Genomic DNA, 288,358 nt, shown 5'->3' with positions numbered 1-288,358 from the left:
AAGTTTGAGTAATATGATCGTAAACGAAGTCAATTTTTATCTTGCTCCGTTGTTCAACCTATCCCATCTCCTATACAAAATTTCAAAATTAGAGAATATAAAAAAAAAGAGTGTAAAGTCGATTATAAAATCTGTAATACGAGAACAACTCAAACAAAAATATATAAAAATCAAGCCACTTTTTATAATTTTTTGACTCAGATATGACACTATAGATTGAGAAATGAATGAATTTGAGATTATTCCTTGAGCTGTTTGATAACGAGGTTTTAATATAACTAAACTAAACATAGATGTTCCCTTACCAAATTTCAAACATGCTTCTTTTCGAAATTATAAAAAGTCAAACAAATACAGAACAATTAATTAATTTGTGTTGAAGATTTTTTCTGCATATTTATAAATAATGGTAAGATCATAATAAAGAAAATAAATATTCAGTTTTCTAGAAAAAAACATTTGTGTTGGTAAGTCATGCATCATCCTAGTCCAGAAGCCATATGAAGGAAAAATTCTGCTTTTCAGAAAACCTGGTAGTTCATTCACACCTAGAGATTTTTGTTTTCTATTTTAACATATTCTTTTCTTTTCCTGGCACTATGCCATCGACCTCCCCTGCTTCCGAAATAAACATAACAACCTCAGTTATTTACAAAACAAGCTACATTTATCTCTTGTATTTACTTCTATTTATTGACTTCTGCGAGTTTTAGATTATTGTACATTGCTTACGCTATCAATGAGTTGCAACACTAAATACAAATACAGGATGTTTTAGAAACTTGGAGCGACTTTAAAAATGAAGCAAACGAATGAAGATAGGAAGATGCCGTTTTCGCAGAAAGGATGGAAATGAAACAGAATTTTCGGCAAGCAACCAGAATGTAATTCTTTCAAACTTTGCAATTAAAATTACCAGATGGTTCTGCAGCTGTCAAAACGATGTTTTACATGAATAAGTCACTGTTCGCAGAAATGCTCAGTTTCAGTGAGTTTCAATATTCACAAGTACAGTTATCAGACAAAATAATTCTACATTTTTCACTGAATTAAGCACTATTCTAATGATATGACAGAGCCTGAGCAGCCGAACACTTTTTGTAGGATTACGCATTATTTCTAGTGATATGACAGAATTTGAACAATAGAAATATTATTTATAGTTGTGAAAAAAATGTGATTGTTTTTTTTTATTTATTTGAAAGCTGTCTTCGAGAATGGAGTACAACCAACTGAATATTTTAAACCGTCACTGCACTCAGCCTTATCCTACGTAATGATCACTACAACAACTGAAGAATCTTCTCTGGTTTAAATTGTAAATTATGCTAGCCACTAAATTTTAATTTTAAGAAAATTTGGTTTTATTTCGTCCTTTCTGCGCAAGTAGTATCCTCCAATATCCTTTCAACGGTATCATTTCTATATTAAGAATTGTTGATTTAAAAGCTATTCAAATTTTCTGAAACACTCTCTATAAAATTTGATTGCAAAATTTAAATCAAAATCATGAAAGTCAAAGAAACCACTCGTACTCGATATTCTTATTTGAAAGATGTCTTAGTTACATTCATTTCGTTTATATTCATCACCTGACTGTTAGTTTTACTATTAAGTAATAAATTTTATGAAAAGCAAATAAAATTGCTGCTATTTTCCGTTGGAATATGATATCACTAGTTCCACTTAATGAGCCTCTTCATGATTCATCATCAGACACTCACTCCTGAAGACTTCATATTAACTAAAATAAAGTTTATGATTTATGAATTTTATTTAATATAAATAAAATTCATTTATATGCACATACGTCTCATCTCCTTCTAGAACAATTATTTTTTATTAACAGTGCAAAATTACTCTAGGTGGTAAATTTTCTTACGTAATTTGGTGCATGTAAGCTTTAATCTTTATAAAACATTCAAACTCTGAACATAGGAAACATTCAGTTGTTATTAAGTTTATTAACATTTACTATTACAAATACCACTATTATGCTTTGGACATTTCTAGAATTTTGAAAAAATTTCTTGACATTTTTGAAGCAATCTTGAATATTCGCAAATAATTTGAATTTAATTGCTTAAGGAACAGTTGAAAACATTAGACAACATATATAAATTTTTGAAAGTTATATATAATTTGATACATTGCAAAACACGATTTTGCAATGTATAAATTACGTCTACGATGTAATGTCTACGATTTTGGTATATTATAGAAAGTTTAGAAAATCTTGGGGCATTTCGAAATATTCTAGAATATTTTCATTCGCTGTTACAAATTCGAAACTCATAAATCTTGCTAAAAATGTTCATGAATTTTGCTTATTGGAGCTATTAAAGTCAATCTGTAAAATTAGAGAGTATTTTTCACAGGAACTTCATCGAAACGTTTGTAGAGCACTGGGTAATATTCCAGCAGCATAGAATATCTCCAGACTTCATTAACAGAATGAAAATAGTTATGAAATGGTTTATTTCAGTTTGAACTTGAAAATATATGAATTAAAATTAAAGTGCAATGGACAAAGCTCAGTTTCTTGACAATAACTGAATTCTGATCATAAAGTTTAATGAAATTTTGGACAGTTATTATATTTGCTGTGAAGCGAGAATTTTTGTTAAAAAATAATGGATGGACCTAAGAAGATTCAAATTATCCTTATTATAAGATCTCAACTTATGATCGGTTGATTATCAATAATAATGTAAAACATTTTAAGGTTCAAAAAAGAAAACGTATACGGAACTCTTGAAGAACACAGTTGATGCCAATTCGAACCAAAAGCATGCATTCTATTTCAACTCAATCGGCAAAATACCTTCGATCCATTCAGCCTCAGTTCCTCTCCTATGCTGTGAATTAATAAATTATCTCGTTGAACAGGAATTCTTGTTTTTTAGAAGGAAAGTTGTCTTCTTTAAACCTTGACCAACCAGTAGGGAGAGATCTCGTCATTTGATACCTCGGGCGTTGTTCTTGAGCGAGAGTTCAAAGTCGCACAAGAATGCTTTGTTTTCAATAAATAAAAACTGGCCATCGATTCGGTTATTTATCTGCAGCAAGTGCTTCCGCAATATTTGTGGAACAATAATGTTGTTAGAAATTATGTGATGAGTGGCCTTTAACGAAACAATTTTTATAAACCACATTTTTTTTTTTTTGCAAGTTTTTATTTAACTTCGCAGGTTTTATTTCTTACTAGCCGCCTTTGGCGACCAGCCGGTTCTCCAATCTTAATGTTCGTTAAAATTTTAATAATTAAATATTTTATGCAATTCCTACTTTAATAGCTTCTTCATCAAAATATTTTAAAACTTCAAATTTTGATAGTCATATAATTCACTCATAATATTATAAAGGCCTTCAGTCATAGCGTAATATGTATCTCTCTAATTTTCTGTTAGCTCCCGTAGAATTTATACTTTAAAGTAGAAAGGATTAATCTGCAATTAATATAATAATATTTTTTACTGAAACAAAGTATTTTTTACAATATGATTACTGAAAACAGTCACTGAGCGTTTAAACTTTATGGGCACTAAAGAATATATTTCTTAATTTATGTAATATTTCAAGAATTTGTCAACAAAATTTTCTCAGATTCATCATGACTAGATCGATTCATTAACAATGTTTAATTTTAAATGCATCAAACACTAAGAAAATAAAATGAATCGTTTAAAACAATCGGTTGAAAACAGGTTAAAAAAAACTACTTAAAAAAACGATGTACTTAAAACTATAAGCATATACAAAAAATATATAACATAAATTCAATTAAATTACAAAAGCATTCAACTAACTTAAAATAATTTAAATCAAGTCTGCATCCGTTGATAATGGTTGTCAACAATCAGAACACAATGCGCATGCGCGAGTTTTCAACGCCAGTTACGGTAACGCAAATGCCTGAATTTTTCTACGCCAGTTGGGGTAACGCTATGCAGATTAGAAATTTTTAATTTCCTTTATTCTGTGTTATTTTAATTGAAAAGTACTTCAGAAGGAGTCTGAAAGATTGATTAATTAACAATGTTTAATTTTAAATGCATCAAACATTAAGAAAATAAACAGAATCGTTTGAAATAATCAGCCAAAAATTCTTAAGCCTTACTTATTTGGCAGTGGGGAAAATGAAGATTTTTTTTTGGCGGGAAAGTTAGTTTTTAATTAATAAGTAAAATTATAATTAAAAATTCAGGAAAATTAAAATAATTAATATAATTAAAAAAAGGAACCCCAGGTGCACATTTTCGACCTCCAAAGTATACATGTACCAAATTTGGTAGCTGTAGGTCAAACTGTCTGGCCTGTAGAGCGTCAACACACACACACACACATTGAGCTTTATATAAGTATAGATAGATGATTGAATTTAGAAATCGATTCCTCACTTTCTCTCTAATGTATTTGAATTTTAAATCTTGTGTGCTCTTGTTACGTAGTTGTGTGCTCTCGACGGCATTAAGATATTTTCTAATTTTTAGAATATTATTGTTGGTTAAAGCATTCATTTTAATTGAATTCTTTTTAAGGGTATAAGCAATTAGAATTTATTTAAAATTTATTATAGAAATTGCAATAATAAAATATGAAATATATTAAATTATACGAAGAAAAAGATGAAAATTATTTTTGATTCGAAAATAAGAATTCAAAATAAAATCATAAAAGTGTTAGGTACTGAAAACAATACGGTAAAGAAATTAAATCATAATGAATATCATATTAAAGTAATTACCAAAAAAATTAAAATTATAAGTAAGCAATAAATATTATAAAAAATTCCAATTTATATAGAGAAATGTATTTGAAGGTAATGAGATGAGCGAAACTAAAATGATCACTGGGCTGGTTCAATGTGAGAATAAACGTTTGTTAAAAGAGAGTTCCACTACATTAAAAAGGAAATTAAAAATACATTGTTGCTTTCTTGCCTAGTTGGATTACTTCAATATTTTTTGTTTAGGAGGAAAAGTGCATTTACTTGCCGTCCATTGAGGTCGTTCTTATTTTGATCCACTTATTTTACCTTTTTTCTGGAATTTTACCTCATTTTACTTTTTTCAATTGGAGAATATAATGAATTTTTGAATCTATTAGGATTCTTAATGCTCTTTAATAATACGTGATTAATTTTCTTCAAACATCTATGGTCCCGGCAACAATAGTAAGAGATTTCGTAAATCTAGTTGTGGAGAAATATAAGTATAAGCATCGGTAATGCTTAAATGCTGTTATCCTTTCAAAACTGCTGACCTTTTTTTGCTATAATTCTTATTTTGCATTATTTCGCTTTTTTTTTTTTTTATTGTTGATACAAATATGACGAACAAAAAATAATTGAGGATTATTGTGGAATAAAGTCAGGAGAACATGAAAAATGTTTTGTTTAAGGGGAAATAAGTAGTCTCATAAAATATTCGAATAATTTTAAATTGAAAAAAGAAAGCTCTGATCATTAAAATAATGAAATTTCATCTTTTTTATTTTCTCGTACACGAAGTGCAGAGAAAGTGTTGAAACCATCAAAGAATTCAAACTCAAGATTTTGACGAATCTCTGCGTTTCTAATCTTCCTGAGCTGCACCTGTCTGTGAACACAATAACTTGAAAATGCTGTGAACTGCAGAGATGAAATTTAGATCAAATTTGTACAGTTCTATCAAATTTATCATTCAAAGGAAATTTGGTTGCCCGGCTGTTCGAGTAAAGTAAACTCGATAATTACAAAAGGAGCTATATAAATAAAATTTAGTACGCATGTGGAGCATTTAAAGTTTAGATTCTTCTCAGATTTTGAACCACATTTGTCAAAAGGTCTGTCTGTCCATGCTTCCACATATATGCAATCGCAATAACTTAAATCAATGAAATTAGGGATGGAACTGCAGTATCATATCTAATTTTGGTTTCAATCAGCAAAAAGGCGATATCTGCACGATAAATTCTGTAAAAATATCAGATTCATGTCAAACTATATTTCGTGACTATTGTTCGCCTTTGCCATAAAAGGCATTCGTGGCCTTACCCAAGGTCCGCAATTTTATGCAACGGATCTTTATCGAAGAATATGAGAGAAAGTTTCAGGAAGATCACTTCCACTGGATTATCTTTGTCTTATTGCTTAAGTAAAGAAACAGAAAAAATTTATTTATTCAGAAAAACAGATAAGTGATTCATTTGTCTTCACAGGTCATATTATTATAAAATAATGTTTTGCAGAGTTTGAAATTTAAAAGGTACGAGTCAAAAGTGAAAATAATTTTTTAAAAACTTAAAGAGGACAAAGGTATGAATTACCATCTCTCTTCATTTTTTCAACTTTACTACAACTTTTAAAATTTTAATTTGAAATAAAAGTGGCTCTATTACTTGCACATCCTTTATATCTATAAATGCCTTATAATTTTGCAATTTGGTTTTGACATCCATATTTCTATTTAAAAAGTATACAGGGTGTTCTTTCCGGTCGTTCTCCAATATCTAATTTCTAAATCATTAGAGATTATCATATATAGTATTATACAAAATAATTAGAATATCAATGAAAATTTTACACCTTTTATTATAAAATATAGATTTTTTTATTTAAATTCCAAATATATTAATTTTATTATTAATTTAATCTTATTCATTAGAAGGAAAAATCAAACAATTCAAATTTTATCACAGAATATTTCAGAAAAGGGATATCTTAACTAATAATATATAACTTTCAATTATATATCATTTCAAATTTTTCGAACAACGAAGAACTTGCAAAGACGTTAACAGTGTTTTAAAATCAAATATCAGTGTTTAAAAGTTTGTCGGACTTTCTTTAATCTCAATTAATACTTCGATTTTTTTCATGCCTTTCGCTATTCAAAAGAAAATTTCTAATTAAAAATTGACGATAAAGCTTCGATAGGATTAAGATCTGGACTGTGTGGTGGCCACTATAGTATTTTTAATCTACTTCTTGAGAAATTATTTTTGGCAATCTTTATCTTGTGCTTTGGTCCATTATCTTGAAATCGAAGATATCAAGATAATGGCTCAAATATCTTTATCAATATGAAAGATATACTTTCAAACCGTAAAAAAAAAAATTATGATACATTTCTTCAGATTGCGGGATAGGATATAATGTTGTTTTATTGTATATCATCGCATTTTGATCGGAATTTTTAGAGGAAATCATCCCCATACCATCAAATTTTCGCCACCATGTTTTATTATCTATTGGGAATTCATCAGTTTAAATGCCTTAACTTACCGTTTCTATATCCTTTTAAGGATTTTTTTTATTATTATTATTCTAGAAGCTCATATTTGCTCTCGCCTGACCTCAAAATGCAGTTGCAAAATTGTGAATCCTTGGACAAATGCGTTCTTTGCAAGCCCTTTATTATATTTTCTTTCGTGATCGTGTTCCTTTTTTTTTTTTTTTTTTTTTTCTTTTTTTCTCCCTTTTGAATACAGCTTGTCAACACTGAGCTCTTGAATCGGCGTCGAAATATTAGAGCTGAAATTCAACCCCAATGACTTTAATAAATGCAATTACTTCCTTCGCTGGCGGATTTTAGATGCTTTATTGAGTGCCAGTACATATGCACTTCTACTCAATCTAAAGGGGAATGTGGAAACTTATTAAAACACCATTCACGAATTCGCTTGACTATGTTACGTTCTTTTCCCAATCTTACAATATGGCGTCTGACCCTGAGCCTGTTTTCTGCCTCGCCCTCTCTTCTTTTCGATGGATCCTGTCTCACACTTCTTGCATATTACTGTTTCCTAGATTATCAAAATTATTGACAAATCGATTAATTTATTTCCAAAATATAAATTTAATTATTTCCAAAATATAAATTTAATTATTTCCAAAATATAAATTTAATTATTTCCAAAATATAAATTTAATTATTTCCAAAATATAAATTTAATTATTTCCAAAATAAAAATTAATGTCATTCCAATTTTCTTAAAAATTACCTTCGTTGACAATTATTGACAAATCGATTAATTTATTTCCAAAATATAAATTTAATTATTTTCAAAATAAAAATTAATGTCATTCCAATTCGTTCTTATTATACGTTCTACAGTGAAGGTTTGCCGTAACAGCTGTTGTACATCATGTTGAATATGAGGACGTTCATTGACTCAAATAAAAATTGTATCTTGTAGGCTGGAAAGGCGGGTTTGCGATCTGAAAGGCTCTCAACATGTCCTGACGCCGTTGCCCAATGACGGAGTTGGCCTTAAACCCTGTCGGAATCAACTGTTTAAAAAAAAAGAACAATGATAATAGTTGCTATTAAACCGCACCATACCATATCTTTTGCAGAGTACAATGGCTTTTGATGAGCAGAACATGAATTGTCTTTTGCCCAGATGCGACAGTTGTGAGTATTCGTTTGGCCATTTAAGTGAAAGTGGGCCTCATCTGTTCACAGAACAATCCATGGCCAAACAGTTTCGACTTCCATCTCTGGAAGGAACTGCAACCCAAATGTTTTTCGAACTTCGGCATCCCGTGTGGACAATTCATGAAAACTATAGATTTTATAAGTGTAATAACCCAGGATTCGTCTCAATATAATCCAAACATGAGAATAGGGCATATCAATAGCACGAGAAGCAGTTGGTAGACTAATAAACCCATGCAGAAATTAGCTAGATGCTTCCGCGACCCCTATGAAGTCATATTGCATGCTGTTGGGTAATTGACAGTAATGTGCTTCTGTGGTATTGGGACACGAACTTTTACAGCTCGGTGCAATAATCTGTCTGCCACTCTGGCATCGAACACATGGTCTATAAGGCTTACTGTCCAGATTCCATGGCACTGTAATCCATAAAATGCTTCTTGCTGCCACTTAATAGGTAATTTTTTGATAATTTTTTTATTTAATAAATCTCGAGCGCATTATTAGAGAGGTTGAAACGTAGAAATTCGTCAAAATTGGGAGTTAGGATTTTTTTTTTTTTTGACGATTACAATATTTTTTCTATACTCCTACAAGAAAGTAAAAAAGAACAAACTTACGAAATCTAAATTAGAATGACAGTTCCAAAAGATAAATAAACGAAAATTTATTTGCCACATGAAATATTATTGGACTAATTCAACCCAGCAGACTGCATTTGCACTTTCTTGGTTTTCTTTTCAAAATAATAAGAGCATGACTGTTTTGGCAAAATTTTAAATTAACGCTCAAACATCGAAATAACCGTATTAGCAGTTGGGGCTGTATTTCTCTCAGGTGTCTAATTCATATTTAAATGGCATAAAAAAGTTTCACAAGCAGCTATTTTATAATAACACTTTAAAACAAATTTACAGCACAGTATTAGATTACAGCATTTAGTACAGCATTAGATACAAGCATTTAAAATTTAACCCCCTGAACGCAGTTAAATTTGCGCCACTTAACCGCTCCCGATGGTTTCAATTTTGCGCTCAAAATTTAAGTTAAAGTCTAAGCTTTAGCAAACATTTAACAAAATAAAAAAAATACTGGTAAAAAGTAGTTGTTCGGTACTCCAAAGTCTAGAGCGCCCTCTATCGGCATTTTTTAAACTTTGTCTTTAAAAATTTTTTTAAAGAAAATACTAATTTAAAGAATGATTTTAGCGAAAACCGCAAATGAATCGATCCATTTTTAAGTTTTTTATCATCATTTGAAATTTAGGGCCCTAAACTTTGATGGCGCCTATCTCCTTCGGAAGACGTTTGGGACACTTGGTTTCCTATTTAATATTACTCGTCTTGATGTGTGCTATCACCCCTTAAAGTTACTCCCATCATTTATAAAACACCCTGTATTCCGAAATTTTCAAAAAAAAAATTTTTTTCGCACTTTCTTAAATTAAAAAATGAAAGCATTTTAATATTTGTATTGCATGGGTTTTCAACTTTTCCCGTGCCTCTAAAAATTTAATTAAGAAAACTCTGAAACTTTAACTCTTTGGCATTCACCTGCCATATTCCATTCACTTTACATGTCTCAAAGAAATGTCGGATCAGATCTTTTGGAGAAAAAAAATTCTCTTTTCGACTGCATAAAAGCATAAACAGCGTTTACAGCAGTTTCTTGCTTCTTTTTTGAAGGAGCCGCGGTGGCCTAGAAGTAAGGTTTCGATTGTAGATGCTAAAATTCCAGGTATGATTCCACCGAAGAAACACCAATAAACGAGTAAGTAAGCATGTCGCACGCTAACTTCATCGGCGACCAAATGATCTCTCGCTGGAAAGATGTGGAAGTTTGGTCAGGAGTGTGAAATTCAAGCGTCGTTCTCGTTGTCTGACTGCGATTAAGAATCACGTGGTCCTTCCTAAAATGGCATCACTTTGTTTCAAAATGAGACACTAACACATAGCAAAATAAAATCTTCTCTAAATGTTTCACCGATAAATATCGTTTTCCCATAATGTTCATTGACTGCACTTAAATATCTTCTGAAGAAGTTCAATTCGATTTATTTATTTATAGAAATAGACTTGAATAGACTAAATAAACTAATTAAAATAAACTGAATTTTGAAATATTTTCTTTAAAATGCCTTTATACTTTTAGCATCATTTGTTTCGTTATTACATGTGTGTAAAATAAAGCTTCAAAGTCCACAAAAAAACAAATTTTATTTGAAAGCAATAAATGCAGCAAGCCCACATAATTATACGTTATTAACGAAGGACGCAAAATAGTGCCAATTTCATCACCAAACATTCAACTTACTAACTATAGTATTACTAAAAAACAAAAAATACATATAAATAATGACATTAATTAACATAAAAACAATTATCAACTTTTTCTAAAATTAAAACAACTTATTTAAATAACTACTGTAAAAATTGTTGTACTTATGAAGCCAAGACAATCAATTGAATTTACTTTTCTTTTCTCTAAGTCTAGTTAATAAACTAGCGAAATGACGAAACCGTTTATTTCATCACTCTGGAAGACGGAAAAAAAATGCATAATTAATTGGATATTCATTTTTCAGGTCCTCTTTACACTTTTTTCTTTTAAAACATTGGATTCCTTCAGTTTTCTTTCTACATCTTCGTTATTTCATCATTCCCATTGAATTGTGAGGCATGAACGCTGTCCAGATTGATATCTGTGATTTGACGAGGACGTACCTTGACTTTGAGCTTCATATGTTTGAAATCTCTGTAAAATGTTGCTATGAATAAGATGCTGAAGAAAGTGAATGCCCATTCTGATAAAGAACTGATGATGTAGTAAAAACTATACTGTAAATAGGAAAAAGAAATATGTGTTAAAAAAGAATTCAAAAAACACAGAAAAAATCCCAAAACAGCCCTGTCGATACATGCAAGAATAGTAAGATAATAATAAAGCTTTTAATATAAGCGCTTATTAGTTTGTTTTCAAAAACTTAATAAGGAATTATTTTGTCGGAAGCATAAAAGTTAAAACCAAAATGTAAAAGCAACAGGCCACTGAAAAAATACTCAAAATAAATTTGAATTTCAATCAAATTTAGGATTACTTTTATAATTTTTAAGGAATGTTTAAAAAATCTCTATCTTGTGATGCTTACTGTTTCTTGATTTCCTTATAGTATCGTTTTCAGGGCCTTTCATTTCAACAACTTAGGTTTGATTTTCAGATCTTTGATAAAAACTATTTTGTATATATTTTAGTACGCTAATAAAAGCACGTTAAAAAAATTTACATTTTTTTTTATTATTATTTTCTACTTTTCAGTCTTTAATATAATTCACAGAGCAATATTATTAATACTATGGATTCTTGCAAACCAAATTCTGCTCAAATCACAATCAGATGGCACCTTTTATAAGAAATAAATTCCTATTCATCGATTTTTATCAGAAAATATTTAAGAAAGGTATTTTCATCGGAAACACGAAACCATACAAAATCCGTAAGTTGTAGTAGATTAGGAACCTAGTGAAAAATGATAAAATTCCTTCTTTACAAAAATGAAATAAGTCAATTTAAATAAAAACGTCAAAATATTAAAATATTAAGAATATTTGGTGCATTACACGTGTGCATATATGATTAATAATTCCATTTTTTTCCAACATATCTAATATTTTTCAGCCCACTTACACTACATATGTTATGCATTTGCACATAATATTTTTACATCAAACATTTTAAATAAGTATTGTTAAATAGCTTTGATTATATTTATAAGTTATAAATAGAAATAGAAATAAAATTCATATGCAGTTTAATTCTATAGAAATCCAAAATACAGAAGTGATTTCCTTCAAATTTTCCTCACAATGACTCTAAACTACATGGGAAATTGAAATAAATATTTTGCAACCATAAATTAAATCGCTGCTTTTTTAATAATCAAGAGTTAAGTGTCGATATATAGGAAATATTATTTTTTCAGTATTGCCATTCTTATTCAATATACCACACAGGTATTTATTTACCTCCACGTTGCTAGTCACAAGGTTTAATTAAATTTTCTATAATTAGCGAACTAAAATTTAGAAAATTATTGTTAGAGCAGAAATCTAGGTATGAAAAAAAATTGTAAAATCAGAAATCAAAATTCTAAACCGAATACAATAGGAGAAGAAGATTAATCCCCAGGGAATATTAAATATGTATAATCTGAGAGCTGCATATCTTTGAACTGTGGTGAAGAAGTGTCATCTAAATAGATAGTAGGTGTGGACCAGTTAGATGGCATGTGTGACATGCAGCCAGTGATTGTGCTAAAAGAAAGAAAATTCTTAAACATTTACTAAAAATTAAAATATATTATAAATGCGATAGAAATTCCAATTTACTTCCAACATTTCTATCAAAACTTTGAGCTTTTAAATGATGGTTTTGTTTCCCATCATTTTGATAGGAGTAAGAAGGAAGCATCCATTTATAGTTTATATTTAATGTGAATAAGGAAACATTTATAATGGAGTACATAAGAAATACTTCTTTTTTGTAGTTGTTGCTGCTGCTGCTTTCAAATCAGAGGTTGCTTAGAGGTCACAAAAGCTGCCATAAATCCTAAGTTCTTTCCTTCCGTCAAATCCATTACCACAATAAAATATCAATATTTCCTTTTAAGATGTATTTTTTATAATATGATTAAAATCTTCGTTTTCCTTTTAGCATATACAAAAATTTTATTATTGTTTTGGATGTATAATTAACGTTTATGAGCAATTAGAAAGCATCAACAAGCAAATTTGGGGGGGGGGGGTATTATTGAATAAGGAGTTTTCTTCAGAATATTTGTACAGGGTGATTCAATGAAGCAAAACGCACGAAGCAAACAAAATGCATGTAGGAATTTCCATACACCGTGACTCAAAATGACATCAACAAAATGAAAGGTCAAATCAGATGCATGGAAAAAAAGAAAACCTATAGGAAAATCTTATAGAATTACAAATGCAGTTTAAAATAACCCAAGAGGTAAATGGCCTAATGGTTTTCAGACGGCCTAACTGGCTTGTTTCGTTCGAATCTAACATTCCCATGAGTAACAAAAAACTTTCATGTATTCCAAATTGGATGACTTCCACTTCTTAACATTTATTATTTAGGATAAATCGACACATTCACGGTATATTGGCAAACGATTAAGGGGTTGAAAGGGGGGAGGAACCTAAATACATATTCAAACATCCTAAATGTTCTAACACAAAACAATCACAATTATTCGAAGCCACATTAATAAAATATAGAAACATGCCTGTCAGATATGTTGTGCCATAAGAAAGGTTAAAGTGACTCTCAATAAAAATAATAATAAGGCATCTAATGATCCTTTTTGAAAACAAGATTCAATTTAAAAGCTACTGGGATATTTGTAATGAGTTTCATTTCTAAAAAATTAAAAAAAAAATTAAAAAGTAATTTAAATTTATGTTCATTTCCCCTTGTGAAAAATTAAAATTTTAATATATCAAACTTCTTTCAAAGGTACTATCTTAACTCCGCTTTTAAACAATATTATTTAAAAACACGTAGAATGATGTGCACTTTAGCATTCAATGGCTCGATCCAATCGGGCTGATTGCTATAGATTTTCCTCCAAGCCAAAACACGAATGTGGACACTCTCCTAAGAGTCCTGCGGAAAGGTAAAAGGACACTAATTGACTGGAGCTAACGCAGACTTATGAGATAGATAAATATCCCCAGGTGATATTTAGGAGCTCCAAGTTCACTTTGAGATACAGAGATTATTATACTTCTTTAATAGCAGTCCTTGAGTCATGGATATGGAAAATTACGCTAGACCAAGCGGGATTAATTAACAGCAATTCATTGAGACCTATGAATTGTTATAATACTTCTATTTTACAAGTTAATAAAAGCTAAAAGAAAAATCTATCTTCAATAAACACGAATTTCCAAATGTGTAATAAAGCTCTACAGAGATCCCTTTAGTAGGAAAGGATGATATTCTTTTAAATTTTTTACTTTTATGCAAAAACATCACTATCACAAGATAACGAAACTTCTTAAATAACATTATTATAGTTCATGAAATTTTATTCCTCATTTAGACATTTTTTTTCCTTCGTTCTCAACTCGTTTCTTTATTTAAATTCGCTATTCTAATCAACTGGAGTACTCTCCTCTCGAATTTTTCTTGTTCTTACACAATATGTGGCCTTTTGTATCAGCTCAAGAAGGATAATCGAGTGTGCATTGGGTGATTCTTCTATTTAAACCCTTAGTCGGTCTGCCCATATGCCGTGGGTGAATTAATTTATCACATTACAATATATAATCGTCCCCCGTCCTCTGTAATACTGGATGGTGTCCATAATATCCCCACCTTTTTGATTTGCGTCATTGTCGGATGTAAAATCCCAACTATAGTTTTCTAACAGGTTTTTTTTTTTTTTTTTTAATGCTTAAATTGACTTTAGTAAGTGAATAAACCTAAGCATGAAAAAACAGCAAAAGTCAATGAGCTGAGGTTTGCATTTATTACATTATTATTTACTATTATTCATTATATTCTTCCTTCACGGTTCAGATCCCATTGAAAATTATTACTAATATTTTCTTTCAGCATTTCGCTATTTTATATTCAGCATTGTATGTTTGTTTGTTTTTCACTATTAGACGATCACAATTTGTATCAATTCTATTTTAGTGATTAGATTAGATTTCAGTGTTCGTGAACTTTACGGACAGAGAAGATCCCACTGCAAGGAAACAAGGTCTCTAATGTTATTAAATATTTTAATCCAAAGTGAAGTGTAAACATTTTTGTTCGTTTGTTTTTGTTTCATAAGCACTCTATCGATGTGGATGAGATTTTCTGCTACAACTTTCGTTAGATAATCTGAGACAATCAGATCCGAGATATTGTTAACAGGGTAAGTGCCCATCTAAACAAGCACATCTTCTGCTTTTTTTAAAGATTTATTGCCTTTTATTTTCTCACATACGAAGTATAGAGGAAGTATTGTAATCTTCAAAAACTCGACTCGAAATTTGGCGAATCTCCACTGTTCAGATTTCCTTGAGTTCGACAGGCAAATTTTGTCATTATTTCTGTCTTTGAACACATTAATTCAAAAATGCTTTGAGCTAGACGAATGAAATTTAATATGAAGACTTATGATCAAATTTTTGGACGAAATCCTTTCGCATGAAGTTTCTCTGGTAGCCTGTTCGACTACATGTGAACTCAATAACTCCAAAACGTAAAGAACTAGGTGAATAAAATTTTATTAACACGTTTATCATCAAAAGTATATATTCTTATTAAATTTTGAACCAAATTTGTAAAAAGATTGAAAATGCGTCAGTCAGTACTTTCGCATGCTTGTAAACGCAATAACTCATAAGGCATTTGCGGCCTGACCTAAGGTCCACCATTTTATGCGGGGGAGAGGAGTCAGACCTTCATTGGACAGTATGTGAGATCACTCTCGTAGATTCTGCAATTAATAGTCCTCTAAAATACCAAGCAACTACATTCAAAAATATAAATATTGTATAACAATGAAACACTTTAAATGCTTTTGTTATATTTCATAAAAATATATATCTCATTTTATTTATTTCTCTGTTTTCTCATTCTCAACTTGTTTAAAAAACAATTAAAATATTCATAAATGCTACCATTTCACGCAAAAGTTACTTGGAGTATATAAATATTTTAAATATTGTTTAGATTCATTTGAATCAAAACGACAAAATATTCCTAGAATAAAAGGTGTCATCCAATTAGATAGTAGAGAAAATAACCAATGGACTCATCGACTCAGTTCGAATTTCATCCAAATTTGTAATTCTGATGTCACTACCGAAAACGAAATTTCATTTGTCTAGCTTGTTGCATTTTTCAGCTATTGTATTCCCATGCCTCTGAATAGAAACATCGACATATAAGCATCCCCTTGAGATATTTTATACAAATGTAAGTTCGGTGGTAAAATTATATACCAAATTTCATCCATCTAGCTTGGAGCGCTTTTTTGTCATCGCATACACACGCATGCGGATGACGCATTCAGTCTCCATCAACGGAATTTCTTCCAAAGATGAAATCTACAATTCTGTACTATCCTTCTAGTTCTTTATGATTTTTAATTAGACCGAAAAGTCTTAAAATGGTTTCTTTACATTCAGAAAGATCTAACACAAGGATATTCATCAAAATCATGGTAATAGATGTATTATTATTTCTTAAATGCTTTCTGAAATGACACTTCGTCTATAAGAAAGTAAGAATATTTACAAAAATGAAAGAAATGTGGATGATTTCAAATCCGAAAATAAGTTTTTCACTAAATAAAAATACGAAATTTCGAATGAAAGGCTGGTGAATTGTATTTCTTATAAATTTATTAAGAAAATAATAGCAAATTTCGAAAAAAATTATAAGTAAAGAAATAAAAGTTCACATCTAAAAATAAAATGCATTTAATGTAATAAATAATGTTAATGTAACAAAATAAAATGCATTTAATGTAATAAATTAAATGAATTGGCACTTAGTATATTTGGAACGTCTCGAAGCTAGAAAACGCAGGCGACGTCAAATATGTTTTATTAAAAAAAAAAAAGTGTTTCGATACATTTTCGAAAAATCGAGGTTATAAATTTTGGCAAAATAAATCTAATTACCAAGTACTAATATTGAGTTTATCCAGGTTGCGAAAGTGCCATTGATTGACATAACAATTTCAATTATTTTTTTAAGCTATTTATACGCCATTATTTTTCTTCGCTTACTTTAACACATTGGTCACCATGGGGTCATAAGAGATCAGCAAAATATTCTGATCTTTGAGCTATCGTTCAACGCTGTAATAACTCTTTATGCGTATTTCGCAATATAAAGTGGCCAACGTAGCCCTTCTATATATTACTGAAATTTGGCCTGAAAATATTATTTGAAGGAAAGAAAAAGTATACCCCTATTTATAGCAAAATTATTCCATTAGCATCGTGATAAGCACATAAAAACACATAGCACATAAAAAATGTTAAACTTTCTTTTAAAAAATACAGCAAAATAATAAAATTTTAATTATGCTTACATATCCTCACAGGATAAGCCTGAAAAGCAATAGCCATTTTTCAACCAATTTATGTAAAATTCTATGGTGATCAATGTGCTAAAAAATCAAACAAAATTTCCAAATATAAGAATAATTTTGCTTCAACGCTAGAGCAATTGGTTTTGAAATTATGCCAGTTATCGTCATAATCACTTAATTTGACTGATATTTAGTAAAACGCTTTATTTATAGTTATTTTTAATTTATCCGTAAAAAATTAAGTATTTATAAAAAAAATTATATTTCACCTTTTTCACTATTCTGAAGGAATAAACTAGATGCAATATTTTTTATAAGCAGATTACATTCATGAGTATATTTTCCATTAATATATGTTTTTCAATTGCCAGAGATAATGTTCTAATTTTGTAACAATAGCTAGGCTGGTGGCTTTACGTGCAATTGAAAGTTCGTTTAGAATTGATGCTGAATGCAGATCTCAATATTCTGTGATGAGTTCATACGAAAAATGCAAATTTAATATCTAAAGAAGGCAGAATTTTCTGAATGCTTTATACATCCATGCATATTAACGAATTTTGATGCATATAAGTATTTCAATAGCAGGATTTCAAAATTAATGCTATGGATATTTTTAATTTAGTTGTAAATTTCATTCCATTAATAGAGTTAAAAATAACAAAATCTTTTAAGTTCAATTACCTAAAACAAGGTTATATAAGTAACCTTGGAATAAAAAGCTAAACTATTCCTATGGAATAGTGGTAAGGCACTAAAAAATAACCATGCAATTTACAACTGGAAAAACAAATATTTTCAAACTCCCATTTTCCGAGTGTCATTGAGAGAAGAAAAAAAAAATTAACGAAATAAATCTTTTAAAAAAAAAAACTAAAACCGTGTAAACAAATTAGTATGTAATCAAATTTCTCAAAATGGAAAAAAAAAAAAAAAAGACTAGAAAGAAACGAGTCGCAGCAAAATTTGTGATATTGAAACTGCTTTTACGGTGAAGGAAAGGCAATAAACAGTGTGAGAGACCAATTCTTGCTTAACCTTGAGGTTAATAGCTCTGCTTCAGACGATAAACCATTAATAATTGAGCAAATGAAATTCTTTTCAAAAGCACGGGAATCTTTTGTCTACAGCAAATAAGGTTATTCTTTCCGCCTTCGGTTCACTTTCCTTTAGAATGCTTGACACTACACTTGTACTTTGCGGTCGACACCATGCTATTCAGATATCTCCGTAAAACAAAAAAAAGAGACACTTTCTGCGTTCGTTTTTTACTTGAACTCCAAGCGTATGAATTTCTCAGAAAGGTATAATGAATCACATTTCAGTCTAATGATCATCTTGAATAAATTTGATCTTATTTTTGATTTCCGCTTCGGATTAGTTATTTTAAGTACCAGAAAAGTAGTGCTATTAAATCTTATTTTATTCTCAAAGGCTGCTTCAAGATAATTAGGCTGCTAGTAGGATTTTAACATCAACACCATCAAGTAGGATTTAACACAACATTTTAACACCAAATTCAGATTTCAGATTATGCAAGTATCTAGGGCCATAGGCGGTGAGAGGTGGGCGGGCAGATAGATTAAAAGATATTATTTGCCGAGTTGCTAAATAAGTAAATTAATAAAAAACACAATGGATTGTAAAATATAAGAATAATATTTGTACTACTAAGCATAATTGATCAAATTCATATTTGTTTTAATATTGTTTACCTATTTATTACAGCATTTATAAGCATGAAACGTCTGCTTAAAATAGTTATGCACAAACGTGAATGCGACAGTCATAAATCGAAGTATAAAAATAATAAATTCGTATAAGTAATGCATATAAATAAAAATTTCATAATATTGATAGAGAATTCTGATTAATTAGCTATAATTCAAAGTAGAGAAATTGTCAGGTTAGCGTTGAAAATTTGCGAAATCATTCCAGTTGTTGAAGATGAGGGCTGTATTAAAGTTTTATTTTGCTTAATCCTGCCACATAGAGATGAAGGGAGTAAACGATTACTAATGACACACCGAGAAGTCACGAGCATTCATATGAAAGAAAGATTTTTTGAAACCGGTTCAACAGTTCAGGCTGTCCACCTTTGTTGCAGAATTTCTCCACGGGCACTGTATTTTCTATTTATTTTAAAGTTGGAGAATGAAGAAAGGCAAGCGACCCGTGAAAAATATCTAGGACTAATAAGCTTTTATATGAAGCAAAAATTTCAAAAAATCAGTTCCGCAATTTTGGTTGGCGAAATTCCGTCGCAAGATTTCCCTATAGATAAAGCATTCTGAATTTTTGTTTCGATTCCGATTTCTTTGAAAAATGTAGGATTGAGGATGTTCATGCGAACCTTGATAATATATATTCATATCAAGAGCCTTCATATGAAACAAAAAGGAGGCAAATCGGACCAGTGGTTGAGGCTGGGCGACTTGCTCATTGGGTTTCCCTGTTATCCTACATATTTATATAATATCCTTTTCAGTGCCTCACTCTTTTACGGCATTGTTTTATCTTTCATATTTTTTACAAAAAATTATCTGCATTTTGTACACTATTAAAAACGTATTTTTCATACCTTTATATTTTACTGTTAGCTACTTTTTACTCTTTAATATATTTCACGGTCTATTACAATAAATAGCATGGAATTCGAAAATTATTTTTTTTAAATTTAACCAACAAATAGGGTCACTAGTAATCAATTAAAATCTTTTGATTAGCTGCTAAATTTTGAAAATATTAAAATATTGCATTCACATCGTTAATACACAACTAAACAAAATTCTAGAACACTAATGCATTAACCAAGTTACTCTAAATCTGCCAAAGGCATATGAGATGATGTGAAAAATTGATCGCCACGAAAATTAATCGACAACTATAGTGAACTTAAAATAGCTCCCATTACGGCGTGGCTGTGCTTCCACCCCTCATGTAAGAGGGGTGGAAGCACAGCCGGTCATCGGAAAGTAGGTAACTTGATACCACGCTATTCTTTGTACTCACGAGGGAAGAGAAAATCTGCTTACTGATTCGGCAACTTCTCATCTCTAAATTTGGGGATAGCTCCCAATGGAATAATATATTAAGGAGTGAGTGAAAATATATTAGTAAACATTATTAATACATTAAAAAATGAATGAAAATTCTTTCAAAAGCCCATCAAATTAAACAAAATCATTTAAAAATAGAAATTTATTCTATGTCATAACTGTATGGAAATGTTATCGATGCAGCATACAAATTAATTTTGATTTACATTTTGCTGATAAAGTGTCTGGAATTAAATAATTTTAACTTCATGCTGTGAAACCGATCATAACTGTTCATATTTGATGTTCTGGATATGTTTAGTTTTAGTGAATTGCTGACTTCTCACTGAGTATATTTTCATTAATCATCACAAGCATTAAATTTTATAGAACGTTGCGGATATGCTTCAGAGAAGAAACAGTTAATCACTGTGTAACCAGAGAAAATTTGTTTCAGTAACTGCATTAAAAATTAATTGCTCTATATGAAAAGCTGCATTCGTTTCGACTGTTTGTTGAAACACTATTTACAAGTACAGTAGTCAAAACGTTTACGTAAAAGAATTGTTTCAATCCAAATGAGGCTTAAAGTTACAGCTGGCAATAACCTTGAGAGAATAAAAGAAATCAGCTGGAAGCCCTGCAGTATTTCTTTCTCTTAGAAGTAGCAATTCTGGGTTTTCCCAATGCTATTCATGCGAAAATGTATGGCGCAGTATTAGGAAATGAAGGACAAAGCAAAAATCAGACAACACTCTCTTTCGTCGTCGAAGAAATAATTGATTATGAGCTTCATTTATAGCGATCGACTTTTCGACCTTTATTTGAACTTTTCAGACAGTAGTATGAAAAGAAATACCACGTCTCTTCATGAGAATGTCCACACTCATTTGGTTGACCGGCACAGTAAATCTGGCACTCCTTTGTAAAAGTGGATCATTATTGTGTTCCTGTCCATCATGTGGTATGACAAGTATTCAGGAATAGGATCAATAATTAGTCTAGTACAACTTGTTATGCCATCAAGGGCCATTACTAAGACATAAGAAGAGAAATTAGGAGCGGGATTGTACCAATGCCTGTTCAATTTATTACACCACTAAGAGCTATTACAAGTTTGTAAGATAAATAATCGGAAGTGAGGTCAACAACCAGTGCAGTACAATTCATTTTGCCATCAAGGATATCGAGTTTGCTTATACGTTAACATATTTTCGTGATCAAAATATCCTCTCAATAGATTAAGACACATGATTTAGCGAAATGACGGATGCTTACTTCAATATTCACACTTTTTGCAGCCTCAATTTTAGAGTCATAAAGCTGTTTTCTGGTTTGGATTGACTAGGGAGAATATTATTTTTTAAAGAAAACATAAATAGCAAGAACGAATTACTATCTACAGACAAATGATAAATACAAAAATTTAAAGGGCAAGGAAAGTGACACTAGAAGCTATTATAAAAATAAAAAAAGAATACAAAAGAAAAAATAGTAAAATAATTGGAAAAGTACAAGTTTTTAGTTCCCAGACATGTATGTAAGTTTCATCAAAATCTAATGATTTGCTTTCTTCTCTCTACAAGAAAATTTTTTCGTCACATATACGATTATTAAAAATCGAAGTATAATTCTTGGCAAATTATCCGTAGAATATTTCTCAACCACTGTAGTTTATTATATAGAGTAAGAGCTTTAAAAACTATAATCGCGCATTTTAGAAGCGCAGAACATTGGAGCACCTTTATAGTATTGGTGCCATTATGCATTCAACTATTGGAGCGAAAAAAGATATAGAAAGGAACTGTATCCTGAAGCGAACTTAAGCTCTTCTCTGTCCCGACTTACATACTTCTTCTTGCGTACAGCGACCACCCCGCCACCACTGAACATAGCAGTATCGACAGGATTTGTTGTGGCCGACTGCTATCTTGTCCCGACTTACATACTAGCTTGAAACTCCATATGAGCATCGGCTCGATTTTCCATAATCCAAATTCTCTTACTTTTTAATAGAGAAGCGATATGTTTTATACAACAGATATCTTTTGATATTTCAAATAAGAAAGGAGCTTGAGGAGAAAAAAAAAATGTTTGAATTTTGTGATGATTTCTTAAATAACTGATCAACGCTTTCGTTTCCTAATAGGCGAAGCTGGCCTATGAGCTAACTCAGAAGAATAATTTTTTTCATAAAAAGAAGAGTTTGAATGTGTTGGACAAAGAACTAGGGCATGGTTTATGATTTAAGCCTTTAGGCCTAGAAAAATATTGGTTGGCAAAGGAGGCATAAATACACCTCGGATATCTTCTGAGATGCAATAATATTTGTGTTTATTTTAAGATTTTAAAGTCAGAGGTTTTAAAAGGAAAGGAGAAAAACGGTGAAAAATAAGTGCTATGCTTCAGGTACCTATTGCATACGCTACGCCATTTATCAAATCATTCAAACTATCATGTCCAAATTTCGATTGAGCTTTGAAATTCAAAAGTTGCTTCATTTGTCATTTTCACTAAAAAGATTCCTACTTGAAAAACAGAATCATTAAGATTTGATTTACACTATCTTGTAATACTATACTAGTTTTTTTCCAGAATTCAATATATACTTCGTCTGTTCTTGGTCTATCAATTTGTTATTTGTATAAAAAACACAAATTACTGAAAAAGTGTTCACTTCTGTGGAAATATTTTCAGTGGCTAACAAAATGACACAGTCAGCCCTCATTCGCTTTTACAGGCTAAGTCACTATTTCCTCAAATCAAGATTAATCATTGTTTATCGTATTAAATTCTTCAGACGACCAAATTTTCAATTTTTAGATCTTCTGCTTTCTTAATTTTCGTAAACCAATTAATATGCAAGCACATTAATGTTTCTAATTTTACTTTTTCACACACAAATAGAAATTGTGTAACCACCAAAACACTATCCCTGCAACGTTTATAAATCATCACTTTATATATCTCCGCGTCCGAAAAAAACTTATTTTGTAATGATGTTTGTCTGTGAACACGCAACGAGCTAGATGGATGAAATTGCGTACGTAAGAGTCTCGGAAATTCCGTAGAAAATCTGTTTACTAGAGGGTTGTCTTTGTGGTGCATGTTTCGACATAATATCCCTGAAATACAAAAATGTAAAAGGATTCATTCCAGCATACGGTTTTATCACCGAAATTGCGTAATTTTGGGGAAAGACCATGCAGAAGCTCAGCATCTACCAGTTTGTATGTAAATGTGACAACACAAAATACGCAATTACTTAGATAAATGACATTTAATATGCATTCTTGTTATGAAATATCAATTTTTTGTTCCACTTGTTAGGCAAGAAGTCCAAAATGCATATTCGGGTTTTACTCGTTTATTATGAACAAAAAATTGTGCTATCATATTGTGTCAGTAATGAGAAAGTCGTAATTACTAAGATTAATTAATTTAATATGCATTCGTGTCATTAATATATATTTTTTAACTGTTGGTTCCAGTCGTTAGGTAGCGAGACATCCAAAATACATATTCTGGTTTTTTTTCTTACATTACGAAATACAAATTGTGTTATTATATTGTGTTAATAACAAAAATCGAAAGGGGAACTACTCAGGTTGGATTTTAAGAAAGTCCTTTAAATAGAATTAATTTAAAATAACTATATTACTTCGATAACTAGGTTGAAAATCAAACCACAGTATAGCAAGTATAGGATATTAGGATTCATTTCTAACCTAACGTAACCTATACTGCTAACAAAATTTAATTTATTTGATATCTTTAGGCAAGCACTGCTGATTCGTTTTTGCAAGACAGACAAGCACAAAGTTATTCAAAGACTTTTTCGAAAACTTTAAATAAAAATGAAATAAACTTACTTCTTTTGATTCCAGAGAAATTTCTCCGGTTTCAGCATCAACAATCCTTGGACTCATTTCTTTCATCGCCGCATAAAACGGAAGGCATGCTAATATTGTTAGTTAAAGTTTTAATTTTCAATTTATGGAAAAAAATCCAAATATAATCAAAGTAATTTCACCGTATCTATCTATGCCGTATTTTATGGTCAATTAAATCGAACTTGCATAAGTTTAATCAATGCTAATAGTGCACTTAAATGATGAATATACCATTCACTGCTAAAAACAAAAATACAGCACTTTAAAAAAATGAATTTTAAAACGTCTTGTCTTCCTATAATAGAGCCTAATATAAAAGTTGACTGCTGTTACTAGATTCATAATCAGCTTTTACTATATTACGTGCAAATTAATACTGTACCGTACGAGTTAATATTAACGTCGACTGCAATTGGATACATTTGCCTGATACTTTAGCGTCTGTTACAACCGATAACGTATTCTTTCCCCCTCCATACATTTTAAACATTATCTGCTAAAAGATTTTAGCTACCCAAATTGCTCGTTAACTATAAATTTGAATGTGAATTTTATTTTTTACTTTGCCTTTCAGAGCATTATTAAGAAGTAAGAACTTCATAAAATTTTAGACTGATAAAAATAAAGTAAAGTAAATTATTATTAAGTATTCATCATATGTTTATATTTAGATTTTAAAAGTACGGGTATTCTTTTTAAATATAATTTTTAAATCTTTATATTCTAAAAATTGATATTCATATTCCGAATTTAAATTTTATGGCTATTCATTTTTTTACTAATAATTTGTTGTTTAAGTTAGCAATTTATTTCAAATAAAAAATGTTTAAAGCAAACTACATCCATCCATTCATAGAAAAGAAATCCAATCTATCTTGTCACTTAATAAGCATTGCAAAGGATGGAAAAAATAAAGGTGTTACAAATACTTTCATTCCAGTTAGTAATAAAAATATATAAAGAAATCTAATAGCACCGCCAACAGAATGGTTGGATGATGCTGTATCGACCGATACAGCAGGGATAAGATTAAAATAGACTATCGGTATCATTCGAGTCCGAGAACTGATATCGAATATCTCATACTTTGGGTTTTATTAGTTTTATGTATCTGATACATACGCTTACTTGTTACAAAATATCAGGTTAATATAATACCACCCAACTCTAACCGTTATGTAGTATAGAATTTCAAGGCAGCATGATTCCTCTATTAAAGAGAATGATATTTGGGCAAAACCTATAGTATCATTTTGTTATAACAAAGTTGATAAAAAATTTAATATAGCTTTTATTATCATAAAACTTGTCCAGAATCCCCAAGTTAAGTAGTAAATGAATTCAGAAAGCTTCTTTTGTGGCAAGATATAGGATCTTCATTCTTCACTATATTTTGAATCCAGGAAATGATTTCTTACTGGCTAATTTTGCCTTTTTTTTATATATAAAAGAACATTTGGGCAAATTGTTTAGGATAATTTCGCTGCAATGCAGTGAAAACGAAAGAACACCAAAGAAAATATAGCATTATTATCATAAAACTTTCTTAAAATCTCCAAGTTAAGGAGCAAATGAAAACAAAATGTTTCTTTTGTGCTAAGATATCCGACTTCCATCCTTTATTAAGCTTTCAACCCGGGTAGTTTGCTTCTTGATTGCTGATTCTGCCATGCCTTTAAAATAAAATAATAAAAAAAATTACATTTTAGGAAGTCTTTACCCGCTTAAATCCATTAAATAAAAGGCTCATACTTGTTAACACTTAATTGAAACGGAAAAATAACTAGATATTTGGAGGTGAATTATTTAATTTACATTAGCAAGCATATGGTATTAAAGTGGTGAAAAGCCATCCGACTTTTATGAAGAAAGAGGAAGAATGGAAAAATATCAAAGATTTTCAGAATGAACTTGATATTTGTTAACATCATATTCTTGAAAATTTGACTTCATCTAGTAAGGTGAAAAAACATTTGCATCAATACTATTCCCTGTTATTTATATATACTAGGTATATTATGTATATTAGGTATAAAATATTTTAGGTATTAAAGTACTAAGTTTTGAAAATTTCACGAAAATTTGCTGATAATTCAAACTATTCTGAATTATTATTCTTCTATCAGGATCTCCATATTATTATAATGTCAAGTTTTTCATGAAAAACACAATAAATAGAGAAATTTAGTATATTCTTCATCAGACAATTAGATAACTTTAAACCATTCGAGACAGTTTGCGAATAGTATGGGCAAAAAAAATCATTGCAATTCAAAATCTCCAAAAAATTCGCCATCTCGAATGGGTTAAAATGTATTTTAAATTTTACAAATTCAACAATTGATGTTTTATTATAAAACTGATCAGTTCAAAGGATACACGTCCAATTAGTTATGACAACACACATGGCAAGAGTTGCATGAATGAAGACATTTTTGGTTGTTCTCTTCCGTTGAACGTAAGTGAGATAAGCCTGGATTAATGTGTAGACTGTGAACAGTGTTACAAGCAAAGCTGTACAAGTGAAATGAGGCACTACAACAGATATTATCTGCAAAAGATTTTACAAAGCATTAAAAACAGCATGTTTCAAGATTTGGAACATTCCTATTAAACGATACAAGATACAGCAAAGGATAAAAATTAAATTGGGGGTTATTTATTTATTTTATTTTATTTTTTGTTATAGAACCAGAATTTACTTGTTGCTTGATTTGCAATTTTAATCAACCAGTGTTGTTACGATAAGACAATGCATCAAGTATTGGCTCATAAATGTTCCGAATGCCCTTCATACAAGAGCACAGCTTTCAGAACAGAAACTTCCTTTTCACAGCAATAAGCACCATTTCTAATGGTACAAGAAAATATGAGGAGCAGAATTGTTTCCCACAAATGTAGGTGGTTATGTAGAGAGAAACTAGATGGACATCTTAGGTTCAACTTCTGTAATGCTGACAAAGCTTTATGTTGATTAACTTCAGTCATAGAAACAGAACTGGTTCTTTCAAGATGGTATGGCTGTTGGCTGTTACCTTCTGCTATGAAAAATTATAGATTCGCCAATTTTTTGTTGCATTTCAAACGTACAACTTAAAATGACAGCCAGATAATTACATGAAATCTGATATATGGATACAAAATTTCAAATTTACAAGGATTGTTTTCCTTTGCTTTGATTTGATTGTGGCCATGCAGTAGCAATCTCCTTTTCAATGGTAAATGCATTAATAAATTCAAATGATATCTCAAAATCCTCTGCTTAATTTATAAATGAGATAAATTTGCATATGACATTTTGTTCATTTTTTTGTTACTTTAAAATCATAAAATAAAGAAACTAATTTCAACTTACCCAGTCTTTTTTTTCGTGAGTCACATAACCTACAGGATAATAACTACTTAATAGCATAGTTATTATGGCCAGGCACCCAATAACTACAGCAACAATGTTCAAAATTCGAATCTTCCTGGGTTCCAGTCGATTACGCTTCTGGTCAACGGCGGCAAACCGAAGGAAGAATGTTGGCACGGCTGGAAGAAAATGTTTTTTTTTTTCGGATCAATTAGTTAAGATAATAAGAGAACTGTTTTCGGAACAGATAAATTCAGATAGAGTAATACCTCAAACTGCATTACCCTTACTTATGCGAATTCGAAATTGCCCCTCTCATTTCGAATATTTGCCATTTTTAATACAATTAAATTCAAAAGTAAGTAAGTAAGTAAGTAAAATTCAAATAAAGAGGAAATTTGCTCAAAAATGAGCCTGAAACAATCCCAGAAACTTATCAAATCGCTCATATTACTTGTTAATCAAGCTCGCTCAGAACTTGTTAATCAAGCCAGGCTGTTACATCTGAAGTCGAAATATCTAGTACAGGCACAAAAAATTTCATCAAGGTATATTGGAAATTGATGTCAATAAGCTGGTCATGTCGCATAGAAAGGGGCTCGGTAAGTGTAAGAGATGCGTGAGAAATGAGCGACTATTGAAACCGAAACCTCATACCCATTTCCAGCAGAAAAGAAAATGGCAGTTTCAGTCGACAGAAATGATTGGCTTTGTTAGATTCTAATGCAAAAAGTATTGTAGGTATTGATTTTATTCAAGAAAAAAATCACTAAATTAACTCGTTAGACTTCATCGACCCAACAAAATCGAAATAACTTGATTTCGTGAAATTTTAAGTAAAATTCGTGTATATTTATGTGTAAAATGAGCATTCTACCGGTGCGAATTCGATCTAAGCACGTTTCGTCCAACCACTCGCGTAACTGAGGAGTATTACTGTATTCACTTTCAGATCATTATATTGCTCCGTGCTCCGTCATCGGCAGAAGGTAACTAAATCCCACATCATTAATATGCCCACAAGGCTGGTAATAACCAACAACCATACCTTAATCTTCTCTTCCATATATCTAGGATAGCCGCCGGTGTGAGGTGTACGAATTTCGATCTCAAAAGCTTGATGTACCTCAAGATTTCAGACTCTGTGTCCGAAAATACAATTTCCGAAACTCATGCTGGCTGGCTGTGACACGATAACTTAAAAAACCCAAAGATATAGAAGTAGTAATTTTTTAATCTTTTTTCTTCTTATTCAGTATATGGTCTTTCCACCAAAACTGTATACTGCTGTCAAATTTCAGACAAAAACTATTTAAAGGATGTCTGTCCATCCATGTACATGTGAATATGGTAATTCATAAACGTAGCAAGTTAACTAGATGAAATTAGGTTTACGATTTTAACATCAGAATTTTAGATATAAATCAAGTTTTGACCCTTATCTACGATTGGGTTAACTGTCCTTTTTTCTGTCTGCCTACGCATGTGAACGTTTAACACTGTCTGTATTGTGAAATACCTGTAAAATCATTATTGTAAAAATATTCTCAAATTTCAACTGAAGGTTAAAAACCGTTCAATATATATATTTTTTTAAATTTTTTTTCACTTCCTCAGGCAAGAATTGAAAAAGAGAGCATTGTAATAACAGATGGCAAAAAAAAAAAAAAAAGTCGACCTCCATATTTCAATGAATCACACATTTTGAGACTTCCACAAGTCAGCAAAAAGAAAAAAAAAATAGAATTACGTTTGCCAGTCTGCTTGTTTTGCAAAATGATATATCAAAAATATACAAGCTATAAGAAGATGTATTGTTGATAGTGTTTATACCAAAATTGTGACTTTCTATAACATTTTTGGATGAAATCAATCACTTAGCAATATATTTGACTGTCAGTGAATATATAAATTAAATCTATAATGTCATCTTGATACCAAAAATCTAATCAGTCAAAGGAACGAGGATACAAAATGCATATTCGATTTTGTTTCGTATACTACATACTTCGACATAAAATAATCCCATATTCTGTAAATATACTAGAAAGTCAACGAGAGCACACTCCGGTTAGTTTATGTAAATATCATGAAATAAAGTTTGAAAACCTTGAAAATGTTAATTGACAGAGAATGTGGGCATTCTCAAAATTCCTCTTTCCAACAATAAAACTATAAAACAATATTATGTAATATTTATATTCATAAGATATAATATCATAACCCTCCATAAGATATTTATATGATAACCCACCATATATTTCTCGCAATGCTATTGTAATAGAAAAAACAAGAAATATAATTTGAAAAAAGCTTCAAAACATCTCAAGATGGAATTTAGCATTTAATTTTATCTCCATGCTAGCGTAAAATTAATTGCTATTCCCTTGTAATCCAAGCACGCATTATTTTAGGTAGCAACTTTCCACTCAAGGTAAAAATAAATGACATCAATTTGGGGAAAAAATTAAGCTACTTTATTAACGTTGAAATAAGAATAATTCACGAAAATAAAATGACTCTTCTCGAATTACAGCAGAAAGGTACAATTGCTATCTTCAATAACAAAAATGATGGATCCTTTAAGGGTGTCGAAAAGTAAAGGAAGTAGGACAACGAATAAGTCAGCCTACTTCAAATGGTGTAATTTATATGCTAAAACTGACTTCATTCCTTTTTTCTTGTATTGCGTTCCTCTAAAATTCACTTATCTCCAAAGTTCTTTTCCATATTCACAAGCATTCTCACGCGTATTTTTAAAAGAATATAAATATTTTTTTAGTGATGAATTTCAATGGATATATATTCTGTCCATTCATATCATGCCATAAATACAATAAAGCAACGTTTATACGACTTTCACAGGAGTGGTACAAAACGACGTATGAATGAAAAGACGTAAAATCAAAAGTTTAATAAACAACATTAATTATTACAAATTCAATGCTAGTTATCCAAATTCATTTAAAAACAATGGTTTTAAATTTTTTTAAGGCATTAATAGTAATTTACTTCATAATATTCATATAATAATTAAATTTTAAAGTTAAATATTTATCATTTAAATCAGAAAGAGGATACCCTTCTTGCATAGCTTGGGTACTTACAAAACTTGACTGCTTGCATAACTTTAGTTTCTTTGTATACGATTTATGTGAATGCGGATAGGCCTTTAGTTTGAAAAAAATCTTTAATTACGTCTGACGTGCTGATTATCTGCAATGCTAAATACAATATTATGAATCTATTTAAGTTCAATGAATGTCTTTACTTTCTCGCATTCAAAGTATAGAAAAAGAAAATATTGTAATCGTCAAAAAATTCGAACTCATGAGTTGGACGAATTTCCACATTTCAAAGCAGGGGTTGACCGTAACACATATTTTTGGAATTATATATATCTCTCTCTGTCTAGGAGCGCGAGAATGCAAAAACATATCGAGCTAGATGTACAAAATTTAGCATATGGTATTTTCACCTAATTTGTAAATTTCTATCAAATTTTAAACGAAATCCATCCAAGAGAACTCTTTTTAACTGGTTGTCTAAGTACGTGACCGTGATAACTGCAAAACGTCAAAAACTAAGTAAATAAAATTTGGTACATAGGTTTAGCATTTAATGTATGTGACTACGTTTGGAATACATTTTTTGAAAAACTCTCTAAAATAGTTATATTTTTGAATTTTTGCATGAAAAAGATTGAAACATCATCTATGAGAACAAAATATACCAATTACATAACAAAAAGTAAAAAAAAAAAAAAAAGAGGGGCCTTATTTTTTTTACTAAAAAAGGGTATAAAACAAAGAAATTTTAGTTTAGAAGTTTATCGAATGATTTGCTTAAAATGTTGCAAATAGCTAAAGAAATACATTCCCTAGTTCATAACAAAAAAATTAGCTGCATTTCTATCCACTCTTTAAATTATGGGTTCAACTTATAAATAACATCAGATTTTCAATTTTTTTCGCATTGTTAAGCATTAAAACAACTTTAGAATATTTCCAAATGAATAGATTACTTACTCTCTAGAGTAAGAGCCGCAAAATATATTGAGAAATTATTATTCCAAGTCTGAACAAAAAATATGTATTAGATTTTAATTTATGAGTTTAATTTAATTTACTGTAAGAAAAATCTATCAAAGATTAGAATTTGGGAAAATAGCATTCGAAGATGTAAAATAACTTTAAGACGGATATGAATGCAAGTATAAAAATCAGTGCAACTTCTCAAAAAAAGGGATATAGAAACAAAATTCAAACGATTTTATAAAGAAAACCCCTTGAACAATACAAAAAATAAAAAAACTCATATTTTCTTTTAAAAAATCGACTTTTCAACGTTGTCACCGACCTAAAAATGTAGATTTTTATCAAATTTTGAACTAAATCTATCAAACGGTTGGCCGTCTTTCGGTCGATACATTCGCATGATGCACGCGCACTAACTGAAAAACGCAACGGTTTAAATAAATAAAATTTGGTATGTGTTCTTGTCGCTTCATTTGTAGTTCCTTGTCAAATTTTTGTTTCGGTGGGTCGGAAAAAAAGCGTCCAAAATACAAATTCGATTTTCGGAAACTTCTGTGTTAACCGCATGTCAGAGATGAATCGACAAAATAAAACTTATGGGAATGGACTCGCCGAAACTTTCTCGCAGACTTTCCATGAAAGTCTTATCTTACCTCTCACATAAAATTATGGAGCTTTGGAAAAGCTTTGAATGCCTTACATGGTATTGGCGAACAATAGTTAAAAATTATAAAACTTTGGCGCTAATCTATTGTACTAATATGTATTTTGGAGGCCTTTTTCCGACCGATTGTAACCAAAATATGGCACGGAATTACAACTATAGTAATAAGATGGCATACCGAATGTTATTGATATATCATATATGATAAAGTAAAAAATCTGCAAAGAAAAATATTTCGAGACTACAGTTCGTCAATGTCAGCCAAGACTTTCACGGCCTTCCCAAGGTCCACAATTTTATGAGGTGGGAAAGGGATAATACCTTTTCAAAGAGTATGCGAGAAAGTTTTGTGTAGACTACTGTCACAAGTTTCAATGTGTTTTGGTAAACAAAATGCTTTTTTCGGTGGATTCGAATGTGTCTTTAAAGGAAAATGGAATAATTTCTTCACCATCTGCTCTTAAATTAAAACCAGAAATGGCATCTTTTATCGAATCATGAAATAAGGGAAAAGCTCCTCTTTTAATAAAAATGGAGGAACAATGACTGAAGCATAAAATTTTAAAATGATATGGGAACGACGGCTAACCAAAAGTTTGCAACCTTAGCGAAATAATTTTAGCACACAAGTATCTTATCATTTCAATGGTTATGAACAAATTAGGACTGTGATAAATGAGATAAACGGAAATACGAAACTCCCTTCAAATACACTTTAATCAGTGGATATTGAAATGATATAACTTTAAAAATATTTAATCAAAGTTTAAAGCTAATCAAAGAAAGAAGGAGCAAAAATTGAATCTTTTTTTCCATACTTTAGTCTCCAAATGCATTCTTGCTTTAAGCAATAAAATGAAAGATGAGACTTACTACATCAAGAAATGCTAAATTGACTAATCTAGGCAGACAATATAATTGCTTTTAGTTTTCACCGAAAGTCTCCAGACCTTAAGTTTTGCGATTTCTTCCAAAAGGTTTCTTTAAATACACCGTTTACATGCTATCTTTGTTAACTACGTTGAATGGTTCCTGAAACCGCAATATCTACAATGTGATGAACATTGACAAAGCCATGTTCCATATCAGGAAGGAATTGTAATACCGTAGAGATGGAAGTTGCATAATGGAAAGAATACATGCACAGTTTTTGTTACTCTTAAAAAATTAAATGTCCCAGCTTTTATGAAATAGTGTTTATTTCTATAGTTTCGTAACTTTTTGAAATATAACGAGTTAAAACTTGATGATTATTTTGCAATTAAACTGTTCAAACAAATGTAACATTTTCTTGTATCATATTGACTCCTGGCTTAAGTTGCATTTGAAGCAGAAAAAGCAAAGAGTGAGACTTGCAATTTTAGCAATTCGCAATACTTTGTTTCAAGGACAAACTGATGCAATTTCAGATATGCCAAAAAACGATACTATGTAGAGGAACTCGGAAATCCCCCCCCTTATATTTCTTATTAGCATAATGTTAAAGTATAATCTATAATTCGAATTCATTTTTTAATTCACTAATTATAATTGAAGCGTGATTCTTTTATCGTTTTTTCATTAGTTAAATACGCCTATACATGGTTCCTTAGTGATCGCAAGTATTACTTTTGTTCAGGTTTTTATATGCTCGAGGAATTTAATGCCAGACTTTTAATAAAAAAGTAATACAGATTTCTCATCATTTTGAACACGTTAAATGTGAATTGCACTGTTTATTTTAAAGCTTTATTAAACATTTGTTGTATTCCAAGTGAAAAGAGCTTTGGTTATTTAGCAAAAAATTACTTATTTAATAAAATTATGGATTTTTAAAAGTTATTATTTTAAAAAAAAAATATTTCTTACTACTAGTTTATGAAGTTCCTATTATTTATTAATTGTTAAATATTAAAAATAAATATCGCTGACATTTTAAGTTTAAAAGTTGTCTTTTCTTTCCATGTATTGCTTTTTTACCCAAATTTTCTGAATTCCTATTTTTTGGTAAATAGAATTTTTATAATGGTTCTCCAATTTCGAATGAAACAAATTCTACTGAAACTGAATTTAAGAGACATTTCTGTGCTTAATTTTAAATGTAGGAATCAAAAGATTCCAAAGTTATTTGAGCTTTAAAAGCAAACAAGGCCTCTGTCATGCATTAATACACATGTTTTACTACATTTTTTTATCAATAAGCAAATAAGTAAAGAATAAAGAACGTACCAAAAAATGTACCAATGGCTGTGAAGATACTAATGAAAGCTGACTGTGGCGGGAAAGCTGCAGCATGACTGAAAATAAAATTGACGTTGTATGTTAATTCCAACCTACTTTTTAATAATGGATTAATTACAGACTATTTTTAAATTTTACATTTAAAAGATTTTTATGTAAACAAGTCAAAAAAATCTACAGATCAATTTTAAATATATTTTGCCAGCATCAGTCGTAAATCCTTAAAAACTAATACTAACATATATAAATAATTTATAAGAATTTATGTTAATTATATAAAAATATGGATTATTAAATTCAATAAACAATTAAATTTAGTGTAAGATTTAAAGTTTGTTATGTTGGTAACTTGCCAATAACAGATAATAACTTTCTTTATTGTAACTGCAATTCTTAGAGATATATACAAAAACCTTAAAATGAATTCTAAAACAAGCAATTACAGATATATTGTTTTTTGCTACTGCTGCCGTTTTAGCAATATATAAAAACATTAAATAACAAGAAAAATTTTATGTGATCTTCATGATCTAATTAATTTCCATATTCTTATATATATATATATAAATAAAATCTATGAAATGTAGAGTTAACGTCTATTGATTATTTGATATTTTCCATTGTTTAATGAGTGTTAATAAAGAAATAATTTTATATCCATGACCGTAAATAAAGGATAATGAAAAGTTGTTCGAATTAAGATGGAAACTACAAAAATAAGTGATCAAAATATTTTAAATACAAAGACAGTATATAAAACAAATGCGGTACTTATTCCACAGTATTTAATATATTAAGGAAAATGTTCCTTGGATTAAGGAAGAATACATTCCGCATGTACAAAATCTTAACAGATGTGGATTTTATGAAGATAAATAGGCTTCCGAGTTCTGCAAGACAATCTGTACGGCATGTTAAGCACTGAATCATCCAGTTGTATTTCTAGAAGGCCATCCAACTCTTGAATCAATGATACTGAAATTTTGGAATAGACATGGGGTGGATAACCTGCTGCAATTGATCGACTGAAAATAGCCTATACATGCTCAGTAGAATAAAGTAGAATGAGAGTAGAAAGTATTCAGTAGAATGAATGTATTCACTTCAAATTAGTGGTATCGCATCCTTTTCTTCAAGGCATTCTTTCGGCATTGATGCATGGTGAGCACGAGCGTTGTTATCCACAAAATCAAACCAACACACAAAGCACATCCGAGCAGACCAAAAAAACATGCTGTTTCAGAAAGGTATTCCAAAAATATTTACCTGTCATGGTTCAGCACTGAATTGTTCGAGAACCCAGCATCCCCCAAACCAGCAGTCCAACCTCCACTTAGAGGTGATGTTCAATGGCATTTTCTTGGCTGTCCCTTGTGTTCCACATGAATATACGATATGAGTCAAGAAACCAAATTCAACTTGCATCTAACCAGCTATGTCAGTGAACCACCGTGAGTGAAACACATTTTACAGAACTGGGGGTCCCAAATGCATTCGGCCATTACGGAAATCTTGATGCTAGTCCGATCCACTACGCAACAGAATGTATTCTGACTTCTGATGATCGAGGATGAAAATTCATCTCGAAGAAATTCATCTCGAATGATTCATCTCGAAGAAAATCAAATCTGTTTAGATTTAAAGGGCACTATTCCCAAGAATAGTAATATAGACATATATATTTATTTTCTGTCATTTTCGTGTTTGTTCATAACATTTATTTGTATTTGTTTTTGTACTTTTTTATTTTTTTGTCCTGTTTGTTTTTATAATTATTATTATTATTTCTGACCTCCTTTCTAGCAGCTTTTTTTTGTTACTAATTTTATTATTATTATTATTATTCCTGAATTTTGTAATCGCAAACAAATTGTAAGTCTGTTTATGTAGATTAGCACAAGTTTTCAGTTTCTCTTTGATAGTTTGCTTAATAATCCAAAGCCATTTTCCATTTGAATTCCAACCAGCTCATTGCTTTCGGCTAGACGCCGAACAATTTAGGTGATGGTCACAGCGATGGATAGAACAGACGAGTCTTTCGATGTCTCTCCCACTTTATGCTCATTACATTGTTTACATAACCAATAGGTTATAGTTGAGGGCATGAAGCGGTGTTGTGTGTATTCCCGTACTCGAAACTGTTTAATTACGGACTAATGCCTGACAGTTATCGGGGCAGGTCTGCTGCGGTACTTGCTTGTTTCTTTTAGTAGTCATACTCAAACATTTATCATCTTATGAATTTGTAGCTAAGGAACGCCATGCATTGAAGAATCTTTTTACAATTCCATCTTTTTGGAACTGATATAGCTGAGATGTTACATTCTGTACGATTCTCATTTTCTAGTACGCTTCCACTTACATCCAGTCACAATCTGCTTTCAAGGTGCTAAAATACTGACTACTTGGGTCCTTTGCTATTCATCTACGACAAACTCAGTTTTAAGCACTAATTTTGAACTCTCCTACAACACAACAATGATTCCTTTTAAGCTTTTCAACTAATCTTTAAATTAATTAACTTTTCTGTCTCTTTCAAGGCACTCTTATACCAAACCAATCGGCTTATTTCAGTATGAAATATGTGAATGATATTCGAAAAGGTATGAGTAGTTCGATTTCATCAGAAATCTTCGCTTTCTCTCTCTCTCTCTCTAACGCGCGCACGCGTGTATGTGTCTTTGAGATTTTAAAATGTCTTGATTGTAAAATAATATTTGCTTTGCATATTTTCAAACACATTACACTTAAAAATCTTTCAAAAAGAACACAGAAAAAAACATATAATATTAAATTATAACTATGTTACTTAAAGAAATGTGTTATTTTGGAGATATATTGATAAGCTCTAATTTCTTCTAAAGTCTAATAAATAAAAATTTTGTAGTATCTCAATGAATAATCTCGTAATGTGTTTCGTATCATTTATTTAGTAAGGAGAAAAAATTCAAAGTGATGATCTGTGACTGCATATTAAAAGATAAAATAAAATAAGATATAAACACATTCAAGATGCGAAATTTAACGTGACTACAGTCAAGTGAAACATTATGATTTTTATTGATCTGCGAGATGTGTCATTATTTTTGCCAATGAGACAGGTTCAATTGTCATCTATATAATCTAAAATAAGACTAGATATCGAAATAATCAATTCACTTCAGATAAACGAAACTTAAGAGCGAATGACATCGAAGTGCATATTTACGCTAGGCTGTAACATCAAGTCTGTTTTGGGGTGGGGGTCCTGACAAAGGATTCTAAAATTAAATTGATATGGTTTACTTCATACTCAAATTCGCAGGAATTAATTGCACTGATAGTACTGTAGCTTTTAAATAATAAAATTTCAGTAAGTTTTTAACTCCCTTACTCAGTTGAAGGAATTGAATCGCACTCGTCATTTTGAATTTTAACTGAAAAAAGTCCAACCCGTTTGATAATTCAGTAAAATAAATACTTACCTAATATATGGAAGAAACATCCGTAATTTATCCTTAACAATCGTAAAAATATATGGCAAAGTAACTCCTAATAGTATACTTAAAGCCATCAGCAAAGGCATGAACTTCGTTCTCTCTATCACGAGGCTTGCCATCTTAGGAACATTCAACGAGTTACCTAAAAAAATAGAAGTAATAAATATTATTGAATTGTACGTGGCTTTGCAATTATTTTTAAACGATAACATGGTTTAATTTTTTAATGTAATACGATATTATATTAATACGTATACGATTAATGTAATATATATGGATACGAGTCGGTTTTGATATCATCGGAAGAATGGAGAGCTGTGCAATAATGAAACTCAAGTTCTAGTTTATTAATTAATGACCGATTTCTATATTGCGCAAGATCCATAATGGAATGCAACTAGTAATTTCAAACCCAGAAGAAACATGATGGTGTCACTTAATTTAACACCCTCTCCATAAACAACCATGTCGTATCAACGTAAGGTCACTTAACCTTGATGCTGACTTGATGGATATCAAATTCGCATGCATGGTTCGGGAACTTCGGGTTTCGAACCTGTAATCGAGCAATCCGGAAGTCTAATCTCTATCATCGGGCAATAATGGCATTATGAAGGAATCGAAATGTTTCGTTAATGATATAGGAATTTTAATTATTAAGAAAAGTGTGAATTGACTCCAACATATATTTCGATAATGGCTTGGATTCGCTAAAAGGAGTGATCAAATATGAGATCTCAGCACGTTGGCTTTACAAACTGACTACATTACTGAAATCTTCATAAATAACTTTTTTTTTTTTTTTCCTTTTTTACTTGGATCTGCGATCTTGAAATCTCACTTAGCACAAGAACAAATGACTTTATAAAGTAAATGAAGCTTTTCATAAATGCTATAAGGAATTTTAACTATCAAAAAAGTTGTTAATTTATTCCCACATACATTACGGTAATGATTCGAGTTCGTTAAAATGTGTGATCAGATATCAAGGCTTTATTGATAGACTACATTATCGTAATCTTTACGCAATCCTTCTCTATTCTTTCTTTGCTCAAATCTGCGATCCTTAAACCTGATCTACCATCAGACCGCAATGACTTTATGAAAAAAAGGAAGTATTTCACCGACGTTGTAACATATAGAAATATGTTCACAGTTCATCAAATTAATATTAAAGAACATGATTTTTTTTATTCCTAATTGAGTTTTTTAATAAATAAATCGGCGGGTTAATTTTTTCCCCGATCCCAGAAAATTTTGCCCTTTTGTAAGGGATTTTAATAACGATGGTGTGAATTGATTCCAATATGGGACCAGCAGTTAAATAAAAGATAAAAAAGTATTTATTGAAAAATATTGAAAAACAGGGTCGGTATGTATTTTTACAAAGTCCGTATGGTCCGTAATTTTACAAAGACGTTCCATATTCTCCTAAAACAATATAAGAGCTAGAAATTGCAATATGTGAAGCAAATAGATCGCAGATTAAATTTCAATAACAGAATTCAAAGGAAAATCGAACAATAGCAGTGAATTCAGAAGATATCAGCATGGAAATAATTATTAGATACAGGCAAATGTGAAAAAAAAATGACTTAACAACCGAAGGAAAAAAATTCAAAGAAACCCAACACAATGTAATTTGTAATAAAGTTAAGGAACTACGTAATGAAAAGATTAACTGATAGAGAAATAAAATGATTAATGAAGCTTTAAAAACGTAATAAAATACATAGAAACATAACTGAAATATTTTGGTCAATATTGCAATCATTGGACTTTTCCGAGCCATTGTTTTGCTCCAGAAGCATTAAATATAAAGTAATTTAAATCTAATAAATAATTTTGATACAAGTTGAGTTTAATCGGCATTCGAAAACTATAATTATAATTTTATAAAATAAATAGTTAATATACATAAAGATTGCATAAAATCACTATTCATAAAACTTGTAAAATAGTTAACTTCATTATTTTTTTATTGTTTGATTCTATTATTACATTTTTTTTAATATTATACTTTACTATTTTAAAATTATTATTTTACGATCAACATTTTTTTTTTTTGATATTTTTATAATTTCATTAAATATTGGTTATTTTATTATTTATTAGAAAGTATTTATATTTCCTAGAAATAAATCAGATAAAGAGGAAAATCTAGAAGCTTAGATTATCATCGTTATAAGTGAGAAAATTAATGTTTCAAAAAATGATAAACATGATTATGAAATGGCAACATTAACAAGAACTCAAAATCACTAAAAATTTTGGAAAGTGAAAGTTCCAAATGTTCACATTCCAAAATGGTAATATTTAGTGAAATTTTCAGAAGAAATGATAATTCAAATAATTAAAAATCCATTATACAGGTAAATTTTCTTTCTCATAAACATACTGAAACTTTTCCCACCAATTTTACAAATCCGAAATTTTGCATTTTTACTGTCTTGTATACGAAGCACACAAATATAAAATATTCCATTTATAATAAATTCGTTTCTGAAATTTTGATATTGAGAATAAAATAAATCTCCTTGTATCCTTTTTTTTATTTTTTTATTTATTTTTTTTTTTTTTTTTTGAGAGAGAGAGAGAGAATTATTTCTGTCTGTGGGATTAATGATTCAAAATTACAACGAAAAAAGACATCAGAATTTTGAACAAAATCTGCCAAGATAATTTTTTTGTTTATATGCCCTTCCCTTTGTACATAAACATAGTAAATTAGAAACGTAAACAAACAGGAGAATAAAATTTAGCTTACGGTTTGACCACCAGAATAAAAGATGTGTTTAAATCTTGGACAGTCTGTAGGCCTGTATACTAGCATTTATGTGAATGGAAAAAAACTGAAAAAACACAAAGACTTGGATAAATGAAATAGCTACATGGTCTTATCTTCAAAATTCTAGATCTGCGTCAAATTCTGTATTTAATTTGTCGATATAAAATCCAAAATGAATATTTCACATTCTTCAATATTCTAGATCTGCGTCAAATTCTGTATTTAATTTGTCGATATAAAATCCAAAATGCATATTTCACATTCTTCAATATTCTAGGAAGCAATTATTTTCTACGTAGAATAACGAATATATTATATTCGTTATTCCACGAAGCAGTAAAATTGAGGTGAAAATTATCATGTTGATTGCAGAATAAATCCATTAATAGATTTAGTTGAGTTCCCTAATTAAATAAAATTTAACAGAAGTATATATTTTGCTATTGCACTATTTCCATCGTGGTTTACTTCCCCTAAATTAGAATTTTATAGTCCAAAAAAAGAGTTGCACTATTCCTTAAAACATCCCTTCTTGTTTGAGAAATTACTCACTGATTCATAACACTCTTTATTGTCATTACTTGTAGACAGTAGCTTCATAATATTCATTTTTTTAACTAACCAGATTGGAAGCTGCTACATGAAACTGTTTGTAATGAGTCCTATGATTAAATATTGTTATAATCGTGCCTAGATTATAACAGACATTAAGAAATATTATTATAAAAAAATTCTATGTATTTAGCTCAAATCTGTATATACAAAATAACGAAGAAAGTTGTCCCCGTAGTTGTCTTTTAAAGAGATCTATTGTCTAATGATAGTTGCACAAAACAGTAATAAAAAATAAAGTTTTGAAAAATTAGCGCTGGCCTTCGTATATAGAACACAACAACTTATACCGTGTTAAAAAGTTTGCATTTGAATATAATAGCTGAAAAGTATAAGAATATATTTTTTTATTTATTACTTAAAACTTAATTAGTATTAAGCACTCCTACATTGAAAATACTGATTAGATATTCAATAATCATTTCTTTTAAAAATAAATAAGCAAAAATTTCAAATTCAAATGAAACCCAAAATCAAACCAACGGGAATGTTCTGACAAATTTCTCTTATATATAATAATATGACATGTTTCGTGCTTCTAATATATTAAAAAAAAAAAAAAACACGTGCCATCTTCATCAGACTGGTTCGCTTCGTTTTTGTATTCTCAAACAAGCAGGATTTCAATAAGAGAAGGTTGTCTTCACAAGACTTTCTCGTACTCTCTAATAAAGATATATCAATATCGCTCAGATTTTGAGACCCATTTCGCATACATGGGTTTAGTTTAGTTATATTAACGTCCTGTTGTAAAGCAACACTACGGCTATTTTGGGACGGACCTCGTCATTTTGAACCGCGGTCAGATGACGAGGACGACACCTGACCTGGCACCCCCTCTCCGCGCCACACCACACCAGCGGGAGGACGTTTGGCATGACGGATTTAACGTGCAACAGACCCCCTTACACGACAGTTCTTCGGTGGAATCCAGTCTCGAACCTAAAACCCTACGGCTCACAAGCCGAGACCTTGCCACCGCGACCCTTCGCATACATGGGAATTGTGTGCTTCATAATATAATAATAATAATAATAATAAAACGGTACTTGTGTATTGATTGCATTGCATTGAAGAATAATAGATACGAAATATCGATCTTTAGCGTGCATCTGGAGTGTTTATTGAATGGAATCTTTAGCAGTTTATTAGGGATGAATTGCTAATATGCGGTTTGTACCCAAATATCAAAAACTCGAATATGTATTTTGGACATCTTTTTCCTGACCGATTGAAATCAAAATTTGACACAGAACTGCAATTGCAATCACAAGATCACATACCAAATTTCCTTTATTTAACTCATACTATTTTTGAGTTATAGCATTTATGTGCATGCGAAAGTATATAGCCAAGAGGATGGATTTCGTACCAAATTTGATACTTATCTACAACTGAGATGCTAAATCTGTATTCCAATATTTATTTATTAAACTATTGACATTTTTTAGTTATTGTATTCTCTTGAACTCGGATAGCAGGACATACAGACTTCTTCTGAATGGATTTTGCTCAAAATTTGATAGACATCTACAAATTTAATGTAAAGTCCTTATACAAATTTCATCCGTCTAGCTCAAATTGTTTTTGAATAAGCGTGTTCACAGATAAACAGACAGCCATGATCCCAAAATTGTGTTTTTCGGACTGAAGGACTTCTGAAATGTAAAGATTCCTTAAAATCTCGAGTTCGAATTTTTCGATGATTAGAGTTCTTTCTTTCGACACTTCGTATACCAGAAAGTAAGAATGAAGCTCAGTGAAACTTAAAATTCGTTTTTGAATGATAGTTCCTTTGCGGCCATACGGGAAGACAGAAGGCTTCCTGTGGATTTATTTACTCCAAAATTGGATTGAAATGACAGTTTTGGTGTAAAATCATATTTAAAAAATCATACTTTTAGACCATTTTATTTTCGGATTATGTTTACAAGAAGACGTAATTCTAAAAATGTTGTTCATTTCATAAATAGTTCAAGGTCGAATTTTTCGGCAATTGCAATTTTTTCTTTTTGTATGCTTAGTATGGAAAAAAGTACAATGGACAGGTTAAATTGACAGGCGTATAAGTCACGTTAGAAAAACGGTTAAATTTAAAATTGTAAACAATGAACAAATTCTATTCGTTGCAACCTAACCAGGAGACTCCCAAACTGAAAACATGTTATGTACGTTATATAGTACGTTAATTTCTGGAAAATAAAGAAAATGTGACATGCATAGTTGTAAATTTATCCATCCAGAGAGCAATAAATGCCCTAATAGCAACATCTTCTGATTAAAAAAACAAACATTTATGCAGCTAAATTTAGCATGAGAAATCACGAAACATAGATTTTAGTCAGACACTAATAAATAATGCATTAGAAATGAACTTTTTATCAAGATCCTGCAACATAGAATGTTTGGAAAGCATTCATCTGTTCTAGTTTAGCAACTCTTAGAAAAATATCTGGATATGCCCAAAGGCGAGGTCCTTTAAAGAGATGGCAGTTGAAGGCCTTTCTTTTATTGTAAAAGAAAAATTCTTTGCCATTTGATACTGGAAGAATTTGGCATTTTCCTCCGCAAATCAAACACTACTCTTCACGACTTAAGGTGTTTTCCTACATCCGCCTTAAAAAAAGAAGGAGGGGGGGGGGGAGACCTCAAATATATAAAAGAATATTTCGGAAAATAACATCAACGAGGTTAGAGGACAATAAATAATTGCCAAATGAAAACATTTCAAACAAAGGAAACCGCATGGATATTTTTTTTAAAGATAAACCTTTTTCCGTTTTCAAGGTGCTACAAAACGTTGCATGCTTTTGGGGACATGAAAATAAAATGCGTATTATACGTTAAAGTGTTTTAAATAGGGTTTTTAGTGCAGAAAATCTAATTTAGTAATAACTTTAATGTCTTAGTTTCCGACAATAACTCTATCAAGTGGTTAAAAATTAGATTAAGTTTCTAGTAGAATTTAATTTTAAAATCCAGTTAAATTTTTGATATATATAACTAATCTGCTAATAATTCTCCCATTTTTTTATTTTTATTAATTTATTTTTAATTTTTTTTGCTTGCTAGATTTTTTTAATTCATATTATATAAAATGTACATCTGATGCACTAAGAAACTGCAATCAATAAGTATCCCATCATTAATTTAAAGAAATTTATTTAATTCAATTTCGACGTGAGATCAATAAAAATTCAATATATCCAAAGATTCGAAAGGAGAAAATCAAGGTATAAAATGAGCACAAAAAAGATGTTTATTTATAAGCTAAAAAGCAATAAAGATTTATTTTTAATATGTAATAGCGATAATAAATAAACTACAAGTAATTTTAATAAATAAAGTTATAGTATTTATAAATTTAAAAACGTAAACACTTTAAAAATAATAACGATTGTAAAATAAAAGTTTATATTAAGCAGCACAATTCACTACCAAACATGTTCAAAGTTTATTTTTTAAAAAAATAAAGCAACAAAATTTCAATTATTTTTTCTTCTTCAGTCCTTTGAATAGCAGTAAAATCAGAAAATGAATGAAGGATTTTTAAAAATCATTCGCTTACAATCACTGAGGATATGAGATTTAGATAAGATTAAGGACTTATTTAACTAGTAAGAACAATGCAACACTGAAAACAATGCTTTAGAAATCTCAGTTTTTACTTCAAGTAACTAAAAATAAATGCGAATTTTCGACGATATTAATCGGTAAAATGATCTGTATACAAATTAATAATGAATAAATAATTTTAATTAATTAGTTAAGAAAATAGTTTATATGTAATAAATAAAGAAATTCCTATATGGAGTATTTCTAAGGGTTTAATTTTTTATAACACACAAATAATAATTTGAGCTGGAAAAAATTGAGATTCCGAGGGTTTATCATGCACAGATTTCTCTCTTGCGAAGAAAATGTGAGAGCACGTGTTGTAAATGTTTTCGAAGTCATTAGTATGCAGACGGTTTTTGCATTTCCTCTTCAAATTACGGAAATTTTACGCATCGGAAGGTGGAGCTTTCTGGAAGAATGTCATTTGTGCAGCATTCATTTACAATATCCGTCAAATAATAAAACTAAAATTTCATCCCCTTTCTAATTTCTTTTTATGAATCTAGTCATAAAATATGAAGTGTTTACACAACCTGCATTTCTCACGGAAATAAAATAATTCAGTAAAGACATACTCAGTAATGTTAAGTAATTTTAAGTAAGGGCATATTCAATGCCTCACAATATTATTTTCTTTTATTTTTATGATTTTAAACATAATTGTCACGTAAGGACATCTTAGACAGCCGAACACAAACTGTAAATGTATGGCTTATTCTAGCATTCGAATTAGCGAAGAGTTTAAATTACAATGCATTCAAATTCGCCAAGTTTCACTGTATAGTGAATTTAAAAAATCTTTCTAAATTTCTAAACATCACGCAAATTAAAAAAAAAAAAAAAAAAAAAAAAAAACTTAGCATAAAATTAAAAAATATTCTCATCAAAAGTAAAATCTAAAACTCCGCTATTTTAAGCGGAGGAAAGAAATGTAAATTAACGAGCTTAATAAATTGATCCGAGCAGTAGAATAAAAACACATGATTGCGCGTTTTATACAAAGGTCACGTTGTTCCTGATCCTACAACGCTTTTATTGAAATAATTTCTTTCCTTCTCGGGAAGATAAAACTCGTGATTCGAAAAACCAGAATGAAATTAATGTCATTACGGAAAAATAAAACTGTATTTCAAAACAATTGCTGCGAGCGCCGTAAAGTAATACGACATCAAATAGTTGTATGTTTTTTGTAAATGTACACAAATGTTTTTACATTTCTGAAAGGAAAACTACAAATCGTAACTGTTATATCAAATTTATTAAAGCATTTTATTGATGCAAAACACTTGTATGGGTTAGTTACATCTGTTCTCAAATTGTTGTACGTGATATGAATTTGTAATATTTTGTCACAAAATGCCATTTATCATTAGTAGTTCTAGTTATTATGCTAAAATTTCATGCGTTTTGTTGTATGTGCAATTGCCCTCCCTCCCCCTCCGACAATACAGTGCAAGATGCAAAATTTTCACGTTTCTGTTTTACTTCAAAATACCGCTTGTTATAAATTTAAGAACATCACTCTTATTAAGAAGACATATGAATTTTGTTTAAGAGATGTTTTTATATTCAGGACTTTGTGTTTTTTGGCTGAGATAAAGTATTATAACAGTATGTGTTTTCAAACCGTAAATTTCTGTATATATTTCGATTACATGTTAAATGTTTGGCATCATATTAAATTATCGTCTAATGCAAGTTCCAACAGTTAAATTTTATTTTGATAAAACATGATTAAGTATTATTTTGGGAAAGTGTAGATTCAGTAATGGAAAGTAGAAAATATGAAATCAAATGTCATGTTGAAAGATAAAGTCAATTAGAATTTATTTATGAAAATATTCTTAATGACGAAATAAAATGAAGCAGACGCAAGCGAAATGATCAAGAATAAAACATTCAGTTTTTTGGCTTGCTGTAAATAGAAATTTCTCAGAAGAAAAAATAAAAGTAAGATTAAAAGGAAGTGTACATAGAAAACATCCAGAGTAACTTCAGAAGAGCAAAATATGAAATATTCAGAACACAATACAGATATCCCAACAACGAAATCTCAGTTGAGACAGTATCAAGACTGGCCAAAAAAATTATAGGCATTAGACGAAGTATATAGTTTGTGACGAAAATGAAATGAATCTGATGAATCAGGCGAATTTCAATATTCTTTATCTTTTTATTTGTATTTGATCTAACCTTACTAAAAATATTTTTATGATGATTGCTGCATTCTAACTCGAAAAATAAAAATGACAATCCATCTCGAATTTTTTACAAATTACTTTGATAATAAAGTCGATGAAAAATATGACAAATCTTTTATTTACTTTATAAATATATGACCAGACAGAAATCTTTGAAATCTGATTAAAGTTAGTTCTTTATTTATTTTTTTCTCAATGACTGTGAAATATAATCATTTGGTACGAAATATAAGTTACGACTTTCTGGAATACATGCATATATCGAGGTTAAATCAAAGTAAGAAATTTATGTATTGAAAAGTGATGCACAGTAACAGCTAAGATTTAAAGGCTACATGTGCATGTTTAGCAATTAAAGATGCTGAAAAAATTTTTATTTAAAAATATTTGTATCTCTTCAAAGAATTGAGTAATAAATTAATAAAAATATTTCATTGAAGATCCCTATTTTGTGTGGATACCAAATCAGATTCAGGTTTGAACATTTTGAAATAGAATATGTTTCTGCCTGTTTCCTATTAATGATTCTGAGTACATATGTATGTTTATTCAATGGACTCGGTCTAGAATCAGTAGCATTTGGAAAATATATTTAAATCCATTAGCAAGAAACGGGAATAGCCCTGCTTTTTTGTATGTTGATATGCCAAATCAGATTCACTTTTGAGCATTTTGCAATCTAGAATGTTTCGGCCTATTTCCTATCACTGACTCTAGTTCCATTCATTCTGACTCATGTTCATTCAATGAATTGAGAATTAAATTAATGAAATAAGAAAATATATTCCATTTCATAAGCAAGAAATGGAATAGCCGTAAGTCGATGTGCTGAATGAGCTCATCTTTGAGCATTTTGCAATCGTGCATATTTCTGCCCATAACAAATCCGTTTCACGAAATCCACGAATGTACTTGACTCTATTATTCACTGCGTTAATAATACTGTTATCCCAGTCCTTCATTTCTCCTTTACAATACACGTGCCCCAATTTCTTACGCAGATGGCACGTGAGTCTCATACATGGTACCTAATAAAGCTTAATATCATTGATACCCTTAAGACAATATTCACAACGATAAGTGAATATGTAATGATCTAGATGAATAGTTCGCATTTTTTTTTATTCTTACGCTTCCAGTTGACTTCCTTGTAAATTATTTATTTTCATTTTACAGACTAATTAAGAAAGAATTAATACAAAAGTGTTGAAGTCGAAGAAATTTTAAAATAGCATGTCACTTACAATTTAGCCCGTATCACAATAAACTCTTTCAATTAGAAGAAAGATTCTATATCAAATATATTTTATAAGTATTGACCATTTAAATAAACTATAATAAAATATATCGAATCAACTATAACATATCAATCGACCATAGCAAAATATCGGCGATATTAAGCCTGAAATTTAAGCCAATGAGTTATTCAAAAATAAAAAATATTAATTTACAAATCTGGAAGTAGTATTGTCAATAACGCCTTGTCCCGTCATTTGAGCGACGTTTCTTGAAAATGTTTATCATCACACTAATAAATGCGTCATTTCCATATGATGATATGCACGGTCATTTTAAAACGTTTTTTATAAATTATTCCTGCGATTTTCTTATTTTAATTTAATTGTGGCTTGTAGACGGAAAAACATTATCAATGGACTTCTCATGCTGTCATTTCTAAGGCTGACATCAAAAAACGTAAACAAGTTCTAAAATGTTTTATTCCGTTATTTCCGGATAACACAGTGTAACACCAGGTAAACAAAAACTCATTGATCCTATTACTATTTAAACAGCAGCAATTGAATTTCCTACAAAAGCCTTTGAAATAAGACAAGTAATATCACAACCTAGAAATAATCGACAAAGTATCCAGAAGTAGGATAAGATATCCTAAAATATTATTGCGATAACACACAATATTGAGCAATATTGTAAAATTAAGGAACAATATTTTGACATAACCAAGCGCTTACAAATATTGTAATGATATCGTAAAAAGTTACATATGTTAAACAAGACTGTAAAACTAATGAACAATATTTTTGTAGTCTTAGGAATTGTATGTAAGAATGTTTCCAAAAATTAAAATTTTATTTTTAACAGAATATAAATTTTTTATATTTTCAACAGAAAATGTTTTATAATTGACAGCAGAATTTCCTAATCCATGCGTTGTGCACCAGTTAAAGTCGTGTAGTAGTATACGGAAATAGCAAAAAGTTTTACTGCATCATTGTTTTTCAAATTCTTTAATATTTCTACAAGAATTGTTAAGGAATATGGTGACAAAAGCATTTCCATTTTTTAAAGCTTTTAAATTGAATTTCTTTTTATTTATCATTAACTAATTCCTCATTGATATGATTGTTTTTTGGGGAGGGGATCGCAAATGTTTCCATTATAATAGCACCGGAACTTTAAAACCAAACTTCCTAACAAATTATGAAAAGTAAACTACAAATTCTATGTTCTTAGAAATAAAACAATTGAAAGAAATAGGAAACAGCTACGTATATAGATTAAAAGACAAGCTGAATATAAATATAACATCAAATTTTTACCTCTATTTTAAGAAAAATCAGCAGCTCATATTTCCAACTACTTTCTGTGCATTTTCACAAATATGCATTATCAAAATCACACTTTTCATGCAAATATTTTTATAGATTGCTACGATTCTGAAGAATGTTAATATAATTCTATTTCAGATCGAATACTAAAACACTTCAGTGCTCTTGTCTATTTAAATGTGAATGATTTCTAATGAAAAATAAATAAATGAATAAATAAACATTTGAGCACAAAGCAAAAATTAAAGGAGAAAATACCGAAAAGTTTTACAAGTAGCTGGAAAATTATTTTCTAATTAAGAATAAGAAAATGATGAACGAAAAATAAATCTTAAAAAGTACTAAGTAACTTCTAAAAAGCTAACGATGCTCCGGGCTCTTACATTTCTACAAACTGATTACATTTATCTTGCAGAATATCAGTTTAATTTATCTCGTGCTCAATAATAAACCGTAAAAAGTTATTTGAAAACTAAACCTTTAACAATATTTAAATCTGGCAATAAAAGAAAGGCATATAATTGTAGAACTTGAAGTTAGAATTGTAAATAAAATATTCGGTTTTGTTAAGATAAACTTAGAAACTGTTAAAAACCTTATTTCAAAAAGGAAGGTAGATTTTTGCGACACCATTTGGAGATTTGATCGGCTATGATAAATACGAATGTCTCGTGAATTTCATGAACTAAAATTTAAGTTGCATTTTGATTTGTGGTTAGGAATATATACAAAATAATGCAACTTCCCGTTCAATGAATAATTATATTTCTTTCTTTCTTTTTCCCTCCATTATCGCATCAAATTTCAACGAAATAGATACAATCCACCAAATCCACTAAATAATTAAATCTGATAGTTTGTAAATAATGTTTTTTTTTTTCCTCGCATCCGTTAATATATAAAATGTTGACACACGCCCGCCGGTAAACCGGTTATTGAAATTCGGTAAGAGTATTTTAATAAACTAGCTCTGAGAGATAAACGCCCTACAAACTAACAAAAGAGGCAACTCACCGTTTCGTTGAGGTGAATCTGATGAGTACTATGGAATCCTCTTCGTTGCTGCAGAGAGTGGCCGATGATCCTTGAACATGGCCATTAAGCGAATGGTAGCAGAAGAGTTCCCTTTTGGCGAACAGTAAAGTTGAAGGTCAGATGACCATGGGACCGGTTTTAAAGATCCCTCTGTTCAGGAGGAAAAGTGAAATGAAAAAAATGTAGTGCTCAAAGAGCTATCGATAGCATTTGAGAAGTTCTTGGCAAATGACGGCTGTCATTCACAAATAAGGTAAAAAGGGCCTTTTCTCCAGGGTCGTCTTTAAAAGAAAAAACGTTTCCGTCAGAGAGTTTAATTAAGCTTTGAGCCCATTTGAAGAAAAGTTGTGCAAATATTTTGATGCCTTAAAAGAGAGAGATTGTGCGTACCTGCTGTGAATTTCTATTTAGATAGATGTTGCGTTATTGTTTCAGGAATGGAGAATCAAGATTCGTAAATCTTAAGCATTGAGAAATAAGTTGTTTCTCATTAAAATATTGCAAGAGCATACGGTTATGAAAATGCAGCGTCGCTTTTTGGATTTTCAGGTTTCGGATACAAATATGGAGAGGAAACACCAATATATAAAACAGTGAATAAATAAATAAAGTTTTTAATAATTTATTATCTGAAAGGAATCTATACAAAATTTCATCTCATACAAATTGTAACACTTAACTTATGACACATTATTAATCAGATAAAAGAGAAACAAAACCAATATAAGTAATCAGTAAATTTATCTACTATAAAGTTAAGTCTTCGTATAACTTATTTTCTGCGACGTTTCAAATATTTAACAATCTTATTTGTGCCATCGTTATCTTAAATATTTTTCTTTTATTATTATTATCATTTTTAAAAACTACGTTTGGCATTAGAATGGGTATGGGAGTTCTGAAGGTCCTACTAAATTGTTGAATGTTATTTCTCGATGCAGAAGTAAATTTGGGATATCAATGTATGAATCATTCTTATCATCAGAGAAAATTATATATATATATATTACTTAATTTTTCGAGGGTTTCATTATTTTACACATTTGTTTCATTATATTAAAATTTAAATAAATAAGAACATATACAGTTTTACAATATTTCTAAAATAAAAAAACTAAAATAAGTCGACACATATAATAAGTCCATTTGCTTTGTTGTTAAGCCTCATTATGTGCACTTTCTAAAACCGCAAATGTCTTCATCATCAACACTTTATACTACGCAAACAAAAATAGTAAAAAAAGTGAAGGGGTTGAGCGTTATGCGCAGTCAAAATAATCCAAATGATTAAAATAGCAATGCATAATTTTCCATGTTGAGATTTGTTATTGTGATTAAATTGCCTATATTAAAAATAAATTAAACATTTATTTTTAATATAAGAGATTACAAAATATTATTTCTTACTTACATTATTTTTTATTTACACTTCATATTATTTCTAATATTCAGGAAATAAATTTGAAGGGATGAAATGGGCTCTGTTACAGGCAACTTTTCGTATATAATTAAATGGTTAAAAATTGTTCTACAAAATATAAGGCTAAAAACATTTCACTCCCCTTGAAAACTAAAACCTGTGCTTCAGTAAGTTGTTTGATCCCTTTTCAATGTATTTCTTAAGAACATATCGAATAAACTATCCCTCCAGTAATTACGGCAAAGCATGGTTCAGAAATTTGAATTTTAATTAGCATTATTCAAAAACTGATAGATTGAAATGTGAGTTTACAGCAAATTGTACTTGCTGTCGGGCTATCTTTTGGAGATTTATTCCAAGCGAAATGCAAATACGTTCCCGTTGTCCTCGAAAGTCCTCCGGGACGGTAACTATAAACAACTACTACGATACTCCCGAAGGCACACGGATAAATCTGAATGACCGGACGCTGCGACAGCATAGTGGATTGAGTCTTAAGTGCCATTACCGGTCACGGTACAACCCCTCCTGTAGAAGACACGTTCCGCCATTTGTAGAAGGCAACTGGCCCCACACTATTTCTGTAATCACCAGTGTGGCAAGAACCAACTACCATACCAGAAGCTTCTCATTCCCATTTCTGAGATTCAGCCCGTATGGCACCTCCAGGAAGATAATCATTTCTCATGTATAGAACCTACTACCTGTTTGCTCTGGATCACTTTGACCAGCAGAAACTGCCACACTTCCCCTTTATCAAACAATAGATTATTTTATTTCGCAAAAGACTGATAAGCAATGAAAAAAAAACGCTTTCTCCGGGGATTCCTTCTCTCTCTCTCTATTTCTTTCTCTTTTAGAAATTTTTTCTGAGTTTGATATTAGGTTGTGGTTTTTTTAATAGTGACATTTTTTAAATTTGAAACTTGTATAATATTTCAATATATTTCTTAGTAAAAAAACAAATATCTCCTCCACCATCTTTCATCTCACCATCACTTTGGAAAAGTCGAAATCGATTAGCATATGTGCAAAAGCGCGGAAAATATCCGTATCTAAAAGCAGTAACTTCATGAACTCGGTTACTTAGAGTTACTAAAGGCAATCGATAACAACAATCGAATGAAGAAATGGCTCATTATATTGAGCTTGTACTGCATAATTAATTAAAAAAACAATTACAAATCTTAATTACTGTCGTTCCACTATTTCTATTCATTTCGCCTCTTTTTTTAATTTACAATCCATTATGGAAGCCTAAAAAACTATTTTAACTACCTTATCAGAAATAGCACTTTTGAAAAAAATTTGAAGTTTACATGTAAACTTAACAAGGATATTTGCTCAAGTATATCACAATTGAAAAAACGTTTTGATCATCCATTTGACCAATCGTTATCAAGCCTATGTTACATAATGAGTATCATTTCTGAGCAAGCTGACTTCCTAGAAGAAAGGAAATTTAATCCATCCTCAATTTTTTTAATAATGTCTCTTAAATGCCAATTTGAAATGACTTCCTTATTCTTACATTTTTTTAACATTCATAGATTGAAATCTAACAATATAAGATAAACCACGGAAAAAAAAACTCTTATTAACATGTGTTTATCCGTATGTGTAGCGATTTTTAGCATTGAGTCCAGGAGATTTTATCACATTATAGAGGACTTTATAATTCAGATCTCTGTAGATAATGTGCCGTATGTAAAATTAAACTTTTGTTTGTATCATTATAGTACGGAAAATTATTGCTAAAGTGAATCGAGACGACAATCGCAGCTAAAACTTCCTTACATAACATGTTTATAAATTTATCATTGCTAGATACTACCTCTTAATGGATTGCATATTACTGGCTCAATATCAACAATGCACTTCAAGATGTCAAGTACTACACCAGGGTACTTCGAAATTTTTATTACTTTATCGAGATTGTAAACCTTGCTTTAAACTCATGTTATTTTTTATCTCTTTTTACTTTCTCATTTGCCAAGTATACAAAGAGAAAGTATTGCAATCGTTAAGGAATTCAAACTCGAGAATTTGATTACTCTCCTCATTTTGGACCTCCCTGAGTTCTAAAAACTCCTTTTTGGCATTATATCTGTCTGTCTGTGAACAAGATAACTCAAAATTCTTTGAGATGGACGGATGAAATTTGGTATATGGACTTCAGTATATGGAAAAGTATATGGAATTTGTAAATTCCTATCAAATTTTGGACGAAATACGTTCAAAGGGGGTCTACCTGGATGTTCAAATACAAGTGAACTCAATAACTACCAGTAGTATAGAACTAGATCGATAAAAATGTATACACAGGTTTCACATATAAAAAGTAAATTCTTCTCAAAGTTTTAACCAAATCTGTCAAAGGGTTGACCATCTATCGGTTCTCTACGTTCGTATGCATATAACACAATTACTCATAAATGCAGTATCTTAAATCAATGTCATTCGGTACGTGATCCTGTGACACCGACTGAAGTTCTATGAGAATTTTGATTTTAATCTGTTGGAAAAAAGGCATCCGAAATTCATATTCGGTTCTCTGGTACTTGAGTACCTATATCTGTAGTTCCTTACCAAATTTTGATTCCAATCGATTAAAAAAAGGCGTCCAAATTCGCAGGATAAATTCAGTTAAAATGCTACATTCACATCAAAGATCTATATTTCGGAAATATTGTTCGCCAATGCAAGGCATTTGTGGCCTTACCAAAGATGCATAGATTTAACATCCAAATTACCGATATGTACCAAATTTGAAACCAAATCCATCAAGAAGTAACCATCTGTCGGTCTGTTCTCTTGCATGCATATAAACGCAATATTTCAAAACCGTAGCAACTTAGGTAAATGAAATTTGATTCACAGTTTAAGCATTTAAGTGTAGATATTTAGCAGGTTTTGAAATATATCTATCAAATAGTTGATCGTTTGTCGGTCTGTACATTTACAAGCATGTAAACACGAAAATTCAAAAACCCAATAACTTAAATAAATGAAATTTAGTATGTGATCTTGTAACTTCAATTGCAGTTCTGTGCAAAATCTTGATTTCAATCGATTGGAAAAAGAAAAAAAAAAAAAAAAAAACGTTTCAAGCATTTGCGTATCAACCGCATCCCAGTGATTAATCGCCAAAAATATCGTCAAAGATTTCACACTTTTAGACTCTTTCATAACTATTATTCGTAAATTCCATTGAGATTAATAATACACAAGCACAATTATTAGAGAGCATGTGTGAAAGTTTAGGAGAAATCACTGCAGCTGATAACTATTTTATCATACAGTAAGTATACAACGAGAAAGAGCTGCAATTACCCAAATACTCGACCTCAAGATAAATCTCAAGGTTTTTATCTCCTTAAGTTTTTATCATGCAGAAATCATGCATGTCTGTATGCCCAAAAAGCTATCCTGATATAGCAAAAAAAAAAAAAAATCATTATAGCATAATACATATCTCACAGGCAAAAGTCTTAGTTTTTATTGGTATTTCATTAAATTACAGAAATGCTTTAACCTGTCTGTTAATGTAATAGAATCTCAGTTCATGTAGCATGTGATACTAAAAACAAAGAAGAGGATTCAAACCTTTCGTCCATAACAGCGAACGTGATAATATTTTAGCCTTACTTCATTTCTCTTTATATATTTTTTTAAATGACTCTTAATTATGTAAACGATAAAATGCACGCAAAAAAATTTATTTAATATCGTTGCCATGAAACAGTATATAAAAAATGAATAAAATTGAAATATAGAAGAGAATTGTTTTAAATATACTTTAAATAATTAGTGATAATTAGAGCAAGATTAAACATAAATGAAATTAATATCATGGAAAACTTTTAAAGAGGTCTAAAATTATTATTGTGCGATAATATGCACTGAAGTTATTGAAGGACAACGTTGAAATCTCGGTTAATTTTTAATAATCTAAGTAAAATTTTGAATTTTTTCCCTGAAAAGTTTTAAGGTTTTTTCTTCTTCATTTATTATTTACTACACAAAAAACAGTTACCTGCCAGAATTGGAAGTTCTAGATCGTACTATCAGTCATGTAGAATGTTTCGAATAGTTTCACATCGTACTTGTCACCTTCCCCCCCCCCCCTTTTTTTAATGTTTAGCTCTCTTACACAACATCTTAACATCTTCCAGTGGAATAATTTAACAATAACTCTTGAGAAACATCATTTAAAAAAATAAATAGAAAAACCTTCTGCAACAGCTTGGGAAGTCCCTTTCTAACAACTTCCCTAATGAAGAGCATTTCGAATTTCTTACTGCATATAGCATACACAAAGCAAAATATTTTTTTAATTATAAAGATTAAAATTGTGCATTTTGTAGTGTTTCTCGTTTGATCAAAATAAAAGGTAATAAATATTATCGACGGACGAAATTTTGAAGAATATTGAGTTAACAAGTAGTTAAATCTTTAAGACGACATATTTTGTTATTGGTTTACACAGTTTAACCTCATTCTGTTTTTATATAGTACAAAAGACTAAAGTATTTCGAGCTTTTAATTTTTTTAAGCTATTCGAATTTTTAAAATTCTTTGGTAATAGCAATATTTTTTTGGTCCCTTCAATTACTTTTTAAAATAATATTAAACTATCCATTATAGTTCAAATTATTTCTAGGAATTTGAAATCAAGACAATAAATTTTTTTAGAAATTAAAGTGATAAATGATGAAAATAACCCCCAAAAAAATCCAAACGCTATTTTTCACTTTCAAGTGCCAGATGAGAAATACTTTATAATGTGGTAAACTTGAAAGTACCTGGTAGTCCTCTAAGTAATTCGAAAGAGCGTGCAAAGAGATCGCTAGCGTGAATATTCCTACGAATAGTTTTACTTTTTATTTATTTATTTTGTGAATATTTTTTTAAATCTCTTAATTCATTCGAGGTACGATGTATTCAATAAAAAAAATCAAGAAAAAAATTTTAAATTTGAATAAGTTAGATGCAAATTGTACTGTTTATTGTGTATTTCTCATATTCAAAGGGCTGTATCCTCTTTCTTAAAATTACTTATTTATTGAATCATCATTTTAAATTATAATTACTTCATTTATTAAAATATTAATTATTCATTAATGATGTATTTTTTATTAAAACTGACAAATAATAAAAAAATAAAGTTTCAATACCATGTTTGGCTTAAATATTGTCGATTTCAAGTTGCCCTCAATCTTAGACCCAGTTTTACTTCATTCGAATTTTTAGATAAATCGAACTTTTATTGAGCTTCCATCACCTTCGATTTAGCCAGTTCCAATGTACTCTGATACGGCCTTTCGCAGTTTGCCAGGAAATAGTTTTTATCCTGAAACATAATGAATAATAAAGTTAGAAGAATTTAGAGGAAATGCATTCCTTTACATTTTCCTACCAATCTTATATCATGATTCTATATTGTAGAGAAGCAAATTATCTAGAATACAGTTTCCATATATAAACGGCTGAATAAAAAAAAATGAAAGCCATGCTATTTCTCTTATTGGAGGGAAGGGATACTTTTACTGTATTTCTTTGTTTAGATGAAACATAAGGCTAAACACAAACCTTAGAAATCACTAAAAGTAATACATAAACTTACTGATTTTATCAAAGAAACTCTCTGAACTTAAATTTGTATATATTAATAATTGTCAAATATTAATACTATAAAACTGTTAGGAGCAAATCAATGTCCGTGATTTGTTTCAAATCAGGAACAATAAATCCATTCAATTATTTGATTATTAAATCCATTAATCATTTGCAAAAAAAAAAAAAAAAAAAAAAAAAAGTGTTAAATTACAAGTTTTTTTTCCCCATTTTAAGACAAGGGAGATATCTTGCTTTTAGAATTAAATTTATTCTGATCTTAAAAATTTTATGGTATTTTGCTTTGCTTTTCTTATCTATTCCTAGATTGCTTATCTATTCTTATAATAAATCTTAAATTTGTTCTGTAACGAATTTTATTTAACGACTAGGAATAATTTAGTCCATAGTCTATAAAACTTGCAATCTTAAAATTTACAATTAAGCAAACATTAAATAGAAGACGTCAGCAAAACATCAAATCCCTCCTGCTTGCTCATTTTGGGCCTTACAACTTCTTCGGCTTACTCAGTGCGGATTTTTCAGACCAAATACTTGTAACATCAGATCTTATGAAGTATTTACGTTTATAAAATATTTAATGCTTATAAATATCGAACATAGACTTCATAACTGTTGGTAAAATGTATACAAGTTCACGCAAAATAAATAGATTTATCGTACAAATCTGAAAGAAAGAAATTTAAACATTTTGTTTTTGCAGAATATATTATTTATTGATTTCATTGAAAATGCACGTGACACAACGTTTATTTACAAGAAGAACGAAAAAAAGAATAAAAACGCCAAATAAGAAAACAGAAATTTTTTCAGCTTCACTGTGCTTAAGGTTATTTTTTAAAATTTATTTCAAAGACAGAATGAACTCTGAAGAGAGAAGATAAAAACTAAAGTTTTTAAAATAAAGACAACTTAGTAAAGGTATTTTCCAATCAAAATTTCATTTTTTATTTCTTGAAGAAGGTGAAGCACGGTGACGTGATAAAAGATGAACAAAAGAGTATTGATGCCCTTGAGGTCAGTCGTGGAGATAACACGAAGACGCACGCGCGTGTATGTGTGTGTGTGTGCGCGCGCGCATGCGTGCGTGTCCTTTTTTTTACTGAAAAGTTAACAAATTACCCCTGGGGAGGTAGCGAGAACTAATTGGCACTGTGTATTCCGAGCACATAAATATACCACCACAGAAAAATGGAATAATATGATGAAATATTAATTGCCATTCAAAGATAAACTAACTAAAACAGGTACAACAGCAATATTTATAATGAAACAATATGCAAAGTAACGAAATTATTGTGAAGAAAGCTAGAAATGATGATTTTCAAAATTTACATAAAAGATTAATCCAATATGCATTTAAAAAATTCGCAGAACTTTTAAAGGATATAGTTCCTTAAAATTATGTGAATTAAAACGAACACGTATATAAAATTGTTTTATTTCTAAAATTATTGTTGACGTAGAATCTTTTAAATAAACGTCTCTAAAATGAAATCTGGCATCCAAAACTACCACAATATTTGTCATCAGTAAAAAAGTGGCTTTAAATGACCTAATAACATGTAGGACTTTATACTGTGTTACAGATAAATAATCATAAAGTCAAATGGAAACTTTAACTATTACAGAACTATATTTTAAATATATTTTCACAATCGTTAAGAGATACGGCATAGTTCTAATGATTCTTCATTAACACCAAAAAGATGAAAGAGACATAGCTTCCTCTATATGATTTTCAGAAGAATTGGGAGGTGTTTTCTAAAGCATGCTTTTATTAATTTTCAAAAAAGGAAGAAATTTTTTTATCAACAATCTGGAAATCAAAGCAAAAATTGCAAATATGCGTGGCAATGATATAAATGCACTAAATAAATTAGTATTTTAATAACAGTTATAATATAGTTTAATAAATATTTAAGAATATTTTTTTTCTTTTGGGCTTTTACATTGCGTCATAATTGTCTTAGGGTCCTCTTTTCAAACATTTAAGCACACTAATAAAAGAAAAGGAATCTCTTAGCTTACAATTAGACATAGATAGAAGACAATTTTATTGTTTACCATTCATTAGTCCATAGCATATTTCATAATTCTTATAGATTCTTTCAATCATTTTTTCTCAAATTCACTACCAGATGGCATCTCTCTTAGTGAGTCAAAATTAAATACCATTAAGCAATTAATTGACGAATAAATTTTGAAAATGCTGAAATAATGTATTGCCATTGGGTATACACAATTGTAAAAGTATTCAGAATTTTAGTAGATCAGCAAATGCGTTCAAAATCGATTTTAAAATTCCATCTTTAAAAAAGTCGGAAATAAAACGCATAGTTAAAGAATGTTGGTCTTATTCAGAACACTTTCAGTAAGATATATTACTCTCAGAAAAATATTAAAGATATTTCGATGCAAATTTAGTCAGAGGCGGACTGATCAGATTGCCCGATGGCAAGCAGACCCCTTACATAAAAGACGATGTATACCTCCAGGAATTGTCTATGTTTGGGAGAAAAGCAAGAATCCCTCAAACAAATTTGGTACACGATTTTTAACAAAATAAATAAAATAGTAAATAGATTTATACTACATACAACATCTTCTATTTAAAGTAAGGGATGAACGAGCACGCAGATTTTAATTAAACTTTTCTGTAATTACACAAAACTTTTTTTTACACAATTTTAAAAATTGTCTTTTTAATAATACCAACTTAGTTCTTGTGCAAATCTTCTCCTAATTTTGCAAGTTGTTTGAAAATGTATATCTGTTGAACTATTTTTAATGATATATTTCATTTTTGTAATAAAATTACTTTTATTGCTTCATTAAATATACTACTTCTTGGTTTTCTTCCACTGTTGAAAGTTCACGAAGAAAGATTCTGTTTATTATTTGCACCAATCAATTTTAAATCTCATATCGTGTTAGAAAAATTATGGACACTAACAAACGACTTTTAAAAACTGTCGGAAGTTATTTTTTCCAGAAGCTATTATAATTTTTAAAGAATGATACAAACTTGAATTAAGTAATACGAGTGGCATCTTATAGGAAAATGAACAAAATGCTTTGAAACATCTACAATATTTTCATTAAAATGGAATTAATTTTTCTTTAGTCCTATCATATGTATGGAAATGTAATTTTAAATTAATAAAAAATTAATGGATTTATTAATTGTCCCTAAATCTTCATTTAAAAAAAAGCTTCCTTATGCTTTAGAACGTCCATATTTATATATAAAATATTTGTGAGCAAAGTTTGAGGAAAATATATTCAGTATAACATTTTAAATGCATGAATAATTGCACAAATTATATTAGAACCATTTTGTATCATTACATATTTTTCTTTCTTTCTTGTTCGAAAATTTTATCTATTTTTTATAAAAACTTAATGATAGAGTGTGAATGTGAATGGACCCACATTATTCCAGGAAATCAATATTTTCAAATCCAGTCACCCACTGAATTTAATCGGTAGATTTTAATAGTCTTACGATGGAGATTCAACTTCATCTTAAGACTAGAGTATTTCAGAGTAGCATCATTTTTGTTCCTTTTTATAAATATTACTTTAAAGAATAACTTATAAGGTGCAGTCAATGAATAACGAGGAGACAGAGGATATTTCACAGGAATTATTCCCCGAAACTCAAAAGTATTGCGGCAGTTGTTTAGGCATTTATCGAATTCTGATATTAGATGCAGAATGCCATGCTTAAATAAAACCTTTGACAACTTCAGAACTAATTATATACACACTCCATAACTTCATCATCCAACTGAGACCTTTGTTCTTTCAAGGTCTTTGAGGGTTTTGAAGATTTGTAAGTCACAAAAAGGAATGCAATAAAATTCCTGGGAAAGACCTGAACTATAATGAAGAATGTCTCAATATTTCATATTTGTACATCCCTTGATTATTTTTTTTTCGTAAGTTGTGTGTGGAACAGCATTAACAGGAAATACGATGACATTAAATAAAAGTTAGGCAAATGTTTCGATTTGATTACCTTCTTAATCTTCGCCAATGTTCCACGATACCTCTGCATAAGAAAATATATTGCTCTGTGCTCAAGGAATTCGACAAAAGTAGTCCCTTGAGATTCAAGAACTAAAAAATTTCCTTGCTTGCACTACAGTAGACAGAACTGAACTTTTTTGGAAAAGAGCAATTTATGCGCTGAAGACTTCGTCTTTCCAATTCGATCTCAAAACGGTGGTACTAACCTCCGATACCTCTAACAATGCTAAGAAAAAAGTCGTCCCCATTCTCGTTGTAACGCCGCAATATTTTATGCCTCGTTATTTATCGACTGTACCTAATATTTTTTTTAACTTTCTTTTATAACTTTATATACAGAAATAGATTTAAATTGAATTAAAAACAAAGTCCGGACCAATAGCATTCCGGAACCACCTCACATAGGCTTCAAGAACCTCATCTCTATAGCGATGTAGAATGACAGTACCCGCACGAAGACATGCTGTGATTACGACTACCTGACATTAGGCCCCTCCTCTCAGACAAGGATTTCTTTGCTACTAAATCTGTTGATTTCTGTTGCGTAGGGGGGATGACAGTGAACTCATCGTTCTCAACAGATGACGATTCGACGGAAATCACTATGTGTGGTGAATCTCGATTTATCACTGAAAAGAACACGCCCCCATTTTTCTGTCCAAGAAATTCTTATTCTAGACGTAGCAGCAAGGTCACGAGCAAACTAAAGAGCCGTTGTCAGCCTATGTCGTCGTGCGCTTAATGCCATATAGCGATCATGTGCAGGTGCCGTTGTTATGTGGCGATCTTCCTGGTGACAGTACCATTTGTTTGAAATTGATTCCACAACCTGGGTACCACTTGTAACCATCGAGCCACCTCTCCTTGAGATTGGCCAGCGTCAAGCTTGCCAACGGCTCTCCATCTCAAGGAATCATCTTGGATTACCAAGTTGATTCATCTAATCGAATGAAATGATGAATTATCTTATGATACCCTTCGCTGTGTGCTGACAGTCATTTTCGAAACATTTTCCTGTATTTACGTAAAAGGACTTGAAAAAAGGAAATTTCTAGAATTTTTGACCGCTCGCGAAATATTAAATCTTGATGATTTTGAATGCCCAAAAGTAGGAGATTTACCAACTTTCGATTTGTTGTGTCCCTACATGCATTGAAAAAGCTTTCATCATTGTGTCTACAAAGCTAAGGTATTTGCCAAATATTTGGAAACTATGTAAAGTCCTTTTGCAGAGCAGTTTTTGATCAGAATAGTTATCAATATGTGTACGAGGCAGCAGCTAGAACACTTGAAACCTATTTGTAAAATTAAATCGAAGAGTTCAGTTTTTAAAACATGTCCAAATAATATTATTAAAGCTCTGTGTGAATGTGCTTCAAGGAAATGTATCTCTAACTAAGAAACAAAAGAATAAACTCATTCCTTTTAAAATCAGCCTAAGGAAACTTTCGGACAGGAAGATACCACTATATAAGAAGAGACAACTTCTCATTCAACGTGGTGAAGGGTTTTTATCATTGTTGCTACCTGCTGCTGTATCTGCGATTAGTTCCCTCTTCAACGGAGTACACACACACACACAAAAAAAAAAAAATGGTATTAATACCCGAAGATCGGGCAGAATTTGTGGATCATTTATTTGATTTAGACACTAAAATGTAAAATATTCTTAAACAGAAGGATCTGCCAGAAAGTGAAAAGGTAAACCAATATTTACAAATTCTTCAAAAATTTGAAAATACAACAACCTCAACAGGGAAGAAAAAAAAAAAAAAAAAAAAAAAAAAAATCAAGAACCAGAAACTATTCCAGAAATAAAAGAGGATGCCATTATAACTCAAATTTTACAGTCTGCCCCTGTTAAATATTTGAATACTGCCAAGAATATTTTAGATTTCTTAAAAGCTAATCATTCGACATTATCATGGACTCCTGAAGGAGAAATTGTTTACAAGGGCCAGCGGATACCAAGAACTATCATCGTGAATTTATTCACAGACTTACTTGGGAACAGAAAGAAGTCGCCAAAAGGATTCAAGGAATTTCAAGCAGCCATAAAGGAGATGAATATGCCTCCTACTTACATTGTCAAACAAAAGTTCTTAAAAATGTTTAGAGAAACCCTAAATCAACTAAACATGTGTATGCAAGACGAAATAAATGGATTGCATATTGATGAATCTATAAAAATACCATCAATTACAATGATTTTTTTTCACGATAAAAATATATGAATAATTATAAGCCTCTTTATTTACAATAAATATAAAATTACAATAAGTTTATTCACAATTTTTTTTAAAAATATACAAGGAGTCACAAGATCGATATTGCATAGTCTTAAACTGTCTTCAATCTGAAAAAAAATAAGAAAAATGTATAAGATTATGTGTAAAAAATGTGTAAGTTATAAGAGTTTTAAATACATGTAAAATCATAAAATTCAGTCTGCAATGGGAGAAGTATATTACATAGAAAAATATCAGTTCATAAATTTCATATTAAGTTGCAACTAAATTAATTTTAAAAACAGTAAGAGCGAGTTCCTCTTAATCTTTTAATTATGATATACTTGCTTTAAAATCCATAGGGTATGGTCGAAAGATTTTTTTGCAACCCTCTTGTTGTACACCATCCTGTATAGATTATTCTGCTTCGCGTAGAAGACTTTCCTTCTTTTCGCGTCTCTCGTTATCTTGGCGGCATCATCTAACAGTATGCTGTCCTTTCTGTCCAAGCTGCATACAATATGCTTGATCGAATGAAAATTCAACGCTAAACTATTTTTAAAGTTCAAGGTAAACCCCCGAACTTTGCAGCATGTCTCGCCACTCGAAGTTTCATACGCATAATTCTTGGGCCCTCCTATAAAAAAAAAAAGTGTTAGATGAAAGTAATTTTTATAAGAAGCATTTTATGCATTAATATTATAGAACAATCGAAAAAAAATTAAAATCACATTTACCAGAGATTAATGTAGTGATTACATCACCGTCCAACTCGTCTATGAAATCTCCCAGAAAATTTCCCAGTGGAGGGTCATTGTCACCAATACTAGCGTAGATGATACTGTCTGTATCATGTTACAAAACAGCTTCTCCATCTCTGAATAGAGCTTCAGCCGAGCCCAAGCTGCAGTGAAAGCCAAGAAAATATTGGTGCCAGTGTCTTGAGGAATGTTTTTTTTTTTTTTTTTTTGTCGTCCCACACAATAGCCGCTACTTCTGGTGTTGGCAAGTAGACGTCCTTAACCTACGAAAAAGGAAAAACACGACATCAATATTCATCTTCACATTTTTTCAGTATGAGCATTCGTGATGATAAATTAGATATTCTAGTTGAATTTGATTACAGAGGAATAAACGGCTTACATTTTTTGTAAGATCAACTAACATCTTATTAAATGCAGGTAAGCTATCGACATAAGATAGGTGGCATTTATTGATGTTCATTCCCACCTAGAAGAAAAAATGGTTTGCTAATTACACAAAGACAATAGCTTATTAATTACAGTTTATTAAAAAATAGAATACTTTACCTCCCAAAGGCTTTTCAGTGAAAGTTTGGCAACTTGCCGTCTCCCTGGATTTTTTTTGTTTTTATTTTATTTCAGCAGGATTCAGTAGAACACCTTCATTATCGAAGTACTGCTGAATATAGGAAGTCCTTTCTTCAGCAGTTGTGCAATCGGAAGGATATCCACCGCTTTTCTGTATGTAGGACTGGAAGACGTTCGGATTTCTCCTGGAAGTGATACACCTCATATATTATATATCAGTACCCCAAAAATATTTATGCACATAATATGCAAACAGGAGTTGAGAAAATGATGCTTACTTTTGAGATTAAATAGCCTTTCTCAAAGGCTAGTTTCACTTCCTCCGTTACCCATGTTCTTATTATAGATCTTTCTTCGTCGCTGTGATGACAAGAGCTTCGCTGTAAGCTTTCAGCACAGCAACGGCAGAGCTGAAACATAAGTTTTCTATTACATCCGACAGGGAGAACAGACAGAGTCCTCGTGGAGGCAAGACACAGCATTTTACAATTCCGACGTAATCGTTAATATTCTGGAAACTTTCGGTGATGATTTCAGGATGCCCCACGGGATAAAGACAATACTTATTAACATAAAAGGAGAAGTTATATTTAGGAAGAGAATACACTTATACAAAACATGCGCATAAAAACTTCTCAAATTTACTTACCCACGGATACAGTGAAGTCAACATATTTAGTTGTCCCTTCAAGGAACAATTTCACTGCATTTGTCCTACCACCATAGAAAGCATCCTTTGGTTCAAGTCGGTCTTGTAGTTCATGACCTAGAAGAAATTCATACAATTCTAAGTCACCATTTGATCTTCTTTTAAAGACGTGTTCCATTCTTTGATGACTCTATAGCCTTGATTCCTTAATCTGGCAGTTGATTCATATATTCTTTCAAACAAGGTCCTCATACTAACGCCAGATAAGGAATTCAAAGTGCCTCTTTCGAAACATTCAGGGCAGCCATGGTAAAAACAGTCCTAGAATAAGAAGATTTCGTTTTATTGATATATTCTAACATAAGCCGAGGAAGTGAATAATTCAGACTGTACTAAATGTATTTGAATAAGGAACCTTACATGAAATTAATAGATGGCATTTGTTTCTTCACAAAATCCATCAACACACTCCGTTGATTCGTTTTTCGTGCTGTTTGTTCAATGCGTACTGAATTTCAAGATTTTCCTTGGTTGCAATGAAATCCAGGCAGCGTATAGCATCAGGGCTGTAATTGGTGCTGTCGATGTATCCATGTACTGGTACCATGGCTACTGAATTCTGAATATGCTTATACCTGTATGTTGCCATACACGCCGAGGCAATGGTCATGTAACTGAAAAAAATGATTTCAAGCTTATTATTTCAAAACAAGTCAATTCAACAAAACAGACGATTGTTTGAAAATAATTACCAAAATGGGTCCACGTCTGCAATTTCAAGAAACTGCTTTCTGAACTCGAGACAACACCTTCCGAGTATATCCACATCTGATCTACAATTTTTAAAAAAATTGTATATTTTAATATATTTAAAAAAATACAAATAATACTTGTTGAAACAATACTTACAATAAGAGAGCATTTCCTTTTGAAAATCAAATTCTACCCCTTCCTGCATCTTATGCCATTTTAAAAACTCATCTCGCATTGCTCCAGACATTGTATCTGGGCTATAAAATGCGATGTCAGGAATGGGGCCAATATACGTTTGATTTTCCCTATTATTGAAAAGATGTGGAAAAGCCCTTTTTTCAGTTCCCTTAGTCCAAAGCAACCCGGCAGTTTGCACAAACTCATTGGAAGAAAATTGAAAGAATTCTCGCACAGTTTAGCAAACTAAAAGTGAACATCATGTTACGACTTTTTTCGAAATATTCACGCTACACATTTATCCCAAGACTAACCCTCGGTTAATTTTTTTAAATCCTATATGTGAATTGTAATTTTAAATACAACATAAACATAAAATGTTATGAATCAGCTATTTAAAATAAAAAGCAAATTTCACTGGAAAAGAATAACTTACGTCACTAATAGGTCTCTTGGTAAAAGACGTATCCAAAAACAGCAGGAGTTAGCACAGTTAACAAGAAAAAAAAAAATACACAGGTGAAAGATAAATGGTGATGTCATGAGATAGCCCCTTATAAACCAGGTGACCTGTAGTGAACTCTTTTCAGTTCTCTATATCAGCCAATCAGAATATTAGAAACAGTCAGCAAGTAGAAGGTAAACAACTCAACCCTATTTTCGAAAACCAATAACGCCTCAACTCTCAGTGACGTCATACCACCTGCCCTTTCCTGCTCAAACATGATCACATACCTGTTGCCACTAAGAAATGCCTAAGTTCCCAAATATGATGTCACAAACGTCTCTTCCTCTGAATCCGTAGCTTCATTTCAGTTCGACAGCAACAAACAACTAATCTCCACGTCTTTTTAAACACTTGTTGCAATTTTCACATAGTTTATCTTTACTTCGCTTCACGGAGTCCCACGTGGTATAGTGATCTGCGTTCCCGCTTACGGAGTCGATGGACCCGGGTTTGGATCTGACTGTAGATAAACGAAATTTTGTCAAGTTCTCGCTTCGAAAATCGCACAAGTAAGTTCAATTAAAATAAGTTCATTAGATTAATCAAATTAATTAAAAATAGTAATTAATTAAGATTACTAATAATTGATCTAATTGAAATTAAGGAACTTTGAAACTTTCTAGGCTGGACACTTGGATGACGTCATTCACCTTCTGTTCACATCAGCACATTACAACTCAACGGGCAGGTAGCGCATTAACAACTCAACTCCTCTATGACGTAATACAGATGCAGGATGTAAACAACTCGAGGGGGAAATGGGTATTCAGGAAGGAAACAACTGAACTCAGAGTGGGAAGAAAAAGGGAGGGACAGGCGGGGAAAACAAATCAACTTTGCCATAAACCCCTGTTTACTACTCATCTCCCTCTTTAGTGCTTTCACTTCCATTATTGCAAAAATTTCTGTATACTTCAAGTAATCTTAAAAGTTCGAAAACAGCTTTTCTATATAACAATGTTTCACTCTATTTCTGTTATGAAAATCTAACATTGCTTTGGTAATTTTTTTTTTTTATTCTCTTGCATCTCATGTGAAGATAAGAAAAAAAAATTCTGAGACAATTGGCTAAGGCATTGCCCAAACTGCTTTCAAGAAAGTGAAACTTCCTAAAATAAGTGAATTCAATATGCATAAATTTCCCGAAATCAACAAATTCCTTTAAATAGAATATTTATTATTCAACAATGTATAATATCCTTCAAGTGCATCTAACTGCTGAAAAAAAATCAATTCCTGTTTCAACATTTTTCCTCTGACACAAGATATTCACCTTCAATGTTAATAAGCAACATCTTTGAGTACAGAGTTTTTCTAATTTTTATAAATTTATTTTGTAAACCTATTAACTACTCCATTGTAAAATTAAAAAAAAAAAAAAAAAGATTTCAATAATACTGGCACTTAAAATATTGATTATAACAAATTATTTTGTAGCTGCTGTTACAAAGTATATGACTGACTTGAGACCTCATTCAGGTCAGCTTGTTTTAAAGTAATTTTTGTTACTTGTTAAACATATTTTACTTTAAAACATAAAAGTGCGAATATCGACTGCTTTGCTTCAAAAAAAAATTAAATAAATAAAAATCTATTTTAGATACTTTAAATAAGATGAAATAAATTTCTGAAAAATTTGTTTCAGAATCATATGTATATATATTTCGTCTTCGAATTAATTGCTTTAAATTTTGTCTCTAAAAGCTAGTTGATGCAGATATTTCTTCAATAAAATTTACAGAAAAGAGAAATCTAAAAAAATTAAAAACTGAGTAGCTGGAGATATATTCCAGGAATTTGCCTATTGCTTGAAATGTCATCTATAAGATTTACAATATTAAATATTAAGTTTTTGCTCCACTTGGTTGGATACTTTAAAATCAAAAATCCATTAAAATTAAGAGGATTAATCCATTAAAATAAAAACTCCTTTACATATTTTACATTAAAAACATACAGAATAGTGTATATTTTTATGCAGTAAAATTCATTACCTCTTGTTCTACAATAATGTTCTGTGCACATCAGACTTCTGCTAATTCATTTAAAGCATAACAGGTTAATATAATGCAATGGATAAATATAAACTTATTCAAGATGCTTTATAATAAGTTCATGAATTTTACATTAAGCCTTAATAATCACGTTTCTGTTTACATATCAACCCAGATCAAAATTTTGCATTTAAACCATCAAATGACCACAGAATAATACAGCCTACACACTAAATACAATTAATGAATCCACAAGCATATATATATTTTACCAGAAATTATTAGCTTTAATTTATATTTATTAAAGTGAAACTGTGTTTATAATATAATTGAATAATAAGCACAACAATAGCAAAAACTATTGTAAATAATTGTATACCTTTTATACGTAAACAATTTATATTGTTAGTATAAATTGCTTACAATAAAAAATATTTCATTTAACATTTTAGCAAGAAAATATAATAAAGGATAAAATTTTTATTGTTATCATTGACAAGTAATGCATTACTGCATCATCAAAATGACAAAATATTTTAAATGATATGAAAATTTTTGATTTCCTAATTTTAAAAAAAAAAACACGCACACATAATATTAGTTGATTGAAAAGTTTTTTTTATTGTAGTTGAAAATGTTTTTAATTTTAAGCAATCGGATATATATCAAGCATAACACATCTTCTTCAAGCAAAATTTAACTAGAAAATGCTTTTGCTTCATTATTTATAATTGCATTCATTATTTTAATAATGAAAACTTTTCATATTAATGTAAATTCACAAAATTCAGATATGCAAGCAATTATCAGTTTTTACTCTCCACTAGTAAATATTCAACAAGTTAATTTACAAATAATCTGAAAATATAATGATGGCAGTAAATATAGAAAATCCATAAAACAAATAATTTTTACATATATTAATTTCATGGCACAAGATTTCAAACTGAATCAGCGAATAACTATTTGTCCATTCAATATATTCATAAAGTTACTAAAATACAAATAAAAATAATTATTAAAAAATAAACAAAAGCTCTTAAAGATGTAATAAATACAGTCACTGTTTTGCATTCTCCATTAAACTAATGCTTTTCAACTTTCTGAACAAAAATTATTAAAAAATAAAACAAGAATTTTACAACATTTGTAAAGTTTTAGCAATAAGTATCAACTGTACTTTAAATAAAATTAACTGAATTAATAAAAGTGGGGAAAAATCATAACTTTCATAAATAACAGGAAAGGTATAAAAAAAATCAACAACTGATAATAAATATAATCTATATAAATTACATTTTAATCTATCACTAAAATCCACATAAATAACATATTTTATAAGAAAAATACCAAGTGCCATGTTTACTACTTTTCTGCTCTCAAAAATTATTTGATATTTCAGGATCTAAAGAAAAATTAATATGATCATTATCAGAATCAAAAATATCGTGCAATGATATTCCATAAATTTCTTTCCAACAATCAAATGGTAAATCATCAAAAGTATTGGTATCTTGATCTGGGATGTCTTTTTGAATTTCTGATTCTTTCACACATACATTAATGCCATTATTAAGAGATTCAAAGAGATCGTTAACAATCTGCAAGCGTTCTTGAGAAACTGATTCTGGACAGTCTATGAGGAGGGGCCATAATTCTGAGCATAACTTAAAATACTTCCGATACCTCTTGCTTTCAATACTTTCAGCTTCTTTATTGTTTGAAACAAATATATTTTCTAAATCAAGGTACATATTTAGATAATTGGTTTTTATCCAACGATTCGAACTCAAAGCTTCTGTAAATAAAGGAAGGAAAAGACGTCTCCTTACAGCAAAAATATGGCAGCATGGTAATGACAATAACTGAAAAATATTACAAGAACAAACACTGGTTGTAACTATATTCTCTGAAGCACAAATATATTTGCCACAAGACAATTTATGAACATTTTTCACTTTAGATGACTCGTTGAATTGTTCATAAATTAATTCAGCAGCATAATGTGTGACATACTTACAATATGTTTGATAAAGAGCTTGCTGACTATATATAGATGATGTGTCAAAAGCTAATGTAAATGTTTCAAATTTCTCTTTTCTACTTGTGCCAAGAAAAGAGCATATTTTTTCAGCCACATTTTCAATAGCATCTTGAACATTAACCAGTGGTCTTATTTTCTTTCTGACACTAACTAAAAATGCATTGAATGATTTTAAGAATGTTTTGGAATTCAACTGAAGTCCCCACACCCAAGTATCTCTTTTTGAAAACCAAGCTTTCCGAAAATAGCTTGAAATAGATGGTGGCATTTGCTTCAGTTGTTTCATATTTTCAGAATAAGTAGATTCATCTACTGCAAAAACCATTTGTTCAAAGACATGTATAATTTTATTTATATCCTCTGGTGAAGTTTCACAATCTATAATTGCCAAATCCCTTTTTAGGGTTTTCATGGAATGAAAAAATGATACTAATACTTGTTTTTCAGGAAAAGCCATTTTAATAACTTCAAAAATTCCTTCTTCTTTATCACATATTACAAACTTTATCTTATGCCAAATTGGATTGTATTTTTTGAAAACGTCACATAACCATGGGAGGCCAGAATCAGATGCATCAATCAAGCCTATTGATACCACTTCACAACAACCATTTCCATCCATACTAATAAATAAATACAAATTTACATCCAGATCTGGTATTTCACATAAAAAATCAACACATAAATATTCTGGATAATATTTATAGAAGGTATTCATATAATTATCTTGTAGATAAAAACTATTGGTTTTTTTAATCTCATGCTTAACTTCATATTTAAAGTTGTGTTTTTCTAAAATATTAAGAATAGGTAATAAATTAGTACTTCCGACATCACTGTGTTCAGGCATCAAAGTTTGAACAGCATTTTCAAATAGATTCTTCTTTATAGTAAAGTTTTCTTTCTTGGACTTTTCATACTTCCTGCGTTTCAATGGAATTTTAGTCACTCTAAAAGAAAAAAAAACAATGAAATTAAACAGTGAATCTAACTTTAACTTTTTAGAATATTATATTTATAAACATAAAAGATGAAATGTAATTAAACCAGAAAAAATTTTATTCAGAAAAAGAAAAAAATAAAGAGTATAAAACTTTCCCAATGGTACTAATGTAAAAACATACAGAGAAATATAATGAATATCCGTATCAATTCTTAATATGAAAATATCATTTATATATGTTTTAAGAAGACATTTTATAACAAATGCATATATATTCTGATTATATTAACAACCACATATTATCAATATAAATTCAGAACCATGCTTGCTTCCTCGTATCCCCAATATCAAAATACAAAAGCCTCCTTAGGTTTATAAATAAAATTAACTGCCAAGTTACTATTAAAAAATTATATGAAAAAGAAATTAATCATAAATAAATCATAAAATAAAAGCAACAGAGCTAACAACAAAATTTTAAGAATAAGAAAAGCACATTCCTATATATTTTAATATAATATATATATATATATATATATATATATATATATATATATATATATATATATATATATATATATATATATATATATATATATATAATAATTAAATATATAATAAACATTAATATATATATATATATATTAATGTCACTTTTTTTCCTTGTATTGTTGCAAACTTCAACTCTTTGAAAAATTGTGTTCTTTGCTTACAATTTCAATCAGATAATTCATATTTTGAAGTCTTTCCCAGTGAAGTTCAATTCATCAACTACAATGAAATCATAAATCTTAAATGGTTCTAATTTTCTAAGCCAATGAATACAGGATAGCTCTTAAAAACAATATTTAGAATTAAAATAGTTAAATTTTCAAGGCAATCAAAAATCTTTCTCAAAGATTCCAACAAAAAACTCTATTACATGAACATTTTACAACAAGCAAAAAAAATTTAATTACGTCAGATAATTGAACATTTTTTCATTAAGTTTTGAAAAAAGAAATATAAAGCAAAACTGAAAGAATAACAGAATTGTTGTTTTCTTGCATAGTGTTATTTTATGCATAAAATAAAATTGAGTCTTATTTCTCAGCTCAGCAGCTAGTCGAGCAAAAAAAACTCAATTCAGAATGTATGACACAGTAACTTTGCAGGTGTTTATTTTAGGTTTTAAAAATAAAATTTTAGGTTTTTAAATTAAATAAAAGTGACTCAAATAAAGTTTCTAAAATTTGTATAATAACCTAATATTTCTCAATTCTTAATATGAAACTTTTATAAACCAGATTATATATCTTTATTCAAATAATCAGCATTTTTTATAGTAAAAGAAAAAATTAGCAGTAAATTAATGAATAATTAATATATATTAAATAACTACACATTAAAACCCTAATTATCAAGAAGCTATAAAAATATTTGTTCTGTGAATTTGTAATACTTAATATACAGATATATTTTTGAGCAAGAATAAGAAAAAACAATATTAAAATAAATTATAGCATAGATAAATGAAAAAATATTTAAAAAATAGGCAGTTACTTTATAAATGAATTTTTCATTGGACATTATTCATTTTGGACAATATCCTAGATAGTTAATTCGCAATATATTTAATTTAAAAGAAATAATAAGAATGAAAGGACCTTTAAAATTTTCTCTCTCTTTCTCTCTACGAAACCTTTTTTACACAGGATAAAAAGCTTCACAACCTCTTTCATTTCAAAGCTTGTTGCAATCCAAAATTTGGAAATGAGAAAATGAATTTAATAATTATAAATTAAAAGATTATGAGATCAAATAACTATTTTTAATAAAATTATTTCCATCAAATTGATCAGCTTTCTATCGCAGCAAATATATAGTAAAGAAAGGATGAAAGTCCCCAGAACTCTATTTGTATTCTATAAAATTACAAACAGGATTGCCATCCAAGTTCATAACATCAGTTTTACATTTGTTTAAGATTGAATTTTATATATTATAATTATTACATAAAAATATATAAGAAACTATACTATCTGATGATCTTTAACTACTGGTTAACATAATGCTCGTTCAATGAAAGAAATTCATTAGCTCTGTATCATTAAATAAAAATCTGTATGATGACAAAATAAATTTTCTTATTTATTAAGAAAGTTTAAACTTTCTTAATAAATCTTCTTTAAACTTAGGGTTTAAACTTTTAGTAATTAAGAAAGTTTTCTAACTTTTTAGTTAAAAAAATAGGTTTAAAAGAATAAATTTAAAACATGGGAAATAAAACCTGGTATATAAAACAGAATTTTTCTAATTATTGATTTTAAGTAGCCTTGATAAATTTCAACCTATGCATTAAACTTTTGCATCTCTATTCATAGTTCAGTTTTTTGCTTTTTATTATGTCAAATTTAAACTTAATACATATTTCAAAATTAAGCACCTGATTATTTCAATGAACAACATATCTTCAAACTTTACAATATAAAAAAATATTTCTCATACAGTGCGCACAACCTTTTTTTTTTACTTTGCAGATCAATCTCAAAACATTTAAATTTATTACACAAATGTGAAGAATCTTCTAAAAGAAAATATTTCTACTATACAAAATTGCTAGAATATAGATTTAAATACAAAAGATTATAAACATTTTACCCATATCATCAAAAATCATATTCATTAAAACATAATAATGAATTAAAAATACACTTTTGCAATGCATTCTAAATTTTACCTGAGTAACGTGTATGCAAAAACTTATTATATTTTATTCTATTATTTTCTAAGTCTATTCTATTGTTTTTTTAAGTCTCTAAATAATTTCAATTAGAAACCTCAAACTTATTATAAATCAAAAGATAACTGAAATGTAATATTTAATATAAACAAAGCAAATTCTCTACACTCTTGCGATTTTCGTCAAAGAATTATTTTAAGAAAAGCAGCATCATTGATTGACTCCTTGCATGCAGTCTATAACTGCATGCTTTCTAGCAAATTCAATACAAATAAACAATGTATTCAAAACTAAAACTTAATTAATCACTGAAATTCTTCATAAAAATTACTCTTTTCTAACGATACTTTTCTAAATTATTCAACATAAGCATTTATAGAAACTAATGATAGTAAAATAATTTTACAGAGCCAGATCTAACAATATTTCCAAAAATAGTTTTTTAACAAGTTGACATTAATAGGTGCAGTGTCGCTTTTATAATAAAAAAAAACTGTAGCATGTATGAATTATCTCTTTAATAAAATCCGTATAAAAATGTAGTTGTACCTAGCATTTACTCTTTTAACAATTATTTTTGGGGTCTTCTTGGATACAGTTTCCAATGATGAATCCGCATCATGTTGAACACACTCTTGCCCTACTACTTCCTCCATAAAATTACTTCTTTAGTTCAATTTGCGATTGAAGTCCACAACTGTCACATAACGTCAGACAATGTCATTCAAACACGTCTTCGGCCATTTGAAAAAATAAATGTATGATTCTCCACACAAAAAAACTGAAACTATGTCGCAAGTTCGCGGTACAAAAAACAAGCACAGAAACTAACGATCCTATTGGTTAATACACAGAAAAATTTTAATACCATATCCCGACAATGAGATCCTTACGAAAATTTGTGTAAAAATAGATAAAACTGAAAAATAATAATCTCAGTAAAATAATAACAAAACAGGTATTAGCAAGTAACTTTTTTTGTCAAAAATTAGTAAAACGTAATAAATTAAAATCAGGGTGTTTTTTTTAATTATGAAAAATTAATAAATTTCTTTCATTTTTTTTTTTTGGATTGGAAAGAAGAAAGTAAAATTATAAAGGGATTTAATTTATTAATGAATATCTTTAATAAAAGTAAGATTCCCTGTAGAAATGTGGAATTTCCTTGGACCGAGTGGCAACAATAGATTCTGTTTAAGGAAAAGGCGCGCACTTGAAAAATTCCATTCTTCATTTCAAAAAAAATTATTTGAACTCATAAAGATTTAATATAATACAGAAAATTATGCAAAAGGAGATGAAGAGGTCTAATGAATGATAGTATCAAACAAAATTTCGAAAGGGTGTCTCCATTGCCTCTGCTTTACGCATACTTGAAAAATTTGCTATATACTAATAAAGGGAGTTTAAGCTTTGATAGAATAATTTTACATTTTTCCTATTTAATCTCAGGCATATATAGTGACTTTAAAATAAGTTCATTCACTTCTTCTTTCGATTTCTTACAAACTCATCCACATTCTCTCTCTCTCTCTCTCTCTTTTCTTTTTTTTTTTTTTTTTTTTTAAATTGTATTCTTTCAGATTTCTGTGTAGGATCTCAGAGATAATTTTGCCTGATTATGAGAAAATGCTTTTTTAAATTAAAGTAAAGAGGAAAATAAACTATCAACACAAAGGTGGTAAAACGATTTTCAAGGATAATTTTTTATCATCTCATTTTTATCTCAGATACAATCTGAAACTGCTTATGAATTTCTGCAAAAGTGAAAGAAAAAAAATTTAAGCCACACCCAAAAATTTTGTTCCAAGGGTTTTTTTTTTTTCCTTCCGAAAGTACTTCTACAATAAAACCTTTACTTTAGGAACAGAAAAATATATTCATTGTCTTATAAAAATAGCGAAGAATAGGAAAAGGTTAATCATAAAATATGAAACTGGGTTTGTGGAAATAGAGTACTTCAAAATTTCTAAAATGAAACAAATGATGTTACTCGCAGTATTCTTAGAAAAAAACACAAGGTATTTTTAAGTAAAATTTACACTATTACTATCCTTATACCCTATAGGTATATATATAGGTATATATAGGGTATATATATGTATACCCTCAAAGTGTTATTTCATTTTCAGAAAGCGTTGATACATTTCTTAATAAATTTTAACATAAATAAACGAGTAATATATTAACAATCTGCAAGAAATGTGTTGGACTATAAGATCTTGGAAATTTTGGGACTTTAAATTTAATAAAGTACCGTTTTACAAAATTATCCTTTCAAAGATTTTTCTTTCGTATAGCACATTTGTGTTTAGTTGTTTATTTAAGTTAGATCCTGATGATCAAATATAAATCCACAAAATTGTAGCATAAGTAAAAAAAGATACAAAAGAAAGAAAGAAATCCCATTCTGTTGATGAAAACAAGGGTGAGGATACTATAATCCTAACTAATGAAAATAATATTTGTATTAACAGGTTTTGAATTTAAGAATGAGATGATGATCCTTTTGATCAAAAATTAAATGTAAAGAGAGGATGTTAAGGCACATTATATGAGTGCTGTTTTAAGGTTCAAAAGGCCACTTAGGAAATTTTTAATTTTTCAAATATTAGTTTTAAGTTAGGTTTTTCAAATATCTTCTTAATCACCTAATGCATTTATTTGAAACAATATAACTACTCTGAACTTCATAAATTAAAATACTAATATAAATACTAATGTAATACTAATACTAATGTAATACTAATACTAATGTAATATAGGATAGAGTAGGATTTATTTCTAAAGTAAAAAACAAATTAAAATAAATATAAATTTTATAAAAAGCAACCTTTCAGAACACACTTTTATCAGTGATCTAAAAATTAGAATTTTCTATTTTAATTATTTTGTGTTTTTTAATCCTCAATTTAAATTCTTTGTTATAAGCATACCCCTTTTTTTCTAAGATTCACATTAGCCCTAATAGCAAGGAATCTAAATTTAATTTAATTAATATATTAATTATTAATTAAATTCTGAAGGTATAAAAATAATGTATTTTAATCAAAAGTAGGCAAGTATACGGAATTTTAAAACTCCAGTTCATAAGGAAGTGAGTGTGTGAAAAATCGATTACAATATTCCATCTATAAAAAAATGAAAAAGTCCAGTTAAATAAACGTGTATAATACACTCATGTCCATAAATTAAGGATAATTACGCGGAAATCAAACTCTAAAATACATATATCACCCGTAAAATGACTACACGCATCTTCAAAAATCAGATACAAATTGCAGGAAACCACCAGATGACACCAATAGTACGTCACAATGACGAGAGTGTAAGAGAGTGATGTATAAGAAATACAGGCAAAGACGTAAAATTGTTCGCAATTGCTTTATAAGCCTTTCAGTGGAATAAACGCATAGTTATGACGCAAAGGACGCATTTGGATGATTTTTTACATGGTAGAATAATTGGCTGTCTGGAATGGGTAGAATTATCGGCCAGCTGAAAGTATCCGAGGAACTTGGAATCGCCCAGAATATCATCTCCAGGCTTTGGCAACGATTCCAAGATGATGGTAAACTTTATGTTACAACACAGGTCGTCTCCGAGTTACAACGCCGAATGAGGACCGGTATTTGGTAGTTACTGCCAAAAGAAACAGACCTGTCTCGTCAGCTCTCTTCAGCCACTGGTTTCAAGGCAGATCGTGTACAGACGCTTAGGGCAAATTGGTCTATATGCTAGTAGGCCTGTCAGATGGGTTCCACTTACTGCATCTCACTGTCGCCTGCGGTTAGCCCGGAGTAGAGGGCATGCATTGTGAACACCGCAACAGTGGGCTTGTGTGATGTTTTCCCACGAGTCCAGGTTTAGCTTGCAGTCTGATTCTCACCGGACATTCATATGGAGAGCGCCAGGTATCTGTTACCACCAAGAGAACGTCATTGGACAACACCGTTACGGTGGTGCAAGATTGCACGTTTGGGGAAGAATTATTCTGGATTCCAGAACTGACCTGCATGTTCAAATTGGAGCTATGACAGGCCAAATCTATCGGGACGTCATTATGGAACAATATGTACGTTTGTTTCGGGTCGCCATGGGCGCAGAATTCGAGTTTATGGATGACAACGCCCGCCTTCACCCTGCAAACATCGTAAACGAATACCTTCGATCGGAGGATATCACTCGTATGAACTGGCTAGCATTCTCACCGGACTTGAATCCAGTAAAGCATGTGTGAGACATGCTTGGCCGACGAGTTGCAGCTCGTCAACCACCTCCTACATGTCTACCGGAACTTCGGAGAGTATTGCTGGATGCATGGTGTAATATTCCCCAAGATCAGATCGATAATTTGATACTCATCATGCCTAGGCGTTGTACGGATTGTATTGAATCGTCTGGGAGACAAACTATGTATTAACTATCATATTGGTTTTTGTAAATAGTTTTTTTTTTTTTTTTTTTTTTTTGTAATTTGCTCCAGGGAGCAAAAAATCGCAATTTTTATTAATGATATTGAACATATAGCATCTTTTCTGCTCTTTACCTTTTTATTAATAAATAGGCTTTACAAATAAATCACATTTGTTTTGTTTCTGACTCTTTCTTTTCCTGAACTTGCATTATCCTTAATTTATGGACATGAGTGTAAAAAGAGACATCTCGTACGTATCTATTGTCTGTTGTCCCACTGTGTCGCATGAGTTAGTATCAGTCTTGATAAGTTGTTCTGTTTTGTTTTATACGCCTAACGGGACTTAGTGACTTCTGGAAGTTGAATCATTTATACAGTGGGTTGCAATTATAGAGTGGTCCGAAAAGCTAAAGGTCAGATTTCTGTAATGATTATTAACTACGATTAATACTGTGAAATATAATGCAGTAACTCTGTTACCATGCCTGCTAGATTTATGATGCCCCTGGAATCAAACAGTTCGGCAAAATATTACAAAATCAGCATTTGCAACGAGTTTACACTATAAGAGCACTTATCTGAGATACACTTTGCATCTACGAACCAAAAAAAAAAAAAAAAAAAAAGGTAAAAGTCACAGAGTAATGATAGATATACTGCGAAAACTTGAAATCAGTGTGAGTCTTTCGTTTATTAATTTTGAAGTAAGCTGAAAAAGAGTTATCAACGATTTGCAATCAAGATCATAGTGTTTGGTCAAAAAATAGCAGGCACTGCAATGTTTTTGCGTCTTGACAGCAACTATAGAAATCACAGTATATAAGCACTGGCATTTGTTCAAGAAATGCAATTCCGACAAGTTATACCGTCTATTTCAGAGCACACATTGTGCCACAAATGCAGCACATAGAATTATTCCATCTTTTTCTTTGGCGGCACCTCGGGTGATGAATAGGGGCCGGGCTACATCGATATTAGGCTCTAGGTAATTAAGGTGTTGTCTATTTATAAGAATTAAGCAAGTATTGTGTTAATTTTTATGCCCATGCCTAAATTAAGTAAGTATTGTGCTAATTTTTATGCTCCTACCTAAATTAACTTTTGAAAAGACTGAATATTCAGAAAACCGGACGAAAGAGAAAAGTATCAATCATTTGTAGAATGAAAGACCAATATTGGTTTTAATTTAATGTTTTAACTAATGAAAGACCAATTTAATGTTTTGGGGCTACAATATAGTGACCGATGTTGAGCAACTGGTACAAACTTACATTCAGTTAAAAATTCTGGACTATATCCCCTCCCAGATGACAACATTGCTCTATATATGAACTTTCTATGAAATGACGTTTTGATAATCGCATTTATCTATGAAGGAAACAAGTGTATAGTTTCATTGTATCAGATGTGCTCTTGACTGGTCCACAAAACTTGTATTTCATGTTTTACAACTCCCTTTATCAGCAAATTCATCTAAATTTGAATGGCCTCCAGAATATTTGCGACGTTATCAAATGCGCAATCGGAGGAATATTCCACATCCACAGATGTTTGGAAAAACCAGTTTGGTGGACGATAACAATTGTAGGCCTTCTCATCTAGCTTTATGATTACAAAAGGCTCCATAAAATCCAAACTCTTAAAAAATCTCATGGAGATATAACCAAGTAGTATTTCTATAAAATCTGATTTCAGAATGTGTGTTTGTTTTTCTCTTTTATGTATATTTTCACGACGTTTTTGTTTCACATTCATTCACAAAACAAAAATAAAAGGGGAAGTTAAGTTGCTTTTTTTTATATTTTACTTTTGTGACTTTCTGCTTTAGCCGAACTAAAAACTGCTAATTTATCAATACAATTCAAAAAATTTTGGAGCAGCCCTGTAATCACAAAGCAACCTTGATGATAAAGAAATCACAAACACTCACAAATATATAAACATAGAGAGAGAAAGAACGTCCTAAAGCAGCTTTGTGAAAATATTCTGCGTGGGTGAATGATAGAACTTGCATAAAATGAATATAAATTAAGTATAAAGAGGAATTACAGGCAATAACCCCCTAGTTCTACTAGTTAAAAGAAATTTGAACAAGGAAAACTTTGAATGCGATAAAAAATAAGATTTATTTGACATTAAAACAGCGTATATAGATCATATGTCGAAAATGGATGTAAACATACAGCAGCATGACAGGGATAGATAGGTTATATACCTCATGCTTTATTGCTGGAGGATGACACTGGCAATTGATTTAGATGCATTGAAATCCAGTACTGTTTTTTAATAATGTTTCTTAGACTAAAGTAAATGTAAAATTTGAAAATCACAACCCTTTCTATAACAAAAAACAGTATCAAACTCAATATGAAATCCCTCCATTAAATGTTATTTAAATCATTTATAAAAATACATATATAACTGAAAAATGTGTAAGTTCTATTAATTCATCATTGATACCATAAGGAATTATTTACAATGTACTCAAAACATTTCTTAAAAATGAAACTTGTGGAAGACAGGGACACTGAGAAATTTGACCAATGTATTCACTGAATCTGCATCTAATAAAACATTAGCACGTCTTGGGTGCCACGAATAGTGCAGCCCTACCCCAAAACTCTTCAACGACTACTTTCTAACTTGCAGCAGCAGGGCAGTAAATATTTCAAGAACTAGTTAGCATACAACTACAATACATGTTTGATGTCCCTTTTTTTTAAATCTCGGTTATTATTATTTTTAATCATATATATAAATAAAAAATAATGTAAAAGTAGTATCTGATTATCCACGTATTGTCGTGGATACTATTTAATGAACTGCTAGATTTTCAGGATGATGGGAAAATATACTTTCCACTTTAAAAGAAAGGAAAAAATGGAATTCCTCCATTGACCCTAAAGAAGATGTCGCCGCCTAATAATCTACTGAGATCGGAGATGTTAGCAAATGGTGATATTCATGCGCTGACGGTGTGTGAAACGGATGCTCTTGTTGGTGGTTGACAACGTACAGTAAAAAAACACTTATTAAACAATTTGATAAATTGCTTTTGCCCTGTCTTTTATTTTCCTTTTCACATTATTCTTTGTCATCAGCTCTTATAGGCCATTTTTGAACGTACATTCTTTGACAAAAAATAAATGCTTATTTGGTACCTTAGGCTACTCATTTGGGTAGCAGCCATGACTTTAGTACCCTTTGAAATTTGTCACATATTTTCCCAACATCTAGCATAGAATATAGGTTCATAGGATTTTACCACATACAGTTAGCAATAAAATTGTTGTGTAATTTAATTTCATTGAAAGAAATTTCAAAATCACATATGTTGAAAGATATGAGAAGCACTGTGATTTCTTTACAAACAGCGGAGTTATTCACTGTCGCATAATTTACATGCATTATAAGTTTTATGAATAATCATTAATTTACAACTTAATTAAGAAAGATTTTAAGAAAAATTCCAATAATCATTCATTTGTTACTTGTTTTGAGAATGTTAAGAAAGTAAAAAAGATGAATATCCCTTAATGATTTGCAATTAAAAGTATTATAAAGCATCAACCTAGAGAGTATGGTTCGCTTTAAGTGGATGAAATCAAATTACAGGTTGCGATTCCAAAAAGAGACTCACACATATAAATAATTTTTTTATCTTCGTAAGATCTTTGACATTCGTATCCAGTTCTATTATAGCGTAAAGCGGAAATATTCCAAAATATCTCAAGAATTATTAGCTCAATATCAATTTTTTGCATACCAATTCTTGACTGCAAAGAAAGATTGAAGTTGAAGAGGTATCCACCCAAATTTCGCTTCAGCCAAGGACATTGTAAATACTTACATTAACATTGTTAATACTTCTAGTTCTAGAATTTCGTTTCTAGAATAATGGATTTAATTTCTCAACATTTTTCGGCGAAGAGGATGCAGTGTTTTGTGTCATTCTACTGGAGAAGAGATGAATTTAAATATTTTAATAATAAACAGAATAAAAAGTACTGCATATCAAAGAGTGCATGGAAAAATTTATTTCTTAAAAAGACTTAGGAATAAATCATGCATGATTATATAATCTGAAATAGTTATTTCTGATTGAATCCTCTACAATTTAGAAGACAAATGCTTGAATTGGAGAATTTTTTTGATAAAACAGTATTCTACTTGAAAATGTGTTTTATTTTAATAAACAGAAGAAATTTTAATAAGCTGGATGTTTATCATTGGAAAATATACTTTCAGAATTATTATTTCAGATTTCAAGATTTTAGAGGCAACTGAAACCCAACAAAATACAGAAGAACTCTGTTCATTCGAAGCTGATAAAATTAAAACAAAATTCACTTTTGTAAGCATTCGAATTAAAGAAAACTAGAGACAAGGCTAAAAATGACAATAGCAAGAGAAAATGGCAATTTTTAGATTAAAAATAATAATCGATTAATTTCTAAAATGTTAATAATAATATTTTTCAGAGATAATACATAATTAATAAATAAGCTGTAAGCAATTCTAATCATTATAGTGAGAATAACTATAAATAAAACAACTGATATTTATTGAAAATATTATTTTTGAATTTTTTAATTTTAATGAAAAAGTACCATATAGCACGTTGAATGCAACAATTGTACAAAAAAAGTTTCAAAATAAATAATTACATTCAAAACTAGAATTTTAAAGATTTTTTTTAAAGTAAGAAATTTTATATTTTTTAGATCGAATACATAATACACCAATAAAATCCTGGATGAATTTAACACTTAAAAATTATTCACTTATTACACAAAGTACGGATTATTTAACTAATGGAAATCAATTCAAAATTTTTGAAAAAGTATGAATTTTTATTTTTGACTTCGAATTAACCATAATAAATTTAAATTATAGACAACAATTTATCATCATGTTAATTGGAAATTCAAGAGAACAACAACAAAAAAAAAACTCAAATAATCAATAAATTCACATTAATAACGTTTGAATTATTAAATATACATTGTTTTATCAAACATCTGATATTTGCACGTTATTTAAAAACACTTTACTCAATTAAAAGTTTTTAATAACAGTCTACTGTCTAAAAAATGAGCATCTATTTTACAATTCTTTGCATAGTATATAACAAGAAATATGTTTTTTTTTTAATTTATTGAGAATAGTTTATTTTATCTATATTAGATTTAAAAAAAAAGAGTTGCAGAATCAAATGATTTAAAGTGATAGTATCTTCCCAAAAATATTTTTTTAAACCACAAAGCTTACTTGTAAAATAATCCATTGGAGCTGATGTTTCATGAAAATCCCCAATGTGATTTTCATACACTTGTTTTCACATCCAGATTTATCTGTTCCGTAGATTGACAGATTTTTTCATTGTCAAAATTCTCAATAGATACTTGAACAGGATTTCCGTCCAACCTATGCTTCAGAATTAATGAAGACATTAAATGATAATATAAATATAGATAAGAAATATAACAATTTAACTAAAAATAACAATTACTGAATGTACAAGTGTCTTCAAGATATTATGAAAACACTGAGGTTCTTTGAAAAATATTTGTTAGTAACAATCTTATATTTTAAGTAACCAAATATATCGTCTCTAGAATCTCTTTTCCAGTCAGAATTTGAGAATTTAAATTTACTCTCTAAAATGTGTTATATGTGCTTGATTCAAATAAAAGTTACAAAACATCTCTTACTATTAAACACTGGGAATCAGCCCAGAAAGAAATCAGGAATCAGTGACAATTTTTCATCTTGGCTGCTAATTTCAGCACAGAAACGCAATCACAGTAACAGAAATAACAACATAATAACCGCCAATAACATAATATGGAAATATGATATGGATAACAGGAAATGAAAGAAGATCCGGATAATAATAAGATACTGTAAAATTTTTGATTTTAAAAGTAATGGAATACTTGAAAAGTTTCATTCCACCTGGAAGTGTGAGTGAAATCTGAGAATATAGCACAAAACTCCGACCTTCAGAGTCTTCCTAATATTTCAGAGACTAGAGATTTATAACATTTTCCTGTTCTGATATAGAAAATAATATGTATTGCTTTAATATTATTAAACTGTATATTATTAGCTTTTAGGTGCTTTTTCAATTCTATTAAATCAATGATATTTCAGTAAAACACTCAACCGCCTTTTTAGAAATTATTCTTAGCACTTTGCGAAGTTTTGATAAGTCCTTTGCTTTTACCTAATATTTTCTGGACATTAGCAATACTTGACAGCAATAATAAATAGCAGAATATTGATGCCTGTCTCTAAATACAGACCAAAAATCTTAAATTTCACTTTCCCAAATGGCTATACCGAAAACTTTACATAAATTCCAGAAACAACCGTGAGATTAGAAAACATTTATTCTCTTCTTATTCTAATAATATTCGGTTCGAGTCAGTAGAGTTTTTTTCTTATGTTCCTGTATTATGGATAAAGATAGTTTGTAGGAATGAAACCGAAACAAAATTTCTGCAAACGTAAAGCCTTTTAATATGAAAAAGTACAGAATTCGATAAAATAAGTAAATGATATGGATCAAAAGGGAAAACTTGTCTAGTGTATAAAAACTAATAGTAAATGGTTTGTATTAAGGTCCATAAGCTATATTTTTATCATATGCTTCTACACAATCATTACAACATTTGGTCATACTAAGCATCAAATTATTTAACTCGTCCAGATATAGGCCATTCTGCTCTTGAATCAATGCCTGAAATGCTCCAGAATAGCCAAAGAGATGAAATATGTGCTGCTATTCGTCACTTAAAGATCTCACAAGCATGTTCGTTCGGGTTCAAACTGGGAGAGAAAATCTATGATTCCAAATATATCATATCCTTTCCAAAGCATTCGTTCATTATTATTGCAAGCTGAGCATTGAAGCTTTCATCCACAATAATAAATCCTGCTCCCATTATATATCTATACAGACTAAACTATTGTTGCAGGATAATACTCTGCAACAATGATAAATAAAAGATTGCTGTATTTACGTGTTGAACATGAAGAACTGTTCGCGAACCCAGATTATAGATATTACGAACCCTTGACATTTTAAGAATGGTGTTTAGTATTTTTTTGATGCAACAGGTCCCTGATGTTTTCCATATGAAAATACAGTGCTAGCAAAATTTCAGAGTTCTCAATAAAAAACACACGGGCCTACTGTGCTGCTGTTCAGTTGACATGCTTTCTGCAACGGGCTATTAGGCACCAGCAATTAACAACCTTGAGTGGAACACATCTGACAGATCTACAGAAACATTGGTCATACTCCTCCAACTTTCTTATAATGGTATACTTCAAATTGTACAAATTGATACGGAGAGCTTAAGGAATAATCTATTCATATTACTCTATGCATTTCTTTTGGTAGTTGATTCCAAATATTAATCATCTTGAATTGTTGCAACTTATGGAATCGATCTATCTTGAAACGTCTCCTTATGTTTCCATCTTCTTGGACTATCTTTCATAGCATAGATATGACACTCAGAATGATTTCTTCTTATTGGGGTACTTCCATATTCTCATGACTATATTCTAACAGAATGATGATTTCGCCAAGTAAAAAAAAATACAGTTGCTTAGGAAAATCCCAGAATTGCATGCCATTTAGGAACTATACATTCCTTCACATTCCATTTTTCCATTCCAAGGATTGTTTTTTTTTTCACGTTCCCCTTTTAGCATTATTTGGTGGCTTACTTCAGCTTTAGAAATGCAAGCATGTTATTCCAGATGAGATTTGTAATTTATTTCATCAGAAATTTTGGCTCTAGTGCACTGTTTTTCTGTGATTCCCAAGTACTCTCATTTTGTGAGAATGAATGTAAGTTATTATTAATCAGTAGTGTTACAAAAGATTCCTATAATTTTTTCAATTTTCAAGATATTTCATACTATCACTGAGATGTACCTCTATGTGAGAAAATGTAAAATTATTTCTAGTTTTACAAATTTTTTTGGCACTGTTTCAATTCTGTTTGGATCAGCATCCATTTCAGTCATTTACATGGTATATTCAATCATGTACATTCTATCATGGCACGTTGTATCATGCGCAAATGCAAACTATTTTTAATGCACTATTTATTTGAGGGTAATATGTAAGCGTTTTAATAAAGAAATGAAATTCAATCATCGCATTGTGAAATCGCACTTGGAAGCAGCATAAATTTTTCAATAGCGTTTTGAGAGAAAAATATGATGCCCTATTCTTTAACTATAATAAGAGCTTTGTTCTGTTTCCCTTTCTGTTTTTTTTTCACAGAAAAGACATTTAACAGATTAAAAAATAAATCGAATAAATTATTCTTTGTTTCCTTTATTTCTTTAATTCAAATTTCAGTACTCATTTCTTCAAGATGAAACTTTTTATTAGAGTAATGCAATATGACATTTAAAGAATTCTTGATTGCATAATGTGCACAATTGCAAATAAATTTAGATTGTATATAGATTCATGAATCATAAAGAATCTTTTGATTATAATTTTTCGTCTTAAACACAATGATTTCTACATAGATTTAAACGGAATTCTCGATATCAGTTCCTAGGGATCGGCACTGTCTTGAACATACACATATCTATAACAAGTTCTCTCACTTTATCTTTTGGGTTATTAATAAAGTCCACATTTTTTCCTCATCAAAGGTAAATTTCATTTTATTTCATCAAAATGATTTCACTGCTTAGAAGATCATAAAAATATATAGGGTTGATTATAAAATCACTAAAGATATCCCACATGGACTACTTTTATTTAACTATATACCTTACTGTGCTAAGGATCAACAACTCTAGATTATAAATTCAGTACATTTTTAAGGGATTAGTTTTCATACTTTTTCCGTATTCTTTACCGTAAAGAGAAATTATCTCTCTAACATACTTGGTACAATTGCAGTCACTGCGGCTATAATTAAGTTTTTACTTGCTCAATGCATTGGATCCTGACAAAATACATTTTAGGATTCACAAGATCCTAAAATGTATTTTGTCCCAGATCATAAATCCCAGACCAAAATCATAGATCATAAATCGAACGAAATCAATTTATTAAGCATAGAGCTCAAAGTCTCGGTGATCAATCCATCTCTCGCTATATCTGCATTATATTTACTTTTTAACCTACAGACAATTTGACTTTGGAAGTTATGTTTTTTCAAGGGTTTTCCTAACTACATAATAACGCTATTTTTAATAGAAAACAAAGTTCAATACTTACTCATCTTTAAAAAATAGGTGTGCTACCCATGATTGCGTCTTGTAAATTTTCGACGTTACAGACGACATGACACAACGTTCTTTGTCTTTAATATCACCAATTCTCTTGATTATGATAGTCAGCCCTAATGGTTTTTCCTATAAAAGGGTTGAATCATTCTGCACTGACAGTTCTGTTCTGAGTATTCAGATAGATTCTCTATTAAATGTATTAAATGAATGAACATTAAACCACAATGTGTAGAGACCTTATTATAATCCTGTATTGAGTTGAGTTATAAATATATTTTAATTTTTCATGTTATTTTTTAATTCCTTTCATCATTTGACAAAGAAATTGCTTAAATCTCCTTTCACTTTTTTTTTTTTATTATTATTAAAGTGCGAACATCAGCAGCGAGTAGTACATTGAGCTACTGGTTCTTCCTCAGATATAACACAAGTGTTTCAAGTCCTTTTGACGTAGAAAATGGTGACGAAAATGCTGAGTTTTTCTCAGATGAAGTTCCATTTCAATTATCTGAAAAATGAATAAAATTTTAAAAATCAAAATAAATTTCCTTGTAAATATATGTAATGCTATTTTAAAATTTAATTTAATTCTAATAAATTTCCAAAGTTTTATCTTAATTCAGCACATATTAACTTCATTCTAAAATATTCTTTTATTTCCTGATCCCATTTCACTTTTTCTATTTGATTAATTCAACAGAAGCTTTCTAAAAATGCTTAAATCGGCAGTTCACATGCTCCGAGTGAAAGGATAAAAAACTGCCAGCCAAGTGAATTCTTTTTAAAAGTACCTAAATTTCCCTACTTAAATCGACATGTGTAAAGAAATTCCTATCGAAATCTGACAGTATGTAAGCAATGGGAAATATATTTTCCCTCTCTTTTAAAGCTTTTCCTCATTTCACTCTTGTGTCGTTCTGTGTTGATGTGCTCGTCGTTTCTGCTTGGTCATAAATCATGCCTCCCGGATGGAATAAAGCGCAGTTAAAAACTCAAAATGTCTTCTCTGTCTTCGGCCACGATTTTGCTTCAAAAATTATGATTACCTAATTACCTAAGAGAGAGAGAGAGAGAATTCATTTGCATTAAATTATTTTTCTAAATATTATATATCATTTTGAAAGTACATTTAGATTTTGAATACATTATTAAATTTGATAAAAAAGAGAATGCTGATTAATTATTTCTGAACCCAAAATTTTATTTTCATAAATCAAAAGTATCAAATATTCGATTAACTCATTTTGATTTAGCTTTTCTTAATAAATCCTTAGATTAGCTCTCTTGATCACGTTTTCCTCAATGGATCCTCATATTAGCTCGTTTGATTATGTTTTCCTCAGTGTAATACTGAGATTAGCTCGCTTGATTGTGTCTTCCTCAGTGAATTCTCAATATATGATATTTACAAAATATGAGGCTCTTCAATGTATGATTGTAAAAAATGTTTTTTAGATCTTCTCTTACAACCAACTGGAACGTTGCTGCACTCGGCTTTCTTGTATTCTAACACATAAAAGCACAGTTTGTGCTTCGCAATATAAAAAAGAAAATTGAACATGCATTTTGGATTCCTTCCCTTAGATCCATTCATCTCATTCCAAAATTTGTTACAAATCTATAATTTTGGTGAAAAAGTCAACATATCAAATTTGATTAATCTACGCTGTTTTATTTTATACTAATCACTTCATATAGAGTCTAATAAACAAATGATCAACGCATAAAAGGATATGATCGAAAATTTGATAGAAATCTGCAGTTCTGATTTAAAACCATATGTTAAATTATATCTATCCAACTCTTTGCGGTTTTAGTAATCCTATTAGCATGTAAATTCGTTCGAAATTTGATAGAACACGAAAATTTTGGTGTAACGACCACATACCTGACTTCATCCGTCCCTTTCGTCGGATGTAATTCCAAGTATGATTCCTTTGGACTAGGGGAGATCTGAAACATGAAGATTTATTAAAATATCAAGGTCTGATTTTCCGACAATTACAAAATTTTTACCTTTGAACAATTGTGTCCATATACAAAAAAGTAAGCAGCGGGAGTGGTCTTCTCGAAGCTTTTTTGCATATTCTCAAATAAATCTACTTGTGTATTATTATCGCAAGCACATATCATTGGCGAACTATAGCTACAAAAGAGTCCATTAAAGGCTATCTTTGGCAAATTATTTTTTGGAGGGAGGGAGTGATAGATAATAGGGATGTGAATAATACACAAGTGCTAAATAACCGAAAACTTATTTTAGACACCTTTTTTCTAAGCAATTGAGACCCAAATTTAAAACAAAACTTCAACTGTAGTCACAAATGAACATTTAAATTTTATTTATTTAAATCAGTGCGTTTTTGAGTTACCTCATTTACATGCTTGTGAATGTAGAGACCGGTATTGGCAAAGCGCTGCAAAACTCTGTTTTCTGTGGCAGGTGTGCACTCTGCGTTCTTGCCCTGCATTTAGTCTCGTTATTTTGAAGGATCCTTTCTCCCAGAACCTTATATCGATGTTTGCAAAGATGATATAATGCGGACAACGCCTCCTCGGATATTGCTCTTGGTACATTCTTTTTGTTAGGCGTTCATTACCATCCACTCGGCAATAAGTTAAATGCATATCCGAATATCTTGAAATCTGACATGTTGTCTGGGAATGAAGTTTAATAAATTCAATTCTACAATGAGCATTAATGAATACTTGCTCGCTGCTTTTATTTTCCTTGAAATGCATGAAAAATTTACATACGAGAAAGCTTCTTCATCTAGCCTGCCTTGTTCTTCCATTCATAGGGTCATTCTCTTAGCCAGGTTCATTGTCTTTTCGACGTATGTTTTTGCGATTTTCACTGAATAAGCGTTACTTTCGACCCTATATTTTATGGTATTTTTCATTTCCTTAATGCCTACTATCACATCTCTGAATTTATCGTTCGAATTTGGCAACAACCACTGGAAGCATCTGTCCCAATGTTGCAGCGATGTTTTCTGTTGCTTATTTTAATTTTTCTCGAATATCTTAAAATCTTCTCAATTTTCACTCTACATGCTTATATCAAATTAAAGGGTATAATATTTCTTACATTTTCTATATTTTTTAAAGTTCTAATATTTTTGAAAATAAGGGTTTTAAACTACATTCTCGTTTTCAGTAATTTTCGGCCCCCCTGGATCATCAAATTGACATGTTACCTACATGAAACAAAACTTTTTTTAGAATTTGCTTTAACTTAAAAAAATTCATAGTTGAAACATTATTTGTTAATTTTTATTAATTTTTTACAGTTTCCAACAATTCTCGGACTCTTTATATTTTTGCGATTTTGACCTACTAAACGTCGTTTGGGACCCTATGTTTTATGGAGAATTTTTTTTTCCCTCTTGATGCTTACTATCACCTCACTGAATTTGTCGGTAGAATTCAGTAACACCTTGTAGATTCTGCAAATCTAAATCAAATATCGAATTTCATTTAACAAGTTAATAACCTTTTTGAACTTCATTGTTCATATACACATAATCGGATAGGCGGATTTCCAACAAATGGATTACGCCCAAAGTTTGATAGAAATTTTAACCTAAAGACCACAAAACTAAATATCCTCTATCAAGCACGTTGCATCTTGATGTATGGTGCTCAAAGGCTGAAAAGTTGGCTTACTCCCAAAAAGGCTTTTTTGGAGAAATCTAGAATGTAAAGACAATAGTTTTAATGAAGAAAGAATTGAAAAGTATCAAAAACGAATTTTTGTCAATTATAATGCTTTCTCTTAATAAATTTTATATACGATGAATTAAAGAGAAAAAAATAATTAGAAAATATATAAATTAAAAAAATATGATTCCTTAGATAGGCTTTGTTTTAAAGTTTTTATGTCCAATATAGCTTCCTGAAAACTTCAAAATGATTATAATAAATAATACTTATTAATAGGGAATTTGACTTCTTTTAAACATTAATATTAGATTTACAAACCTAAGAGAGTCAGTATCTCAAGAGCTTAATATAAAAAATTCGACGCAGTTACAAATAGAACTCAATTATTATGATTGTTACTATTAGCTCCTTTATGACTATTAGATAATTATTAATTAATTTATTACTATTGATATTTAATTATTACCATTTAGTTGTATTTCAAACTATTACAACAGGAAAGAGGATTGGAAGCAAATAAATATCTCTGTCTTACTCAGGTTGGTTGAATGCAAGCTTGTTTCCTCTCCATTATTATATTGCTACTTAGAATCACTTGTGATAAAATAAAAATTATTTAATTATAGAAAAATAGATATATTTAATATTCTGTGCCTTATTTCAGGGAATAAGATAATCTGTTTTAGAGACAGTCTGAGTCTAACAACAAAAAATGTGTAACCCGCTTTCACGCGTCTATACTTTTGGCAAATTTCCAATACTCGATATCTGTTTATGCCAATGAAATGCTGGCTTGCTGCCTCTTATTCACTTGATTTGATGGAGAGCAAGATGACTTCCGCTTCACTGTCATATTTCCAGAAAATACGAATAGTTAATGAATTCCTGGAAATCAAGTAAAAACTAAAGAATGCTTCTGTAAATCTGCATTTGAATCGATTGCTCTGTACTTCTTGTATGCTTCCAATTAAAAATAGAGAATAATAATCTTATATTACATATAATAGAAATTTCGTGCATGTAATATAAGTAAGTAATCTGGCCTCTGATAGTTACTAATAGAGGCCAACATTTAAATTTTTAAAAAAATGAACTCGTAAGCCGCAATACCGTCGTATAATTTCACTAGAATCAAAAATAAATGCCCTTTTTATTTTAAATATCAATTAAAATCAGCAAATTTTGTAAAAAGTTGTTAAAGACTTTATAGTTTTCTTATATCAGTAACATAAAAAAAAAACTTATAAAGTTAACAGAAAATAAATTTTATTTTAATTGCAACTTAATAAGAAATATTATGCAAAAAGGATAGAAACTTACAGGCTTGGCTTCTTTTCTTTCCGACCGTCATTTGTTATTTTCCATTCTTTTTTTAATGGCTTTATATTTGTTTTCTCTCAGTGCTAGCTGATGAAAACACGGCAGAGCAGCACCGTGCCTTTGTAAAACTAGAAAATATAATTTATATATTTCAAAACGTAGCTAGACTTAGTTTGTAACTTTCAATTCTATTCATTTTGATTCTCATAATCATTGGTGCGGTTCAAAATTACGAGGTCCGTCCCAAAATAGCCCTAATATTGCTTTACAACGGGACGTTAATATAACTAAACTAAAAACAAAACTCATAATCATTGGCAAAAAATCCTGAAATTTGTAAGATAATGCAAAATGAAATATCCGAAGTAAATACTGTCAGAAACCATAGATTTATACAAACTACGAAATTCCACAGAATGCAAATGTTCAATTAGTTTCTATTGTTTAAATAGCAATCGAAACTTAATTGATGTAAGATATCGTTGCGTCTGATGTAAGTAAAAAGTATCATCAATTGTTTTACTTTCAATATAATGACTCATAAAAGGAAAAGATAAAAAGTCTTGTTTATTAATTCTTTTCGCTCTGCATCGAATTTAGATATTTTGCATCAAATTGTCATACATTTTGTTTTTTAGTGTATAATTCATGAAGTAATTCAATTAGCGCTGAAGAGGAATTTTCCTTACAATGAGAAGTTTACTCCATTAAAAAAAACGTACTACAAAAAAAAAAAAGAATTTATACGTGGTTGGTAAAAACTTTTATGAGCAAAATGTAAAATGAAAAGGAATGAAAAGTCCAAGTGGCGCAATCACGTTACCTAGTTACTTAATATTGTAAAAAATGGCAACTTGGGACTGGAATGCAGTAAATATAAATAATATACCACTGGAAATTCAGCAACTAGACTTCCAATAAGTTTTAGCTGTGACTTAGTATCCTGATTGAACATTTAATTCATGAAATCACAATATGCACAAGAATTGCATACAATTAATTGACAATAACCCCTTGCTATGCATTTCATATTATTGAGTAGCTGCACCTGCGGATTCGGGGCTGAGGTGGAAATATACGTATTATGAAGATGAGAACAAGAATATGTAATCATGACTGCAGCGTCATAGCAATTTTTTTTAGCTATGACTGAAAGCAGAAAACACGGAAATGGAGGGGGGGGGGACTGATACTTTGCACCAGATTCATTTTTATTAACTACCCAAAATGTTTCCATTTTTCGAGTAATTTTTACGGCGTTTGAGGGATATTTAGCTTAGAGGAATTTGAATTCGCTAACACCTCACCAGTCTTCTACCAAATAAAAATTCCACCTTACTGAAATAATTAATTCTGTAAAGAGACCGATTATACCGACAATGAGGCTATCAGCGAAGACATTCATTTTAGAACTGATTTTCTTCATGATCCTTTCTTGAAATTCACTTAATTTTTTATGTGTATTTTATTTCATCTGATGAGAAAGAATTGTGGTTTCGAGAGATATCGCATAATTATCGGTTTCGGGCAATTCCAAAGTATTTCGATTTATCGATAAAACTAAACAATTCATTTCTTTTAGCTTTTCATCTCTTTACTTATATTGCAACAAGATAATGAATACAAAGGATTCTGAAACCTTTTTTTTTTTGCGTCAGATGTGCAGAATACACTGAGAAATAATTTGCAACCATCTCCAAAAGTTCATTAATGAAACTTCTTAATAAAAAGTGAAGTAAAAAAATGTATCACATCATTAAAATGCTTTTTAATCATTATCAACAGGCTACAAGCTTATTCTCAAGCCCCACAGGTAGATGTAGCATTTTATTGATTTTCGCACTCTGTTTACATTTCTCTCTCCTACTCTAATCAATAAATTTTTAATCTGACTGAAATTTTTATCTTCTTTGCTTTCTTATAAAAGCACAAACGATCCAAGCGTACTTCAGTTTGATTAGCTCTCTTTGATATGCCATATTATGAAACGTAGCGCATTTTCTTCTAAAACAAATATATAAAAGAAATGCTGTCCTCACGAGTTTGAAACAAAACTCTTCACGAAAAAATTTATTAGATTCATCTTCAATCTTGAAAATGGAATTCAAAATATATTATTTCCTTTAATTTGTAAGAATTATAACTATTGATAGATATCAATTTTTGAAAAAAGATTTGAAAAAGATTTTTCTTTTTGATACAAGCGCACATATATTTAAATGAGCTGAAAGCATTCTTTTTGGATTACATTCATTTGGATAAATAATTAAAAAAGCAGTCAGAAAATGTCGAACGAAATTTTTTATTCGGTAAAATATTATTACAAGTATAAAGTTTCGTCATTACAAATTTTGTATCAGAACCAGTTTTTACGAAGAATCATTCCATTCTATTATCCGCTTTTCATTGAATAAAAAATTAAAAAGATCGCAAAATATATTTCTTTATTTAACATACTGTTGTTCTTGTAAACTTTCCTTTAAACTAATTCATGTTAATTTAAAAAATAAGAAATATTATAATATTGATGCATTTGTTGAACCTTTTTCCTGATATTCATTCAACTTTGAAGCATTATGAAAATAAAGTGGTAAATGGAATTATTCGACATCATTATCCCGTGTTTAATTTGTTCTGGTAGCAACTTCCAGTAATCCAATGATTAGAATCTTAGACTGTAATGATAATAACGAAATAATTTAAATTAATTAGTAATATGCAATATATTTGGAATTAGTACTTAAAAAGCTTCTTATAACAAATCAGTGATTTCAAAATGTTTTACATTTCACTTGCTTTAATTTCCATGTCAGATTCAAAATTTCGTGCCTGCAGCTCGTTGAATGTTTCAGTTATCTTTTTCACAAACCGACTGACAGATTTAATTCCAAATATGTACTTTTCAGGCACAGAGAGGTCTGAAGTGTGAAGATTCATCAAAATCTCGTGATCACGTTTTTTGATAAATACAATACATTCTTGTTGTATAATTGAAAAGATTATTACGAGAAGGCAAATGTAAAAGTTCTGAAAAAGTGGCTGTAATCAACTTTCAAGAATGGTGATTTTACTATTCAGTCCCAAAAAAAAGACTTTAATTAAGATTCTTCTTGAGAAAATATATTGAAAAACAAGAAGAATTTTCAGAAATTGAAACATCAAGAAACCTTTTTTAATCCAAACTCTGCTGAGCTTAAAATCACAACAACTTCAAAAATATCTTACAAACCAGATCCGAACAGATTGAATCACCAATCATAAAATATGTCATTATTCATAACATAAGCTAAAACAGAATAAAAAAATGTGAATTCAAATAAGTAGAAGAGGCAGTGTAGCTTTACGTCATGGTAATTTAATGTGTATTACTTAAGTCTAAAAATGGTAATACACAGGATTGAAGTTGCTAAATCTACTCAGAAAAGAGAGAAAACATCTTCTGTAGACTTTATCATTTGCTCCATTCTGATCTAAATAATAGGTTGGGGAAAAAGAAATCCATTATTTTTTTGGTAGACGGCTGTAGTGATCTGTATCTCGTAAAGTATCGATAAAACAATTTCAGATAAAGATGACATTTCACACTAAAAAAATCCTTTGCTGTTTTTTGTTTGGTCCATTCAGTTCTGAGTTACAGGGTGTTAAAAATGGAAGTCAACAAACAGAAAATTTGGTATATTTTGCAGTTTTTCTTTGATAAAGGCGAAAATGCAAACCAGGCAGCTGAAATTGTGAATGATGTTCCGATATTGTAAAGCCAATTACGTACAATTTTGGATTCGGGGATTCTGTTCAGGTATTTTTGATGTTAAAGAGGCACAGGTAGGTTCGTTGTCGAAAATGTAGATAAAACCACGAAAATAATTGAAGATGACCGGCATATTAGAAGTCGTAGCATCGCGCAGGAGCTAAAGATCGATCATTAAACAGTTTTAAACCATTTGCACAAAGCTGGATTTAAAAAAAGCTTGCTGTTTAGGTGCCACACCAATTAACACAAAAAAAAAAACATGATGGACCGAATTTTCATCTGCGAAGCCTTGGCCAAACGGAATGATATCGACCCATTTCTTCAATGGATGCTGACGGGGACGATAAATGAATCACATACGACAACATTTTGCTAAAACGATCGTAGTCAAAAAGCGGTGAAGCAGCTCGAACGGTGGCCAAACCAGGACTAACGGCAAGGAAGGTTCTGCTGACTGCACCAACTGGAGGATGTTTGATAAAGGCGATCGAGTTTGAGGAACTGGAAAGGAATAATTTATTATGAGTTGCTTCCATGTGGCCAAACAATAAATTCCGATTTCTATTGTCAACAACTGGACCTTTCGAAGCCAGCAATTGGCCAGGAACGACCAGAATAGGCCAACAGGAGAGGTGTTGTGTTCCATCAGGAGAACCTTTGGCTCTCCAGAAACTCCGGGAGCTTAGTTCAGAAATTTTGATGCATCCATCATATAGTCCGGACCTGGCACCAAGCGAGTACCATGTTTTGCTCGCATTGAAAAATTTTCTTTGTGCTCAGAAACTAGCATCAAGAGAAGATTGTGAAAATCGATTACTAGAGTTTTTCAGACAATAGAGACCAATACGTCTTTGGGAGAGGCATTATGAAGCTACCTTTAAAATGACAACAAATCATAGAACAAAACGATGAATATTTGACCAAAATTGATAGTTCGAAATATGTTAAGTAAAGTCTTGAAGTTCACGTAAAAATAATGGATTTCTTTTTCCCCAACCAAATAATAAATCATTTTTTTTAATTTAATGACTGGAGGAAAAAACTTTTATCTAGTCTGAAGGAACACAAAAATTCTGTTAATCACAAAAATAATATCTTTATTTTGTAACAAAAGGAAGCTAAATTGAGAGAATTGAACTGCAGATATTTAGAATGTTTTATCAAGAAATCTGGAAAATGCGTTACAACTAAGTCATAATAATCATGAAAACTCCAACTTCTCGTGATTTACCATTTAGAGTTTCAAATGTAATATTTGATTTCTAATAATAATCGCAATTATATGATAATGATGGAAAAATCTGATATTAGGATATATGTTACCTCTCATAAGTTACATGTGAAGACTTTATACCGAGCTCTTGGATAAGAAAATAAAAACCTATATCAATGATATAGCTAAAACTTCAAACTACTATTCGCTCGTTGATTTAATTTCCAGTATCTTGTATCTAGATTAACTGCATTTTTTCTTGAGTTATGATAAAGAAATTGGGGCTTATATTGAGAGATACACTTAATCTTAACAAAATCCAAGAAACGCTCAAAGCTATATCTAAGATTCTATAAAATTTTCACTTTGTCATTTTGGAATAGCATGGAAAATCATTTGACAATGCAGATAATATGGATGATGTTCATTAGGAGTGTGTATACAAGAATACTTGAAGTTTACTCTCTTACATCCTTCATACTTTTTGTAGGACACTCGCTAAAGTTACTAAGTGTCCATGCTATAAATCGTTGTTTTAAAGCCATATCGTTTTACAGATCGCTTCAAGAGTTTCAAAATTACTTTTTTGTATTCTTTGAGATGTGAAGCATTTAAGAAAAATAGAATCTTTACAACTTCTTCATTATACAATAATTGACAAGATGTGGTGCCTATAGTACACAGAATGAAGATTAGTTTATCATCATTGAAATCCAAAAATTAGGAATTCGAGCATAACTAAACATATACTCATCAAACTGCGAAGACTTAAAACAACGGTCATGATTCTGTTTGGAAGAATGTTTCTGCTGTCATTATACGAACTGAATACGTTTAGGTAAAGAGGGGAAATTGATGCGTAGAAAGTTGTCAAATTTCTTCAATCACAGCTAAAGTTCTTAATAATGAAAATTGATGTTTAAAAAGCTACCAACTACTGTTCTTCAATTGTTAAAATTCTTAAAATAGCCGTGAAAGAGGTTAATTTATATGAATAGAAAACTCTAAATATTTCTGAAAAAAAAATTGATTGAGGCAAAATAATAATAATAATAATAATAATTCTCTGAAAACTATAATCTGGTGAAGCAAGTAATGGTGAAGTTCGTTTAAGCGCCGTGAAAATTTTCAGATCGATGCATTTCTAATGATAAACAGAAAACTTTAAATCAGAGCAGGAGGAAAGGTCAGTTTCTTGCAAAGAATTTAGAGAAAGATTTGGAGCTATTATAAAACTTTGATGGGAGATCTGTGAATTGAAAATGAGTATGAAACCTGCTTTCAATTTTCATAGATGATTCTATGTGTCAAGCTGACATCTCACATAATTCATTGCAATATTGAGGCTAAAAATCATAGTGAGCCGTGGTGGTCTAGTGATAAGTTTGGGAATTCGGAACCCGATTTCACCACTGAACCACAGTGTAAGCGGCTCTGATGCACGGTAAACCTGTCGGGGCCAAATATCCTCTCGCTGATGTACTATAGAAGTTTGAAGAGAGGAGAGTCGGCTCAGGTATCATCTAAAATTATCTCACCACGATTTAAAATTTTTAGGTCTGTCCCAAAATAGCCATCCAAAATTTGATGTAAATGTAATCTAATTAAATGAAATTGAAAACTTCACAGAACAAGCAGCTAAGGACCAAAAACAGCTATAATTAATTAATCCAGACATTGGCATTATATTTATGTCCTACAAGCCATTATTTGGCCGAGAAGTCTTTTTATCTTCTGAAAACAATAAAAAATAATGATTTATGATCTGAGATGCAGCAAAATACCACTACTTTCACGAAAGTTTATTTGACAGAAGATATTTTCTGTTACTGCTATAGGACGACTATATTGAAATCGGTTTTAGTTTTGAATGTTTTGTTTCCTAATTTGTAAGTTCAAGTAATAATACAAATGAAGGATAAGGTGGGATTTTGAATCGTTTTCCTGCATAATAGAGCAACTATTCTTGTACAGTTTGAGTAATATTTTTAGGATCATTATTTCATTAAGATGTATAATCTCTCAAGTTCTAATGTAGAAGTATTTTGAGGAACACTATCTTTCAAAATATTCAAATGGCTTCATTATTCCTTCGATTATGATTAAAGTGCCGTCTTCTGAAGCTGCTGTGTAATCCAACGTCATAATAGATCCGTTCCTGCTTTACAATATTTCTGATACTCATTGATTAGGGCTTTGTATTTGCTTACTTTTTTTCAAACTATTGATGTTCATCTGAACCATAGAGGTTTAATCCATCACTTAAAAAAAAATATTCTAAAACTGGAAGTCCTTTCCATGCTGTTTTCCATAATCAAGTCTTCTCTTTCAATCATTTTCTTTGTAAAAGGGTTTCTTCGCATATTTCATGAATTACCATAGGAAAGCATGATCTTCCAAATTTGTTTTCTTTATCATGTACTAATTTTGGAGAGATTATTTGTTGATTTTCTATTACTTTTCTTATAATCTCCTGACTTTTTCGATTTGTGTAGATGGGAGACCGCCCCATTTTTTGCCAGTTTCGAGTACTCCCCTCAACTTGGAACTTTCATTTTTACAAGATTTTTTATGATTTACTTAAGGATTTGCCCTTGAGATTTTTTCTCCCAATAGATCTTTATATTTAAATCTTTCAGGTTCTGGGATAGTATATTTCCAAGTGCAGTATTGCTTAATTAAAGAAAATCTAAATGTTCAACTTACAAAAATTAGGATAAAACTTTCAAAACTATCTTCAAAATAAAACCGAACTCAAAAATTAACGTTAAACCTTTCCAAATGCTTATAAAGTTATGGAATATCAGAAAGCATACATACTTCTGTAAAGTAAGTTTAAATGAAATAAGAAAATTTCTAATAATTTCTTAAAATTTAAAAGAAATAAGGTCTGCGTCAATTGTTTGCTATTTTTGATAAAACAATACTTTAAAACAATAATAAATAGCATCCTTCAGAACTATTTTCGGAAAGTATTTATTTGAAAATTTTATATTTTAGGAATTGAGATATAAAGTGAACACTTTTGTGACTGAGCGTGAGTGCTGAAGAATTTACCACATTAAAATTTTTGCTTCAAACGTAATGAGATTTCACTAATACAACGAAATTCCAAATGGAAAACCGCCATTTGATAGGTTGAAATTAATTTACTTTTCAAATTTTGGACAGAAACCTAAAAATTTCGACATTAGTACTAATCACAAACGAATCATGGTGACTTTTAAATTCGCCGCCACTATATTCACCGTCAAAAAGTGTAATAAAAAATAAGCTATTCTTTCTAATAATTTTTCTGATAAAAATAATTTTTATTTACTGATTTAAAATTTATTAAAAATGCAGCAAAGTGTATATTACGCAATCATTTATGCAGCCAGCATAAATAAGTTCGACTATAAAAGTCCGTTTCAAAGCCTTAGAAACGGAAATCAAACATAATATCTCCTACATTTTTGATATTTTGCATCTTTTTAATAATCATACTCTCTGGGACTGCTTAGTATAATTACGCAAAAGATTCTCTCTTTTTATATAAGTCCATAACGTGCAAAATAACTAGTTCAATAATTTCATATGATACCTATAATACTTCGTAGATAGGAACCTTTCGGTTTTTTCAAGCAACCTTTGTAGATAAACCTTCCATTTAGAAACTATATTAGGGCTATTTTAGGGACAGGACTTTTAAATTTGAACCATGATTAGGAGACGAGGACGAAACCTGAGTTAGCAGCCCTTTCTCCAAATTTCCTCATAATATCAGATGAAAAATGTTTGAACCTCGACAGATTTTACATGCAGCTATTTTTGCATAGTTAAAGTTATCCTAATTTGAAAATACTCCAGATTCAAAGTTCTATACTTGTAATGCACAAGCAAAATTACAATCACTGACTTTCTACAGTTTTTCTTTTCGCCTCTTAGAATCAAAAATAATAAATTCTGAACAAAAACAGTGAAGTTTACTTTAAAAAACTTAATTAGTTTTAGTAACAAATTTCAAAAATATGTTGCAATTTTGTTGAAGCTCCCTATATGCATAAACTTTCATATTATCAAGTATTTGTTTGTTCACTTTTAACCTTTTCTTCTTGGTAAAACAAGGCCGATGGAAAATTTCCTCAATTGCCATTAAAATTTTCTTTAATTAAAGGAGATAAAAATACCTACTATTCATTATAAAGAAATTTATTGACTCATCAACTATTCAGTAATGATAACAGACACTATTAACAGCAATATCACAATTATAAACAAATAAAATAATAAACGTTCCCAAAGCAGGATATGTTTTTCCCATGGATAATGAAGTTTAATAATCTTCGTGTCATTTTCTTCTTTCCTATCTTCTGTCTGAAGATTGCTTCTTTGGTCTCTTCCTGTTAAATCGGAAAATAAGAAAGTTTCATCCACAATTGCTGTTTCTTCTGATCGTGGAACTAGAGCCAGCATCATCAAAGCCCAATTTGGAAATTTTTCAGATATTGTTGTATAAGATATAGGTGGTTGCTTCTTACAGCGGGTTAAGAAAGACATAGCAATTGCTTGAAAAGATGAAAGCATGCATAAAATCAAGACACTCGACACGTATTCCACTATAAGAAAAAAATAATAATAGAATTATCTGTTATAAAAAATAATAGTAGAATAAGTTTCAACTGAGTCATACAGAAATACAAAGATACCTTCAGACCTTCTTAAAAGACGATTTCTATTTTTTTTTTAATTCATTCGTTACTTCATACGTTCACAGTGACACAATAAAGCAAAAACACATGGCGGCAGGACTGGCAAAGTAAAAGAATCTTACTATCTTAGGAAACCTCAGATGAAGTGTTTCAAATGTAGAAACATACAGGCACCATTACTATGCTATCCTCCAGAACTGAAAAATCAATAGATCTCTACTACTAATAAAGAAGAGTGTGAATATGTCTTTCTACATGTTGGTTCTCTACAGGGCAAGCTATCTAACCTAGAGCTATTAAATTTGATATATATTGGAGAGTAGGAATGCATATGATGGAACGATTTTTTAAAATTTTAAATAGAATTTTATTTAATTTATAGAATTATATTTAGAGAATTTATAGAATTATAGTTTATTTATAGAATTATATTAATTATGTTACGAGATTTTGGCATTTTTCATAATTTAAAAAAATTGTGTTTTTAGTAATATCAATCCAATAGTCACGCAAATTTTTGCTGAGTTCTGGCAATTTAATCTTTTTCTCTACTATCTAACAATAGCTTGCCTTGAAATTCAAACCCTTTTCGATGTTCAATCTAATTTTTAATCGCATGATTTTCTTTCAATATTGAAAGTTAAAGATGATAGTTTGTTATCTCCGCAGTTTATGTGAGGAACCAGAAAGTGATGTACAATGCACCTGAAATACATTGTACAAATAGTTGCCAGATTACCCGGGCATCTAAGTTTTTGATGGTACAATGGCATCAAGGGACTTGTCTCCATTAAGAAGATTCATGTACACAATAAACAAAACAGTTGTAATGTTATTAAAATAAAACGCCTTTAAAGTTTAGCGCAAATTGAAAAATGTTGCGTTTAGGGAACCATGAAGATCTACTTATTCATTAGAAATTGAATTGAAATTATGCCCAACCAACACTCTCGGCGCCTAATCTGGCGCCGATTCTGGTCACCTAAGGCAGTTAATGTATTCTTAAGAATCGATGATTTGCCGAATAGTACAAAATTAAAATACAAACCTCTATCAGCATGTTTACAATAGTTACAAAGAAAAAAGTTAATAAATATAGAAAGTAAATAAACACTGAAATCAATGCTTTTCCAGCTGAGTTATATGATCCTTTAAAATCATCTAACAGTAATCTGAAGCATTATTCAGCATTCTAAAAAACAAACCAAATTATTATGATAGTAATGAGTTTAATTTTCTGAGAGATCCAGCCAGAGTATTAGCCCGGAGCCCCGTGCTATCAAGTTACAATAAAGTGAATGTTATTTTCATCATGCTACACAAGAAACCGATTATTTATTAAAAACACGAAACTGGACGATATGCTGATTCGTACGATATAAATGCAGGTCATTCTAAATATTCTTTTTCTTTGAATACAGTATAAAGCGCGATGAATGCAGATGGGAATCTAAGCCTTGGCACTCAGAAGAATCTTGGGTTGAACTTTCTTGTTAGACAATGTGGGTAAATCATGTCTTGGAAAAAAAAAAAGCATCGGAAATTTCGCATTTATCAAAGGATAGCATAACAATAAGTATTTAAGCATTATATTCGAACAATATATTATTCAAAACCATCATTAGATATTCCTGATAGGAATCCCCCGTATCTCGTTAACAATAAATCTGTGCTTCATATTTAACTCTAGAAATTACAAACAAACTATTATGATTTTTTTTAAAAAATTATATCGTCTAAAATAGCCACTCCACCTCACTATTTTTTTAAACCATTATTTACATACAGGGAGAGCACAATATCCTACCTTGATTACAAAAAAAAAAAAAAAAAAAAAAAATCTTTAGAACGTGTTTTTTTTTTAAAACTGTAAATACCTTAAACAAATTTGTAATTAGACCAATATATTTCATAAATTTCAACTTGTGCCCTCTTTGTAGCTCAAATAATGTCAAAGTTTTATTCTAGTTCCCACCAAGGGTTCTCCAACATTTGTTACTTAACACCAGAAATAATATTTATTATCTTATTCTTGATATTTGATTATTACTAACTGGTTTGGCAAACATTCATAATCAACTCTCTTTAAACAGAAATGGCCGGTTCGAATTCTTAAAATCAGAAAAAAGCATTGCACATTCCTCTCAACACCTTTTTTGTTAAAAATTGAATTTTTATTCGCTATTAAATGTATGAACCTGCTATGCCATTGTTCAATGATAAAAAAAAAATTTAAAAACAGGCTTATGCAATGAAAATTTTTTGTGTAACTATCAGTATCTATACCCCCATCTGTAAAGCTGGCAGAGTTGAAGAAATCCCCTGCATTTTGGACTGCATTATCATTGAATGCGAGATTCAAACTTCCAATTTGACGTCTAGTAACTGAGACAGTATTTTTGTATGTTTTTATTGAATGGTGTTTCAGTGTTCGAATAATCTAAGAATTATTAAAGAGCAAAAGTCAACGAGCTCAGCTCTATTCTATTATTCATTGTATTATCCTTCAAAGACGAAATTGGAGGAGGTTGCTAATATTTTCTTTCGGGATTTTTTTAAAAATTTGTATTCGATATTAAATTTTTTCTGTTAGCGAATCACTATTTGTTTCAATCAGATTTTAGTGATTAGTTTTGATTTGAGTGTTTTCGAATATTATGTACAGAAAGATCCCATTGCAAGGAAACAAAACTTCTAATGTTAACATATATTTATATTTAAAATGTACTGCAAAAATATTTTTTTTTTAATTTCGAAAACACTCCGCCAATGTACATGGTATTTTATACTGCAACTTTCTTTAGTTAATCTGTGACAGTCAGATTTGAGATATTATTAGCAGGTTAACAACCCGTCTAGATGGACATATCTTTTAGTCCTCATAGTATTTCATGCTAATGTTTTGCAATGAAAATAAATCTTTTGCCCACCCTGTGTAATTCCGATAAAGTTTCTGTTGAAGCTTCATCTAACAGATTACAAAGACAACAGAACAAATCGAGAAAGTTAGTGAATTGATAACAAACAGTTTCTTAAAATATATTTTAAATATTTCTACCTATAGCTGGAGTCACTGCTCCTGTAACTGGCAAAATCCTGCTTATGGTGAAGAGATTCCCAGCAGAAACTAATATAGAGGTGAAATTGATACCAGCACGAATTAAACAACCGGCTTCCATCCAGAATGTTGTAAGTAAAATTATAACGCTTACAAGACTTGGAGTTAAAACAGCTAAAGCTATCAAAGGCATTGATCTCTCAATTACAAGTATGAAAACGCCCACATCACTCACGATATCTACAAAAAAGAAAGAAAGTTATTTCATATCGAAATGATGCATTACCTATGTGTGACACTTCAACGAATGAATTATATTTATACAGGGTGTTGCTGAATTCGACCGACAAATTGAGAGAAGAGATCAAGAGGATAAAGAACCACCATAAAACATACGGTCCCAAACGACGTTTAGTAAGTGAAAATCGCAAAAATATAGGAAGCCCTAGAATTGGAAACTGTGAAAAATTAATAAAAAATAACAAATGATGTTTCAATTATGAATTTTTTTTTTTTAAAGTAAAAGCGAATTCTTAAAACTTTTTTTCATGTAAGTAACATACAATTTGATGATCCAGGGTGTCGTAAATTACTGAAAACGAAAAAATAGTTTATAGCCCTTATCTGAACAAATTTTAAAACTTAAAGAAATATAAAAACTTGAAAATGTAAGGAATTTTATACTGTTTAATTTCATATAAGCATGTAGTTTGAAAATTGAGGAATTTTAAGATAATCAAGAAAAACTAAAGAAACAATAGAAAACATTGCTACAACATCGGTACCGATATTTCCAGAGGTTGTTGCCAGAGGGCGTTAAATTTCATTCGAAACAACATGTCAGATTTCATGAATGCAACTAAAATGTGGTGGTGCATCATCAGGAATAATGGTCGGTATTCTCTGTAGTAAATACTGAGAGGCGTGCTGCAAGAAAAAAAGGTATTTTGCGTCAGTGAGGCGTTCGGACAGAAGATGACCCTGCCCAATTATTGATATTAAGCTTTTGTTGTATGTTCGAGGAGATAGTGATGTGGGGATTTTCGAATGACTAAATATGCACGCTGTACATGTTGAAAACGCCTTCTCTCGTAAAGCAGGCTTCATCTGAGAATAAAACTCTAGGAGAAAAGTGTGCATCTTCCTGTGTGGCATCAAGCATCTAGAGTGCGAACTCCAGTCACAATGGGTAATCATCATCGCATGGGAGTTGGACTTTCTGTATACGGAAGAGGTGAATGTTTTCTGCGCACATAACCTTACCGCTTCGTATCCCAGTATTTCGTATGGAATACCCAGTTCAGCTTCAATTGATCGTATGCTTGTTGATGGGGTTTCGTCAAAGCTTTGATGGGGTTTCGTCAAAGCTTTGATGGGGTTTTGTAAAACTCTGTTTTTTGTGTCAGGTGTGCGCATACTGAGTTCTTGTCCTGCGTTTGACCTCGCTATTTTGAAAGATCCTGTTTCCCTCAGTCATCGATCAATGTTTCCAAACGTAGTATTGTTCGGGCAATGCCTCCTTGGATATTGCACTGAGTACATTGTTTGTGCTAGGGTTCCATTGTCATCCGCTCGGCCATAAGTTACACCCATACCCGCATACTCGTCATTCGTGAAATCTGACATGTTGTTTGCGAATGAAGTTTATCATCAATTCTACAATGCTCATTAATGAATACTTGCTCGCTGCTTTTATTTTCCTTGAACGCATGGGAAATTTACATAAGAGAAGGCTTCTTCTTTTGGACAACCTTGTTCCTAATCCTTGCATTCATAGGGCATTCTCTTCACCAGGATGATTGATATCTCGAAGTCTGTTTTTGCGATTTTCACCGAATAACGTCACCTACCACCTTATGTTTTATGGTAATTTTTCATATAGTTACTTTGTTATTTTTTTATTAATTTTTTACAGTTTCCAATAATTTTCGTACCCCCTAAATTTTTGTGATTTTCACTTACTTAATGTCGTTTGAAACCCTATGTTGTATGGTAATTCTTCATCCTCTTGATACTTACTATCACCTCTCTGAATTTATCGGCTGAATTCGGCAACACCCTATATATAAAGCATTATTTTATGATGCAAGTATTATTTTATGTGAAGCAGGATGCAGTTTTGAAGACAGTGAGAAGACTTTTTACATTTTTAAATTCTTTTTAATCCATCCGGAAAGCATAATTATTTACAAGCAGAGACGCGGACAAGGCATGTCCGCCAGAGCGTGTCACAAAAGCAGAAGTGGGGAAGAAGCGCGAAATAAATTATCCCTCGTCTTATATAAACTGAGATTTTGATAGGAAAAATATTTCTTCATAGTGCTAATATATTAATAAGATTCTGATAAGGATTTCTGACGCATGTCAATCACAAGTAAAGGAAACACAGGGTTCTTTTAAAAAGAATGTGCTTATTGGACAATTTTCTACTCCTTCAAGCGGAGAATAAGAATGTGTCGGCGTTTAGTCGATTCAGCAGTTTTATAAAGCTTCTCTTGAATTAATTAAGTAGAGAAAGTGGAATTGGATCACGAAATAAGAGAATATTTTAGAATGAAGTTACTATGGGCTAAAGTAAGATAAAACCTCGGATATTAATTAAATTGAAATTAAAGTTAAAATATTGCCGCATAATGAACTACTGATATCAATTCCTGTGGCTTGGTTGGCAAGACACGAGACTGTAGACCTTCACGACCCAGGTTCGAATACCAGCCAAGTCAGTTTTATCCAAAGACTGGAATTTTAATTTAAAATGTTATTTATTATTTCTCTAGTTTCTAGTTGATTCTAGATCTTTCTTTAAATGTTCTATCTGGATGTTTCTCGAACATTCTGAGAGTGTATATAAAGTCAAGTGTCACCAGTTGTGGTCGAGTTATCGGTCCTGTACGCTTGAGAGTTACTTTGCTTGAATAAATCTGATTACTTGTTCAACCTAACAGCCTTGTTATTTCCAATCTTCGTGACAAGTTTGGTGGAGGCGCCGGGTACTTATTCCTGCAACCGTGGACGATAGCGAAAACCTACGGAGGAGCCTTCGATTGAGAGGATTATCTTCCGAATTTGGATTTTACTCTCCAGAAAGCAGAAAAAGGACAAAAATGTCGGTAGAAGCCAAGCCCGTAGTAGTGACTGTTCCTACGCCCCAACAACTGAGGAGCCCATCGACATTCTCCGGAACGCCTGGAGAGGACCCTCTTAAATGGCTAAAGGAGTATGATCGAGTTGCCCATTTCAACAAGTGGGATGACATGGTGTGTCTCGCCAATGTATATTTCTTCCTAGATGGCACTGCTAAGCAGTGGTTTGAAAACAACGAAGACAACTTGAATTCCTGGGAAGCGTTTAAAAATGGATTACTAGGACTTTTTGGTGACCGTCAAAAACACACCAAGAAAGCCGAAGAACAACTTAAATACAGAGCCCAGCGCCCAGGGGAGAGTACGCAGTCCTATATTCAGAGCGTATTAGGTCTCTGCCTAGAGGTTAATCCATCGATGTCTGACTGCGAAAAAGTGTCACACCTAATGAAAGGTATTGCCGAAGACATTTATCAGGCCCTTTTAATGAAAGAAATCACCACTATAGCTGATTTCACAAAATGGTGCAACTATATAGAGGATATGAAGCAAAAGAGAGTAAAACGACAGAGATTTGAGAGGCTACCAAACGTCGTACCTGTAGCATCCATGGAGGACGAGCCAGATTTGACGTCCCTCATTCGCAGAATAGTGCAGGAGGAAGTTCAGCGGTTGGTTACCGAACTTAAAGCACCTTCGGAACCATATTCCCAGTCGTTAGAGGACCTGGTGCAAGGCGAAGTCGTAAAAGCTTTGGCACCGGTTTCAGCAAAACCAACCGAACCTCGACCAAGACCATCTTATGCAGCTGTGGCCAGACGAACCAGAGCCCCTGCTCAGAGGTTGCCCTTACAGTCAAGAAAAACTGATATTTGGAGAACTGCCGACAATAGACCAGTTTGTTTCCACTGTGGCCGTCCAGGACATGTTGTGCGCTATTGCAGAGAACGGAAAGCTGTATTTGACAATTATCGACGCCGCCAACAGAACTTCGAAACTGACGCTGAAGAAGAAGAATACCGCCGACCAAATACCATCCGCCGTTCCACACCCAGTCCATCTAGAGGCCGATCCCCTACACGCCGTTTCAGATCACCGTCACCGTATCGTCGATCCAGTCAGTCGCAAAGCCGCAGAAATGAGGAAAACTGAACGGAGCGACCTTCCTAGGAGGTGAGGCCGCATGCAACGGAAATCCTCCATCGGCCGCCAAGATGACGGGAAATCAACTGGACGTCATTACAGATAAGAAACCTATACGTGCTCTAGTCGATTCTGGAGCCTCATTTCCGATAAGTATCGACGGTCGTTAAAGAAGGTTTTGTTTGCTGACACCAAAAACCTTGTACTGAAAGTCGCTGATGGAAGTCTCATCCGACCGATCGGAAAATGTATCCTGCGTGTTCGGATAAACAGCCGAGAACTGCCGTTTGAATTTATTGTTGTGCCGCATTGTAGTCACGAAATAATCCTTGGATGGGACTTTTTAAAAGCTTCGCAAGCCGTGATCGACTGTGGTCAAAGTGAACTATACGTAGAAGACATTTGCCAAGACGTTGCCACACCAGACACATGGAAATTGTATGCCACAAAAGACTATACACTTAAACCCCATTCTGTGACAAAAGTAGCAGTATCAGGATACCATGTTCAAGGAGACCTAAACGTAGTCATTGATGGTAATAAGCAGCTGCTCTTTGAGAGAAACATCGCCGTGCCATCCATGGTATCCTTATACCATAACAAGAAAAGTGAAATTTGGGTTGCCAACTTGCAGTCCACGAACAGAGTAATCCCTAGAGGAATGTGCATAGGCCAAGCCGAACCACTGGATGGGGGACATTTATATGTAATTTCTAGCAAGTCAGATGACATCGATGCACAGCAAGAGACACCAAACGTCGAAATGGATTGTTCACCGATGTTGTCAGCAGAGTTGAACAATGAACAGAAAAACAAACTAGCTAAACTGCTACGACGTTTTACTGCAATCTTCACGAAGACTGACAAGCAGACAGCTGCACGGACGAATGTGAGACACCGGATTCACACGGGTGATCATACTCCAATCAGCCAACGAGCCTACCGAGTCTCATCGACCGAAAGACGCATCATTCGTGAAGAAGTTCAAAAGATGCTCGATAACGATATCGTCCAGCCGTCTGAAAGTCCCTGGTCTTCACCCGTTGTACTCGTGAGGAAAAAAGATGGAAGCTGGCGTTTTTGCGTTGATTATCGCAAGCTCAATGCGATCACGAAGAAAGATGTGTATCCTCTTCCTCGTATCGATGATACATTAGACTGTCTGAAGGGCGCCAAGTTCTTTTCTTCCATGGACCTTCGCTCTGGATACTGGCAGATAGAAGTAGACGAGGCTGATCGTGAAAAGACGGCATTTATAACACCCGAAGGATTATACGAGTTTAAAGTCATGCCGTTCGGACTTTGTAATGCCCCCGCGACATTCGAGAGAATGATGGACAATTTGTTGCGCCATTTCAAATGGATTATGTGTCTCTGTTATCTAGACGATATAATAGTGTTCTCGGAAACTTTCGATGACCATCTCACTCGATTAAGACTTGTTTTAAAAAGCCTTCAAGATGCTGGTCTTAAACTCAACCCGAAGAAGTGTCTTTTCGCGGCCAGAGAAGTAAAAATACTGGGCCATCTTGTATCTAGTAGTGGCGTTCGTCCTGATCCTGACAAAGTGAATGCCGTTAGCAATTTTCCTACCCCCAAAAACGAACATGATATACGGAGTTTTCTTGGCCTTTGCTTATACTTCCGGCGATTTATCAAGAACTTTTGTTATCTCGCTGAACCCTTGCAGATGCTGCTAAAAGGTGGTGCGGAGTTTCATTGGGGTCATGAAGAAATGAAAGCTTTTAACAGTCTGAAGAAAGCGCTTACGTCTGATCCTGTATTAGGAATGTACGACGAAAATGCCCCTACAGAAATTCATACGGATGCCAGTGGTTATGGTATTGGAGCTGTCTTGGTGCAAATCCAGAATAAAGCTGAAAAAGTAATCGCATACGCCTCCAGAACTTTGACAAAAGCCGAAAGAAATTATTCCACTACCGAACGGGAATGCCTCGCCATTGTGTGGGCAATCAACAAATTTAGGCCATATATATTCGGAAAACATTTTACAGTTAAAACCGACCATCATTCGTTGTGCTGGCTTATGAGTTTAAAGGATCCTTCAGGAAGGCTTGCAAGATGGGCCCTTCGACTTCAAGAACATGATTTTTCCATTCAATATAAAACCGGTAAGAAGCATAGGGATGCCGACACTCTCTCGAGAAATCCAGTGGAAGATGAGACTCATACAACAGACAAATCCCTAGCCGTTACCACGAGTATGAACCTTGCAATAGAACAGAAAAAAGATCCAGACCTTGTTAAAATTAACATTGACAACAACAGCCGATCCATAGAAAACAAAGGATTTGAATTAATTGACGGGGTTCTATACAGAAAGAATTTTGATCCAGCTGGACAAAAGTGGCTACCAGTCATTCCGAAACATCTACGAGTCGACATACTTCGACACTTCCATGACGCTCCTACGGCAGGCCACCTTGGTTTCGCAAAAACTTACGACCGAATCCGCAAAAGATTTTGGTGGCCAGGGATGTACCGAAATGTTGTCCGATATGTCATGCATTTTCGGGATTGCCAAAGACGAAAACCTATTCCTCAACGACCACCTGGACGATTAGTTTCCATCCCTCCAGCTATAGCACCTTTCCATCGCATTGGGGTTGATCTCCTCGGAAGATTTCCAAAATCTGGTCGGGGAAACAAATGGATCATAGTCTGCACAGATTATTTGACACGATATGCCATAACGAAAGCCTTGCCGACCGCCGAAGTCGAAGAAGTAGCAAAGTTCTTGCTCGAAGAAATTATTCTAAAGCATGGAGCTCCACGAGTAATTATTTCGGATCGGGGAGCCGTTTTCCGAGCAAGACTTGTTTCCACCCTTGTTGACCTGTGCAATATCGATCATCGTTTCACGACGGCGTATCACCCTCAAACAAATGGACTGACAGAACGCTTTAATAAAACTTTGACCGACATGCTGTCCATGTGTGTGGATACAGAGCAGAAAAATTGGGACGAAATTTTGCCGTTTGTGTCCTTTGCTTATAATACCGCTTAACAGGAGACGACAGGTTTTACGCCTTTCTTTTTACTTCATGGACGCGACGCCGAAACGACGTTAGATACAATGTTGCCATTCTCTCCCAATGATGTAGATGATGATTACGTCGCTAAGATGGTTGCCAGGGCTGAAGAATCAAGACAGTTAGCCCGAGTGCGAACCCTGAATGCCCAAGATAAAGACCGTCGACGTTACAACGCCAAACACCGAATGGTATCTTATGCTCCTGGAGATCTCGTATGGATTTATACTCCAGTCCGAAAAGTTGGACTCTCCGAGAAGCTCTTAAGGAGGTACTTTGGGCCTTACCAGGTTTTACGCCGTTTATCAGACGTAACATACGAGGTGCAAGATTTTGACCCTGAATCCCGAAGAAGACGACCAAGAGACGTTGTCCATGTACTGCGAATGAAACCATACCATGATCCCGACAAGCAAATTGAAATTGAGGACAGTCAAAATGAAAATGTCGTACCTGCCGAAAATCAAGAAATTTACAAGGGTCCCATGACACGTTCCAGAGTAAAAGCCCTTAACCTGATTGACAGCGGGGCGCTGTCTTTCTTTGGAGGGGAGTAATGCCGCATAATGAACTACTGATATCAATTCCTGTGGCTTGGTTGGCAAGACACGAGACTGTAGACCTTCACGACCCAGGTTCGAATACCAGCCAAGTCAGTTTTATCCAAAGACTGGAATTTTAATTTAAAATGTTATTTATTATTTCTCTAGTTTCTAGTTGATTCTAGATCTTTCTTTAAATGTTCTATCTGGATGTTTCTCGAACATTCTGAGAGTGTATATAAAGTCAAGTGTCACCAGTTGTGGTCGAGTTATCGGTCCTGTACGCTTGAGAGTTACTTTGCTTGAATAAATCTGATTACTTGTTCAACCTAACAGCCTTGTTATTTCCAATCTTCGTGACAATATCATTATATATATATATATATATATATATATATATATATATATATATATATATATATATATATATATATAGTACAAACTATAAAAATCCTAACTCTTGAAGAGATTTCTTTACAAATTTGCTCACAAATACTATGGAGCATAAGAAAATTTTGGGGATAGTTAATTAATTTAAAACGATGTTTCCATGTATTAAAAGAAACTGTTATAGATAATTTAAATTATTTTAATTATTTGCCTCTAAGTTACAACTCGCAATGTTTAATTAAATTTTACATAATTTTTTTAAAAATTATTTATAATTTAAGGGAAAAAGTTAATTTTCGGTGGCTTATATATCGTTCTGGTGCGAATAATAAACTCATTTCCATAAATAATAAAGATGTGAAAAATAAGAGAGTTTTTGTGATGATAATATTTTACACAAAAGATTTTTAACATTAAATATATTTTATTTATTTTTGAGAATGCCTTTATATACATTCGAGATGGCAGTCTATCGAGTATTAATTTTAATAGCAATAGTGCGAAACAATCCTTCTGTCTGTGAGCATGTTATCTGAAAAATATAACTCGCAAGAAGGATAAATTTTTGTAATGTAATCTAAACACCAACACCGTAATTTCTATCAAACTTTGGAACAAATCTATCAAAGGAAAGTCGATTTCACCTTACGAGTTCATAAGAACATGATAACTCAAAAACACAACAAGCTAGTAAGATTAAATTTGGTATACGGTTTTATAATCCTAAATGTAGTTCTATAGTAGATTTGGTTTGTGAACTTGACGTAAAATTGTTATTTCTGTGAAATATTGATTCAAATTGATGAAAGGGAAGACGTCCGAAATACAAATTCCCTTTTCTTCGTTTTACATGAAGCATGAAACGTGCCACATGTCATCTGTGAGAAAGTCTAGGTATGCACAGTTCGTCCAGGTTTATGCTTGGATGAACTTAAAACCATCGAAAAATGTCTGTTGAATGTTCAGTTTGTTTGTCTTTTGAAATAAGTTTGTTTCTGAGCTAATAAACCGCTGTGATCAAATTATTTACATTCATGCCTTAATGAAAGATATTTGACAATTTCAGTTTAAATGCACTATAACAAAATTTTCTGGTGAATTTGAATTGCACATATTTTCTGGAATAATATGTACGCGTTTCAGGCTTAAATATCTTACTTGATTAGGCAGAAAGTATCTCGTAAATAGCGGAGCAATTGATAAGTCATATAAAACACTTATAATTTAAAACCAGCATTTAAGCTTCAGATTTCTATAGACTACTAGTTTGATTAAAAGGACCCAAATAGAATATTTTTAACGTCGGAGAATACATGGTTGATTAGAAAGTAACCGGACTTGCGTTGAAGTGTCCAAAGAACTGGAAATCTCTCATATACGGGTTATGGCAGCAACTCCAAAAGGTTAGAAATGTAAGAAGATGCCTCAGTATAAGTCATCTTTGGATTCAACGACACAAGAAGACAGGTATTTATCAATAACTGTCAAAAGGGACAGACAAATTCTACAGCAGACTTATGTCGACAAGAGTCGGCTCTATAACTATCACAGTTTTGAGACAAACGAAATAGACGCAGTTGTCACCTGATTGGTCTTTATACCTGTCAGATGAATAGTGCTTACTGCAGCTCATTATCAAGGTCGGTAGGCCAAGCTCAAATAAGATATTAATTGGATACCAGAACAGTGGACCTATATACTATTTTCTGACAACTTAACTCAGCCGTTATGGTGATTTTGGACTGTTGGTTTGGGGTGCATTATTCTGGCTTCTTGAACTTATCTCCAATACTGAAGCGACAAATAAAAGGACATATTAATCTGGAAATCATACTGCAACAACATGTTTGTCTGTTCAAAGTTGCAATATGCTCCGATTTTATAATTATAGATGGAGATATCCGTTCTCAACATCAACCATCGTAGAAGAATGCTTTAAAGAACAGAATATCATCTATTTTGAGTGGTCGATTTGAACCTAGTTCATCATGATTAGGCTAACTCTGTAGACGGGTTGCAGCATGTCAACCACCTACTAAACTACTGGAAAACTTCGGATAGTCATGACTTAAGAATGGGACTGCCTTCCGCAAAAACAGGTCGGTAATTTAATGCTTAGCATGCCCAGACGTCTTACATCACATAAGAAGCATACCACTAAACCGGTGAGAGTTAGTTTTCCTAAACAAGGCAATTGCTCCAAGAAGCAATTTCTTCACTTTATTGGGGTAAATGAAATCTTTCTTTTATTTTGTACGGTCATTTTATTAAACAAGTTTCATATTTGTGCTTTTTCCACATAATTCATAAAAACTTAATTCTTAATAAATTCTTCATAAATTCTTAATTTATAGAGAAGAATGTATTTTTGACACTGTTGATGATTTTGTTGGCAGCCTTATAGCGCCAAATTCTTAAAGAATCAGAACAGAAAGACGAATCGAAGCGTTAATACATTAAATTCATCTCGAAAATTTCTGCTTTATGCATTTAAATTATTTCTTTTCAACCTCATACTTCATGAAATTCATTTTTGCAGAAGAAAAATAGCAGCAAGCTGATAATTTGGGGAAGATCAATGCCAAATAGTGTGGCTTATGGGTAAATAAAGACAAATGACTTGACTTTATAGCAAAAAACACTAATAAAGAATGAATCCCCCAGGACTAAATATAAGAAAGTGTCAAAATTTCATACAAATAAAGATAGCTATTTCAGAAGATGAATATTTAAATCATCCTGACATATTTAAGAAGAAAATAAATCCCAACCCATAGAATCAGTTGAATGAAACTAAAGCAGACTGATTTCTTTTAAGGAGGAGTTCGTATCTAGTTGTGGGGAAACATAACCCATCACTTTCATGCATAGCTAGGAAATGCATAACGGTTAAATCTGTCGAAAGAATATCGTAAATTTCTAATATTTTGCAGAATTTAGTTTTTTAGTAAATATCTTAAACTAATCTTTGTTTATCGATCATACACGTCACTATTCTATTTCAGACTGACTGATTTCTAACTGAATTATTTGATCGAAGATAAATGAATTCGACTTGTTTCAGATTAAACGTATCATCAAATTCTATTTCATTACCAACATCGACTACCATCCTTTTTGATTCGGACTTTGCAGAAAGCAATTTCCATAAGTTGTTCTCTATGAGGAAATTCGTCAACACATAAGCCTTGTGCTTTAAATCTGTAGTTGAGTAGTTCATTTGAAGAAGATCACCCTGTAAGAAATCCTGTTAGTTAGTTATTCATAACAGACCTACAATCATGCTTGAAATATTAGATGCTTAGTATATTTAATTATAATTATGCAAACACACAAAGGAGAATATTCATTAAACTCAACTCTCAATATGAATACATAAAATCTCAATATTCTTATAAAAAGATATTGGTTCAAAGTCTAACATACAGGAGAATTTATAGAATGTTTACGGCCGATATTATGAGTCAGTAGTCGTTTCAATTTTGAAATTCGAAAGCAATAAGTATCATTACTGATATACTTCACGCACCAATTTCTTGAGCTCTGTATATCCTGCTTGCAATCCGATTCTATTCGATGCTCGATTTTACTTCAATATTTCGTAAAAAGCAATTTCGATATATTTTATCTCAATAAAGTGCGTTTCATCTGAAAGTTATAACTAAAGGCTAAATTTTATTATTTTCCCAAATATTAATTAAATTAATTAATATTAATGAATTAATTATTAATATTTCTTTTCCAAATTTCTTAACCTTCTCCAGTAAAAATTATTATTTGTTGATAAAAAAATGAGTTAATTATTATTGACAATTAAATAGCAAGAATTAATTAATAATAATTAAATAAATCTGCGCTTCTACTGATATTCTTTATTGATTATTCATTTGTATCCAGATCATAGCAATATGTAAGTGTAATATGAATGCAAGTGATGTCATACGTTGATTATTAAAAGTAAATTACTTCATGTATACCAAATGGCATCAGAATGGGTTAAAGGTATAGTTTCTCATTTTCAAAACTGGTAAAGCAGTTTCCTACACATAAATATATATGAGGTCTCAAATGCTAAAATATTTTATATTAATTGTTTTCTAATGATATATTTAGAACACTTCAAATTTCTATAATTTCAAAGACAATATTACAACAATTATTAAATTAGTTAAATAATAATTTATCTATTGATTATTTAAGCAATGATTGAAGGATGATTTTCAAGTTGATGAAGAAGAAGTTTTCAACATGGCTGAAAAGACCATTGTAAAAGATAATGAGGGAGATAATTTCTTATGCTCAGAATTGTAACTGGTATTACTCCATTGTTAAATAAATTCAAATGAAGCAATATACCATTCCAAAGTGTGAAGGCAACCGAAAGAAAGGAATTAAGCCTCCATGATTCAAATAGATTCATGTTTAAACCTATAATTAAGAGATCATTTTTGGCTCACAAAACATAAAATAACACTTAAAATTTTACAATAGAACTGGAATTTATTTACAGGAAAAACTGTATTTATTTTAATAAATTGGCTATTTATTCAATCTAAAAGAAATGCTTTATCGAAAAAATGAAGGAAAAAATTTTCCGAAACTGTCTAATACAATAAGCTTAATAATTCAATGATTGAGATAACTGAGCTTAAATTTTGAAGGTTACCACAAAACTAAGTACATTCTACAATTTTGTGCAAGTTAATCATAAGGGTGAACTCCTTCTTATAAAATATTAAAGCATTTTTTCAAGTGGCTACAGAGGCATAATATGGTTTTTTCATCCCTCCTCCCACTGTCTTAACAAGCGTCAATGACACCTGAAGCATAGAACCTTTCAACGACCATAAACAAACTGGCTCAATTAAACATCTAAATTCTATCTGTCATTTGCTACTGTCAATAATTATTATCATATCATTTTCCAAGATATATTACCTATGCTATACACATTTAGAACAATATGCACGACTCTTTTAAAGAGAATGTAACATATTTGGACTTACCTCTTCACTAACGGAAACAATTCTAATTTCGCATGTATGCCTGTCAAAAGGAAAATATTTCATGTTTGGAATACAAGCTGTTCGAAAAACCCACCTTGGAGCCCACCAGACACCACCATTAAACACAATTGGAAGCGGGTCAAGAGTCATTTCATTTTCAGAGACCCTTAAAATATGAATTTCATTGCTGAGTTAAAAAAAATTCAATCACTACATAGATGAGCAGATATAATTTAAGAAGCACTAAATAAAGGGCATTTCTATAGCAGCTGCCTAGTTATTTATTTTGTTTCGCATAAAAGCAAGGTAAGATTATGATGCTTCTAATGTGCTTTAACAAATTTATAATTCTGTGCTGATTTCTCCTCATTCCTAATATTTAACAGTGTAAACATTGAAATAAATGAAAGAAGTGAAATTTTCAGAATCTTTCCAATTTCAAAATGTGGGTTACAATATTAGCAGTGGAGCCTTAATACAGTGTGTAAATTATTATTATGGAATGCAGCTTCCTAGAAGACTCATATGGTCTTTAATATATCCAATGTGGAGATAGCCGAATGGTGAAAATATGTGATATCCATGAATAATAGCTCGGAAATTACAAAAAAATTACTAATTCGGATATTCTGAAAATGCTAATTTATGGTTTCAAAGATGATGATTGAACAACTTTTGAAGAAATGTATTCCGACATGCATTTAAAACTCCGTTAACACTATCAGGCATTTGAACGATATGCTTTTGCTTTTTTTTCAGGGATAACTTTCATATGATGTACTGTCTTAATATATAATTTAAAAGGCGTTTGCTATTAAGAATTTCTGGATAATTCTATGTGATTCTAATAACTTTCGGCATTCATTTATTGGATAAAAGCAATTATGGTATGTGATTACGTTCGGAATGAATTTTTTGAAATGCGCTGTAAAATTGTTATAATTTTGAATTCTTGCATAAAATAGATTGAAAAAACATTTATAAAGCCAAAATATGCTAGTTAAATGTCAAAGGCTATTTAAAAATTGAGAAAATAGGGCGAAGTTTCTTTCCCCAGCCAAAAACTGTTTAAAACGAAATAGTAATTTGTTCAAAATCTTGCAGATAGCTTAGTAAATATACTTCCTAGTTCCTGAATTAAAAACGAAACTTTCCTTGTATCCAGTTTTTAAATATGGGGTTCAATTGATAAACAATATTAAATTTTCGGGTTTTTTTTTTCCCCATTAAGAAGCCTTAAAAAAATTTCATAATATTTTGAAATAAGCAGACTGCTTATTCTCTAGTTCAGAAATTGCGGAACATATTGAGAAATTATTATATCAAATTTGATAAAAAATAATGCATTAAATTTTAATTTCCGATGTTTTTCATAAGAAAATTCTCTAAAATTTGGAATTTGAGAAAATAATATTTAAAGATGTAAAAGAGAACTAAGCTATGTAATAAAAATCAATGTACCTTCCCAAAGAAAGCTTAGAAACAAATTTCAAACGTTTTTCTGTAAAAAACTGTTTAGAAATTAAAAATATTTGAGTTTTTGCAAAAAATCCACTTTTTTAACGCAGTTATCTACCATAAATAGTCCTTCGACAGAAATACTAAATTCTTTGAGTGTATATATTGTGCAATGAGATGGTGTTTCAATGAAACTTTATAGAATACAACCACACCTCGCTTAACGAACACGTTGGTGATTCGCAAAACGAGCAAAACAAAAATGTAAGAAATATAAAAGAAAGAAATGACACTTTTAATGAGAGATGCTTCGCAGAACAGGTTACGAGAATACATCGTGATATCACAAGTAGGATGGCCTATATCTTTGGTCTGATTTTGTGTTGAGCGCTTATTTGAAGAGAATCCTTAATTCTTAAAGGAAACTTTGGCAGGATAGCGTTGTCGACTCCCAGAAGCAACTGTCTGTCAAGCTTAGTCAACGAGGCTAAGCTGGCCAAGATTACGAGGCGAGAGGTGGATGGCAAAGACATCGAAGAGTTGATGAAAGAACATAGTCTGTACTATCGAGGAGTTTCTGGAGTTGCATTCTGTGTCACAGCAAAAAGTTGCGATGAGATTTGGTCAGGAGAGGGGGGAATTATAGCCTAAGCAGAGTAACAACCGTTCAGGAAAATAAGAGCGAAGCTAAAAGTATGGGAAATAATTGCATTGTATATTGAGATGTATCACCTTAATCAAGCAGTAATACTATATCTCATTTTCACCAAATCTTGAATCGTAGCTAAAGACAAAAAGACAAATGTCATTAGACAACTTTCTTTCAAAAGAAAAAAGACACCATGCATTATAAATAATGAATGATATAGTTATAAGTCTTTTTTTGGGGGGGGGATAGAACGCATTGTCCTATTTAACATGAATTCCTATGGAGAAAATATTTTTGGCTGAATGATTATTTGATTTTACAAATAAGATTTGGTGATGAATTGTGCTCGTTAAGCGAGATTCCGCTGTACTCTCTTAATTAAGCATGTTTCGATTTTTAAATGCTAAAGTTACCTGTTAAGAACTTTTAGGTGTGGTATCCAAATTTCATCTGAGGAAACTCTTATAAATTTGACACTACCATTCTCCCAAATCAATCGATCATCACTCCATGCCTAGGGGGGGAAAAATTCAGCGTTTGAATGAATTTTGAAATTCATTTCAGTTTTTGTTTCAGCAAGTTTTTTTTAATAAGAGAAATCCTTTCTTTCCTGTACATTTGGTGATTTGTTATTTAAAATTAAAATTATTTAAGAGATAAATTTATTATTACACATTTTAAAAGTTTCAAGAAAATTCTCCAGATATTTAATATAAATATAGTTACCAAAGAAACACTTGCTTTAATTTTGTCACTAATAAAACTTCAAAAATATTAAAAGATATATAATTTTACTCACATATCCCTGTGTTTTTTTATTTTTATTTTGTACTTTTATTTTTCGACACTATTCTGTATTTAAAAATACATACCTTCATGGTTCTTAAAACATGATTTTTAAAAAAAATACTGATTTCAAAAGTTTTGTCTTCGAAAAAACGGTGTCAAAACTGAGCTACTGTTGCAATCCCTTTTTAATATCTCACTGTAACTGCTTTAGAGCTCTTCAACAAGGAGTATGTCCTAAAGTTTAATTCAAGAATAAAAGGAATACAATAAAATCTCCCGTAACCGGCATTTTCAAAATGACGACATTCTAGAAGGTTAAAATTAAGAAATCAATAAATACCAAACAATTATTTGGTGATTAAAAATGATTGCTTAAAAAGGAAAACTTTGTTTGCCATCCGTAATTTTCTTCTCTTTTTAGGTAGCAAAACGTGTGTTGACAAAATATTTTTCAAATAAGAAACCCTTTCTCGAAATATTAGCAGAGCTTTCACTGATTCTGATAATGTAAATATTTTGATTGAGTTTTAATCCTCGTGCCAATGAAAATAATCGTAAAATCAATCTGATGATGTTTAAAGAGCGTCTGAAATTGCTGGGAAAAAAATCCAACTTTTTGTTGTTTTTAAATCTCACGGCGTAAAGCTTGTGATATTTACCAGTTTCCGAACATCAAGATTTATTTACAGAAAAGAAGGATACATATTTTTTTTTCTCGCTTTAAAATTCGTTTTCTTTGCGAATTTGTTTCTACTCTTTATCATTGTTGCTACTGTTTAATTAATATCTAATAACTTTAAACGAGCAATTCTTACATATATATATAAATTTATTTCGTGCATCTTGGAAACGGCTCTAACGATTTGGATCAAATTTTATATTTATATAAGATTTGCTTTTTTAGTTTTCCTATATAGGTGTTTTCCCTGAAAAAATGTGATTTTACACAAACACACACTAAGACTTTTTTATAACTAACTATTAGAGCCTTTTTCTATCTGCTCTCATATTGATAATGTCATATAGCGTCATCTCGTAAATTTTTGTGTTTCTTGTTGGCATAGGTTGATAACTGACTGATACTTCAAGATTTTGTGAGATGGCGCTGATGATTGTGAGATGAAGTAAGACTGAAAAATATTCATATGTAATCAGTATGTGATTTGTATCTGAATATTTTCTCGGAAGGATAAAAAAAAAAAAAAAAAAAAAGAAAGAAAGAAAGAAAACCTGCCAAGCGAAGTTTGGTCTTCCAGGTCCCCGGTCAACAGGTTATTATACTGAAGTACTGAAGGGTTAATAAAAAGTTTCGACAAAATTTCAGAGTACGCCAAACGTATCCTGTCAGGACAAAATGACCGACAACTGTGATATGATATTTTCATGATATTTGTCCAGCATTCAAAATATCAAAGAGATCCTAGAGATATACAGGGTGGTTATAATTAAAGTTCTACTTTGAAATGTTCATAAAATGAAAACTACTGGACCAAATGTTATCAAACTTGGCAATAGTTTAAAGGAGATTACGGAAATTTCTTTTCAGCAAAAAAAATCAAAAACTCACCACCAGGGGGGAAATGGTACTATATGCAATATTTTTAAACAAAATAATACAGAAAGACATAGGTTTAAAATGTGTGTAATCTATTCTAAACGAAACTGTTCTGTGGGGTTATGCAAAATTTGCAATCGCTTGTAATTGGCTTGCTGCAGGAAGAAGCAAATGATTTATGCAGATGCGCTATACACGTCACTTGATTTTACAGATAAAAGTGATCTTGTTTGTCAGAGTTCTCATTGTTACGAAGCGACATTGTCTCTAACCCTGCAAGACTGAACTTTTCTCGTTAAACGTTATTATGAATGTGACAGCAATGAACGGCGTGTTTAGCAAAGGTATCTATCATTCAGTTAGAGGAATACGCCAAGGGTCAATGACACCACAGGCTTTGGGACCGAAATTTCCCCACTTCTTGGCCAGCCCTGTCACCAGACTCTTAACCCCTATGACTTCTGGCTATAAGGTTATCTCAAAAACGCTGTTTATGGTGATAATCTAAACAATTTGGTGGAATTGAAAGATGCGATACACCAACATGTCCTTACCATTCTTCCTGATATCCTAAGAGCTGTTATTGAGAATAGAATAATATGATTTAACTTGCTTTCAGAAAATGGTGGACGCTACATTGAACATGCTTTGTAACAAGTTTCAGAAACGATTAAACACATTTTAAACCAACGTCTTCATACCCTATTTTGTTTAACAAGATTTCATAAAGCGCCATTTCCTCCTGGTGGTGAGTATTTGAATTCTTTTTGACGGAAAAGAAATTCCCATGCCCTTCTTTAAACTATTACCAAGTTCGATAACATTTGTCTCAGTAGTTTTCCTTTTATCCCCATTTAAAAGTGGAACTTTAATTATAACCACCCTGTATTTTAACATCTTCTACTAACAGTGTAAATCAATATTACAAAAGAAAACACCATTTGGAAGATCAAATATGCGCTGTTATGATGCAAGAAGAATCAAATATAAATTTATGCAGCTATGGTTTACAAAGCAGGTTTATTATGTAACGTGTCAATAATCTTACAGAAGTCACTCAGAATTACTAGTATCTGAAACAAGTATTGCAAAAATAAAACATGGATTTGCAAGATTCATAAATCATGGATTTCATGCATTTGAATATATACTTATTAAGAGCATCACGCTCACGTACTTGTACGAGGGTTGTATTCAGCGATGTTCACAAGGATTTCTTATGAATTAGATGTGCTTGATGTACGTTACCGATCAAATGTAAGTTCTTAAAAAGATCATTTAAATTCATACAGCTTTCGGTTCAAATATATGCACACTTCTATTTTGGATTATGTCTATTTAGAAATTTCTCACGATAAAACGTACCCCCGTTCACCTATTTATATTCATAGATTTTACACCAAATGCATAGCTGTCATCTGAACCTTGAAAACTAAAACAATTAAACCAAACTTGTGCGACTTAATCGAATTAACGCTGCGTGTCCAACAGAATTAATCATAGAGTTGTCCGAACTTTTTTTACCGACTGTTTGAAAGTTTGAAAGTGTTCGGACTTCTGTTGTGAAACGAGAATTTGGAGAAATATTTAGAATTTCACGGAGATTTTCTTTTAGTGATGACCTGTTCTTTGTTTAATAGGAGGATAGGCGAATGTGATGATGGGGAGGAAGTTCAGTAGTTGGCCATTTTGTGTTTTGGGGACAATTACCTTGAAGAGAATGTCAGTTTGATGAATCGGTCAATGTAAAGACGGATAATGCTAAAAATAGCAGTCGCCCACAACAAATCCTGTCGATACTGCTACGTTCAGTGGTGGCTGGGTGGTCGGCTGTACACAAGGAGAAGTGTTGCCCTAATTACTTTAAGCTAAGCAATACCCTTTAGTAACCACATACGACGTTCCCGCCTGTGCAGAGGATTCATAAAATTTCAGTCCCCTCCCTTTATTTTTAGAACTTCAACAGCTATAGTTATTAAAGTGGTGTTTAAATATTGTAAAAAGGCTATTCACAATAGAATGAAATTCCTTAAAGCACCATCTAAAGGCAAAATTCAATGTCAACTCTACTATTCCGAAAACAATACGAGAGACGGAGACAAAGTCAGCAACAAGTTGTGGAGTATCATCGATTTAGCAAGAAAACATAGCGAAAATTAACGCTAAGATGAGAACACGTGAAACATGCATTTCTTTGGACACATTTTCCAAATTTTCAGATTTTTGGGAAGTTTTTTTTAGAACTCCTGCTGTTATTTCAATTTCAGAATGTTTCTGACATAATTGACTTAATGCATTTTCAACAGGATTAATAAATTATCCTAATAATAATTAAGTGCTCCTATAATTCATGTGCCATGGAATCATAGTTTGGACTTCACGTCCAAACAAACGCGCATTTTGGGTCTTACAGTTTTAGAATCAATGTGTACAAGGTGTCTTTTCGTGTTAATTAGATATAAGGCTCTACAATTTTATATTTCACTTTATTCCCTATTTGTTATCGTTTCTGAAATAAGGAAGCTTACTTCAAATATCGCTTGTAGGTGTGCTATAAAGGTCTTATCGCATAACACCTGACCACTTTACTGTATTTACATAGCAGTTCTGTAAATGTCACCATTCTGAAACTGGAGGGAGGGGGGGGGGATCAGGATCCGGATTTGAGCAGATACCCTATGGGTTCCTTTGTAAATCTGATTTGTTTCAGTATGTTTGACATGCTTTCGAAATCTTGCAGAATCCATTCAAATTATTCTGTATATTTAATGCAGAACATTTATTTTTAAAGTTCACGTATTGTTAACATTAAGAAACAATCATTAGTAATCCTACTGCCGCAAAATCATCAATAACATTTAAACAGAACAATGGAGGGAAATAATACAGGTAGTTAAAAGATCATGAAGAAGATAGTCATTCTTTTTATGGTCTTAACTGCAAAACAATCATAAGTAATTTCACAATATGTATTTGTATTCAACACGTTAACCATATGAATACTGCAACGGTGTACTTTCTGGACAGTGGTGGGGTGATGGAGTGAGTGACAGAGGTATAAGCATATCGGATGATAGTTTTGACAACGACAAAAGATTTTTTTGCATTTATTGAGTTAAAATTCACATATATGTCTTGAGGAGGCTTTTTATGACTCGGGCTCATTATACTTTTAATAAGCCACTGAAAGGAGTAATACTTCTAGAGATATTAGTATATGGAATATTTTCATCATTATTTTATTGATAAAGAAATTTTACGAATACACTCCCATGTAAATGATGTTTTCATTTGTTTATGTTTTTCCTTCTCGTTGAATCAGTAGTTTTTTTGGTTAAATTAAATAAGTGATAAGATTTTTATGTTAATAATGTGTTATGAGAATTTTTCAATTTATTGAGTACTTCAAGTGAATTTGTATTTGTATGTATTTTTTGTATTTTTTTGTACTTTTTCTAATTTGTATTTTTTCTAATCTCACAAAGGCAAGAAGGTCTTTAAATGTCTTTAGAATAAAAATGTATACTTTAGGGTTTTTAAGAATGCATCTGAAATTTTTAATGTATAGCAATTGATTCCCAAAATACTTTCAAAATTTTCATAAGATTTGTTGCAAAAGTTTGAAGCATATGTAAATTTCAATTTAGTACTTACTACATGAGTTACTCCTTCTAAAATAAATTCACCTTTTACTTCATCCTGTAAAGATATTGATAAAATAAATAAATTTAAATATAATAAAGACATTAATTTTCAAAAAATAGGAAACAATGAGTTGAGGATTCGAAAAATCCATTTTGGGAATCATATCTGTCCATCAGTCTGAGAAACTACTCAAACACTATAAGAGTTAGAAGAACGAAATTCGGTATGTTATCCTTACATCAAATTTGTATTATCAGATTATATCAAATTTTGAACGAAATCTGAGAAAAGGAAAACCGTATATTTTTATCAATCCATGCACATGGGAACGGCCTAATAAAAAAAAGCAACGAGTTACATAGGTGAAATTTGTCATATATATTTATCGCCAGGTTTATTAATCTGTATCAAATGTTGAACGAAATTCGACGAAAGATTGTTGTTATTTCTATTCATGGACATATGAATGCAATAACTCAGAAAACAACAAGCCAACTTATTGAAATTCGATGTGACTTTTGAACCAAAATATTAAGTCTGTTTCAAATTTTGGATGCAATCAGCCATAGGGACGATGCACAAAATGCATATTTGATATTATATATATATATATATATATATATATATATATATAAGCATTTGATTTTCTGAAAGCAGAAGGCAGCAATGAATAAAACTTTGTAACTTTAAGTTCGTTTTATTCTCTCGCGGGAGGCATACATGATTTATTTACAAGAAGGCGCGGCCAAGGCACGTCCGCCACAGCGCGGCATAAAAGCAGAAGTCGGGAAGAAGAGAGAAATTAATTATCCCTTGTCTTATATAACATGAAATATTGAGAGGGAAAATATTTTTTCCACAGTGCTAATATATTATTAAGATTCTTATAGGGATTTCTGACACATGTCAATCACAAGTAAGGGAAACACAGGGATCTTTTAAAAAAGAATGTGCTTATTGGACATTTTTCTAGCCCTTTACGCGGAGCGTGAGCCGATTCAGAAATTTTATTAAGTTTCTCTTGAATTAATTAAGTTGAAACAGTGGAATCGGATCAGAAAAATAAGAGAATATTTTAGAATGACTTTTTGGGCTAAATTAAGATAAAATTTTGTAAATTAATTAGAACTGAAATCAGAGTTTAAAATATCATTACATATATATATTGTAAATCATTATGAAAAATGGAAATAGAATTATTTTTACAACCTTAAAAACCTATTTAATATCCCATTAACTTACTGATCACCTACTGCATTCACATTAAGTTTACTTACAATGGACAAAATATCTTTCAGCAAATAAAAGGTATCCCACAGGGAAACTAGTTTTTCCTCTCTACTGGCAGACCTATTTATTCCCTTCTCTGAAACAGCTGATGTTTTAAAAATCAACTCAGTTTTCAGATATGTTGATGATCTGATTATATTTGAATTCCTAGATTTCAATTATTTTATTCAAAATATTTATCCATATGAGCTAAAACTTATCAAAACCATAATCAACAACACCCTTTAGTATTTTAGACCTAATTCTAGAAAAATAAAATATAAAAATTGATATTTATGACAAAAGATAGGATTTCAAAACTAGTGTTTATATTATATATTATTAGTGTTTAGTTTAGTTATTATTGCTATTTTAAATCAGCTCATAAGAGTTAATAAAATATGCTACGAAATCAATTCAGTCAAAAATCATATCAAATGTTTAATACATAACCTCACCATCAATAGCATCCCCATCAATTTTAGAACCTTTAATCAATAGCTTTAGGTTGTAAGTAAAGGATTGCATTTCAAAGCTATGCTGGTGCAGTTACTTGAAATTGCGCAGAGTTACCAAGTTACCGATTGCGCAGAGCTACCCAAGACAGCAAGGTTTTAATTGAATCTCGAAAATGGGTCTGTTAACCAGAATTTAAAGGTCCAAAATATTTAAATATTTACAATAAGCATATTTTATTTAATATTACTATTTTTATTCCATCCATCCTTTATTTCAAACTAATATTTCTCCTTCATAATCGCTCCAGGATTTTTTTTTTATTTATAAAGTTTTTACACTTTTCCCTTACAATTCGATATCTATATATTCAATCGATATCTTCATCGCACCCAAAAGTTCTTCAATTGGCAACCCTCACAAACGCGCGTCAAAATTCGCATCATATGAAACACGGCAGATGCATCGGCAATCCACTAAACGAAGAATTTGTTAAATTTTATTTTTATTATTTACAATTCTTTTCTTCCATTTTTGTTTAACCTTGACATATTATGCACTTCCCTTTGTATTTTTCATATCGCTTTTCCATCTCTATAGCACTGGTCTATTATAAAATTTGGGGTGAAAACAGTATCGCTTCACTTAATTGTGAGGTACTCTCAGTAGAAGATGTTATAATTATTTTTACAATCAGCACTGATTTCATCTCCTGATGAGCAAACTGACGTGTCTTTCTTCAAATTTCACATTATGTTTCCATTTTTTATATTGATTTATAATTTATTTCCACAGCGTTCTTTGGATTACAGAAATTTATGCATCTGCTCCCCATGCGTTTTGTAATTTCTCCCTTTTTTTCATATTTTTTAAGCACTTTACTTCCTTACACCAGTTTTTCGGTTTTCATTATATTTATAATCTTGAGGTAAAACGAGATATCTGGATTTTCTTATGCATCTCATTACATCCTAAGAACATTACCCATCCTCTTGTGAATGGCCGAATGGAAAATTCCTTCTGCAATTAAGAGCTGAAATATATTTCGGTGTTCTCTTACAGATAAATTCAAAAATCAATAATAATTTTTTTTTAGTTTTATAAGGTGATTTCACAGTTATCAATTACCAAGTAGCATCAGGTTCACACATGTTTCACAATATTACACAAAACTTTTCAATATCATATATAATATTATGCAGGATTTATAATATTATGTAGTATTACAAATGTTGTCCAATACTTAAGTTTTTCCTTAGGTAAGTAATTGGCAAGAAAATATATGTGCAACAACACTTTTTCTTAAGTGTGAAACATCAGAAAGATAATATTGATGATTGACATGCAATGAGAAGTTACTAGCTACACGTGTTATAAAAAAAAATATGAGCAATAACTTCCTTCTCTTTGCTGAGAAGTATCAGATATCACTTAGCACGTGAAAGGCAGTTGCTAAATATATCATATTCGAAAAAGTTAGAAATAACTCTTAAATACTTTATGTAATCCACTTAAATTATGTTAAAACAGAAGACAAGTATTCTGAATTTTCTGAAGATGCATACACATGGTATTTGTGTTGTAATTTTTAACACTGGCTTTTTCATTAGAAGAAAATTAAAATCAATGTGCTTAAAAAATGTATAAATTTTCTAGAACTACTTTTCCAGAACTAAACAAGTATCAAACATATATCTGGAAACCAAATGGTTTTGCCTGCTTATGGATGATATGGTACCTTTGATATTAACGATGCCATAAAGAGACAAAAGAAGATTCGGCATAAAAAATAAAAATGCACATACTTACAAGACCCTGAATGCGAAATACGTTCATGGCGATGTAAGATTTATGTTCACTTCTTGCATACAATATCGGAGTAATGGAACGATCATAATCCTTCAACACCTTTTGTCTTATTTCGGTTTCATTCTCATCTGCACTGACGAGCCCTAAAATCAATGCAACGCTGTTTTGTATACAATCAAACTGATGAAATTAACATGGAATATTATACTCAAAGTAAAGGTAATTTCTTAAAATAATGCTAGGTTTCATTCAAAATATATCAGTGTATTTCACTCTCTATTTGGTTGAATAGGATCTATTTAATTTTATAAGGTAACTCAAGTTCCTGACATAAATTTCTATGCCAAGGGCAAACCTTTTCTGTATAGAATCGCAATCTACTTCGAATCGGTATTTATAAAAGGTTCGTCGAATAAAGATTGTTTAGTTTTACAAAATTAAAAACAATATTTATCGAAAAAAAAAAAAAAAGATCTTTTTATTTTCAGAAGTTTCCATCACTTCTCTTCATAATCACCTTCTATTTTTAAACACTAATCGTAAATGGTCCCAAGCTTCAGAATTCCCATATTATTTTCTTCTGCCGACAGTTCATTAAGCTAAGCGTTTATTGCATTGAAACAAGAGACTACGTGCACATTTCCATCACGCAGCTCATTCCTCTTCCTCTCCCTTCTTCATGAGATTGTGATGGGACCTAAGTATTTCACACCGTTCCAGATAACAAGCGCCAATCATTAGAGTTGGTATAATCCCTCATAATCCAAAAACTGAGAAAATTAAAGCTGACTCTCTCAAAACAAAAGATCATGGCAACAGTCTTTTGGGATAGTAAATATCTTTTGGTGGATTTCATGCCAAAAGCATTCGATCAATGCAAATCGTTATTTTGAGACTCTTCGGTGAACCACCTAAAACCACCAAAAACCTTTCAAAAGTATTTTCTAGAGGAATTGTTCTTCTTCACGATAATGTCTGTCCCCGCAATGCTGTTACAACTTAAGAATTGTTGGATTAATTCGAATGGAAAATTTTTAATCATCCACCTTATAGTCCGGACCTTCCTTTGAGCAATTTCCACTTTAACCCGAAGCCGAAAGAGTTTTTGGGTTCTGGTAAATGTTTTGGAAGTAATTAAAAGTTGGAAAATGCAGCGACTTAATTAATTGGCTACTGAAGAATGTAACATTAAAATTCTGAAGCTCGTGGCCAGATAGGACAAAGGTTTAAATGCAGGAGGTGATTATGTAGAGAAATGAAAGCTTCAGGTATGTAACAGAACCTGTTACATACCTGAAGGTAACAGGTTACATACCTGAATGTAACCTGTTACCATATGTTTTTCAATAAATGACCATATGTTTTTTAATAAATATCATGTTATTGTTTTTTTCATTTTGTATAAATAAACGGTCTTTGCTGTTGTTGATCGTCGTAGTTTTCCTTAAAGACCGTTTTGTAGCTTATAAAAGTGTCCAAGCGGAACTGAACGTAAGTCTACGGAAGTACAGAAAAATTTTCTTGTGACTTTCTAAAAAAGTTTCAACGAAAATGGCTTTTACAAAGTGTTATTATCAAATTTAATTCTCCTAAAATCACGAAACAATATTCCCATTTTCCATGCAAGGAAAATCGCAATCATTTTATAGCTTTTAAGTACATTAGAGAAAGACATGACGAAAGTTGATGGATCAATAAAATAATCACGTTTGTATCAAATTTTATTTGGTATGCATGCAACAGCAGTTCTCTTGGCCTCAAGTTGCTGAAGTTGAAGTAAAATGTTTTGCAATGGAATTTGAGTAATTCGAATTCATCGGAGATTTGATTTTTTTGGGGGGGTCTTTTTTTTGGGTCTTTAGAATTTCAAATTGACATAATGTTAAAATATCAACCATAACTTAAATTTATATTAAAGAGTTCGAAGTCAGAAATAAAAAATGTAGGAAATTCAATTCTATCTAAAAAAGTATTCATTCTAAAATGTTTCATACTAGATAATCTGAGAATTTTTCGAAAATCGGACCGAAAATGTTCAAAAATTCATAAAAGCTTGCATTGCTTTTTAATAAAAAATTGCAGTTGTTTTTTTATTTAAGCATAAATTGGCATTTAAAATGTTTAATCAATGAATAAAATTAAATAAAATTTAAAATAAAATAATTTTTATGAATTTGCTATATTCCATGACATAAAATACACTCCCCCTTGTTAAAATAAAAATAGTTACTTAATAATATTTTAAAGGAATCATGGTTATATCATGGAAATAGCGAAAGTATAACATAGAGTACAGTATCAAAAGAAAATGTTTTAAAAGTAAGTATTTGGCTAGGCAATTTTTTAACGTGAAGTAAAAAAGATACTCTTACTATTTCGAAAATAATTCGTATAACTCTATTTAAATAATAATCCGTCAAAATTGAGGTTAATGTAATAATAATTAAAAGACAGACCATTTCTACTATCGTATGTGGTAATATCAATTTGATTGTTAAATCTACCCCATAACTTAATTTATAAATAAAAAAAATTATGATTTTTTAGCTCAAGTGTTTTTTCAATATAATATAATTATCAGAAAACATGAAAAAAAAATCGATTAGATGAAATACTTTATATGGGTTTTAATTTTTGTGTTAAATGGTCTTCTTTATTTCTTAATTCAAATAAAATGTATAGTGAAATAAAAAACTTAAAGGACTTAGTTCACAATTTAGAATATATGCAAAAGTTATTCTGATAGCAAAGAAGTAATTCAACTACTGCAATCTGATATCATAGTCAATCGCTCCTCTATCACTACGCTCTCCAAACTTAACACAAATGAAACTTAAAAACATAAAAGGTTTCACGTACATTTTCTTTATAAATACGATGATCCATTACTTGGATGGAATTACAAACGCTGGATTGAGCCATTAAACCATAATATAATGATATTTAGTATGCTGTTGTAACGGAATAAACCATTAAAACTCTTTCTAACAACTTTACATTGAGCCCGAAATCGTAGCTAAACAATACATGTTTTGATAATAATGAAATTTGAGATTAGATGATTAAATTTTGCTCAAAACTTTTCTTTTTATTAATGTCACTCCTTAGGTGCATTCTCTTTAAGCAACATAACAAGAATAATATTTTGTCATACATAATATTCAGTGAGAATTAGTAAGAGTTCACTTTAATATCATGGATTCTTTCATCTAAAATATGATACCGATTTAAAAAATTTTAAAACTTCTTAAGCTTTAATTTTGATGATGACTTAACGAATAGTTATTACCATGAATTGAATTTACCATATCCTATGCTACTTGTTATAATCTTCCGGATATATTAAACCTTGATTTGTTATTTTAGGTAGAACTACTTATTGTTCTTATTATCTTATCGACGCTATTACTTCTCGAAACTGCTTATTAAATCATGTAAATAAAATTGCTTTTATTATACTCCTTAAAAAATTTACTCCTTAAGCAATTTTAAAACATTTTTCAACACAACAGAATGATGTTTAATCTTATTCGACTTACTCAACAGTTGTTTATTTACACAAGCAATATTTAACAAAAATATTTTTACTATAAACAAGTGAAAACATTAAAATAACTTGAAAATTCAGTATATTTACATTTTTACTAATATTGTGTAATCTTTAATAATTTAAACCTAGATATTATATGTAACTGGAAAAAAAAAAAAAAAAAAAAACATACCTAAAATAAAAGCTAGTTGCCATGTCACATAAATATAAACAAAAAAACATATGTTACACAGTTCCATTGAATTACTATTAATAATCACCACAATGCCAAGTGCCACATCTAACTCATCGTTTGAAAGCAAAGCAGGTGCCATCAGAAATGGGCGGTTTTTGTTAATTTGATGAGATGCAGCTGTCCGGTGGCCGTCATTCAGTGAAAAGATAGGAATTTGAAAATTCATTATTCTGATTAAAGATTACGTCAATTTTCCTCTTCCTATCTCCTCAATTATAATAATTAATTAAATATACGCCGAAAAGTATAAAGAAAATGTATAAGTTTACCTATAACCACTGTAGCAATACACTTTTTTAAATGTTTTATTCCACATTTTTCATTTTCACGTTGTTGTTTTTTTAAATTTATTAATCGAAAAATTCTAGCTTTTTATCTTCATGAACACCACATTTTGAGCCTTTCTGAATCTGGGGAAAAAAACACTTCTGAGATTTAGTTTAGCAAGTTTAGTTTAGTTATATAAAACTCCTGTTTCTTTATAGCAACAATAGGGCTATTTTGGGACGGACCTCGTAATTTTGAACCGCGGGCAGATGATGACACTTGAGCTGGCACCCCTTTCCAAGCTTTCGCACCACACCAGCGGGTGGGCGTTTGGCTCCGACGAACTTAACGTGCACCAGCCCCGCTTACACGACGGTTCAAAGGACAAATTATATCCTTTGTTTGTCAAAATTTTGAACTTCATTTGAATAAGTAAACCATTGTTCTGAAGGCAAAAGTTCTGACAAATATGAATAATACTTATGGATAGTTATGATAGTGATATTATGGTAAAAGTCGATATGTTTAAATGAACATTCAGTTCTATAGGAGAATGCAGTACAATTCATCCATAATTAAGACTACACAACTGAAACAACAACAAAAAAAAAAAAAATGATTTTTCCTTCTAGGTGAAATTTAATTCTTCTATTACCAATATAATATTTTCTATATGAAATCAATTTTTCACTAGACTCCCTGTTGAAGGCATTGGATATTTTGGATTGAATGAAAAAAAAAAAGCTTCATCATACTTTATTTATTAATAACCAATTAATTATGCTAATTGAAACTGATAAAAAAGTGAAATATACTGTGATTGTTTCACACATTTCTCTTATCAAGACAATAAATTTCTTTGTTCAATCTTTAGTAATCAAATACAAATTAAGACACTGTGTGTACATTAAAATTCTGTTATTATATTAATGATACCTTCTACTTCATAGCATAATCAAAATGGTAATGTTTATATTTGTTCATATTCGAGATCTTCTATATTCTTCATTAATAATTACTTCATGAATACATAATAAATTTTACACCTTCCAAACTACTAAAACCAACTCTCTTGGTTTTACCTACACACTCTTAAAATATTTAGATTTTTTTTATTTTTATTTGAAGCATTTTGTTTACTTTAACAAGTAATACATTAGAAATCTTAATTTAAAATATTGGAGGAAGAGAAATCTTATTTGCAAACTAAATTAATTTTTATGTTAGTAAATTATTTTAACAACACTGAGTCATAAAATTAATTTCAGACTATATCAAAGTTTCTCCTGTAAGTTTTCTGATATCATTCACTACCTTCTTTCAAATGAAGACATTTTGGATTTGCACAAATAAAACAATCATTTTTCAAATTCTGTTACTATATAAATGTGTTTGTGAAATGTTTATTTAATGATTTCTAATTAAAGCCCACTCTTAGTTAATATCATAGAAAAGTTTTTAGAAGTCCATGAACAGGTTTCAAATTTTCCATGCTTCTAAAAACAGTTGAAACTATTTATATTCTTGTAACTGAACTATGTGGAAATTTACTACTTTCTATTTTAAGTACAATTAAAAAATATAAAACATGCGTATGTTAGATTTCATAATGAAATATTATCTCTTAATTATTATTTTTTTGACAAATTATGAAACACGTCTTTGTATACTTAAAACTATGACTATAACATATACTTAAAACTTAAGACTATAACAAATTATAGTCTCAATTATTATGCTTCAAGAAACAAAATGATCATGGCTTGATTGCATATAGCTATGAAAATTTAGATTATATAGGCATAATTTCTGTATGCATTTTTTAATCCAAATATAAATATTTGTAATTAAAATTTTTTTAACCAGTTTGGAAAAACAAACTGATTAAAGGACTAATAACAATCAGGTGTATTAACAAAATTACAGCACCAATTTACAATTTTGACTAGAATTCACCCTACTGCATATCAATGTTTTGTTAAAAGGTATATCAAAATAACTTTTACTCTCAGAATATAAAAGCAATATATATATATAGAGAGAGAGAGATAGATAGATGAATGAAATTTGAAAAATATCAATGTAAGCAGCATAGATTTAAAATGAAGTTCTTTAATAAAGTAAAAAAAAAAAAAAGATATTTAAAAACAGTAATATATAGTATTATAAAATACATGGATATTTATTTTTAAGGATTTAATAACCATTGTAAATATCCAAGTACTTAAGTATTTTTCTATTAACTTTATTGTATAAAATATCTGCATTTGTATGCAATATGATATTTCAATATGATATGATCAATATATCTCTCAATATTTATTGAAATATCAATCAATATGATATGATATTTCAATAAATATTGAGTGTAAAAATAAGATAAAGAAAAATTTGTAGCATATAAACCTTTTCACCCCATTTTAATTTTGAAAATATATTTTTAAAAATTAACCAGAAAAAAATTATTTATACATTTTATACAAAATATTTAATTTAAATATTAATCCTTTTTTATTTAGAAAGATTAAATGATAATATATTTGCTAATTTATAAAAATGAACCAATTAAAAAAAAGAAAATTTGAGTTTGGTTTAAAATAATAGAGCTGATAATGAATACTAAAATGAAAAAAAAAAAAAAAAAAAAAAATGTTCATTTCTTGGGGGGCCTCTTAGTTTTTGATTTAAATGTTAATCTGAATAAGATCTATATATATTTCACAGTCAAGGCTCAACAATATAAATTTCAAGTGATTTGCACAAATTATCTATTTCTATATTATATTCCTCATTTGTAAATTATTGAACACTTTTTTAGTTTTATTTTTCTTCTTTTTTGTTCATTAAATATAAATTTATTTCCTTCAATTTGTCATTTCATTGCACTGTAGAAGCTTTTATTGTGTGATTTATATATAACAGTAGCTCAACGATTGAGGTAAAAGAGTAAAAGCTTCCATAAAAAAAAAAAAATAAAAAAAAAAAACTTCATATTCAAAAAGGCAGTATAAAGAAAAGCTTATTATGAAGAAAAATTCACAGCTTTTCAGGTAGTTAAATATTAATTGGTTGGTTATATTGGGTTTTGATAGTCATAAGACAATTCAGATTTGGGAACCAAATCATTTATAATTTCATATTAGCTCCATTAAATTTTTTCTTCCATACTTCTTCGGAAATCTGGATTATTTTTTATTTTTTTTCTCACCTGATTGTAGATTTTCAGACATTTTTACTGAGGGGGCTTTAAATTATTTCCTCATATTCATGAAAATATTCATTCGGTGATATTAGTGTCATACACAAAAAAATTTTAGAAACGAATTATTTTGCAGCATAAGCTTCATTCTTCAAACAGTGACATCTATGTTTAGCTGAACCATCATGGCGGCGTAAGCCAACACACGAGTTCTTGTTATTAACCAGCGGCTTCTGTTTACGTGTAGGTTGACATTCGAGGTAAACAATGGTAGCAAAAGATGGCACACTGCACATGCGCAATGACTAGGAATTCTGCGAAAATTGAAGCAATGCTTTTTTAATATTTGGATATTGTTTAACTAATAAAAAATAGTAAGGATTTATTTAACCTTAAACGCCAGGCATCTAGGAATTGATAGTCTTTTGAGGAAACATTAACTTATTATGTATATACGCAATAGCGTCCATATTTGAAATTAGAATACACTTCTTACTACAACACATTTTGGTTATTATCATTCATATTTATTCACTGCGTTGATTAAAATATTTTTTATGAAGAAAATATTTTACATTAAATAAAAAGACCTTTAAAAGAGCTAATTTTAGCCGTAATTTTAAAACAAATTTTCGTTGGTATTTTACGCCAGATGTAAACAAATCCTGGCGCATGCGTTATAATTCAATTTTTGCTTTGTAATTCAACGGATGTTGCTGGATGAAGCCTGCTGTTTGTCTTTTTGGAATTGACAACATTTTCGTTCCAGGAGGGCTACAGCTGCGCGTTTGTATACTTAAGTGCTTTTTCGTAAAGGTGCTTCTCTTATTCGTATTTTCCTCATTATTTGGTATTTCTTACAAATCTTTTCATATTCATTAGTAAATTTGGTGAAAACAGTTCAACTGAAATTTTATTGCAGGTAATAAATAGTTTGTTACAACATCTTGTTATAACCTAGTTACGAAATGGTTTCTTATGTATGTTAACCTTATGTATTTTTAAATTTATAATATTCCATAACCTAATTTTTCAGTTGATAATATGATGGACATATATATTTCTCAATTTTATTAATGATAAATATATTTTCAAACTTATTATGAGTTTTGAATTAAACTGAATTACATTTATTTTTTGTGGCGTAGATTCGTTAAAAATGGGAAGAATATTTCTTGAACATATTGGAGGTTCCCGCATGTTTTCTTGCGCTGGTTGTGATACCATTTTAACCAACAGGAATGAACTCATAAGTACTAGATTTACTGGAGCCACAGGACGCGCTTTTCTTTTTAATAAAGTTGTGAATTTAACTTACAGGTAAGAATCATGCCTTAAAAATGGCACTTACTTTGCTATTACTAATCAAATATTAATTACTATACTAAAACAACTAAACATCCTTCTTTTTCTCTCTTTAAATGTTATTTCATGCTTTGAAAATATAATATTTTACTTCATTCTCTTCACCGTCTTGAAACTAATTTGTGAGTCAATGCATTTTGATTTATTTTTTGGTATTTTATTTTTATACATGTCACCTCTATTATAAAAATAATTAAATATTTGACACATAATTGCTGTTTCAAAATATTTTCTTTATGAATTTAATAATAAAAAAAATACATATATTAATCTACTTGCATACTATGCAGTTAAAAATGAAATTCCTTTGTTTTGTGTCCAATGTTTCTATTGCCAATCAAATAAGTAATTAATATATAAATTTTTTGCATCCTACAATTTTGTTTATTCTAACAATTTAACGAATCATTTACAGCAATTATCTGAAGACTCTAATAAGGTTTCTCATTTATATTTCCTATTAGTGGTGTAGTCTTGATTGAAAAATAGAATAAATGACTGTATAAGTGCTCTATTTACTGGTATGACTTTGATCATCCTTAAACTCGAAAGTCTTTTCCTTTTATCTTTCCTAAATAATATGTTTCTAAAGTGCTAATCATTTTGAAATTTTGATTCATCTGTTAAGATTGTTTTATAAAAAAAAATACAGCTCTTCCCATAAATTTGATTAAATAGAATCTCATGACCAAGACAATGGATATCTTATCGCAAAAATTCTAAAACACAATTCATCAAAAGCATAGCTTTCAAGGAAGTGAAAGTTTATGTAATGTTTTTTATGGAATTAGGTTGAGTATATCTATGATATAACACACTTATGGTTATAATTATATAGTTAGCTCCTACTTCCAGATTCTTTATCACATATAAAATTCATATAACTTTTTTGATAGGGAAATATTTTCCAGAAAGGCCATTTATCAAGGCCAAATTTCAATAATTCATTAAACTTTATCTAAAGATAACAAATCTGATCTTAAAATGGAATTCGAAAAATAGAGAAATATTTTGCTTCATATAACTTTCATAAGGAGGGCTAATTGATTGGATTGCCCAATGACAGATTTAGGCATATTATGAACACTCTTTTAATAACTTGTTAATGTAATTTAATTGAAAGATCGCCATATCAACAATCTATTTTTAATTTTTATTTTAACAAATTTATAAAAATGTTTTGGTTATTTTTTACCATAATATACATATTAATAAATTCTTTTAAAAATTAATAATTCTTAGTGTGACTTTCTTACTTACCAATAGAAGCATTGGATTATCATAATGGATTATAAGGAAATGATAAATTTCAAATATAACAAACATTAAACATTATTTCTTGGGATCTTTCCCAGTCTTTTTCCAAGACCATTGAAGATTTCTCATTTTACTATGTCATAATCAATTAAATGAATTGATATCCTAATACATTATAAATAAACAACTGCTTTTTAAGGATTTTATTATTTGTTGCAGTACTTTTTAGATTTTTTTTGACAACTAGGTTAATAACATTTTTGGCCTGAAATTTCATCAGTATCATGTGGGCAAATGCAAACCTGTTCCCTTAAGTGGGCAACAAAATGTTTCTATCTTTCCAACAGTACCTAATTTTCCAACCTTTTTCATTATCAAAAGATCATCTGCTACTAATGATACAGTTCATTGTGTCTCTCCGTTTCTTGTTGAAAGATTTACAACTGACAATATTGGTGAAATTAAAAGTACTAAAAAACTTAGATCTGGCAATTTGCTGGTAGAAGTTCAATCTTATAAACAATCTGTACAAATTATGAAATTAAAATCATTGGAAAATATACCAGTCGTTGTTTCTCCACATTCTTCATTGAACTCCTCGAAAGGTGTTATTTCTTGCAGGGGAGCTGTTCAATCTGTACAAATTATGAAATTAAAATCATTGGAAAATATACCAGTCGTTGTTTCTCCACATTCTTCATTGAACTCCTCGAAAGGTGTTATTTCTTGCAGGGGAGCTGTTCAATGTACCTGTAGAAGAAATAACTAAAGAGTTGCAAGGACAAGGAGTTAGCCATGTACGGCATATCTCTATACGGAGGGATGGCCAGCTCCTAAATACCAAGCATCTGATTCTTGCATTTAGTTTTTCCAAATTACCCGAGTACATTAAGGCAGGGTATATGCGCCTGTTGTTTCGACCATATATTCCGAACCCACTTCGTTGTTATAAGTGCCAACGTTTTGGACATTCCAGAACTTCTTGCTGCTGGACTCTAACTTGTGCCCACTGTGCGGAAGCATGTCATGATAGTACAGAATGCACATCTGCGGAAAAATGCTTTAATTGCAAAGGTGCACATAGTTCATTTTCTCGGAATTGTCCTGCATGGCTACTAGAAAAAGAAATAATTCGTACAAAAATTAAAAAACAAATTTCTTATTCTGAAGCTCGTAAAACTGGTAAATTTCAAACTCCTGTATCTAGTACTAGCTATTCTTCTGTGATAAAAAAAATAAAAACCCATCTGCAACTGATCTGACTCAAAACAATGTACTTACGGATAATACTCCCGAATCCACTATTGTGACGTCATTGCCAGTTGCTCTCTAAATAGTAAAATTGTTTCTCATCCAACTGGTCATGAATGTGAAACTTCTAATGTCCCATCCAGTGAAACGCCACAGGATCTTCATAAATTTAAAACCGTTATCTAGAAGAAAAAATAAATAAAAGACCACAAGCAAAATTCTGAAAATGTATAAAATTTTAAATTCTGGAAGACTTCACCTCGAGAATGTCTCCCAATCTATGCCAGTCGCCAATTTTAGCTCTTTGACCATTAATTCTAAATTAGATGATAAAATGTATGAAGCCAACTCTAAACTTGAAACCATGTCCACAGATAAACCCAACCAAAACACTGATAGCGAAATAGAATTGGATAATGCACTAGAATATAATCCTCATTGAAACAATGGATGAAACACCACCTGCTCTCCAGAACATTCTACCGATTCCACCACAGTTGATAAAACTGTTTTTAGACAAAGTATCCAAAAATGTATGGTTCAATGGGTTGACCCCAAAAAATTTTAGTGAACCTTCAAGTACACCTATTCATAGGAAATACTTGAAAAAACATAGAATAAAAATGTTACAATGATTTTTTTCACTTATTTTCGTAATTTATTGTACCTGTTTTTTTTTTTATGAGAGTTGCCCTTTCACCTTTTTAAATTTCATTGATATTTTAATCTTTTGACATTTTTGGAAAAATTTCCTTTCTGGGATGTAATTTGTGTTTTTAAGAACACTGTTACTATTCATTATTTGTCTTCCATATTATAAGATATTTAAATTGTATGACTGAATTGTACTTGTGATATTTTTACCATTTGTTTGGTGCAGTATAGCCATATTTGGCTCTTGCACCACTAAATCTCAAAATACCTACCTATCATATCTGAATAAACAATTTGCTAGTCTTTTTTTCATAGATTGCACGAGACAAGACTATCAAAAATTTTTTACTTTCATCATTTACATTTATGGACAATCAGAAATGAAGAACATCGATGTTTCTGTGCTTTCACCAGGTGATGAAATGTTTACATTTAAATTCCCAAGGGATTGTAATTTTAGCTATGTAGGATTATCAGCACCATATTGGAGGAGTTCCTTCAATTTTGAAGTATGGCTGCATCTAGTTTAGTATCAAATTGCGTTGGTTGAATTGGCTAATCAGTTCATTGCTCTTCCTACTTTTACATTCAGTAATATATGCTTTTATCTATTTATTGTTTAAAAGTTATTTCTTCATTTTTGTTTCTTTCATAATTTATGATATTACAATGATAATTATAATTTGTTTATTTATCACTTTTCGAGTTGTGATTGAGGCTCAATTCAACATTTGTGCTCCTTGTCAAAATAATTTTAAAAATATGAGAATTATTTTAACATTTGGAACCATAGTGGAGAATAAATATAAATCGCCATATCTAATTTAATGCGAATATATAAATTTCCTAGAGATTTTGGTTTCTATTTTTTTAGCAGCATTATTAGCGAAAATAGTTTTGCTTTTGGCATCTATGGGAAAGACAGCATATAATGAAGGTCTAATTCCCATAACTTATTTAGCTTTAATTGCTTTTTTTTTTTTGTTCAAAAGGAAAACACTTGATTTTTCTTTTTAATGTTAAGTTGATCATTTTGTGTGTTAAGAAAAGGAAAATATGTGTTTTGTGCTATTAATTTTCAACATTATTTTAAACTAGATTTAAAATACTTGCCCAGTATTGTGGTTCAGAATTAATTTATTGTAAATTTAAAAAATATACCAGAATTAATTTATTCTTCCACTTCTTCGATATCGTTATTGAATTATGAAGTATCCAATAATATTGAGAAACATTATGAATATATATCTTTCATTAAATTATTGAATCTTGGAAGTAATGGATGCATGTTATTTTTTCTTTTAATATTTTTTTTTCCTGTGTATCTTCAAAATTCCCCCTGTGCTTAGCAAAATGTTTCTGAATTTTAGAATAATGATGAACACTGTAGTTTCATTGATACATTATAAGTATATATTTCTCCTGTAATTTAAAAAAAAAAATTATACATTTCAATGTAAATGTAATTGATATTACAAAAACTAATTTTTTTTATAATGGAATTATTCAATGAATAGGGGAGACACCTTAAATTAAACAGTATTTAATTCTTAATCACTCTGGTAGTTTACATGTGATTTTGTTCATCTTTCGTAAATAAATCTGACAAACGGTTCTGAAACATGATTGGCAGGCTAAAAGCTAATCTAGATGATCACTCATCTTTTATTGTTGTATATATTAATAAATATTTACAAAAAGTGGGAAAACATTTACAAAAATGAAGCTGATTTGAAGTAATTAAGTAAAGAAATTGAAAATTATTTTTTGATCTGTTTTTTGAGCATTAAATTTGATTTCATTCTGTAGATTTTAGATATATATCAGAGAAAGGCTGGGAAAATTTATTAATCTGGAAAAATCAAAGAAAATAAAACAAATGATGGCCTTAATTTACTAGTATTTCTTCAATATGATTTTAATTATATATAAAAAAACCTATTTCTTTTTATCCTTTCATCCATAAATAAATTATGCAGTAATCATATAGCAGTTTGCTTTCTTTTAATTTTTGTCAGTGTGTAGAACTGATTTAAAAGCACTAATGGTTTTATTGTTCATTATAATTTTTATGACATGTTATTTTGATTTTAAAAAACTAATAGTATATCTTAATAGACTCTAATAACTAATATAAATTAAGAAAAACCTCATTTATTATATGTTATAATTTTTTATGATTTATATTTAAAGTGCTTTTTTTGCTAGAAAAACAGTAAAAATGAGAATTTTGGCATATTTAAATTTATTTCAATTACAGTTCTTTATCAAAACCTATTATCACTAAAATTTTTCTTGATTTGCTTATATTTTTATTTATTCTTCTATTACTATATTTGATATAACTGCTGGACCAATTTTTTCATAATTTGATTTTGTTTTATTAATAAATCTTTGTAAAAATTCTAATAAGCCCTTATTGGTTTTCTAATTTTAATTGCTCTAAAATTAACTTAAATACTTTTTAAAATTCCACTTGTCATGGAATTTTTTTCATCAGTTCTTGTTATTTGAAGTTTTGTTTATGAGTACTATTCTTAAAACATTCTTTAATATTAGAGTTGATTAATATGCTTCATAAAAGTGATGATTTATGAATAAAACAGAACAAAAATTATTCTTTTTAGTTAAATTATAAAGTTGTTGTGCGCTGACACCTGCTTTTATACATTGCATTAGGATCGCATAAAAAGAAATACTCAAAAGATTGCATCCCTAAACTTCATAAATAGCAATAGAAATATTCTATAGATGTTGTGAGTCGGGGATTATACTTTTTAAAGAATCACATAAGCAAATGCGAGTGCATTTATTTAATGATAGAGAAGTCCAAGTATGAAAAGCAGAAAATTGTGGAGATAAGGTGTCTTAGTCTGTTAAAAAGTCATCTTAGATTGTTTTAGAATTTTCTATTCTATTTCTACAACAATTTGAGAGTCCAGTTGATTTTAAATTGCTTTCTGTGGAGAAATAATGAAAAGAAAGAATAGCTAAGTTTGCTAAGAAATTTTGTTTCTTACAAAATGTTTTTTGTCTGCTTGCATTACTTTTTAATTCGACTATTTCATTCAAATTTGAGTGATTTTTTTTTTTTTTAGTGTAGTAAACAATATGTTTTAAGAATCTTAACTTACAACAGTGCACTATTTATTTTGAACTCTGCATGTCATATTATATAAAACTTATTGCCTATTTTAATCAAATATAATTCTAATTTAGCCAACTTTCTACTATTCAGTAATATAAGTATCTCAACCTTGCTTTTAAAATAAATTTTATAACATATTTTAAAATGAAACTAAGCTATGTTAATTGTAAATTATTTGTCTTATTACAGATTTTATTATAACTTCAAGTAAAAATGATGTTAAGGTTTTTTTGTTGTTTGTTTTGCAAAAGAACTATTTTAAAAATATTTATTTATATTTCAGTGAAGTGCAGGATCGTGTCATGCTAACAGGTCGACACATGGTTCGAGATGTTTCTTGCAAGAATTGTGAAGCTAAACTTGGATGGATCTACGAGTTTGCTACAGAAGAAAATCAGCGTTATAAAGAAGGGCGTGTGATACTTGAGCGGGCTTTGGTTACCGAAAGTGATGGTGTAGATGATTACATAGGTCAGTTAAGTATTCTTGAATTTTAGAACAGCGCTTTTATTAAATTTGGACTTAAAAAATTATATAAAAATACAATTTCCTTGAAAATTAGCAAAATAAATGAAAATATATCCTTTGTCTAAATAGAAACTCATTTAGCTCATTTGAAATCCTTTTGTTTATCTAAAAATGTGCTACAAATGGTAAGTTTCAAATTAGATCTTGTACACCTAATCATTTGCAAATTTAAGTGCAATAAATGCTTGAGAAAACTGCAGCAAAACCTATTCTTTAGAAATTTGTGGAATTTTAAGATTTTTGTGAAAAGATAATGCATCTTATTTTAGAACCAATAGTTAACTCTAAAACCATCAACAGAGATTATGTAATATTTTTATACAGGAAATGCAAGCTACCAGTTTATCTAATAATAGCATACACAATATCATGACCACAACCATTTCCTAACATTTAAAATTATAATATTTTATAACTGACAGCAGAGTTTGCATTGAAATATTATGCATAATGCATTCTATGCTGACTTAGATAGTTATCTTATCTTATGGTCAACTAAGTCTTTTAGATATTCTCAGAACTGTAAATTACATGGATGAACAATAAAGGCCATTATATCTAATATGTTATATTCTTATTAGATAGTTAAACTGTGTAATTCATGTTACATATTCTGTGTAAAAATATTATGCTTCTTCTACTGACAGTTTTTAGAATTCTTTTGATTACCATATTTTGATTTAGCCTTCTTGAAAATAAGAAATTCAATTTGGAATGCCTTGCTCATAAAGATAAAATTGACATTTAATTATTTTGTTTAATTATTTATTTTATTTACAGGATAAAGATGTTATACAAGATGGAGAAATGTGAATTTTTTTATCTGATGCTAGCAGATTGAATGTCATGTTTTTTTATTTGTTACTGTGGAAGACTTGGCTAAAATTTATGAACTTAGGGGTTTTATGCCCTGCCAAATTCTTTTAGGATGAACCCTGCATTGATCATTGAGATGTTAAGTCTGAAAAGTGTTTCCTCTTCTGGCGATAGCTTTTTACACTGTATATATAATTGAAGTTCTTTCTTCAGTTCAAGTGGTGAACATTTTTTGTTATTGTTGTTGTTGTATCATGTCATTTAAACTCGGTGAAATTGTAATGCTGCCATGTTCTTTTACATATGCATGTAATTTTTTATATAAGCTGAGCATCATCGAATTAAACTGTAAATGTAATCGTGAGAAATTTTTTACTTACATGTGTATTGACAGAAGAGATTATATACACACATTTCCTTTTTTATTTTTAAAACTGTAAATCTTGATAGTTAAATGATGTTTAAAAAAAATTGTAACTTCGCATGAAAATAGTTGTCGACTTATTTATAATACGTTTGTCATTGTTCACAATATAAATCTGAAGCTTATATATTTTAATCTTTCTTAACCCTTAACTGGGGACGTGCGGACTGTAAGACCGCTAGCGATGGCTTTTCGATCACTATTTTTAGCTCATTTGAATGGATTGACCCTGTAGCTTCCTGTTTTGTGACCTTCAATACACATGCACTTTTTCGACTGCTTTCCGTGGATGCTATATAAAATAATTCAGTTATTTCTTTGAGCGCGGTCTCTTAAGACCGCACCTCCCTGTTAGTGTCCCAGTGATTAAAAAAAAAAAAGGCTTAGCAGATGGCGCTGAAACTTGGGCCCCGAAATATCATCCAATTTATTGATCCTATTATGAAGCAGTGTTCCAGACACTTTTAAATGAAGCAGAAAGTGATTTTAGTGATAAGGATAATTGTACAAAAGAGTTTCTCGAAAGTTCACATTCAACTGATTCTCATATGTATGTTCAAACATAATTAATTTTTCTAATGATAATGTATTTTGAAAAATTTATAAAATATATTAATATGCCAAGATATATATACAGAATTTATAGGTTGATTTTTATATTAGTTTTTAACCTGTATGTTTAAAATGACCTATAAAACCGTGCTATGAAATTCACACAAGTCGTTAAAAAAAAAGAGCTAATTTTACCCATTGTCATTTTTTTTTATTTTTCATATAATTGTTGAATTTTACATTATATTGACTTCTATATGCCTTTATGTACTGTAAAAATAAATATGATTTAAAAAGTAAAAAGTAATATTTTTTTTTTCAAGAATATTATTTATTGTTGCATGTAATTTGAGAAGAAAATGTATGTTCCATCGCATTTACTTTTTCAATGATAATATATTTTGAAAAATTGATAAAACATATCTATATATCAAGAAAAATATCTGCAAACAATATTGGCAGTTTTTGATATTAATACATTCATTAGAAAATTTGAGTGTAAATGAAATGCGGTCTCATAGATTGCACCTCCCCAGTTAATTCCTAAAATTTAACCTCCCCAGTTAAGAGTTTATATATATAATATAGAAATAAAAACCAATAGGGGGAAAAAAGTATAAAAAATAAACCAAATAAAATAAGAATCCGGCCTGAAGACTTTCTCAAGGGTCGCCCTCAGGCAGGGATTGGATTGTTTCAATTATAGGTTTTAATTACTTAATGCTAATATTTTTGGTTACTTATATGAGCCATTTATTTTGAAAGTGGGGCAAGTCCATTTTTGAAAAAAATGGAGATAATGGTAATTATATATAAAACTTGTTATGATCTTTTTATACGTAAACAATTTAAAAAAAAAATCAGATTATAGTATTTTGGAGACGGAAGTTTTAGCTCTTAACAGTATTGAAAATCTGTTTATTTTGAAAGTGGTGCAAGTCCGTCTTGGATTGAAATTATTTTTGACCGAATATATTATGGAAAAATTTTGCTCCCGTTGCTGTATAATGAAGCAAATGTGGCCATGTCTGAAACCTAGGGTGTTTCTATCTCTTTTTCTATCTTTGATAATGAAAATTGGTGGTTGTACGGTATTTCATAAACAATAAAACGTATATCTTAATTTTGTGTCTCGATAATATGTTTATTTCCAACACCGATTGTTCAGTCCTGTGACAATGACATAAATATCATTGATCACAAATTTTTGTTGTCGGAACCTTCAATTTTACCGGACGATCGTGATTTTGGAGTGGTAGAACTGGCAATCCGGAAAACCAGTTCCTTGTATATTCCCCAGGATTACTATAAAGTAATACGAAATTGTCGGAAACATAATAAATGTTTATTAATACATGGAATGAAACGCGGATAATTATTTTCAACCCAACCTCTGGAAAAAGTGGTTTTAAGAAATAAAAATATCGGTGGAGAAACCGTGAATTGTTTAACTATATGCTGGATCAGATTTACAAGGGATGCATCATACAAAATGTTCTACAAAACGTCGAAAGAACGAGATGCTGCATTTAAAATTGACGATTTGCCACCACAATGAGTAAGACCAAGTAATTTCTGAAATATAAAATTGTCTTTTATGTATGAAAAAAACGAGATCTATTGCATCTGAAAAATGCAAGGACATGACGGATTTATTACCATATGTACCTCCTATTCATCATGAACATTTTAAAGTGTTAAATTCTGAATAAAATTCAATTATATCTACATATAAACTGAAAATGTATAATTTCATTGAAATTTTTAATAAAACTGAATTACTTTTTTGTTATATTTTCTACAAGAGTATTCTTTGTTTTGTTTCACATTTTATCAAATGAATAAATAATTATAAATTTTTCAATAGTATTTTGTTTTTATTATTAAAAAAAAAGCTGATGCAACTGAAATATTTTCCAATTAAATGAACGTTTACAATAATTCATTAATTTTGAAAGTGAGGCAAGTCCATTCAGTTATAATAACTTTATTTTTTTTAGTCAGCACTGTAAACACTATTGGATTATAAACTTTCATTATCTGGTTCCACAAAATACAAAAAATTTATCTATTAATACTTGCCAATATTTTTAAATTTATTGAAAGGTAAAACTTTAAATATCTCGCAATAACAAAAAATGGTCTTGCCCCATTTTCAAAATAAACGGCTCATATATTAAATACACGAAAATGTAATAAAGAGAAAAAATCGTCACAGGAAATAATGTACGGAAAAAAATAGCATGGAATATTCCTCATTACAAGGGGAAGTATCCTATTATATTCATAGTTTTTTTTTTTTTCTTTCATAAAATATGTATCATATATATTTGTTTTCTTTCTTCTTTCCTTGCTCATTGAAAGAAGATTAGAACTAATCTAAAGATTGTGCTATTAGTTTCTGATTTCTTTTTTTTTTTTTTAATTCTTTGTTGAATGTCTTTGGACTATGTCATAAACTAGATGTATACGAGCTTGTGAAATTAAATCTTATCTTGTGAAAGAATGTTTACATGGAAATTAGATTAACTGATTAGTTTGTAAATTGTAAAAACTGGCTTCAGTGATTAATTTAGATTCATTTTAAAAAAATGTGGGACAAAACTTCATCAAATCATTTATTCTAAAATATTTATAAGTCTCATGCTCTGTGTATAAACAAAGATAATGTATACATACTTATCAGTTAAAATTTGAACTATCGTATGCTTTTCCTGACAGAATTTTGAAAAAGAAAATATTACCTAAAATGTGTTTTATGAAAATTTATTGAGAAAAAGATTTATATTGCAAAAAAAGAAGGAAAGGCAAACAAACAAGATGCATGAAATTCTACAATAGTTCTTTATATTTTGATCAAAAGTATTTTAAATCTTCTTAAATTAGATATTGATAAAATGTTACAAGAACTTTTTCATATATTCATAAGATGTACAAGATGCTGTACAGTATGGAAATTTATGGAGTAGTACTATCATAATATTGTGTAATATCTTGTGCTGTATTTAAATAGAAATCATTTTTCACGTGTTTGAATCTTTTTTACTCTGTACTTCTGTGACTAATCATGTTCATTATCATCAGCATTACTCTGTTGTCAGATAAGAATAACTTTCAAAATCTCTACATATATTTTAGATATGCATTTTCCCCCCACTATTAAAATTTTTTTGTCTTTCTTAAAATGCTTAAATGGTATTAATATCCATAGAATTTCTAGATATTTGCTTGGAATTTAGGTTCATTAAAATTCATAATATTTGCCTTGGCATCAAAATTTGGCAATATGTGCCCATATTGAATTTATTCTACATGTGGAATATATAACAAGACTGGGCCTTGTAATTTTTAACATCATTAAGTCTTTCTATTGTCTTATTTGTGTTTCCATTTCTTATACAGCCGAATTTCATGAAAATGCTCATTAACAATTATTTGATTATCTGTAACAAATGTAAGTAGAAATAAAGTAAAAGCACCATCCATTTTTTGATTGGTCATAAACTTATGTTTTCATCAGCTCATGCGATTCTTGACTGGAGTTTTAAATAATAATTAGTTGATACTTTTCTGTTTGCTTTTTTTTTTTTTTTTTTTTTTTTTTACCTTATAATCGTTTAATGTTTCGCTTATAAACCATTATAAGCGAAACATTTTCGAATTTTTGTAAGTTTAACAACTCTCGGTGCATATTTTGTCATTACCAGTGGTTGAGATAAATTGATAATGAAAGAATTTTTTTTGATAAAATACTATGAAGCTCGGCATATTTCTTACTTTGTGTAATTCTATGTATTTCACAGTAACAAGTTCTGTTATGGGTGACAATGCCCATTTTTTGTGAAAAATTAAAATAAAATTTAACTTATTTTTTCTTTGGAACTTTTTTTTTGTCAAAAATCAAAATTTCAATGATATTCAAAAATTATATATTTTATGCCTTCAATAAGTGCACAATAATTTTTTTATTTATCTCTTATGCATTCAGAGTTGGTTTTTACCTTTGTCTGTTATATCCAGCAGCTAGTCTTTTTCTTTCTTGCTTGCAATCTTTAAGTGAGAGCATTATTGATGTTTGATAATATCTGTATATTACCTGCACGAATTCTGAGAATTCTATTTTATTAGAATTTAATACTGTGATTTTAATTCCTTTAAAGTTCTGGTTTTTCTGGAAAACATCCATTGAATCAAATAACTTTACCTTACTTTAAATATAGCTTCTTCTTTTTTTTCCTTTGTATCTTTGCAACTATCAGAATTATCCAATCTTTTTCATTGTCTCAAACATCGGCGGGAATGCGTTTTTTTCGGTATCGATCTCTTGCTTTATTTTATCAAAGTTATTCCCACTTAATTCTCGATTCTGATTCCATATGTTTTTTGATATTATAGAACACTCTTTTTTGGTAATTTATAACTTTTATATAACCCCACCCCTAAGTTATTGCCTGTGTTAGCTTCCACACAGGTTTCTCACATTTTTGACTATCAAAATATTACAATTTGAAATTCCACAATTTAAATATCCAAATAGAAGAAAGTAAGGTCACTTTCTTTGTCTATAAGTTTTTTAAAAAATCGTAACAGACAACTAGTTTAAAAAATTAATTCCTTCCCATTACCATTATGAAATCTGGATTATAATAGAGGATTTAACATTTGAACATATTATTTGCCAATTTTTTATTGGTTACACTGTTAAAACAAATTCCTATTAAATAGATGATGAAATTTGACTATTTTTGAAGTCTTCCTTCTTTTATAGCCAGTTTCTATTCTTTTTTTCTTTTTTTTTTTTTATGAAGCAAATATTTTTAAATAGTAAAGTTTAGAGGAACCAACCTCTTGCTTTGAATCACTCTCTAATTTTGTGTATACTTTTTAGATGTATTAATATATACTTTATTTAATCAGTTGGAATGTATGCGGTGCATTTCTAAACCTGAAGTATTTACTGATATATTTATTATTATTAAATCCTGTTAATTGTTTTATTTGTTTCAGTAATAATTTTTTAAAAAAATTGTATAGATGTTTTACTATATTTTGTCTCAATAGCACAGCTTTCTTATATAATGCTAAGTTGTTTCCTTTTATAGTTATAAAAGATAAAACCATTCCTAAATGTTGCAATTTGTTTCAAATACATTTGAAATAATTTTCTTTATGAGAGTTTATTGAAGAAATTCTTTATTTGTATTCGACTTTGTGATATTTCTGAAAAACTTAATTACTATTGCAAAAGATCAAATATTTATAAATAATTTTTTCCAGCATGTTTTTTGATAATTTTGAAAATTGTGATTTCAATACTTTTCGTAATAAATTATACAGGTCTGCAGTAAAAAAGTTGACTGATTCTCATACATTTTTCTAGATATTATAAAATTCTTTGGGCACTAATTTTCCTCAATTTCTTGTTTATAATTTTTGTTAATTTTATTTAAATAGGAATTTATTTCGTACATTTACACTTGATTAGGTGTATAATTATTTCATTGTGGCTCATGAAACTTGTGTTTTAAAGAGGAATGAATATAAGAAAAATGTATATAGCTACTTTGGTACTTAATCAGACAGGGGAAAAAAAAAAAAAAAACAACCTTCAAACTTAATTTTGAAGTAACATTTTTATATTTGTATGCTGTGGAATTTTGTAAATTAAAACAATTGCTCAAGTTTTTTCCTTATCTGACTGCAATTCAAAGAATCTTTTCCAAGGGGCCTAATGTAGTTACGGTCTTAGTTTATCAAATAAAATCACTGTAGTATTTTGTGTACTATTTTTTTAGCTAAGGGCTACTGACGTTTATTTACATTGCATCACATTTTCTAAGTTTTGTGAAATTTTAAATTTATGGGAAGTAATTTTTTAATGTTTTCAAGAGATTGCAGAAATATATGTTCTTTTCTTTGCATATGTAAGGAGCCAAACGAGAAAGGTTGAAATGTTTCGGGAGATGGATAGCCTGCTCATAATGGTAAAAATAGGGTGTGAAGAATTCATAAATAATGTGATGTATAGTACTTTCCCCATGTGTTTAAGAACTAAAACGGTAGCGGGGAAAAAAAGAAAAAAAGCGATCGCTTTGATTTCCTGTCAAATAATGTATTCCTTCCATTTGGATGAAAGTTATGAAATTTTATTCTCGGCAAACTTAAATATAATAATTATGGAGAGCTTCCTGCAGGGTCCCTCCCCCTCCTTTTTATGGATGAACATTCCAAACAGTTTTGCGTTTTGGGAGAACGGGACATGCTAGATCGAAAGAAGCAATGAATCAAAGGGACAACCAGAATGGTCTGCATCAGAAAATGGAAATATGCATCCTATAAAACTTTGATTTCAGTAGGAGGAAATGGGAGTTGTTTACTTTACATGAAAGGAAATTCAATTAATAGTATTTTCAAAAAAGAAATGTCTTTAAAATGTGTATTCACAATTTCCTGGAAAATTGCTTTTATTGTTTTAGTCAATAAAAAACTATATTAAAAAAGAATTATTATTTAAAAATTTCAAGGAAGTAGTTATAGGAAATCGGAAGAATTCCAGCTATTTTTTGCTTTTGATGACATATCCCGGAAATTCAAGAATTTCTGCTAACTCATTTTTTTATTGTCTTCACTTTTGTCTATACTTCTTATTTAATTTTTAGCCTAATTTTACTTTATATAAAAACTAGAACAGGAAAGACAGAAAAAAAAATCTGTGCTTGTACATGCACTTGTGTAACTTCTATCATGCTAGCAGATATTGAAGTGAGAAAATTTATCAAAACTGAGAGAGAGAAAAAAAAATCCCCCAATTTAGTATTCTTCTGCATGTTTGTAAACTAGTTAATTGACGGAATGAAATAATTTTTCTATTGTATTAAAATCCGTTTCCGAAAATTAACGAAAAATATATATATTTTGCTTGAAAACTAGTGCTAGAAATCTGTATAAATAAAATTGTAACTACTAAAATCCTGACTACAGAATATATTTTGTCGATTTTTGCTCACAAATGCTATGAAGCATTTGTATAAATAAAAGAACAATGGACAAATGTTATATTGAAATCCAAGCCCAATAGTGAATCCGTATTTGGGGCTAGACAAAAAGAAACGCTTAAAGTGACCCCACCTGTCTCGGTGAATAAGGTATTAACCTCGGGTGTGTAGGTCCAAATACAACCTACCTATAGGCTCCCCCCCCCCCGAGAAAAGATCTGGCTTTAGCATTTAAAATCCTTATGCACTTGGATACAAACTACTGAAAAGACAATTTTGCGACGACATCCCCCCCCCCTTCTTTCTTTCTATGTCTTGGGGAAAGAACATGAAAACATTTTTGAAACGTTATAATTCAAGCAACACCGGTATATTAATGCTTACTAGATTTCAAACAACTTGCATGACTCAAAATTCTGCAGACCAGTATAATCACGAATTTTTATCAAATTTTGATAGATCCGTTCAATCCATTACTTTTAAATATTGTTAGTAGAATATTTGCAATATAATTTCATGTCTGCCTTCTTTATCTCAAATATTTTATATCACCTGTATAAAAATCATAGAAAGCGCACAATTGATACCTGGTAAAATCACTGTTCAAAGAATATGAAAAAATTTTCATCCAAATAAGTGAATATGAATTCACCGGTTAATGTCTTTCTGATTTTTAAGTATTCGACAACTTTAAGCAAATTACTCACCATACTTGAATTTGATTAATTTCTTCTATGTTTTGTAGTCTGAATAATTTGATGTTATAGTGCATTCTTTTTTCGTTATGGTGTGGCTTATTAAATGTTATTAAAATATTGAATATAATCTTGTGCGAAAAAAGTGATGTAGCAGATGTGCTGAATTTTTTAAAATAAAGAATTTCCTTAAAAATTACGATTAAATTGTCCAAAGCTTTTATTCAGATGCAGGGGTATTTACACATTTTTAGAACTTTTTAGATAAAGAATTTTTTTTAAAGCAAATGTATTGTATTAAAAATTTCTGATAACAGCTGATTGTTTGAAATGAGAAATTCTGTCGGCTACTTTTAAATTTATTCTTCCAAAATGTCGCTTGTAAACAAGCTGTGAATTAAAGGAAATGTTTTTGCGTTTTCCGAAGAGAAATATTAATGTCCCATAATTTAAAAGCGTTACTAAATGCATGAGTGTAAAATTTCTAAGTGAAAAATAAGCCACATTAGTAATAGGAAAGAGAAAAACTTTCAATATACTTCTACAGAAAGACTTCAAAATGGTCGTACTGTTTCAAATATATCCAAAATAAAATCGCTGGTAACAAAAGAAATCCGCCGATGCAGAAAGCAATTGCTCTTTAAATATACTTTTAGCAACAATAAATAAAATAAAAGATCTTGGTTTACAACTTAACCCATTTGAAAGGGCGCTTTTTTTTTTTTTTTTTTTTGGAGACCATCCGCAGAAACGAAAATAATTGAATTGCAATCATTGCACACATGGTATGCTATCCGTCTTTTTGGCTAGGAAAATCTTTGCTCACTCGGTGTGCAATGAATTAAAAAACAATGTACACCAGCTTTTGCCGAGGCATGTGGTTCAACGAAGAACAGTTTTTAAAACCTTGTGTGTAAACTATTTAAGAGGAGATGTATGGAAATACATTTTGATATTTAATGAAACATAGGCTTACCTAAATGACTGAAACGAAAATAAGTCTTTTTACAATCGAAAACGAAGAAAATTGTGCAAACCTAGTTCCTTCAAAGCAAAGAAAGTTTTAGTAAGGGATTTGATTGTCACAAGGTTCTCCTGGAAGGAGAATTAAAAATGAGAAAAATAAATGGTAAGATCAATATAACGTACTATTGAAAGAAAGCGTCAAGTCTGATATTTAAAGAAATTTCATTTCTTTCTCCCAAAGACTTTCTTCAAAGAATGAAACTTCATTAAGACAAAGCTACAAGTAGTATTTCGAAAAGTATCACTGCATTCCTTGAAAAAATGGATACCTTTTCAACATATTTCTACAATATGTTTCATCTGTGGACTTTCTGTTCTGTTGAAAAGGATAATCCCTCTCGGTGCAAATCCACTATGATTGATGGACTGTGGTAAGTAGAAGAAGAATGAAAATCAATGCCCTTGGAAATTTTACGAACAGCATTTCGATCATGGTATCACGATGTAGACTAATAGTATAAAAGAAAAGCTATCAGATCGAACATTTTTTTTAAATGAATTATAAGTCCCACAATTGTTTTAAAATGTGTGAACACCCTCTGTAATTATTACAACTTTGTGTCCAGCATCTAAATAAACACTTTAGAAAAAAAATGTTCTTATTTTACTAATAGAAATGTTTAACAAAATCTTTGGAGATAGTTTGCCATAAAATCTCTCAACCCATGCGTTTGGCGCAGCATGGCCAAATATGGCTTTTGCACCTCTTAAACCAAACCAATCTCTCATCCCCGCATTATCATATCTTTTTTTAGCGAAAGTGGTTAATTGATGTGACTGTTTATAGTGAAATGTAAAATGGGTTAGAGTTTAAGTTATTTTAGTTGATTTATTATTGGATTTTTCGAGCAACAGATAATTTTTATACTTAACAATATCCTAGGCTATAAACAAGGCTGCTGCTGTCATTATAATATTTCTAAAACATTGGTATTTTAAGTTCGCCTAATTTTTTGGCACCATCTCAGGGGAAAGTAAATTTTCAAGACAAATTCTTAACATTTAAAAGGAATATTTTAAGAAATGACTTAGAAAACAATTAACTGTGTTTATTATTTTAGGACTATAATGTACTTGACATAATTTTATTTAAATTAATGGTAATGAGGAGCTCTCAAACGATGTAGTTTCAATACGACCTCATGGAACTGAAATACAGCTGAAATATTCTACTTTATTAGGATGCAATACTATTTAATATTAAACATATATTGTGCTGATAATATGCATCAGTATGCTGAAACTCTGCTGTTTGTGACTACATTAATGATATCAGTGTTTTATTCCTTTTATTTTTGAAGTTGTTGCTACCCTTGAAATTCCATATCAAAAATCAGTACGCATATTCAGTTCGAACAATCATATTTGTTTATTTCATATTGAAGAATTCTTAATTTATCTGAAAGTACCAAAAATTAGCAAAATTATTTTCGTGAGATGTAGTTGAAGGCCCCAGCCTGAGGCAAGTATATTGCAGTAACCACTATCACTCTGCTGTTGGATTACAAATATTCGACTTTCTGAAATTCGAATGAAATTTGAATTATAAATGTGCATTGTCCACTCGCATTTATAACTAATTTTGTAACTTCTTAATTGTTTACTGGGCTTAATATTTTATAGCGTGATTTCTTGGGTTTATAAATTTGTAGTTGGAATTTTGATCTTAAGCATCTCACTATCGGTTCCTTGAAATATTTATACCGCTTCTTATCTGCCTTTAATAAATCCACACAAAAAACTACGGAAAGAGAATTAAGCGTCTTAAAGCAATTATGTCCAATGATTGTGATTTATTAATTAACAAAGATTTTAGCTTTTATTTTCAAATCGAAATGTAGAATAAAATCAAAACCAAGCTTATCTACTTCAAATAATCATTTCTCTGCATTTGTAATTAAATCTTTATCAAATCCTCATAATCTTATCCAAAATCTCATAATCCTTATTCTATAATACCTCCTCCAGACCTATCGTTCTAGTGAAGGCATTAGAATAGGACAGTAGCCGCCATCGGAGTCCAGAATGATGAGGAAAAATATGTTTTTATAGAGGAGATTTATATTTTTTAAAAATGAAACATCAAATTTCGTTAACGATATTTATATTTTCATTTTTTAAGCTGAGAAACGATTTATCTAATTAAAGTTTATTCCTAATTAAATAAAAAAAAGGCACATACGAAGCTGTTTATCGTTGTCTAATTAAATCACGTAATAATTTCGGACATCAATCAGGATTAAATCTTTTTGACGTAACAAGATTAAATTAAAAAAAAATAATGCATAGTACGGGGGGCATCCAAAAGATAAAGACCGTTTAGTTATACAAAATAAAAAACAATATTTATTAGAAACGACAATACTTTTATGTACATGGGACTACATAAAAGTATCACTTTTCTACATAATCACCTACTATTTGTTTCAGTATCCTGAGACTACCACTTTTAAATGATTTTATCTCACTAAGGGGTGAGATGCGGAAAGATAACCGCATTTCCAGAATTCTTTGACCTTGATTTCCGCCCTATTAGATACTGTTTCTTTCATTTTTTTTTACGTGTATGTAAATGTATTGTTTCTGACCATATCATTTTAATTCAAAATTGTGTATTGATTGCTTATATGGCTAGTTCAAGTGGCAAAAAAACCTTTTGAAGTTTCACGAAGAAAATTGGATATATTGTGACCAAGAAGTAGAAATAGAAAAATTATTTATTCCTGTCGCACATTCTTCGAAACAAGCCAGTAAAATTGCCAGCGTTTCTATTAGTACAATTAAGAAGATTCACCGGGAAGTAGAGAATGAAATTCATCCAAATTTTGCCTCACCTAAAAAAGTGAAAAGAGATTTTTGAAAAAGCATCGATTGATGAATTTGATTGTAGCACTACAAGACGAAATGTGCATGACTTTTATGTCATGGAAAGAAAGATTTCTTCTTTGACTAAATTACTTCCATTTTTGAAAGAAATAATGAACTTTAAGAGGTGTAAGGAAACTTTACGGCAAATTTTAGATGAACGTGAGGATATAATTTTAAAGAGAATCCAGTTTTTGCGAACTATAAAAAGATATCGCACAGCAAATAGATTAATAATTTATATTAATGAAACTTGGATAGATAGCAACTTGACGTTTAATAAATGTTGGCAATCTTAAAATGTAGATTACTTAATGTAATTGTACTTCCTGTACTCCAAACAGGAAGTGATTCAAGTCGCGTTATTGTGCTGTGGGTTGTGGGCTTCATGGGATTTTTGCATAAAGCAAATTCTCATCTATAAAGCCAGTAACACGAAAGGGGACTACTATGGACAAATGTAGGCACAAAATTTTGAGAAGTGGGCTAAAGAAAAATTGATCCCTAATTTGCCAGAAAATTCTGTGATTGTAGTTGATAACGCACCATGTCATACTGTATAAGTTAATAAAGTTCCAAATTCTAGTAGCCGCAAAAGACAAATTTCAGATTGGCTGGCAGCAAATTCCATCATTCATTCACCTGATTCCTTAAAAATAGTATTACAACTTGTAAAATTAAATGCTCCCAACTTTCAAACTTATAAATTTGATATTATGTTACAAGAACATGGGTTTCAAGTTCTTCGTCTCGCACCATACCACTGCGACATCAATGCAATCGAGTACATTTGGGCCGATATAAAAAGACAAATTAGAGATATGAATCCCACAACCGACATGGAAATGAATAAATTACTCCGAGAAAAGGAAGAGGGCACCCATAAAATGTCTAGTGATATGTGGCAGTCTCAAGTTATCACGTTGGCAAAATTTGAAATGAAATATTGAAAAAAGGATGCTATTATTGAAAAAAATGTACGAATACCTTCAAATTTCTTTAATGAATGAAGAAAGTGATAGCGAAGCCACCATTTCAGCGGAAAGTCAGGATGACGACATTTAAAGATAAAATTTTGCTAATTATTTCATGTAATATATTTTAAAATATTTTTAAGCAAAAAAAAAAAAGTCATTAAAGTTTTTAAATATATCATATTTTAAAAATAATATTTTTAAGAAGTTTCATATTTACAGCAACTCCTTAAATGAAAATAAAATGTTTTAAATACAGTAAACTATCGATTTTTCATCGTTGCTAATTTCAAAAAATTCAATAACTTTTAAAAAAGAAGCATTTTAGCATGAAAAATATCATTATTTTGTAAAAAAAGTGAATTTCCAAATTTGAAGACCAGAAATCTTCCATTTATTCATCATAATTTAATGTTTATGCTCCTTAAAGTAAATAAAAATTGTTCTGAAATATTTTATTGTGAATTAGTATCTTTTACCGAGAGTATTACGAGTTATCTGCAATGTTTACGCCTCATAAGTCCGCGCTTAATCCGGGTTCCCTTTATTGCTAAATGTAAGCATCTTTCCTCTCACCCCTATTTTGACGAATTAAACCCATCCTAACGCATGCGCAAAAGCGCGGAGAGTTTTAGAATCCGTTCGCAAACAATATATTTAAACTTTTGCCGTATCTGGCCACAACCTTCAGAATTGTCATATATTCTTCTGCCACAGTTCATTAAGCTGAGTGTTCACTGCATTCCCCAATTCTTCATCACTTCCAAAACATTTAATGCCCAAAATCTCTTTCAGCTGAGGGAAAAGATAATTGCAAAGAATGAGATCTAGACTAGGGGGGGGGGGTAATTTCCCATTCGAATTTCTCCAGCAGTTCTTGAGTTGCAGCTTTTTGAAGACGGGCATTGTCGTGATGAAACAATTCCTCCAGAAAGCATTCCTTGCCTTCTATTTTGGATAGCTCACAGTAACGACTTCCATTGATCTTAGTGGCTTTTGGCATGAAATCCAACAAATAAACACTTTTAAGATTATAAAAGACGGTAGCCATGACAGTTCCTTTTAAGAGAGTTTGCTTACATTTTGTTATTTTGTGTGGGGGGGAGGGGGAAGGGATGGTACTCCTCAAGTGATTGACGCTATCTCTAAGGGAGGGGTGTGTGAGTGAGACACCCAGGTCAGGTTTCAGCACCAATCATAATCCGATCAAAAAATTATCAACAAATCTGAAAAGTTTATATTGTATTTTTGAGACCGAAAAGGTGTATTTAAATTCAAATAATCTATAAGGAGTAATCTACCATTTTTAAGTCTAAATCAGAAAATATGTTTTGATTATTATTTAAGTACTGTCGTGAATTTACCACAAAGGATACAAGTCTGCTTCTATTAGCCGATATATTATTATATTTAGCCGATGGAAGAATTTTGAATTCCATCATTTTTCTTTTCAAGTACCAAATAAATTGGGCAGGTCCGAGGACTTTTCGAGAGGCAGAAACACTCTGAATGAAACTACATTCTTGAATTCACATTCTAGCAGTTTAATTTTTCTGCAGCTGTTCCATTAGCTTCGGGAAAGAAATTGAAAGTCCCTTTTGATAAAACAGTGTTTAGTTCTACGTGATTTGGACACAACGTTTTAAGACGGATTAAATAGGGGACTAAGGAAACAATAGTAGTTTAAGTAGGTATTAAAATAAAACTACGGGTTTGACAATATTGTAAATTGGATGCCTAAATTCCATTTTAGGCAAGAGTTAAGCATGGCGCAAGATCTAGTTTTCCGCATTAAAAAGAGTATAGTGGATTTTCATTAAGGAAATAAGCAGTTAATATTACATGTGGTGCTTTGTATAATTGAAAAATCTGAAAGTGAGGAAAAACAAGTTTTATTTTGGGCTAATATTAATAAAGATATTGAAAAAAAAAAGATTTCATGTGTATAACAAGTAAAAAGTATAAACCCCAAATAATTGAAGAATCAATTATCAAGCAATTCCAATTTTTTTTTTTTTTTAATTAAGACGGATATTTAGAAATATGGCAGGAAAAATTATCTGGTAACAGGGAGTTACTAACAAAATTGGTCACATAATTCAATTTAGCAACGAGAAACATAAATAAATCAAAAACAATATTTCTACAAATTTTATCACTAAGACTATGATTTGTGGTTATGCTTCTTTCTGTAGCTGTAGAAATCTTCCTAAATCAAAAGTTTGCTGAAAAATAGTAGGTATCGCAAAGAGTCTGCTACGCACATTCAACTATAAAAGATTATATGAGGCGTTGTTTGAATAGAAATGCATTACTCTTTCAAGTATGAATTTCTCACCTAGTCGGTGATATTAAGAAAATGAAGAAAACAGTTGCTTATAACTCAAAACCAAATTGAAGGCAGTAGTACGATGGAATTTTAGAATAATCAGCTCAAGCCTGCCATAAATGCTTAAAAAAAAAAAAAAATCGAGAGTTTATTTGCTTAAAAACAAAATTGAGCTTAACTGTAACTGCCAATAATACAACCGCCTTGTTTCATTCATTAATAGCAGAAACAGAATTCATGTACCGAGATTGAAGTTTCTCGTTCATTCGAAACTTTAAAGCTAAAACATATAAAGCTGAAAAAACACACACACCTTTAAGATGGGATGGGGAAGAAGGATGGAACAGAGATACCAAGAATACTAGTTAACAATTTTCTGCTTAACTGAAAAATGAATTACAAGCCATACAACAAAAACAAGTTTAAACAAACACCACATCTCATATAGCCTATGCTTTTAATTCCTATTTAAGATGATACTTTACGATGAAATAAAAGTTTTCAACATGTAAACTGCACTTTAAATGACACCATTAACAAATAATTTTCATTATTTGCATAAGATTATTAATTCTGAGAAGTCGATAAATATTACAAAATAAATGCATAAATAGCGTAATGAAGTGATTGGACTGGGACTTACAAGCCCAATAAACGATTCATCATTGAATAAGTGTAAACATGAATGACACATGGTAATTACAATATCTTTCAACAGTGTTTTCATAACTCAAATTGTGAAATCCTTAAAATTACACATTACAGAGCCGACAAATTTATAAGCTGAAAGTTCAAATAAATAAATTGATGTTCATATAACATTTTATGTTATACATCATTCGACGTCTACAACACCAATCGCATACATAATCAATGGATGAATTGCTCTTAAATACAAAAGGAATGGGGGGGGGATGCTGATTTTTAAAATGCAAATTTGTGAGTTCATTACAAGAAAAAAAAAATCAAATGGTTCAATTTGAAAAATAACTAACAATGATATCTGATGAAATTATAAATTAACAGCACCAAAAGATACGAGACGATAAAAACATTTATTAGAAAGTAGATGTAGATAAAAATTTGTATAAACAAAAGACAAGAAAATAAAAGTTTACCCACATGGTTCTTTAAAAATTTTCAATTTATTGTAGAAAAACAAAATTGTTTCCATCACTGAAGAATAGAATATAAATAACTACAATGAAATATAAATAATGCTGCTTTTAAGACAAAACAATTATATATATACTATAAAAGATAATCCTTATAAAAGATATTAAATGCAACAATTCAAAAAAAGACTAGTAAAAAAAACTCGGTGTTCATCCTGTTTCTTTTTTCTTTGTATCACATAAAGTACAAGCAAGTTCTAGTATACTCAATCAAAATTGCACAAACACCTAAGTTTTGTCTTTTAAATGATTAAAAAAAGTTACATTTTGCCACTTATTCTAAGACTATTGTAAATCTCACCGAATAATTCTCTCAAATACGATAAGCTAGATTTTTATATTGATTTCTTTTTTTTTTTCTTTACCTTTTTAATACTTAAGTTTCATGCTTAATTTTCATATAAAGTAGTTCAGAATTAAGTATAAAATTAGATGCAAATGTATCTCCCAAATTGGGAGCTTTAAAAATATATGAATTACAAATTACAAATATGGAATTATCGCGTGAAGTTTTAAACACCTTGCTTAGTAAGATCTCCGAATATAAAATTTTCCATTTTAAATATATAATTATTTTTACATAAGTACATGCAAGCTGTTAATTATAACATTAATGTTCACATCGTATTATGACTAGACAAAAAGACACATCTAATAATTTATATAAAGCTACAATTGAATTTTACTAGACTGAATGCTTTTCATAAATATTAACTCAAAAATTAATTATGGAGCACTTATTTTAAATCTAATATATACCCACCGTCAATATTTTACTGATATTCAAAAAATGTTAATACTTATTGATATTAAATTTAAAAAATGAAAATCCTAACATTAAATTCTTCAAATGCTATCAGTTTTGTTTTAAATATTATAGCAGGAAATCATTATTTCAATATAAATTAATTATGAATGAAATTCTAGAAACAAATGGCAGAAAAGGGGGAAAAAACATATAAAGACAAAGAGAAAGAAATAATATTTGTTCGAACAAAACAAATTGAAAACTAACATTATGAAATGAAACAGCCCAGATAATAAAGTTAAACAATTCCGAAAAATCTGATGAAAAATGACAAAAAAATTAAAAAAAATTAATAATTCAATAAACAAACAAATATAAATATAACAAAATAAAACTGGTTAACCGTATGAAAACTATTGAAAATTAATATAAGTTTCCAATGAAAACATCGGCATCTTGAAGCACGAGCATATATCCTGAACAAACAAAATACATAATGAGATGTATACAGAATAAGCAAAGTAAGTTGATAAAAGGTTTAACAATAAGTTAAAAATTAAGTAAGCCACCCCCTCCTTATGGGAGGGGGTGGGACATGCATTTGTGCTTTGTAAGTCCTTGCAAAATTTTAACATAATTTGGTAATTTAAAAGAACCAAATGAACAAAAAACCAACAGCTAAAACTCAAAGCTGTTGCTACAAACAGATTTTTTTTTGTATTATATTAAAATTCTATTGAAGGATCATAATTAAAATATATAAATAAAATTTGGATCTCTCCCTCCAAAAAAGAATACAGAGATGCCTTAAATTATCTGTGGATACAAGTGATCGAAAAGTAAAATAAAAATATTGACTTGAAAAAAAAAAGCAAGAGAATTCTAAACTTTGTGAAATGGAAAGGAAGAAGGGGGAAGAAAAAAAAAACTGAGGTAGATGTTAATGACAGGAGAAAAAAAGTTCTAAAATCACTAGCATAACAATGAAAGACAGTTATAAAACAACCATTTAATACACATCAATTTAACGTTTCCAATTTAGGTGAATACACATGGAAAGAAAGTGACTCGCTCTAAAGGAGCAATCACACACCGCCTCCACTACGGTCCACAGATAAAACACTACGATCATATTGGATATCTACAGCAGCAGCAAGTCTACTTTGTGCTATAGCTCCTGTCTTGATAGCACTCATTAACTGAAATAAAAAAAAAATAAGAAAGTTGGGTTAAAATACTCATCTAAGTATTGATTAGTTCTTTCATTTAAAATATTAAAAATTTTAATTGAAAGGTTAAACGTAAAATCTGGTAAAAAATCGTTATCCACAATTTCTATCAATACTATCTCATTAAATATCTCATTGCTATGCTATATATACAATGCTAAACCATTACTAATTTTTAGAGTAAAATTTATTGTGGAAAAAAATTGTAATTAATAAAGAGTCAACTAATAGCGAAAAAAAAAAAGATTTAAAAGACAGCTATTCAATGTAAAGGGAAAAATTTTCTTAGTCATGATGAATTATTAGAAATTTGTAATTCCAGACAATCACTATAGGACTTAATTAAAATAAACAATAAATGAAAATCGATGCTTTTAAAAGTTAGCTTATAGCTTATGGAGAAATGCTTTCATACTGCTTGTAATTTTTAACTACAATTACACACACACACACACACACACACACACACACACACACACACACACACACACACACACACACACACACACACACACACACACACACACACACACACACACACACACACACACACACACACACACACACACACACACACACACACACACACACACACACACACACACACACACACACACACACACACACACACACACACGCAAATGTGCATCTTTCTTGAAATTAGACAGTTGCATAAAATAATACTTAAAATTCTTATTAATAAAAATGATGGGAATCAAAGTTAAGTAGTTTATTTGGAATAAAACAATTTTAAATTCATAAAATTAGCAGTCGTATGCCAGATATATTTTACAATTTCGAAGTTTAAAAAACCCTTCAGCATTAATAAGAATTTTGAATTCATTAATCTTACTGATTACAATGAATAAAATATTCATAAAGAATTAGTTTTTACATTAACATTTTAGAACTGCAGAAAATAAGGTTTATTTTTAAAATTTTTTATTGATGTTTCTAAATCATTTCTTAAAACGTGATCGTCGAAATATTTTACATTTAGAAATATATTCTTCACAGAAAAATGAATAACCTCAACTGAAAATTAAGTTTATGCCTTCAAGTACAAAGAAAAAAAAATTATGTAGTGAAGAAATTCATACGATGAAGGAAAATCTCACCAATAAATATTCTCCAAGCTCAACTTGACCATTTTTGTTCAAATCAACTTCATTCAGCATGTCATGCAGCGTTTCATCGTCTACTTTTTCTCCTTGAGCCTAAGCAGATAAGCAAACTCAAATTCACAAAAACATCATTATTGAAAACTGTTTTTAACAATACTAACATCAAATAAAGAGATAATGATATTATATATATATATATATATATATTCAAATTTTCTCCTAAAATCTGAACAAAGAAAAAGTTAAAGTATCCAAAATATAATTTCAAAATATATATTCAAAATATATTAATTGATATCAAAATGATATCAATTAATTTCTTTCATACTAAAATGAGCTTTTGAGCAAGTAGCAAAACTGGATTTGCATGGACTACATGAAAACAAGGATTTAACAAGGATTTGGTATTTAAAAATATCTTTAAAGTATTAACATGAGAAATAAAATTTTAACAATATTTTAATTAGCTATAATTAATTATAACAAAACTGTATGCAATGCAAACAAGAAAACTTTCTTAAAATTTTAATGTTTAGAACCTGATAAAAATTATAAAGAATTATTTTAAATAAATTTAAAAAGATTCTAATATCCAAATATACTCTCATAAAGACAAACACATTAAACTACCAAAATAATCAAGCATTGAGAAATTAAATTATTATAACATGGTATATGATGCAATGCTTATTGGATTTAAGGCTAAAACGCCATGACATTTTTAAAGTAAAAAAAATAGCAACCATTTTTTCATCTCATTTTATACTAAATCATAAACAACAGTGTAATCTTCAAACAGTGACAACTACAAATCAGTTAATTAAACTGAATGCAAAAATAAAAGAATAAAAATAAAAAAATACAGGTGAAATTTTAAAAATAATATTCTGTAAGGATGTAACTGATAAAATTATCCAGGAGCCGTTCAAAGGAACAAATATGACTACACAAAAATAAAGGAGAATTGAATTATTAAGCCTTAGGAACTATACCATTGAAGACATAAGCAAACCAAAAATGGGTGTGTTCAAAATTAAGAGCTATGTTAGAAAACCAAATGTTTGCAAGACACTAGGCATTCATAAGATTTATCTTCAATAAATCATATTCTAACCAACTAAATGAATGTGTCAAAAATGATTAAATAAATTCGGCACTGGGGAAGGAAAACAATACATTAAATCAGTTACTGGACTAACCTTCCAATAAGTCAGATGATGACAAATCAAAACGTTAATTCGAAACTAACTTGAACTATTATCCATACTAGAAAATGTTCATTTAACTAACTTAAAACCCCAGAATAAATACAAGAATAAATATTTTTTTTAAGTAATCAAAGCATATTTTGAAATCAGGAATACCAGAGTTAAAAAATAGCAAAATTCACAACAACTTTGCAAAAATATATCTCCAGGAAAATAATTATTTTACCTTTAAGCTTTGTCTTAGATCATTAATAGTAATATATCCCTTTCTATCCTTGTCTAAAGTTTGGAACTTTTTAGTATAAGAAGCTATTTCATCTTTTGAGAAATTCACAGGAGTGACTCTTGCCTTACGATTGACATCTTGTCCCATTTCTGTCCGAAGAAATTCCATTGCTTTCTCATATTCTTCCTGAAATTTTTTATTATTGATTTAGACATTCTAGTTAAAAAGAATACATTAAAAATGTTTCAATCTTATAAATGCCAGAAATATATAATAGTGTGAAATAATACAACTTATATGACTAATGCAAATTTTTACATAATTAAGGAGCTCTTGAAGCTTGAATACACCTCTATTTCATACAAACTTATTTAACCATGCTGTTAAATTTAACTGTAAATTTGCCCCCTGTTCCGATTCAACTTTCGCAAAATAAGTAGATTAACAAATAAAATAACACTATGCATTTTACATTTTCTGTACATAGCAATCTATTTTGTTCGTATTAATTATAAAAATCACATCTATACAGTTTCTGATTTACAGCAGATTATTTACTACAACTAAAATATCTTTGAAGAACAAAGATTATACGATAAGGAGGTAATTGTAAGTAATAAAGAAAATTGTAGCTAATTAGATAGGTTTCAAATTTCTAACAAACGAATTACTGCATATACACTCCAAAAATTATATACAGAAATGTTGCAATTAAAACAAATCGAATTTTTTAAAAATCTATTCTACATGATTATTTGGAATACTAATATATAATTTAACAATTAACAAAGAATGAAAATTGCAAATTTTTTAAAAAGACTAGTTTTTATATACCCGAGTGCATACAAATAATAAGGCAAGACTATAATAAACTTATTATTTTTACGAGCTTTTAAATTTGTTTATAACCCTTTACTCATCATTTTATATTCATAAAATTTATGCAGGGAACATACCATAGAAAATAAAACCATAACATTATTATACTTAGATTTGTTATCAATTCTAAAAATGAATGGCATTAAAACAGCTGATTAAAAAAAAAGCAAAATTTATGGTTAAAATAGATTTTGTGGGAAATATTTAGTATTTTGATATAAATTTTGACCTAAAAATTTTCAGGACTTCAAAATACAAACTTTTCTGATTCCATGTAAAAGATATTTTTATGTATTTACAGCTCATAAAATCAAATTTCATGTTAAATAAAGGTTTTCATAACACCTTATGAAGATCACTAGTTACAACAATAATAGCAAGTCTAAAAATGATCAACATAAAATGCAATAAAAAGATATTTCACAGCACTACATTTCACATTACTTTTTGTTTACTTCTATTCCAGTTCAATTCTTCAGCCATGATGGAGATAATTAAAGGAAGAGCTTCTTCTGTTGCTTGAACATTTAAGAAAGATAAGCGAAGTCGTCGAGCAATAACATCAACAGCGGTGCAAGCATATTCATGTACAGCATATCGAACCTAGAAATAAATATAAATAAACAAACTTAGTAATTTTTAATCTGATATCAAAATTTCTATGATTTATTAACTTTGCAGTATCATGTGAAAAGGAAGTGAAGGCACTTATAAATAGTAAAAGTACCTCAGCTTCAATATATGGAAATTCTTCATGAAGACGACGCCCTATTATTGGCCATCGTTTTCCAGTCAACGAAGCATGTTTTGCAACGGTAAAAGCTCTATCGCCATAAGTATTAGCCAAATGCTGAGCAACCTAAAAGGTAAAATAAAATAGCATACCAAAAAGCATTCAAAAATTTCTAAATTGTATTTATAATATATTTTTAATATTCATAAGAATAATGTATTTGTAGTAACATAATTACTTTACAACAACAACAAGCTTCGAGTTGTTGTATGAACAAGCTTTAAGTATAATTATGCATTTTCATCTGCATACAAATTATATCTTACTTAATTCGCAAAAATAAGGTCGGGACCCTCTAGATCTCCCCCCCGCATCGGTTGGGAGATCTAGAAATATTTCTTTGAGAATTATAAAAATGACTGGATTAAATTAATGTTTAATCACTCGCGATTAAATAATTACAGCATGATACATAGGGCGAGTTTAATTTAAATACGGCTTCGGAAACCAATGATACCAACATTGCATTTGTAAGAAAATAGTGATTTTCTTACTTTTAGAGATTGCTTTACAAATAATACCTCTATAGAAATTATGGATATCCGATTTCAATTATATATTCTTATAAATATTATGACGATGCAGTCACAATACTGTATTCAAGGTTTCATTCCAGTAAGTTATTAACTTTAATTTTTTTACAAATGTTTGTGCTACAAAAACCGAGGTCTAACAATATGCTTTTGACTAAATGTAAAATTTGACATTAGAAAATGACAGAAAAATTGTTTAGGACTAAAATTTAATTGTAATGAAAATAAGTTTTGCACTCAATAATACTATATTCGAAGGTCTAGTTTGAAAATTTAATTTCAATTTTTGTGAAATTATGCACTTATTTCACAAAGAAATTCTCAAGACAAATTTCTTAAAACATATTAAAATGTATTCGAATATATTGACAAGTTCTCCGATAAGTAAATAGGAAATAGCAAGCAGAAACTCTTGAGAATGTTTTCAACACGTTTGATAAATTTTGTACTTCATGTAAATTCTTAATTACATTCCAAATTAATTAATTTGAATATTTTCAGCATTTTTAAAAATTCACATTTAATTTTGCAACTGTGCATTTCATAAATTTAGCATTTTTGTAAAAGACACACATAATGTAACATAATTCAACATAAGCAGTTGAACAACGTGAAAATATCACAAATTGCTTGTATCAATGCATATGGAAGTGGAAATTATATATATGAGAAACCGCAGAAATTCTCACTATATAGATTTTAATAGTTTGTTTTCTCTAACACACTAGCTAAAAAATGAAGCTGTAAATCCATGAAGGAATACATGCAAGCATATGCAAATCAGAGGTTTGTTTACAGAAAGAGGGAGATAGAACAATAAATATGCAAAAGAAGCCATCTATTCAGTAAGACAAGTGAGCATAATAGGCAATCTTGCATTTCAAACATTAACAACTTGTACTGTCCTTCCCCCACAATCATCAAATCCACAACCACAATCATCATTTAAAACTCCATATAGTTGTGCTTTATAATATCCAACTATATGGATATTATAAAGCACATATAATATCTTTGTGTGTGTGTGTGTGTGTATAATATCTATGTGCTTTATAATATCCATATAGTTGGATATTATAAAGCACAATGCGCAAACTTAATTGTTTGCATATTTTTATCATCACTTAACATAATTTGCATATAGCTATCTGTATTTCTTGATAATATATCGATTTCACTATCAATTAAATAAATGAATAAATAAAAAAAGGATTTTATTCTAAATTACATGAACAACGAGTGAAATTCTACATAAACGAATATGAAATAATTCTTCGTAACTTCGTACCTAATCAATAGAGAAATCATGCAACATACAAAAACAGAATAAACAAGTCAATTTATATATCTCCCAGCAACAGAAAATATTGTCAAAAACATAAAATTGTCCAAAACCGAAGATATTACCTCACTCTCAAGACCATAATCTTGAACTAATCTAATGTACATATTAGGTGTCCAGCCACTTGCTCCTTCCAACAAGAGACCATCAGTTTGGCAATCACTCTTAGGATTTAATTTGCATGTTTCAACAGCGGCATCGACTGCTTCTTTAGCCATAACACGATAAGTCGTCCATTTTCCTCCTTACAAAAAATTATCACAGAAGAAAATAAAATATAAGAAAAAAATTACTGAATCATTGCTGCAATATGTATATGAATGGTTAGATCTCATTCTATTTAAAAAAGCAATCTATAAGCTTAATGATTCTAAAAAATGCAGTAGCTTTATACCATAATAGAGATAATATTTATTTTTTTATCAAAGATCTTTTGAAGGCATATCATGAGAAATTAGGTACGAACACAGTACATGATAATAAAATCTTAGTTTGATAATATCAGAAAATGTAAGTTTATAATCCTTATTAAAACGATATTGGTTAAAAAATATTGCAACACAGATAAATCAACTTTTTCTGTTATAAAGTAAAACAATTTATGCCACAGATGCATAATCTCAAATTTGCTACATCGGAAATTTCAGTTGAAAAATTTTAATGATCACATAAAAATGCAATAGTATAAAATCTCCTAACATTAAATCACTTTCTATATCTAATCTTAATCATTTATAAAAGATTTGTGACGAAATGAGTACTTAGAAGAAATAACACTTGGCAAATTTAAGTTGAAATGATAAATTTTTAAACAGCAGTTAAAATTTCTCAGTTTAATTCTTTTAAGCATCAAGCTGTTTAATGTTATTACATATATGAAACACAGCCTTTATTTTATCAAGTAGTTCATTTCCTTATTTAAAATCAGAATTCAGCCATATATCCCGATGTTTTAATTGAAATTCAGAACAAAGTACATCTCATCAGAAGGATACCTAAAAATGGCGATGAATAAGAAATCTCGAGAATTGAGAAAATCATTAATGAATGATTTTTAGTTAAGAATTTTTGCCTCCCTTTAAGATTAATTGCAAAAACAGTAGCAGAATTAGGCAAAACAAAAAAATAATTTACTAGTTAATTTAACTAGTTATTAACCATTTAAATATTTATTTTCACCACAGTATGGGAATAGTGCTAAAAATGAATAAAGTAAATATTGCATGGTCGAGAAACCAATGGAAGTTTTTGTTAGAGTTATTTATAGCATGTCCATACAAATATGCAGGAGTCTTGAATTTAGTTGGAAAGTTGAATAACACAAACAAACATTTACCCACAAAAAATTACATCAATGTGTGCAATTTAAACCAAAACATATAATTTAAAATCATTACAACCATCCCTACACATAATAACAAAAAGCACGTCTTTCTCTTTCAAGTATTACAAAATTATTCGATTACAAGAAAATTCTTTAAACAAATAAGTGGAAGAGAAAAAATTCCTTTTCAGATCAAAGTGTAGTATGCAATTAAATTATAACAATAAAAATCTATTTTTGAAGTACAGAATTACAGCCCAAAAACATTTTCTCTGATTAATGCAAAGGTTTCTCTAAAATTGTTTTTTGAATAAGACATTGGCATATTGGGAAAAACATGAAAGACTTGTTGCTAGTACATTAAATTTGTTCTTTATGGGAAAGAATAATAAGAAGGCAAGAGAAATCTTCAAAATATACTCTTTGTAGAAGAACCACAAGAATAATGAAAAAAATTGCTAGAAAAAATTATATTCTTTAGTCAGTTCATGCGTAATCTGACAGTAGCTATTAAATTACCATTAAATTTCATTAGTAGTGTTGAAATATTTCGCTATAGGACTAAAGAAAAAGTTTTACCATGGATGATAAAAATGACAAATAAGGAAATAATCAAGGGCAAGCTTGGTATTTAATGTATGATTTTCAGACCATTATTATTTCATTTCTCTAATCCACTGTGTAATTCAAATTCTGTGTAATTCCACTGTGTAAATCAAACAAAGTAAAAAACGCACAATTGTTCAGATAAAAAAACAAACGATTATTATCAGTAAAAAAATTACTAGAACTTAATAATTTAATTCTAACTATTGTTGTAGCAGACATGTACAGAAAAAAGGTATAAATTAGCATTATGAATAAATTCATCCTAAAAATGTGAATTTATTATAAGTTTTCTTTTATTAAAACACAAAATAGAACATAAATATAGCACTTTTAGAATTATATGGGCAATGATTTAAAGGGGGGGTAGAAAGAAAGGGGAGAAAAAACCCAGCATTTTCGTAATTTTGAAAAATACAGGACTTCAGAAAATTAGTGCCACACTAAAATTTGCTTTTCGTTTCATTTCATATACACGATTTTGCTTATATTTGAAAACAAAATTATGGATGCAAAGAAATGAAAATAAGTCACAATAAAATGAAGAACCATGTTTGTGAAATAGAAGAGTAAAATATACTGATAAAATATAACCAGGAAAATCAAGCAGGCGAACTTATAACTGTAATGGATGCAAATTAGCTAATGGAAAGATTTTAGAAATATACAGTATTTTAAACCAATAAAAATAAATTATAATCTTACCTGCTATAGTTATAAGATTTGAATCACTAACATGAAGAACATGATTTCTTGCTAATGCTTCCGTTGATCCTTTATTTGGATTTAAAACTAAAGGACGAATTCCACTCCAAACTGACATCACGTCTCCTCTACGAACTAAAATTTATAATAAATATGCTTCGAACCTTCTACTAAAATATATTACTTTCATTTATATGCGATATATCCACTGAAATGAACCGAAACCATACACTAGAAAATACTCTAAAATCAAAATATTAAGTCTAAAGATATTTGAAAACAATTATTGATATACAGAGATATATTAATTTTAAAAACTTTCTTACGGCATGCTGGAAGGCAACGGTATATTAACTTATGATCTAAGCCAATATTTTCGAATTTTCAATTCCTAGGCAAAAACAATGAGATATTGCACAATGAAGTGACAATAAATAATGATTTTATTAATGATGCAGAATTCAGTATTTATTGCAAATATCAGGTATGATTTATAGTTCTACATTTGTATAAATTATAATCAAATACATTTAAAAGAATTAAAGCACGTTCTGAAATTTTCTGCAACGTGTGATCACTTTTTATATATAATCACAAAGTTACAATGCTCCACCCTTAGGGAATATGGAGAACTGCTTTTTACTTAATGTTGCTAATATTTTCCCTCCTTTATTTTTAATTAGTCTTCTTCAAGCCATTATACTCTAATCAACATGCATTTAAACAATTTCAAATTAAGGAAAGATAATAAGCACAGAAGTTTTTATTTATTGATTTAAATGTGGCAATAAAGATCATATTAAAAATTTTGAAGGAGTTAAAAATCACTTTGTGGCCTCTAATTTCTAAGCAATTGCAGTTTTCGGAACATTTTGGGGGGGAAAAAAATTGGTCGTCTTAAAGGGATGTTAATTCGTTTAATCTCATTGATTTTTCTAATTGTTAATTGTAAAGCAATGCGGAAATGAAAATTTCAACCCCACTCCTCTTGAGGTAGACGACCCACCCCCGAACTCATCCAAGATTTTCATTCTTTACAACATATCCCATAGAGGTTCAAATTCAATAAAAAATATTTAATTATCATATTAATAAGATTACATGGTCCCAACGTTACATACACACACATAAACGTTTGAACGGAACTTAGTTTGTGTTCAAGGGATTATGACTGGTTCAGATTTGTAGAAATTTTCCCGAAGTTTTCTCATGAAAAGTTTCATTATAATAATTTCTGGACAAAAAAATGCCATATAGGTATGCTTTCATATTACATACAGAACCTTTAACATTTTTCCTAAATATTACATATAACATTTAGGAAAATTAACTAAAAATAAATTCACTGCAAGAATTGATATATATAGCTATCAAAATTATTTATTAAGCTCATCATCAAACGAATTGAAAAGACCTCGTCTCCCCCACCCCATATTTTTATTATCTTTTTCTCAATACTTGCGAATGTTAATTTAGAGTTAATTAACTGAATAAATTTTAAAACAGTTTTAAAAAATTTTTTAATAAATTTTTATTTTTTTCTTAATATAAATAAAGCTTCTTTAATTAGTTCATATTAAATTAACATAACTTTGATATGCATATGTTTAAACAGTGCTGTAATACCCTGTAAGCAAATAAACAAAATTGGTATTTCGATCTTTTAGTTCTATTTACAAATATGGTCACTTAATAATCGTTATAGAAAAAAAAAATTATCAGTTTTCTATAAAAAAAACATAAAACTGACTTCCAGTTAATGTTTATACCTCACAAACGTTCAAATCTCGCAAGTATATTCTTAGTCCTAATGATGACATATTATATTATATTATATATATATATATATATATTATATATATATATATACATGGTAACTGGGGAAAATGCTTTGCATTTAAAATATTTAACTTTGAATAAAAAGTTATGTGTCTTAAAATGGAGACAGAATTACTCTACAAACTTACCAGTTATTTCAGGGGTCAGGTAATTTTTTACTTCATTAAGTATAAATTGAATTTCATCTTCTGTGGGACTTGGATGATGAGTGATCTCACACGGTCTGTCAGTAGTACCTATAAATAAATTTTTAAACAGTTTAATTAACCTTTAATAAGATTTAATAGTAACAACAACAGACTATGAAACAAATGACAATGACAACATTTAAAATTTTTTAAGACATAGAATTCCAAAATTTCACCTCGCCCAATATAAAAAAAAAGTCTTTAAACATTTCAGCTTCTAAAAATTTTTGAAAACGAAGAAAGAAGAGACAATAGTTTACCAATTCCATATTATAAAATTACTAAAGCAAAAATTACAAATCGATTCGCTTTTATGAAAAAAAAATCACAAAAGTGGAAAAATTAGTCATATTTCAATGCATAATTTTTTTTAAACAATAGCTATAATATTTAAAGTAATAATTTAATATGAAGAGGAGTTTGACAAATTGCTCAAAGTGAAAAGAGATTAAAAAAAATCAACATTTATCCACATATTCAGATTGGTCCAAATAGCACTGGAAGAGATTTCCTTTTTCTATGGCATAAGAATCAGAATCGGCCGTATCTCTCTTAACCATAGTATAGACACTTTTAGCAAAATATGTATCGTGTAACTACACACAAATTTATGTTTCAAATGAAATCTACTATATTCATTACTCTAAAATAAAAATTTCAAACAAATATTAAAAAAGATAAACAAAATTCAGAGTTACTAATTAAAAATAATATTAAAGAAGGAACAAGAATCTTGTTTTGCTTAATAAATGATTATTTACAACGATTGTGAAAAATAAGCAGGGTTTTTTTTTCCTGTTATTTTCAAAATAATGACTTTTCAATAACATTTCAGTTAAAAACTAATTATAAAATAAAGCCAATAAACATACCAGCAATAGTCATCTTTTGCCAGGGTAGGAAGAAAATTACCCTTCCATCACTAGTTGCAGGATCGAGCAATCCCATATTATCAGGGCTAAAAGTCAAAGTACGTTAGATCAGCGCAAGATTTTATATAAATCTCTTAAATACTAAATGTAAAAAACAGAAAATATTACAATGAAAAAATTAAATTCTGAAAAATATTAAACAATGCAATTCTTATATAATACTACTAAAGATATTAAGGATTTTTATTGTTTCAATTAACTAGAATAAAATTAAATGTTAAAAGAGAAAAAGTAAAAATCAAACAATGTTTAGAACACTGAATTCCATTATTTACTACTATAAAAGTTTCTGAAATTTAATCTTTCTGTATAAAATAATGAATTCTTACAAAATTTCTTAAAAAAAGAAAAACCCATCTGTAGGATTTCCAGTAAAAGAATTTCTTTAGAGGAAAAAATAATAAAATAAGTGGCACATCACCTATAATAAGCTGGTAAAACAATATGAACTCCAGCACTAGGTTGGCATATCATAGGGCATTTCTGATCATCCATTTTCCGAATAGAATCAGTAAAAGGACCAGTTGCATTTATTACAGATTTTGCGTGAATGACCCACTCTTTTCCTAAGAAAAGCAGTTTTGTAAGAAACGAAACATTTTATATGCTTATAGTTAACACACGATAGATAAAAATGAAAAATAATTTTAGAAACAAGATAAAAAAAATGCAGAATTTAATCAAAATATTACAATAAACTGCCCGGATTCTACAAAACAAGAAAAAAAATCTGCTTATTTTGAACTAAACAATTAAATGTCAATGCAAATTTTCAGAAAAGTTTATGCTTATACAAATTCACTTAAATTAGTATTTCATCAAAAACCGAATTGACTTAAATATAAAGGCAATAATTTATCAAACAAGATTAGGCTGTGTTGTTTTTAACGGAATACAAATGATTAATTAAAAAAAAATGAGTTAGCTTTTATTAAATCACAGCAATTTTCTGAATTTATTTTCAGAATCAAAAATAAATATATACATAAATAACAAATAGAGATTACAAGAGACTACATTCAAAACACCTTTGTGCATCATAAAATTATATTGCCAACAATATTTTGATATTGTATGCTCCTGGGGTTAAATAAAAACTGGTTGAATTAAAATATACTGCTTTCAAAAATCATAAATAAAAAGGCAAGCCTTTAAGGATTAGGATTTTACTTAATTCAATTTAGATTATATGCCACCTATTTAAATTTATCAAATTCGAAAATGGAGAAAAATTTTAAATTGATGAATTGGCAGTAACTACTTCAAACGTAGGAAGAGAGAACAGAGTTGCACACTGTATGCAGCTAATATGTGATAGAGTATCTCCCAAAACAGATTTGACTGTAGCATGATGTTAGATTGGTTAGATAAAATACAGAAAACTGCATAAATCTGGATATCAATAGATCATATATAAAATGTTGAAATTCTTACAGTTTGAACTATATATATATATATATATATATAAAATAATTTTAGAAATTTACCCAACTACCTCATTATTCCGCCACTCAGTGCACAATTTCTAATCAAATTTTCTCCTTAATTTTAATTCTTAAATTTTTATGTCGTATGTAACTTTTGGCAATATTATAACTGGGATAGATAGTCCTAGTGTTGTAGGGTAGATAGTTTGTGTTTGGAAATCCAAGAAAAAAGAATTTTAAGGAAATTCGCAGTTTTATTCCTAATTAATTTTTTGAGAATGTATCCCTTATTACCTCAAAGACATCAGAAAATGCAATACTAAGACAAAACACCATTCTTTCCTGAAACTTTGAAGAACTAATTATATTACTATGAGAGATTCTAAGAGTTTTAGTCAAACATATAATTTTATTAAACAATTTATACAATAAATGATTTAATCACAAATGGTATGAATATATTGTTTCATTATATATTGTTATAATGGAGAATTTGTTTTATTTGGAAAGTAAAATGTTCATTAAAAAATATATATTTCTCTTTTGTTGCAGTTTGACAAAATTTTCAATGGGGGAAAAAAAGGTGGTAAAAATGCAATTTCAAACAGTAATTCACGATTTTCAGAGTTCATGATCGGCCCATGTCGAGTAATTCCATTGCACTGAATCTATTATATACAGATCCAATAAAACTAAAAAAGCTTATTTCATTAACAAAAAAAAATATTTAAGAATGTAAAGTATCCACATTTTTGAAAATTGTTAATGAGTACATAAATTATTGGATATATAAAATATGCTTCCAGAAAACTAACCAGATAATTGGTCTTTCACTCTTGCTCCACAAACTTTTTCCACGCCATTTTCATCTGGTTTTTTTAACAGCTCAGTTACGGCTACATGATTGGCAACATTTGCTCCTAGTCTTGCAGCTGTTATAATAATTGCTAAATTCATCCGTGCATCATTGTGCTGTCCTGTAATTGTAAACAATAATATTTTCATATTTAAAAATTTTCCATATTTAATAAGTACAATGCATAAAAATTATAAGCATTCAGAAATACATATGAATTTCATATGAACAACAACAAACAAAAAAAAAAATACTTATTCATAAGAATTTTTATTTGCTTAATTCAGAGATGTAAAATGTAATAGCATTTGTAAATATAATTTGAGTACATCACAAAAAGGGATGCAATAATTAGAATTTTCACCTATGAATGAAATATTACATAAAAAAAGCAATCGCTCAAGAAAAAAAATCCTTTGGTGTGGCGGCATAAATTTTAAATAATATAAAAAGCTCATTAGAGACTTATTGTACAAGTGTGGTTGCAGCATATTATTCTTACAATTTTCTGAAATGAAGAAAGATTCAGTATTTGTTGAAGACTTAAGAATTTTTTTTTCTTTTATAAACTAAAATCTATGGTTTCAGATATAGAAAAGATTTTGTTTTTAATGTTACAATTCCTATAGAACTGACACCAACACAAAATATTATAGATATTTTAAACTATTTTAAATATACATCTTTGGAATGCAACTTGCAATATTTTATCAAATTTTGTAACTTTTTGTTTAAATTAATAACTCATGGGAAAAAATTTACTATTTACAGTCTTTAAAAATCTTTCAGGACAATAGATATTCTTGTTTTAATAAAAAAAAAATTACAGATAAGGGGATTCTGGTATCATAAGATTTTAGATTGCAGTATTCTCACATAAAATTTATGTACACTTATGGGGGAGAAAAAAAAAACGGTCATTCAGATTTATTTTGCAATTATTTATTTTGAGGTTATCTATATATTTAAAACTGTACAAACTTTGAAATTTCCTACGGCACCAACTTTTTTTGATGTCATGACATGGATACATGGAGTATAACTTTTGATTAATATACCGTGGAACAGATGGAAATATTCGCATTTTCTGTCAAGTTGTTCCACATTTAAATACCTAAAATTTAGATATTCTCTGGACGTCGTTAATTGTACTTTTTTTGTCATACTTTTAAAGCATTTTTAAAGCTTCAATCTACATGGTAAAACCGTTTGCTATTTCATTCATGACAAAATATTTATAGCGAAAATTTTAGAATAATCTTGACTTTTTTCAGAAAGCAGAAAAGCACTGCAAATTTTGTTTAAATTGCACCTGAGCTTGAGTCTCCAATATACTGAAAACCCCAAAATGGACAGTTTTATTGTACATATAAAAGATAAAATTACATATACTTTCCATTATTTAATTATAATTACGATATTATTTAATTATAATGAAAATTACAATCAATTATAATTACAATTTAATTTACAATAATTACAATTATAAATTAATCTTATGGAATTTGAGACTCGTGAAAGAAATATTGTGCACTTAAACATTAATAAATTTAAAACAGAGAAAATTTGCCCTTTTCTTGGTAGAAAATATAGATTTTGTTATCATAAATTATTAAGAGAAATCATTTATCAGAAAGTTTGTAAAATTAAATAATTAAATCTTTCAAAGTAATTACGAAATGAAATTCCCATTTTTCTAAATTTGTTACATTCTTTAAGAGACATTATATGAGCTGAAAAGTAAAATTCCTACCTTATTACAAGGACAAAGACTATCCTCCACATTTAAAAATAGTGACTGTTAATAAAATAAAATGGCAATGAATTTTTTTCTAAAAAACTTCGATTTCCTATTCTTTGCTGCTGACGAATTTTTTAAATATACTTTTCTGTTACAGAAAACGCTATTTGTTTCATGGAATGCATGCTCAGCAGCATTTCCATATAAAAAGTTGGTGATATTTTGGTATTTGTGAATGCGCCCGTAACTGCATCGTGTCGGAAGCAGCACAGAAAACTTTGCGTAACAGGAAAACTACTCGTAGAAATGAGCTGAAATTTTGTATGTACCTGTGAAATGGTCTGGTGCTTCGATTTAGAATGTTAGTTTTATATGCCCAAAATTTAAGAATGTAGCAATTTACAAATTTTTAAACTGTAATTTTTCACATATTAAAAATTACTTTTTCTAGTTAAATATGTATGCAAAACATGTAGAATACCTCATCTTTTCATAAGAGTTTAGGTCAATAACTTTACAAGTTTCAAACATATGAATAAAAGTTCAAACTTTAATTTTAAAATTAGAAAATCAAAAATTTTTAGTCCATAATTTCGAAACGAACAGACCGAAATTAATGAAACTTGGTGTCTGGAAATAACTATTAATGAAGTTTTAAAATTTAATGAGAAAAATCGGTGTTACTATTGGACATTTTGAACTTTTCTCTTATTTCAATACATAGATGGCTCCTTATGAGATTTTTAATTCAAAAATTTTTTAAGAGTACTTTAAATCCTTTCAAATGACACCATTTTTATGATTGTATGATGAACGATGCCCGAATAAAGCTGTGTGGCGTTTTTTTTTTTTAATTCCCCCACGATTGTACATTTAAAAAAATACTTTTATCGACTGATACAATGGGAGTATGTCGGGAGCAAATTTTAAATATATTTATACTTCTTCTCACATGAAAATTATATTATAAAACTGTCAATACTCGATTTACGATATTATAAATTTAGCCTCTGTCACATTAAAGGTATTTATTATAAGCATTTCAAATTTCATTCATAAATACTGAAGTATAAAAAAAGTCTTTAGTAATGATTTCATGACAATTCCTTTAATAGAAAAAAAAAAATAATAATAAAAGACATGAAAATAATTCCATTCCGAGCAACCCAGGGTATATTAGAACATAATAAAATGTAATGATAGTTCAAACTTATAAACATAAAAACCAGCATTGTTAGATATTAGTAAGTAACATAAGTGGCTAAACTCAATTCTGTTGTTGTTGTTATTATTATTATTATTATAGAACTTCCCGAATAAAAAACCAAATCAAAAATTCTCCTTTTTTTTACACAACTATAAATGGAGAGATTAGATAAATTGTTCTGGAGTATTAAAAGAAAAAAAAGTAAATAGTTCGTGTTTGAAATAAGTTGAATAAATTACTAAACTAAAGGTTATGTCTCACCATCATAGTAAACGAGTGCTCCACAAAGTTTGTCTTTTTTCAACATGGGGAAAAGTTCCAAGGCTCTACTGCGTGACAGGAAATAACTAGATTTTACTTGTTGACGACCAGCAACAAAATCATAAGCTTTTATCCCTACCCAATAATATGGAACTTGCCACCATCTAAAATACAAACAAATTTTTAATACATATTAGTGTCAGTGACATGAACAGTACTTATATACTTTTATATACAGTTCTATGCCTTTCTTGATGTTTTTTTTACATCAACTTTCTTTGCAAATGCTAGATGAATAATAACGAGGCAAAACCTCTCTATCATTACTTTGAAGAACTGAAACTAACAATAATGTTTTAGAAGATTTAGGGGAGTGGAATCTAACATTATCTTAATCTTCTTTGTTTTAATGTAAACAAGTCTTTACAACGTAAACCTTATTCAAAATGCTCAACTACCCTGTTACAATATCTTTGCAATATAGTTCAGCATTCAGAATATCAAATATCACCTTGGAGATATCATACAATATCTTGTGTTAATAGAGACTATTCACAATTATCTATTATTTACTTTTGAATAGTTACACAAAAAAATTATAGATGAAACTTTATGACATAGAATTTATATTATAAATAACATATCCTTAGAAACATATGGCCATATAATTTTTGACATGCCAAAGAAGAAAACAGAAATAGAGTTCTCCTGGAACATTGATAAGGATAACTAATTCCTCTTTCTGTTCTTTTTACCTTCTGCTTTCATTAACAGAGGCGAAAATTGTGCACTTGCATGGTTTATTAGTCATGAAATTAAGTGCAAAGGAATGACTCAGATCATTTTATAATGAATTTGGACTAACTTAAATTCCCCAAATTGTTTCTTTTGTTTTGATCTTTTAAAATCAAAACAAAACAGTTTGTTTGGATAACAATAAAAGAAACTCGATTAGAAAAACGTATAGGTCAATAATGCAAGTCAAAATTAACTTCTAAACCACAGCACACTGAACTGCCAATTTTTTTCACAGTAATGACTTAATATTAGAAGAAAGACTCCTTTACTGCAGACATCTTTTTTGTTATACTGTATTTATGCCTTTTGAATAAATGTAAAAATTAAAAACGAATATTGTTTATACTTTTTATAGAAAAAAGTAAACATTTGCTTCCACCTACCGATAAATAGGTAACATAATTGGTAATGGATAAGAAAGATGAGGAGCAATAGCTAAGAGATTTGCTCTTTCATGAAGAGCTTCTTTTACCATACGATACTATAAAACAATAAAAAAATATATTAAAATATATATTATATTAAAAATATGACAGATAAGTATTCATCTTTATAAATATACAAAGAAACATATGATACTTGTTCAAGATCAAGTTGCAAAATTGCTTTCTGTAAATAACGGACACCCCCATGAATAAGCTTAGTACTACGACTACTTGTGCCAGAAGAAAAATCATCCAATTCCACCAAAGCAGTTTTTAAACCTGTAAATTCAAATTTTATTTGTTCATGATAATTTGTTGAAAATGCAAACATTAATAAATTAGATTTAGAGGATTAAGATTGCTAGATTAATGAAGATAAGTAGTACATAGAGAAGACAATGACTGAGAAGAAGAAGAAATACTGAGAGAAAAGAAAAAAAAAAAAAAAAAAAGAGAAAAATTATTCCAATTTCCTTTCAGCTGAAAATTTGTATCTCAAAGCATTAGGACAGACAACCTTACTAATTATAGACATATTAATTTAAAAAAAGGCTCTAAAATAGATGAATATTAGCCTGCTTAACCCAGGAATTATTCTTAATAAAAAAAACTGAACAGTGTTAAAAAATATAAGGGTTTACAACTTTATAAACAAATTTATCTACTAAACATCATATTTTAGAATAGAATTGTAACTTATATTACAATAAGGGCAATACAATTGTATTACAATAAGGACAATACAATTGTATTACAATAAGGGCAAGCTTAAATGCTCACAAAGTAATTAAAATATTTCAGGGGGAAAAACGAGTGAAAATATTTATAGTTTCTTATATGCATTCAATAATTCGAAATAAGTAGGTAAGAAAACAATTACGTTTTAAGACAAGAGACAGAATAGAAAAAAAGGTCTTGAATATTAGGAAAAACCAACCTCTAGAAATAGAATCTAAAGCAACACCAGCACCAGTTGCACCACCACCAATAACTAAGATATCATATTCAGGAGTGTTTTTTAATGCATTCAGCTGCTCATCACGACTAGGTAAGCGTAATTTAGGCTTTGAAATGCTGCCATCAGCCATAACTACATGCTAAAAGAAAATGAGAGTTAAAATAAATTAATACATAAACAATAACATTTTTAAAGGAAATTTTTATTTTAAAAATATTTTCCAAACCAAATTTGGAAAACATTAGATGGTGAAAATGTGCACCTCAGTGATAATTTTTCGAAATTCGAATTAAAAATTAAGTGAAATTTTGGTGCTTATTCAGCACAAAATGTATTTTTTAACAATAACTATTATCAATTTTTATATAATATTCTAGCAATCCTTTCAATTAATATATTTTACACAAAATAAAAATATCATTTAACCTCCATGAAAAAAATTAATTTTTAATGTGTTGTCATCATGCTGACAAAAGATCATATCAACAGAAAGCTCTCATTATAAACTAAACCTTAAGAAGTATAATTTTTAGCATGTATCTGTATAAAATAAAATAAATATGAAACATGATATTTTCCAGAAAAATAAATGTAAGAAAAAGGCTTTTGTGATTTCTAAAATATCTACATTATTAATGCAATAATTCTTATCTTTCAAGACAATTATGATTTAATATATACAGGATATCCATTCTATTTGACGCCCAAGAAACTAATTTCTATATCGGTAATAGCAGGTACATATATTTTATAAGAAAAATGTGTCTAAATGAAGTAAATAATTAGATTTTATGTAGTTTGAGTCAATAAATGTTCTGATGAATTACAGAATTTTAAATTTTAACAGAGATCCTAAGTCCACTGAAACTCATTTAATAAAACATTCTTGAGATACTAATAAAAAGTTCCATTCTTTTGTGACAAAACTGATTTGAGTAATGAAAACCTAAATATCACTATTTTATAAAAATCCATGATTTTACACCATTCTATTGACTGCTTCAAGCAAAATACACCTATCAGTACCTAGAATTTCTTTAAGGCTGACTGGCCTAAAATAATGATATTGTTGATTGTCCTAAAATAATAATATTCAAGGCTATATAACTTGACCAGATTTGGGCACAGAAGAATGAAATGTTACTTGATTTAAAAATTGTAGTGTCAAGAATATTTTACTGAATATGATTCCTAGGATTAATAGACTGTATAAAATTTAGATTTTTTGAAATGAAGCTTACTTACTCATGAAGAACAAGTTACCTAAAATATTTAATTAAAAATTTTAGTGACCATTAAATCCAGCAAACTGGCTAGTTGCCAAAAGCTGCTAGCAAGAAATAAAATTCAGTGCAGTTCAAAATAAAAATAGTTCCTCTCTTGGTGCAATACGTAGGTTTATATTTTATTTGGTTTTCTTTAATAAGAAAGACAAATTTTATTTTGCAAAACTAATTTTTTTTATGTATTTTGAATAAATGTATTTAATGGCATTTTTTTCATTATTGTTTCAAAGTAAAATTTTTATTTTTGAAGAATGAATGTCTTTTAAATAATAGCTTTATCATTACCTCTTTTTTCCATACTTTGCCTAAATGGCATTTGCCATTCTACAAAATTTCTAGTTATCATGCACATTTTCTAGGGAAAGTTGGAAATAATTCTCATATTTCATAATTGGCCTAAAAATGCCAGCCATTTTATAGAATGCCAGGGTTCCATACATTGCAGGTAACATATATATAAAATAGAATTTTATAATATGATTTGAAATAAAATCATATTGCACATTCTACATTAATCATGCCTATATCTGGAAATGTCAAAAACTTAAACATGGTCACATTAAATCTAAAAGAAAATTTCTAACTAAAACTTAATTTGAAATAATATCGAAAAACTTTTAAAAAATAGATGTGAATATAACAAATACACTTCCTTACAGGATGATGAGTTATGTTCTCATATTTGCATAAGCCATAAACAGCAAGAACACTGCCACATCCTCCTAAAACAATTTTGTAGAATCTTGACGACATCTATATAAAAAAAAGCATGTAATTGAAACCAAATCTCCATCATTACATGAAAAGCAACAAATTCTGTTTCAATTTCTGTTCAGTTCAAATTCTAACAATTTCAATAAAAATAATAATTTTTATTAATTAACACAAAGTGTATCATATCTGCAATTAAGAAAAAAAGCAATGCATTATAAAATGTAATAAGAAATGCTGAACTTATGGAGTTAAAAGAAATATTCATCATTTACAGAAACACATAAAAATAAAAATACTATGAGCTAATATTCAAACATATGGAAATAGAATTCATAGTTTTATTAAATATTTGATTGATTATTAAAACAAATATACTCTTATTAATAAATCTGTAAATATTTTTAATTAAAGGAAATTAAACTTTATCAGATAATATCATGACTGCAAGCCATTTAAATGAAATTAAAATACGAGTTCCAACATTCCATATCAAAGGCAAAATACCAGAGTACAAAAATATCTGCTTTTTTAAAATAGAATAAAAGAATACTATTTTATGCATTCAACATTCAATAATATGAAACTTAAGGCATCAAATAATATTCCATTAAGAAAAATAATCACTCAAAATTTCATTTTCAACTGTAGCATCAATAGAGTAAATATATTTAAAAAATACTGTTGTATTATTTTTGCAATAATTCTACTCTCAATGAATCTCAAATTAATAAAATTTAACTTGAACAAGATATACTAAACATTAGAAATTTTTTAGTTATGGTACAGTTTTGAAAAAAATTGCGACTCAGAAAATTACATACTTGGTATAAATAAAACAAGCGATAGGTATAATAAAAATTAACATAAATCAACCATGAACCAAATAATAAAGGAACATAATATAATTATTTTTATCTGAATTGGTAGTTAATATAATTTTAATAGAATACTTAAAAGTATAAAGGCTATTTTTAAAAAATCTATTTCACAAACTTTAATTAAATATTCTTTAAACAACATTTAAAATATAAGTATTCAATTTCAATCAAATGTTATCATAAAAGACTATGATATATAGTTAAGTTATTGCCGTATTTTAACAAAAAAAAGAGATAAAGTTAGAGGATTTGATTACAAAGATTTTGGAAACGGGGGGGGGGGGGGAAATCAAATCATAAATAAAAGAATGATTCTCTTAAATGTAATAATTTAAAATAAATTTTCCAACTGGATACTGAATTACTTTTTAAAAAGTCATGGATATAACCATGTCAAGTAGATTTTTCTATAAAACTGAAAGAGCAGTAATTGAAAAATAAAATGTAGTTTTTGGATTCTTCAGCAGTATAATTGTGAATACCCATATTTTTAAAGAACTCTCAATTTTCAAGATATTTCTTTAATAATTACTTTAAATTACAGCTTCTAAAACTCATTGAAAAATAAACTTGAATAATATACATTGTAGGAAAATAGATAGGAAAAAAAAAAATGAAATAATTAATGACAAATAAAAAAAATCTTGTAATATGTCTGGCATATTTTAAAAAAAGATCTAAATAAAAACGGCCTTCGTAACTTTTATTATTAATGCTGCTGAATTTCAAAAAGGCATATGTTATCTAACTTTAATGACTGCAAAATTATGCTATGAGATCTTTTAAGGAGTTCAAACACATGGTTTAAAATATCCTACTTTAGTACGTGTCAACGAATTTTACTATATTTTATGAATAGAAATTTATTCAAATTCCACTACTATTTTTTATTAAAAGAAAATAAAGTTTTGTTATAAAACTTATATTAAACCGTTTTGAGTATTAAAAAGTCAACTTGCAAGCTTTACTTTTTTTTACAACAATAAAAAATGTATTTTTACAATCACTGCATTGGAAAAAATAAACTTCTAGTGATGAAAACTTGCTTCAGTTATAAAGTGTATCACTACACCTAATTAAATATGCTGAATACGATACCAGCATATATAAAGCCAATTGAATATTTGAACAGAACTTTTAAATATTAATATTTGATAATCAATGTGATAAAGCTCAGCATTAAAATTTTTCTCTGGCTAATATAGCAATGGAGCAGATTAATTCTGTAATATATTTAAATATGAATGTCACAGACTGATGGCACAGTTACTCACATCTATCTAAATTACATAAATTTCCATTTTCTTTTTATATAGAACTTTAATAAAAAAATTTTCCCTTTGATGTGCATACCTGAGGCATTCAAATTAACCATTAAGTAATAATTAGATTTGTTTGGCTACTGCTAAACAAATTAATTAAAATTTTAATTATTTCTAAAGAGTTGAATCAAAAACATTATCTAGTAACCCCAAATGAAGTTAAAGAATATTTCAGAATAATATTTCACAAATATCTTAAGCAGCTAAAAATAACAAGAAAAAAAAAAAAAAACTAAACTATATGCTACATCAAAAGCACAAAGAAAAAATTAACCAAAAGAAATTTTCATTTATTGAACGAGCCAGAGCTCAATCCACAAAGAAATGCACAAAGACATAACAGAATATGGGTATTTATGTAGAATTCTTGCCTTAAAGCTTATTTATTAGTGGTTGCTAGAGGACAAGCAAATTTAACATCAGTGATAAAACATTTAGTGACGCAAAAATATCGCATCACTAAAGCTACAACAAGGTAAAAAAGAAGCGAATCAAATCTTTAAGGAGTATGTTAAACAATTTTTAGTAGAAACAAAAACTATCAATTTTTGAAAATTTAAATGGAAGGGTTCTAAGAAATGAATCAATCCTTTAAATATATATTCATACAAGGTACTTAGAAGAAATATACAAATAATTCTTCAATAAATAAATAAAAAAAAGACTATTTTTAAAGCATTGGCAGTTTCATTCAAGAAATTTTATAAAATTCAAAAAGTGAATCTACAAATGAACGAGATAAATAAGAAGCAAATTTTAACGGATCACATCATTCTGCTAATCTTCAATATTTCACAATGTTTACTTCACATTCAATGATGAAAAATGTTTCTTATTTATATTGAAAAGACAGTTTTTTTTTCATGTTATTCAATTTTTTGTCTGATATTATTTACATAAAAAGATTTATTTAATTATTCATTTTAGAATTAATATTACAGACTTCTGGAAAACTAATGAGTATAAATAAAATATTTTTTGATAACATTAGTGCAACAAAAAAGAAAAAGTCCTCCTAAATCTGCATTTATTTTTACATAACCTTTTTAAGCATTAATTATTCAGTTTAAGACATCTTCATTTCAACATCCCTATTCAAGCCCAAAAACATTGTTATAATGTCTTCAACCAGTGTTGGGCATTCAGAATATGAATCAACATCGTATAATATCTTGACCTGAAAGAGATCTATCTACTTTCTGCTGTGCATATAATAATTGCATAAACAGGACAGTTGTATAGTTTTTGAATCCTGTCAGGTACAATACCTGAAGAGCACATGAGCAGAAAGCTGCAAATGTAAAAATAATACACCCACAATATATGCAAGAACAGCTAGTCAGTTATGTAATAATAAAAACTTTGACCCTCATGACAGCTTTTTCACTTCATTCAGTTTACTGAACAAAATATTGAATTATCATGTATAAATATTCATTTTTAGTATTATTAATTATCAGAAATAAAGAAACAATATTTGAATTACTTATACGCATACTTTTGCACAACACAGGATATTAAAAATATAAAATGAAAAAAATAATATATTTACATAAAGATAAGAATTTCAGAATAACTTAATATTAAAAATCACTTTTTATTTTAAAATTCATTAAATAATAATAAAAAGTTAATCAGAGATGTAGAACAACAAATTCGCAAATTAACTTAAAAAATCTTGCACTTACTCCAAATAATGCTAAAATAAACCAGACTGGTCTTCTAGAAATGAGAAAATGCCATCTGTTTGCGTTACAGAAGATTAAAACTAACAGAAAAGTAGGTTAGTCAATAAAAATATTTTTAATCCATAAACCGGCTTCTGATTTAAAACAAATGAATGCGCTTGATATAAAGAAATGCAATATGTATTAGAAACCAAGAAGACAAAGAATAGAAATGTTTAGTATAATATGAAAATAATAAAATTGATAAGAAATTCCTTTAATCTTATACATTTCGGGAATGACCAATGCATATACCTTTCTTCAAAGTTGTCTCGTAATATTTTTTAAAAATTGGTTCCAACAGTTTCTTTCAGCAACCTACGAAAACAACGGTTTAAAAATAAATAAAGAATCGATAAAAATCAACTACTTACAATGAAAGTGCACAGAATCGTTCGATAAATTCAAATATTGAAAAGAACTGCACAGACAATTCGCGCAAGAGCGCTTTCGTTTCACTACAAATGCGATCGGAACAAATGTGAACGGAAAAGAACAGTTTGTTATGTTGCCATTTCAGTATACACAAGAAAAAGAAATTCAGACAAATGTCTTGACACTAATCACACCAGAGCTAGGTTTAAACTGTATAGAAATATGTTTTCCCCCCCCCCCGATATAATAAATGAAATTTATTATGTAATATAAATTTCCTTTCTTAATATCTTGACATATTAGAGGTATTCATCACTACCTAATATATATTTCGTCCTACAAGAACATAAAATTATCCATGTTTTAACTATCAAATCTATGAAGCTTTCAAATCATTTTGTAATTAGTCATCTGGTATTTGTGCGGCAAGTTTTAAATGTAACCGAAATGAAACTAGATTTTTTTCCCCCTGTTGTTTTCACGAGTGATAAATGAAGGGTTTAAATCAAACATCCAATTTTGATTATTTTTTCTATTTCAGTAATATTTAGTTCCAAGCTATTAAAAACTTTTTTTTATTCATTTATAATTTTGTATTTACACTCTTTAATATGAATAAAGGCACATTAATGCCGAACGAATGAGTTTTATCTGATAGATCGGACATAACGTTCTTTTCTGCTATATATCTTTAAACCTGACTCTTAAACAAACCAACAAATAGATTGACACTGGTGATTGGCGGGCCAATATAAATATTATAAGAAATTCAGCGTGGCAGTCAATGTGTTAATCAGTTTAGGTTTAGATTATGTTAACTAAAAATTATGCTTAACAGAACAAAAAATAGGCATTGAGATTATAAGAAAAATTTTTAAAATGAGCAAACTTGTAAATATTAAGAAATACCGTTCATTTTATTGTTTTCATCTATTTTAAGAATACAGAGAAAGTAATCTACTAGTGGAAAAGTTCGAACTCAAGATTTTGATAATTCTCAGAGTTTTAGACCTCCCCGAGTCTGTAAAAAATTATTTTTGTTTATCTCAATTAGTACAAAATATTCTCCAATAACTCCTTGATTTTATTCGGTGCTCTGAATGTGTCACAATATCATTAAGCTATCGTAATAATACAGACTGGATGCCTTTCTCTAACAGACTGTACAATAATGTACGATATTATGCTGTTCAATATTCGACAACATTATACAATATTGGGAACATTGTGTAATATATAATATTGTACAGCTAGACATGTATGTGTCCATATACGTAGTTGTACAATATATATGTGTGCAAATACCCAAGCAGCAAGTAATACTTCATATAACCGGGAAAGCAATGTTCTATAATATTTTTAGCACATCTCTTGATTATTTTTTAACCTAATATTGTTATTTTCTTCTTTCTACTAACTTTCAGATTCGAAGCCAGAACCACTTTTCAAACAACTTCTTACCCACTACGCCAACGAGTCCTAAAAATACTAGTGCCATTTATGGCCACAGTTTGGTAGATTGGAATACAATACCATGCGCTCTTGTATCTAATTTTGGATTTTCCATTTAATTTAATAACTATTTTAATATTTCAAATTAAGAATGTAATTGAAGTCAAACAGGAAGCGATTTCACAAGTAAATAAAATTGCTATTTGAATAGATTTTGAGAGTTAAGTTCAAAGTATTAATTTTTAAGTATATGGAAATTATTATTTTTCCGAAACTTTTTACCAATTTTTAGTTTATGAAAATTAAAATTTCACTATTTAAAAAAATTACTTTGCTCAGCATAAAAATTTTGGCATGTTCTATTTATAATAAAAGTTGGATGAATAGTTTTTCAAAAATATTTTTTTTAATACGTAATTATTATTTTTATTTCAATTCTCTTAATTTCCTTTCTTTACTTTTCTTTAATTTCTAACATTAATTATTTTTATTTTAAATGAATAAATCAATCAGAAAAAAGATATATCAAAAAATGTATCTATGTTATCAGATTACTTCAGATAAAAAAAACCCGTAAATGAATAATAAACTTTATATCATTATGTTAAAAACATAATTTGTAGTAGTATCATCACAACGGTGATTATCAATACGGGAAGATCGCAAATGCCTTTCAACGAAGCAACGGTGCTTACCTAAGTCGCCTTGTTATCATTGTGAAATTTCCTCCCCAATTTGTGATTGATTCATAGAATTGAAATAGTGAGGAAAGGGATTATAAATCTACTCTGGAGTAGGACAAGATAAAACCATGTGACTTGCGGTTAGAAGTTGCTTGACCGCATACTCCATTTTCGATTATATTTTAATGGCAGATTATTTTTCGCCTTTAACTGTTAAATTTTAAAGCTTATTTAAACCGTTGTTCACTTTTGCTATGCAATTGTAAGCAAAGAAAACAGCTTCAAAAGTTAATCCTGTATCATTTCATAGTTTTGTACAATAAACATATGCTATTTACATACCTTTTAAATCAATTTAAAAATTCGTAACTTGGGTCACTCAGTGAATTTAATATTATGACTGAATAATATTTCATAGTTCTGTTTAGTTATTGTATTTAATTTAGTTAACTTAATTTTAAGCTTCATTTAAACTGATATAAATGCATTATATTTTGCTACTTGCTTTACTTTAATCTCGAATGTGTTGTACGTGCTTAGCTGCAAGCTTGACGTGATTTTTTCTCGCCTATACAAGTGAATATATATAAACATTATCGACCGATTAATAATTACGTAATTATTTAATGCAAATAAATATACTTATTATTTCCGATATGTACTGCCTTTTTTACTATAAATATTCAAATTGTATTATAGTGTGAATGATAATGTTTTAATAAATATCTATTGAGAAGGGATTGTGATTTTTATTTTAAAAAATTATTTAAATATGGTACTCAGCCAAAAGTTTATAAAACTAATAAACAAAGATATGTTTACAGTTATTAAATACTAAAATGAGATTTACATCCCTATACAAATAATAAATAATGACAAGGTAGCTTTTACCGAGTTAGATTAACAAAAGATTTGTTGCATTTCCTTAAAAAAGAAATTATTTAATGGCTCTATTCACTAAAATTACTAAAATATGAACGAACAGTCCTCAGCATAAATATTTAGAATCATGATAACTAAAGAGTCTCTCTCTCTCACCGAAAATAATTAAATAATCTGTGATTAACTCTTAATTTTCTTTAATTGGGTTACTAATGTAGTTTTTACATATATTTCTTTTTGCACAAAGAATCAACAGATGAATAATATTAGAAAAGCTTTACTGACAGCTTTAATCTTTAAAAAAATAATTGAAATAATAAATAACAAAATCGCAAAATAAGTTTATAGTACATAGTTTAAAATTCTGTAATTTTTATTAATAACATGGAGAGTATTGATATGTGCATATACTCAGTATTTTGAAAGAAAAAAAAAAGACTTCGGTGAATTTTATAATCTTTTTTGTAAAAGTTTTTTTAATCTGTTTGAGATAATGATAGAAAGTATTTGAACATGTAATATAAAATTAAAGGCCATTCTTAAGTAAATAAAAAAAAAATTAAAATGCTTACTTAACAAAGAAAATATCACTTTTAATTAATGCAAAAAAAGTAAAAAAGTAAACATGATTTGAATCAACAAATTTAGCTACTGATGTTATGAAAAAGAAACTATTATTTTCGAATCTAATGGGCTTAGTTTTCAAAGAATGATAATCTCAAAACAAGAAAAGAAAAGAAAATTTCTCCTTTTTATCTTTTCAGGGTTTCCTTTTCAGAAAATGTTATACCTACCGGGCCCAATGGCGGGAAACAAAAGATTGCACGCGAGTTTTTGAGTATGCCAAATTTGCAATATGGCGTCAAAAAAGGTATTCTTACTCTAAGATTCACCACAAGTCACGTGATTCATGTTGGGTGCCCTTATTTCGAGAAGAAATAAACGACTAGCTCCCTCCATTTATATCTGAGCTCTATCGATTGATTGACTGCCCCAGGCTTTGCTCATTACATACCGCTCTCCCAGATAGACGAACGAGGACCCATTTAGATGAAAGGAGAGAAGAGGGTCCTAGGATGCCCAGCCTGACTAAGGCAGGGGTATGAGGGGCAGTTGCGCCGGGCCCCCACATCAGAGGGGGCCCCAAATCGAATAGAAAGTTATGAGGTGAAAAATTTAAATACCTACATAAAGTTCGGTTTTTCATTGCTAAAGTAGTGACGCAGAGGCCCCAAAGAAGTTTTTGTCCCAGACCCCAATTAGGCTAAGTCGGGCCCTGCTAGGATGCATTAGCTTAAAACCACGCAGATCTGCTTTTACATTGTTCATGCTTTAGACAGCTGTTAATTATCACTACTAAGTGTATACTTTTAAATTCTTCTCATTTTTTGGAATTATGACCAGAAGAAGAAGTAGAAGTAAATCAAATTTTATTTGGAAAACTGATGAATCGGATATTTTTCCTCATGGGAAGACGAAGAAGATGTTTCAACGAATTTGGAAGACGATGAAGAAAGGGATAATGAATATTATGAGATGTTTGTTTGGACTTCTGATGTAAAAAATGAAAAAAATAAAGTAGCAGCTTTTCGTTGCTTTCGTTGGACTATACATAATTTATTACTTAGTTCGACTACACTGCATTGTCTTAATCTCCTGTTTTACGAAACTATAAAATTAAATACAAATATGCTGAATTCTGTATGAAAAAGAAATCTTGTAAAAATAAAAACTTGGAACGAATAGAATACATTAAAGAAATTTTGAGGCATATTACCTCGTACTCATCATGAGCACTGTTCACATGTCTAAACTTTCAGACTTTTAGTCCAAAAATTTGATTGCAGGCAACAAAATGGTGAGAAAAAAAATCGCTTAGAGAACAGATTTTTTTTGAAAAATAAAACATTTTCATGTTTTAAACAGAGAAAATGGAAAAAGCAAGAAAGATAAGGAGTTTTCTTTCATTCAAAAATTATAACCTTTCTTTTGGGGAATAAAGGGTAATTTTAGAAAATGTTTCCTGCCTTATAAACAGGTTTTCATTGATAAAGCCCTAATAAAATACAAAAAATTACATTACATTAGGCATTGTTCAGCGTATGCCCCTGAATCCCTAGAAGCGTGGCTGAAAAATGTGAATGATATATACCTCCAGTTTTGGCTATACACTGGATTTTGAGCTTTATTCTGTAAAGAGGCACAAAATTGTAAATCCAAAAAAAAAAAAAAAAAAAAAAAAAAGTTGAATTAAAACGCTTGAAGAAAAAGGACATGAAATTTATTTTGATAGACTCTTCATAAGAATACCTCTCATAATAAGTTTGAAAAAAAATTGCCAGTTTATGGAATTTTCAATATAAAAAGGAAATATATTCTGGAAAAAATGAGAGCTTGCCAACTAATCGAGCAAAGTAGCAATGAAGTAATGCAATGCAGCAACATTCCGAATAAGTATGAAAAATAATAGGCACATTTTTGTTTTATCAGTGAAATCACGTGACGGATAAAGGAGTATCAGAAGTGAAAAGACGCAAAGGATCAGACAAATTAAATTTTCAATTGCTTATTGTCTTTTGTAAAATATAATAAGTAAATGGGAAGCGTTGATCTGGCGGATCAAAGGCGAAAGTACTATACAGCACTAAGACAAATTACCCAAATGGTGGACACATATTTTTTTCTTTTCTTTTGGATACTGTTGTAAATAATTCTTATATTTTATTCTTGAACAACAGCTACGAAATATAATCTTTGGCGTGAATCGAGCTTTTTACTGAATCTAACGTTCGAATTTTGACAATGAATCGCTGACACTGAAAATGGAATATGTATTTTCGACACCTTTTATCGACTGATTAAATCAAAATTTTGACACAGAACAATTATTATAGTCATGAAATAACAGATTTTATTTATTTAAATCATTTCTTTTTTTCGATTTATACCATTTATATGCATGAGAAAGTTTATATGACTACCAGAGTCATTTATATGACTACCAGATGGTCAATATTTTGACAGCTTTAGTTTAAAATTTGAAAAGAATCTACGTTTTAGATGCAAAATTTGTATACCGAATTTCATTTGCCTATCTCTTTAGAGTTCGCTTTTACTCGAACAGCCAGATAGGCAGACTTCCTCTGAATAAATTTTGTTCTATCTACAAATTTGGTCTTAAATCCATCGTCCTTCTAGCTCAAAGTATTTTTGAGTTATAGTATTTACATTCAGATAAATAATTGTAAGGATTCGTCGAATTCTCGAGTTCGAATTTTTTGATATTATGACACTTTCACCATACTTCAGAAAGTAAAAGCATAATATTATTTTTCAGACAACCAGATTTAAACCACTTTTAAAAAATTACCAGATATATTATCTCATGAAAGTTACTATACCTAAGTGTGATGTCATGTAACATCGAATGTGCACCTGATTACGAAACTGTTACCGGAGTTTCAAAAATTTATTCTCTGTGTCGATGAAGTTTCATAATATCATGTGCTGGCATGGATGAATATTGCATGCGATATTGTATGAAATTCTGTAATCTTTTGACTGCTTCCATCCACGTTGTTGTTTCCATTTATATTCATTTCCTTCTCATCGTCTTTCTCCTTTCCCAGTACATATTCGATTATTTCATCCTCATCAAAAGAGGTTGAATGAATTAGAATCATCAACATCCACTCAAGATTGCACCTTCTCACCACTAACCCATAAAATTTTTTTTTCAATTTCATAGGCCTAAATTTAAGAGTTCAATTTTATATGTCAGAGGTAAACTATAGTTAAGTAGCAATCTTAGCTATTTACAGGACCACCAAAAGAAATTCCTGAGAGCAATCTATATTGCACTGCATTTTACTTTTTTTGGAGTGGTATTAGTATTATTATTAACTCACTCATCTCCTCCGCCTCACACATCTGCAAATACAGTAGAGATAATGAAAATACGATGAAAACATTTAATCAGAAAAATTGACTTAGAGATAATTTATTGTGAGGTAGAGAATTTAAAGTTATAAAAATTATTTGGATATTGTCGATTAATTGGGTACTTGTTACAACATATTTTAGTGTATTTTCATAACACGTAAATCATGCATAGCACTGAAGAAAGGTACTACTAGGTAGTACTTGTTTTCAGTGACTAACAGGTAAGCAAGTTCTGCTTCGCAAAGAAAAGAGGCAGCAATATTTCATTGATCAGCAGTTGAATTTTCGGCTTGATGCCTATCTTCAACAATTATATTTCCAACTATTAAAATAAATATGTTACTCATTTTTGCACCATTTTCAAGCAGAATGCAAATTGATAATAAAGGCAATAAAAAAATTATATCTTCAAAAAAACAATGATTATTCTTTAACGATCCCTTTTTTTTTTCCTTCTTAGTTTTATGTACCATAACTAGCACAATTCAAATGAAAGTAAAATTTTTCTGTTTTTTAAAATAAATTATGAAATCATCAGAAAATATTACCATATTATAGTTTATAAAATTGGAAAATAAATTTTTAAAATGTAGAATTCTATAATAGGACAGTTTGGATTTTGGCTTACTTGCGTATCTCATCAGCGCATTTCATCAATGTCAAGGAAGAAGAAAGGAATATACTTACTCTATTTTCACAACTTTATATACCTAGAAGAAGAATTGTATTCTATGCTTACTTATATAAAAGTTTTTGTCAGTGTGCAGGTTATTACGGTAAAGAAAATCTGAAATATTATACCGCATGAATATTAATTTTCCAAATTAATTTTCATTAACGTCTCTGAAGTGAAATGTGATTTTAACAAAATTTGAAACTCGATTGAAATGAGGTATGGAAATTTCAAAGAAGTTTGCGGTGATAACATTCTCATGCTATAAAATTTTTTTAAAACCAAAAAGGTAAAAAAAAAAAAAAAAAAAAAATCAAATTTGAGGAAGTATAAGGAAAAATAATACACCATTTGTAAAATGTATTTTTAAATATTTATAGATCATATTTTGTATGTTTTACTTTTAAAAATAAAGTAGGAATATATTCTCTTAATTTTTGAATAAAGTATTAATATTATTGTAATTAGTTATTTTTTTATATCTTTAAATGATATCAATGGAAAATCTACGCATAGAATATCAAATGTAATTAAACAGCACGGATTAATTATAGAATATGAAAATGTAACAACTCTCTACTGAGATTTCTAAAAGGTAGCATAGGAAATAATTTTTTTTCATAAAATAAACAATGGATAGTGGCTAATTCAAAACACTATCGAAAACACAATAAAATTTCATAATATATAAAAAAACTAGATTTAAAAATGAGAATACTAATAGGAAGAGACTAAACTTGAAAAAAAAAAAGCTTAGAAACAGCAATAAAGATTTATTTTTAATTTTTAAAAGCTTTTATAAATAATACACAATAAAGTAAAATAAAGTTAATAACTTTATGCGAGATAGTAATAATTTAAGATTTAAAAAACAATTATAGATTTAAGAAAATAATAATTAAAAAATGAATGCAAAAATAACTATTTTAATAAATAAATAAATGTGATAAATAAACTATATATAACACTTTAAATACATCAATTGTTAAAAAAAATTCAAAATAAAGAGTACGCAAATTACAGTACTATTGTTCAAAGCTTTTACAAAGAAAGAATTTTTATTATTTTATTTTATTGCATACCTTATCCGTATGATAAAGCAGACACAATGACCACAAGGTACGGGTGTATTTAACAAAATAAATAAATAAAATAAAATAAATTTTTTGCCATTTTTAGTTTTGCTTTCGAATTATCCAAACTGAATGCAGTTATAAATTGGAATATCTTAACACTGTGGTACGCAAAGGAACAAAGAAAAAAAAATTCGAATTACAAACGAATTCAAAATAAAATTGATTGAATCAGTCAAACTCCATTATATCTGTCATATTTGAAATTGAAAACAATTTTAATGCTTAGGCATGATTTAAAACTTTAAAGAAATCAAGGAAGCCGCTAGCTCAAGGTTATTCCATGGGAAAGATGCTTATGGATGTGAATCTTTTCCCATAAAAAAAAGTATTTCGAGACTTCAACAAAAGACAGGAAATACCTTTCCAAAAGATTTGTTTTGAAGAGGGTTTCGAAAAATTTTAAAAATAATATTTTGAATATAACTTAAAATCGTATTAGGAGTGACAATATTGTTTTGTGGGTACATTTCTTTCATACTGTCAGGAGCATCTTTTTTTCGCTTGTTTTACCTTTCTCACTGTTTGACAAAATAGGAAACTCACGTTAGTCTGTAGTTGTCAATTTCAAGTTATTGTTAACGTCAATCACAAACTTAAAAAAAATAAATAAAAAAAAAATGTTATAATATTTTTTTTTTTTTTTTGAAAAGCAAACCAACAAATTTATAAATACAAGAATCTACATTTCTTTAAGTTATAAATGTATGTGTAGCAAACAGAGACTGTGAATAAAAATTGTTCAAAAATATTTTTGTATTGTTTTCTTCCTGCCATTTTTGTGGATAAGTAGAGAATTCGCTTCCTTGCGTTTACCGCGCCAACCAATTTCGAAGATAATAGGGAATTAGCTGTCAAGTTAGTAATTTCCCTTTTTATAATTAACTAAAAAGAATTTTCTTCTCGAATGTAAAAGAAAAAAAGAATCAATTATGGTAGAAAATTTTCGACGTATGAATCCAAGAAACGAAATAAAGATAAAATGATGAAACCATCGCTATAAGGGCTTACTTGCCTATTAATCAATTTGTCTCAAATTACTGTTAAGCAAACTCGCTATAAATTTTTATGAAGATAAAATCATATTTTTTTCGATGCAAAATTAAAATTGGAGTATTGTTTCGCAAACATTTTTAAAAGGAAATTAAAATCAAGAAGAGCCGTAACAGCAAAAGTAGCCATTTTAATTTCTCTCTGTTATGATAAATTGATCCACAATATTGTGCTACGTTGAATAAGAAGACTTACATTTACATTACATAAGACTTACATTTTGATATACGCTGTGGTAAAAATTCACACATATACAAAATGAAATATGTATATTAGGCTATTCAAAAAGGGATATTGCAATAAATGTCTTGTTATTATCATTAAATAGCGTTCAATATTAAAAAGTTTGAATTTTCAAAATATTTCAGTCTATTAATTTTTTTTATAAAATTGTAAATATAGCAACGAATTAAAATGATTCTATAACCTTATTAAAAACATAGCTATACAATTATATCTTGCGATTGAAGTAAGTAGAATAATTATCACGATTATCTGCAGTTATTTATCTCAAAATGTCGAAGCAAAGGCCTTTATCTATACTTATATAAAGCTCAATGTGTGTGTGTGCGTGTGTGTGTGTGTTGGCGTTCTACAGGCCAAACCGTTAACCCTACTGTTACCAAATATGGTACATGTATACCTTGGAGGTCGGGAATGTGTACCTGGGGTACCTTTTTTGAATTTTTAATTAGAATTTTAATTATTAATTATAAATAACTATCCTGCCAAAAAAATCTTTTCATCTTCTCCACCGCCAAATGAGTAAGGCTTCAGTTTTTTCCCACGATAATGAGGCTAGGCTTAAAATTTTTCGGCCAATTATTTCAAACAATTCTTTTTATTTTCTTAATGTTTGATACATTTAAAATTAAACATTGTTAATTATTCGACCTTTCAGAATCATTCTGAAGTACTTTTGAATAAAAATAAAACAGAATAAAGGAAATTAAAAATTTCTAATCTGCGTAGCGTTACCCCAACTGGCGTTGAAAATTCAAGCATGTGCATTGTGTTTTGATTGTTGACAACTATTATCAACGGATGTGGACTTGATTTAAGTTATTTTTAGGTTATTTGCATGCTTTTGTAATTAAATTGCATTTATGTTAGTTATATATTTTTGTGTATGCTTATAGTTTTAAATACATCGTTTTTAAAGTAGTTTTTTTTAACCTGTTTTCGACCGATTATTTTAAACGATTCTGTTTATTTTCTTACTGTTTGATGCATATAAAACTAAACATCGCTAATTAATCGATCTGCTCATGATGAATCTGAGAAAATTTTGTTGACAAATTCTTGAGACATTACATAAATTAAGAAAGACATTCTTTAGTGCCCATAAGGTTTAAACGCTCAGCGACTCTGTTTTCAGTAACCATATTATAAAAAAAAATGCTTTGTTTCAGTAAAACATATTATTGCATTAATTGCAGATTAATCCTTTCCACTTTAATTTAAAGCATAAATTCTATGGGAGCTAATAGAAAATTAGAGAGATGCATATTTCGTTATGACTGAAGGTCTTTATAATATTATGAGTGAGTTATATGACTATGAAAATTTGTTTAAAAATATTTCGATGTAGAAGCTATTAAAATAGGAATTGCATAAAATATTTAATTATTAAAATTTTAACGAACATTAAGATTGGCAAACCGGCTGGTCACGAAAGGCGGGTAGTAACAAATATAAAAGTGTTTTAACATCAAAATAAATAAATAAATTCTTTTTTTTTATAAAAAGGAAATCAATAATTTTTCAGGGCTGAAATCTGCTTTTTATCAAGCCATGATAGTATGAGTAGGCTCCCTATTGTAAATAAAAAATAATAATTTCAAAAGAATTTTTGTGATGATTTGGGGTTTTTTTTTTTTTTTCTATTATTATGCGGGCTATCCACGAAATTCGAGTATGTGTGGTTGTCATGCCATTCATTTCCAGGGCTAATCAGAAATTTACTGCAATTTATTATGCGTTCATAAAGCTGGCGTCCTGGTCTAGGGGTAGTGCATCTTCCCGAGATCTAGGCGCCTCGGGTTCGTATCCTGGTATGGGCATGGTTGTTCTCTACCTTGTGTTCTGTTTGTGAAACAGCTCCCCTGTGAAAAGGGGTTGTGCCAGCGAATGTGTGTATCATCTTCATGTGAGCAAGAAGTCAGTTTTTTGCCTTCGAGTGCTCAGGGACCTTGGCCCTCAGAAGCTACTGTACACTCGGCTTAAATCGGGTAAAGTGCCATATGTAGGCACTTTACAAGCATATGTAGCAACAACAACATATTTTGATAATATAGCTTTCCCATTAGTAAATCATTTTGAGACGGTCCTTTTAATGACTTTATAAAGGTGTTCCAACATATATATTAAAGAGTATGATCGAAGAAGGTAGTATGAAAATTTCTAACTCGATTCTGCTCTCTCCTTAAGGCAACCCCCAATTTAAGGATTCTTCTTGGACTATGCCAAAAGATTCACGGGAGACATTTCCGAACTTTTACAACATAAATTTTGACATTTTATACCTTTTTGTCTTCACGCCTTTTATTAATTTCAAAAATGGAAACGGAAGATGGTCCAATTCAATCTCCATAATCAAGTCAAAAAACAATTCGGTTTTGACCAAAGATGTGAAAATATATAACTTTTTCAGTCAGTGTCTTGAAAATCAGTTTAAAGCTTTAGTTCTGCACCTGCACTGAAAAAATATTATTTCACTAGATGACAGAAAAAAAACTCAACAAAAAAATTTGCACATTTTGAGGTCATTCTTTAAAACAAGAATTAAGCGGCGCTATGTTTGATGTGATTGTTTCGAAACCCGATTGAAGAGTAAATTCTGTAGTATAACCGTTTTGAGAAGTTCCCATTCAGAAAGTTGAATGTGACGCGAAATTCTGACGTCACAGCTGAGTGCACCCACCGTAAGATGTTTCTGTGCCTAAGGCCTGTCAAGGTAAGAAACTGGGCCGCCAACCATTCGGGTAATCGGTGAAGAAAAACAGAACTGTCAAAACACGAGAGCCCGCGCTGGGCAACACAAGGGCTTTTCTTGCTCCCGCAATTGGTGTTTTATTCATTTGTGCCGAGTGGTGCTTAATTGTGGATTTCAGGATATGCCTATTTTGGATAACTAAAGAATTTCTGACGTGAGTAAATTTTCATCTTGAAACTTGGTTCATACTGTTGATGGTGCATAGTTATTCGAAAGTTGCTGATTGTAAAATGTTGACTATCTCACGTGATTTTCAGAGTTTGTTTTTCAGAATTCGTGTTATGAAAATACATTAGAAATTACTGTAATTTTAAGAATGTCTTACTGCTGTAGAATATGTTGAATGCTTTTTTAAAAAATCAAGACAGAAATAAAATATCGCACAGAAAATTCTAGAACTTCGTATAATGTAAATATTGAAATCGCGTATACAAAGATACATTTGTGGATAATCTCAAAAAGCCTGATGCAATTTTACTACTGTTATTTCTATTTTTAACAAACAGTAAAAGACAACTTTTCGTTTTCCTCCGTTCCTAAAGAACGATCTAGTGCATAAGAATCCAAAACAACTATTTGATATCCTTTTTCTTCCAGATAAAGAAATAAACTCCCCCCTTTAAATAACTAATATTTTCAGCATTATTTTCTCGCTTGGGTTTCGTCGTCAGTTTTCTTCTGTAACCAGAAATAATTGCACTTGTACCCAGAGGTCATTTGATTTGTATTTAAGCGAAAAATATTTTGACAATATTTTTTTAGTGAATATTATATGATAACATAAGGTACTCAGTCGATTTCATTACTTTTATACGATCATTTCTAATGGAGTGTATCTTCTACCTAGTTAATCAATTAAAAGTTCATATGTAGCAATAATTATATTGTCGTCAATAAAGATTAAAACAAAGAATTAAACATAACTTTCTGACTTTATTTGATGGGATTAACTTTTTAATAATTTATACTCCTTTGAATGTAATAAAGTAAGAAAAAGAACTCTTGAAGAAAAATAACCCAAACAGTAAACTATAAGGACAAATTTAAGAACTTAATTAATAAATTTTTTTTTAATTTGAAATGTTGACGTCTTTTTAAAGATTATAATGAAAAATAAATCCCAAACAATTATCGTTCATTTTTAAAAGGAATATTTTTAAATCTCGTTAGCAGTAGAAGTAACATCAAAATGAATTGTTTTGTCGTTTGTTTCGAATTAAATAAAATCATTTAATTGGCTGCATAAGAGGTCTCACTGCGTTTTACTCTTTTGCCTCGGCTATTGTATTTTAATATTATAGTTATTACATGATTTCAATATAAAAGCAATAGCACAAATTTCGTTTTAGAAGCTCTATTGATTGAAGCTAATGATAATATATTGTAATAATACTCGCACTAAAAAATACGCTGGAACAGAAATATGGCTTTACTTCCTCTCTAATAACATAAATTACTTTTCACGCGTTCAGTGTTTGAAGTAGTTCGCTCGTGATTCATTCATTGCTAATGAGATCGGCATAATGTTAAAAGAAAATAATCTTTACAATCAGAAATTCAATTCTCATGGAAATAAGCTCATTAGTTATTAAAAAAGGAAACAAATGTTCTTGGCTAGAAGTTCAAATTAGTTGCGTGCGAAATTATTTTAATTTTTACTACGCTCAAGGCCAAATCTGTTGTAAATCCGTCTTTTCTTACTTATCATTCAAGCAACTAGTTTGAAATGAATGGCAATTTCAGTTATCTGTTTAATGACAATAAACGCTTTTTTCTGAAAAAAATTTAAGATTTTCCAAAGTAAAATTGTTATAATCAGTTGTTATAATCAATTCTTCTTTTACCATCATACCAAACCTTATGAATTTGCTACTTCTTTTTGTACAGTTTATTCAAACAAAATATTCTTCTTTTACTCCAAACGCAGATTTTGTTATGCAAATAGCTTCAGAGAAACACAATCGTGAACATAACACAGTCATTTTATTGTCTGCTTTTTCATATTAAGGCTTTGTTTTTTCTCCCCACTTTTATTTTGATTTTAAAATTGTTATGCTATACAACAATAGCAACTACAATAAAAAAGAACTAAGAGTAGACATATTTTTCTCGAAGTTACAAAGCCTATAGGAAGTTGATTATATTGGAATACCATAACTGTTTTAAATGAAATTCGAATACGCCGGGGGGTATAATATACGGTGTTAATACCTGCATATAAAAGATATTTTTATCATATCAATGATTGAGGAAACGAAAAAAAAATATATATGTTAGACTTTAGAATGTGAAGAAAATGCACATTTTTTTTTAAAGTTTTGTAAGTCAAAGTTACATTAATGAAAAATAAAATAAAATAATTTACACTTATAATTAATAACCAATACTTATAATCTTTCTGTTTCTAAAACTGAACAGATGAACAGAGGTATCATCAAAGGCATAAACAATTACTTGTCTTTCACTAATAGAACGGCGTCAAATTTTGCCTATTATAATGCAACCCGGAAAATTTGAGGCTCCGGATACTAGCGTGGATATGAGCTGAAATTAGGACTTTTTGGCCGAAATCTGCACGTATGATAACCATGTGATTAGAAAATGATAATATTCTGAATTCGTGTTCTATAATTCAATGAAGATTTCATTGGAGAATTTATTTTCCTTTCCTTGAGTTTCTTCTAAATAGCATACAAATTTTATAGTCATTTTTTTTTAAATTATTGCTTTTTCTTCTCGCAGAAATTATTCGCAAAAGAAAAGCTTTCAGCATGTTTTTGTCATTATCTCATTTTGTATCTGTAACATGCACGATCTTTCTATCAAGTAATAAAAAAATCGACGGTTTTTCGTGAAAAAGTCACTATTAAATTTTTTAATTGTACAAAGGATAGAGAAATGCTTTAAATTTTATCAAGGTAAGTTTTCACTCGAATCTGAGACCTTTAATAGCTGTTCAAAGAAACAGCAGCTGCTCCTTGATGCCAGTCTAAACGTAAGCCAGGCCTACGCAGTACGATAACCCTGTTCTCTCTCACACAGCAAACTTAATGACTTTGAGAGAAGAAAACAAAGATAAAACACCTGCCAGATTCATTTTTAACGAACCGAAAGGAATGGATATTAATATTTACTTCTAAGAAAGAAATTTTTAAAGATTCACAAGCGAAAAAAAGTTTATGATACACTGTGCTGGTTTACAGCTCATTAAAAAAAATCTACATTCTCTCGCTGCATGGAGACGAATAATACAATAAATATAGAAAAAAAGTGCAACATCTGTTTCACTTTATTTTTTATAATATTATTCAGTATGATTCAATAAAATGAATCCAGAATTTCACCACGTTTATTTTTAAGGACATGACCGTAGTTTAAATTTTTTTTAAATAAACTTCATTTGGTCAAAATACACCAGGCAAGAGTATTCCTTAGTGGGATTCGTAAGATATTTTACTTCTCAATAAATTAATGCCAAGCAGCTGACTCGAACAAGCACAACGAATGCATCAGGAGGAAAAGGGGCGAGATTAATTTTTGAAAGCTTTGCTTTTGTAATCTATTAATAATGTCTATAAGCCTTTGTCGAAATTGCATGCATACAGTTCAAAATGCTTCTAAATTTCTGGCTGAATAAATGTTTGTGATATTAACATTAAATGTTGCATTTAACATGTATGGAGATTTAATTTAAACAGCTCACATATGTGCACTATATTCTATATTTCAGATTTGTCATTTTTTAAATATTATTTGGAATTTGGGAAAATCCAAGCAATATAAAAATTTTGGTTTTTCAAAGTTGTTTATCAGTTGTTTAGAGCTATTTTTTTTTAATAAAACGTTAATAATAAACAATATCAAAGTTCATTTCCTATGCTTGAAGATATTAAGATACAAATTTCTTTTCTCTAAACAAATCTTATAATGATTATTTAATTAATTCTTGCATTGTCTGGATGAAAAAAACTAGTCAAAATTGGATAACAATTAAAATCAAAACAAAGTAGAAAAATTCTCTACTAAGCTGCATGAAGACTAATAGCTTGATTCCTCATACAAAAGTCAAATTAAAATCCAATTCAACACCAAAATTATTCCATTAGTGAATAATGTTGTTAAAAAAGAAAATAAAAGGGGAAAAAACCCGAAAGAAGTATCAAAAAGTCCGTTGCACCGTCTATGAGTCCCAAGGCAATATTGAGTCTGTACTTATATATACATCCATCTAATATAAATAAAATTTATTGTTGTTATTAGTATACAGGTTCTTTCTAAACTGCAGAACATATTTCAGCCAAATTTGGAAAAGTTATTAAAGTAGGTGTCAAACATGTCAGCCGCAAGCCCTGCAGGAGTGATGAGATACTTGAAACGACATAAAAGATTGAAACTTCAAAAAATTAGGGAATATTCTGGAATTTACCAACACTACTACATTTTGGAAATTTGCAGATTTTCCTAAAAGCTTCTAGAATACTTTGGTGTGCCTAGATTATTTTGAAAGATGCTAGAACATTTTTAGCGCTTTTTAGTAGGAATTTCCAGACTTCTAGAGTTTTACGAAATGTTTGTAGAATGTTCCAGATTCCTGTTAAAAAGAAGACATTGGGAGTACTTTAACAGGAGGTGTGAAATGTCAATTGTTTAATTTGAAATTAAAAATGCAATAAGTAGATCAAAATGAAAAATATAAAGCTTGGTTTCTTTTTAAAATTCTGGAAAATGGCGGAAGCATTCTAAATTATTCTAAAACTGCAACATTTTGGAAATTAGAAATTTTTTTAAAAAACTTCTGGAATATTTTAGTTGATTTTAAATTGTTCGAGAAGATGCTAAAACATTTTTAACTGAAATTTCTTGGATTAATCTGGTGTTTTCAAAATGTTTGTAAAACTTTCTGTATCATTTCTATAACAGATAAGACTGCAAAAGTTCTTTAACAGTATAAAAAGAAGAGAAAAATGCTATTTGTTGTAATTTAATCTTGAAAGATCATAAGATCGAAATTCGAGGTATAGAACTCGGTTTCTTATAAATGAGTGAATATAGATAATTGCGCTTAATTTTTAAAGAAATATTGATTCCAAACAAAGCCAAGAATACTATATAAGCAAGTGCCGCATACTAAATCCGGAACAATCTTTGGAAAGTGCCAGTAACTGATGTTTACATTGTTGAATTTCTTATCCTCAGCCCGTTCGTACTTTGCATGAAAAACCCAACAGCGAAATGAAATTTTTGCAGTACCTTATTCAAGAAATTGAACAGCTATGTCATATTTCACATCAAATGTGTCATTTGATAAAAAGCAATAAAAAAATTCAATCCCACTTCCAGGAAAGATACAGCTGCTTTTGGACGGATAAGGAAAAACAGAAAACAATCTTTCGCTAAATTACATAAATTATCCCTCATTTTGACACTGCTGAGAGTATGTAGATGTTAAAGTGTATTGAAAATTGGAAAAGTAGTTTGGATTAGCAGAACATCGGGAATCAATAATTGCTACTATGGTACTAAGGCATGATGATAATTTTGTTTATAGAAATAAAATAAAAATACACTGTCTAAGAAAAAGTGAGGAAATATTTTTAATTGTGTACTTTTTTTAATATTCTATTCAGATGCTCAGTTCAGAGAGATATGGCAAATTCGTTTTCAATAATTAATTTGGAGAATCAGAAAGACTGCAGGAAAATTATCAATTTTCATGCATCACTTTTAATATTCATTCACAAGATTTTCTTTCTCAAAAAATTATAATTTTTCGCTTTAAAATAATTTTATTCGAAATATTCTTAAGATAAAGTTCCTTACGTTTTAATAATTATCAATTGATGTGAATATTATGGACAAACATAAATACTGTCCCCTTAATCAGAAGAATTCTTTTACAATTTTCATTTTTGAAATTCTTCAGAAATATAGCTTTAAAATATTAAAACCTTATCCTGTATCTAATACGTTCTATATCTTATATCTTTCGTTCATATAAAATATCTTTTATGTGATTTCATTCGCAAACAAGCGAGGAATATCACGTGTATTTCTATCTTTATCGTAGATATATTACTGCTCTTAGGAAACGGAAACAACAAAAACAAGTAAAAACCTCCCCAGAAACATCTATTTAAAAATGAATATCCTATAGCACATAGATATTGTACAAATTAGTATCTAATCTGTATAATGCATTTATAAATTAGATACTGTATTCTAGAATATCTGTTTTATAATTCTCCACATTTTAATAATGAATGGAGGCCTACAATTATTATTATTCGTGACATAATTATATTTATTATTATTCTTGAAATTTATTTCCACAATTAAAAAGTAGAAAATAATTATTATCGTTATTACGTTTATATACATATTTTCTCTGCAATATAATTTATGATGTAATTTCATGATATATGGAGATGATATCTAAATTTGGAGAAATATTGAAAATATCAGATAAGGAGAAATATTGAGAAGCATGATATATAAAATATGTGTATTCTTATAATAATAATTATCTTTTAAATTGTCAGTTTAAAACTCATACAAGTTAACAGAAATACATATAAGATGTAACAAGAATGTATTAAATTGTCAATTATAGTAAATATTTGTTAATATTAAGATTGAAATAAAATCCCCGTGGCATGCCCGTAGAATCGTTCATTTACCGAATGATAAAAGGAGCGGGTGGGGATATGAGATAGAGTTCTGTTCTGTACATTATAATATGGTATCGTACAATATCTTCAAACAAAATGTATAACATCGAATGATGTTGTACAATATCATGAAACATCGTATCCAATCAAGAAGTTATAAACAGGTATTGAAAGCTATGAATAAATAATATATTTTAAATCATAATATATACCCTCGTCAAATTAAGCAATCATTTCAATCAAAAGTAACTACACAATAATTTAAAACAGTCTAAAGAAAATTAAAATAATATCGTTTCTGGTATTGTTGTCTCAAAACTGCAACCAACTGGAATCAAAGTTTATCTTCACTTCTTACAGGCATAATAAGGCCAAGATTACCAGCAATTTCGATAAGAGAACCAACGTGGGAAGTCGATACAGATCGAGATAACTAGAGCAGATCAATTAAAAAGAGCAACTCAGAAGAGACAAATGAGTTTTCCTTAGCGTAGCCTAATTTTCCTATATTGCTTGCTGAAATAAAGGGAAATCGAAGGGCAAATAATTGGGTTGATGAAAAGCGAAGAGCGTGCTTGCAGCCTTTCAAGAGCCACACATAGTGAAAGCCAGAGATTCGCTTGGAAAAATCTTTTGAAGGCAGGAAGTATGTTGTTTCAGAATATTCCATCTGTTGTTGTTTCTTATGGCACTTGCCATGAACAAGCCCGCTGTTACGAAGACAGCGATTAAAGCCGATAGGGTGCGTCTCTTGTTTTAGTGGCGCCAACTATGGCCAAGAATATTCCTTCTAAACCATGCATATCAATCTAGCGGATCTCAAAGAATGTTTTTGTAGCCTATCCACTTAATAATATGCAAACAAGAATTTTATAATAAAAATAGAGTGGGAGAATTCTGCTGATCATTTTCTCGTATATTTTCACCATATGTGTTAAACGTCGTTATCTAATAGAAAGAATCGACGATGCCATTTGAAAGTCTGTTTGACTTCTTGAGTCCAAAATTTGACGCTGATCTATAAGTTTGGTATAATGACCATGTACAAAAATGTATATATCTTCTCGCGGTTTTATGTTGATGAACACACGAGGCCAGACAGATAGACTTTCTGTTGATTGATTTCGACCAAAATGTTATAGAAATCTACAGTTTTGGTATAAAGATCACATTCCAAGTTTCACAATCTATTTTTCCCCTTTCTTTTTCTTGCATTTACGAGTTATCCTGTTCACAATCAGGCATGATTCAGAAAAGGGGTTTTTTGGAAGGGAGGTTTAAAACATTCAGATTGAAAACAATCTTGACGCTCAATGTTTTGACGATTGCATTATTTTCCCTTTCTATGCTTAGCATACTATAAAAAGGCATTTTAATTTATGCTTTTCTGATAATTAATATTATTTGGAAATGAATGGTACCATTAATATGGCCAAAATCAGCTTGAATGCAATTCATATGCAGACAAAACCCTCTTATTTTTTTAGTTGCGTGGATTCTCTGCATTTCCTAATTATATGAAAGAAAAATGGACCATTTCTTATTTTGAAGTTCTATTAAGAGGAGACAAAACCTTTGTTTTCTCATATGGAAAAAGAATGTTACACGCCTCCCCACCCCCTCAATTTTAATCGTATCTAGTATCAAGAAAATGCTATGTGATCAACTTTCCAGTTCTAATACTACACTACAACGTACGAGTTTAGTATTGATTACAAGCAGTCGAAACTTCTATTTGCGGAAAAAAGATGTCAAATTTCGAACAGCATTCAAGTGTTTAAATTTGCGACTTGCTAAAAAAAATTTTTTCCGAGAGTTTTCAAAGGATTAATTCACCTTACGGTAAAACAGTAAGAAATCAAACCAGAGTTTAAGAGTGGCATCTACGATTCAAAAGTTATTCATCATTTAGCTATCTAAGGGTTCTAGGATAATGAAAGATCACGGTGGACGTCAGTATCCACAGTTGATGACCAAATTACCGTTCAAAGAAAACTGTTAAAAATTTCGTTTAGAAACTGTTACTGAGGTTACAGAACTCTTTACGTTAAACATTTGCATGATTTGGTAAGAAACGAGTGACCAAATATTTTGAAGGACAAGTTGCGAATGCTTCATCACAATAATGCACAGGCTCACAGGTCCCTTCTGATGTCAAATTACCCTTCAAAACATTATATTCCGGTACTTCCACAACTGGTTTATTCCCTTGATCACCCGCCATGTGTTTCTTTCCTTTTCCTCGGGGATGAATTTCCCTAAGGGACAAGTTCCAATGAAGTGCAGCTAACAGCTGCAAAAATCCTGAAGGAAACGGCAAAAAGAAGCTTGAAATTGGCATATTCGTCTCTTTATGAACAATGGTAAAAATTTGTAATTCCTCAGAGTAAATTCTTCGAAGGAAATATTAAATAAACATTTTCTACCTAGTTATTTTCTGTAAAAAATAATAATTAAAATAAATTATAATGTAATAAATATATAATGTAATAAAATAAATTCTGGAAATTCTTTAACATAGTAGTATTCATTAGCATCCATAACAGCATTAACTAAGAGTGAATACGGAAAAGTATGAGAGTAGACATTGTTGAAAAGAACTGCAGTCGTTCCAAAACACATTAAAATTGTTTTATTGTAATTCCCAAGTGACGATCTTGTCGGTAAGCTTAATATTCTTTTTGCTGAAGTTTTAAATTATTCCATTGTATGACTTTTTTGGAACATGGAATGATCATCAGAGGACGTCTTAACGTAGAAAGATCACATGAAATTAGAGGCTGAACTTTTAATAACTGCGAAAGTTGGACAAGATAAGAAAATGGAAATTATTTTTGTTTTAGTTTGAGAAGAGTGGATAGAAAGAATTTTTTACATACCTATAAATAAAACCATATATGTACATATTTTCGAAAAGCCTGCTTGAAAATGTTTCGTTTACTTCTTCATTTTTTTGCAGTTTTACGAATGATCATGAGCCACAAAGAAAGGCCGTTTTTCATTAGATGATTAGTGTATTAAAAGTTTGAGATATACAGAATTCTTCACCTGAAATTTGATCGAATGCTGCACTTTCACCTGGCATTTAAAGCTTTATGCATTTATTTAAACTTAGAATTGCGATTAGAAACTAAAACAAAATTTTGAGAAGTGCTGCATGAAATATGAAATGGAAAGCGTAACTAATAATTATTCAGATCATTCGAAGTGATATCGAAGATTTCACGTTCACTTTTATCCTTTATTAAGAAAATGAATATAATCATTTGTTAAAAGAATGGAGATGCAAAGGCACGCATTCGTCAAAAATAATTTATAAACGATGATAAATGAGAAACCACGCGATCTTCGTTGTTTAAAAAAGAAGAGCACTGTATAATATCGAGCATTGTATCTGAACGAATTCATTCTCTTCTATTGTTTAGCATTTATATTTAAAAAGTTACTGAATCTAATTTCTTTTGCACGATTTTCTACATCAACCCGTGGGAGTGGTCTCTCCGAATGTTTCTCGCCTCTAGTCAATAAAGGTATTTCTCCCACCAATAAAATTGGATGGCCTTGTATGATATTGGCGTACCTTAGTTACAAAAGATCGACCAATGGCGTAAATCTAACATTTTTACTGAATCCATAGTGAGAACATGTATTGTGGACGCCTTTTCCCCCGACCGATTGCAACCAAAATTTGACACGCAAGGTCACATATCCAGCTTCATTGATTTAAGTTCATTGAGTTATTGCATTTACATGCATGAGAAAGTATAGACCGATAGACGATCAATCCTTCGACAAAATATTGATTCAAAGTTGAATAAGAATAGACATTTTAAATGTTGAACCTGTATACTAAATTTTGTTTATCTAGTTTCTTGCGTTTGAAATTATCAAATTCATTTATATTTGAATAGCAGCAGAAAGATTTCCTTTGAAGGATTTCATCTAAAATTTGAAGGAAATCTAAAAATAAAGATCATAAACTAAATTTCATTCATCTAGCTCAAAATTCAAGGTTTTTCGCATTAAAGTTACACAATCATTCAGATTACAGTAGAAGTGCATATGCGCTGGCAGTCAAGAAAATTATTTAAGTTTAATCGCAATACTTTCCCTAAATTCTGTATACGAGAAAATAAAAATATTTGTAAAATGTTTAATGCATAATTAAACATTGCAAAAAAAAATGATACTATTCAAGACCAGTATTCATACATTATCAGGTAGCCAAAAACAACTTGATAAAGCACAAATCTGTTAAAACAGGATTCTGCGACTTTAGTCTCCTGAAACGAAAATACTAAAATGAATAAAATGTACAATTCAGACTTGAATTAAATAAATCGATTCATTGAATCATAACTCAAAAATATATCAAGATACTTCGAGATATACATCAGCACTTTTTTTTGTTAGCTAAAAATCAGTGGAACTTAAATGACCTTTAGAGAAATTAAGAAATTAATTTTATTGCACAATATATTTTAGGACAATTTGTCTTAATATAATAATTTCTCAATTAGTATTCAACATCAAGGAAACGAATGGAAAGTAAAAATTATTTAAAATCTAAATAGTAAAAGCTGTAAACATTTTTAAGAATCGAAGGAAAATAGGGTTCTCAGATTTTAATTCTTTTGAAACAAAATTATTGCTAAAAATAAACAGCCCAGTTCAGTTCAAAAACAATTTGGACAATGTATCAAAAAGTAGCAATTTTTTAATCAATAAATTTCATAAAGGAAAGAAATTCCAACATAAAAATTGGCAGAGATATAAGTGAATCACGTAAAAATTGTAGAATGGAACAAAATTATTCCGTGACTTGTGTCTGTTTTAGAACGAAAATGGTATGGAAATATGCTGCGCAATTCGTTTTTGTGGGTATCATGATAATTTGCCATGAATAATAGTATTTTAATTAGTATAGCTAACAGAAAAAGAAAAAAAAAACAGAATTCAACTTAAAATTGCAAAAAAGTTTAAGTAAATACCGTAAACATAGAAAAAACCGAAGAAAAGTAGAATTTGGACTCTCAACCTTTTAGAACGAAAATACTGTAGTAAATGTACAGCTCAATTCACATCTGAACATAATAAATCGATACGCTGAATCATAAATTCAGTGATATGTCAAGACATCTCATCCTCACTTTTTTCTTCAACTGAAAAATTCATGACTCGTGAATTTGATGACCGTAACAGAGATATCGTCTGTTGGTAATGAAATGGGAAGAATCCAATGAACCATAAAACCATGTTAAATGGTAGGTAGGATTCCCAACTAGGACCCAAAAGACCGGATATAAAAAGGAGCATTCCAATCCCCTGAAGGTGATGGCCTACATCGTTTGAACTGCCAGAAACCTTCCGATGAAAATCTGTTCCATGAAGATAAGTTGAAATTCAAAACGCACACCCCGCCATGCCTTGAAATGCGATTGAAGAGCCGATGTAGGGCAGGATGTACAAGATTTGCATAATTAAGTACTCAATTTAGTCTCGTGCTGTTTTAATAAAAGGAAAATTGAGATAGCACTTCTTTAATTCTTTGCAAAATATTTAAAAATAGAGCAACAAATTTAAAACATGCAAATCTTTGTTAAGCAATTGTTAAGTAAATGAAACTAATGTTTTTCATTAAAATGAGTATCAAAAATATAAATCCTACTTTTGCTTGGATAAATGTTTTTTTTTTAATTTTTTTAATTTTTGAACTGAATATTATATTAAGAATTACGGTAAAAGGTCTTCTTTAATCAGTTTTTTGAGTTCTGGTTAATAATAAGTTTATTGAGTAACCTGATGGGTCTAAAAATAAGACACCAGTATTTCTGCAATTCCATTTTGAAAGGAATTCGATTTTACTTAGAGAAATTTCAAACAATTTATAAAGATGGATCCATTATATTTCTGTTTCAATATGTATATGCTTGCTTGGGCTCTTAGTTTAGTTTCCAAATTAATATGATTTTATCAGAAATTCATTGGTTTCACTTTTGTTCATTTCATCATTTTCTTAATCCAGTTATATTACAGTAAACTCTTTATTATCCGTAGGCAAATTATCCACGTTGGTAAATCCCAAAATGCTGTTAGAAAATTCTGTCACAAATAAAAAAAGAAGTGTTTTAACACATACACACACACACACAAAAAAAAACACGACCAATTTTTTTTTGTAAAATAAATAAAGTAATTCAGCAAATTTGTAAGCGCAGAAATCTACTATTTACCATATCATAATTGCATGTATAGTTCCATTTCTGTAAATAAATAATGTTACAAAGTATTTTCGAGTTTATTTATTTTCTTTCGGTAATTTTCCTAATTGTCCGTCATATTAGCTTATCTGCGGTTATCGCGCCAGATAATTGGAAATTGACTGTATTTTTTTCTGTTGTTGGATGTCTTGAAATGATTTAGCATAAAATAATTCTTAGTTATGCCTTCCTGAAGAAAGGAATTTAATGTAGAAATTGTAAAAAGTTTACAAGTTGAAAGATCCAGATTTAAATAGATTTTAAAGAAATAAAATGAGCAAAAAATCGAAAAAATTATATAGTTTCAAAGTGTCATATTTAATTAAAATGCAGTTCTTAATTCTTTACATTTTCACCTTTCCATTTTAATAGACTTCAACTTTTTGAAAAATCTGTAGATACCGTGAGATCTCTCAAAACTCTTCTTCCTTTTTCAATATAACTTTTTTATTAGTTTTTTTCTATAGCAAATATAATCAATAAAATATCAATATAGATATAATTTAGCGAGTGCCATTCTCTCTGTCTTTTTAGCTATGGGATTTTCCTGAAATGTTTCAACAAAAGACAATATTATCTAATATTTTTTCCCTTGTGATATCAAGAAGCTACTTCAAATCAAAAGACTGCACCATTATCAAAAATGCTTAACTTGAAATGGATAAATGAAAGGATCGAAAATCAGTTTTTCAGATTATTCCTTCAGTCCTATATAAAAGAAGAATGGATGTTTTATCACGATCTTCAAGTAAACTTCTTTTTTTTCCTGTTAAAAACCTCGAATTCCCATTCCATAACGATAACTAGGAAGTTAATGATTGCAGTTACATCACTTTCTCCATCTATTATGGTAGCTTGATGATATCGACGAAACTTCGAGAACAATCTGCAACTTATTTGATCCAATTTTTCTGTAGCACTGCCGGATGTCAGAACTATAAATCATGTGACATATTTTATTGAGCAATTCCTTTTTCAGTACGTTGATTCATCATAAGTTTTAGCGAACGAAAGCATTTAAAGAAGATATTTACTTCCTTTATATAAATATACATCTTCGAATCGATGTTCACAACATTCGAAGCATCCGTACGTAGAAGACATTACTGACCTAGAATAATACTAATTTCATTTCTTTCTTTCTTTTCCTTCCTTTAAAAAAAGAGGTAACGGTCCTCTAAATAAATCTTCGCAAACCGGTTCTTGCAGAGAATGTTACGCACCGATAAACATTCGTAGTAAAAAAACGCATTGCTCGTCCTGGGGATTTGAATACTCTCTTAAGGCCGAGTAATACAGGTCAGGCGGTCGGTTTGCGAACAGAAAACAATGCACGAAATACCTCTACTGTAGCTGAAGGCAGCTGATACCATATAATGCTAACATATAAAATTGGATGAGTCCAAATGTTGAAAATACAAAACAAAGAGTCTTTTACAAAAAATGCAATAACATATCAAAACTCTCCATGAAATTAAATGGGGTGTTATCCCGCGTTAATTCTGTTTGTTATTTCGTCTAGGATGTGACATTTATGGTGAAATGAATCCATGTACAGCTCAAATAGTTTGCACAACTGAATATTAAGATGTCTCACAATTCATTGGTGCTTGAATATTCGGTTGAATTTTTTTCACGTTCCTTTGAATAGCTTATCTTTATAGAGATTTATGTCAGTCCATGTTCATTTCCTTTTAGCAATCTGATCTCGTCAGGAGGTGTGTTGAGAAAACGAATGTAAACTTATATTAATTCCACGCACCGCTGTATCACGCAAGCATTTCCTTTTTGCGAACATAGAAACATATCAGATTCTAACGATGCTAAACTAAAACTGGATTTTCTCACGCATTCTCAGAAATTTAATTAGAATCACGTCTTTTAATTGTTTTGAATTTTTATTTGAAGGATTTTTTTTTTTTTTAGTTTACAAAATAATACATTTTCCTAAGTACAATAAGTAATTCAAAATAGGTTAAAGATTTCTAAGACAACATTTGCACATATTTTTAATTCATTAAAAAGCTCATTATACTTTCTTTATTTACATAGGATTTTCAAAGATTGATTTGCCAGGAAGAAATAAATAACACTGTTGAACAGAATAAGGATGAAGTTTTAAGAAGGAGGAGAATAAGGAGGTTCTTTTAAAAGAATTTCGCAACATTTGGTAGACAGTGGCTACGTTTTCTCAAGTCTAGTTTTTCTCAAATGGAATGTTAAAAGGAGGCTCTATGTAGTTTTAAAATTCCTTAACTTTTTCGATATTCTTAACCTATAGTTGACATTCAAAATATCTTCCGTAATACAAAAGGAAGTTGTAGTTTTGTAATCAAAATGCATAAAATTCATAAATCAAAATGCAATTCATTTACAAGACATTGATCTGTTAAGAGTACTTAAATTAAAAAAAAAATAACCATAGGTTGTAACATATAGTGATTCCTTTATATATTTCCAGATAATTCTTTCAAAAAGTATAGTTACTATCTTTAACTTGTTATACAGTAACTGGTTCTCAAAAATGAATTTTATCTCGCATTATATTTTTTTGTAAAGACCAGTTGCTAAAATAGGAATGATAAAAATATTTTATTCATATATGGAAACGTGCGCCTAAATATATTTTGTTTCATTTATATGTCGATTTTTTTCTATCGTATCACTATTTTTATAATATATATATAAAAGTTGAAGTTAAAAAAATATTAATTTTTTAAACCATCGGGAGTTCTCACTTTTCGACTTTCTCGCATGTTTAAACAATAAAAAGCATTTACTGTTACGTTTAAGAAGAAAACTGGCAGCAATTGAATGAAATGGAATACAGTAAAAAACTGCTTTCTTTTTTATCTATGGTTTCCAAAATTTGATGCAGATCAGCATTTTTTTGAGCCAAAACAAATAAATTTTAAAATTTTTCTTTTTGATCCATTGCATCTAAAATTTGATGCATATCTACATTTGCATATCTAAATTTGATGCATTTTTGAGATCAAGACAACATACCAAAATTTATTTTTAAAAATTGTTCCTTATCTGAATTATCGTAAGCACATATACATGAAAAAAAACAGACCAGAAAAACGACGCTTCTTGTTCCAAAATTCGACACAGATTTACAAATTTAATATAAAAACATGTATTTATCATATTTCATCTAGTCGATATGCCGCATTTTTCAGTTACCTTGATCACATGCACGTAGACAGGATGATAGGAAGATTTCCTATTTACGGATTTCGTCCCAAATGTTATTGAAATTTACAAGTTTGGTGTTAAAATTACATATCAAAATTTTACCGCTTAGATTGTTGTATTCCAGAATTATTGGGCTCACTCACGCACTCACACACACACACACACACACACACACACACACACACACACACACACACACACACACACACACACACACACACACACACACACACACACACATTCTTCTTTGGACTCAGGGAGAACGTGGCGATTCATTAAAACCAGAAGTCAAAGTTTTTGAAACTTATAATATGTTTTCGTGTGTATTTCGCAAGCGAGAAAGTAGAAGGTGTATTTTGGAATGCAAAAGTTGATTACAAGCATAAGGACACATTAAGAAAATGGAATTATGCATAGAGCAATGAGAAGAAGTACGATAAAAATAAAATGCACACATTTTGTTACCGGAACAAGTATGAAGAGCAAATCTAAATATAAAAAATTAATAAAGAGAAAAGAAATTAAAATCAAAAACATAATATAATCAAAAGTGCTCAGATTTTACAGTCTGAGAAATGCGGAAAAAATACAATGATTGAATGCACAAAATACCACTGAAGATGATTTTCTTTAAGCAAGAATAAAGAAAGGAGCAGATATAGCATATTGGAAACTATTTTAAAAGAAAATTTCAGAAATATGTATAGCAATGATATTTCTTTCTCCACCAAATATTTCTATTGTAAATAAGAAATTCTCGAACGAGTTTTAAACAAATTCTGAAAAGGGAAATGAGGGCTTTTTTAAAAAATTCTTTCCCTCAGCAGTGACTTTAATTGTCAGTTTAGGACGAAACGCCGCACCGAAATTTAATTTTCAAAAGAAAAGAAAGTTAATATTAGCTCTTTAATGATATAGTGAGTTGTGTTTTATTAGGACGTTTTTAATTCAAATCATTGAAAACTCCAGTTTTTATCGAGTTCGTTTATTTGCTTTCAAAATAATATTAAAATATTTTCAGGAATTCGAATTTATTTTTGATTCGTTCGAAATAAAAAAAAATATTTTATGCATTTTTTTAAATTAAATGTATCTGTATCTTGTGCTTATCTATCTGTTTTATTTTACGTGGCAAAGAATTAAAAAAATATTAATTTTTTTAAATCGCTGAACGCGTTAGATGTGAATTCTAATATTTAATTTAAAAACATTATTGCAATAAGTATTGCATTATTTTTGGATTCAAAGTATTGTATAAGGTATATTGCTACACAATAATTTATTTTTTCAGATTATTAGTTTTAAAATTATTAAGTTTTTTTAAAATTATAATTATTAAGGATAAGTGGAGATTTCTAGTACTTTGGAATTTATAGAATCAACAACTATTCATGGAAAGTTTGCAAATTATGTTTCATTGTTAATTAATAATGTTTATAATGATGTACAAATAAACATATTATATATTTTTAAATAATTAAAAAGTAGTTTCAACTGAAAAGCAAAATTTCATCTTGCTCCCACATTTCAATTTTCTTCAGTTTTCTTCTGATTATACCCTAATAAATTTTATTGTTCTTCCAAGTGGGGATTCTGGAACTTAAAAGGGATCAACTGCTTCTTTTAAAATCTTATTTTTTCCTTAATAACAGAATCAATTGTATTTTCATCAATTCCGGCTTCCAACCTCTTTAATCATCTTTCTTCTTTACATCCTAACCGTCGCCGAAGCGTAAAAAAAAAAAAAAAAAAAATAAATAAAAAATAAAAAATAAAAAATAAAAAAATAGCGAAGATTTAGCAAGAGAGGATTAAGATGATTTCCTACCTCATCACGCCCACAGGGAAAGGGATGTGTGTGAGGAAACTCTATTTTCCTCATCGGTTGATTGCTGGCAATTAATGCTCGTAGATGGGTATTTTTTTATTAAATATGTTTATAAAATATTTAAACCTGTTGCTAAGGACTACGTTATAAGTATGTTAATTTCCTTCAGCACCAGATCCCCCCCACACAAACAAACTATTTAAGAGAAATCAGATCACTTCTTTGGAAATCCTTTGGAAAAGTAAAAAAAATTTAATCAAAATTACTGTTACTTACACAAATGCATTTTCTCCGCCTTTTTACTCTAATATCAAAATTATCAGCTCTATTGCAGCTACAAGTGAATCAACAGCTCAATTAAATCGTCTTATCCTGCTACCCCACTTGCCTCAATAACCCCTATCTTTTATTTATTAAAATTATTTATTATTTGTAATATTTTAATTGTCAAAATGTTAAATATTAAAAATAAGCATCTAATGCCCTTTTTAGTTCAAAATTATCGTTTGTCCATGCGGCACTCCTTTTAGGACCAGCCTTTCTTAATTCAAAGTTTTGGAAAAATCGAATTTTTATTGTGACCTTTTAGTTTCGAATTAGCAACACTTCACTTTATATATAATTAACGATATTTCTTTCGAAGAAACTGTTCGTTTATGAAATTCACGTATTCATTAATTACAGGTTCACAAGAGCCCCGAATATTGGATAATTTCAATATTTCCATAAGTTTCTCGTGTGTTCGAGTAAGTTATAAAACCAGGCACAAAGCTCAGCATGCGACCATTCCTTAGATCCCCGCCTTAGATTCAAGATCATTAGATTACTCAATGCTTGTCATTTCTTGCACCTTCAGGCCGAATTCATTTGGGATCGTCCTACTTTTCTTTTATGTAACTTCTGCCTTCTGCGAGTCGATTTCATCGAGAGATATGGAGAAAATAATCTATGTAAATAAAAGTGAAAATCATAAATAATTTGAATGCATCAGATTTCCGAACTATTTCAGATAATTTCTTTAAATTTTTCTAAGAAATAATATTAAGTATAAGGAAGAGTTTTGTGAAGGTTTCATGGCGATTCATTAAATAGTTAATTTTTATTCATTAAAAACTACATTTCCATATATAAAAAGATTATTTTTTTTTCGGTGTTATCGTTTCTATTGGATGAAAATTCTATAGATATGCTAAATCATCTTATTTATTTGTTTCTGAGTTGCCACTCGGTCTTTGATTAAATCTGTATAATTCTATAAAATGATTAATAATTCTTTAATTAACATTATAATTAGAATTTTGAGATTTTTTTAATTGTTTGATAGGACTAATTTTAGAGAAATCGCAAAGTTTAAATATCGTTTGGTGTAACTTATACTCTCATATTAATTAAAATAAAATTGCTGACGATAAAGGAAAAGACTTTTTCCATAATAATAGCTCACATAAAATATATATATTTTTAAAAAAGGCGTTTATTTACGAGCGTGTTGGTATTCCATTAAGTGCTAATAATAAATATTTGTGTACTCTTACTACTTTATGACACTTACACCCCGTTAACCTCAATGGATCAATCGTCTGATACGCATAACTGTGACCTTCGTTATAGGATAAGTTCTTCAAATTTTCTTACAAATACTGCACTATAAAAAATGTTTAAAAGAAGATTTCCTGACAATTCGTTAAAAAGTGTTAATAATAAAAAACTATGTTTTCACAGAAAAAGTATCGAGATGAGTACTACATGCCTCCATACCATCTTTAACTTCCACTCAACTAGTTAAAATTTAACTTATTCAAGTTTAAGCAAGCATGCATTAAAGTTAGAAATGAAAATATATACATCAAGCGTAACATTAGATAATTATATCAACTCTTGAATAAATAAACAAGTTAGATTATTGCGCATTCCAAAGGAATTTATTCAGTACTTATTGTTTTATTTTCATTTTAAACTCACCGTAACTTTATATTGGAATCGAAGGCCATCTATTCAATAGAAAATTTATGTTATCAGAATGGTCCTTCTCCTTTCCTATAGATTTCAATGAAATCTAAGCTAAAAATATTGAATAAGAAGTAAGGTAAAAATACGAGTATTGTTTTGTTTCGGATCAAATATCAATTTTTGATAAAATAGTTCCCTTTCAATACAAAAAGGCATTGTCAAATTGGAAAGATAAAGTGGATTTCTTTTGTTCGCCAGTTTCGAGAAAAAAAAATTGTTAGCTCAAATGTTTTTTTTACCTGTTGCAGGGGAAAAAATCGCTAACTTAAAAATACACAAGTGAATATGACAGCAAGCAATTCTATACCGAATAATTTTGTAAAAGAAATAAAAGAAAAGAACTTATTAATTTTGGATTTATTTACTTAATTTTTTTGATGTTCAATCAGTTTAAAAACTTTTAACGGATTAAAAGAAACTTTGCAGCATATAAGCATAAATAAATTAGAAAATCATAGAAAATTAAATTACATAGAAGAAATAATAGATTAACTAATACATTAAATCATAAATTCCATTTTCAAACTTCATGAACTGTATTGGATCGGTTCTAAAAATATATACAACATAGAAGTACTTAACATTGCCCATTTTTATAGAAAAGAAAAATTAATTCTATTGTCTTGTGGAAAAATAGATCAATAGAATACTATCACTTTTGAATAAGAACAAATATTTTTAATTTTATCTCTGCATTTATTTTTTTTATCCTAATCTTTAAATTGAGTTGGAAATTTATATATTTCTAGGATTAATTTTTTCTGGAAGTATTTGTATCTAAAAAATAGAGAAAATTCGCTTGTTTGTAGTTATAGCATAGAGCCAAAAATCCAATTTTCAGTAGTTCTGAAATGTGCCAAACTAGCCAAAAACGAGAGAGAAAACGACAATCCTCACTGTAGTCAGGTGTCGAATATGTTTTTTGCTGTGACAAATTAGACAAGATAAAATTTTGTCAATGAAAATTTTTTTACAGAATTTATATTTTAAAGTCTAAAACTGTGATTAATTATGGTTTATGATACTTGATAAAAAAATTTTACCAGATTTTTCTGAATTTATTAAGAAACTATGAAATCTTGTTAATCACAAATTGCAAAGTTTCGCACTTTGATTATTTCCAGTAAGAAATGTTTAATAACTTTCACAATGTTAAAAATATTTGCAAATCACAAAAATAGAGGTCTTTTATTTAAAGAAAAGATTCCCAAAAAAAAAAAAGCATTTGATTGCAACAAACATTTTACTGCGACAAATTTAATAGTGCATAGGTTTGATTATCAAAAAGATCAAATATGAATTTCGTTATTAATAATAAATATTCTTTATTAAAAAATTATGCAAGGAGCTTAAGTCAGCTAAATAGTGTAATGAGGAGTTGAGAAACATATCTAATTTTTCTTCGTAATTTTTTACGTATAACGCAGCACTGGGACACATTTTTCAATCCGATTCAATAGAATAGTCTCAAATTCTCATTGAGAATGTCAGATATTGGGAACGTTGTCATCATCACACAGTCTGTATCATGCAATAAATATTTTTCAGAATATGCTGCATTTTAAGATAAAAATATGATTTATATAGCCAATAAAATAATCAAGACTTATCTTAATAAAAAGAGTAAAACAGGATTAAAATGAATCTTAAGAAAAGCATTTTTTTAAAAATTAATGATAGTAAATTGCTTCCTAACAAATGAAAGTGTCTTCAATGCTAAATCATGGCATCTCATGAAAAACATCAACTTCGTACTTGAGATTTAATCTTTAATTTATTTTTAGGCCACTTCTATAGCATTTAATCAATCCTCACAAGTAATGTTATCATTTTAGCCTTACTTTTCTATTCTCTTAGCTCTTCCATTAATACATCGCTTCCCATTTTAATAGAAAATTATATTATATTATAATTGATTATTATACAGAACAAAAAAAATGTTATTTGCAGATTAAAACATGCACAAGTGATTAACAATGACATTCATTATCACATCAGCCTAATCGGTTTGGAGTCTCCATCAATTTTAAAGGAGTATCTGCTTGAGTGGCACGTGTAAGCCTGATTCCTGTGGCCTACATATTAAAAAAACAAACACCCATATCCAAATATTGAAACTTTTTAACAGTTGTGAAAACTATAGGTTACATTTTTTTATATTCTAAATAATTCAGAACTAATGCCAGTTAAATGAGGATTTCGATAACTGGACTTTACTGTACTTTCAAATACACACATTTTTTTAAAAAATGGCATTAAATGTTTTTCAGTAAAAAGGTGTTTTTTTAAATTGAATTGTGGCATTTTCGTATACAATTTTAAAGTCTAAATTCGAAGTATTACACTAATGGCTCTGAAATTCTAAAATGCTCATAACTTATGTGAAATAAAAAGCAAACAAACTTGGCAGTAGAAATTATTTCATGTTTACAAAGATGGAGTTTTGTAATCAGTTTTTTTATTCATTTTCTTATGTACTAGAGTTCTGAAATTTTGTACCTTTGCATGTTTTCGATGAAAATACACCGTTTAATACTTTCGGCACAAAATATCAATTATTCTCTTAATTTTATTTATTACTAATTTGCTTTATGGAGTGCTATCTAATAATGAATTTGGAAAAAGCAGATTATAATATCCCTAAATAATTATAAAAATAAATCATGAAGTATATTAAAGATTAAAAAGTAGAAAATAATAAGAATGAAAATTATTTTTAAAGCACGTTGCTGTTAGTAACTAAAAGGTTTTTTAAAAAGTTCTTTAACAAGAAAATAAAAACAAATTTCGAAATAAAAACAAGACCAGAAAAGCATCAAAACCAGAAAACATAGAAATTCAAGCCGCTTGAGCTATCAAAAGAAAAAAAAATTCTTAAACAGTCGATAAAAATTAAACTGTTATATGAATATGATTAAAATTCCAATTTAATCAGAACATCTACATCACTGTTTCAAATGTTTGCGATTTTTGTTTAAATTTCCCTAATAGTTTTTTTACATCTATGCACAATATTAAAATCTTACTTTAGAACCATTACATATTTTTTTTAAAAATTTAGATTCCTTTCAATGGAATCAGATAAAGGAATTTTATATCTCTAAATCGGATTTAAAATAATGAGTTCCCTGTGAACATAAACTTGTCCATCGGCATGCAAAGTAATCAAGAGTCTTCCAATAAAAAATAGTTATTCCTTTTTTTATCACACATTCATCTAAATTCATTCCCTTATTTACATCATAAAGCAGAATTAATTTAACGATTTACATTGATTGTGATTACACTTCAAATCTAAACTGACAGAAAAAAAATGTTTCAAAATGTTTTTCTCTCTAACATTTCTTGGGCCAACACTACTACTTATTGAGAGCGTCGGTGTTAAATGCTAATTTTCCTAATCAATCTATCTTATCGATACTCGCTACAATTTACACAAGAAAAATGGAGCAGCTTAATTATCGCTATGTTAACCTGCTTAAATCCATCATGGGATTCGTTTCAAAACCGGTTTCGAGAATAAACCTAATAAGAGTCATGTATTTAGGTTTCTCACTTTACTCTATCAGTTTGAATAGGAAAGTGTTACACATTCATCAAAGGTATCTTTTCAGGCTCTTAAAAACAATAGTGAAAGCGCTATCATAACTTCACAAAATAGCGCATAAATAATGAAATTGAACGAGGAAGGTTGAGTGTATTCTGGGTAGGTGTGCGCTCGAGAGTTGTTCCGTTTCATCTGGTGAAGATAGCAGCTACATCTGTACTGCTTTTAACATGAATAAAAATAACAATAAAAAAAACTGCGAATAAAATAAAGTTTTATTTCAAACAAGCCGAAGTTATAAAATGAATATTTCTATTCATTTTGTAGCTTGGATAACTCATTCTTTTTAATTCAAATTTTTCTGCGATACTTTGAATTTCTTACTAACATAATATTAAAATAACTGGTATAATTCGAATTTTTTTGGTTAATTTAAAATCAAAATTGCAAAAAAAAAAAATGTTTTTGTATTGTATTTGTTTGTTAAGTGTGCTCTTATTTTGCACTCCTCAGCTATCGCAAATGTATAATTCAAAGTCTCTTAATTCATTCCATCATTTGATTGTTGTACAATGCCTTCAATAAAAAAAAATTAATATTCACATTTTCTTTAAAAAAAGAACTCTTGAAATGTTGATTGCCGTTTTGTTTATTTTGGAGTGTTGTTTAACAATTATTGCATTCAAAGTGTAGTATACTGATTTTTTTTATTAAAGTCACTAGTTTTTTAAATTATTAGTTTTAAAATTCTTTAAAATATTATTATTATATTTTATATTAAATTACTTAGCTGTTTATTTTTTAATTATACATCAATTATTAAAATTCTTAAGTATTAAAAACAAATTTTTATTACTTCTTGGTTTAAAATTTGTTGTGCTCTCTATGGATTTACTTTATAGATTCATTTCTTCTTTAATCGAACTTTTAGATAAGTCGAATTCTTATTGGGATATATATGTAAACAATACGAGGTGAAAAATCAGAAACCATCATTTCTTAAAGACATTAATTTCCATTGTATTAGTTGAAATACATTTCTAATAACTCACTGCATAATAATTATTCTCAAAATATATGGTTCCAGTGTTAAAATTAATCTTTCAATTAGAAGAATAGAAGTTGCTAAAGGTTCAGTTTCGAATAATGCTTAAAAAATTACAAAATTACCTTCTTTTATTTGTATTAGGGACAAAAACCACATTTCATTAATTTCAAGTGAGATATTTTGTTGAATTACAGTAAATATAACATGTTTTCTGCATAAACATTTTAGTAAAAAGATTAATTATTTTCCTGAACTAAAGATTCATTCTATTAATAAAACGAGTTTCAAAAAGAAAACTTTAAAAAAATATGACGTGATTCTATTTAAAAAGAAAGGTTAAATTTAAAAAAAAATTCTTGAGCAATATTATGCTTAAAAATTATTCTTATCGTTTTATTTCTTTCATAAAATTAGAAATAATTCTTATAATATCGATCTAGTTCACTAGACATTAAAGCAGTTTTGATTTACATCCGACTATTCTTCCTCACTTAACATTAGTTAAAAAAAAAAAAAAATCATGATTAGTCAAAGAAATAAGCATAAAACATTTCTGGAATTCGGCATTTACAAAATACTTGTAAACGTTATTTTTGAATTCTTTCAATGCATTTTTCATTCCTGCTTAAAAGTTCTTGTATTTCAGAAATAGCAATCTGAGAATGCATAATTTTCCCCAAGTAAAATCAGATTTTATTGGACTTTTCTTGCTTAAGTTCTTTTTAAGGCTTATTGAAACAAAAACAGAACCTGTGAAAATTCAAAACATCTCTGGAATTCGCCGTTCACAATGAGATTTGTAAGCCTTCTTTCTCATTTCCTTTAAGTATTTCTCATACCAGTTTGAAAATTCTTGTATTTCAATAATATTAGTCTAAAAATTTATAATTCTTTTACAGTAAAATCAAATTTCATTTGCAGGCGAACTTTTCTTTCTAAGGTTAACTTTAATAAAGCAAAAACAGAATCCTAGATATTTCTGGAATTCACCACTTACAAGGATACTTGTAAGCTGTCCTTTTCATTTCCTTCTTGTCTTTCTCATCTCTACTTGAAAATTCTTGTAGCGAAATACTTTCACCCTAGTACAAAGGACATTGCTACTCCGTCTGCATTACCACACATCGACAAAAGACTTTTTTCGATAGCATCGGAAGGTGAAGATGTCGAAAAGCTTACTGTCTGCCAATGCCTTGTCATTCGAACAGTGACTTACGCTTCGTTGAGCAGCGATGACCCCAAAAGGAAGGAATTGTCTTCAGAGTTTTCAAGGCTGCGACCTTTAAACACGTCCGGAGATGATTTGTTTTGGATTTTCTTTTTCAACTTGTTCTTCAAACCTCATTTCGCTATTCTACTAAGCATGTTTGAGATTTCTTTTTATAGCAATTACTTCGGAACGATTAATTTGTTCTTCGTCTTGGAAACTGCTCTCAATCGAAACATTCTTTTATTTCTGTGTTCTTTCTTCCAAATCTTGACAAGCTTTAATTCGAGAAATTAATTTCTTTCTTCTAAAGACCGTGCAGAAATTTCGAAATTTTTCTATTTTTACTATCGTCTGCTCTATTTTTAAGATAGAAACGTTCATTGGCATTTCCAATTGCAGAATATGTGAGTATTTATTGTTTTAAAAACTAAGGTTTTTAACAGATTCCAAATAAAAATAGATTTTTATTGATAGTAGAAATTGTTTTCGTTCATATAAAGCTTGGTTGTCATTTTTATTTTCCTTTTCGGAATGCATGCAACGATTGTAATCTCATCTTCGTGACCAGAAAATATTTGGTTTGTATGTCATTTTTGTTCAACGTAAGTATAAAGATTTATAGGGAGTAATTTGTTGATAGTGGAAATTGCTATAGTTATTATAAATCCTGGTTGGTATTCTTTTCCATTTTTTGGAGGGATGGGGGGAGAGGCAATAATGGTAATCTCATCTTTTTGACCGGAGAATATTAGGCTTAATATAAATTTCAATAAAGATATACAGCGATGTAGAGGGTGTTATTTATTTACAATAAAAATTGTTACTGTTAATGTATAAATCATGGTTTGAAGTTTTCTCATTTTTTCCCTTGAGAAACGACAACGATCGTCTTTTAGGTTGAAGAATGTCAGGTTGGCATACTAGTTTCAGTTAAGATGCATAAATGTAGACAGAGTACGATTTGCTAATAGCTGAAATTATTAGAGCTAATACAAATCCTGGCTGCGTTTCCTCTGAAGTTTTCGGAAGAAAGAAATAAGCAGAGATTGCAATCTCATATTTTTGATAGAAGAATGCATGCCAATTTCAGTCAATATACGTGGAGATGTACCGAGTTAGATTAATTGACATTGGAAATTATTATTAATTTAAATTCAGCTTAGAATTTTTCTTAAGAAGCAATTTTATCTCCTTCACAGAAGAATACCAGGTTTGCATTTCAATTTCGGTAAAGATATATAGATATTTAAAGAGCGTGATATATTTCCAGTGAAATGAAATTCCTGTCCATCCTAAATAATTAAAGTGTCTCCTTTATGCCCCCCTCCCCCATTTTTTTGAAAAGTGAGCAACAAAAGGGTTCTTGTTTTGTTGATCGGAGAATTGTAGGTTTACATATCAGTTAAGGTATACAGATATTTACAGAGTATGATTATGCACGTGAAACTTCATCAAGACTAAAGTGCTCTCACGTTAATATAATGTAATGTGAATACTCAAGAAACAGAGTAGCTCATAAATGCTTTCCTCTTGTTGCCATCATCGTCCGCAGCATGATTTCAATGGCCCATATTGTAAATTCTAAAATGCACTTAGATAGGAAAGAGCATTTATACTAGCTGATATGTTTTAGTATTTCTCTTCTCTAAAGCCATATAAAATTTCTTTAAACGCTCTAGAAAGGACAATCGTACCTTAACTCATTTACGGGTAGAGTTAAAATGTGGGTAGAATTATTAATGTCATATTTTTATCTTCTGGGTTAAAATTACTTTTCTTCTGAAATATTGATAGAGCAATATTCTAATGGGTGTGACAGCTAAAAAAATATTTTTGACATAATATTTTTTTTTTATTGACAGGTCTAGCCGTCAATGGTATTTATGGCGCAATTACGTTTCATATATGAAAATGACGGAATGAATGTCTGATGTTTTGCCAGCATGTAATTTTGAGAATATAGAATCAAATCGTTACTGGGCATTGTTTGAAATATTATTACAACTAGATGCAATTTTTCATTTTCTGCACGCACGCAAATGTTCCTTTCATATAATGTGAAAAGATTTTGAAAGGAAAGTGAATTTGGAGAAAAAGATTCTTTTGTAGATGACATACGCAAATACATGAAACATTGCACAATCATTCAGAGCATAAAATTCATGACAAGCAACTTTTCTCTACAGAATCTATGGAATAACAGCAGTCCATTCATTTTGATCATCTGAGAATGAAAGTGAAATTATGAGCTGAAATAAATAAAACGAAAGTTCCATTGAGCCAATTTTTTATTTGTTGAAAGAAGGATACGTCACTTCCTTTCTTTTAATGTACTTTCTCGAGAAAATATATTTTACATTCATCGAAAGGACTGCTTTCAGTCAAAAGTCTTTGTGAAAAGTGCAGTTTAATTGGCATAGTTGCTTTCGATGATCAATATAATCTAATATCCAATAAAATCTACTCGCCATTTCACCCTTTTTCGGGCGTATTCTTTTATAAATAATTAATTTTGGTGAATTTACTCACAGAAATGCCAAATTAGTTGTAAGATTAATTCAAAAATTTTTATAGATTGGAATCGAATAAATTATAATTTAGAAATTTTTTAGATTAGTTGCCATATTTAATTGATTCCAATTACGGTACGATTACCAGAAATATGTTTTCAAAAGAAAACTCGCATAATTTAGTTATTAACAAAATTTCAATTACAGTCTGACAAAGCGAAAGCTAAATGTTTTACAAGAAAAACTTCGTTTTATACAGCTATCCAAAATGGTGGTCAATCGGCGATCATTTTAACGGCTGATGAACGTTTCGTGAGCTTGGCGACGAAACCGTACCGTAATCTTAGGTTTAACGAATGATTGCAACTAATGGAGATGGGCTAATCAGTAATATTCTAATTCGGCTATATTTTGTAGTAATAAAAGGAGACTGTAAAGATATAATTTTTCTTCTTTTTACGAGAAATTACCACCATTATAAATTTTTAGGAGAATCACCACAGGATTATGTTTTAATGAACAGTAGATTTCTGCATTTCAAATTGTTGGTTTACATCTTTACAAAAATATTTCATTGGTTTTTGTCTTCTTCTGTCTTCTTCTGTTTTTAAAAATTTGTATTTCATATTTTTGTAACAATATTTTGTTATTAACCGCCATGGATAATCAAGAGTTTATCGTATTATTGAGCATTGAAAAAGAATTTTTAAAAAGCACACATACATATTTTTCAAAAAAGTGATCAAAATAATATTGTCATTTCTAATACGATTTTTAAATATATTCGAAATACCGCTGATGTTAAATAATTTTCGAAACCATCTTCAAACGAAATTTTGTGTTTCGCTATTCACTTGAAAAGCATTTCCTGTCTTTTGTTTAAGTTGATTTTTCTTTGCGTGGAAAACCCGTAAATATCTTTCCAATGGAAAAACCTTGGGTTAGCCATTTCTTTATTTCTCCAAACTTTAAATATTTTGCCTAAGCATTAAAGTCGTACAATTTGACATATTACTATACAGTGGAACTTGATTAATTCGAATGTCTTTCATTTGAATTCGTCAGAAATTCGAATTTTTACTTATGTTCCTTGAATGTTTTGCTGCTAAAATGTTAAAATTATTATTTTTTATTTCTTGATTATTATTTTTTTTCTTTAACATGTCAGTTGCTTGTATCGTCTTAAGCATTTCAGTTTTTATATCTGATGCGCCAAGGTGTTCAATAAAAAAAGGGCTAAAATTGTCTTTTTTAAAAAGTTTTGAGGACCCTAGATATGAATTATACTATTTATTTGGAATTATTCTTGTATAGTTGTTTCAAAGCGCTTTATATAGTTTTTTTTGCAATTATTTATTCATGAAAATTGCTATTTTTATAATTATTTTTTGAAATGAATGAATTGCTAGAATTGTTATATCTTAACTTATTAAAATTGTCTGTTGTTTATTTATTTAGTATGCATTATTTATAAAAACTGTTACAAATTAAAAATAAATCTTTAACAAACATCGGTCATCAAAATTTCAAAAAAAAAAAAAAAAAAATCATTGCTTTGATAAAAAATTTCCAAAGCTAATCAACAACTGTTGTCTTATGACAGAATTTTGGCTTTAGAAGCGGCATGTCGCTGATTCGAGACCTGATTCCATGCTATTTATCCAACGTTTTATATACGCCCAAATTAAATGTGTCGAGGATCAAACCGCTATTGTGATACGGATGCTTGGAGAGGAGAATGCAGCTTCAAATACCATCCTCATATTTGATCCTGATTCAAAATGATGAGGTTCGTTTCAAGATAGCCCTTAAATAGTTTCAAAACAGGATATTGATCAAACTAAACTGGACAATCAGAGGTATTATAAAACGCGCAAAATTTAATGCCCTTATTTTTTCTCAATTATAATGTTTCAGTTGAGCAAAGGATTGAAGGGATTTGTAAGAAATGTTTCCTTAGTATAATAACGTTCCGTATTAAAGCATCTCTAGGGCTGTTTGAATACGCAATTCATCATTTTGAACGGCGGTCTGCATCCGTTTCAAAACTTCTACATTACATTAACTTGGAAATTGAAAGAGTTATTTACTCTGTCAAAATAAATTCCATGGCATATAGTTACAAATATTTTGCGGGAAAGTTTGTTGCCTTGATGTTACATAGAAGACATAAAGTTTTTTGATAGCTAATATGGGATAATAATGTTCTCGATTGAACCAAAAATGCTGGTGAGCTAAAACGCTCGATTGGAAATAGAACCTAGTTTTATAAACAAGGCAATTGCACAAATGAAAATGATAATTTAACCTAGAATATTATTTAAATTTGTAATATTGCTCTGGCTATAGTTGATACGTTGCATCATTGTCCCATTTTAAAATATATTAAAATCATTGAGAGTGAATCTTATTTTACAAATAATATATAAACAAGAATCTACTCTGACTTTGGGTATTTGTTATCATGTATAATATTAGAAAGTTAATATGAGAGAAACCTAAAATCGTACGTCACAGGCAAAGACTGATCAAATCTTATTAAAGTTCTCAAACACGATGCTTCACTTGCCATCCTGCCATCTGGGTAATATGTTCAGAATGTAATCAAATCCAAAAACATTACAGCCCAAGCAGAGTTTTGAGAGAAGGATTTGAGAAGAAGCAAGATGATTGTAAATGACAATACACTTCACTTGTCATTATACCATCTTGTTAGTATACCTGACAATTTCATTTTTAAATAGATGTCAGATGGTAAGAGGAATTAGACTATTTCTTTAACTGAATGGAAGAAGAATTAGCAGCTTTCTTAGATGTGGAATAAATTATAGATCAATAGTAGAAAATGTACCTGGGAATCGATTATTGATTATACGGTAATGTCATTATATTTTAAATTATCTTTTGACATGCTGCAATAATTGCATGTTTATTTTGAGATTTTGGTAAAATGATTCAATTTTTTTACAAATCTGTTGTTTATTTTATTTGGGAGGGAGTATTAAGATTTTAAATGGTTTCATTCTGCATTTTGATTCAGTTTCTTTACAGAAAGATAAGAAGTGTCAGTTTTTTAACTGCCTAAGGATCAAATTATTTTCAATTGCCATATAAACATACATTAAGAGGAACGAATTAATTGATGTTAAGCCTTTAAATGGTTAAATATTAAGTTTGCATTCTTCTCCATTGTATTCTCGTAAAAAATTTCAAATGACACATTTCTCAACTGTTATTTTATCCTTTTTAAAAGTTTTTGCGATATCTAGGTGATAAGATATTGGCTTTGGGTACAGAGAATTTTGAGAACTCGATTCCATAAAAGATCAGTGGCGTGTTTCTACTTAATGCCCATTAAATCTGAGATCAAGCATTCTCTGTAGAGTAGGTTGATAAAGCCTGGAGAGAAAGATGCCTTGTGATGGTGCTTGCCGATTTTTTCCCCGAAAAAATTAATTTGCGACTCAATAGTTTAATAAAAACTATCGAAATCAAAGAAAGCCAAAATATTGGATAATTTAGAACGGTATCTGTAAGGACATATCCTACTGTAAAAGACTAAAATATGTGTTACAAATATTAATTGGCTAAAAAAGTAAATTCTAAAAATGAAAGCATATCTGATTCTTGTTAAAATTATATAGGATAAAATGCATCTGAAACTTTTTTTGGTGTGAAAATACAGTGGACTATTTTAACGCATTCTTATATAACGTGGGTTCGTCTAATGCTACGAGATTATAATAACGAGTTGTCTTGCAGCGTAACAGTTTCGTTTTACGCTAAATATAAATTTCCATTTATATTTAGCGTATCTAAACAGAAATCTAAACAGCTCCATATCTAAACAGAAATTTTGTTTAGATAAGCAAATGTATATATTTCCTTGTGGTTTATGTATAGAAAATTGGAGATGAAAGTTTTAAAAATAACATCTCAGTAACAGTATGCACCGTAGCAAATTTGAGACATGTTTGAAAATGCATAAATTCGTCCGTTAATGCATTTCCCAAGACACGATTTCTTATTATATGCCAAGTATTCGCCGCACTGCACGAGAGTCCACTGTATTTTAATGAATGCAATTATGATTTGTGTGTATTTGTTGCACGAAAATCCAAGAAATTCCTTTCAGATTAAAATACGTCACCTAAAAAATTGCGCTTTCTTTATTTTTGAAAGCAAGCCATAGATGTAGTGTTCACTAGTAATTAAAAGAGACATTCGAAGCATCAATGTCTGTAGTTGCTTATGCATGACGGATTTTTTTTTTTTTTTTTTCTCATGTTGCTACCGATTTTGATTCTAGCCCACAGGATGGCAATTTTATTAACCTCGCTTTAAAATTGAGCTTGTGTTGTTAAATAAATTTAATATTTTAAAATTGATTTGAATTCTGTTTTGCAGGAATTAAGAGACAATGGCTCCGGTTCCCTTGAAAACGGATTTGCATCTCACTGATGAAGATTCGGGAGACGATGATGATGAGAAAACGCTTTTGAATGAAACCACTTACGGAAGGTAAGAGTTATAACTTTTATGAAGTTCCTGCATTTATAATTGGATTTTTGCTAAGATGAGGTTGGAGCTCTTACGCTGGTTGCTTTTTTATTTTCTCGTATACCAAGTGTACATAGGGAAAACATTATGTGTATCAAACCAATTATCTTCGAGATTTTTACGATTTTACTCATTTCAAACTTTCACGAGTTCGAAAAACTTATTCTTGGAATTGTCTATGAACATGGTAACTCAAACGCTTTGAACTAGACATATAGAATTTCGCATGGGGTATTACTAAATATGTAGTCCATTTTCAAATTTTGGCTTCAATCGACTAGAAAAAGACATCTAAAATGCATACTCGGTTTTCTTCTCTATGCTAAATACCAGAAATGCTCATGTGCGAGATTCTGAAAATAAAATTCTTAGAATTCGTAGCCCAAAGTCCCCAATTTTTTATGCGGGAGGAAGTGGGGGGGTAACACCTTTATTAGAGAATACGCAAGAAGAATTCAGGAAGATCATTCTTGCTGGTTTATTTTCTCGAATATGAAGTATATTCATAAAGTATTGTAATAGCTTAACATTTCGACACCAAGGTTTTGAGGAATCTACAAGTTTCAAGACTCCCAAGTCCGAAAAAAAAAAATAGTTAGGAAATCGTGCGAGACTGTCAGTTTTTTAACCTGATATCTCAAAATCAAAGCAAGTTATTGAGGTAAAATCTGGTGTGTGGCCTTAACAATGAAATTACATATTTCTTTCAATGACCTTTGTATTCTAGATAGTATAAGACATTGAAATGTTTGTATAGAACGCTGAAATGGCAATTTATTTAGATGCAGTCTGTGTATGGCAAACTTATGTTCGTCCATCCGTGTCAACATAACTCAAAAATGTCAATAGCTAGATAGATGAAATGAAGTAAATAGTTTTATTATTAGAAATGCAGATCTGTATAAATATTTAGATTGAATCCTTTAAAGGGTTGGCCGTCTGTTAATCTGTAAGTTTGAGAATGCGATAACGCAAAAATGCAACGATTTAGAAACGTGAAATTTTGTGGTTTTGTTATTAGCATTGTAGATCCGTACCAAATCTGACGGATCTATAATGCTAATAACAAAACATTCAAAAGGACGACATTCAAACAATATAGGGATAAAAAATATATAGGGAGAGGACGACATTCAAAATCCATATTGCACTGTATTATGAATCACAAAATGCTGCGTATTGCACTGATATACGAAAAAGTCGCGGGAAGAAAATTCCCCCCAGATTTCCTTAACAAGTGTATGAATAATTAGTCATAATTCTTGCATACCGTGAACAAGAATTCATTTAACAATAAAATTATTTGAATCATGATTTTTTGCGAAGTATACTATCTGAAATCTAAAGACAATCGTGACAGATTTTAAATAATGGTATACACTTATTAATATATAGTTAAATAAAAACTTTAACTTTAATCTGATTAAATGTAAAAAATATCTATTGTCTTATATGAAATATAAGCCTATTCTTTTATGAAAGTTTTAGACGGCTTCTCATTAATTACTGGTCACCTGCATTTGTTTCAAGTTATACAAAAAGTAATTTTTCAAGGAAAAAAAGCAACCGTGGTTTGGATCCGATAAATTCAGTTCCTTTATAACGATAGAGTGCGATAAAATTGAGTCAAACTGGAGTTAGATGTGAATGCACCTGATAGAGGCTGACATTGTTAGAAGGGCCGTGAAAATCGAAGATTGATAACATATTTGCAATGAATGGGTTATCAAACTTGAATGACTCGAAATAAGGGATATGGCAACGCAACTTATCGTATAATCAAATTTTTTTTTAAAAAAAATGAGCCATTGTTGGGAAACTGCTTTTGTTTGTCAACACTTCTATGTCGATTGAAATCTTTTCAAGGCTATGTTTTGCATGACTTCAACCAGTCACTTGAGATGAAGCACTGCCCCATATTTTTCACTTGTAATTAATATACCGGATTTTAAAGATTATAAAAAGTACAGAACTGTTTGAACTAAGTATAATTGTATTGTAACAGTAAATGGTAAAGCTTAATTTTTAGAGCTTCAAATAAACCTAATATTTTCGCATCCAGCACATACTATCTAACGAGTAGTAATATTTTTCATCTTCGACTATTCATTGTTTTTGAGCAATAGCCTTTTGAATATTTCATATAATTAATTTTCTTAAGAATTTCATTTTTAATGCAGCATTTTACTATTATAAGCAATTAAATCCTAATTTTCAGAATTGGGAAGTACGACAATAGTTCGCAAAATCATCGAAAAGGTCAAAAATCAACTCGAAAATTGGCGCATAATTTATGGTAAGGGGCTCATATTTTCTATAATGACTAAATGAACAACAGTTTTAAGTATTTACAAGTTTGTTAGTTTAATTTTTTTTTAGTTAAAAATGTCCTTTTTCGTTGTTTTTTTGCGATTAAAATTTTTTTTTAATATTTTTAAATTAACAACTGCTGATAACCAAGAGTTTAAATATTTTTCTTTTAACGATGTTTTTTCTTTAAATTATATTGTTTTCACTAACCCTTAGAGATAAGTAAACGGGTATTCAAGGGGCGCTTCAGTGAAAGGGTTCATTTGTTTTACCTCAATTCTGAAAATGACGCTAACATTATTGAATGCATGGATAGCAAATTGTACATTTCAAGGTAGCAAGATTTTGATTTTAAAAAAATTAATAATCCAGCAGTACTTTTCAGTTTATGTATTTTAAATTAAATATTAAAAAGAATTGGATCTTAAAATTATTTACTTGTAGTAGTACAGTATTTAAAGCTCCGTGTTGCAGTGTAATTTTAAATACCCTTCCAAGTAAAATTTCGCATCGATTTCCAAACACAGCCTTCAGTTGAGAAAAAATAACTAAGTCATAGCAGGACTTCGGTTTGATTTATTATGTTCTGAGTATTTACCGAAACTGTGATCGAAATTTTTATTGTACTTTTTTAACTTTCTCGTTTACAAAGAAAAAAAATATTGTTAATGTAATGTAATAAATAATGTTAATGTAATTTGACCTTGAGATAAGGGTGATCTCCTTGATTTAGAACTCCACAAATCCTAAATAATCATTTTTGAAATTGCCTGTCTGAGCACAATAACTCGAAAACTAAGAGTTGGAAGAATGAAATGTGACATGTGGTATATTTAACAATATTTGGGGGCATTTTTTTAAAAATGATATTTGAAGTAAAATATTTTCAAATGCTTCAAATGACATTTAAATAAAAAAAAATACATCGCAAAAAATATTTGGGAAAACTTTTTTTGTCCCGAGTATGACCTTTTTTCAAGCATTCTCAAATGACTGAAATGGTATTTCCTTCGTTATGTACAATCATTGATTTTTAATGGAACCGAAGAAAACGTTTAGTTTAATTCAATTCGTGCAAATAACCCTGTTTTAGTGTGAAGTCATTTATTTTTGTAATTTTAATATTTTTTCGAAGCTAAAATGTGGATAATTTTATAATGGTTCGTCATTGTTCTTCTATTTTGGCTCATTCTTTAGACAGCAATTTTTCATCAAAACTTCATAGACTGATAGGTTATTCCTTATTATTATAGTTATTTTCTTGAGCACAATTCACTTGAAAAATTTTCAATCTTGAATTTTGTTTTCCGTTTGCTTTTTTCTCTATTCTAATAAGTATGCATTGTGGTCTACTATGCATCTGGTATCAGCAAATTCCGATACTTATTCAGTTTTTTTAATTTGAAAATGTATGCTAATTAAGTTGGAAATATTGTTATCAATTAATATTTGTCAGGAGTAAGATTTCCGTGCTTGTCAGAAAAAAGCGTCAGTTAAAAATCACGATATTTTAGTGATTCAGAATTATTTAAATTTGCAACAATGAAATAAAAAAAAGGCAACGAAATTCATACTGAAAGTATTCCAGAATAATATCTAATATATGGTAAAATAAATGAAATAGAAAGAGAATTTTTGGATAACCTAAATAAAGAATAAGGAAAAAAGGTTATTAGTGTTGTTTACAGTTCGACTTTCAATTAAGTAAAAATGAAGTTAGATATAAAATAAAAGCGGTTTTCATAAGTAAAAGAACAGGTTTTCAGATAAAAAATGGCGATTTTCGGTCAAAAATTGGGCTTAACTGTATGTTTGTGTTAAATTTTGGATGAAACTCATCAAGGCTACACCTGCCTGTTCTTGTGCATATAAATGTAACTTATGCAGGCTAAATGGATTAAATTCGTATATATTTTTAATACCAGAATTATGGATGTCTATTTTCATTATAATGCAGTTAAATAATTGGAAGTCGGTCGGTCTGCTTGCTTGCATTAACGTAATAGCTCAAAGATGAAAAAATTCGACAAATGAAGTTTTTATGCCATCTTTTCACCAAAATTGTCATTTATGATAAAGGGTAGACCAAATTTTCCAATCGAAAAAAAGGCACAAAATGCGTATTCTTCTATCCCCAATGTGATGAAATTAAACCCAAAAGATACCATACTGTGCAAGCATCTGAGAAAATAAAGAAAACAGTTCAGGGGCGCCTGGTACATTTTAATTTTAGATGAATTAGTAATAACCATTAGGAGAGATTTATCATCAACTCTTGTATACTTCCTCACTAAGAGACATTTTGAAGAGTACTGAAGCCAGACGATAATTAATTGTATACTCCTCACTTTGCTGATTGCTTTCAAAATTTGATAGAAATCTTATTTTAATTTAATCTGTTTTTTAATGGTACTCAGAGTTTAAATTATGTACTAAATTTCTTCCCTTTTAATTTGTTAGGTTTCTGAGTAATAGTATTCACAAAAAGATCTTTGGACAGACACAATTCCAAAACTGCTTATATAGGAGTCGAAAAGGTTTAAAATGCAGATTCGTCAAAATTTCGAGATCAAGACTTTTGATGGTTACAATATTTTCTTTTTTTTATACTTCATGTAATAAAAATCCTAAATAGCTCTTCGATTGAATTAATGAGAAAAACAATACAAATTCCGCCGTCTTTTACAAATCATTTCAATAAGTGTAGATCTAATGATTGAGTGAAAGAATAGTATTATGCGATCCTTCCTTTATTGATGCCAGGCATATTTGAAATTTGAATAGGAGAACTTTACCTGTCTAGATTTCATTACATAAAATTGAAAATTTGACAAGTATTGTTCTTACCTATTCAATTAATATGCCGAAAGTCATTTCGTTATCACTAGTTCTGAATTTTACCAGTTGCGAAGTTTGTACCAGTGAACTTTTTCCTATCCTATAGAAAATAAAAGTATTGTTAGTCGCTTTCGTACTTGAATCATATCATTTACCACAACCCTATCTTGGAACATAGAGCAGCCCTTCTTACATCATCATTATAAAAAGGTTGTTGACGCAATTTCGAGAGTTTACCAGACGAGAGTTCCTTTTCCTAGGAAGCGAGTCGAAGTTCGCTATCCAAAGGTTGACCGCCTACGAAGAAGAGTGGGTAGAAAGGCATTAAACCAAACGACAAGGAACTTGAAACAAAATGACATCGCTGTTAAAATGGATATGATCATTGATTCGAGATTACAATTCGTTGCGCGTTTCATTTTCGACTTATTTCGATGTATATTTTTTATTGCGGATTGGAAGCATTTAAGAAATAGAACGACAGATTTGAAACATCGTTGCGTCGTAGAAAAGCGAAGAGGAAATAATATTGTAAAAGAAGGTAGATGTATCGTAATGTATTCTTGTCGTGTGGGTGTATTGTTAACAATTCAGCTTATAAACCAAGTCTTTATTAGAGTAAGTAGAGAAAATTCTGCTTTACCGTGTGATGCAGTGTTAACCAATTTAAATGAATTGCTAGTTCGATATTCTAGATCCTAATATGTACAATCTATATAAAAAAATATTCATTATTTTCATTTCTCGTATACGAAATACACAAAGAAGAAATAAAAGTATAGTCGCCAGCAAAGTCGACCTTGAAATTTTGGTGAATTTCCACATCTTAAACATCTCCGAGACTAAGACAAACATTTTGGAAAATGTCGGTATTTATGAACAAGATAATTCAAGAAGAAACGAACTAGATAGAGGAAATTGTGCTCCTTTACACCAAAATTGTAGATTTCCGTTAAATTTTGAACTAAATTCCCCCATGAGAGGTCACCCGTCTGAACGTCAGGTGCATGTCAACATGGTAACTCAAAACTGCAACAGGCTTGACGAATTTGGAATAAAGTTGTAGCATCAGTCTCGTAGATTTGTATCAAATTTTGGTCCAAATATGCCAAAGAGTTGATTGTCTACCGATCTCTTTGTATAGATCAACAGATATTAAAAACTTTAGCTCAAAAATTCAAGACTGACGCCAAGATTATGCATTTATATCAAATTTTTAATTTAATTGGTCAGTGGAAAGAAGCACAAAATGTATACTTGATTTTTCTAACTTTTCTGCGAAACTAAACACACCACTTGGTAATATGAAAAGAAAAAAAAATTGGAAGAATACTCTCACTAGTTTTATCGAGCTTTTGATAATGTAAATTCAGTTTTTACATTTACAAAAGCTTTCTTTTAAAAATGTTATTTTTATTATCTTCGAAAAATTGTTTGGTTTAAGAAAAAAGTTTGAAAATCGTCTAAGCTTAAACATTTTTTTTATTGTTGTAAAATAAATCTAAATACGATTTGCAATAGAAATGAATTTTGAAATAAACGTGAAAACCACAGATGAAACGAGACTACCTCTCCTCGGGAGTATGAAAGAAATATCTGAATAATGTCATAAGATTTTTCTCAAGCTATTGATGCTGTGCATCTATATCTAATTTTTCCTGTGAAACTTATGAAACTTAAGTCCATGTTTTTGAAAGAGCAAAGACTGGTTACCTGCCTTGTTCTTAAGAAAGAAAGATATAGATTTACCGCTGTGTAACAAATGATGGCAATACCCAATTTGCACAGTGGGGACTCGTTCTTTACAGGGATAATGCAACATCAGTGATAGTTAGATTTGAAAATATTATGGAATCTTGCAGACATTGCAATAAGAACTAGCTTTAAACGATTTATAGAATTTTATTTCAGGTTTTTTGTCTTGTAACGCATAATTTAGATAGGATTTTTGAATAGCTCGCTTCAAAATTGAGTTAAATAAAGCAATATAATTTTTCTTTTTATTTCGATACTTTATAACCATGAAAAAAAAATACAACAGAATGTAGTAGAGAAATCTGTGTTCTGTTCTGCTGGGCTTTTATTCACTAATTCTTTACCAAAACCCAAAATAGCAATTTTATCCAAAAACATTTTAAATCCAGTAAATCATTCAGGACTGAAAGCCCTTAGCGTTAACACTTCCATAAGCCGTCTTCAGCAAAATGCCATCGGAAATCATCGGCACTTAACGAGGCTGCTATTTCTTAAAATATGTCGGAGAATATGAAAAGTAAAAATATTTTGTTATATGCTAAATGTAAATTTGAAAAAATATTAAATTCTTCTTTTCAGTTTATACTGCCTTGTTTTTAATACGTCCCCTATTCATTGCTCGAAGTGGGGAAAAAAAACTAACCTAAAATAGGTATCAAACGACATCAGGTAATTTAATTTTTTAGAGAAATTTATTTGATCAGTTTTTCAGGCTCAAAGAAGATTTAACTTCCGAAAAATGTATGCACAAAGCGTTTCAAAATTCCTGCAATAAATTTTAAAAGGGATGGTGGAACACACTACAATATTTTGCAAAGGAATGCATGTCGCAAATAACATGCTGAGGGAGAAATGTAAGGAAGACATAAGAGGATGGTTTTGTTGCAACATAATCGGTAGTGATTCTTCACAGTAATGGTTACAATAATTACTGTGTTCATCAACAGTGGCATACATTTGGAAGCATAGACAAAGTGATTGGCTTAAATATTTTTTGATGGATTTCGTTGAGGATGCTATACATGTGACTGCCATGTTTTAAACTTTAGGCCAAACACTCCACTAACGCTTTTAAGTACATATTTTCGGTAGACTGACTTGAGCTAAAATTGTAGAAACTCTTTTCAATTATCAGTACAATTATAATCAAAATTGCATCCACTAGCAATAATACATAATTGGTAGCTTCAATAGAGTATTTAGCGTACCATTTGAATATTTGTTAATGTAGCAAGATTGCGAGAAATAACTGACATTTTTGAAATTGTACGTAATTCATTACGTCGACGCTACCTTGCATGTATTACTGTAAGGAAGCGATTCTGAACGATGCTGAAAGTAAACAATTTGTTACCTTATGTCGTATTTGTCTCTCAATTCGTAACAGAGGGACTTTTCTCTATAAAAAAAGTGATGTAATGCACACAAGGCCTTAAGATTTCTTCCACGGATTCTTAAACTCCCTACATATTCGCTCTTTAGCGTTACTCCCAGAAGTTCTGAAATATTAATGAGCTTAAAAAATAACTTATTAATCTCAAAATTGGTTACTTCAATTCATAAAAAGGAAAATCGAATAAAGTTTGAAAATTCTAAAATCAAATACAATCAAATTATTCTGAATTAAAGATTGTTATTCTTGGTCTTTGCATTTGCTTGTAAAGCACATAACATAATCATTCCATGGAGGTTTAATTCGGTAAATTGACGCCCAGTGGCCGTGCTAATCCTGGGCATTTATGGGCAGACTCTTATAATTGTATCTTTAGGCTGTCAATACCTGATCGTTACTTAATTTGAGCGCTACTTTTATTAACCGTCAATGTCTACTTCGATAATGATAAAAGCAATATAATGGATTGTCTTATCAGCGATTACGTTAAATGCATGCGATTGATTATTTGTAGATGATTGGAAGAGCTAGTGAAAGGCATTGAGTAAATAGAGGAAATAATTTTAAGATAAAGTAGCGCTATGGCATTTTGAGTGAAATAAAACGCATGGTAGTTAAATATCTCCCATTATTGTTGTAAAAGAATGCTTAGGAATTAAGTAGTTGGTTGTTCTTTATCATAGGGATAATAAATATTCTTGAACGATTCTTAAAATTTTCAATTAACTTGATTTTTCTAATCGATGTAAAATGGACCATTTCTGATTTACCATGGCTCATACGCCTTTTTAATACGACGGGAGAATTTTAAAAAATAATAATGACGTGACTAAGGCTGTGCCAATTTTGGATTTATCGAAAAAAATCGATATTTTTGAGCAATCGATTTTTTAATGTCAGTTTTCGAAATCAAAATCATGAATAATGGTTCATGATGAATCGCAATAAAATAAATTGGTAATCACAATTTGCGTTTTCGATTTTGTTTTGGTTATCGGTTAGTGTTTTTGTTGCTCTTCATTCTTTTTCTCCTTCATACATAATTTTTATTAATATTTCTATAAATACTGTCATATTGTAATATATATAAAAAATATTTGTTTAAACATGCTATTCTGGAATAAACTATTTTCTGCTCCCTGACTGAATGATACCATTATGGAAAAATAATTGCGATTATCAGAAGGTCGTTGACTGTCCTTTGTTTAATTGTTAAATATTCATCTTTAGAAAATGCAAAAAAGATTAATTCAGATTAAATCCACAATTTCATTAGAAGCTCCCATTTTAGCACTCAAATGTACTCGCATAAAAAAAAAAAAAAAAAAAAACTTTTGTTTTATTTCCGCTTTTGCCTAGCGGCTGAATAGCTTGCCGAACTCCTTCAAAACTAGTTGGAGTACTCGATAGGTCTTGATCGAACTTCAGATACTTATCGAATTATTAAAACATATCGAATTTTGAGTAATTACGAGATTTCAAAGTGATCGAATTCGCATGATTTTTGAGAATCAGTTCTGGCAATGTTTTACAATTTTTGGATTTCAAGGCATTGTTTTGCATATCGGTGGAAAATGTGTTTCTCATTTTTCTTTTTAATCCGATTGCTTTTCTGTAGTATGCTTTTTTACATTTTCAAATGCGTATAATTTTTCTTGTTTAATATCTTTAAAATGCTCTTTTCCAATTTCATTACATATTTTCTATTACAATATTTTTTTTTTATTTAAGATAAATATTATTTTAATGGATAAATTTTATTACTCCAACTTATTTCACTTTATGTAATCGGATTATATGTTGCTATTTTTTCAAATTTTAACGAATTTGAGTTTTTTCCTTTTTTTTTATTCATGTTATTTTTTATTTTTGCACAGCATTTTGAATGGATTTAAAAATTCCTGTATTCAATTGTTTTAAGAAATTTTTTGTGAAATTATTTTTTTCTGTTTTTAATGTAAAGATATTTTGGTGATTTTTCAATCTTTTAATTGTATTTCATATAATCTTTTTCTTTTCATTTCGCTCCATTTTAATTTTTCATATTTTATTTAAATTTTTTCATTTCATTTTGAATTTTATAATATGCTAAAATATTGATGAAATAATAAGAAATAAAAGATAATTAGCTATAATTTTAATATTCAGAAATACAGTGCTGTACTTGAGTGTTGGTTATTTTTTCATTGAGTTTATATTGATGATATATAATGGTATATTTTTCCTTTATTTGATCATGATCGGGACTTTTTCTATAATTTTTAATGCATTACATCATTTGTCCATAAATAAATTTACCATCCGTAATATTTTTATTAATGTTTTACTCATTTCTGATTTATTTTTTCTCTTTTTGAGTTTTGAAATAGTAAACTGAATGATTAATTTTAGACATGCCTATAATATCGATAATTGTGACATACCTATTGTTAAAATTCTAGTGCATATTTAAATTAAATCAGCCAATAATACTATTAAAATAAGAATTTATATAATTTATATACAAAATTAATTTTTGAAGACATCAGATTTTGAATTCATGACTCACTAAAAGTACTTAATTTTACTTGTTAAAGACATTATATCATCCCCCTCTCTTTTTTTAATGAAGAATGAAAGAAACTGAAGTTTTAAGTTAGCAGTAAAAAGGGTAAAATTTTAAAAAATTATTAGATTGAAAAAACGCAATAATTTCAGATGTAACATACAGACATTGCTTTGACACTAGCACATTTTATTAAATCCCCTTCATTATGCCACTAGTTGCCCTCTCGCCAAATCTTTCCATCTCAAAAAACCCATCCACGACCTAAAAATGTCTGGTGGACCAACGTTATGCGAAACAAGATGTCCAAGGTCAAAATTAGTAATCTTGTGCGATTCCTACAAGAGAACGAGGAATTGATTTCTCCAGACCCAAGTATAAATTTTCGTGTCATTTCTCAACCAAGCTCTTCACCAGAATATATTAACTTCAATAGATTTCATCTACTCATACTCCCCACCGAACACCTCCCTCATCATTATAATATTGTATATAGTTACTTTTTCTGTATATTTTATATGTAAACTAAAAAAAAAAAATTCGTAGTAAATATTCCCACGTTTATTCTTTCAACCGACAGGGGATCCTAGAGATTCCAAGTTCGGGGATATTCTGTGGCGAAAGAAGCACATTTTATTAAAGGAATATTAACACAGTTTTCTATTTTTATTCGAAAGAAAACAAATATTTTTACTACATAAATTTAAACTTCCTTATATTTGGAATCATTTTAATCGGTCAATATGTTAAAAAATGCTATTTATAACTTATAATAGCTATAAATAATATCACTATATATCGAAAAATATCGATATGTGTTGGACGATATATCGCGATGATGTTCGGTCATCGCCCAGCCCTAGTCGTGACCAGGTTGCGACTTTTCCCATCCCCTTAATTATGAAAGCGTGATCGGCTGATGAGGACTGAAAATGAGCAGGTGGCCTTCTCCACACCAAAAAAACGGAGAACACTTCCGTCAAAGCTTAAATAATTAATGCATTTAAGCTTTATAAGACACGATTCTTTATGGTGAATTATTTCATTTTTTATAATTCTGTATGAATAGATTTGTTTCAATATACTGGTATTTAACTTAAGATTAATTCTTCAAAGGAATGACTTTTTACTTTTACTCTCCTCCTCCTTTGTTTTAATGCTTTATAGAAGTCGCTCCTATTTAATTCCACCATAATCTTGGGTATAAACCGTAAGAAAATAGTTGGCATATTAACTACACAAATTAGTAGGCATTAAACGCAATGCAGGCGTTGCTCACATTTCCATTTTTTTTCTTCAAATTTTTTAACAACTTTCCAACGTTAATATTTATTTTATTAGACTCAACAGCAGTATAAGGAGGGGGAAGTAAGGTATGCAAATAAAATTGAACTCAAAGCATAGTTTTCTTTAAAGATGACCTAATCTTAACATTAAAATTATATTACGTCTAATATTTGAATTTATCATGTTGAAATAAGTGCACCTCAGATTGAGTAAAACCTCTCAAGGTTTGTATTGTCCTTTTTGAGTATTATTGGGTGATTATGAAGAGTATATTTTTCGATTCTATGCGTAGATGAAAAATAAATAAACGCGTCACTTGTTGCAATTAGTTTGCTCTGAAAGTAGCAATCACGCTGCATGCAGCTGTCATGACATGCTGCAAGAAGCAGAGACACATCTGTACAATTAGAATTATAACTAAACATCTTTAAAAAAATGTTCTCCATGTTACTTTTAATGCATTGCATAGTTCAAAATGCTTTTGCGAATTTTTACATAAAAAATGAGGTGATTCGATTTGTTCTGAACAACTCCTCAAGGCAAGCAGATTATGTTGGCAGAAATTTCAGTATATATAGCTATTTAAACAGATATTTGATTTGGCAGGCAATGGATCTGAAACTGGCTCTTCTACAGATTTTATTTTTGCATTGATTATTTGAATCTATAAAAGTATTAGATTTTTGAAAAATTTTCAATTCCTCTCGTGCGACTCTAAAATATTCAATATTAAACAAACCTTTTCCTTAAATACCCACTAGACGTTTAATGCCTTTCTTGTCTCTTGAAGCTGGTATAAATTCTGCGCCTTTATTTCGGCGATTTAATTTTTTCATTGAGGTAAACTTCTGTTTTTAACCACTTATCTGAGTTAAAATATCAGAAATCTGGCAAGTTTTTAATAAATTTTATTTGATATTTCAAGCAGCAATCTCATTACAGTTTCTTTAATATGATAAATCGAGTTAAATATTAAAATACTACTGAATTAAGCTAATTCGAAGCTCAAGGAATCTCGGTAAAAAATTTGATTTTTCCTAGATTTTGAATCGTGAAAAAGTAAACCTAAAAATGAGGTCAGCTAGAGAAAACGACAAATTTCAGCTAAAAAGGGCAGTAAAAGTATAATATTTAATAATTGTAATAAAAAATAGAATTAAAATTTTAGTAAGTAATAATAATCATTAAAAATCAATTTTAAAGGCAATAATTTCAAACAAGTAATGCTAATAAAAAATATACAGTATTTTGGATACAATTATAGATTGAAACTGTAAAATAAACAGTGCAATTCTCGTCTGTTATATTCAAAGATTTTAAAAAATGAAATTTGCATCGCTTTTTTTCATTGGATACATTGTACAACAGTAAAATTGAATTGAGTGAACGAAAGGCCTTGAAAGAATATCTCCTTAGTAACGCTGGAAACAAAAAGTACGGGTGTATTTGACTAAGGAAAATAATTCGGAAATATATATAATTCTTCTATAATTTTTCGCTTTGACTGCGAATTATAAATATAACAATAAGTAAATGGGGAATTCAAAGGGCCAGAGAAAAATTATATTTAAAGATAATGGAATCAGCCGCATTCCACTCTTCCAGGATTTATATAAATTAAACTAAACTCTCTTTGATTTACTAGTTACTAAAGGAAACTGCCGAATAACTTTCTATGTCCTTGCTGAAGGTTCGAAATTATCACCAGAGCTTCCATGTAAACGCATCTGTTAAACTTTCTAACGGCATCCAAAAAAATATCATCACAAAAGCATTTCGAAAGTAACAAATCCTTGAATTTTTCTGATTTCGTTTTTCTTGTATTCCAGCCGGCGAAGTGGGCAGGAGGAGAAAGGTTGGGATGTGTTTGTGGTGACGCCTCCAGAGGAAGAAGACGAAACGGTCATCTCCAAAGCAGTTGACATCACACTGAAGGCTTTCAAATTGTTCATCTATCTCCTCACGTTTTGTGTTGTCCTCGGTTCGGCAGTCATCTCCAAAGGCACTTTTCTTTTCATGACCTCCCACGTCAAAAGGAACAAGACTCTTCCAGTGTGCCAAAAAGGCCTTGGTACAGTTCATAATTTATTCTTTCGTTCTTACACCACCTGAATACTCAACTTGGCCAACCTTGTTTTCCTTTTCAAATGTTATTATCTCCAATTACGAAACCCTGGCTTTGTATTGTAATTAGATATTTATGTATTAAAAATCACCGTTAGATTTAATTTCGAAAACAAATGAGGTCTGCTGTTTCTCCTTTTCAGATGAAGAACGGCGTTATTTTAAATTAAGTCCCATATTTTGAATAGTGGATTATATATAGATTTAGTCTTGTGAACATTTGAAGCAAAATAGTTAATGCATTTGCAATATCTTAGTACCACTCCTTATATATATAAGAATGAATTGTGAGCTAAAAAACAATTAGTGTCAGCACGTGATGAAACGTTTGCATGTTTCGAAATGTTAAATAAATTTGAGTTTCATTATAACTTTATAAATTGAAAAGGATTTGTGCAATTAAATAATATTTGGGAGGAGGGCTTTCAAAAGAATACAAAAGATAAAGCTCTCATTTTAAATTGCCTTAAGAAATTCAATCAAATTTCTTTTTAGGTTTGGATCGTGATAAAGATTATGAAGTGTTTCTCACGGAATTTGAAAGTGTACCATGGATATGGAGTCTGTTCCTTGTACTAGCGGTACCCGAGCTATTTGCCCTTTTCAGGAGTTCCAGAATATGTGTATTTAAGTCTTACAAAAAACCCAAATTAACGACATTCATTGCTGTGAGTATTTTTGCAAGAAAATCTAACACAAAACACCTTTATTCTTTGTTAATAAAATATCTGCTTCTTTTATTGTTGCAGGTATTCATTGGAGAAACGATATATGCTATAGGCCTATCTCTTTTGGTGTTTGTCGTTTTGCCCGACCTTGACGTTATCAAAGCTGCCATGTTGACAAATTGTGTTTGCTTCGTTCCTGCAGTGCTGGGACTTCTATCTAGACACTCCGGCGAATCTAAAAGACCACTGAAAGTGATATTTGACATTCTAGCTATACTAATTCAAGGGACTGGCTTTGTGTTGTGGCCAATGACTGAAGCTAGTTCGAATGCTTGGCTGATACCAATTTGCGTAACATTGGTTTCAGTTCGTTGGTGGGAAAACTTCATAGACGCGAAATCCCCAGTACCATTCATTCGTAAATTAAGCTCTGTAAAGGAAGATTTGAGGAAAAGTCGATATTTTGCCTACATATTTTTATCAATATGGAAGATAATTATTATATTCTGTGCTATGTTTGGATTCTTGCATTTAACAATGAATGATGCCACAGTAATATTTAGGGGATTCGCATCTGGATTCCGAAGCCATGCAGTTATCGTTCAGCAAATAAGGAAATTCCTTCCCCTTGAAATTATGCCAGACATTCCAACTGCCAGTCCAATTGATGAACAAGTGTCTATCATGTCTTCCGCCATGGCTCCTATCTACATAGCTCTCATTCAAATTACGACTTCTCTACTATGTTATGTGTTTGGAAAATTTGCTTGCAAGATCTGTATTCAAGGATTTAGTTTTGCTTTCCCAATAAATTTAACGATACCAGTTTGCATATCTATGCTAATTGCAGCTTGTGGTGTACGAACTGAAGATGTATGTTTTTTCGAAGATATTATTCCGAAATATTTATTCTGGACTTGCCCTCAGGGTAACTTCTTCCAAGATTTTATATCTAGTCAGTACGCTTGGGTTTGGTTGTTGTGGTTGCTTTCACAGACATGGATAACTGTACATATATGGACACCAAAATGTGAGCGACTTGCCAGTACTGAAAAGTGAGTACTAGATTTTACAACTAATTCGTTTTATAATATAAACATGTTTTCATAACTCGATATTTAACTTTTTAAAACACTTTTAGACTGTTCGTCAATCCAATGTATTGCGGTGTCTTGATTGATCAGTCTGTTTCTCTTAATCGGAGACGAGACGATGAAGGCGAAATTAAAAGTGAAGTAAGCAAATAAAATTTTTGAAATATTTCTTTCAGCTGAGTAGAACTGTGAAAATTCTGTTCAGAAAACAAAAACGTTAATTGGAGAATTACTGACTCGCACATTCACATTCGTATTGTCAAGTCGATTTTGAAAACAATTTAATCGCTAGTTTAAATAATGGTTGGCAATCACTGTGTTAAAGTGCACCAGAAAACAGCCTAAAAATAAATGTTAAGCAAGAAAGAAAAATCGCATCCTTTTCCAGTTGCTGGTCATTATCACGTGGATTACTTTAAAAATACGAGTCACAATACGCGGTTGTATAGAAAAAAATAGTCTTAACTTTGCAAATTATTTTCTTACAAAACAGGTCCGCGACGATTTGAGACGGTTTCGATCGTAGGAATTCGAACTTCGGTACTACTGAAGAGGTCGCATGTGCATTAAATATGATTGGGTGTCAAAAGTCACTCTCGTTGTCATCGCATATTAGTATGATTATTTGTTTCAGGTTTCATTTTCGCTTTCTGATCATAGCTTAAAATTAAGATCTCCATTCCCTATAGCCCGTGAACAGTTTTAAATTGGTGCAATCTAATAAAGTTGAGAAATAAAATACATGGGAAATGTATGGGGACCGACTTTCAATTTAACTTGTAAATACACTTATTGATTTAATTTCATTCCTTGGTATGCTTTATTTTCATGTAAACGAAGCATTGGAAAAGAAAATATTCTATCAAATGAATTACCTTTGATAATTTTGGCGAATCTTGACGTCCGAGACATTTGATCTCTAAAAAAAAGACATTTTTAGAATTATACTTATCTGTAACTCGACAAATAAAAAATACAACAATCCATATGGAGGAAATTTAGTGTATGATCATTATAAAAGAATTGTATATTTCTGCCAAATTTAGAGGAAAACCATCTACGGGAAGCTTCCCTTTCCTTTGTATGAGAACACAATATTTCAAAAAACACAACGAACTAGATAGATGAAGTTTTAATATTTAACCAGAACTGTAATTCAATATCGAATTTTACCCTATCAAATGACTCACTTTCGGCCTATCTATTCATGCGTGCGCGAACGCCGTAACTGAAAAGCTAAATGATGTGAAAATTGATATTTTGCCACGGCACTACAATTGTAGATCTGTGTCAAAATTTGGCCCAAAATGCATATTGTGTTGTTCTCTCTGGCGAAACTGTGTTATATTGTAAAAATATGCGAGAAAATCGAGGGTAAAGTACTCCTGCTGATTTATATTTCTGATGGTAAAAGTTAGGATCTAAAAATTCAGAATAATCCAGATCAGAAGGCTGTGTATTTTACAATTTATTGCGTCTTAGTCTAGCTGTCTCCTTGGAGAAGCTAGTTTTCCTTGAAATATGCTGAAGAGTTTCCCTTTTTGTCGAGAATCCCCCACCCCATTTTCTCCCCTTGAAGTGGGAAGCATTTTGCATATCTTGATGATATTGAGATTCCATTTAGTGTTTGATCATTTTGTTCTGAAGTCTTTACTCCAGACAGCAATTTTTGACGCTTTCAAAGTTTAATTATAATTATTATATAAAATTTTTGAAAAAAGTCGAAGTCTGAATATAAAATTACACTTTTGAGCTCAGTAGGAAGCATCGCTCTAATCAAATTCTCGTATTTCATAATGGGACCGCTCTGGACAGTATTCACAAGAATTCAAGCAGTAAGCAATAAATAGCAGTTATTAAAGGCAGAAATTAACCTATTATAATTACCAAAAACATTTTTCTCTTCTAATTCAGTTCTGCATCTCAATTTATTTAAAATACAGTTAAAATATACCTGATAAAATTGTTCGACATAAGGGATTAACCCTGGAATGGAAATGCCATTGCAATGACTCGTTTATGGAAATGTGTAATCAATTTGGCTATTCTTTTAAAATTAGTCTGCTTTAAAAGTTTTTGTACTTCTAAACACAAAGGCTAAATGAGAACAATAAGAGATTTATCAAAATACATTTTTGTATTAATTTTTCTTTTTAAAATTTTGTCGATAAATAGTTCATTTATTAGCTGCGATATAAGGCAAATTCTCTTTTACTAGTTGCTAATTATGGGTTTCCTGTTTCATTTCTTTATTTCAACCAATTTGGATTCAAAAAATTTTGTTGACAATCCTTGAGGTGTTGAACAATATTCTTTCAGTTGGACTCGAGCTTGTTGTCAGTTTGATTCATAGTTTGATAAACTACCTGCTGAAGTGGCGATAACAAACTTTATGCAGGTAGTGTGAGGTCTGCCATCTTTAATGTCTATAGATGGCTTAATTATGAGAGGATTTTCTCTTTCCTTGTGGAATTGAAACTGGAGTTGTCATGACTTGATGTTTCCATTCCATAGTTTGAGTACATTATAAAATTCTGGAAACTATTAATTATTTAAAATATGTGAATTATTTTAAGAAACAAAAACAAGAACATTTATCTAAATAGCAAGATATATACAAACTATCAAGAGATGAGCTACTGGATTTTGTTGAATATTTTTGTCTTGTAGAATTCAACTTTACCGAACTGAAACTAAAAACTTACGAACGACTGCGTCAAAAAGGTGCAATTCTAAGATGCAGATATTAAAGGATAACAATTGTAACTATTGATATGTTTTTAAAATCTAATTTCAAAGAAAAAATATACTACTTTGCCTGCATTGAATCTAAAACTTTTTTTCAGGATCTGGATCTCGAAGGGAACGATGAGAACGATATATCTCAGTACTACGAAACGATATCCATTCAAACCGACACTTCAAGTGGCCACACTGGGAAAAATGTCACTGTTCGAAGTTCAGATCATATCACTCGAATTTATGCCTGTGCAACCATGTGGCACGAGACAACCGAAGAAATGCTTCAAATGCTTAAATCCGTTATAAGGTAAGAGAGGCATTCTAGTTGATGTTATCGTGAATTGTGTTCTTAATTTTGATCTAAATTGGTGTCACGTTCTGTGAATTCAACCCGTTTGAAAGGATTCTTAGCAAGACGTCCCTTGTATTGCCACTTTTATTACATTAACGGAACGCCAACGCTAGCCTTTTTTTTTAAATTCTTCTGATATACGCAGCCACTTTCCAGAGAAGTAATTTAACATCTAAAGCGTAATTAAGGCACGTAACGCTGTTGGAGCCTCGGACTAGCTCCTTTTTGGGTGTGCCTTATATATTCTTTTCAACTTGGGGATATCTATCCACCTCATCACAAACTGACGTAGTGAATAATAGTGTGTGACGAGACGAAATGTGAAAAGGATACTGAGTACGGCATAATACGGAAAGCGAAAACTCTAATCGACAAAGTGTGAAGCCAGGATGCATATCGGTTCTTCAGAACAAAATGTTCGCTAACAAGCGGAGGGATGTCTATGTGTGAGAAAAACGCACATTTGTTGCTCTAGTGGGTACTCCTCATTTGACTAAAAATTTCATTTCTTTTATGTGCTCTCTCTTTTTAAAGCAGGCCTGCATAATTTGTCCTTATTGAACATTGTGTAGATGAAGTCCTATTTATTACAATTTCATGCGATAAACATCATAGTTTAAAATTCTAACAGTCGTTAAAAAGATTTCACCATGAAACGAATAATTTTTCTAATGTAATAACTAAATTATATTACATTTTTGATTTTCTAAAAATATTAAACTGTTCTAATTGACTGCATCAATAAGAATTTTTAAAAATTCGTATTTTTCTTCGTGTTAAAAAGTTTACACCATTCTTTAATATTCAAACCAAAGTATTAAATAGCTAAAGATAAAAATTTGTAGCAATTTGCACCTAGGGAGGTTTATTTTTTATATATTATTTTTAACAATCAACGTTATAAAATTGAAAACATAAGCTTATATTTTTATAAGAAATACACTTCTCCATCAGAAATTCATTACTGAATATTTTTTATTAGAGTCAAATATCAATATGAATAATTCGAAGGGCTAATAGCAATTCGAATTATGTGCAGAATAATTAATAATATTTATAAATGTATATATTTTAACTTATACAAAGCTCTGTTTCTGACTTACGTTTCGCCCTTATATGAATATACAACGAGAGTCAAAAGAAATTAAACGCCTATGATTGATACAGAAAATGTGTATTACAAATATATTATTGACTTGTAATATAAAGTAAATATATACAATTATTAACGTAGTCAAGCAGAATTGACTAGTTTGTAAATATTCAGTTAAAATAAAACACATAAAGAAATAACTAAACTAGAAGCTAAATTTATCCAATTTTATGCTTAAAGAAAAAGTAAACACTCGCAACTCTTTCACCTTCAAATGTTTTAATTTTATAGATATCACCGTTTTTCTTCGAGGATCTTGATATAAGTTAGTCTTATATTCTGCTTGAGTTTATGTAAATTTCTAGAAAAATCTGAGATTTTGCGATGGGGAATCAAACATCATTAGAAACGAGAAAATGGATAATCAAGCAGGAAAATGATAAATCCTTAAGTGAAACAGAAAAAAATTGTTTAGAGGCCTCTGTACAGTGAAAATGTCTGATAAATATTCTAAATGTAGACAGATTAAAGATTTTGAGAGAACAGGAAGATCAAGACGTCTTACTGATACAGAAGTGAGAGCAGTAATAAGAGAGGTCAAAGCTAATCCAGCTGCAAGTGCTGTTAAAATATCTCAAAGCATCTCGCAAAGATCCAGAGAAGTCAGTAAGTGCAAGCCCGTTGAGGAGACTTTTCATGAACATGAGTTATATGAAAGGATTCCACGCCAGAAAACTTTCACCACGAAATCGAACCAGAAGAAGCGTCTGGTGTTTGCCAAAAAATACCTTAATAAGGATTTAGATTTTTGGAATAATATTTTATTTAGCGTTGAGAAAAAATTGAATTGTTTGGTATAGAGAAGCTCGTAAAAAATATGGAGACTAAAGAATGAAGAATCCAGTAATAAGTATTCAGTTTAGACAATTAAAAATGGGGGTGAATCTGTTATGATCTGAGAGTGTATGGCGGTTGCAGGAGTAGTTAATTTAGTATTTGTCGAATCTACAATGAACAAAATGGACTACCTAAACATTTGAAGAGATGATGTTGGTCCCAATGTTGAGAATTTGGGCTTGTCACGAAGTTGGATCTTCCAAAATAACGGTTCCAAACGCACATCAGAGATTGTGAAAGAATGGTTACTCTATCTGTTGTGAACACTTCGGAGCATTCTTCAGTCACCAGATTTACACCCATTGAAAACTTATGAGCCTATCTTGAGAAAAAATGTACGCCAAACAACCATTTCTAATAAGGAAGAGTTGAAACAAATTATTATAGAAGAATAGCAAAAACTCCCTCCCGAACTAATAAAAAAACTGGTCACACTTGCACCCAGACGATTAAAAGCAGTGATAAAATCTAAAGGACTGCAGGCAAAATATTAATATTACAGCTTTCATTGTTTGTGTTGGTGTCAGAGTTCTATGTTTACTTTTTTTTTTGAGGCATAAAATTTGATGTTTTTTTTTTTGTTTGAGTTATTTTTTTTTTTTGCATTTTGGTGTAATTAAAAATTTACGAGTTGTTACATCCTAGATGAATAGGTTAATAATTGTATACATCTACTTTATTTTCTAAATCAATAATATAGTTGAAATAAAACATTTTCTCTGTCAATCATGGATTTTATTTCTTGTGACTCTCACTGTATGTGTAAGAATCCTCTTACCTGATATTTTCCTGAATTGATACTCGCCTTTGAAAGTGCGTCATTAATCCAATGCTTATCCTTCATAAGTTAGCTATTAAGTGACTTATTTGGAAATCTTTCAAAAGCAGATTATATGCTATAGAAAGTTTCTTATATATGAATTTTTGAATCAAGATAGCTAGTCAGCTGAACCCTGTAGTTCAATAGAGCTTAATGGATACAAGATATTTGTATGGTAACCTCAAATACGGATCCGAAATTCGATAAAAAAACCCCATATTTATAACGACCACGGAGCAGTGAATATTCCTTATTTGAATAATGAAAAAAAATTACCAATTGGATAAGAAAATTGCCCTTATAGGTTAGAACGAGATATGCATCATAATTTAATGTTTTTCCTTGATTAGAAAGCAAAATGTTCTTTTTAGGATGGATGAAGATCAATGCGCTCGCAGAAATGCACAGAAGTATTTAAGAATTGTGGATCCAGACTATTATGAATTCGAAGGTAAGTAAACATGTTAATTAATCGTTTGTTCCATAATTTGCCGTTTTTGCTTATACAAAATATGTCATTGCCAAAAAATTTGACGTCGATATCTAGATATTTAATTTTTCGGTTCGATGAAAATCATTGTAGGAATTGTATATTTGTGCAAAGAGAAAGGAAAGAACGAAAAAGGCAGAAAATACATACCCTATTTTTTTATTTGCTGAAAAATGGCCACCAAATACATTATTTTATGCAAATATATGAGAAAATCGAGGAGGAAGACTCGTGCTGATTTCTAAATTATTTTTTCTATAATATATACTTTTATTCTGATAAGTACAAAGGAAATGATGTTGTTAGCACCAAACTTCAGAAATAAGCTTTCTAAAAGGTTATCACAAATTTTATCACTACTGTAAATGTGTCTTGCAGCTGTAAAAGCAGACATCACCATTTTCAAAAAAAGTTTATATAAATATTTTAAATCCATTTAGACTCCCTTGATATTTCTTAACCATCAATTATATTCTAAAATACATAACCGAAATATTCCGAATGCCATGCATCACATTTTTAATCACATTTTGACTAGACAATTTTTAAAAACGCCACTTGAATCTTTTTTTTTTTTTCAGCAAGATAATACATATATATAGGGGACCGCGGTGGCCTGGTGGTAAGGTCTCGGTTTCGGAACCGGAGGGGGGAACTTTTTTTGCAGCAAGATGATACATATAGGGATTGCAATACCGGACCAAAATTTCAATACCGGTATTCGGTATTTTTTGAATCTTAATACCGGTATTAGAAATTTTGGAAAAAGAAAGAAAACACAGGTGTTTATTTGTTTTATTTGCCAGTTTTGTTAGAGAGTGCAAATATCACAAAAAATAATTTGTAACTTATAAATTATAACAGTATATAATCACAAAAAAAGTAAAGAAACATCTTATTTATTTAAATCACAAAAAAGTGTAAATATCACTATTCAGTTTGTGGTACTATTACAAATTTTTGAAATGTGATCTAAAAAAACATAATGCGTCTATTGTACTGTCATTAAGCCTGAAATATAATTTTGTGTAAAAATGACCAGATGTCAAAAACGCTCTTTCGGCATCTACGCTAGTGGGTGGTACTGTTAGCGATGCGCGATATACTTTTTCCAAGTATTTACCTCTAAATCCCTCATCTTCAAATAAATCGATTTCTCGTCGGATGGTTTTTGATATAGCTGATTTCTGTATTGTATTTTGGTTCGTTGAATTTTTTTAAAATTCAAAACTTCTATTCTATTATTATTATATTATCACTAATTCTAATTTTTGTTCAAGAGACAATTTCTTTTCACTATCGACAGTAGTGACATCATAATCTTCGATAATTGAACCGAATTCTGAATGTGGATAGGTTTGTGGAAAAAAAAATTTAAGAAACTTTACTCTAACTTAATCAGATTTGAATTGGTTATTTTCTTTACTTCTTTTCATTTTCAGTTTTAAAATCATTAGAATTATGTAAATACCATAAGACATTTTCTATTTCGGTATGCCTTTCTTCTGTGCGATTTTTCAATGTAATATATAATTCTTCAGATACTAATGTGTGCTGTTCTTTCAGTGACTGCAACATGAAATTTATTGTTGCATTAGCTGTTAATAAATTAGAATCTCTCCGACATAATGCCTCAATAGTCAGTTTTATTAGAAGTAGAGCTGATATAGTTCTGGATATTAAGTCGAATTCACTATCTGAAAAATTAATTTACAGGTTTAAGTCGATTATTGCTTTTTGGATTGGATTTCTCAGTTTCAAAAATCGTTCCATCATTAGGAGTAAACTGTTCCAACGTGTTTTTTAAATCTAATATTAACATATATTCTGTTCTATTTTCAGTTAGTATATATTTTAGTAATATATCCTTTTTATAGGGGAACGTTTAAATATTTTAACAATTTTTCGAACTTTATAAACAATAGGAAGCAATTCTTGATAGGTTAATATTTCATCCTCATTAGCAATATCTTCTTCAACAATTACATTGTCATTATCTTCATTGCCAATATCACTCTCACTCTTACTCTTTTCAAAGTTGGAATCCGAAGTTTCTATATCCACAGTATTTGGATTCTTCTGTTCTTTATATTTTTGGTATAATGTATCTATTACTCCTAATTGAATTCCATGTGCATAACACAACTGCTGATTTGCACCAATCAACTTTCCAACTTTTTTCTTAATTGTTGCTCCATCAGTCGTTATGGATACAATATTTTCTTTCAGGGATAATCCATATTTCGCTAATTTAGGTTTAAGCAATTAATTAAGCCATTAATTAGGTAATTAATTTCGCCCGCTAGGGAGACATAAAAACAAAAACGTATACTATATTGCTATGTTCGCGATACCTGAACATATAGTGGAGACAATTTTAAAAATTTCTTGTAAATACCGAAAAACCGGTATTTAAACTTGTGAATACCGGTATTACGAAATTGTACAAATGGCTCAAAATACCGGTATTCGGTATCCCGGTATACCGGTATTGCAATCCCTAGATACATATATATAGGGGGGCCGCGATGGCCTAGTGGTAAGGTCTCGGCTTCGGAATCGGAGGGTTTCAGGTTCGTGGCCAAATTCCACCGAAGACCCATCGTATAAGGGGTCTGTTGCACGTTAAATCCGTCATGACCAAACGTCCTCCCGGTGGTGTGGTGTGGAGAGGGGGGTGCCAGCTCAGGTGTCGTCCTCGTCATCTGACCGCGGTTCAAAATTACGAGGTCCGTCCCAAAATAGCCCTAGTGTTGCTTTAAACGGGACGTTAATATAACTAAACTAAGATATATAGATATATATCTAAGATATGTAGTCATTCAATGACAATCAGCAGGACTTGGAGCTTTTGGTTCACTGTAATAAATCTTTGTTTGAAACATAGGTTTTTTTGTGTTTGTGTGTGTTCTTCGTGAGAAAATTTATTTAGAAATTGATAAAGTAATCGTATTCAATTATGAAAAACTTTCAAATTTTTCTTTTCAAGTCCACATATTTTTTGATGACGCTTATGAATTGTGCGATGATGACGACGAGGAAATGGTTGTAAATCGATTCGTGAAGCAGTTGGTCCAGGTAATGGATCTTGCCGCAAGGTAAGTTTCTAAGTTTCTTGTCCTTTATGTAGTTTCCAGTTTTCTACAGTTCAGTTTCATGGAATAGGAAATCGCCTAATATGTGTCTTGTCATCGGACGAATAGTGCAAGATCAAACATCTAATTCGTAACTGTGCTTATTGCTAGTGGAATGCTAGTTATAAAAACGAAATGTTCCCTTCAGTATTCACACATAAATAAAAAATAAATGCATACATTTTTTAAATAAAAAAAATCTATGAAAAGGTTTAATTTATTTCAAGCGTAATTCGGGAATGTTTATGATCTGCTGTAAGGATTCACATAATTCGGAGGCGCACTATACGAGAGTCCACTTTATTCCATTCTAAACACAAAGTTTAGATTCCACATTCGTCGTCTCGTCATACTTAGGTTGTACTAGGAACGCTTCATAAACATTTCCTAAACATTTCATAAACAAACTATTAATATACTAAAGCGATGGATTTATGCTAACGAGCTACATGCGAAATGTAATTCACCAATTTAACTTTACAATCTTTCAGGAATTCTTTAAAAGGAATTTTTAAAATATGCATTTTTAGTAGTCATTCGTTTTTCTGAAATGTTACACCATGCTTAGATACTTTAATTTATTATTTATGATGAAGCTTTTGAAAATACATAATTTAATATCCGGGTGTAGTGGAGCTGGAAAATCCTTTCAATTATTTGTTTTTTTACCAGGAATAAGTAAGAAAGCAAAGAAATTTAGCTCCTTAATACGGATCGGTTTTTGTTTTAGCTTTTCTCTTAACTTGATTGATGTTTTAAATTTATATAAGTATAGACCACTGGCAAGTGGTGGCAGGAAAGGGTTAAAAATACTGAACTTATAAGCAATTAAATATATATCCTGTTTTGATTCCGAGTACATTCTGTTTTATAGTTTGGCATTGATGAGTTGGCAGTTGTGACGTAAGAATTACATAATGTTAGATAAGAATATTTTGATAAGTTAGGTGACGCATGAATGATTTGCTAAATCGGCAAATGACTGTTTAATTCGCAAGCAACGCTTTGTAGAGAAGTACGTCAAAACTGCGCGAAGACACATTATACTTATGTCAAGAATTTAAACTGATATTTTTATATAATTTGAAATGAAAATGATTTTTAAGAGATTAATTATTATTAAAATGTTATTAAATAATTAAAATTTTAAAAGATTATCAATTTTTATTATATACCGGTTTTAAACTACAGTAATTGTAGTTGTAAACCGTATTAACGAAATTAACCAAATTTTAAACTACAGTACAGAAATTTGGTTAATTTTTGATCAAACATAAAATTAAGGTATTAATTGGAAAATATGCATTGCTTCATTGCCGACATCTTGATTGCACTATTTCGATATCTAGAAAGAATAGATTTTAAACCAAATTATATTGTGACTCCTTACCTTCCCTGTTGCCTGTTCCATTCTGCTATTGAACATTACCACTCAAATCGGAGCTCTGTTTAAGTTACAAGCATTCCGCTGTTTAGTGTCAAGAAATAAATTACGAAACTAAGACAGCGAGTTTCAAATTCAATCGATTAATTTTGTACCATATACATGAATGAAAATAATGTAAACGGTTATATGATAGAATAGCTCGAACTTCATTAACATTAAACTTGAAATTTTACTGAAGTAATCAACATGATTCTGGATATCATTTACATCCAGAGGTCGTATAGATTTCTATATTTCATACATATAAATGAGTCTCGGATATATTTCTGAATAGCAGAAGTTTGACATACTTGCTTAATCCACATTCGTTTTTCCGTACCTTTAAAAAAAATTAATATAATGGTGTGCAATTGTAAGAGAAATCCACAGGATATATTCAAGCTCCGAAAAGACAAAAAAAAAAAAAAAAAAAAAAAAAAAGCTTCGCTGCATTTTTAGAGTATTAATTAGAAGCATATAATTCTCGACAGGTCCTATTTTGAGTGGTGCACTCACAGAAAAAAGTTAACTTTTTTGTCTTGGTATGGTTTTTGATAAAATAAAAAAATATATCGTTCTTTTTTTCTATCCATAACGCCAATTTGATTAATTTTCGATGAGTTTTGAACTAATAGTGTAAGATGTTAGCTTCTTTGCTTTTTAACTGTAATATATATCACAAATATATTCTTAACATTTCAAAAATTTATTCAATTGTAATTTCGTGAAAAATATGGACACGGGCTATAAGAAAAATCTACAAATCAAGTATTTTGAAATTCTTATTTAGAAGTAATTCTTTTGCGATACAAATGATTAAATAATGAAATTTCTAAAAATTCTGCCTTATACTTTTATCTGAGTTTTGTTCATAATTGCTTTTTAGAAATACAACTTGAACTATATTTTTAGTATATTTTCCTATGAATATTGCAAAAATGAGCCTGAGAATAATACTAGAGATTTTAACTAATGGCTTATTTAGCTATTCTGCTATTTTTTTAATCTTCATGCAGATAATAAATGGAGAATAATCAAAGAATATATACGAGTGATAATCAAGAAAATTGACTTTTGAAACCAGATTTTATTTTTCCTTTATAGTTAGTCAAAGGTTTTCATCTTTTAGACATGTTTAATCCTCCTTTGTCTAGCTGTGACCAGGATCTTGAATAAAGTGCTATCAGTACCTATATCAAAGACAGAAAAAGGCCTTGGAAGCGTTCTAAATTTTTATGCTCTGAAACCAGGACTTTCCTCATAAAAATAAATAAAAAGACCTGACTTGACTCTCTATGATTAGTGATTTTCACGTGATACGACATCTCAACCTTAGTCAATTACGGTTGGTAAGCCCAAGAGGTAGGGAGAGGGGAACCAAAACCCTACTAATCTCATGGTGCTCTTGAACGTTTTACTATTAATGGGATATATATGTCCTATTAATTAAAATTCACTGTCAAAGGTTCGAGTTTAAATTTAAGTGATTAGAAAAAATTATAAAAAATCCCCAATAAATAGTCAAATTTATAAATACAATAATATAACCGACAATCGAAATCAAGGCTTAAAATAAAATAGACTAGTTTAAGTTTAAATAGAAGTTACATTTGATCATTCCACATTTTGACACTGGCAAAACTTTTACAGCAACCTGTGTGTGTGTGTGTGTGTGTGTGTGTGTGTGTGTGTGTGTGTGTGTGTGTGTGTGTGTGTGTGTGTGTGTGTGTGTGTGTGTGTGTGTGTGTTACCTGAACCTTACTTTAATTTTCTGAGTTTTTCGTGTTACTAATATAGCTGTAAACGAAGTCTAGAAATTTATGAATTATCACACTAACAGGTACAATTGCCTTCAATATCATCTGCTATCAATGCACAAGGAGAGACACTTCTATCTTTGGGAAATTGAAGAAACTAAAGCGCCTTTTATACACTATATAAAATATTTTAATATATCGAATAAATATATTTAGTTCAGTAAAGAATATTTTCTTAGCCTTGCAGTTAGATACAGCAATACGAAAACAGACATAAACTCGAAGTTATGCAATTCTTTATTCTGTCCTCCCTTTTTGAATATTCCCCAATTTTCATATACGAAAGCAAAATTCAGATATAAAAATAAATTAAAGAAATTTGTGTGCATTCTTTTACAAAAAAAAAAAGCTTGAAATATTGTCAAACTGATCAAACCAATGACGGAATAGAATTCCAATCTTGCCAGGAGGTTTGAAGTAAAGAGTAATAAGAACAAAAGTTGAGAGAGAATGCCTATCAACTGTTGGACTCGTATAGCAGAGAGTAAGTACATAATGTTTAAAGCTTAATAGAAGAGATCAGCTCTACAGGAAAAAGACTGCGTACTTTGTGAACGACGAATTCAAATGAAGGCTGTATATTTGTTTGCTACAAACAAATTTTACACGAAAAAAAAAGTTCTTTACTGTTGCTAAAGTCAAGACGATTTTTTTCCTAGATCTTACGATACCACATATATCAAAATAATGCCGTTTCGTAAAATACTTATTTTAGCTTAATGCGCCCAGAAAGATTATTAGAAGCATGATTATTCATTGAATACAGGAGATTATTTTATTGTCCCAAAGAGTAAAAAAAGTATAATTGTTAAACTTGATTTTTTCCCCCGAAAAAACAATCTGTTTCTGTGACATCTTATGATTCTTCATATATTTTTAACGATCGAAATCTAAACTTCGAAATGATTCACCGTCTAGAGTGGTGTATGAAAGGAGACATCAGAGTTCAAAGGTTTACTATATACTATTTTTTTCGATATGTAAGAAACCTACTCTTTATTTGATTGGTAATATATATATATCAGGTGGATATATATCCACCTGACATTTTGTATCAGATACGTAAAAGTATCATTCCCACAAAACTAATGTAGAATGAAAAATATCGGATATTTTGAATCAGTTCTTAGTCTCGATTGGTATCACACATCCTCATTCGTCTTTTGGTCGGATGATATAGTATCAGCTTGACACGAAACATAATTTCCCTCTGTAATCCTAGTTCACTTTTCTGACTCAGCAATACAATTAACATGCTTTTTTAACTATATATATATATATATATATATATATATATATATATATATATATATATATATATATATATATATATATATATATATATATATATTTTACCATTGGAAGAAATCATTCTATACATTTCATGTCATTCTAACCAATGGAATAAACATTTTAAACCATTTTTTAAAGTTTTCCTTGCTGTATTTATTTGTACAAATAAATTTGTTTGTATTTATTCGGGGTTTTCTATTAAACGTATTTTTTATTAAAAACAAATGGATGAACTTGAACATTATTAGTGAGGTAAACCGAACACAAAAATTAAAAACGTTGAATATGAATGCGATTTTTAGAATATAAATATGTAAAAAAACATAAGAATATTTACATTTTTAAATCTAATTATAAATACGATTTATAATATATCTAATTATAAATCAAATTTCTTAAAAAGTAAATGACTGTCTTCTAAGTTTTATAAATATCCTTAATTTTCAATAATGCTTTTAAAAATCAAACTACAGAATTAAAATTGATATCCAAAGTTTTAGGTAAGAAGCACTTTAGGTACAGGTAAATATTTAAAGCTATTAATAAATAGTCTTTAATACGGAATTGGGGAAGGAATTGGTTACCGACTGTGTTAGATTAAAAAATATTGGGTACAAACAAATGATTAGTATCCAGCCTATACCTAATATAGCAAAATCAAATATCAATCAAATCCTGATTCTTTATTACATACTTTTCTTCGAAAAATTGTTCTACTGTTCCTTTATTCAATTAAAAGTGACATATGTTTGTATGAAGTTTCACCCCAGCTTCTTTAATACCCCTCCCCCCCCATCTCATCGTTCGGACTATTGCTGTGCTCAATAATAGAGCAGAAAAGCCCTTTTAATGGATCAAATGAATCTTCTAGTAAATGAAAGAGAAGATTCCCGTTTAGAAAGGTAGAAAAAAAAGGGATGTGGTTTGTCTTGACCTAAATGAATCCTTTCATGTTTTTTAATATGCAGAGAAAAAATTCAATGCCAAGAAAAATGAAATTTTTGTTCGATATCCGGTCTAACGGGTTTTAGTATTGCCTTGAGGTATTATTTTAGACAGATTCTCGAATGAGCTTTTAACAAAAGCAATTAAAGTTTTGGGATCAGTTTCTGAATACCGATTCATCAGTTTTTCACTTATGGTATTAAAGCTTAGATAGGTTATTGCTTCACGTGTGAAGTCTTAAATGTGCTATGCACAAGTGCGGTTTAATTGAAAACAATGGTTTCTATTCTGAAATATTGTTCTCATGGTATCTCCAATTATATTACTCATCTAAAAGTGAAAACAGATCTGTTTGAGGTTTTTATTTTGATCTATTATCACACGTTATTTTTAAAAAAAATAACACTTTAGTTTAAAGAAGTTATGTATGATAAAGGTGGAAAAAAACTTAATTTTCATCCCCATTTTTTTTCTCTCTCCTATCGCCACAGTGTTGATACGAATTTGTCATTCTTTCCATCAACACTTCATTATTTTTAATCTAGCAATGAATATTCTAACCATTTCAGCCCTCCGATATCATGTTGTACAGTCGGTGTAATTTTTAATTTTAAAATATTTTTTATTAACGCATAATAATTTGGCTGGGGAAAATAATGAAATTTTCCATTAATTGCTCAGATTTTTAAGGTGCTATTGCTTGTAAAAAAAAAAAAAAAAACAAATAGCAAGTGACATAGCGTTGACATTGCTTATTGGAAAGCAAGCAGCGGTCGAATCAACATTACATGACGAAACGCGCATTTCTATGTTTCTGGAGAAAAGAGAGATTGAGATTTCTCCGCGAATTTAATGAATAATAATTTTAAATATAATTTGAATCATGCTGATATGCTGCATAAGTATACGTTGATATGCTGTTTAATTAATCTATTATATATATTTGAAACAAAACTATCGGCTATTATCTATATGTATTACGGTGGAATTTGGTTATTTCAAAAGTTTTTAATTTGAATTTTTCTTTTATCCGCTCCTATTTTCGCTTACACAATTTTCAGATGTTTTCGATAATTCAAGTTTATTTCGGTTAATTAAGAATCTTAAAACTGAATTTTTAAACTGTTTTTAGTTTAAATATATCCCTGCCTTGGATCCTCAGTGATTGCAAGTCAAATTTATGACAATTCGAAAAAATTAATTCATTCGAAAAAAAAACTTGCACTCATTGGTGCAATATGGTTTATCTAGGCTCATGTGCCATAAAACAACAAATCACTCGCTCACTCATTCGAAAATGTCATTGCGGTATAATGCATTTAATCAAAAAAGCAATTACGAATTTCCAACTTTTTCAGAAAAAGCTTTAAGCGATGTGAACTTTATTATTTTGAAGTTTTATTATTAAATTTTATATTCAAAAGGCTGTATACTTCATTTAAATAAGTTATTGAAATTGTCTAAAATCGCTACATTTTTACTTCTATTATTTTAATTATTAAAGTTATTTAATTTTATCATGCATTATTTATTAACAGTTAAATATTAAAAATCTTTACTGCCATTTTTATTTTATCTCTCGTTTATTTTTAACTTTATTTCTTTTTATCTCTAGTTTTTCTTGTTTCGGATTTTTCAATAAACATAATTTTTAGAATGGTCCTATCAATATCGAATTAGACAAGTTTGACTGTTTTATGAAATTTAGTATCCTTTGCATGAATCAGTTTTCATATTTTTCTCTAAAATACGAAAATTTGAATGTATATTTTTGATGCATGTAATATAAAGCAGTTCTATTAAGCCAAATATTTGTGACTCGGTGTTCTACCAAACTTGATATCAAGAATAACTGATTACTTTTGTGAAATTCTCAAATTTTTCAATTTTAAATGAGCAGCTGTATTTAAAAACATTTTAGAAACAAAGATTCTGCATTAATTTCTCGCACCATTTTAACTCGTACATGATTTTATTCTTCTCAAGTCTTCCCATATACAAGTTTTAATCTGAATATAAGGATATATTGGAAATGTACTTCAAAATATTTGATGCCTAACTTGCTAAAAATTTGGTCTTAAATCGATATTTTTATGTGTAACTAAATAATGTGCAATCGTTACATTCGAAACTCTAAAATGTTAAGTTATACATATACTCAAGTTTTTTTAAAATATCATTTCTGTTATCTAAAATCTTGTATCGATCTTTTTTATTTAGATTTATATATTGTCTAATATTCTCTTATAAATTGTATAATCTTAGGAAAAATAATTATAAAGTTAGTTTGGCGTAATTTTAATCGATCGATGTCGATTCTGAACAAGATTTCAATCTAAAGGAATGCATTTCTTATTAAGAATTATATTTATTTCAGATATTTAATACCCGAAAACATTTCATGGGTTGATGTAAGTTGAAAAGACATTATAAATCGACAATCTGCCAAACTTACATTTCTGCAATTTCGAAAACTCTGAGCAGAAACTTAATTAAATCGCTTGCACTCTTGCAAACCGAATGATTCGTATACCGCTCGTTAGCTGTTAAAGAGAAAAAATTTATGGTGAACTCAGTGCTCACTGATTCCATGCTTCCAATCCAGGGTTAAAATGATTAATTTCATAGAAGTAGAAATCAGCGGCAGAAATACCTTTCAGTGTAGGAAAACAATGCCCCATATATTTCTTTACCTCATGAATAAGTAACACTATCAAAAGATTAAAATCAACTAAAATATATTTCATGATCATTTTGGTAAAAAGGTATTCTTGGAAATAAATTTATTCTTCCTTTTCAGTAATGTCCATCAATGCGATATTCGATTGAAGCCACCGAAAAAAATCCCAACGCCTTATGGAGGCCGTTTAGTTTGGATTATGCCTGGTAAAAATAAGCTGATTGCTCATCTAAAGGATAAAGCAAAAATCCGACACAGAAAGAGATGGAGTCAGGTAAAACAAAAGAAAACTTGAAATTACAATGTTAAAAATGTGAATTAAAGAAAAATGATTTTTTAAATCTTTAAATAAGCAAGATATCTGCAATCTTCTAGAATTTTTTTATTATTTTTATGTTGAAAAAACATGTTAAAAATATGTAACGCGATGTAATAAATAGCGGAACGATGTATTGATATCAGATAAAAATAAATCATGATCGTTACATCAGCATTTTTAGCTTTTTCTCAATGAAATTTTGACGTCATGTTTTAAAATATTCCAATCGTGTCTAGTTTTTAGCAACAACTCTGAAGCTTCTTCATATATTGTATAAGAATATTAATAGAATTTGGAAAAAATCATTTATGAATATTTTTTACAATAAGGCCTCCGCATTATTGTAGTGATTTTTGCAACTTTGAAAAAAAGTATTTCTAGGCTTGAAACGAAAATTTTAATTTCATGTTTGTCAAATATGAAAATATCATTTAGAACTAAATTTGATTAGAACTAAACTTGATTAAAAAAAATATTTTTAAATTTAATGTGCTTGAACAGTAAGGTCTACAGTATTTTAATGAATTCCACTAATTTCTGCTAAAAAAAATCAATATCACCAATAAACTGTGCTAAAATTTTTATTGCCCAATAATCTACTAATAAGTAAGAAAAGTGTCTGTTGGTGCTCTGCAGGTCAAGCCATTCGACCTAGAATTACTAAATTTGGTACAAACGTACCTTTGGAAAGTCGTAATGTGCACATCGGAGCAATTTTACAAAAATTTTAATTAAAAATGAAGCCACTTTTTGGGATTTTTCAGAGATAAATTCTGAAAATAGTAGAACAGTAATACTCAAATACTTTTACACTGTTTAAAAAAATTAAAAATCCTTTCAATCATACCAATTTAATTATCGTGCAATCTTCTGAATTTTGATAATTTTTTATGCGCATTATTTTCCAGGGATCTATTTACTGTAAAGAAAATCAAGTTGTTTTGATTTGCATTAACAAATATAATAGCGTAATTTTCTTTGTTAAAAGCAAAGTCAAAATGATTTAGTATCTGTGTGGTTTATAAGAAATAAGAAAGTTCTAGTACCTCGAAAGCTAGATGGGAACCGGACGGCAACATTAGTTCTAGGGTAACAAGGATTCATTTACACAATAAATTAGATATAGGTCATTAAAATATAGCACTATCAAATAATAATAAATTGGTACTTTAAAAACCTTTTTTTAGGAAATCATGAGCATCAAAATAATACAGAAGAGATTTAATGAATATTAAGCAAACCAATATTTTCGGCTATATCAGCCGTTTCTCAAAGGCGGCTCTAATATTTATTACTCTTTAGTGATTAGTCTATTCTAATATTTTAAAGTTTGTTATAGCCAGTGGAAAGTAATTTTGCTCAATATTTCTTATTTTAGGTCATGTACATGTACTACTTACTTGGCCATCGTCTCATCGAATTGCCAATCGACGTCAACAGAAAAGCTACTATGGCTGAAAATACTTTTATTCTGGCTTTGGACGGGGATATTAACTTCAGACCGCATGCAGTTCAACTTTTGGTCGATCTCATGAAAAAGAATAGAAATCTAGGTGCTGCCTGCGGTCGAATACACCCAGTTGGTTCAGGTAGTTAAAAATCCAAAAATCTTTCCGGAATGAAATTTATAAACTATTCAATCTGTTCGAAAATGTGGTATAATAAAAGCGAGCTTGTAAAATAATTTAAATGTGTGCACTCAGAAAGCACAAATAGGACACAAAGAATAAACATTTCGTAATATGCAATAACTTTCAGACAATTTGAAAATATGCAGAACTGACTCAATTTGAAAGAATGGCACAGTGTTGACTGGATTATAATAGATGTCCTTTTCCCATTATAGAGGGCACTATTCTTAATGCGAATGCGCAATTATGATAATATACTTTTACAAGCAAGTTCAGAAAAAGTTCACTAAATGGTATATGTGGATAGAATTGAAAATGGGAGGTAATTTGATTTGAAGTGAGAGGCGGTCCTTTATAAATCTCTGGAGCTTTCCAAATTTGGAAAGCTCCAATCTTTCACGTCAAAATTTTATCTTAGTTATTTTTGGATCCAACAGAGATTTCAATTAATCGCTATGATCCTAAAATATTTTCAATTTAACATTGTTTCCATCAAAGTCGACCATCTCATAAATAAAAAGTGTTGTTTTATGTTATACAAAATGCAAATTTCGTTATTCAAAATTTGAGTCAAATGCAAATGCTTGTTTACTATTGCATTTTATTACATTTTTAATGCCAGAATCGAAGAAAGTGATTTGATTATTAAACTAGTTTATATTGATACGGAAGTTCTTCTTTGAGTGTACAATGAAGGAAGTCTAGCAAGCTATTTAGTGAGAAATAACGCTTTATTCCACCAATATTTCAGAATATTACGTAGCATGGGGAACAAAAAACACAGCCAAGATATATTAAAAGAAAAGCACTTCTAGAGACTAACAAAACAAGTAAAACAAAAAAGCTATAGAGAGCTAGATCAGCGGACACAACTCTAGAGCGATATTGATACCTTTGGAGCGACCTCGCGTTTATAAAGCCTCGCGACAAGGCGTGAGGCCACATGCAATTCAACAAAAGAATCTACAGATCTTCTTTCCTTATGGAGATAGAATCATTCTTGCATTTTCCAGAAACTTTAATTTTATTGCGAGATAATCGAGCGATTAATTGCGATTTAAATCGTGACATTGTATTGGCGTTCATTAATCTCTGTAAATCTCGTTCAAATCATAAAACTAGCATGACAGGAAAACAATATTAGAAATTTGTAACGATGCTAATGTTTTTAATTTGTAATGTTTTTAAAAATGCATATCATGTTTTTGGAGTGTTAAGTATTATTAAGACTTAGTGTAATCCAATTTCAATAATATTTTTTTTTTTCAATTTAGGTCCAATGGTATGGTATCAAAAATTCGAGTACGCTATTGGTCATTGGCTTCAAAAAGCGACCGAGCACATGATTGGTTGTGTACTCTGCAGTCCTGGATGCTTTTCTTTGTTCCGTGCAAAGGCTTTGATGGATGATAATGTCATGAGAAAATATACCACACGATCTGATGAAGCTCGACATTATGTACAATACGATCAAGGTTAGTATGTTGTTAAATATGGTAATATGCAATGGCTTTAGCACGACATGAGAATAAAATTGCAATAATTTATTTTAAAAAGTAAACACTTAATGTTGAATGCGTCTGATCTTATTCCTCTTGGATTAGCTTGCCAATTTTATTCCTCTAGCCACACAAAGTTCATGTATTTTAATAAAGTCCAAAGATAACAAAGGATCTGCTGCAACCTTTTGGAAGCTTAATACAGTATACTGTAGACGGAGGGAGGGAACATTACATTAATGTTCTCGCACATGGAGCGGTTTTTTTTCTTCCACTATTTAAAGAAAGGCAGCTTGCGCAATTGTGACATGGAAAAAATGTTATTTGCAGGGATCTCCTGTCAATGAACAGTCTCCTTTTGGAGATTTCCTAAAGACCTAGGGCTGAGAAAGAGTATCAAGATAGTGCTTTCTGTATCTATTTCTTTTAATGGAACAAAATTCGTTGATTGGCGATTTGATTTGTATGTAAATCTTGCAAAGCAGCGTAACTTAAGGTCAGTTTCCTAAGTTATATCTCAGATAGGCAAGGCCACTACAAGTGTTCTTATTGCATTTTAGCAGAAAATTACGCACAGCCTACCAATACTTATTTGCATATTCACATACATGGCCAAAAATAAATTTGATCTAAAAGTTTTTTTTAAATCAGCAAACATTGAAAATGTGCAAAAAGGAAAAGCATTTATCAATATAAATTTATTAACTTCCATTTTAAGCATCGATAATTTATTAGAACAGTTAATAGTACGTAAATGGTAAGTATAATAACACATGTTGGAATGGAAACATCATCCTGATTTATTATTTATTACATGTGGGAATTATATATTCTGATTAACAATGAGAAATCCATTTGATAGCCAAGTTCCAGATGGTTACAACGCACCTGCGCGATCAATAAGAATCACTTAATGGTTAAAATGGCCCTGTATATGTTACTACCGATATTTGCCGTTTTGGAACTGAAAGACATCTTGTACTAGAAATAGTTTTTGCTCAGCAGCTCTTTTCTTGTCTCTAATGTCAAAGCACATGTACTCAGTTTGAATCCTTGTACTTGAATCCTCTCAATACATTTAATTTCGCATATTAATATGAAAGACTTCAAATATGAATTCCAGTAAGGCTATATTTAGGAGCCAAATGATTAAAGCATTCAAAAATTTCAATTCATTTCTTTCAGAATCACATTTAATTTATCACTTCATGAAAATGAATTCATATATAAATCCATTATGTAAAAAATATTAGTTAGAACTGTCATTGGCTGTTTCGACTGAAAATTATAAAATGCAGTTTTTACGAATAGATCCCTAAGACCATCACCACCAACACTTAGATTTCTAAACAGTTGATTTAATGAGAGATCCAAGCTCCGATTTGAAAGCAAACGGAACAGTTTTTGTAATTCTTCTATTCTTAATAAATATCGTTACTTTCTATAATATTCAAGTTTCTTGATTTGCAAAAACTGAATTCACTGTCGAAGTATTTTTAAATTATTATGCGGTACGAAGCTTAGCAGTTTCTTTTCGGTAGTGTTGCTATGTCCAGATTAGTTAAGGAGAAGCTACTGACAGAATTTTCGAATCAATCCGGATGGGAGCAATCTGTTAGCTCTACAGAACTTCCTCTCAAATAGAACTCTAATCTCATAATCTCATTTTTTTAGGTGAAGATCGTTGGCTTTGCACCTTACTTCTTCAGCGTGGTTATCGAGTCGAGTATAGTGCTGCCTCTGATGCATACACTCATTGCCCGGAAGGTTTCGGCGAATTCTACACTCAGAGAAGACGATGGGCTCCATCCACAATGGCCAACATTATGGACCTGTTATCGGATTACAAGGCAACCGTTGCTATCAATGACAATATTTCTGTGCCTTACATTATTTACCAAGGAATGCTTATGACAGGCACAGTGCTGGGTCCAGGGACAATCTTCCTTATGTTAGTGGGAGCCATGGTCGCCGCTTTCAAAATATCCAACTGGAATTCCTTTACATATAACATCATTCCAATTCTTCTGTTTATGCTGGTATGCTTCATCTTTAAAAATGATATACAGGTGAGCCTTTCTTCCGTTTCAGAAAGTTACTTGAACACTTCTTTGGTAAAGTTGTCGATTATACTCATTTACATTTGAAGAAATTTATAAAACATTATAAAAGCATTAAAGAAAATAAGTGTTTTAAGACTAAAAGAAAAAGGGACTTAATGAAGTCTTGAATTCAGAGCACAAGATCTTTAAAGATTGGGAGCACATTTAGAAATAGATTCCGTTTGCATAGAAAAACAGATAGAAATAGAAATAGATTCCGTTTGCATAGAAAAAACTGGAAATGAGATTGGATTCGCCTGTACTGCGAATTCAGAATTTATTATTCGAGAAATTTTCTATTGAATCCGTCACAGATCTGCAATTGTCGCAATAAGGCTTTATATGGAATAGAAGACTGGTGTATCTGCTTATGAATGTTTATTGCGTTGTCCTGCATACAGGACAGCGCAAACACACAATAAACATTCATAACCATCAGATGCAAAATCGCACTTTTTGTAACATTAAGCACCATTTCTTATGGTATGTCAAAATGAGAAATCTAAGTTTTAAGTGTATAAATTTTATTTTTTAATTTTCCACGTCTGTATCAATCTAATGCAATTTCTTTTTCACAGTTTGAATCTTCAGAGAAAACGATATGTCTTAGATGGACTTTGTAAGACTGCTCTTTCGATTAGCACTTATTTCATTTCTGCTTGGGTGTTTTTCCCTACAACGTGGTTTGAAGAGAAGGACTGTTGAGAAGTGCAGTCTCAAAGAAAATTTGTCAATAGTATAGCTCCAGAGACTCTGAAAGACTGGTAATGCCAGCATTGGTCATATATGTCCCGGGTCACAGATCTTATGAAGTTAATACGGGACGAAAAAATACTATGAGTTAGGCGCCATTTGCATTTTCTAAACCACAGATAACTGGGCCGATCAGATTATGTCCCGTCGCCACTAATTCTCAGTACGTCCCTAGTTAAATAGACTTAAAATTGCTTAAAAGTTTTTACAGAGCTCGAAATTTAACATTAAATAATTAAGGATAATTAATGATGAATAAAAATATTTTCTAACATCTTTCTTGTAGATAAATACGGTAATTTCCCTACAAGTGTATTTTTAATTTGGCTATACATAATTTTTTATTGTTCAACCGCAGTTGTATAAATCTTTTATAAATTACTATTTACAATTAATAAAAAAAATACCAAAACTAAATTTACACGGCAATCCATCCTTACCAGTGCAGTATTATAAGTTACAATACCACCAAGTTGAAATGAATGAGACGTTTTAGGATGTTCTTGAAAATTAAAATCGTTCAAAATCTTCATCAGACTTTATGATCACCAGAAAAAAACGAAAAAGAATACGAGTCTCGAAGCCATCAAACGTGTTATTTTTATCCGAGAACTCCGTACACTCATCGCTTGACCTTCAAAGAACAATAGTATATAGAACGCGTAAGTTTGTGCCAACGCTTCTCCTTTCGCAAACCGTTATGCAACGCCTTCTCTGTTTTGTAAAGCGAGGAAGCAATTGACACATTTTTCATCCTTTCCTTTTGACTTTAAAATATAGGATAAACGAAATGTACCTGACAGATGACCAATTTTCTGAGCGTTAAAAATCGCTTATCGCGATATTATCAGATTCTATAAAATGAAACCTTGCTCACCTTTTTAAAATCTTATATATTGAACCATAAACGTTAATGCCTATTGAAAAGGAAAGGTGCAATTTTCTAAATGTACATAAAGATCGTCTTTGAAATGAATTTTATAAAGGTTGCAATTACGATTTGTGATTATGTGCGACGTTCTTTTTTTAAAGAATATTTGCTTTATTCTTATTAAATTAAATAAGATATTTTTTATTACAATTTTTACATTTTTGCTTTTATTCAATTTCATGTTTGTAAAAATCGAATTTTGCAATCGATTTTCCACGCTTTTTCTTACGTGCCAGAGTTCTGAAATTTTACCTAGTTGTGAGTTCCCAATAGCTATACAATGTTTTAATATTTTGAGAACTTAATTATCAGTTAATTGATAAATTTTAATCGAATTTTGATGCTTTATTTTGGAGCCATCTGGTGGCGAATGAGTAAAATTGATTTTAAAATTCTATAATATTAATAATAACGAATGATGAAATATTTTAAGATCTAGAAAGTAAGGAAAAAATTATTTGTTAAACCATGGTTTATTAGTAAAATCAGTTATAGAAATTAGTTTTTATCATCAAACATATGGCAGCAGAGGCAAAGAAAAACAGTGAAGTTGTGAAATGTCAGACACAACAAAATAGAAAATTAATGCGCAATGAATATCACAGAAAAATTTTAAATATTAATTAAAAATTAAAATTCATTATAACTGTGATTATAGCACCAGTTTGCTTTAAAGTATTTCTTTCAATACCTCACGGTTTTACAATTTAGATTTATTCTCCATATCTTTGTTGGAAATTTTTTCTACTTTATTAATTTATGAAAGCTTGTGTTATTTTTTCTTTTTGATTTATATTTCGTGAAAAACATAGATTTATGACCTTTCAAGTTTAAAGATTATTTCATTGCGAGTTTATTCATTCTATTCAAATGAGTAAGCAGATCATATAAACTCTCTCTCTATTTAAATATATACATATAATATTGCTGTTATCAACTAAAACTTTAAAATCAGCAAACTTTGAAGAATAGATAAAAAAGAAACGGAAATGGTGTGTGTATGTCATTTTATCCTTTATTTACTCGAAAACAACGCTTGCAATTCTCCTCTATATAAACAATTTCTTTGACTGTATGCTCCAATTTTCAGGGGAAAAAATCTTTATTTTGAAAAACAAAATGATGCGACATTAATAACGCTAGTTGTCATATATTTAAGAAAAATATGCTATACTGATATTCATTTCACACAGACCTTTATCCTTTTCACCTTTTATGCGAATTACTTGTAGGGTAATACGAGTCGTTTTCAAGTCATAAAATAAAATTACAAAAAAAAAAAAAAAAAAAAAAAAAAAAAACTTTTGACATTTTCCCACTCTAGCATCTAAAGTTTACCTTGCCATCTAAGAAAACCTGAGATGATTATACTGAACACTAATTGAAATGATTAAAATAATAAAACCTAAACCGTAAATTATTTCCAATTTATAATCGTAGGGCACTGATCTATGTCTAGGTCTGTGCCGATTTCGATTTATCGAAACAAATCGATTTTTCGATGCCAATTTTTGAAAAGTATCGATCTATAGAAACAGGATCACGAATACTAGTTCAAGATAAATCGCGGTACAATAAATCGATATTCACAATTAACTTGCATTTTCGATTTACCGGTTAGTGTTTATTTTTATTGCTCTTCATTCCTATTGACTTTCATACAAATATTCCAATAAATATTTTCATATTCTATTATATAAAAATACTTGTTTTAAACGCAATGTTGTAATTGTAACATGTAACTGTAACATGGAAATTGTGCACCAATGCTCGCTTTAGCATTGGCGCACTTTATTAAAGGGGTTTTAACAAAATTATTTTCTAACTATTTTTATTCAAAAGAGGAAAAAATTATTACATAATTTGAAACTTCCCTTTATTTAGAGACGTTCTGATCAGTCAATATTTAAGAGATGCTATTTATAATAGCTATAAATAATGATATCGCGATGTACCGAAAAATATATTCGTATATTCGTTGGAGGATATACTGCGATGAAGTTCCGTCATCGCCCATCCCTACCTATTTCTAGACTGCAAGGATGAAGATCTCTCTCTCTCTCTATATATATATATATATATATAATATAATATAATATAATATAATATAAAAGAAAAAGTGCAGCAGAAAATCGAAGACTCTTAAAATTTCTTTTATAATATAAATTAGGATTCTAAATATAAACACTTCGCTTAAAATCGTACCGAAGTAATACTTTTTTTATGATAACTATTGAACTGCTATGGGATATTACATGATTTAATAGTTATGAAAAACCTGTTTCGTGTTATCTGATTTTCCTGATCTTTGCATTGTTTTGATATTACTTTTAAAACCATTCCTGTTCCCATATCTTCTTCCAAGCATTCATTCTCCAAATAAAAATTAAAATTCTATTTGAGGCAAATTTTATTTGACAAGAAAAGTAGTATAATCTAGCAGTTTTGTGAATTAAACATACATCGACTTAAACGCTGGATATCCAAGAAATGGCACATTTTTGCAAATTAAACCTCAAAATAAGCAGTTTTGAATTAATTGTAGAGTTTTGTTAATCTACGAAAAATATACTGTAACCAAATATGTAAGCAAGTCATTGCTTAACAAGCAACACTCTCAAACTCAATTTAGCAAATTTTAGAAGAGGAAGAAATAACTTTTCGTAACCCATAACGAATATTTCCGATTTTTTTACTCTCTAATTACGTCGTTGTATGGTTGTATGAATACTATAATTTGAAGTTTGATTGCCTAAAATTGATTTATTCCTTTGCATTAACAGATAATGGTTGCCCAAGTGATGAGTGCTGCTTACGCTTTATTAATGATGGCTGTCCTTGTGGGTACTTCGATACAGCTGACAGAAGATGGTATTGGTTCTCCTTCTTCTATATTTTTGATAGCGCTGTCGGGGAGTTTCTTCATAGCGGCGTTACTTCATCCTCAAGAATTCTGGTGCATTATCCCTGGACTGCTTTATTTTCTGAGTATTCCATCCATGTATCTCCTCCTTATTATCTATTCACTGGTAAATCTTAACGTTGTAACATGGGGAACGAGGGAAGTCCAGACTAAGAAAACCAGGAAAGAAATCGAAGAAGAGAGGAAGGAACAGGAAGAACTTCTAAAGAAGAAACGGAATCCTGATCTTCTCTCATTCCTTGGATTAGGAAATAAAGACAATGAAGAAGGAAGTATCACATTTAGTTTGGCTAACTTATTCACTTGCATGCTATGTACCTATCCTAAGTCAAATGACGACAAGATTCATTTGATGCAAATTGGAGATCAGTTGGAACAAATGAATAAAAAATTTGCTTCACTAGAGAGACAACTGGAATTATCCCATGCAATTCCTTTCCGAAGTCGAAAGACATCAGTTGGTGGAAGAGGTTCCATGAGAGGTGTTGGATCAGAAGCTGGGCTCTCGGTGGTGAATGAGAATGAAGACGAAGAAGCTGAATTCGATTCTGGATCTGAGGCTCCCTCAAGTGAAGGATTAGGTACATATTTTCGATCCCTTTTCTTCATTATTATTCCGGTTATTTTGTAATTGCACATACTAAACTGTATTTTCTTTTACAGAACCCAAACAAGAGCGAGACGACTTAATAAACCCTTACTGGATCGAAGATAAAGAATTAAAAAGAGGAGAAGTTGAATATTTACCAGCAGCTGAAATTCAGTTTTGGAGAGATCTCATTGACAAGTACCTCTATCCTATTGAGCAGAATAAAGAACATCAGGCCAGAGTCGCTTCAGAATTGAAAGAACTGAGGAACAAAGTCGTATTCGCCTTTTTCATGTTTAATGCTTTATTTATTCTAATAGTATTTTTGCTGCAACTAAACAAAGATCAGTTACATTTGGACTGGCCTTTGGGTGTAAGAACTAACATAACATTTAATCCAGAAACCAGCGAACTTCGCATTGATAAAGAATATTTGGAGCTGGAACCTATTGGTCTCGTTTTCGCTGTCTTCTTCGCTTTGATTCTCGTCATCCAGTTTGTAGCCATGTTGTTTCATCGATTTGGTACTTTATCCCACATTATGGCTTCCATTGAACTCTCTTGCTTCAATCAAAAAGTTGATGACATCAGCGATGATGCCTTCATCGACAAGAATGCAGTTCAAATTGCTCGTCAACTCCAAAGACTTCGAGGTATAGATGACGACGAGAAGAGTGAAGAATCGCTGTACGGGGATAGATTAGCCAGACGAAAAACGATCCAAAACCTTGAAAAACGAAAGAATCAAAGAAATAGAATCGGAACTCTGGACGTTGCATTCAGGAAGCGTTTCATGAATATCAATTTGCAAGACGCTGAACATGGAAATATCGGTATGATTTTAATTTGCTTAGTAAATCTTATTCAGTTCATTTAGAAAAGTTAAAAAAAAAACTCATTAATGAATATAAATACAGATATCAATTTTAAAAATCAATTTTTCCTATTAAAAATTGGTTTTTAAAAAAATTGAATATAGCATGACAAGCAAAAAATAAAACCTGTATTTTTTTATTTAATCAAAAACAGGCTTATTTTCCCTAAAAATTTGAAATTTCTTTCCAAGTATAGGTGTATAAATTTTAATATTCCTTTAGCTTGTTCTAGAACTTCCGAAGAAGGGCGTCATTCTTTGTCTTTTTAATTCTGAGAAATGGCATTATATGCATGTTAATTATATTAATAATTCATTGAATTTTTTTTCTGATGTTTAATTTTTGCTTGCACAGAATATTGGAATATACAGAGTGTCACAAAAATGGAACAAGCTTTTATTTCTATAATAAATATTTCCTAAATGTTGCACCTAAGTATATATTTCCAATTACTGTTTCCTTTAAATAAGGTGAGCAATTGTATGAAAACATTTTGGTATTGTAAAAGGAGCAATGGAAAATAATAAAAAGTTACACAAATTAAATTATTATACAACCCCCGAGTGCTAAAGTATCAATGAATAAAATGTTTTCCTGACATTCATCTATGTACACACAAAATTTCTGATTTCTGTCCACAAAATTTGCAGGTATATTTAAATTTAGATAATATTTATTGCAAAAATGCTAATTTATTAAAAAAATCTGCCAAATGAAAATATTTGCCTAGTAATACATTTTCTAATCGTCATGACTTGACAGAAATGTGTTAATTATACATAATGTTGTTCATTTTGATTGGTCGACTATTATAACTGAACACTTAATATATCTGAGTATATATTAAATATAACTGAACATTATATATATCTAAATTGAGGGTTAAATTGTATACTGCATAACCGATATTTGATTTCGTAACAAAATTTCAACGGCTTCTTGAGTCGCTCACTTTTTTTTTACAATGATTTTTTAAGAAAAGATCAGAATTTCTCAAACACCATGTATATGCAATTTATATGTATGTATATGTATATTTAAAATGCAATATGTCCATAAAATACAGGCGTTTAGAACTGTTAGGAAAATAGAGGTTAAATGTAATGCTATCCTGGAAACGTAACATTTCGGCTCCAAGGCCAAAGAATAGTAAAGTAAGTTCAATTTAGTTAGTATAATTTTTTAGTAAGTATAATAATAAGCATAATTTTTTTTTAAAAAAAAGGAACGTTTTATTGGATCAAAATTTAATGGGAATAACAAATTACATTTGTATTTTAGTAAGAATAATTGTGTTTTACACAGAGTTTCAGTTGCAAAAAGTAATCTGTAAATGCTAAAGTAGTATGGATATGAATTCAACGGCGGATGCAGGGAAGGTATACGAGGGGGTTGGTTCATGGGAGTCATTGACACCCCACTTCTAACCTTAGATATTATCTTGTAGGCTGGAAGATATGCTACCGTCATGTTGATCGTGTTTAAGCAGTTCATAGAATTATAAATGATTATTTGATTTTAAAAAAACTTTGATAGAAATCGGTTGAGTAAAAGAACTAAATAGATTTATTTTTAAAATCCAACTTTTTTTTGTAGCTTTACATATCCAAACTTCTTTTCAAAAAATAAAAACTTGATAAATAGTCATTTCACGGTCGGAAAATCGTGTAAAGTAATTGTTATGAACACTAGGAATAATGCATTCAATGCAGTTGAGTCATGACTATATAGTATATATTATCAAAGAATTTTTAATATACACTCTCTCTGCATATAATATTGGACGAAAACTTGCGAAACTTTAATGTTGACGGTTGGCAATCATGGAAGCTTTAAGTGATTTACATGAATATTTCCTTTTATTTCGTGCTAAATTAATTAGTTTGAAAATATAATCTCTAATTATACATTTAAAATAAAGCCATGTGGCGTATAAAGTTATAGTATGGTCACAAACCACTTCAGAAAATTTCCATACCCAAATCTGGTCTCGAGCACGACTTAAAAATTGGTCTGTATCTGCATCTGCAAGAATTACTCTTTTTTTTGTTGTTGTTCACACGTTTATCTTTGTCATTTTTGGCTGTGGGATCATTTAAAACGGTTTATATATTCAACAACTGTGGATTAAAAGCTGTCCAACATTGCACATTCGGCAGACATAATGCATTCTGCTGTCAATAGTGGCATTTTCAGAATAACCATGGTAAGACATGTCCAAAGGAAACATACTACGCTCAATTTTGGAAACTAAATAATAAAATAAAAGCAAAATTGTAAAATACAGGTCAATGTAAATATACAGGTAATTGCTAAAAATAAAATTTAGCTGCTCAAAATTTGTGTTAAAATGTTCATTACATTTTAGCTAATTGCATACTTTCTTCTTATTGATTTCTATGTCCATTTTACAAATCAAATTTCACATCAACAGTTTCGCCCTTGTTGACAAAATTTGTTTATAATTTAGTTTTATATGGTCTATAGTATTTTTACAATTTATTCCGTTGTTTGCTGTCTTTATAATTATCCTCCTGTACTTCTGTATTTAATTCCGTGTAATAAATCACCAAGCAGTGTTTTCAATGATAATTTAAATTGTAATAACTAATTATCTATGCCCCTCAGATTGTTTAGAGATATGAATCTAAAATTTTTTTTTCCTCCTCAGCTACCCCTGTACTGAACGGTCTGAACCGTATTGGACGAAGCCGCGAAACTATCAGAGCCTTGGAGCTTCGTCGCAATACTGTTCTGGGCAATAGCAGTCGAATGGAAACACTTGGTGCCAAAAATGACTTCAACGCCAAGAATCGTAGTGGTCTTCCCAAGAATGGCAATGCAAGGCGCATCGATAAGTTATTTACCAAGCAAAATGGAGGTGTGAATCCTGGTTTCGGGAACAAAGCGTTTGATGGCAGTTCAGACGAGGAAACAGGAGGACGGAACGTAAGAATGCAAATTTATGGATCCAAGAATAGCTTGGCAAGTTACAGGGAAGAATCCGAAATCGCTAGACGAAGGCAGAGCCATTTGTGAACAATCCAAACTGTGTTCAAATACGTAAAGTTTGCAACTTTTAATTCACTTATTTGCAACGAATCATACAAAAAACGATCTAGTGTGATTGTCTCCAAAATCTACATGCTTCATTAAAGCGACTCTAGCATGTATGTTAAATGAGTTCTGATACAATGACTCATTTCGGGTGACTCATTTCTGATACAATGACTCATTAGGTACAAAGTGTTTAATTTGAAAATCTTTGAAGATTTTGCACCGTCGCAAGCTTTAACCACTTGTGCAATAATAATTTAAAGCTTGTGCAGCACAATAGTCACTTGGATAGTCATGTATAATTTAAATCGGGTAACTGAAGAGGGTTTTATTTCTCTCGGATTTGAAGTGAAAAGAACAAAGATTTAATCAAGTTATTATTATGTTGCGCATTCATTTAACAAGCCAGTTGAAAAGAACAATACACTGAACAAATATTTACGCTTAAACATTCCACAATATAGAAAGTTAAGTTTTGAGAGAATAATTGAAAATAATATAATATTGGAAGGTATAATCCAATAAGTAATATGTGAAAGTATGTGTAATGTAACATTTATGGCCATTTTTTATGTGTATTTTTTAAAAAGGTGTTTCGTTTAATTGTTTGAAAAATGTGTATTCTGTATGTAATTTTATTTGTGACATTAAAGATATTTTTAATGATTGTTCAGCTCCTTTTTTTACTTTTCGATTCAGTAACTTAAGAAATTTCGTGCCTGCGTCATGGCCTAGGGATAGCGTGTCTTCCTCTTGATCTTGGGTTCGAATCCCGGTTTGGGCATGGATGTTCTTCATCTGTTCTATGTGTGAATGTGCCCCCCTGTAAAAAGGAGTTGTGCAAGCGAATGTGATGCTTAAGTAGCTAAGATGTACTCTTGGCCCTAGTTGGCGCTTCTAAAACAAGAGACGCTCCCTTGGCTTAAAATTGCTGCCCTCGTCAGCGAGCTTGTCCATGGGAAGTTCCATTAGAAACAACAAACAGAAATTTCATTTCTGAAGTCCATGATAATTTTTTTTTTTTTTTTTTTTTACTCCTCAATGGGGTAACTGACACGCAGGGAGTAAAGATTTCTTTTCAGGAGCTCTTTACGTGTTTTCCTTTTAGCCAATTTTTTCAGGTATTGATTTCCAGGGTTTTTTTTTCTTTAGAGCTAATATGTTTAATACGATAATTGCCTAATGTTTCAGTACATTGCTTGTTAAAAATAAATTTAGCTTCTTTTATTGCACCCCTATTTTGGCAATATTAAAGTCAACTAGCACTTGCCCAAGGGGTGGGGAGTTCCCGCATTTGAAAACATACAGTATATCAACCCCATAAAATGCCCGGACAAAGATACCGTAAATAGTAAGTAGAAAAAAAATAAGATCGGAGATAAGAGAAGGTAACTTGAAAACTAAGTTTTGTGAGTTAGAAGAGAAAGTATTAAGCACTTTAAATCTAAGTAAGTCCAATGAAAATATATGAATAATGAATTAATATGAAATGGTAAGATGGTAAAAAATTCTTCGCGAAGGGAAAAGGATTTTAAAGGTAAGTAATTTCCTTTCCGACATAAACTTGTTATGTGTTCCAAAAATTTTCATGAACTTTCTGAAGGAATCTGTGCCCTCCTTGTATTTAATTGTTAACA

General features: G+C 29.9%; 6 protein-coding genes and 1 long non-coding RNA gene across 14 annotated transcripts; 2 read left to right on the top strand and 5 right to left on the bottom strand.

Annotated features, from left to right (window-relative positions):
- Positions 1-10,620: 10,620 nt before the first annotated feature.
- Positions 10,621-51,171, bottom strand: LOC129959641 (DNA damage-regulated autophagy modulator protein 1-like). Its single transcript, XM_056072525.1, has 7 exons — positions 51,028-51,171; positions 38,210-38,366; positions 34,734-34,801; positions 27,825-28,003; positions 26,849-27,020; positions 24,449-24,537; positions 10,621-11,260 (listed from the first exon to the last, which is right to left on the bottom strand). The coding sequence occupies exons 2-7, from the start codon at positions 38,341-38,343 to the stop codon at positions 11,060-11,062; spliced, it is 843 nt and encodes a 280-aa protein (XP_055928500.1). The 5' UTR covers positions 38,344-38,366; positions 51,028-51,171; the 3' UTR covers positions 10,621-11,059.
- A 13,550-nt stretch (positions 51,172-64,721) lies between these two features.
- On the bottom strand, positions 64,722-66,663 carry LOC129960834 (uncharacterized). The gene is made up of 6 exons (XR_008783701.1): positions 66,349-66,663; positions 65,978-66,109; positions 65,679-65,884; positions 65,512-65,598; positions 65,106-65,392; positions 64,722-65,005 (listed from the first exon to the last, which is right to left on the bottom strand). It is a non-coding gene; the product is annotated as an uncharacterized LOC129960834 (long non-coding RNA).
- A 4,336-nt stretch (positions 66,664-70,999) lies between these two features.
- Positions 71,000-89,250, bottom strand: LOC129960833 (zinc finger SWIM domain-containing protein 1-like). Of its 2 annotated transcripts, XM_056074502.1 has the most exons (3): positions 89,172-89,250; positions 85,178-85,338; positions 71,000-72,774 (listed from the first exon to the last, which is right to left on the bottom strand). In XM_056074502.1, exon 3 carries the CDS (start codon positions 72,672-72,674, stop codon positions 71,160-71,162), a length of 1,515 nt encoding a protein of 504 aa, XP_055930477.1. In that variant the 5' UTR covers positions 72,675-72,774; positions 85,178-85,338; positions 89,172-89,250; the 3' UTR covers positions 71,000-71,159. The 2 variants fall into 2 exon arrangements, with proteins under 2 accessions (XP_055930477.1, XP_055930476.1); XM_056074501.1 differs by lacking the exons at positions 85,178-85,338; positions 89,172-89,250 and adding an exon at positions 76,039-76,325.
- Positions 89,251-103,307: 14,057 nt separating this feature from the next.
- LOC129960303 (acetylcholine receptor subunit beta-like) lies at positions 103,308-139,197 on the bottom strand. 3 transcript variants are annotated; one of them, XM_056073639.1, is made up of 8 exons: positions 138,989-139,197; positions 131,729-131,871; positions 128,204-128,248; positions 122,619-122,719; positions 120,099-120,264; positions 118,189-118,327; positions 106,882-107,121; positions 103,308-103,730 (listed from the first exon to the last, which is right to left on the bottom strand). In XM_056073639.1, the coding sequence occupies exons 1-8, from the start codon at positions 139,008-139,010 to the stop codon at positions 103,339-103,341; spliced, it is 1,248 nt and encodes a 415-aa protein (XP_055929614.1). In that variant the 5' UTR covers positions 139,011-139,197; the 3' UTR covers positions 103,308-103,338. The 3 variants fall into 3 exon arrangements, with proteins under 3 accessions (XP_055929614.1, XP_055929613.1, XP_055929615.1); XM_056073638.1 differs by lacking the exon at positions 138,989-139,197 and adding an exon at positions 135,451-135,579; XM_056073640.1 differs by lacking the exons at positions 120,099-120,264; positions 122,619-122,719; positions 138,989-139,197 and adding an exon at positions 135,451-135,579.
- Positions 139,198-139,707: 510 nt separating this feature from the next.
- On the top strand, positions 139,708-152,004 carry LOC129960176 (protein yippee-like 5). The gene is made up of 4 exons (XM_056073383.1): positions 139,708-139,901; positions 140,128-140,299; positions 146,938-147,125; positions 147,963-152,004. The coding sequence occupies exons 2-4, from the start codon at positions 140,139-140,141 to the stop codon at positions 147,965-147,967; spliced, it is 354 nt and encodes a 117-aa protein (XP_055929358.1). The 5' UTR covers positions 139,708-139,901; positions 140,128-140,138; the 3' UTR covers positions 147,968-152,004.
- A 13,028-nt stretch (positions 152,005-165,032) lies between these two features.
- Positions 165,033-192,807, bottom strand: LOC129960675 (glycerol-3-phosphate dehydrogenase, mitochondrial-like). Its single transcript, XM_056074236.1, has 17 exons — positions 192,684-192,807; positions 188,326-188,421; positions 186,362-186,521; positions 185,579-185,703; positions 185,383-185,480; positions 184,202-184,365; positions 180,952-181,113; positions 179,131-179,275; positions 178,650-178,735; positions 177,718-177,825; positions 175,751-175,885; positions 173,181-173,359; positions 171,175-171,306; positions 170,892-171,050; positions 169,569-169,754; positions 168,129-168,227; positions 165,033-166,980 (listed from the first exon to the last, which is right to left on the bottom strand). The coding sequence occupies exons 2-17, from the start codon at positions 188,419-188,421 to the stop codon at positions 166,867-166,869; spliced, it is 2,148 nt and encodes a 715-aa protein (XP_055930211.1). The 5' UTR covers positions 192,684-192,807; the 3' UTR covers positions 165,033-166,866.
- Positions 192,808-205,526: 12,719 nt separating this feature from the next.
- LOC129960041 (chitin synthase chs-2-like) lies at positions 205,527-287,340 on the top strand. Of its 5 annotated transcripts, none has more exons than XM_056073054.1 (17): positions 205,527-205,651; positions 238,187-238,300; positions 240,558-240,635; positions 252,297-252,538; positions 253,087-253,259; positions 253,341-254,314; positions 254,401-254,494; positions 257,200-257,402; positions 260,629-260,708; positions 263,737-263,845; positions 272,163-272,316; positions 273,740-273,950; positions 275,267-275,467; positions 277,166-277,560; positions 282,061-282,781; positions 282,864-283,622; positions 286,336-287,340. In XM_056073054.1, the coding sequence occupies exons 2-17, from the start codon at positions 238,200-238,202 to the stop codon at positions 286,701-286,703; spliced, it is 4,863 nt and encodes a 1,620-aa protein (XP_055929029.1). In that variant the 5' UTR covers positions 205,527-205,651; positions 238,187-238,199; the 3' UTR covers positions 286,704-287,340. The 5 variants fall into 5 exon arrangements, with proteins under 5 accessions (XP_055929029.1, XP_055929032.1, XP_055929030.1 ...); XM_056073055.1 differs by lacking the exon at positions 205,527-205,651 and adding an exon at positions 236,524-236,655; XM_056073056.1 differs by lacking the exon at positions 205,527-205,651 and adding an exon at positions 237,191-237,311.
- The last annotated feature ends 1,018 nt before the right edge of the window (positions 287,341-288,358 follow it).

Source organism: Argiope bruennichi, chromosome X2 (assembly GCF_947563725.1).
Source record: "Argiope bruennichi chromosome X2, qqArgBrue1.1, whole genome shotgun sequence".
Lineage (NCBI taxonomy): Eukaryota > Metazoa > Arthropoda > Arachnida > Araneae > Araneidae > Argiope > Argiope bruennichi.
This window is presented reverse-complemented; position numbering and strand designations above follow the sequence as displayed.

Bases quoted from the DNA above. Each gene is read 5' to 3' on its own strand.
- LOC129959641 (XM_056072525.1), bottom strand. From the start codon at position 38,343: ATGGCAAGCCTCGTGATAGAGAGAACGAAGTTCATGCCTTTGCTGATG. The intron at 34,802-38,209 runs GTAAGTATTTAT...TTTTATTTTCAG, and splicing joins ATGTTTCTTCCATATATTAG to TCATGCTGCAGCTTTCCCGC. The intron at 11,261-24,448 runs GTAAGTTTATTT...TCCTATTTACAG, and splicing joins TTTCTCTGGAATCAAAAGAA to TATAGTTTTTACTACATCAT.
- LOC129960833 (XM_056074501.1), bottom strand. From the start codon at position 76,145: ATGGAGGAAGTAGTAGGGCAAGAGTGTGTTCAACATGATGCGGATTCA. The intron at 72,775-76,038 runs GTACAACTACAT...TTTTTCTTTTAG, and splicing joins GTTAAAAGAGTAAATGCTAG to AGTGACTAAAATTCCATTGA.
- LOC129960303 (XM_056073638.1), bottom strand. From the start codon at position 135,517: ATGGAACTGTGTAACATATGTTTTTTTGTTTATATTTATGTGACATGG. The intron at 128,249-131,728 runs GTAAGTATGTGC...ATATCTTTACAG, and splicing joins TATTTCGCATTCAGGGTCTT to GATGAAGTAAAAGGTGAATT. The intron at 118,328-120,098 runs GTAAGTCCAAAT...GATTTCTTACAG, and splicing joins TTGTTTCCGTTAGTGAAGAG to GGTGATCTTCTTCAAATGAA.
- LOC129960176 (XM_056073383.1), top strand. From the start codon at position 140,139: ATGGGAAGAATATTTCTTGAACATATTGGAGGTTCCCGCATGTTTTCT. The intron at 140,300-146,937 runs GTAAGAATCATG...TTTATATTTCAG, and splicing joins GTTGTGAATTTAACTTACAG to TGAAGTGCAGGATCGTGTCA.
- LOC129960675 (XM_056074236.1), bottom strand. From the start codon at position 188,421: ATGTCGTCAAGATTCTACAAAATTGTTTTAGGAGGATGTGGCAGTGTT. The intron at 171,051-171,174 runs GTACTTTTACTA...ATTTATTTCTAG, and splicing joins TTCCATATATTGAAGCTGAG to GTTCGATATGCTGTACATGA. The intron at 168,228-169,568 runs GTAAAATAATTA...TTATCTGCTTAG, and splicing joins ATCTAAGACAAAGCTTAAAG to GCTCAAGGAGAAAAAGTAGA.
- LOC129960041 (XM_056073054.1), top strand. From the start codon at position 238,200: ATGGCTCCGGTTCCCTTGAAAACGGATTTGCATCTCACTGATGAAGAT. The intron at 240,636-252,296 runs GTAAGGGGCTCA...CTTGTATTCCAG, and splicing joins AAATTGGCGCATAATTTATG to CCGGCGAAGTGGGCAGGAGG. The intron at 260,709-263,736 runs GTAAGTAAACAT...TTTCTTTTCAAG, and splicing joins AGACTATTATGAATTCGAAG to TCCACATATTTTTTGATGAC.